Genomic DNA, 288,358 nt, shown 5'->3' on the forward strand with positions numbered 1-288,358 from the left:
AGGACGGAGACATGGAAATCAGGCTGGATAGGGACTCTCGAGGACCGAACTTGGAGACCCCTGCTCTAGCAGGTCTCAGCGACAGATTCACGACGACTTCTGGTCAAAGTGGTCTATACAGGAAACATCGTCCTGGTGAGGATGCGGCAATAATTTAGTCTTCCTGAGTGGTAGCAACGTCTCCGCCAGTGAGATAGGCCCTTAATGTAACATGGGTTCCTGATTGTGTGTATGTTGGAAGCATGGCGTTGATACTTTATGCTCCTCTGGTATTTATAACACCCTGACTGTACTTTCATAGTCATATTTCTAGTGCATTGAAAGGGTCCATGACCTGCTGACTGTCTGTTTATATCACTTGAAGTTGATGTGGAAGGAGTGAATGCATAAATATGCTTAGAGAAGATCACATTTCGATTGAATCTTTTTGTGAAGGATTCAGATGTAAAGTGGTGAAGTGGCACCAGACTAAATGAATCAATCATTGTATAAATACGTTAGAAGAAAAGCTATTCTGCACACGCCTGTGACTCAGGGACAAAGTAAATTAAAACAGGAGATTGGAATAGTGATACAGAGTTAATCTAATTTGTCTCCACTTGATTAGATGTCTGACACTATTTGGACTCTGACATCAGTTGTCCACCTTGAAGCACTCAGAGGGAAATGGACTGGATCCATGATTGGTCTGGTTGCGATCTGAGTCTTCAGTGACCCGAACATTCATGTTTTTGGAATGTGGGATTTTCCGGAGAAAACATGAAAGCGCAACCGCCACACAGAAAAGCCCAAGTGGAGATTCAAACTCAAAACTCATGACTATGAGGCAGACGTGACAGCAGCACACCAAAAATTCAAAAATTAATTCTAATTTAGCATTTTTAATGGTGTCTATCTGCCCAGTCTGTATCATTGGAATTCAATTTTGTTCCTTGTCATGTCACATTTATGCGTTAAAAACGACAACATAGCTTAGTCTCTCAGTCCGCTAACTCATTACAAATGCGAAATGGCAACAGGTGTAGACAGACAAACAACTGTACTCATAGCCATATTCTTTATCCTCTGCAAAGAACTACTAATATTAGTGCTGCACTGAGAGGTGAGAGGAGTTGAGACATCTCAGTGACCTGTATCACAGTTGGTATGCCTGTTTTATACTGCCCTCAAGTGGCCAAAGTGGGCACACCAGAAGGAGCAGACCAATGACTATTAAATTGATACAGTGTGTAAAAAAACAAAAATAAAAACGGTTTGATTCTCGTTAAATTATTTTTCATTACTGTAAGTACAAAATTATTGAGTGCTGGTTTGTCTCATTAAAATACACATAACAAGGTACCAAAGTCTACTCCAGATCACCCGCCCCTCCCACCATACCCCATAAAAAAAAAGTTAAATAAAAATAAAATGTGTGATGAAGCATCTAATAATAATATATCAGAGGAACACTGTACTCTATAGTAGTTAAATCTAAAGTGCATCTCCGAAATATGCAGGTAAACTGCCTCTCTACCTCCTGCAACCACTAGGGAGTATTTACACGTTGTGATGAGAAGTTTTGACATCGTTTAGTTTGGCACCACACCGGCAACTAAATCCTCGACATCCAGAATAACTTGAGCGTGCAAACGCACAAGTGATCCTCCATAGAGAAACGTACGCCAGAAGTCACCCAGCCAGCGCGACCTTTTCACCCAGCGCAGTCTTGCTCCCGCACCATCACCATAGCGACCGAATAAAAAGAGATCCCTTTCCAAAAAGGAAGCCGTGTATGGAGATGATATTTTCAAATGAAGATTGCGAAAACTTTGCCTGTACTTACAGTATGTTCTTTCCTCCCACGTTTTGCCCATGAATGAGTCACAACAGGCCTGCATAATGGAGATGAGTGCTTTTAGTCAGCCAGCAAGTGAGAAAATATTCCGCAGGCGTCATTCAAAAAGTGCAATTAGCATCAGCTTTATTTTTCTCTTTGGTAGTCCAACCTGAATGCAAAACACTTCTGGTGCTTTTTACACTTGTTTGATGTCATTTTTGTCTCCATGGCAATGCCGGCAAAGAAAGAAAAACAAATGAAAAGATAAAGCATAAGTGAACAAACACAGTGGTACCTTGATGAGTTCAATTCGTTCTGTCACCTTAATGTGAGTGACTTCAAATTGAATGAGCCACTGAGAACTCGAGTGGGCCAACTCTGATATTGGAGACAAAGGAAAAGTAACTTAACACATCTAGATTATAAACATTAGCAAATAGAAATTATTCAATAACTGTGTAACTTTTTATAAATGCTTGTATGCAATTAATTATAAATTTGTAACATTTATTTTTGAGAGTCCAGAAATTTGATGCCAAGGAATCATTTGTTTGAAACAAAAATACCATAATTTCCGGACTATAAAGCCGCTACTTTTTTTTCACTTAAAGGGATACTTCACTTATTTAGCCCATTATAGCAATAAAAAGTTCATATTTTGTCTATAATTAATTTGATACTTTCATTATTTTTCACGTACAATTAGTACCTTTAAAAACACTTTTTGCAACTTGCTGTCGACTGAAAATGACATCACAAGAAAAATGGTGAACTGTGATTGGTTACCTGAGCCCTTGTGATGTCATTTTCAGTGGACAGCAAGTTGCAAAATGTCTCTTTAAAGGTACTAATTGTACATGAAAAATAATGAAAATATCACATTTATTATAGGCAAAATATTGATGTTTGACTACCAAAAATGACTAAATAAATAAAGTATCTCTTTAAATTCGACCCTGCGGTTAATGCAACGGTGCAACTCATCCACCAGGTCACAAGGAGGCGCACTATAAAGGAAGCTCAAGAGCGTCAGGCGGAGCAAAACAAACCAAGTGAGCCCAGTAGGAGAGACAGAATGAGAGCAAGACAGTTGCTCATTATGGAAAAGAAACAGAGAAGTACATAAGATGCTGCATTTAAGTTAAAGGCAATCGACCTGATTGATTCTGATACTGATGAAGAGGAAGAGGAGGTTTATTTGGTTTTGAGAGCGACAACAAAGGAGATAAGAGTGGCTGCTTCTGTTCGGTTTCGACACTGAAGAAAAGGACATTGTTAAAGTAATGTATTTTTCTGCCGTGTTACTGGCAAGCACTTTAAAAACGGATTTCATTTATCGTAAAGTGCTATAATTTTTGTTCTGTTGTTATACTGTACTACTATTCTGACTGCAGGACGTGCGTGGTATTATTTGTGCACCTCACAAATGCTGCTCAGATGTTAATAAATGGGACGCTTTTTGTTCCCAAACAGTCATCTCTGTCCCAACAATCCCCTCTGTGGCAGCAGGAAGTGGGAACGCTTATATACCGGTGCAGTAACATTAAAACACCTGCAGTTTACAGTTGGGTGTGGCTTATACATGGACCACTCCGCAAATTTAGCTAAGGCGGCTTCTAGTTAGGTGCCCCTTATAGTCTGAAAATTATGGTATACTAAATCTATTCAAAACAAAGTCAACAAAGAGGCAGACCATGGCAGGGGAAGTCTTATCTATTCCCATCTCTACATAACACACTGGACCCTTGTTTCGTCTCCGACATAAGTCTCGCGCAAGCACAGTCTATCTGGTGCAAAGTGTGTTTAGTATATAGGTAAACTACAGCGGATTGTCCCATGCTGTTGTCAAAGTTATGAATGAAATGTGATGACATCCACCAAACATGTTCTCATAATCTTAAACGGGAGATCCAATCAATGACATTGCTGTGCTAACGGTTCAGATAATGACCAATCACGGCTCTCCTGTTTGCTGGGTTTGGTCTTGTGACATTCGCAAGTTGAGCCCATAGGCACTGTGATGTTAATTCGACAAAATGGCCTCCCCTTGAGATGGATTAAAATGGGTGTATTTTGCCGTTTCATTTTCCACAAATACAATATTAATCACAATACCGTGTTTTAGATTACTGGGGGTGCATCAAACATATTTGTTGTAAAGTAGATTTTTCACTTGACTTTCATTTAATTTCAAATAATACAGTGGAAATACTAAAGCTAATAGTTGACCAGAGCATCATTTCTCCAAAATAGTCTGTGTGACCTCTAATCATATTTGCCTTCCTGTCTTATGTAATACATTATTTAAAAAAAAAAAAAAAACAGAATAAAAAAACATAATGGTGCAGCTAAAATCTATTTTCCACAAGAGTGGAGCAAAATAACGCCTCCGCACCCGTCATTCTTAACAATTGTTTCCTTTGCGTTTGTGCGTCTGTGTGTGTTTGCGCAATGATTTCCTGACCTTTTCCTCCGCCTCCCTCCTCCCGTTGATTGTGAAAACAGACTTGCAATAGGAATTTACAACAAAAGCATTGAACATTTGTCTAGTTGCCCCTGGCAGCAACATGATGAGTGAACTTTTGTATTTTGGTCTGCTTTTGATGCCATTTGAGCAAAATTGGTCATGTAATAGATGTTATTATTGTTGATATTTGTTGTAGCTTGTGAGATTGATTTGACTAGCCTGCACTGTAAAGTAGCTGAACTTTAAGTTTGTGTGTGAATTGTGTGACAAGATATTTAAAGGGACACTTTACTTATTCATCCATTTTTAGCAGCAAAAAGTTGCTACTTTTTCAATAATTAATTTGGTAACGTGATTATTTTTTTATGTACATTTAATGACTTTTAAACCGATGTTAAAATGAATCTAACGCCGGCATGTTTGTTACACGTGACTAAATAACCCGGATGTTTACGTCACTAGTGTGTTTCTTTTCTTTTTTTGCGTAGCGTCCCGATGATGTAAACGAAAGCTTGCAAGAAGGTTGTGTATTAACCGTGTTTATTTATAGACAGAATGAAGTAAGGAAATGCGAGACGCCGTTACCTAGGCTGGTTATCAATGGTTTCGATCCGAACGAAATTAATAGAAATGCAAATGAAACTGGAATGCACCACAGGAAGAACAGCGAGACAGAACACAAATGTAGTACGTCGCACATGCCGATGATAATGACACTAATCCACATTCTATAAATTTTTTGTTAAAATAAGATTATGAACATGGTCAATTTGTGAAGTATAAACAACTTACGAGCTAATAAAACATAACGTCCGCGCCTGCTTGTCCTTGCCGGGAGGTCGACAGCACTTAGCAAGCCATTTTCTACGCAAATAGCCTTTTTTTTTGGGGGATAACATACCAGTGTGCACCTCGCGGGTTTTTCCTTGACGACACCTTGCAAAATTTTGCAATACAGTAAGGCATAAGTGACGTTTGTGTCTTCCTCGTCGTTCTGTCTGCGTGAACTACTGTTCGCCAAGCGAGTATACACACTTGTTACGTCACCACTTGAGGGCGTTCCAACACGGAAGTACTTCTATGTTGAAAAAAGTTAAATAAATCAATATTGGGGTGTATTCTTCAGCTCTTATGCATGTTTCGTAGCTAAACTAACTATTTACTGCCAATCAAGCCATACATGTAAAATTAAAGGTGCCTTCCTTTAAGTCTATTACTGAAATATTGAAACTGATTTGATGACTTTAGGTTGTGCTTTTGCTGTTGATCGTTATCTTTAGTACATTTTCTTCTAGTCTCAGTGTATAACAAGACAAAATCCGTAATGAGTTTCACGTTAAAATTAACAATACAGCAGAACCTCCAAGGTCAAACACAATTTCGTCATGGATAATTTCCAACCATAAAACTACGGAGACCCCAAGGTGACATGGTAGAAACAACAACAACTTTGTGTTCAGAACGCAATCTTTGCGAGAGAACGCAAAGTTGTTTTGCGAGGGCACGCAAAGTTTTTTTTTTCCTACCATGTCACCTTAGGGGCTTCGTATAAAACCTTCATTCACAGGAGAGGGAATATTTTAAAGGGAACATATTGGGAACTTTTTTTTTATTTTTTTTTTAACCAATAATATGACCAAATAAATCTAAATAAATGTGAGCTACCTATTTCTGCAAATTCTGAATTTTGGCCCACTGTTGCATCACACTGGAGCTAATTTACATAATACTGCACCTATTTGTAAGTTTCTATTGCCGTTATTTGTTGGCTGGGGGAAGGTCCAGAGCCACTTTCAAGTGCCAGCCCCACTACTCACTATTGTGGATACACTGGTTGGCCAAACATCCATTGTTTTTGCTTTGTCCACTGATCAGCTACACTAATTGACAAATGGAATTTTGCAGTGAAAATGCAAATCCAAGCATTTATTGGAAGTTTGCATGTGCTTCACTGATTGGATGTGTGTTTTTTTAGACTGGGAGTTGAAGTTGTATTCACCCCAATTTCCACTTCTTGTGGAAACTGCAGCCATACTTGCCATTGTCCCAGTCTTATACTTTCCATATATCATCAACAAGTGCTGCACTTATAAGATACTGTCGATATTCTTGTTTCTTGGAAAAAAAAAAAAAAATCAGACTTTTCTTTTCTGTCCACTATCATGGCAGATTTAGTCAAGCACACTCATGTGATCTTCACATCCATCGCTCCTCATCCTCCAGGCCAGAATACATTTTGTGGCATATCCCTTGTACATGTGAAGTGCTGGTGTAGTGCACGGTTGGATTGCCTTATGACACATCTGTCTCAACCGATCCAAACCATTAGACTGCCGAGTGCCTGCTTGAGCATGCAAAAAAGATACACCAACGGAGATGGTGGTGGGGGGTGGGTGGGGGGAGCAGATAAAAAGAAAAACAGATTGAGAAAGTCGCAAATTCGTCTTTTTCATGGTCTAAACATGCTACACTGAGTACTGTATTGATTAAGTGTGGAAATGATACCTACAATGAAACAAAACAGTTTAGATTTTGCTACTATTTAAAGTGACTAGCTGTACGAGTGAGGGTTATTTCATTTCTAAAAGAAAAAACCTATTAAGAGAAAATGCAACCTTTTCATTGACATATATTGACATTTTATATTGAGTGCAAGGGTTATAGTTGTCATGGCCTGGGTCGCATGCGCCAGAGTTCATGACCTGTTATGTGTCTGTTTAGGTACTGATGTAACAAGTGTCTGTTTACAAAACGTGATGTTCGTGATGTCAACCTTTAATCCTTTAGGTGATGTCTGGACCTATGTGATGTCGTTCTTTAGTCCTTTACGATTCACTGTCTGTGGGTGAAGTCTGAGAATTGTGTGTGGTTTACCGGATTATTGTCCAACTGACCTGGTGTACTGCGCCTCTGAGTTTCTGCCTCTCGATGTGAATAAATAGATAAAATCTTATTTGTGTCTGCGTTCTGGGATCCAACCCTTCAGCACACAACAATAGTTATCTAGCTGTGTGGTCCTCTCAAAATTGAATGCAAGTCCAAGAGGTTGAAATGAAACAATTAGTTGACTAGTTGACCTTGTTGAAGCTTGATGTCGACTAATCACTTTTTGTCTTTCAATTGGTCACTTTACAGAAGACTCATTATGTCATTTCCCAGATAGCAAGATGACATTGAATAAACGTTGATTTTCCATCCAAATCATCAGTATGGTTGATATTGAAATTTCCGACAATAAACAACGATGAATCATGGCAATCCTGGCAGTTACCATGACCAGGATGACTGAGAATCTACACAAACATATGAAAACATAATTTTTAGCAAGCGCACTGCTTTTTAAATTTATATTGTGACCACAGGCAAGTATTAAAGACAATTGTGTTATTATGTTAACAATATCTTTACATGAAACTGGTCTGTGGAGCAAAAACAGGCTGAGGATGCTGGGGATGCTGTGCTTAAAAAATGCCGGTGACATTATTGATTAATCAACTTTGACTGGACTTTCATCACATTATAGCCAACTACAAGAAATCTTTAGTCGCTCATCCCTTAGTGAGCACAAACGCTTCTGATTTCAAATTGATTTCTATCCAGCAGACTTGTAAAGAACCTTGTGATTCTTTTTCTTCACCCTTTAATCCGGCTCACACTCTCTCAGGGGGATATCGATGGATGTAAAATGCATGTCGGCTTGGCCTGTGCGTGGAGAGAAATAACACGTCTGGCAGCATTCGGTTAGAGGTCAGGAAAAGAGTAGTGACAGCTTCCAGTCACACTGTTGACCTGATGCCTCTGGAAGTTGATCCTGTATCAATACTGGACAACAAGGTGACACAAAAGGGGCAATTGTCCTGCTAAAATGATACCTGCCGTGCTAGTGCTACAATGTTAAATACATGATCGTTGTTTGATGACAATGACTAAATAAATATATGTCCAAGCCGCTGTAAAGTTCTGAGTGGGAACTTCCACTGGTTCTTGTATCTTAATGCTCACAATATTATACTAACAGTAATAACCAGACGGCTGCATTTTCTCAGTTGAACTGTTTACTGGATGCCAGAAAGATCGAGTACACAGCTGCCGAGCCCTCTTCTATTAGTATGCGGAAGAGGAACTGATCTATTCAGAATCGTCCCTGCACTTATACTGTCTAGGCCGCCCGCCCACATGGGCGAACGGCTCAGCCTCCCCATGTGAGAATGTGTGGCCTGATGGCCTTAACTGGTTTTTACTGGGTACGTATGTCAGAATGCAGACAGATAGAAAGGCGCCAAGCAAGGACAAATAGCAGAGCGCCAAGCAAGGGCAAATAACAGCGACACAACGGCCTAGCTCAAGTCATCTATCTCGTCATGAAGAGCCCTAATCTAACACCATTCAACAGGAAAAATAGTTAAGATGAACCTTTCTAAAACAAATTGTCATCCCCAGTCATGGCAAAAATAATTACAATAATTCAACTGATATGGAAGTTGTACCAAAAGGTCCCAAGTTATCAATGGCTAAAATAAGTAAGATAATTTAAAATAATAATAATAATAAAAAAAATCAAAATGAAAACAACTTGACCCATTCTGTCAGAGGCCAAATAATGAATATAATTAAAATTATAAATAATTACATAAGATTGTAAATTGGCCCAGCCAGTCTGTGGAAGAAATAATGACAATAATTTAAATGATGAATAAATATGACAACAAAATGCTCCAACCAATGTCTCAAAATAATCACTATCTATATGCCAGCTGTCAATGGGCATACAGGGTACAACCTGAACTGGTCACCAGCCAATCACAGGGCACACGTAGATGACCAACCATTTGTACCCACAATCTTACCTATGGACAATTTGGAGTGGTCATTCTGCCTACCATGCATGTTTTGAAATGCTGGAGGAAAACCGGAGAACCCGTGATGCAAACTCCACATTGGGAGGCTGGAGTCGGAATCGAACCCTGCACCTCAAAACGGTGAGGCAGACATGTGCATCCATCCATCCGTCCGTCCGTCCATCCATCCATCCATCCATCCATCCATCCATCCATCCATCCATCCATCCATCTATCTATCTATCTATCTATCTATCTATCTATGAGCGAAGAGGAAGAAGAGGACAGTGGCTGATAGAGGTGTGCAAAATTTCCGATTCTTAGATTATTCACGATTCGGCCGTGCAACAATCGAGAACGATTCACAAATGTCCAAATTCCGATTATATAAATATGCCAAGGGAAGCGAAACGAGCGAAAAGTACGCGGAACTGAAACGCAGTAGCGCGCGCGGTCTTCGGGACGCTTTTTGGGACGGACCGAGAGTACACATCCACAACTCACGCCTCGAGATTCAAAACAACAACAAGCATGGCTGAGCTGACCAACCCACCTCTTCGTGAGATCAGACCTGCTCCGAAAAGGCAAACAACTTCAGGCGGAAGTATCAGCTAGCTGGCTGCAGTGCGTCGGTTAGCATTCTACAGGGCGCCGCGCAGTGATACGAACGAACGAACAGAAAAGTAGTGGCTGGCGGTAATGGCGTCTGACTTTATTCAGAAAAGAGTATTGTGATGGAAATGTATCACGCTTTTGAAAACAAATAGTTTTTAGAAGAAAAACGCTTTATTTCCGAGACCCCAGCCAGCTTGGTGGACTATTTTCCTCTCGTCCAACGCCGAAGTCAGCGCTGATCGCACACACGGGAGGTGAGGATCAAATTGAGATTCATGTTAAAAAAGCCGAACGATCCCATTAATGTTTACACGTTCATGTTTACACAAGTTAAAAAGCAGAAAAGCACTTGAGGTTTTTTTTTTTTTTTGTACCTCTGAGAAACTTTAATGTTTACATGTTCATCTTTACACAACTTTAAAAAGCAGGAAAGCACTTTTTTTTTAAGGCATTTGTATTGAAGTAGTAGTTCACATTGTCTTTCATTTATACCTCAGTGCACTTTTGAGTGGATAAAAATAATATATTTTTGCTCAATGCTATGTTTTATTCTGTTGAAGACTGAATATACTTAAAAGCTGTTGTTACAGAATGAGGACTTGAGTATTTTATTTACTGTTTTGAACTGTTAACTTGATACTGAAATAGTAGTTTATTTAGGCCTGAGAGGACTTTTGTACTATTTTTGTAACTAATGTACGAAACATTAAAAGCGCCAAAATACATAGTTTTTTTTCTGCTGCCTGGGGGGAAATCAATAATCGTTTTATAATCGAATCGTCGCCTCTGAATCGTAATCGCAATCGAATCGTGAGGTGCCCCAAGATTCCCACCTCTAGTGGCTGACTTATTCAGACCTCTGAGGAGGGAGATTAGATCAGAGGAAAAGTTTGGTTTATTTTAAGGGATCGGTCAATCACCAATCCCCCAAAATTAATGAAATGGGGGCTTACTGATCGGTGCACCCCAATACAAAAAAATCCTAAACAATATTGCATGTAGGTTGTCTGTATTGCAACGATGTAAAATCCAGCAGGTGACATTGAGCAACAGAATGACACAGTAACCGACACAGTGCCAAGACAGTATCAGGGCAGTTTGCCCAATGTGTCGGCATGCTTCATGAGGCCTCATTTACCCGTCACTCCCCCCCACGTCCTTTTGTCGCCCACGTCCCGTCTCCTGTTAATTTATCAAGTTGATTTCCGAACTTTGTTGTTTTTCAATTTGCCTCCCAGTGCCATGTCCACTGCCTCATTTTTGTTTAATTAAAAGAGCTTTTGGACTTCATCACTATCTTGTTGCCTTTGCTTCCCTGCATTTGGGTCGACCTTCCCTCAACGCTAACCAGGCTGACATTACTCCACATATGGAAGAATATAGCCAGAGTCGGCCCCTTTCTCTCTTGAGACAACATGGAGACATTAATGCATGCTTTTGTCACTAACTGAATATGGATTCCTGTAGTGTCTTGTTTTCCGGTCTTTCTAAGAAGAGCACTTTAAGTTTATCATTTCTACAGAGATAAAGGGGTTGAGCTTCACTCGGTAGCACAAACGGAGATATGCGAGGCACGGTGCGAAGAATCAGTTCTCAGTCCAAGCCAGTAGCAGAAAACGGGCTCTCCAGACGTCCAGCAGACTGCTTTCCAGACTGCTCACAACTGACCACGACTGCTCCTGAATTAACAGGACAGTACTGAGCTACAAGTCCATATACTATTTCGGGTTGAACTAGCAGGAAATTGTCTCTCAACTCACATTATCATTAGCAACTACAGCTAACGAACATCAATATACTGGTAAGGCTAATTGCTACTCGCTATTAGCAACAAATGCTAATTCAAACCAAACGGACTGCAGTGTTTTTTTTTTTAAACAGACAGATGTAATTACCTCTTAGGCATCCCGGTATGTACAAACATACAGTAAAAACGAGTAGTTTGTCCCGATGTAGTGTACAACAAGCTCACACAGCTCAGTGAAACAGCTTCACTCCGGCAGGTGCTCAAGCATTCTCATCTCACGTCCACTGCAACAACCTAGCATCGTTGTAATAAGACCCGCCCCTTCGATCTCAACATAACTGACATTGGCTGAACTTGACATTTACCCAATGACAATAGAGAATAAAGATGAGTGACAGTTCACATATTTAGGTTGTATTTGTTGCCAAAGAATAACTATTACAGTAGGAAATATACATAAACGAAACAAATGAGGAACTCACATACTTATTTTCTAACAACAATTATTTTCTATTATTTATTTATCAACTATTTCTGAACACTTTAAATCAATATACACTGGGCTACATACAGAATTCATTATCCTGACTAAGAACAGAAGAGAACAGACTAAGAACAGAAGGCGGGAGCTTATTCCACCAATTTAAAAATCACCACATTGGCTCCCTATGTGTTTCAGAGTTGATTTTAGGGTTTTATTACTGGTCTTTAAATAATTTTAGGGCCTTCTTGTCTTTCAGAACTAGTTTTACCCTATGAACCCTTTTAAGCTCTGAGGTCCTCCAGCACCAGCCTATATTCCGAAAGTCAGCACACGCATTTGTGAAGGCCGTGTGCTGATTACCACAGATTGAAATGGTAACACATAACAGCAGTGCAGCCAAGAGAAAAGGACTAACACATAGATTGGTGCAAATGAATTGAAACAATTTAATAATAGAACAAACTAAAAATTCAAGTTGTAAATGCAGGTCAACTGTAGAATATGAGAAGTCAAATGAAGCTTCTTTTTTTTTCTTTCACATAATGAATTAGTGTGCAGGCCATTGTTTCCTCCACAAGCCAATTACACACCAAAGCAATCTTACCAAGTGACCTTTCCTACTAGCTAGCAGAAAAACCAATAGCAATGTTCCATGCTGCAACAGCAGACAGATCATTACTATTGTTTACACAGCTACACGTGCCTGAGCACAACCTTTTTTTAAAGTGACACACTAACACATTTGTTGTCATTGCACAGAATCCTTCCCCTGCAGCACGTTATGGTAGTAGTAATTTTTCCACGTATTTTATCGTAAGCAGCAGAACCCCCACAGCGTGTGCATGTGAATTCCTGGGATGAAACATGACAGTGAGTAAATACGAGACGGGCTGCATCCATCACTCCAAAGTTAAAGGTCTCATGAAAGATTAAGGCAGCTCTTTGCATACATTTCCTCGAGAGCTGCGATCAGCAGGGTGCGATGTCCCTGGAGAGTTCAGCTTGCGTCTTCAACAAAGGTTTTCTTCCTTGACGCAAAAGTGTGTGGGCAACAACCCAGAGATTTCCACATGGGTTCATTAAAGGAACGAGATATCTGTTCTTATTTGTAGAAGATGCTCAATGATTAGGAATATGATATGGTTGAATGTCTTTGCTCGTCGGGAAACTCAATCTTGCTCGAGTTGGTATTAAACCTTATATTTTTTTTTACATCAACACACCAGAGCACAACATCCACAAATCCTATTCAATTATTAGGTTAATAATGCACACACAAAAATTTGCTAATTCGTTATTATTGGTAATGATTAAAATTGAAGAATTGTTTACCAGGTGCTGATCATAAAAAAAAAAAAAAACTTTAAAACTTCACAAAAGCAAATGACTATGGTTACATCATCTTCCAAAAATCTTTTTCATATCTCTTAGAGCAATGGACGATACAATAAATACAACGGTGAGCTGATTAAGAAGTTTATCAGGTGGAAATGGAACTTGTACAGCGGATACAAAACATCTCCACACTACTCTTTAATTGCCATTTTTTGTGATCATTTCAAATCAGTTTCTGAGATGTGTTTACATAAATGTGCACAGGCTTTCATAATTGGGTATATGACTGTGTTTATAATTAACCAATCAAACTCATGTTAAATGGGAGTCAGCTGACACATGCTGCTGTTTAAAGTGCATCTGATTAATACCAAATAAAGTTTAGATGTTCTAGTAGGCTTTTCCCTGTCTAAAAGAAACATTTTCTTGTTCAGTTGAGTCGTACAAGTTATAGGTCATTACTGTAGGTCATTAATGTATATTACAAAAATCTGGCATTTGATCAGGGGTGTAGATTTTTTATATTAACTCCCTGCTGATTTCACGTGCAATGTGGCTTTGAGGAGCACGTGAAGTTCAATCCGCAGGATGAGTGACTGATCCGGCCAATATTATGGATGGCGCCTTCGGGATTCGAGTCAGCGGGGGTGTGGAATCAATGACTTTCGCCAGGATGAGACGAGCGTTGCCTCTTTCTTCACCAACGAGAATCAGCTCAGTGTTGCCTCTTTCTTTGCCCACCATCAATGAGTCTCATTGATTGGAGAAAGTCTTTAGAGAAGAGAAAAGACTGCAGTGGAGGTGGGCCATGACAAACATTCACTACTTCTGTCGCCGGAATGCGACAGTCTCACTTTTGAAATATATATATATATATATATATATATATATATATATATTATCAATAACAAAGACATTTGTCTAGCTTTTCTTTTGAAAAGGCATTTTTTTAGCTACATGGACTGAAACTGACGCTCAATATGTTCCAGACCTACTTCGTTATCAAGCAAACATCTAAAAAAAAACAAAAAAACCCTCTCCAAAATGCTTTAAATACTTATTACTAGTTGTTCCGATACCGTTTTTTTGGCCCCCGATACCGATACCGATACCCAGCTTTGCAGTATCGGCCGATACCGATACCATACCGATACTTAAGTTTATTTTTCCTCAACATGAAAAAACTGTCCTGCTATTGGTTCAGAGCATTCAAGGGCCAATAGGATATCATAGATCGGCATGCAGTGAACATGTCACATATCAGTGAATAACGTGCACGAGCAAGACACAAGATGCTGCATCCAAAATCCTATATTAGTGTTGGAGTTAATGGTATCGGCATGTTACTTGTGAGTAGTCACCGATACCGATACCACTGTTTTAATGCAGTATCGGCACCTCTGCCGATACCAGTATCGGTATCTGAACAACACTACTTATTACACATATTATGACATTTTCAAGTTATTAAAAAACACATTTAACACAGATTGTAAATGTAAATTGAAGACAAAAAATAATTAAATGCATATAAAATACTGTACATTGTAGTGTCTGCGTTAATACACGCATGTGCCTTTAAGAGGCGGGGTCTGGTGAAAGCATGAGTGTCTGGATATGAGTGGCAGTGGCAGACAGCAGCCAGCCCCTAACAGTACTGCTTTCTTTCTTTCTTTCTTTCTTTCTTTCTTTCTTTCTTTCTTTCTTTCTTTCTTTCTTTCTTTCTTTCTTTCTTTCTTTCTTTCTTTCTTTCTTTCTTTCTTTCTTTCTTTCAATATGACTTACATCCCTGAATAAATATTCCTTATTTTCTCTTAATATCGCCACATTAGTGGATTTATTTAGTTCCATAATGTGAAAACTAATTTCCCTTAACTTATATTTTGTTTTTCTCCTATTATAATTTACTTCTCTTTCTTTTTTTTATTTCTATTGTGGTACATACGCTAATCACATTATAAAATCAGTTTATTTATTTGTTAAGTGTTTATACAACACTAAGTGCTGTTTCTTTCTTTAAAAAAATGTAGCAAGTATTATTTATATTTTTTGGGCAGAGGTGGAACGGCTTAATTATTTAAAAAAAATGAATTGCATGCCCCCTTCTTTTTTCGTATAGTTTCCACACTTTAATGTAAAAGATCATCATATATTTACAAATATCAAACAAATATAATGCAAAAGTAAACAAAGTGCCGTTTTTTAAATGGTGAATTATATAACTTTTCAAAGCTACCTTGCCCTGGGTGAAAAAGTTGCCCCCGAGTTAAATCACAAATTAACTGTGGCTAATCACATTTTTTATTTTATTGACCACACCCAATCCTGATGACCTACACACCTGTTCAATCAAGAATAGAAACTGTCTGACAAAATGAAGTTGACCAAAACAGCTCAAAAAGCTGCAACAAAATGCCATCAAAGAAAATCATTTGCGAAATGAAGTCATTAACATCGATCAGTCATTAAAGATTTACAAAGCTGTTCAGCTTTCGGACTCCAGTGAAACACAGCGAGAACAATTGTCCACAAATGGAGAAGACATGCCACGGTGGTGAACAGCTGGCCTACGAAAATGACCCGAAGTGCACAGCAATTCAGGAGATCACGAGGAACCCAGGATAACATCTCACCAACTGCTGGCTTCCCTTGCGTCTATCAAGATCAATGTTCTCTTCATGACTCAACAACAATAAGGAAGACACTTGTCGAAAGTGGCAAAAAAAAACCCCACTGCTGATCCAAACACCATGTCGCAAAACGCAAAGAAAGAAGAGTGAGCCAAAATATTTCCACAGAGTAGCAAAAGACGCATTGGCAGTTGGATAAAATGTTTGATTTCAGTTGTTTCTGCCGAAGGGGGCCCAACTAGCTCTTTTGTTTAAGAGTCAATCACTTTTTCACAAAGGGCCAGGTAGCTTTGAATATATATTTTTTCTCCCTTAATAAAGACACCATTTAAAAATGACATATGTTTACTTGCTATGCTATGCTATGCTATGCTACGTTATCACTTTCATAATAATCCAAATTGTTTTTTACAGTGTGGTCCACAGAGCTGCTAAATATAATGCTAATACAGTTCAGACATTTTTTAAATCTGATTTCCTAGAAATTTCGAATCATTTTTGAATAGTTTGTCTGCGTAAAAGCTGTCTCTCGAACTGGTGTTCTTGATTGTACTGTATGCGAGCAGGTGTGAAGCTAATCTAAGGTGTCGGGCTCGGCGTCCATGCAGGTCTCCCAGGGGTTTCTGGGCATGTGTGGCATGGAGATGAGGAGGAGTGCAACACCGCTGAGGATGAGGAGGGTGAAAGAGGCGCAGGCGCAAGTGAAGGACCACGAGTAGTAGTACTCGATCCAGATGGTCTCGTCGCTGGCGATCATCCTCTTGACCGACTGACGCATGACTTCCACCGAGATGATGATACAGAGGCCTGCGGGCAAGATAACAGATACTTCATCTCTTACTAAAGTCTGCACTTTACTCAAGTATTTATTTTTCTGATGACTTTTATTCCCTACATTTGGAAACAGATACAGTATCTGGACTTTCCTGTGTACTCCATACTTTGTCAAAATATGCTTGTTACTTTTTTTGACTTTTGCGGATAACCTAAAAAAGACATAAAATATGAAAAACACACAACTAAGGAGTGTTTTTAAGTTCTTATAACCTAATTTATTTTTTGGAGAGTCAGTTCACAATATTGATGGATGGATGGATGGATGGATGGATGGATGGATGGATGGATGGATGGATGGATGGATGGATGGATAGATGGATGGATGGATGGATGGATGGATGGATGGATGATGTGTGGTGGATGGATGGATGGATGATGGATGGATAATGATGCATTTATTGATGGATGGATGGATGGATGGATGGATAGATGGATGGATGGATGGATGGATGGATGATGTGTGGTGGATGGATGGATGGATGATGGATGGATAATGATGCATTTATTGATGGATGGATGGATGATGGATGGATAATGATGCATTTATTGATGGATGGATGGATAGATGGATGGATGGATGATGGGTGGTGGAAGGATGTATGTATGTATGGATGATGGATGAATAGTTGGATGAATGCGTGGAGAGTTGGATGGATGGATGGATGGATGGATGGATGGATGAATAGTTGGATGAATGGGTGGAGAGTTGGATGGATGATGGATGGATGGCTGGGTGGATGGATGGATGATGGATGGATGGATGGATGGATGGATGGATGGATGGATGGATGGATGGATGGATTGATGGATGGATGGGTGGATGATGGATGCATGCATGGATGGAAGGATGGATGTATGATAGATGATGGATGGATGATGGATGAATAGTTGGATGGATGGGTGGAGAGTTGGATGGATGATGGATGGATGATGGATGGATGGATGATAGATGGATGGATGGATGGATGGATGATGGATGGATGGATGGATGGATGGATGGATGGATGATGGATGCATGCATGAATGGATGGATGATGGATGGATGGATGATAGATGGATGGATGGATGGATGATGGATACATGCATGAATGGATGGATGAGTGGATGATGGGTGGTGTATGGATAGATGATGGATGGATAGTTCGGATGGATGGGTGCAGAAAAAAAAGTTCTCTGAAAAATAAAAAGTAAGTAAACTATTACAGTACAAACACATTTGCACTTGTTCACTCCCACCGCCCACTGCAAACAACTCACCATTAAAAGCAAAATAAAAATGAAGCGAGGAGCACCTGCAAAGGCAAAGAACATCCCAGCAGGCCTCAGCAGATAGTCGCGGCCCTTCCCGAAGGAGAAGATGACGCACAAGGTTCCCAGGATCATGAAGAACAGGCTGAAAATGGCGATGGCCGCCGCCGAGATGTTGTACTCTGACAAGGAAAACCAGTGAAAAGTCCTTGTGGCGGCTGAGCGACTCGCATAATTGACTTACGCCACACTTAATTAGCTTGCAGCTGAAAACAAGCGCCGCTTTGCAAAGCTGCCGTGATTCAATTTGCATGACACATTTGCAACAATAATATGGTCACATTAACAAACTCACCCAATAGTAGATGTTATGACTGTGTTTTGGGTTGGGTCATACGTGACTGTGTTTTGTTTTGAGTCTTAGCTGGGGTCATTATGTTGTTATGATGTGAATGTTATCGATTGCTATGCAGGTGCTATGTTCCTGTAATTGTCACTCTTTTATTTTAGTGTCATTATTTGTGACAATTATTTTGTCATATACGCCTTCATTCTGTCGTATAGAATTGTGCAAGGGTTACTGACTGACACGTTTGTCAGCACGGTGAGGCTTCTTTTATGCAAACTGTACTTCGCTGTATTTGAGGTTATTTTCATGCATCCAGCCCTGTTCTCTTAAGCCAGGTTTCTCAGTCAAGTTTCTCCATCAAGTGTTTTCTTCAAGGCCATCTGAATCCAGCCCTGCTCTCTATTGTTACTTTGTATTTTTGTAAATAAAGACTGTTTTCCAACTCCTGTGTCTTGGCTGCGTTTGGATCTTAACTGATAATCCGATTGCTTTCAAAATTCAGGATGACCTCTCAGACACAACTTCTGTACTGTCATAAACACAAATGATATTTTTTTTTACACACACACAACTCAAATCAGTTGCATGTGAGTGTTTCACTCAAGAACATGAGCGAAAGTTGTCTGGGTGGAAATTGGAAAACAAATTAAAGCTGAAAATCAACACATTGACAGCTTTATTTGGAATCCATTTTGTTGGTGAATAAAGGCAAACTCCTAAAAACACTGTCCAAATAAAAATATGCAAGCACTGCAAAACAAAACCACAATAATAAACATATCATTAAATATATTAAATACTGCTACCTGTGCAATCTTTGTAACTAAATGCAGATTTTCTTCCCAAAGTGCTCTTCCATTGGATCTCATTAAACGTGTGCAGGTGTACCTAATGTTGTGGCCTTGTTGGGTTTGGTTTTGCAATAAATTAAAGCGGGAATAAAAGTCTCGCCCGAGGCGTAAAGTATATTACTACAGGGGTGTTGGGCATCACGTTTGATTACTTTTCATCATGAGCAGAAAGTGCATGTTTGTTTTTGCAGACAGGCTGTTATAAATACATACAATGCATACATGTACTATACGCTCGGCTCTATCTATACTGTTGTGGAGGAGGTGATGCAACTTTTACCCTTTTGGGTCTTCACTTCAAAAACTTCGGCTTCTTCTCCTGATGTGAAGTGTTTGAAGTAGGAGCAGTTCTTGGCTGCAGCGGAACAGACAGGAAAGACAAATAGCAGGTGACATACTGGAGAAACTGCAAGTGACTTGGTGTGAGCATAGAAATTCCTCATAACATTTGTATTGTTTTAAGTGTATAGTCGTAAATCGATGACTTTTTTTTTATTTTTATGTTTCTCCAGTGAAACACCAATTTGTATTCTAATAAAAATAGTGCGAAAACAATCAAAAACAAAAGTGCAAAAACAAAAGTTCATGATAGCTTGCAGACCTCTTGCCCAGTGATGTAAATGTCACATTTATAGATTTTGACAAATTAATTTTTTACTACAATGTACATCTCCAAGGAATTAAAAAAATAAATAAATGCAAATCACATCCCTCCCATCTATCTTATGTTTGCTGTCTCTCAGGAGAGCACAGTTGAAAGGAGCAATGGAAAAGCCAAACATTCCCACTTTTACCCATCTCGACTCCCTCAGATTCAAACCCAAAAGCACAAGGATGCTCGCTCTCTGTCCACACCGATACTGGTGTGTGTGTGTGCATGTGTGAGTGCATATGATTGCGTGTAGGGGTGTGTGTGCGTGTGTGTGTGTACACCAGGCAACAGAGGAGCCGTTTGTTACTCCAGATGAGAAAGAATCACTAAAGAGGTTACCTAGCAACAGGCTGCTGCCGGTCCTGGCTGGTCCAATTCAGCCACATGTTAAGGCATAGCAAGAGGACTGTGGGCATGCTTATGTTTGGTTATTTATTTATTTATTTATTTATTTATTTATTTATTTATTTATTTATTTATTTATTTATTTGTTTGTTTATGGGCTTTAGTTTCATCACCATCGCAAGTCTAGCTCGAGGTGTGACGTAAACATGCACAGGGGCAGGATAGACTTTGTTGTGGTATTTTCACAATGGAAGTGGCTACTCTTATTACCTTTAAAATCGGCACTCACGAGGGGCACCGTCCCTGGCATGACCGAAGCAGGAACTGATTTGCTGCAGTCAATGCAGAAAGTCAAACGAGGTCCATAGATGTGCGATGGCCAGTGGGATGATGTTAAAAATCATATAATAAAACTGATGATATTAATGACATCCACCACACACATCCACAGGGCCCAGAATCTGTCAGCCTGCGCCTCAATAAAATTCAGAAAAATTGCGTTACGTTACCTGTGCCAATACTTAGATGTGGTTTCAGCAGACTTGAAGTTTAGTTTACGGGCCTCGCACATATCAAAGAAACAGCGCCGGTACACTGCAATGCCCAGCACGGTGGAGAGAAGATGAACCAAACCAACCAATGTATCATGAATATGTAGTATATATTGAAAGTAAACCAGATCTTCTTTTAAAAAAAAAACACACCAAGACACACAAACAGTCCTCACAGAGCCACCGATAACAAACCATTTGGGAAGCACTCCATTATGACCATGCTAGCTGACTTCCCTATGGGGAAACTTGCCAATAATGCAATAAAGGTTGCAAGATTGCATCAGTACATTATCTTCATGCCAATACACTCAGCGCTTGTCGTTGATTGTGTCCCATATGATATGTGGCGCTCATTAAGCGTAAGCTGCCAACTCGTAACAAGCGAAGGTGGAACCAATTGAAGGACCACATCATTGACCTTGCATCCAACAAATGCAGAGGTGTCATTTCCGCTCACCTGTCACTCAAAGTGATTTTTCGATGCAGTTCACGCTCCGTTTAGCCGTCTGTTACCCGTCTCAGCCTTCTTTGGTGTGGAATGACCGCTTAATTCTGGGTCAATGTGAATGAGGGTTGCTGCTGGTGTTTAAATGGCCATGGAGCTCGGATAAAGTGGGACACAACAGAGCCCTCAGAGACTTCATTCATATCCTGCGGGTGCCTGTGGTGAGATGTGTGGCCTTCAAAAAAAAAAAATAAAAAAAAATAAAAAATAAAAAAAAATATATATATATATATATATATATATATATATATATATATATATATATATATATATGTATATATATATATATATATATATATATATATATATATATATATATATATATATATATATATATATATATATATATATATATATATATATATATATATATGCGATAGATATTTCATACAGTGTGGACTTGAGATGCGAGTGACCCCACCCAAAACGAAGAGGTGGGGGAAAAGTGTTGAATTTCTTGCTCTTTCTCTTATTGTTGTGTTTTTGTGAAGTACAGTATCCTGAAAAAGAGTACAGTGGTACCTCTACTTACGAAATTAATTGGTTCTGGAAGAAAGTTCTTAAGTAGAAAATTTTGTAAGTAGAGACGCATTTTCCATGTAAATGCCCTAATCCGTTCCAAGCCTCCCAAATTTCAGACATAAATGTTATATAAAGCATAAAAATGCATCAAAACATGTAACAAATACATGTTACAATTAGATTATTGCACAATAAATGAGAGTTGTGCATAATGTAAATAACAAAGAATAGAGTAAAGAATAAAAATGATGGTCATTTACCTTTTTAACTGCTGTCCTCATCGTTTTTTGGCCTCTGGTTCATGTTCTCCTCTCCTTTTTTTTTTTTTTTGCCTGGTGTTTTGTAAAGAACTGATCCATGGATGTTTTTTTTTTTTTTTGTTTTTTTTTAAACAATCCTTCGTTAATATCCAATGCAAACATCATCTTAGTGAGCAAACGCCCGACTGGTGAACACTTTTTCTGGGTGATTCTTTTAAACAAATTCTGAAACTTCATGGAAACTTCCGGTATGGCGAGGCATCTTTTTTCCCCCCCCCCAAAAAAAAGGCCCGTCTCGTCACAATTAAAAACTTACTATTCCTTCATCAATCACCAATTGTTTGAATTTTTGCACAAATTCGTCGGCCGTTAGTTCATAAATTTACGAAAAACTATTGGAACACGTCATGGGCCGCGGGATGAATGATGAGGACGCTGTATAGACACCGATCTAGTATACGCTCATACCTATGGTAGAGGTTCCTCTTAGCCAATGGGATGCCAGAAAGATGCACAAACACCGAGCTAGTATTTACGGTTTTAGGTACCTATGGTAGGAAATAGCCATAGCCGAAAGTATGTTACGTTCGCTAATATATTTGTACCTTTCGTATCTAGAAATTTCTTTCGTAACAAGAGGCAATATTTTTCCGTTGAGGCATTTCGTAACTCGAAAATTTCGTATGAAGAGACGTTCGTAAGTAGAGGTTCCACTGTACTAGTTTTCTTATTTCAAAACAAATTCCGAGCATTCCAAAAGTTCTTTTGTCAATGCAGCTGGATTGGTGTGAAGTTTCAAGTCAGTCAGACTTATTGAATGAAGGGCGTTTAAGGTTTGTAATCATGACATTTTTGGAAATAGTTTTAGATTGTTTAATGGGACAACACAAAATGAATTACATTAAGAGGTGTACTCACTTTTGTTGCTAGCTATTTAAACATTAATGGCCGTTAATTGATAGTGTTATAAAAGTTGCCCACTGACAGAACTAGACTTGATCTAACAGATGTGTTCACTTGATGTGAATATTCTCCCAGTCAATTTACAAGCTTCTGCCTGTTTTACGAAGCATTTTTTTCCATTCTCAGCACTGTCCAATAAAATCCAGTGAACGAAAGCATGTGGCGTACTGGTTGGGCATGTAGGTGCTTTGACAGCAAATTCTGCCTCCATTATTATCCAATAAGACGATCCGGAAACATTCAAAATGAACATTCAAGACCCACTAAAAGCTCCCATTGGACATTTGAACATTCTTCAACTTCCTTCCTCATCCTCAGCACACGATTCCTTGCCTCTGACCACGCACACAGTAGCTCACACTCCCGTCAATCCTCTCCATCCCCAATGCTGGTCTCCCAGGTGTGCTTTTAACTGGTGAGATGGAGCGCTAAGGCACACTTTATTAAGGCTCGTCCTGATGTGGAGCAGCAGGAGCCGCCGGGCTAAAAGTCAATGAAAGAAATCTCAACACCGAAGCAGCCAGGCACGCACACACAGCCAGAAGCTAAAAAAAGATACCCCCCATAACCCTCCACCCCCACCCCCATAAGGCGGGCTATAGTCCAAGAGCCAGAAGTGGTAAAAGTGCTCACAATCTGTACTTTAGGACACACACAAAAAAAAGTTTGAAATGAAGAAGTAAGTGTCCGAAAACTTATTTTCTATTTTTTCAGGTAGCATTCGTTCAGACGTGAGACAATCAGAATTTGATAGCTAGGACACCTTTGCTGTTTTTGAAGTGAATCATTCCGTTGCCCATGGCTCGTCAATTGACATTGGATCAGAGTGCAAGTCTGGCAAGAACGCCACCACTGGTAAAAACACCAAACTTCTAGAGCAGGCGTTCACGCAAGCTCACAGAAAGTTGATCCGAAGGGCATCGCTCGAACTCAGAATCAACAATCTTCGGCGACTGATAAAGCGTCATCACCTTCAGATGCATCAAAATCTTTCAAAAAAAAGATTGCCTTTGACCAGGGACAGACTGGCACAAAAAAAAAATCGGCCCTAGCATTTTCACTTAGGCCCGCCGGCCTGCCCGACTCTTGCCTAACTAGTTTATTGATGATGTTTCAGTTTGCTATCTATATTTGAAATGGATTAACAAACTGGTCCCTCTAAATTTTGGGCCCATCTCTTGGGGTGAAATGTAGGAAAATAATAATTAGGGCTGTCAAAGTTAAAGCGTTAATAGATTAATTAATCACAGAAAATTGTCGCATTAATCACGTATTAACGCAGATTAATCGCACTATTTTTTCTTGACCGCACTTGAGCCTTGAACGTAACGCGGATGGTTACATTGAAGGCTGCGCAGGTCAGTGATTAGGTCAATGCACGGCACTTCCTACGCCTGTTGTTCCAAAATGAGCGGGGTGACTCCAGTTGGTGTGCTCGGTGGTAAATTTCGCTTTCAAAAACACCCCGACGGGACTTTAGATGAAACAAAAGTAATTTGCGTTTAATTAATTAATAATTGCTGAATTGCACCCAAATTATATGATGCTGTTACATTTTGAGCAATACACACATGCTTGCAATTGCGTACATGCATTTAATCAATGTTTGCAAAATGCGTTAATGTAAAAATATTACGGTATTTTGTATTTATTTTATATTACGCGAATACGCAAATAATTTAACTGACTAATCGTGAGTAATCATAATTAAAAAGTGTGATTAATCAGATTAAAAATTTTAATCATTTGACAGCACTAATAATAATTAAAAACCAAAAGAGGCCAGCCGACCGGGCATCTGCCTTCTATGCCAGATGGCAAGTCCAGCCGTGCCTTTGACCAGCCTGAAGTCCGTACATTATCACTCTCAGAAGGATTCGCCTCATCGACTTTTTGTTGAATTCCAGTTCAGTCCTCTGGAGAGACTTTCCCTGTCATTGTGCAATTGCCTAATGTAGTATTTTGATGTTTCGAAACACCGTTTTTCTGTCTGTGTTGTGCTGAAACCACGTCCCAATCAAATGTCAATGAAATACGACTGCTGCTCGGTCTTTCTTTCTTATGTGTATCAATGTTTGAGCTACCGGAGACAGACTCCAGTTGTGAGCCAGAAGAAACTGACCCACCTGAGAATCAACCTTGTTCCTCTCATTTTGCATCAGAATGCTCATCAGTTTTCCGTTCTACTGAAGTACAGTTTGTGAGTACTTTTGTCGCCTCTAATTGTGGCACAGAGGCGTCCAAAGGAGATGCTAATGTGCAAGGGGGCTGTCATTTGCTACTTTTCCTCCGCTTTGACCTTCAAGCTGCATGAAAAGCTTGAGTGCACCTTTCTGCATTGACTGCCTCAACCAAAAACAACCTTCGGCCATTCATTTGCTATGTTGTCCTCATGAGGGTCACTTGTGAGCTGGAGCCTATGCCAGCTGACTTTGGATATTTACAAATGATGTTAAAGTTACCAGTGGTAAAATGTTAGTTATGATGATAAATGACAGTTTTGCTAGTTGTCCTATCTTCCAAACCGACTGACTGTCTGAGCAAAGGACTGATTCACCGTTACGACCGACCCATAAACAGACAGACGGTTTGATGGACTCCACTGCCCAACCAACTGACCATTCACCTGACAGACCAAACTCCCGACTGACCGGCCCGATGAATCTGCCTGCAGATCAGCTGACTGACCAATCCATTGCCAGACCGACCCACCTACTTCCAATCTTACCGGTAATGATCCTACCTCCAGGTAAGCCGATGGGGCCGCAGCCTTTGCCTTGCGGGTCCTCCTCCACCATGAAGATATTTTTCTTGCAGAGCCTCCAGAGGCCAAAGTGGGCGGCCTGGCAGGTGACATTCAGCTTGTCCACGCGGGGGCTGAGGACGGCCCAGTGGTCCGTCACGACGGCGGCCAGCATGGCCGACATGCCCACCACAATCACCACCGACGTGATCTTCACCTTGGTGGCCTGCTCCTCGAACATGCTGCGCAGTGGAAGTTCCCAAGTCGCTGTGGTCCCCCGCTCCCGTCCACGACTCTTTCTCGTCTTTCTCGCCCTCAGCCTTGTGCCTGCTGCTTCGTTCTAGAAAAAAAAGGGGGGGACCTAAAAAGAGCGCCCTACTTTCTACCTCTCCACTCTTGCTCTCCCTCACCACTTTCCGTTTGGTGAGTGGAAGCCGTGCGCTAAATGATGTACTTCTTCCACCTAATAGAAGCAATCTAAAGTCAACGGAAGGTCACATGTTGTGTTTCTCTTCCCCCTCCTCACTCCCATTTTGACACATGTAAGGCCTCAACAACAATGTTGTCATTTATGTGGAACATTCTCATATTCTTAGTAGCTTCAAAACTCATTTGCGTGTCAGGGGACCCCTGGGGGGGATATTTCCTTTATTAGTTGTCAGATGAGCTGATCCACTTACTCAGCCAATCAGGAATCACCGTCTCAGAAGAGGGTCCCACCTGATGGCAGGAGATGATCCACATTTAGAGACACGTTTTACAAAAAAAAAAAAAAAAACCTCACTGATTTATATAATGTTGTAGTACAATAGAAAGCGGGAAATAGATTTCTTTTTTTCAAATATTGAATCGGCATATCATTGTAGTTCAGTGGAATTTTTTTTATGTGGATAACACAAAATGATATATGATTTGCAACCATATTTCATGATTGAACATCTGAAGGATTAACTCCACAACTGTCTTTGTTTTTGTATGTGATGCCACTACAGGAGGGTACAAACGGGCTGACTACCGTTAGGTAAACAAATGCAGGCACTTGCGGTGGTGTGGATTTTGAGGCAATCAAAACATCTCATGAAATCCGATTAATAAACTTTTTGTCCATTTAAAGTAATTAGTTGTGTTCTAGTCTTATTCTTGAAAACACATTAAAAATCTTAATTTGTCGTGATCATTTTTACTGCTCCTTTTAAGTCGTTGCCTATGTAATAATGTATTCCATTTTCATACAGGAAAAAGACAGCAAAATAAACTTGTTAGCACGGTTGTGAGAATGAAGCGGAGTCACCCTGGTGAAGTGAAAAATAGAGTGGCGACCAGTCCCTGTAACGACTCGATTGAGTCGATAAAGAATAGATCCCAAAACTGCAGGCTCAGAGGAGGAAAACAATCTCGATTTATTCCTTCTGAAAAACCGATTGCACAAAGCTTGCGCGCAGGCAAGACAACGAAATTTACAACGGTGCCACTGCACACAGGCGAGGGACACGGAAGTAACAAAAGGCACTTGCAAAAGGCAAGGAGGAATTGGGAAACACAAAACTCCCGCAAAAGGCAGGGAACACGAATGTAACAAAAAGCGCTTGCAACTGCAAGGAAAACTAACATAACCAAAATCGCTTGCAAACGGCAAGGAGAACTAACGTAACAAAAAACACTTGCTAACAGCAAGGACAAGAAAAACATAACTCACTTGCAACCGGCAAGGACGACACGAAATGTACACGGAATCAATCAACACGAGTATATCAAACAAAAGGCGACGCGGAAACACACACGTGAATACAAGTAAACTAAAGACGACGGCAGATTCAAAAAACTTTTACCAATAGGGAAACGCGGAGAACACTTGGACACGGAGGTGAGCAAATAATAATCCGACGGCTTGCTGTGCCGCTCGGAGTCCTTTTAAAGTCCTGATTGTCAATGCGATGCAGGTGCGGGGCTGGGGAACGCCCCCCTCGTTGGTAGCACTGGAACACACACACAAAAGCACAACAGGCTGAGAACCGAACCATGACAGTACCCCCCCCTTAACGGACGCCCCTTGGCGGACCACCTGGCTTATCAGGATGAGCAGCGTAGAACGTGTCGAGCAGAGACGGGTCAAGGATCCAGGAGCGGGGGATCCACTGGCGCTCTTCAGGTCCATAGCCCTCCCAGTCGACCAGATACTGGAAGCCCCGGCCCCTGGGCCTCGAGTCCAAGATTTCTTTGACCGTGTAGACAGGATCTCCATCGACCAACCGGGGAGGAGGCGGAGCTGGTTCAGGAGGATGCAGAGGGCTGGGGGTCTCTGGCTTGAGGAGGGAGACGTGGAACACCGGATGCACCTTGAGTGAGGGCGGTAGACTGAGCTTCACTGTAACAGGATTAATGATCGAGAGAATCTCGAAAGGTCCAATGTAACGCGGACCCAACTTCTTGGAGCACCCAGCAAGGTGCATGTCCCGGGAAGAGAGCCAGACCTTGTCTCCTGGCTGGTAGGAGGGTTCCGGACGCCGCCGGCGATCCGCGATCTCTTTGTTGCGGGCCGCCGTGCGGGACAACGCCGCTCGGGTTTTCCGCCACACCTTGTGGGCCCGCCGAAGATGATGCTGAACCGTGGGTAGTTCAATGGAACCTTCCTGTGACGGGAACAGGGGTGGCTGATAGCCATAAGCCGCCATAAAAGGTGAGCGTCCAGTCGCTGATGACGGCAGGGTGTTGGTGGCGTACTCGATCCAAGAGAGGTGAGAAGACCAGGATTCAGGATTGTGTAGACAAACACATCGGAGGGCTGCTTCGAGGTCCTGGTTGGCCCTCTCTGTTTGGCCGTTTGTTTGGGGGTGATATCCAGAAGACAAGCTGGCGGTGGCCCCCAGCAGCTTGCAAAACTTTCTCCAGACCTGGGAGATGAATTGCGGCCCACGGTCTGATACCAAGTCCATCGGAATGCCGTGGAGCCGAAACACGTGACGGATGAGGAGCTGTGCTGTCTCCCAGGATGACGGTAGCTTGGCGAGGGCGACAAAGTGAGACAGCTTTGAGAACCGGTCTACCACGGTCATAATCACTGTGTTTCCTCTCGACCTAGGGAGGCCTGTGATGAAGTCCAGGGAGATGTGGGACCATGGCCGCGACGGGATGGGTAGCGGCCGTAGTAGACCCACCGGAGGCTGGTGGGAGGATTTGCCGCATGTACAAGCGGTGCAGGCCTTGACGAATTCGATAATGTCTTTCTTCATTTCTGGCCACCAGAATCGCTGGCTGACGAGGGCAAGAGTCCTGTTAATTCCCGGATGACATGCCACTCGTGAGCTGTGACCCCACTGCAGGACCTCCGCCCGCAACGGGACAGGAACAAATAGTCTCTCGGCCGGGCATTCCCCAGGAATAGTGATTCCCTCCAGAGCATCCAGGACCCTCTTTTCGACCTCCCAACGCAGCGCGCCCACAAAGCAATGTTCTGGCAGGACCGGTTCTGTCCCGGCCTCGGGAGTAGCGGCATCATGCATTCGGGACAGAGCGTCGGACTTCTGGTTCCGGGAACCCGGGCGATAGTTCACGACAAAGTTGAATCGTGTAAACAGCAAGGCCCAGCGTGCCTGCCGTGAGTTGAGTCTCTTGGCGGCCCGGAGGTACGCCAGGTTTTTGTGATCCGTCAGAACCTCAAAGGGCTCCTTGGCGCCCTCCAGCCAGTGTCGCCATTCCTGTAGCGCCAGGACAATTGCCAACAGCTCCCGATTCCCCACGTCGTAGTTGCTTTCCGCCGGACTCAGTCGCCTGGAGAAGAAGGCGCAGGGGTGGAGCTTCCCGTCCTCTGGCGACCGCTGGGACAGGACCGCCCCCACTCCTGAATCCGACGCGTCAACCTCGACCACAAAAGGGACATCGGTGTTAGGGTGGATCAATACTGGTGGATTAATAAACAACTGCTTAAGTTCAGTGAAGGCCTCTTCGGCGCTAGGTGTCCACCGAAACGGAACTTTACTTGACGTTAATTTGGTAAGTGGGGCTGCCCGTAAACTATAGTTTCTAATGAATCGACGATAAAAATTAGCGAAACCCAGAAACCTTTGCAACTGTTTCCTAGTCTTGGGACTCGGCCACTCGACCACGGCCTGTGTCTTAATTGGATCTGCTCGCAATTGCCCCCCCTCAATAATAAAGCCCAGAAACTGAACGGATTTGGAATGAAATTCGCATTTCTCTGCCTTGACGTATAGTCGGTTCTCCAAAAGGCGCTGGAGAACCAGGCGAACATGTTGTCGGTGCTCATGCTCGTCGCGCGAGAAGATCAGGATGTCGTCTAAATAGACGAAACAAAACACATTCAACATGTCCCGGAGGACATCGTTAATCAGGCACTGGAACACCGCCGGAGCATTCGTTAACCCGAAAGGCATGACGCAATATTCAAAATGTCCGAGGGGTGTCTTGAACGCCGTCTTCCATTCATCTCCCTCTCGTATACGAACCAAATGGTACGCACTTCGCAAGTCTAACTTTGAAAATATTCTGGCGGATTGTAACGGGGCGAAGGCAGAGTCCAACAGCGGAAGCGGGTACTTATTCTTGACGGTAAATTCATTCAATCCCCGATAATCAACACAGGGACGAAGGGACTTATCTTTCTTCTCGATAAAGAAGAACCCCGCCCCCACGGGTGATTTAGACGGACGGATCTGACCGTTAGCCAGTGAACTCGAGATATAGTCCCGGAGGGCTTCTTGTTCAGGCTGGGATACTTGATACAGACGTGAACTCGGTAGTGGCGCATTGGGAATCAGTTCAATCGCACAATCGTATGGTCTATGGGGCGGCAACGCCTGGGCACGGTCCTTACTAAACACCTTCCCCAAATCATGATACTCCTCCGGGACCTGATCGAGGCAAATCGCTTCGGGAGCAGGAGTTACGGGAACGGTGGGAGTCCCTTCTGCCGACCTCAAGCAGTGGGCGTGGCAGAAGGGACTCCAGTTTTCCAACGCGGGCTTATCCCAATCGATATCGGGATTATGAGTCTTTAGCCACGGGAGCCCCAACACTAGGGGAGCAGCACGGGATGGCATAACGAAAAAGCTCCTCCTCTCCACATGATTCCCCGACAGCCTCAAAGAAAGTGGACCGGTAACATGTCGGACCTGTGCTAATAACCGCCCATCGAGGTTGAAAACCTCCTTAACCTTCTCTAACGGTTCCACCGGGCTCCCCAACGCCTCTACCACACACGGGTCGACGAAGCAATCGTCGGCCCCCGAATCTATGAGTGCCCTAATCTTAAGATTCATACCGCCGTCGGACAACTCCCCTGCCAATTCCAACCGTCGAATATCACAGCTAGCCCTATTCGAAGAGCTTGGTTCGGTTCCCCCCGGTCGGTGCTTACCCTGATTTGAGTCCATTCCGGACTCCTGGGCCTCATTGGCACGTCCTCCTAGTCGGTATGTCGGTCGCGTCCGGCGGGATGGCTTCGCCGGACATGAAGCCACCCGATGCCCTGGTTGACCGCAGTAGAGGCAGGCTCCAGTGAGCCATCGGCGGCGGCGCTCCTCAGGATGCAGGCGTCCCCCTCCGACCTGCATGGGCTCCCCTGTGTCCACTGGGGCGCCCGGAAGAGAACGTGCTTCCCCGTCGTCGATGCGGGTGAGTCCAGTCATGCGGTGGTCGGTGGATGGCCCATGCCGCTCACAGGCACGCTCCCGGTGCCGTTCACGTAAGCGGTTGTCCAGCCGGATAGTGAGCTCAATCAGTCCTTTGAGAGAGTTCGAATCGTCACGGACCGCCAGTTCATCCTTCAGTACAGTATTTAATCCACGACGAAAGATACTTCGCAAAGCACAGTCATCAAAGCCGCTTTCCGCGGCCAGAATACGAAACGCGATCGAGTAGTCCGCGACCGATCTTTCCCCTTGCACTAAATCTAACAACCGACCTCCGGCCTCCTTCCCCTTGACTGGATGGTCGAACACACGTTGAAATTCAGAAACAAAAATCGGGAAGGAGGACCGGAGGTCTGGTCGTGAGTTGCTCACCACCATCGCCCAGGTAGCGGCTTGACCAGACAGGAGGCTCATAATGAACGCAATCTTAGACTGATCACGAGCGTATGTGTACGGTTGCTGGTCGAAAATAAGCGAACATTGATGCAAGAACTGACCGCACCCACCCGGCTGTCCGTCATAGCGCGACGGGTGGGGCAAAACGGGCTCCCTTGGAGCTGCTGGAGGAGCCAACGTGGCAGAGTCCGTTCGCGGAAGTTCCGGGTTTAGCACTCCACGGGAACCGAGCTGCTCGAACCTCGCGAACATTTCCTCGCACCGGTGAGCAAGCCTGCCTACCACCTCTTGGAGTTCCATCAAGGTGGTCTCAGTTTGCACCACCCATTGCCCCTGACTGGCCAATGCCCGTCTCACCTTCTCCGAGTCTGCGGGATCCATGGTGGTCGGATTATTCTGTAACGACTCGATTGAGTCGATAAAGAATAGATCCCAAAACTGCAGGCTCAGAGGAGGAAAACAATCTCGATTTATTCCTTCTGAAAAACCGATTGCACAAAGCTTGCGCGCAGGCAAGACAACGAAATTTACAACGGTGCCACTGCACACAGGCGAGGGACACGGAAGTAACAAAAGGCACTTGCAAAAGGCAAGGAGGAATTGGGAAACACAAAAGTCCCGCAAAAGGCAGGGAACACGAATGTAACAAAAAGCGCTTGCAACTGCAAGGAAAACTAACATAACCAAAATCGCTTGCAAACGGCAAGGAGAACTAACGTAACAAAAAACACTTGCTAACAGCAAGGACAAGAAAAACATAACTCACTTGCAACCGGCAAGGACGACACGAAATGTACACGGAATCAATCAACACGAGTATATCAAACAAAAGGCGACGCGGAAACACACACGTGAATACAAGTAAACTAAAGACGACGGCAGATTCAAAAAACTTTTACCAATAGGGAAACGCGGAGAACACTTGGACACGGAGGTGAGCAAATAATAATCCGACGGCTTGCTGTGCCGCTCGGAGTCCTTTTAAAGTCCTGATTGTCAATGCGATGCAGGTGCGGGGCTGGGGAACGCCCCCCTCGTTGGTAGCACTGGAACACACACACAAAAGCACAACAGGCTGAGAACCGAACCATGACAGTCCCCACCTTTTAGTCAGCTACGGATAGACTACAGCTTTGAAAATGGAGGATTTGTTTAAAAAAAAACAAAAAAAAAACAAACAGGGTTCTGCTGTAGCTGCTTTTATTATTATTATTATTATCATCATTATTATCATTATTATTATTATTATTATTATTATTATTATTATTATTATTATTATTATTATTGTTATTATTATTTCTGCGATTGGCTGGCAACCAGTCCAGGGTGTCCCCCGCCTACTGCCCAGAGCCAGCTGAGATAGGCTCCAGCACCCCCCGCGACCCTTGTGAGGAATAAGCGGTCAAGAAGATGGATGGATGGATTGATGGATGGATGGATGGATGGATTATTATTATTATTACTGTGCCAATGAAACCAACCCAAAATGGAATGTTCAAAATTCTCAAAGAAGAGAGGGTCACTGAGGTGAAATAAAAATCTAATCTCACGGGCACAATCATCCTTTTGATTCCTATGAAAGGTTTGTGTGAATGGATGTCCTTTTTAATTTTTTTTTTTTTTAGCAATGCGCCCCACTTTCAGCAGGCCTCTTTTTCATCCTGGAGAGCAAAAGTGAGTTCACTCTCAAGTTATTATGTAGTTTAAGCAATTCATAAGTCAAGTCAATACAGTCTCATTCTGTCACAATATATAGAATTGGCGGGATAAAAATATACTTCACTGATCATAACCATTTTCTTAGCCATTTTCTTAACCGCTCCTCACAAGGGTTGCGGCGGAGCCGGAACCTATCCCAGCTGGCTCTGGGCAGTAGGCGGGGTACACCCTTAACTGGTCAACCAGCCAATTGCAGGGCACACAGAGATGAACAACCGTCCACACGCATAAGCACACCTAGGGACAATTCGGAGCGCCCAATCAACCTGCCATGCATGTCTTTGGAATGTGGGAGGAGACCGGAGCACCCGCAGAAGACCCACGCAGGCACGGGGAAAACATGCAAACTGTACCCAGGAACACCGAAGTCTGCACTCGATCTTGCGTCCTCAGCACTGCATACATGACGCTCGTTTGGATTGAAGAAAGGAATATTCCACCCCTGTGATTTCGAATGAAATTCCACTCAGGTTCAGCCTTTTCATTCCGATCGAGGTGTTTATATGGAGCATTTTCATTCCGTTTGGCCTTTTCGGATTCAGTCCAATCGGAATACATGACTCCATGTAAAACCGGATATTGTTAAAGGAGACACTTCCTGGCAAGAAGCACATGCACGTGCCTTGAGATACAAGTTGAATTCATTCCATGACCATATTCTTAAAGCAAAACTGTTATGTTCTGGGGTTGGATCCCAAACACGCAGACACGAATAACATTTTACTCTTTATTCGCATAACATCGAGAGGCGTAGAACAAACTTGACTAGACGAGAAACAAAGAGAATGCATCAAGAATCACGAGACGCCAAGCCCCCTTTGGCTGTAGAGATGCACAGAGGAACAGAGGTAATAATCCGACAAAACACACACTTTCAGTTTGGCTTAAATAGACGATTTCATTGGTTGTGGCTAGACATGTAGGTAACAGTACTGACATGGAATTATCTGGTTGGCTGTTGACCCAGTAAAGAGATTAAAGATTCTTGACATCACATAACTCCTGACATCACATAGCTTAAAACCAGTTGAAACTAGATGCCGATTACAACAGTTCAAAACATCAGTTCAAAACAGACACTTGACCTCACGCTCAAGACCCAAACATTACCCCTGCATGACCCTAGTCATGACAAAAACACACCTGTATCTCAAATCATCTTTGGAATGAATGGAAATGCCATCCAGCCACCCCTAAAAAAAAGTATTTTATTTTATTTTTTTCATTAATAAAAATAGCACTCTATACTATATACAAACTTTATTTTTGCTTCAATTCAATGGATATTGTGCTCCCCCTTCTGATGTGCAAGCTTTGGCCAATGGGGAACAGTATAAACACAGACATGAATGTATGTCCAAGGAGACTGTCACAGCTAATAATGCATTCATGGCATTTTCTCTTTTGCACACTCAAAGCGCTTACAATGGATGCATTATTCACATACCCGCACATTCACACTGGTGGTAGTAAACCACATAAAGTACATACTGTAGTAGCCACAGCTGACAGAGGTGTGGCTACCAGTGTGTGCTGACGGCCCCTCCAACCACCTCCAAACATTCACACCTGCAATACACCAGTGTGAGAGGCACCAGAGGCAATGTGTGTTAAGTGTTTTGCCCAGGGACACATTGACATATGACTTGGAGAGAGCAGGAATCAAAATGCTGACTGACCCTTCGGTTACTGGACGACCCACTCTACCTCCTGAGCCATGGTCGTCACAGATCCTCAGTAAACTGTGGTAATATTAGTCATTCTTTGCAGAGGATAAAGTGTAAGCCTGTGTGTATTGGTAATTATTATTATTTTATTTTTTTTAAATCAACATGTGTTGCTACCATTTGTTTTCAGATATCCGTTGCTTCAAGGGTTATAATATTGTGATACCCATGCTATTTGTTAGGTTGTCAATGTTGTTTTGCATTGTTTTTTAGCATTAAGGTAAACTGGCTTACCAAGGCTAAGCTATCTTGTTTTAAATACACAAATTTTGATTTTTTTTTTTTAAATTGTTTTTATTAGGGATGTTCGATACCACTTTTTTTTCAGAACGATACCGATACTCAGAACCTCAGTACTCACCGATACCGATACCAACTGCCGATACCAGTAGTACATTTTGACAAATAAAAAAAATCACAAAAAGATATTTTTAAACAAATATATTTCCTTTAATTTTGACAAAAAAAAAAAAAAAAACGGCACAGTCACTCTTCAACAGTCAACGCTCAAAATAAAACACAAAAATGCTCTTTTAGTTTAAGATTCACAATTTTGAAGTATTTCCAGACCGGTGAAGTTTTGGTGAAAAACTGCTGCAAGCTAGCGCCAGTTACAGGCAAGGAGGACTCACTTAACGTCTTCCCCCTCTGCCATCGGTCGCTTGTACTCGTCTGCGTCACGAGTACTCGAGTACTTGAAAAAAAGTCTGGTATCGGCCCGATACCGATACCTGGTATCGGTACTCGCCCATCCCTAGTTTTTATTAATATTTTCAAACACGATAAAGTCTTCTTCTTGTGTTTTTGTGAAGTGAATTGACTTCACGGCCACTGTACAGTCCTTGTATCTCAAATTGTTGCTCTCAAGTCAATGCAAATAAGTGGCCAAACGATGGCTTGTACCTCGAAAAACTCACCATTTCACTTGTATTTATAGACACCATTGTATTTGACATTAAAAAAAATAATAATAATAATCATTTTTCTGTACTTAGAAGCAGAATGCTGAGTCTGTGCTTTTTTCTTCTTTTACTTTTGTACAGGAGTTGAATCAGTACTTCTACTTTTACGAGATTTATTTATTTTATTTTAATTTTTTTAACACAAGAATCTGTACTGCTGTTGTGATGAATCAGAAAAAAAGAGACAACATATTTAATGTGCGGCCATAAATGTTTTGGTAGAAAGTCTTCCCAGAAGATTGGCCGCTGTGAGACCAAGTCAGCTTTCTTCCAGTTCCACTTTGCAGGTGTAAACATGCAGCCATCCAGTTCTTGTGTCTCCCAGCTGTGCCATTCGATTCGGACACGTCACACTATTTAAAAAGCGAGCGCGCCGTGAAAGTGCTCTCTGTAAACACCATCACTAGCTAAGCGAAGCGGGAAATTGATCATAACAGATAAATCAGCTGGCTTTTAAAGAGGAGGAAGCAGGCGGCAGAGAGGCGCTTGTTTCATTATCACGTTCCACCTGAGTGTGTTCGCTATTCCTGTCTGGAACATGAGGCCTCTAAGTGTGAAATAATGGCGTCTTTTTGGCCCTGTGACACTGTAAACCTTTTCATTTTGAGCACAGATCAACGTTTGACTACTTTAAGGCATAAACATGTCGTCAGTGGAGGGGTTGTGTCATACATTCGGTACCTGCAACTTCAATGGGGATTTAGATGACTTCATCTGCCTTTTTAAACAACCACTATCAAGTCGCAATTATAGAAACCATCATTCTATAAAAAATACAATAACTCTACGTAACTGTACCACAAACACCACCTGGAGCAGTTTACAATCAATATTTATCTAATAACATGACAAAACCCGACAAAAAAATACAATAAAAACCATTGCTCTTAGCAGAGATGCTAATTATTTTTCAAGTTGGTTGAGTTTTGGGATTTATGTTGCGTGCCAGGTGGTCATCTGGGGACAGCGCCGCTTCGACCCCACCCTTTGCACGCCACTGTCTCTTATTATATTATGTAACGCAAACTACTTTATCTATCCTTCCCTCCTTCCTCTCTTTAGTTTTTCCTCTGGTCTCTTGAGATCTCCTTAATTTGTTGGAATTTAGAGGTTTCTGGGGTTGGCGTAAGATTCTGGTTTTGTAACCATGTGGATGGCAGGAGGTGTTTGGTTGGTGCTGGATTTCACTTTGATTTATCTTTCTTTTCTTTGACCTTTCCTCTGGTCTCCTGACCTTCTGAACTTCACGACTCTGGCGAGACTCTGAAGTATCCGGTTAAAGTGAAGGGTAATGGGATTTTTATTAGGTTTTAGGTGAATTAATGAGTATAAATTTACACGTATTTACACGCACAGAAAAAAAAGAGAGAGAGAGAGAGAGAGAGAGAGCAATGCTGATAAGAAGTTGAATCGGTAAGACTACCGAATGAACAATTCTGAGCTCTCTCTCTTATAAAAAAAAAAAAAAAAAAAAGAATTGAGCCTGTAAATGGAGAAGAGTGCCTGTGATAGTGTTTTGGCGAGTAGAGAAGACCTTTCTGTCCTTGACTGTCCACTGCTTTTGGCCTCATGACCCTTTTGAACTTTCATTCTGAGCATGGGGACAAAATGAACGTCAACATGGTCTCTAAGCAACAAGTCCACCATGGCGACACGTCATCACCGCTAATAAAGTGCAAAAGCTATCCTGATGTATTTATTTTTTGACTCAAGTGAGGAAAACGAGCATCCGTGATTGACGCCACTAAACCGCGCCGTGATTAACTTCAATTACAGCTGCCAGCCATCCTGTGAATTTTTTTTTTTTATACACCAGTGCTGAAAAACACTTTTAATTGGTGGCTAATTTTACCCGTAGCGGAATAGATTGCTCAGCCTTCAGAGGCGATTCATTTGCTAATGACGGGCAACATTTCTCCAGCTGAATTAGATGAGCCGTGGCCCTCGGGCCAATCCCGTTAGATGGATACTCGTCTCCGCAACACAAAGTACAGCGCTTGTTTGTTTTGGCGGTGTCCTCTCCCGTTTGACCTGTTTTGGTCCATCAATCTCCTTTGGAGTGCCGAGCGCTGTGCGTTAATGAGCCCGCAATCAATAAACTTGAAAGTAAGTGTGAAGACGGCTGCAAGATGGGGGAACCACTTCACTACTTAACACAATGTATAAAATGCTCTTTGAATAGGGAAGTTTCATTCCTTTGTACAGTACCAATAGTGTGTGATGCACTATTGCTGACTGGTGCATGCACACGTGCACATGATGGCCCTTGAGAAATGATTGTCTCATGTGGCTGGGGGTCTCGTCATGCAATGTGTTAAATGAAACCAAAGTATTATTTCCTATATTTTAGTTTTTGACATATTTTATGCATATTATTCTTCTGCTTATCTAATCCAGCCTTAAATGTGAATGTACTTATTAAACGATAAAAATAGGCTATAAAATAAACACATATGATAGCTGTTTCTCACAAATGTACAATCTGACAAATACTACCGTATTTTCCGCACTATAAGGCGCACCTCATTTATTATAAGGCGCACCTTCAATGAATGACATATTTTCAAACTTTTTCCATATATAAGGCGCTACAGTAGAGGCTGGGGTTCCGTTATGCATCCATTAGATGGTGCTGCGCCAAAGGGAATGTCAACAAAACAGTCTTGTCAACAAAACGGTCAGTCAAACTTTATTAATAGATTACAAACCAGCTTTCTGACAACTCCATTCACTCCCAAAATGAATAAACAGCTGTTTTATTATTTTCTCTGAGGTAAAGTATTAGTATTAGCTCGCGATCCAAGATGGCGGGATCTACTGCGCATGTGCATCACCAGTCGTGCAGGGTCACCGATAGCGTCTTGACAGCGAGACCTGTTGCGGCCCAATATTGATCCATATATAAGACGCACTGGATTATAAGGTGCATGGTCAGCTTTTGAAAAAATTGAAGGCATTTAGGTTTTAGGTGCGCCTTATAGTGCGGAAAATACGGTACTTAAAATAAAAATAAAAATTGACAACCATTGTCATCAACTGTTTTGTGACATTTGTCAATAAATGATGCTCACAATCCTGCACAAGTCTTTTGTCCACTTTTATTTCTTTACGTTTCATTGTAATTGTAAGCCATAACTACATTCCCTACACCCCCCCCCCCTCCACCCACACATACACCCATTGTAATAATAAAGAATATACACATGGCTTTCTCTGCCTTTAGATCAAATTGGAATCTCTATCAGACACATGAATTACATTAAAATACATTTTTTTTTTAAAATCCCATGAGCAAACCAAATAATGCCCTATTCATATTTTTTAGCATCTTGGTAGGGCGCTAAAATACACATAAAGTCAAACTCAAAAACACAAATTTGTGTATGTTATTTGTATAATCCTCATATTTTGTGTATTTAATCAGTATTTTATAATACATTCGTATTGATATGAAATTCTTCACTATTGTGGACCTATGGCTTCATAGTGAGGTTACCATTTTAGAAACTGTGCTTCGACATGTAATGGCTGAGCTGAGGGCATTTATTCCCTCAAATGGACAGAGCACAAGGCATCGATGAAGAATTGAGGGTTAATAAGGCGCGTGTGTATTTGAGGCTAGGCCCTTATTTGTCAGAATGCACTTTTATGATATTAAATAATATTAAACATTTCCACAAGTGACTCAAAAATATGTCATATATGTATAGTTCACTTAGTCATAGGGGAAAAGGGAGGTTTCTATTTGAGGTGCAGTGTTCATTTTTTTCAAGTGAACAAAATACTGAGAGGAGACCATTTTGAAACAGTGTTATTTTAACATCACCGTTCCTTGGGACATAACTAAAAACGTACAAGAAGAAGGACCGAGGTTGTCTGCTTTGTGCAGCTTTCAAGGATGCGCTTGTCGAAATCAACGTTGGCCTACGTCGCGGGTTTATAACACTTGAGCACCTTTTGGAATGCAGGTGGCAGGCTTAGGATAATGGAAAACCCTTGGAGCTTTTATTCCATACGCTTAAGGTCCATGTACTAGTATGCACTTTGTCGTCACTGGCAACACAGTTCAATGCACAGTTGCAAACAGTGAAACAATTTAGCACAATAGTAGACTGACTGTATTTTTAGTAAACTCCCTTCCACTACTATGACATTTCTGCATACTAGCTACACTAGAATCAGTTACAGTTACTAGTAGGGTTGCCAACTTTCTCATCCCGAAATAAGGGACAGGTGCACGGCACGGTGTCATGGTGGTGTGAGCATGATGTGTGAAATTAGTGTATATTCTGATTAGATTCGAAATGCACAAAGTTTGTGCATTCCTTTAATCCTTACTGCAGGCCATCATTATGTAACCTCATACTAAACCTCAAAGAAACCACAATTTGTCTCTTTCCTTAAAAAAAAAAAAAAAACAGGTGCAAAAAAAGTAAAATGCAAAAGAGGAGCGTGACTCACCAAATGTACTTTTTCCATGGATACTTGTAACAGCACAGTCTTTTCTTTCTTACAGGTTTATCCATTCTCTCTTCCTAACCGACCGGACAACACTACACATTCTTCTTCTTCTTCTTCTTCTTCTTCTTCTTCTTCTTCTTCTTCTTCTTCTTCTTCTTCTTCTTCTTATTATTATTATTATTATTATTATTATTATTATTATTATTATTATCGAGCCACTCGTGCAGTATAAACAACTACAACAAATGCACGTGACGATGCCTGTGATTGGCTGACAGGTGCCATGCTTCGTGACATTAGCTGATCTAGGACCTGTAGAGTGCAGTTTGCTGTGTTAAGCGCTGATTGCGAAACTTGCCAGCAAGCTAAATTCTCTCAGTATTTGTTCATAAATAGTACGAGAATACATCTTGTATTGCTCCCGCTGATACATTCGCAGCCGACGTATTAAGATCGGCGTTTAGAGTGTAGGCGACATGAAGCTGTGACGAAACCAGGAAGTGCCTCTCTCTCTCTCTAGTTACCTCTCTTACATTGCAAGATCTCCACATAACGTCACACCCAGCGACTCCTTTTATTGGCTACGAGCAACTTTCTTGTCATTTGTCAACCTACGAGAGCAGCCGTGGTCCAAAAATGGCAAAGATGCCGTTTGCTGCATTTCGTGTCAGAATTGAGAATTATTTTACGAGACTTTTGAGGTCCCGTACGGGACACAACAATTTAGCCCAAAATACGGGGAGTCCCGTTTAATATGGGACAGTTGGCAACACTAGTTACTAGTAAGACAAAACTACTAGTGGGCATTTTGTTGCAACTAAAAGGGTGCAGGAGGCTACTAGTATGTGACACATACCCACTAAATGTGCCTAGTAGTGTTACTAGTACAGCACAGTAGTTTACTAGTAAGGCACACTTACTTGTAGTGCACCCAAGTTATTGTACTAGTACATTGAACGGTCTTACAAGTGAGGAAAAATCATACCAGTAGATGGACTTTAAGCAGGATATGAAGGAATGAAGTGTGTGATAAATTAGTAATAAATTACTATTAGTTGAGTGTAGTAATGTTACAAGTGCAACAAGAGTTGCTAGAACAAAAGTGTAACTAGTCACAGCCACTCTCCTAGTGTTCCTGAGCCATTCTTCCAGTTATCTTGCTTATGAGGACAAAGAGCATACTAGTACATGGAGATTAAGCAGAACTTAAAGGAGGGTAATAGTTTGCATCATTTGTGTACTAGTAGGCCAAAAATGGCACTAGTAGTGGAAAAAAAAGCCATTGTCTGTAACAAAGTGTTGTTCTACGAGTGCAGCCTAGTTGTACTAGTGCACGGAATTTTACTATAGAGTACTAGCACACAGACCATAAGCTGGATGTCATGGCTAGAAAGCCGTTCCAGCATTTATTTGATATCCTTGATAAGGAGTCAACTAGTGTATAATGCATTCCTACTACAAGTAGTTGGGTGTAGTAGCCTAACACAGAACAGTAGTCTACTAGTAAGGTTCAATTGCGTGCTAGTAGGCAAAAAGTGGCACTAGTAGAGGAAAAATGTTTTTTCATTGTGCCAAGTGATCAAACGAGACGGTAAACATTCACTTTTACGTTTGCACTTGAGTACATTTCAGTCTGTACTTTTTGACTTTTTACTTAAGTACAGGAGTTGAATCAGTACTTCTATTTTTTTTTTTTTACACAAATCTTCACTAAGTACAGATGATGAGTCCTTTTTCCACCTGTGGTGTCCAGCTGAGCATCCGTGTCATCTCGCTGTGGAAATCCTTTGGCGAGCTTGCAAGCTCCCGGGCTCCAGCGGGTCGACCCGCTGGGTTGTCCTCATTTCCCCGCCATCCCCGCCGTCGGGCGTCTCACACGGGCGTGGTCCTGCGACTCACGCCGTCCTTTAAATCATTGGGGAAGCAGTTATGCACCTGCAGGAAGTCGCCGGCCGCCTCGTGTTCGGGGCTGTACGCGTTGTCCGTCACGCTGTCCCGCGCCAGGGCGTACATGGACAGCTCGTCCAGGGGCCCGCCGGGAGACGCCCCACCGCCCCCCTTCAGGGGCGAGTTCTCCCGCGACGCCTCGGTGGAGTGGGAGCTGGCCTGAGACGTCCGCCGGCGGTAGCGGAAGCTGGGGATGCGGGAGTACGGCGACGATGACGAGAGGGAGCGTATGAATTCGCGCCGCGCCCTCCAGCGCACTTCCTTGTTCTTCTCGATGTAGATGTTGACGGCCAGGACGGCCACCGTTTCGGCCACGATGAAAGACAGGGCGCCGAAGTAGAAGGACCAGCCGTAGGAGTACGTGTACTTCTTGTCGTCGTCCCGCTTGTCGTTGGGGTCTCCCGCGTTGCTCGAGATGTAAACGATGATGCCGATGATGTTGCTCAGACCTGGTAGACGAGGCAGAAAGACGAGAGAAGGGGCAGGTATCAAATGTGGGGTGGGAAACGAGTACTTCTGCACTACTCAGAAAGATTTCAGGACAAGCACATGCAAAGATAGACCCCTATTGGTGCTTGAGCAACAGCCCCTTTGCTCTGGTTGAGAAAAGTGCCCTTTGCATGGAGACTTTCTCTCTTTCCTTTTTTCTCTATTCAGCATTTGTGTCATCAACATAAACTCAGACTCAGTCTCATGGTGTTTAACAACATCATTATTCACATTCACTGTTGAAAACAAGGGGGAAAAGAGCTTGTTGCAACATGGCCCTGGTCTCTTATACTCTGCTGCCATCTTCTGGTTGTTTTTGGTAATAACTACCATTGCTTAAAGCCACCTCTTCATGTCAGAAGCTTCATTAAAGCCTTCCGTTTGTGCTTGCATAAAAAAAAAAAAAAAAAAAAAAAAAAAAAGTCTAAATACGTTTTTGGGAGTGAAGGGCAAAGTATTAAAAAAAAACAAAAAAAAACAAAAAAAACGTATCTACACATTTTTTGAGTCTGAATGGGTTAATTTACTTGAAAAAAAAAAAAGCACAACGCTTTTGCCAGCACTGCAATACAGTGTGAGACCATTCTTCATTCTAACCCCACTCATAAATGCCGGTTACCTCCTGCCGTGTGACGCCTCACCTGCAGCCACAAAGAGAATCCCTGCGCTGAGGAGGATGTTGTTGGTCTTGCTGTAGACTCGGCCCGCTCCCACACACAAGCCGCCCAGCATGAGCAGTACTGTGCTGAGGATGGGGAACACGCTGGAGGCTCGCACAATACCTGGCATGCAGAGCAAATACTCACTCAACCCACACAGCCTCATATGTTTCAAGTCAAATAAAACACCATTAATTTGTGTGATTTTTTCACCAAGAATATTTTTTTCATCTTACATTTGAGTCATTTGGTTAAAAAATATTTGCTGTTGACTAAGCCAGCTCTGAAGTGCACATGATATCGTTAGTATTATCTTCAAGCACTTGAGAGTCCTCACGTGCGGGGAAGGATCAAATGGAGGCCATGAAATGAATCACGACATCATCTATTTTGCACGTTTGTGAGAATGGATGAATCCATTCAGTCTTCACATCGATTAGCAAGCCACATTTTTACCCTGGGTTAGCTCAGCCACATGATTTGGTGATCGAGGCTGCCAGTGTATGTATTATTTTGGGAGGCGTTGTAGGTTCATAATGGTGCATTTCAAATATTTGGAATAGTCTACTTCCCCAACACATTAGCTGTTTTCATCTGCAGGGCCCATTTCATTTTAAGATCTTACTGAATAATTTTCACTTGATAGGGAAAACGATGCAAGCTCTGCACCAGCATCTGCCAGTGTAATTAAGAAATAAACATCTTGCTTCTAGTGTAAGTGGTGCATTTATTTTTAGTTAGTTATTTTTGTAAACTTCCACATTACTGATTGTAGTTCATTGGATTTCCGAGTAGGCTTTTCCCAGTTCCAACCTGAAAGTGTTTGAGGCTAAAGTAAACAACCAAAATAGTGGATAATGATAAATGTTTTATTGTTTTGGTCCTCAAAACAGATTTTGACCTCCAGCAAACTTGCCTCCTCGCAAATTTGCTTCATTTATGTATTTATCTTATTTTATAAGCTTTCCATACCGTTCAGTAGTTCACCGTATAATTTCATGCAGGACGATAGCAGGATACGGTCACGTACGTTGTGTTACGTTAAGTTACAGTATGTCGAATATTTATGAATAAAAAAAGCTATCTACTTTTATACTCGAGTAGATTGTGTTTTACCATTTACGATCGGTGTTTCCATCGGGGACACCATTGTAGAGTAACGAAACATTGAAGTCATTCGATGAAGTCGGGGGACTTTTTTTCCGTCCGACTGTGCAAGTGGGATTTCCGAGTTCAGGGGGGCGTTCCCGTACACACTTCCTGGTTTGAACTCGGAAACAGCCGACTTTCCACTTTCCTTGAATGCAGCATAAAATTGAATGGCATGATAGATAGCAAGCTATATGGATAGATCGCTAACGAGCTAGCTCGCTCACCTTGATTAAAATACAATGTAACTATGAAACAAATGTATTCAGTAAGTAATATTTTTGAAATATATTTTTCAGGTGCTTGGGTACCTGTGAAACAGTTACATCAAACACGACAAAATGTATGACACACCAAATAAAATATCTCTTTAAAAAGTGTATCATTAATGGTTGTGCTGGCCAACATTTTGAGATGACATTACATGAGTTAACACCTGTTTTTCCAGCAAACAATGGGAAAAAAAAAAATCAAATAAATGGTCTTTTAAAAATAAATAAATAAATAACTGCCTAAATGTTCCGTCGATTCTGGAATGAGCCATGATGATAATGAAGATGATAGATATAAGAGTGGCCTATGTGTGTGCTGTGTGCACTTACGCAACAGGTATTCGGAGCTGTCCGTGTCGTAGTCGTTGTCGTCGGGGAAATGGTTGATTCTGTAACAACTGCCTTGATTGATGCCTGCATGACAAATATAAAACAGACACACAGAAAAGACTTTCAGGGTTTATTGAGGTGATATGATGTAACATAATATAACAACACCTGATTGTCATTAAAAACTCAGCTCCTAAAGCTGGATTAACGTAGCAATATAAAATCTGGTGAACATGTCTATCATGACTGTACCCGCAAAAAAAAGTCTCAAAAATCCCTGCTTGAAAAGACACAGGAAATCGGCCATTTTGGTTTGAAGCATCCATTTTAGAATAATTTTGGTAATTTCTTTTCTTTGAATATTTTCAAGATTCAGCTCCCAAAGCTAGTTTGAATTAGCAATATAAAATATAGTATGTCTATCATGATTAGATCCACAAACAAATTTCAATAAATATCCCCAAAAATAGACAGGAAGTCTTCCATTTTGGTCGATTTTAGGGCAATTTTTGTCCATTTGAAGCTTTCTTTGAATATTTTCAAAATTTAGCTCCCAGAGCTGATCTTAGCAGCATTAAATTTGGTTGACCATGTCTATTATAAGTTTTAAAACAAAGTCAAATATACATGGTCTTTAATTGGGTACTTTAAAAAATGCGTCCAGCTGACAATGTAGTCAATGCCACATAAAAACCTCGATCTAAAGATCACAGCCTCACTGGCAAATACCAATGCTTTTTTTTGGTTTCAACGTGGTGCATTGTGGCTGAAGAAACATGAACACAAAAGCTAACGTCAGAAGCTTTTAACATTATAGGTGAGTCACAATTGGAGAATGGAGTGGACGTTGAGTGGGGGTGAATGGAAGTGCCAGTTTGTAGCTATAGTCAAGCAGGAGAGTTTAAAAAAAAAGAAGAAGAAGAAGAAGAAGAAAAACACTTTCTAGAGGAAAGGGAGAGGGTTGGTAAGGTTAATGGAGGTGCTGGAATCATGTTACAAGCTCCCGTGTAGCTGTAAATACCAGCAACACTTGATTAAAGGTGTGTTAGCATCTAATTTGCATAGAGCACTTCAATTGCTACTTTGACCAAGAAGGTCATGTTAGCATTTATTCGTGTGCAGTTTTAGTATTCTGTAGGAACGTTTGGACACCAAAACCTCAAAAGACAAATACTTTATTGTCATGATTTTTCCATGAAACTGTCATGATCTGTGTCTAACACACAGAATATGACCATTAGGGTTCCCCAAGGTTCAATCCTGGGACCCCCAATTGTTTAGTAGTAGTTATTGGCCACGTTTCTTTTATATATATGTTGTTGTTTTTTTTATGTTTTGCAGCGACCTCATGTTTTTACAACAGAAAACTCTTTATTTTAATAGTGGCACATTCACTTTCTGCATTCACTGCTTAAGAGTTTTTGTTTATTTTTTTTAACTATTGATGTGTTGGATTACATTACATATTAGTTAGACTCTACACACCCATCACATATTAAATTAAAATTATTTTGTTTAAAATTGACATAAATATGGGCCAGAATTTTGTGTAAATGTGATCCACGTTGCACGTATAACATCAATATAAATCAAGTCAGTCACATGAATCGGAACCAGCTTTAATTTGTTCTGCTTATGTCTGAACTCATTACTTTTTCTCCCCCTTGGATGCATATAAGAGATGATGAAAATCTCATTTAGAAAAGATTTGTTTGGACATTTATTGCAAACACAAAGTACATAGTACAAGACAAGGTGAGATGCTTAGCAACTGTCACCATTAAAATCTTTCAGGGGCTATTAAATAGGTCTGTTGCTTAATGGGGGACATCCAAATTAATTAGTGTCATATCAGAAATGGAGCACATGTTTCTGTGTCTAGCCACAGATGTGAAAACAGGGCTGCTCTATTTTAAGATGTGATGTGACAAATTGTACCTGCTGGAAGAAATTAAAAAATAAAATAAAATAGATACATGGCTCCCCTCTGGCAGATAAAAGGGAAAAAGTGTCCAACTACTTATGTTAGTCACTTGTCAGTAATGCTAACAGAGTATCTGCTAGAGTAAATTAAGCTCCATCTAAAAAGACACTTGCACGAAAGAGTTTGGAACATCTAGAGAGACCCTAACATTATATATATATATATATATATATATATATATATATATATATATTTTTTTTTTTATTTTTTTTTTCATTATTATTACTATTTTTTTTTTACAGTATTATCTCAATTAGTGGACTCCTCTATCAAACAAAAGTGACTGTTTTTTATCCACCCCTGGGGTAGTTGCGATTGAGGCTAATCACGTGGATTCTGCCAAGCAACACAGAGACATGCTGCTGTGGCAATTATGATAAATCCCTATGAACTCTGCCTAGCAACATATTTGTCATTGGCCTTCGAGGGTAGTTTGGCCTTTTTTTTTTCCATTGGCCTCTGGGGGAGCTATGACTGAGCCCATAAACTCTTCCTAGCAGCTAGTGGACATTGTGTATTAGTCTCTGGGGCGGATGTGATTGGCCCAAGTTGACTGATTCCTTTGGCCACTGGGGCAGTTGTCAATGACCCCTATGAACCCTGTCGAGCAACAAGTGGGCATTTTAAAAAAATTTTTTTTATTGTTTTCCTCTGGAGTAGTAATGAATGAGCTCTAAGGATGCCAAATGATCTGTGTTAGGAGCAGGGCTGGTAAACAAGGGGAAAAGGGCCGACAGATTGTATTACAGTGTGTTGCAATTAAAGCCATGTGTTAAACTGACAAATGAAAACATAATAATGGAGATGTAACAAGGTCTTAAGCGGAGTTGCAAAGCTTCCCGACTGCGCATCTCTGCCTCTATTTCCATGGCAACGCCCCATTAATCTTTTAAAAAGCTCATTTACAGCTCGTTCAGTGCCTGTAGGATGCCTCTGACAGACATCTTATTTTGTTTATTGTTTGTTAGCCGGCAAACACTACACGTGGACATGATACATCCGTCCACTGTAAGGGACACAAACCCATACGGACACACCTAAATACACGGCACACGCCGGACATGTTGTAAGCAGCTGTGTTGCCGTTAGCAGCAGGATGCTGCTGACAGGAACATTCTCATTATGTTGATCGATGCGCCCACAGCATCAGTGGGGTACAAATGAACATATGGGGTCCTGTGTTCGTGCCTAGCGCAAGTCTAGCGCAAAGTGCAATCTCACTGGGTTTTCTTTTTCTAGAATTGGCCATTTTGCTTCGTTGTGCTCTATTTTGACATGGAATGCAGCCGACTCCAGGCCAATCAAAACGCTGCGTACCCTCATTCTCACTCAAATCAGGGCGGTGGAAGCGAACGTTGCAGAAGCAGAAATTGACTCGCTGGAGTCCGTTCATGAGATTGATGAATGCAAAGTGTGTTTATAGATAAACTGCAAGCTCTCCCCTTGCGATTGATGTAGATGACCATTCATGTTATGTGGGCAATTGGAGACCACCTTGCACCCCCGATCGTGTGTGCATCCGGGTATGACACCCCCCGCATACTGCAGTTGTGGCATGCGGTCAGGGGGATGCTCTGAAAATATTTTAAAAATGATACTTCTATAAAGATTCATAGTGATTGTCCCACACAGCTCTCATATTTATGAATGAAATACAATGACATGCACCAAAATCTCGTTACACCACGTGCCACAAGTTAGACCTGCTTTTTGCAAGTCTGAAATCTAGTCTACTTTTTTTTGTCAAAAATTGAAGCCACATCCAGCTTAATGGCCATTGACGTGCAATACAGTTCCAAACACGGCAGACTAGATTTGCCTCAGCACTAAAATGAAGATGCACCTGTTTTTACGCCAACTGCACAGGCACCTGTCCACGAAAATATGGCAAGGTGTTCAAGTATGACTTCAGAATGTAACTATTTGGCATTTCCATTTTAATATTTTAAGGTCTATAATTTCTCAGTCATGTTCCAATATGTAAAAGACCTCGTACACATACATATTATGTACATCTACATTTTCATACACAGAACATACTAGGTGTATTATAAATAATTTCCAATGTGGATCACTGTCAGTTAGTTAAATTATTATTATTTGCACTAATTGTACAAATATTACTGTAACATAATTAGACTTGTAACATAATTAGACTTAAAAATAATTACTTATTTTTTTTAATTAGACTGCATTAATTACTTTCCACACACCAACATTTATTTATCTGTATCTACTACTACTACTACTACTACAAAAAAATCCCTTTAACAAAATAGAAAAGTGAATAAACAGGCGACCGGATCAAAACACATGAAAAAGTGGCGGAACATATATGAATAACAGAGAATAGGTTCTCCTAAACAATCAGTGAATACCAAACCATGAATTTGCAACAGGAATCCAAACAAATCAAAACATACAAAAATGTCACCAGTGAACCACAGTTGAATTTGGCGTGAGTCCATTGGTCATGCTTGCAGAGCGCAGTGAGGCATGACTAATCGATCACAGCGGGTTTGGCTTCGACCACAGAAAAGCAATTTGTGTGTGTGTTTATCTTAAGTGACACGGTAAATTTGTTCAAAAGCATTCTCGACGGGCATTTGTTATTTTGCTGGTGTTCCCATTTCCGAGTTGATTGGCTATCGTGTCCTAGGAAGTGTTATATTTGGTAATATTGCTTATGTTTTCTTATTTGTTGTAGTAAGTAAAGTATGTACTGTATGTATGGTGAGTATGGGACAGACAGTAAAATGTCTGTCAACAGCCTTCACACTCACTTTTGCAAATCGAGTGAGTGTGAAGAAAGCCTGGCAGCTTTAGCCTCCGCTGGGTGATATTGCTCCACCGACGCCTCGGGCTTCATCTAACACGTTTAAACCAAACGGGAGCAGGAAACAAGCTGCTGTAAGGCTAGCGTGAAGACTGGCTAGGGAGGCCGCGACTGGCTTTTATAGCTTGTGGAATGAGGAGGTTTTATAAAGCTGTAAACAGATTAAGCGGTGTCGCCGGGGCCGTGAATCAAATTCAGACGTACTGTGCACATCACAATACTGTCATTTATTACTACAAAGGCAGGGAAACAATAGAAATACATAATCGAGTGTCGATAAAGCTACATTTTGCATGTCAGGATGAAGAAAACATAATTTGGAAAAGAGGTAAGTGATTAATATTTTTGTCCAATTAGATTTCTGCTTCTGTGTTGCCATGCCAATCTAAGCCTTTAGGGAACTGATATTGGAACACAAACAGCAGAGCAACACAAGTAGACAGCTAATGTATCCATACGTACAGGCATATATTCTTTATCCTCTCGGAAGAGGAACATTACTGTTATTATTATTATTATTATTATTATTATTATTATTATTATTATTATTATTATTATTATTATATTATTATTATTACCATCATCAGCATCATCAACTAATATTACTGCTGAGGAGTTGTGACGTCTCTTCTATACAACGGCATATTAGGGCCACATATAATTATTTTTTTTAGAGGGGGTGTAATATTCCGAGAAAAAAAAAAAAACTCACAAATTCATGAGAAATAGACTAGAAGATTGTGAGAAAAAAAAACTTGAAAGAAATACTTGTAGCGTAGCTTTTGTCCCCCACTAGCTATATAGTGTCAGGGTGGTTAACGGAACACTCTTGAATGTAAAGGCAGGATGGAGATGCATTTCTTCTTAAACTTTACTCGTCACACACGACAGCTACAGGGACAACACTTCTTGACCCCCTATCAGCTGACTAACACTAACCAATCAGAAGCTAGCAGACTTTAGGTAAATGCAAATGAATGATTGAGAACAGCACATTCAACACATCAATTTAGCTACTTGTACCAATGCTTCAAAGTTACTATCTCCTTATTTGAAAACCCGATCGAAACGTATTGGCACAAACATCCGTGTACGCTACGTGTATTTCCAGCAAGTTTTTGAGTTTTTTTTCCATGCAGCTGGACTGAAGGAACTGTGTCTCCTGACCTGTCGCCTTTCCTTCGAGTTGTATCGCGCTGTGCTGTGATAAGTGTTTCCTCAAGTTGGATGTGGAGTTTTTAGCCAGCACAAAGTTTGCAATGCTTTTTGTAATCTTTACTGGACAAAAATGCAAAGTAATGGCTGTAATTCCAATGAGCAAATGCACCCATTCGTGGAGGTGAATTAAATTCAAATTTAATTCAATTCAAAACACTTTATTTGTCCCCGAGGGGCAATTCAATGGCATACAAGCAAGTTAAAAAAAAACAGGCATTAAACCAATAAACGTAAAAAAAACATACATAATAAATACTATAGCTAACAACCATTCCAGCTAACTAACAATTAAAACAAAAGAAAGTGCTCTGTGCTTCACACTAAAGTGCTACATGTCAGTCATTCTGTCGCAATTTGGGCAACTTGGGGTCACTGTTCAAGAGATTCACTGCTCTGGGGTCCTCCTGCTTCTTCCATAGTGTATGAGAGGTAGGTAGTGTCTATTGTTTTGGCCAGACTCCTTGCACTCGCTGCTCACACGTGTCGATACACACGACCCGGCTTTGCGTCTTCCACTGAGAAAACGTGACATGCGATGTGATGTCACTCCCACATGCAAGAGAAACATTCATTTTCTCCTCGAAATTATCTTCAAAATGGACAACAAAATTCTGCATTCGACATACATTACGAGGTAATAAAAAATAGTAATGTATAGCAACTTAGGAAAGTAACTTTAATCAGATTACTGGTTTGTAAAAATGTACGAGTTAAAAAAACGTGTTAGATTGCTCCTTATTGAAAGAAAGTAATCAGATTAAAATAATGCGTTATTTAGTAACGCGTTAGTGACAACACTGGGTAGTTTTTCTCTTTTTCATATACAGTGGGTCATAACATTAACCTCTGATTGTACATTCCAGGCAGATGTGAATGTGCCATATTATCTTAAGTGAAACCATAATTCATACTTTTTTTTTTGCATAAGTATTGAAGTAATTTTTAACAAAAAGTTAACGATTTAACACGATTATCACAACACTAACTCAGGCTTGATCTCTGCTGAGGAATGTGCTGTAAATGTGCGGTCTGTTTGTTAGCAGCTAGCGGACACAAACGAATTAATGAATGATAATTTACACCATGAAAGTAGTGATCGACATACTGTTTCGACCAAAAACAACATACCTTAAGCTTCTACTTCCACTTTGCCTTCCGACCAACTCAATTTTTTGTAGCTAGTCGGTCCAAATGGCTGGTTTCAATGAGTTGCAGTAATGTAGTTTGAAGTTTATTGAACATGTAAACATAACATATAAACATAAACAAATAGCAAGTAAAAATTGAGAGAAAGAAAAAGAAAAAAATGCTAATGTAGTGTCCTACTTGGGATGGTTTTTTGTGACACTTGACATATTTCCCACCTTTTAATGAAAACGCTTGCCGAAAATCAAGCTCTCTACATTCATTTGTTATGGGGGGCTTGTCCTCCGGTGGAGCGGGAGCTCAGCAGCTAGAAGAGTCTATACTCACCATATGCAAATACTGTACCCTAATTAAACAATAAAAGAAGACAGGGTGACTCTGAGGAGTCTACTGACTAATTAGCGCCCACACGTGACTTCTTAGTTATGCTCAAATGACACAATTGTGTGGCCGGTGCTACCTACACACCCACAAACCCTGCAAATGTGCACTTATACCGCCTTCTCATTACAAACACATCCGCTTCTTCACAAAGCGACACCGCGTGGGATGTTTATCGTAAACTGCTAATTGCTTGATTCATTCCATTATTCTGCCGTCTCCGAGTCATCTTTATTTACTGTGGTCGCATGCGGGAGCCTCGACCTGACGGCGGTGCACGCTGAAAGGAAGCGGGGACCTATTTGGCCCCAGTGTGGATTAATAAGGAGTGAAAAGCTGTTAAGTAACGCACAGCACTTCATAAAGCAAAGCGAGCTAAGCATTGGCGCCACTGCTGGCTAAATGTCACAGCAGGCCTGCAGGTGAAGAGGTGATGCTTGTTGAACAGGGCATTTAGGGATCCTGAGACACACACACTACAGGTTGAGCAAGAGCGGGGATGAGTCAGTGACAGTGTATCACGTCCGCCTTAACCCTTACACGCTGTTCATTTATCATGCATACCGTATGTTCCAAAAATACCCTGGTGAGAATTGTCTTTAGCAGTTTTCCCCCAAAACTTTTACAATTGAATTGACATCAACTACCACCTAGGAAAATAATTTGCTTTACTAGTAGTACTACCATCACGACCAACATAAAACATGCAGTTTCAACATTTTGATTGAAGCACTTGCACTACAGTACTTCAGAGTGACCACACTTTGTACACTTAGTGAGCGAGCCAGCGCAGCAGCCCGGTGAAGACGGCAAGTGAGGTAGCAAGCGAGCAGCCCGGCTAGCAAGAACTAGCTGGAGCGGCTAACAACAGTGGGTAGCAGGAGAAGTTATCAAAAGTTAGCGAGAGCAAAGCGGGCGGCGGGGGCCCGACTCACGGCCACGTAAGGCCAAAGATATTATGGAAGGTAAGCGCCGGCCGACACATTGGGTCCAACCTGAGCGGCACCACAGGCTAACTACGTTTACAAAGTTGTTCTCTGGGTATCCATAACAGAAAGATGGTGGTGATACATGTCAGAATCCTGTAAGGGGTGGCGTGTAGTAGGGCTGCACAATATATCGAAATATTGATATCGCAATATTGGTCCATGCAATATGTATATCGCAAAGACATGCAATAAGTTTCATGTGGAATTTTATGGTTTTATCTGAATTTGACCAGTCAGTCGCTAACTAAAATGTGCATCGCCATCCAATCGTTGAACATTATCAAGCGGTAATTACAATTAATTGACTAAGAATATATTGCGTTTGCTTATTTTGCTGCATGAAAAAATGTAATCATTTAACTAGATAATAAAAATGTCATTTCTGTAGGTACATGTTAAATATCACAATAATATTGATATCGCTATATTCAGCAACTATATCGCATGTTTTTCCAATATCGTTCAGCCCTAGCGTGTAGAAGCCAATAACATAACAGCCTGTAATGTAATAACGGCCAGTAACAAAGTAAATTTGCATTTTTTTTAAAAAGCATTAATTAATTAATCACACAAAAAATTGCATTAATCATGCATTATTAACGCAGATTAATCACATTATTAATTTTGACCGCAGATGATCCTTTAGCTGACAGAGGATGTTTATGTTAAAGGTAGCACATGCTGTGTTTGAGCAATAAACAGAACGACATGCAGATTTAATTTTTCTTGATTTAAAGCTATATTCAAGGATCTTCTCGAAAAGAACAAACCAAACATCAGATTGATTGATGGGTTTGAGAACTAATCGTTAAGATGATCCACCCAGAAGGTGCAGTGACAAAAGATCCTCGAATACACCTTTAACACCCAGTGGTAAAACTCGAGCCTTTTTAGTGGAGCCTCAGCATACATACACTTTTACATAAACTGGACAAAAGTGACGACAACATCAAACTTCAGGTTAAAAGTATGACATTCATATATATATTTTTGCTGTCTTTTTTTTGTGCTGTCAAATGTCAAAACGGGTCAAATTTGACACAAACAGTATATTAAAAGCAGTGATTTCCTCCCCAGAAGCGGTAAAACACACATGAGGCATCACTGTCAATAACTTGCGTGTTGCTCATATTGACCGCAGGCGTGTCTGACAAGCATGTGTGTGTGTGTGTGTGTGTGTGAAGACGGGGGTTGGTCCTCCTTCCTTGTCTTCTCCTCTATACTTATAAGTCACCATGACAACGGAGCCACCGTCCACTAGCTTTAAGGCAGAAGCACTGAATGAAAAAGAGAGTGATGTGCTAATTAGCCAGCGTTTGTTTGCAGACGTAATAATGAATAAATAAATAAACCTTTCTCGTCACGAAAGTCATCACAATTCAATCTCTAGTGCTGCAGCTATTCATCAACTTTTGTTCATTTACTTCCTGTCACTTAAAGCAGAAACATGCGTGGCATCTAATTGTGTCATGTTTGGTCATTTGTCAAGGGAGTTTAGGGAGCGGAAGACGCTGAAAAAAATGTGCCATCAATAGAATAAAAACAAATGAAAAAGAATACAGTGATGGCATACTTAAAATCAAATCTAAAAAAAATATGTGATTTTTTTTTTTTTGCCATGTTTTTTTCCTCAATTAATGGACATTGTGCTGCTCCTTCTGGTGTGTACACTTTGGCCAGCAGTAAAGATCATTTACCGTATATCCCAAGGAGGATGTATTAGGAGACACTATCCAGGAGGGAAAAAAGAATACATCAAGATGATGGCCCCCGGGGACAAACTGCTTAGTGAATGCCTCAGGCAACAGAAGCCCTGTAAGGAGAAGGAGCCAGATAGACTGTCATGGAAAGACAAGTCACATGGAAGTGAAATGTACCACTGACAAATTTAAGAAGTGGCTGACATTGAGAAAACATACCAGTGGCTGGAAAAAGCTGGACTGAGGCAGCACAGAGGCGCTAATCATTTATGGCAGCACAATAATAGGCCCTAAACACAAGATCAGTAGAGATAGACAGGACCCCAAGTGTAGCTGGCACTGGAAGGCCGGGTTTACATGCAATAGAGCAGCACAACCAACAGCAATAGTGTACCAGAACATCTGTACCAAATATGGATGAGAGGTACCAGAATTAAGATGGCAAACACACTCAGAGCTGCAAGTTCATGTGGGGCTTCCACATCCAGACTGGCAAACTGGTGATTGCCAACCAGACTGACATAGTGGTGGTGGACAAACTTCAGATGTGACAGATGTAGGAATCATCATTGATAGCAACATCAGTGAAAAAGAATCCGAAAATAGCAAGAACTGAAGGAAGAATTTGAGAAAATGTGGGGAAGCAAAGGCAACAGTGGTGCCTATCGTGATCGGGGCAGTCACCTCCAAGCTGGGTGGATGGCAGGAACAACAGCCGACAGATCCTGCGCAGAACCTTAAAGATCCCACACCTCTAGTAAAAGACCCAAGCTTGGGGCTAAAATGTAATATTACAGTAGAACAGATGTGCAACCCATTGACTGGGGAGTGAGTGGCTTTTCTCTTGTACCTCGCATGATTATTTGCCACTTATTTTAAACATATATCATCACATACATTTGATGATATGAACAAATCCATTGCATCAACCTCATCAATGGGAGGCGACAAATCAAGTGACGGCCGGAAAGAGTGAAGGAGCGAAGGCCGGTCAATGAATGAGCTCCTGTCTGCGTTTAAAATGAGACGTCAACATAAGCACACCTCCGTTCTCTCACAACTCAACAAAGACACATAATGCTTATAAAAGTAGCTTAACCACAACATGGCACATTTTCAATATTTATTTTTACTTTGTGCTCGGACATGACATGTCTCCAAGTCATCTATTTTTAAATCGGCGGGCATGTTTCCATAGCGATTCCAGGGATGTTGCCAAGCAACAGCCTCACGCAAGACGTGAATGAAAGTTGACGATCAGTGGGCACTTTGCTAAGACTGAATGGACACGCCACTATCGTTTTCTTTCTCTCTCTCTCTCTCTCTCTCTGTCGTTAGCGAGAATACTTTGGCTGCTATTGTGCGCACCCACTTTTGCACAAGGCGATGTCACAGCTTTTTAACAAGCACAGCAGGACACAATGTGTTTCATTCTGTTTCCTTTGTTACTGTATAGCATATTTAAAGGTTCAAAGCACCACGTCCCTCATTCACACAATCCATCGTGCATAGTCTGTTGTTTTCCCTTACTTTATACAAGCCATCCATTCGCAACTGATGCTGCTTCAAAACTGTTGAAAAGACAACTGTATGCATTGATGAGGACCTTTTAGGGCAGGGGTGTCAAACTCATTTTTGTGGAGGGCCATATCCTTTTATTATCGCATATATACCGGACAAACTGATGGATAACATTTTGAAACCAGAAGCCAGCACGTCGTTTGTTCAACTATTTTTTCTATTAAAGGGGTGATTGGAAACAAAACAATTTTGCCATATCTCAATCAGCATTGTTAAAAGTGAAAACAACACGATTTCCTAGTCGTGGGCCGGATCTGGCGCCACGGTCTTGAGTTTGTCACCTGTGTTTAAGAAGTTGTGAAAATATGAAAAAGTTCAAGGTTAATCTAGCAATCTGGCCCCAAAAAGTCTCTCTTTTTAGGGCATCTGGGATGCTTACAACCAAAAGCTGCCTAAAACAACGCTGAACTTCTCAATAGTACAAGACTAACTATTCTACTGTGTTGTGAGTCTTTTGACAAGAAATGCACAACAACTACATAAATAGAGGTGTGGAGCTTTTAAGGGGTGAGTGTATCAAGCAAGTCAATTTTCAAGTGCAATCTGGCCTTTCCTCTCTAAAAGCTTTTCTTTAAGTTGAGTTAATCATAGGCAAAGGCAGCACAAAACAATGCTAAACTTTTCAATGCAACTAGATGACTTATTCTAGTGCGTTATGAGTCTTTTTTTTTTTTTTTTTTTTTTTTAATAGGAAACCAGAAACCTTTAACATCTATATAAGCAGGGTTAGGGCGCTTTTGTGGGGTGAATGTATAAAACAGATGAATTGCAGCGAGAGTCTGGCATTTTTTAGTTTGCCCTCTAGGCATCAACCAAATGCAACATTAAACAAAAGCAGAACTAATCAGAACAAAGTATTCTTAATTGTTGTGAGTCTTGTGAACTACATGAACCGGACAAGTTTTGATGAGGAGCTTTTGAAGGGTGATGTGAAATACGGACACTGTGGACGGAACTGTTTTTCTCTTTTCTCTCATTCAAGGTAGAATTCAGCACAGCAGTGATAATTTCATCAACGAAAATTTTTTGTCATATTTTTTGTCACCAAAAAATGTTTTCAGATGAAAATGGAACTAAAACTAAAATAGCAGTCATTCAATGAGACGATGACGATAACTAAAATTGACTGACAATTTCGTCACTGACTAAAACGAAAACAAAAACAACACAGTGAGAAAATTAACCCGGAAGTTAAGTTATCGTTGTGTGCATCAACTTCCGGTACTGTCATTCACAGCGTCTGAACAGTACCGCGGGCGAAAAATAAAAGCCACTGTATTGTACTGGGATGTCCTTCCTTTTTTTTATTTTTTATTTTTTATTTTTTTAAGAGAGAGCTCAGAATTGTTCATTTGGCAGTCTTAGCGATTCAACATCTTATCATCATTGCTTTCTCTCTTTTCTTTTCTTTTTTTGTACGTATGTGTGCGTTTGTGTGCGTGCGTGTGTGCGTGTGTGTGAATATGTGTAAATTTGTACTCATTAATTCACCTAAAACCTAATAAAAATCCGATTACCCTTCACCTTAACCGGATACTTCAGTCGTGAAGTTCAGAAGTTCAGGAGACCAGAGGAAAGGTCAAAGAAAAGAAAGATAAATCAAAGTGAATCCAGCACTTCTTAATCATTATTGAAGCAACACGGCACTAAAATAGAAATGGATTTGAGCGATTCGGCAGGATCAAAGACCACATGTTATTATCAGGAAAGGACAGCACGCAAGTCGACAGTAGCATTTCACCTTCGAGGATTTTGTGTTGGGGCTAAAGTGTCAGATGCCCGAAACCCGAGTCTGATCTAAGACTTTTCCCTTGGATTAACTTTAGGCCACCGACTATAAGAGAATCTGTGTTTTTGATCAATGGGACGCTGCTGCAACACAAACGAGCCCTCACCAGAAAATTGTAACTGTATAATTATGCTTTTTTACACATTGGAGACAGGGGTGGTATTAAATAATTTTCTTCTCCCGACTCCCTTTCAGGCAAAATCATAATTTTTCCTCTCTTTTCTCTTACTTTTTTCTCTTATTTTTTCTGTTCATGTTATGAAACTACAGTATGAGTTGTTGCTCCTGTGTTCACCTGTACACTGAAATAAAATAAAAATGAATGAATGAATTGATCAGTACATACTGGGGTTATGACAAACGTACAAAAATACAAACATACATCACATGTTGCTATTATCATCATAACAGACTATAATACTTAAATAAGGTCCTGTATTTTGGATTGGCCTTTGGATTTAGCCTTCCCACCCATAGATGCTCTGTAAAAAATCTTAATGTGTCAACTATAATCACCACCAGTATTGACATACATATCTCTAATTTAGGCCTACATCAATTTAAACTAGCAATGCTGCCATAAACATACTGTTGTTACTTTATGTTTAGGGGCTTCAAAAAGAAAAAAAAAATCTTGGAAATGTTCCACTTTGGCTGGTGGAAATTGCGTTTTGCTGGTAACTTTAGAGAGTCACCTCACCAGCCACGTTGGCTGGTGATCAAAAAAGTTCATATAGAGCCTTAGCTGCCACTCAGAAACTGTTCACTGCACTTTCTTTGATGTTCAAACATGTTTACATTCATTGTGCAGCTGGAAAATTAATCTAAAGCAACTATGCACTTTTTTTTAATTATTATTATTTAAGTGAAAACTAAGTTTGAAGACGTCATATTATTGTCAGTTTAGCATGTTTCATTGTAAGTTTACTAAAGACACCGTTGTGTTAAATGTGTCTTGCGTGCTAAACTACAGTTTATAATAATAGGTGTGTCATAATTTTCTGTATAAAAGTTGAAAACATCAACTAAATTGATAATTTAGTTGACTAAAATCGCTCTTTATTTCATCAACTAAAATTGCTCTGTACTTTCGTCGACTAAAATTGGACTAAAACTAAAATACAATAAGTTGACTAAATTAGGACTAAACTTTAATTAATTTTAGTCAAAAGACTAGAACTACAAATACATTAAAATTTCTTGTCAAAATTAACACTGCACCACAGGGTTCATTATTGGGCTCCTGTGTAAAAGTTTTTTTTGGTTTTGTTTTTTTTCCCAGCTGTGAAAGTGTTCAGTGTCCACCCATTCAACTTTAATAGCTCTAATGCTCATTAGGATCCCACGACAATCTCCGAATTCTGAGGTGTGCATGCCAGCATTAATCATTTCATCTCTAATATAGGACAGTGACACATAGCTGTGAATGGTGCCCGTTAAGGTGCTAACAAAAAAGTGAAGTGATCATTTGGTACAAAAACTGTCTATAGGAGGTGTTCCCCCCAGTGACAATCCATTGAACTCCTGTAGGGAAAATAATGTAATATAATTGAAAGCACCTGACATAAAGTGACAAAAGGTGCTTCCCTGTATTCCCTGCACTTTAGCAGTATCTACTGGATATAGGAGCAACTGGGGTCTCAGCGTCTTGCTCGAAGACACTTAAACATTGTCACAAGGGTTTAGGATCCAACCCAGAACCTTTAGGTCGGGAGACGATCACTTTTGCCACTTGAGCAGGCGCCCCCCTCACCGCCAAGAAACCATTTTGCATGCGTAAAACGCCAGTTGGAACATTGGAGACCAAGTGCGACGATGTTCCAGACTCACCCTCAATACAGCAGATTCTCCAGAGTCCCGAGTGCGTGAGGTCCCCCTTCCTGCTCCTGGGCGGCGGCTGGGACTCGTCGGCGGTGGTGTTGGTTCCGTTGCAGATGTACGCCCGCGAGTAGAGCCAATAGTCCGTGCCGATGGCGATGCTCATGAGGCTGAAGGCGGTGAAAGCCCCCACTGTAGCCAAGAGCGTCTGAACCCCGCGCTCACACCAAGCCATGCTTCCTCATGCTATACAGAAAGAACTCAGCATACGGCACAGTCCGGGCACCGAGGCGCGCGCGCACCGGAGTGCGTCAATGCGCGGGGGCCATGCGCCTACTTGTTGAGGCGTGCGCTCACTTCTTTTGCAACACGATAGTGGCCAGAGACGCAGAAACGCTCTTAAAGCATTCCTGTGTCAAGTCCTATACGAAAAACCAGCCCCATCTCAATTGTCAGAAAGAACCCTCTCGACGACTCCAGTGTGGAGCGCGTCAATATCTTTTCCAAACGGATCCCACCCTCATCGAAATGGAACCAATGGAAGAGAGCTACTTGGAGGTGAGGGGGGTGTGGGGAGGGGCAATCAGTTATAGTCACAGGTGCACAAGTACTCATACTACAGTAAAGATAGGGTAAAAATACAGACTAAATGTACAAGTATGTAAAAATAGATGTTGACTGTCAATTAGTGATGAGAAAGAAGCTTCATGAAACACTTACGATTTTTTTATTTATTTTTTACTCCTCTAGATTCCAATTGCAGTCAAAGATGCAATGGAAACTGATTTCCACTGCATCTTTAATCCAAGAACACCATCTAGAGGCGTAAAAATTATATATATTGCAAGTGGTTCGGGAAGCTTCTTTTTCCCATCACTTCTGTCAATTAATACCTTCCATCCATCCATCCATTTTCTTGACCGCTTATTCCTCACAAGTGTTGCAGGGGGTGCTGGAGCCCATCCCAGCTGGCTTCGGGCAGTAGGCGGGGGACACCCTGGACTGGTTGCCAGCCAATCGCAGGGCACACAGAGACGAACAACCATCCACACTCACAAGCACACCTGGGGACAATTCGGAGCACCCAATCAACCTGCCATGCATGTCTTTGGAATGTGGGAGGAGACCGGAGTACCCGGAGAAGACCCACGCAGGCACGGGGAGAACATGCAAACTCCACCCAGGAAGGCCAGAGCCTGGACTCGAACCGGAGACCTCAGAACTGGGAAGCGGACGTGCTAACCACTCGAACACCGTGCCGCCCAATTAATACCCACTTTGATAAATTGACTCAACAGGGGAGAAACTGCACATAAAATAGTTTCTCTATTTTATTCACTTGCATAGTGATAGTTAGGGATGGGGATCGAAAACTGCTTCTTTTAGAAAAAGAACAAAAAAAATATATTGTAACTAATGATGAAAATTAGCACTCCATAATATTATAATGTATCATGTTTAATACAAAAAACATTCAGTCAGAGCTCTAAGCCGTTTGTAATTTTTTTAATATGGTTTTTATTATATTTTTTAGTTTCATAAATGTTTTTGTTTTTTTTTATTTTTGGCAGGTTTTGTCCTCCGTGATCCTCATGTACATAACGTTGTAGTACAGGGGTGTCAAACATAAGGCCTGCAAAGGGGTTAATCCGGCCCGCGAGATGATTTTTTGATGTTTAAAAAAAAAAATTAATCAATGTCGGACTAATTAATCAGTCTGCCACAATCAAAATATATAAAATTTGTAACTTCACAAGCAGTCCACAGATGAGCAATGCAAATTGTACGGGGGAATCGTCCTGGATGTCATTATTTTACACACAACTTAAAAGTTACGGTTTGTTTAATTGTTATCATTATTATTATTTTTTTTTCAGTCATAGACCGACAAACCTGTTAAATACGACACAAATTCAATTACTGGTAATACAAATAGATATGACAAGGATTTGCGTTCTTATAACGTCAATAACTGCGCCACGCTATGCATTCTGGGAACAATATATATATGCAAAACAGGTCGATTTAACACATCCAGGACTCAGTGTTGCCGCGTTCCATTTGCATTTGTATTATTTTTTGGAACAATATGATTACAGTTGAGCTCCGTAATTTAGGACTGGCACACAAATAACGAAAATCGTATAATTGACGGCAATCGTTTTTAAGTTATATACCGTTATTTGCAGCTTACTTGGTAATATATTTTCCTCCATGCGGCCCCTGAGCTAACATGATTTTGACACCCCTGTTGTAGTAGAAGACCCACACAGTCGCACGCAGTTAGTGCACCGTGTCTGCCATCTGGTGGTGAATGGCGAGATTACAAAATCAAACTTGGAAAACGTTTAATGAAACATTTATTCATTGTCGCGGGTGTGCTCACACATTGGCTAAAATTACCTTTAATAAAGTTGTTTTGTTTTTTTAAAATATGAAATCTATTTAAGTGAAGACATGACTATGTTTTCGCAATAATCCAAATAAACACTTGAGATCAATGATGAAAGTGGTCCTTTTTGGATTAAAAGTCTATGGTCATGCTTTAGTTATTACAGTTTTTTACGATTGCTTAAGCACGAACTAACTACAAAACTTTTTTTTTTTTTCTATCTTGACTGATTTTGGTTATACGAACTCAACTCTCAACTCAATTCAACTCAACTCAACCTTGTTTATAAAGCATTGTACAGTTTTTTTTCCAATTGCTAAAACACAATTTTGCAAACTAGGCTCGTTTTATCAAAATGATAACACAATTCACAAAAACACACACCCGATTTGCAAAACCCCTCTCATATCCTCCAAAATGAAGCACTGCAACCAAAACTACTTATAGCTTTGCCAAAATCAAACTTTTGTACCAAGTGGCACACACATCATTCATGTCACCAGATTTATGTCTCATCAACTACACACTGTTGGGCATAATGCACAGCACTGCCATCTTTAATATGCTTTGCTGTAATACTAAAATAGTTCAAACTGTAGAAAATTCTTCAGATTGTTCACATGCACGGACATATTTGAATATACACACGTTCAAACTTTTTAACAATTTAAAACTTAAAACTTGTTTTATTTTTCACAAGTCAGTACAACATATGCACAGAAGATATGTTGACATTGAAGTGAACAAATATATGTTCAAAAAACAGTAAACTGAGAAAGAAAATTGCAGGAAAAAATTTCTCTATCTATCTATCTATCTATCTATCTATCTATCTATCTATCTATCTATCTATCTATCTATCTATCTATCTATCTATCTATCTATCCATCCATCCATCCATCCATCCATCCATCCATCCATCCATCCATCCATAAGCAAAAATTAGGCAACCTCTCGCATTGCATTGTCAGCCCATGGTTTGGTTAATGACATGATCAACTAAGGTTGCTTTGATTTCATTTGAAAGTTGCTGTCTTGGCCATGAAATCCTCTACCAGCTACACCCCCCCCCCACCCCCCGCCCACCCCCACCCCCAACTCATTCTCAGCCTCTCTTCCTCTATAACTACAACAATGGAAGCATTGTTGTAAAAAAAAAAAAAAAAAAAGAGAGAAAAAATGTTCATCTGTGGTCTTTTTATAGTTCATTGCTTATACTTTCTGATTGAGGTACTAACAATTAATCATTGAGGTGCATTGAGGTGTTTGGCCAGGCGGAACATATATTAGCCAATTAGCTCATGTATTGTGATTTTGAATGGCAGTTTGTTGCAATGGCAAACATGTGACCTTATGTCAGATTGTGGTGTCTTATGCAGGTGAATCGTGATCAGTGCATTTAAAAAGTGTCATTTTGAATTGGAAAATGTGTGTAAAGCAGAAAATGTGTTTAGAGGTTTGGAGACTTGAGAAGAGGTCTAGCTCTCTGTGTGCCAGTTTAAATAATTGTGCTATGCAAGTCATTTTTGTGTTTTAGCAATTGGAAGAAAAACTGTACAAATGAATGGGGAAAAGTTGGTATTACAAGTTAAATTGTGCAAATACTGTAAGTAATGTGGAATCAGACGATATATACCCCGGGAGGCATCAATTTGTGAAGCGAGTTGAAATTTGAACAGTGTAAATTGGAAGTATTATGTGGAAGTTGTTACGCGGCAATAAAATGGGAAGAATAAAAATTACAATAACATATGTGAGAATGCTTCAGCATTCCCGCATATGTTATTGTGATTTTTGTGTTTGACTAAATTACCGAATAATATCATGTGGGACTGCTTTCAGCATTCCCACAATGAAGTCAAAATGTTGAATAAAGTTGCATTACCTATGATTTTTCAAAAGGTGGCGGTAGCTCGCTGTTGTGAATGGGGAAACAGGCAAAATGACTGCGCATGCGTATTACAGTTGATTTGTTGGCTCTCATCTCGTGAACCCCGTCACTGCGCACGCGCGTCGCCTAACCGAGCTGCCATTGGCCGAACGTATGTTGTTGTCCACTCCTGCCTGGTTCCGTCTAAACAAAGACCTGCCCCCTTTTTTTCCTCCATGAGGATTTCTCCGCCGCCCGTCGTTACTTTTACGTGTAATCACGATTACTAAATCGGATTACGACTCGTATATTGTATTTTAAGTGGTTTTGGCGCTCACACGCGGTTTCCCAAATGGACCTGGAGTACAATGCAGGCTGTGGCGAGACCAAATCGGCCATACATTCTTGGCGTTATCGCCACCATTTCTCGTACAAGGCAGATCAAGGAAAAAATATCATCGTGCAATGTAATCTGTGCCTGCCGAGGGTAAACCTGCTGTCCACGTCCAAGACGTCTACGTCAAACCTAAAGAAGCACTTGGACGTAAGTTGCGTGTCCGTCATGAAGTTAAAAAACGTTGCTTTCACTCATTGGCAGTTTTTTTGGAAATAAACACTGTCCATTTAATCATCATGACAGTGTGGTTGCATGCTAAAGTGGGCGGTCAGGATCAACAAGGCCTTCTCGACTGGCCTCAACACTTTCCGGAAGCGCTCACCTGCATTTACAGTGTAATTGTTCTATTAAATTATTTTTAATATATTCAATTTTCTTCCGTAGCGTATCTCTTGCATGGCTGTTTCCAGTACTTGAGTGTTCATGTTAGATGTTCTTATCCAATCAGATTTCAGTCTATAAGTGATAACTTGTAAATGGAATATTCCAATAGCCTTCACAATCAGCAGCAGTGCTGGCCACCATCACATGACTTTCAAATGGAACTGTTTTCTTTCACCAATCAGATTTCTAATTCGGCCACAGAGCCAGTGAATTGCAGTTTTCCAACATCTGATTGGTTGGTCACAAAATAAAACTTGTTAAAGCCAATTAGCACTGTACAATATGGACAAAACTTTACATTCCAATGTTGGTTATTAAGCATTCCCACATGTTATTGGGATTATTTATTCTTCCTTATTATTTTGATTTACACCATTCAAATTTCAACTTGCTTCAAAAATTCACGCCATTTTAGGAATTATATCATCTGATTCCACATTATGTGCAGTATTGGCACAATTTACTGTTACATATCACAAGTCCCACTTTCCACGCCCACTTCCATACATACATTCATTCATACATACATACATAGATAGATACGTACATACACACATACACATGCGTACTTGTACATACAACTGCTTATCATTACCAGCTCTCTGATACTGCTCAGTGGCACACTTGCTGAAGTGCTTTGTCCAGTATAGCGAGGAGGTCACAGGTTTGAATTCCATCTAAATGAAATGAGGATACTGCATGGCTAGGTGGCGCTATTGAGTGATTTTTGTATTTTTTTTTTTCATTTTTCCATTGGATATCATTATTTCCACTTTTCCGTCTAAATGAATGGATGGTACTGCATGCCTATGTGGTGCTATTGAGTGAATTTATTTATTTGCATTTTGCCATTGGATATCATTAGTTCCACTTTTCCATCTAAATGAATGGAGGGTGTTTTATGCCAAGGTGGCGCTATTGAAGGAATTTTAGTTGTTGCATTTTTGCATTGGATATATATCATTAATTCCACTTTTCCATTGAAATGGGGGGTACTTTCAGATAACACTTTTCCATATAAATTTCAACTTGCTTCAAAAATTTGCTCCTCCTGGGTCCAAGGGTTATTTTTATTCATTTATCTTTCAACTACAATAAATACAGGACTTTGTAATTTTCATTGAATGAATGTATCTTTCAATTTACTTCATAAGCATTCAGCTATTAGCATTCAGCTATTAGCATTCAGCTTCCAGCATTCCCACGCAATTTCGACAGATATTGCACGTAGTCTAGTTTTCCCTTAAAATTGCATGGATGAATGTGTTCTCTTATCTTTTCTTTGTTTTATTTGTTTATAAAACACTTTTATATAGAAAAGACAATTAAATGAATAACAATCAACAGATTTATATAGAACTTTTCTGGAAACTCAAAGATGCTCCACAATGGCCGCTTAAATAAACAACCACACAGGTACCAAATGTCCAATCCTGCCTGGTGGTGGTGTTCTTTTGTATTGTGAATCATATCAACATCGACTTGAAGGAACATCTCCCAATCTCTAAAACGTGCTGTCTTTCAGAGAGCACATGTAGGATGCGACGCCAGGCCCGATCCAAAGCGAGGTAGGAAGAAGGAGGACTACAACGGCGAGGAAAGTAGCCACGGTCAACTCAAAAAGATCAAAGCGGAGATCCTCTCCAAATGCGTGACCCAGGAAAAGATCGACGACCTCATTTTCAACTACATCGTGGAGGACTGTCAGCCCTTTCATGTGCTGGAGCAGCCCGGCTTCAAGAAACTGATCGTGCGCCTGACCGAGGGTCTCCACCCCATGGACAGGGTGACCTTATTCTCCAAGGTGGATGTCAGTTTCTCCAGGATGCGCGAGGAGCTGATCTCCAAGCTCGCCGGCGTCCAGTACGTGTGCACCACGGCCGACTTGTGGACCGTCGGCGGCGGCACCTTCTTCGGCATGACGTGCCACTGGATCGACGGCAACTCGCTGGAGCGCAAGTCGGCGGCTCTGGGCTTCGCCAGGATGCAAGGCCGGCTCAAGTACGACTCGGTGGCCGCCAGGATACACGACATCCACGTGGCGTACGGCATCGAAAGCAAAGTTCAAACCACCGTCACCGACAACGCCAGCCCCTTTGTCAACGTGTTCAAAGAGTTTGCGCTGGACGGCACGGATTGCAGCGACGACGTTGGCGTTTTTGAAAACGTCTGCGCCGTGCTGGAGGGCGAGCCGGAGCAGGACATGCTCCTGTTCCTGCCCACCATCCAACGCTGCGCCTCGCACACCTTAGAGCAGATAGTCACGGAGGACTTTTGGCGAGCCGTGTCGCAGGGACCCATGTGCCAGTTGTATTACAGCACAATGTCCAAGGTCTACTCCATTTGGACCAAATGCCACCACCTCCAGGTTGGCATGGAAGCGGCGGAGGAGATCAAGAAGATGGCCTTGTTCGTGCCGGCCGTCATACGCTGGAACGTGGAGTACTGCGCCCTGCAGAAGATCGTCTCGCTCACGGAACGGGAGCTGACGGAGCTGTCGGCCCGCCTGGACGTCGGCCGCCTGCAGCCCGAGGAGATGGACTTCCTCAAGGAATACGTCACCGTGTTCCACCCGCTGGCTTTCGCGCTGGAGCTTTTCCAAGCCGAGCAGAAATGCTACCTGGGCCTGGTCATCCCGACCGTCCTCAGTCTCAAGAACAAGCTGAACGAGCACAAGGATTCCGCCAAGTATTTCGGCGACGTCATCGTCGCCATGGTGAGCGCCATCGAAGTGCGCTTCCGCGAGCTGTTTACCAGCGACGAGGCCAAGTTCGCCACGGCCACCACTCCCCAGTTCCGCCTGTGGTGGCTGGCCGCCTCCGAACGTGATGAGATGTGCTCCCTGCTGGCCACCGAGGCCTCCCAGGTAGTGTTAATTACGTCAACGAAAATTAAACCAAAATCATTTGCATCAAAACACATTTGTCACCAGACTGAAGATAGACTGGAATAAAACCCGCAATAAAAAAATAACTGGGACTAAATGAGTAGGCTATGCATTTTTGTCGACTAATGAAAACAACACGAAAATGTACTTCACTTAATAAAAATAGGACTGAAAATATGATTTTGTAAAATCTTCTCTCTGCTAATCTGTCAGTGACACAAGTCAGGTTTCCATTCCAATGTTTTGAATTTTTTTTTTAGTGAATTTTGTGAAAATGTGTGAACGGACATGCGACTTATGCCCATTTCCATCCGTTGTTCGTTTGCGAATAGTGAGAGGAGACTGCGCCTTGAGATGACGTCATATAAGTACGTCTCTGCCACAAGACACAAAATGGACAGATTACTAATCTAACATTGCATTCAGGATTATTATTTTTTTAATTCTATAAAGAAGTGTCTTTCTTCATCTCCCCAAACATATCTTACTTTATCATCCGCCATTTTTTGTGACTACAAACGTACGTGTGATGTATCCGATCTTGTAGTCTGTTGCGCATTTTCCTTTTTTGATACGTTTCAAAATCCACCCCCTCCAAGCGTAAAAACCTTTTTTTGTGAAATTTTGGGCGAATTTTTGATATTTCCCTTCAGTTTCTTTTTCGCAATTCTTGAGGATTCGACTAAAAATAGGTGGATGGAAAGCCCACTACTGTCATGTGACACACACCCTCAAATCTGCAGCTTGTGAGTGCAACATGCACATACACATGGGACAGGCAGGAGGTGGATTCACGGTTAACGGTAAAAAAAAAAAAAAAAAAAAAAAAAACACTGATAAAAATGTTATACATATATACATATACGTTATCCAACGGCTATAATTATCCGACCGCTAACTAATGCTGGCTAATTTACTAGCTCATAGCATGGAGCCATAGTAGACACTTGTTGATCTACTGTAATTGTGTGTCAAGTTGTTTTTCATCAAAAAGATGGGAGAAAATTTTATGTGAAATAGTTTTAGATCTGAAATGTTCAACATTATCTGCTGACAAAAAAAAAAAAAATACAGGGGTAAAATGATTGTCCTGATTAAAACTAGACTAAAACTAGATGAATAAAATTTCTTTCCTGGACTAAAATGCTATATTTATAGTCAACTAAATAAAAACAGGATGAGGTTGACTAACTATGTTAAACACTAACAAGCGTGACTGAAATTGAACTAAAACAGAGACTTAATTTAAAAATGTCTGATCAAATTACCACTACTCCCAGGTGGACCTCTGCGACGTGACCGAGATCACCACCACCCAAAACATCACCATCAAATCCGAAGACGACTTCTTCAGCTACGGCTCGGCCAAGCCCACGGCTCACATTCAGGAGCGCGGCGTCACGGAGGAGATCCGCAAGTACGTGGAAGGAACCGGCAAGAGCCTGGAGTGCTTGCAGGACTTCCCCAGGGTGAAGCAGCTGTTCCTCAAGTACAACACCACCTTGCCGTCCACCGCGCCCATCCAGAGGCTCTTCAGCCAGAAAGGCAACCTGGCCACCTCGCAAAGAAACTTTCTGACCGACGACTACTTTGAACGCATTCAGATGCTGAGATACAACATCAACGTGTGTTCTGTGCTCAACAGCTGAATGTGTTTGCCTTGAACGTGTTCAAAACCAACACTCATCATCACATACCGTACTTCCTCATGTAGTGCTTGTTTAGTTGGGAGATAAGCCGTAATGAGTTACAACACATTTGCGGAATATTGAAACTAGGGCTGCTACTAACGTCAGTTATGGATTACGTTCATGGTTTAATTGGGAACATTTCGGGAAATGAGAAAAACTGTTGATCATTGTTTTCTAAAGTGTCTTATTTTTATTCAACACAAACAGTCTGCTTTCATGGAGGACTAAAGAAATCAAATATTAACTGTTGAGAGGCTGCTATTGGAGGATTTTGATTGTTTTAAATTAAACAAGGCCTCTTAACAATTGTTTATCACAAAAGTTTATCAATTTGATAATCAATTAGTTGTATGTTAATTGATCAATCTACTTTCAGTCCTGCAGTCATGAATACAATGTGATTAAAAACAGTAGGAAATCAAATATAGTAGGGGTGTGAATTGCCTCGTACCTGACGATTCGATCCGTATCACGATTCATAGGTCACGATTCGATTCGATTAATCCCGATATGAATTTGCAAATTTATTGATCTGAAACTTCAGTTTTATAACTGTGAGCCACTGTATTTAACAAAAAGGTTGGAACCTTTTTCATGTTAAAACAGCATTGAAATAAAATATTATGGCTTAATGCTCCATTAATGTAACATTCTTCCATGATTAAGGTATGAAAGTTAGACATTTTGTTGAATATTTTTCCATCAAAAATGGATGTTAAAAAATTGATTTGGCTGCCTATTCAATCGATTCGAGAATTGCGTGCTGTAGTATCGCGATATATTGCCGAATCGATTTTTTTTTTACACCCCAAAAATATAGCAATCTCATTAAATGTTTGGATTTTTTAAAAAAAATCTTAGGAAAAACCTATTTGGCATGTGAAACTGCAGTTTAAAACAAAACATCTGAGCTATACTGAGGAAAATGCGGCAAAACGGCAAGAATCGAGGAGCCGTGTCAGTCGTGTAGCTCCTCTGACAAAGGACCCAACATGATGGAGTGATCATGTCAAGTGTCAGAAGTTGTCATCTCCACATCTTTCAGACCACAGAGGGGGACACATGGCACGAGTCGACTCCCTAATGGCGTTGACGAAAAGTGAGCACTATCTGAGGAAATAGGGTTACCCTGATTAATGTAAAGTATGATTCAAGTCTTTTCTAATCACCATCATTTATATGTAAATATTCAATTGACAATCAAGACAATGTTGAAAACACAACAGTGAGTTTAGGATTTCGCCAGGCCGTTACCTGTTGTGACATTTGCCCCCCACCCACCCCACCCCCACCACATGGCTGAGGAATTGCCTGGCAACCAGTTCAGGGTGTACCCCACCTACTGCCTGAAGGGCAGGCAGGCTGGGATAGGCTCCAGCACCCCCACGACCCTTGTGGGGGTTATGAAAATGGATGGATGGATGTTGAATGAGGATGTCATGTATGTATGTTTTATAAAATACAGTATAACAGACAACACAGCATTGAGTGTCCTCTCTTTCGTCATTGGAGCCTTGACTTGACAACAAAGATGTTGCATTAACATGCGATGACTACATCAGCAGATAGTAACATTTTTAATGTTTGGTGAGAAAACAAAGGCCAGGATTCTCTTTGCTCCCAAGTCCGCTGCCTGCCTTTTGTGTTCAACGCCTGTCAAGGGCATTCATCTTTCTTGTAGTCACATAGATAGCAACAGCCAAGAGTGTACAGTATTTCACAATGTGACATCTGAAAGCCTCAAGAAGAGTAGGAAATCTCTTCCAGTTTCAGCATTAACGCATACGTTATATACTCGCACATTAGCACAGCTGGTTTACCAAAGATGCTGTTGCTACATTTGGATTATGTACATTATGCTACATTGCATTGTAGTACCTAGGCTACCATGCCAGCTGAGTATCGTCAAAGCTCTTAAGTATCTACACTAGAGTATTGTTTCCATAATTGTGAAATTAAAAGATGGCATAATTCCCCATTTGAGATCCAGGTACCAAAATGCACAGGCCGCCATTCTGATTACGTCGTACCATTGGATAGCCTACTTGAAATACTGTACCAATATTTTATCCAAAACATCAGGGAAAAATAAATGTGGCAAGTACAAGAATCTGGATCAAAATGAACACATCTGTTCCAATCAGGCCAATATGAGTCAAAATGCCAAATATCGGCGCCAATGAATCGGTGTGTCAATGCCTGTCAAGACCTTTGAGAACAAGGAATACCTCATGACCACACAAACATTTTTACAAGTGGCATTTATTTCGTAGGCACAAAGTGGGTAAAAGGTGTTCGCACATCCTTGTCCTCACAGTCCTCTCATGCTTCCTCCCTTTTAGAATCTTGTTATACAAAAGCAGCATGGCAGAAAGAGACCAACGTGTGCCTCAGTGTCAGGAGAGTGATTTTATTCAAGAGGTAAGCATGAGAAGGTGTTCCTGACATGGCTGGCCCATTTTTTCCTCTCACTTTGCCCTCCTCGCCAGAGGCCGGGCTCACTGTAGGAGTACCTTGGCGGGGCCGAAGTGGCCCAGGTTCTCGCAGGACTGCAGCCAACGCTGGACGTTGGCGGGGACCGAGGAGGCGGGGCTGGCGAGCAGCAAGCAGCAGTAGCACGCCACGTCGGCCAGGGAGACGTCGCGCCCGGCCAGCCAGGGCCCGCGGCCCAGGGCCGAGTTGAGAGCGCGCAGGACGGCGGCCCGCTCTTTGGCGCCGCCCTCGGCCAGCTGGAAGAAGGCCGTGTCCACCCAGCCGTCCACCAGGGTGGCCGACGCGGCGTCCGACGGGTACGGCGCAAGAAGCTTGAAGAGGAAGCGTGCTACGTTGGCCTCGCCTTCGATGGTGCACATGTTCTGAACGCTAAACTTCATCTGCAGTTTGGGGACTGCGGAGGCAAAAAAAAAAGACGGTTACACACTTTGGCTCAAATGAGTTCACACGTTTGAAGGGCGCCTTACCGTCTTTCCATATGAGGGTGAAGCCAAGCTGGAAGAGATGTCGGGCGTAGCTGTCGGGATGGCGCGGGCCGAGGCAGGAGAGGAGCTGAGGTGGCACGCCGCTGACTGACGAGTGGACATGGACGGTGGAGAGCACCCGATAACGCTGGCACAGCAGCTTGTGGAGAACCAGGAGGGTGAGGGGCGGCTGCGCCGGGTTGGCGTTGATGACGACGTCACGGAGAGCGCCGAGGTCCTTGAGGGCGGAGGTGACATTAATACACGTTTATTGCAGGGTTATTGGTGGGGATGGAACGATAACGGCAATACAGCGTTGCCTCGTTTATCACAGGTGCTACGTTCCAAAAACTATCCGCAATAATGGAAATCCGCATAATTTTTTATTTATTTATTTTATTCCCAATAATTATGTTTTTGGTATGACTTTTACTTTATTATGAATGCTTTTTTATTCATCAAATATGTTCTTTTTTCATTTATATTATTTTTTCCATTAATAGTATGTTTATTTATTTTGTATTTACTTATACAGCACAATAAATGTTTGTATTTATTATATATGCTTTTCATTTTAGTCTGATTTTTAGTTAATTATGAATGCTTTTTCATTCATCACTTGTTTTTTTCATTTAGTCTTTTTTTCCATGAAAAGTATGTTTTTTTTTTGTTTTTTAATTTACTTATACCACAGTATATATGTTCTATCTTCGGAATGCAATGCTGTGGAGCGACTCGGGCTGGGTATCGATTCAGATTTCCAGGATCGATTCGATTCACAAGGTGCCAATTCGATTCGATTCACGATACACAACGATTTTCGATTCATTTGAGGAATTCATGCAGCACTAGTCAAAAGTACCAGTGCTGCAAAGAGTAGAAACGTCTTGCTGTAATTTAACGCAATAGTAAAAATATCAATATTTACATTAAGAATTGAATCAATTGCAGTTACATTAATACTCGGTTTTATTTAACATGGCCTTATGAAAACAAAAAATAATTATTTAAATCAATTACAACCGCAGTACAGGCTGTGTAAAAAAAAGTGACAAAAAACACGGACACTCACGACATTCACATTGTTGTGAATGTTACAGTTGTGGTTGGGGGGGGAGGGGGGGGTGTCGATACTGGCTTCCTCCGTGTAAGTGACACAGGCTCGGAAGCATTTGTTTGTGTATGTTGGATGTGTCGTGTGGGTGTGTGTGTGTTTTGGGGGCGGGGTCGATATATCGATACATGGTTTTATGTATCGATATTGGGATATGAAAAGGTGTATCGTTACAATATCGATATATCGATATTTTGAACCCAGCCCTAGGAGCAACGGGACAGACGCCGTTCGAAAGGGCTCATGTAGACGAATCCGCGGAAGTCCCCAGACAGACGTAGGGAGATACGGCCATGCAAAGACCAAAAAATAAACAAACCAAAAAGCACGCTGTAAAAAAAATAAAGCACTGTAAAAAATCCGCGAAACAGCGAGGCCGCGAAAGATGAACCCGCGATAAACGAGAGAACACTGTATTGTGATATTGCGATATTAAAACTGTCACAATATATTGCCGTGGTCATGTCACAATATTAAAAGCAGCACATCTGATTCAATTTCTGCAGATCTAGCACCCTCTGGTGGATATTTTTTAGTGCACTTTAATTTTCACAAGCCATGTTTTGGCCCTTCTATGTTTAAAATCCACGCTATTGGTCAGATGAAGGAGCACGTAATACGCTTGTGAACCAAGCCAATGTGTGGAGGAACTCAATGTGTGCTTGCATTAGTAATTAGTATTAGTAATTGCATTCGTAATAGTAAGTCTTATTAGAGATTTTAGGTTGTTTATATGCATTGCTGGAATGTACAAAAGCAAAATATTGCGTTTTGTTTTTAGTACGAGCTCATTTTTTTCCAATATTGTTAATTTGTGACCATTTTTCGTATTGCCAACCTCAACACAATATCGTGATAATTATCGTATCGTGATTTTTGGATATACCTAGTTGTTGGTTTCACAAGATATCTCATTTCAAACGTCCTACCTTTCCCAGTAGCTTGTCGAGGTCGGCCGCGCCCTGGAAGGCAGCAGAGCTGGAGCTCTGGGATGAGAGACTTCCGCTGACTGTCAGATCCATGTCAGCGTCTGGCGTGGTCACTGTCTTGGCCAGGCCCTCCACGGCCGCCTTCAGCTCGTACAGTTTGCGCATGATCTCGTCCTGACGGGCCTCCAGGGCTCTAACAGCCGGGTCCACCTCGCCATTCTGCATACAGAAAATAATTCCCACAACCTAAATTTAAAAGAGGCGAGGTACACCCAGGACAGGTCACCATCCAATCACAGAACACATACAGAGACAAATCATCAAATAACACACACATTTAAGAAGAATGTTTTAGGAAGGTGGGAGGAAGCAGGAGCACACTGACAAAAGCAACGCAAGCACGAAGAGAACATGCAAACGCCACAAAGGAACACTGAGATTCAAACCCCCGAATCTCAGAACTGTGATCACTAACTACCCACTCAATCATCATGCCACTGACCATTACAAATGACAAATCAAAATTATATGGCACTTTTTTCAAAGCTCAGACGCCAACGACTTCAGCTCCGAGTCACTCCATAAGCCACGCCCCTTAAAGGCAACCATCCAATACGTCACTACTAATGCAACAGTATAATAACCAGTTTATTTCTTTACATTCTCTAATATTATGTTTTCATTCAATAAAATGCTATTTTTATTATTTAAATGTAATGTTTTGGGGCTGTCTGAAACGATTAATGTAATTTCAATTGATTACAATGGTCACAGAATGAATTAAAACTTTAAAATTAAGTGTTTAAAGTCGAGACGTTAGTGTTAACATCTTTTTTTGTTGAATAAAGGCGGCTGCAAAAGAACCTTTAACGAGGTGCTTGCTAAGTTGCTTCTCATTAATATATTACGCGCTATAACCATTTTGAAGGCGACGGCAAATGTTAACGTGAGTTGCATCAGCAGCCCGAAGGCTATCTTAGTTCCAATGGGCTAGCTAGCTCATTCATACCACAAGTAACTGGCAGGACAGGCTATAAATTTACGACGTAAATATAACATACGTGGCGACGTATATAAAAGCAAAGCGAACGTGAAATAATCTCGTTGATAATAAATGCCTTGTCGTTTACCTGAAGCGCGTGCTCGTAGTTGCAGCTGTTCTCCGAACGCGCGTGGATATTTGCAAGCTTGTACATGCAGGTGGGCAAATCAACCTTGATGTCACCCTCACACATCGGCTTTACCTGGTACATGCTGGAGGGCACAAGTGTTTCGCACGGCAAAAATAAACAAACAATAAAAAAAATTAAAAAAAGAATCAATCCGGGATGCAGGTCTGAAATGGAAGCGGCGTGAGGTTGACAGCCAGCAGGAAACAGCTCACACACCGGAAGAGACCGAAAAGAGCAACTGACGTCACATCCCGTCAGCGACAAAATTGGTTATTTATATTTATTTTAGTTACTTTATTTTTTTTGTATTAAATAGTTGGAATATAGTAAGCGTTTAAATATATGTTTTTATTCATTTTAATTTACAGTGATGTCATTCGAAAATGATTGTACCATATTAGAAATTTGATTTGGTCATGTGTTCTATATACGTCAGAGGGCGCTAGAACATTATGTCTGATTCACGAGATCATCTGTTTGAAGTCCCAAGTCAAAAGCTAAAGTTTGACTGATACGAGATGATAAATTTCCAGAGGTGACAAAAGTGCTCACACCGACAGACGGACGGTGAATTGGATGGATGGATGGATGGATGGATAGATAGATAGATAGATAGATAGATAGATAGATAGATAGATAGATAGATAGATAGATAGATAGATAGATAGATAGATAGATAGATAGATATGTAAAGGCTGTGGGCATTGGGCAGATTAGATTGATATGGCAACACATGATGGCTGAAATCTGGGCAAAAAAATCCCTCCTCCACATCCATGTAGGCTACTGGAAGGAGTGCAGCCAAGAGAAATGCTACCAAATGGAAACAAACTATTGGGGATAAATTAATCCAATTTCAAGCAACAAATATACATCAAGTCGTAAATGTAGATCAGGTGCTTCTAATTGTGGTTAGGTCAGCAGTTCTCGCCTTGCTAGCCCTGACCAGTGAGTGATGTCTTGCAAGTCTCGACGAGGCTAACGTTTCAATCACAAGTGGTCTTTTGACCTGATCAGAGAAGGCAACACAATCCTGCACCGGGAAGCAATTCTAGAGGCCTCCACTTGGCCGAGTCGTTCGTCTACAATGACGTGGCCCCTTGTGGTGGCCTCCCGTCACTGCTTTACACCTGAGCTACATCCACTCCCTGGCACATAATGCTCGCACGTGAAACTCGAGGACTGCTGAAACCTGACAGTGACGAGCAGGAGCTTTAAATGATGCAGTACCAAGGGAAGCAGACTTTTTGAAGGCCCGCCCGCCAGGTCACAAAGGTGGACGATTGAGGCGACGTGGGCCTTGTTAAGGTGACCCAGGCCTTGTAAAGGCTTGAGTGCTTAAGACACTGATGTGGTGTGTCATGTTGATTCTGAGTAGAGGTGTGCAAAATTTCCGATTCTTAGATTATTCACGATTCGGCCGTGGAACAATCGAGAACGATTCACAAACGTCCAAATTCCGATTATATAAATATGCCAAGGGAAGCGAAACGAGCGAAAAGTACGCGGAACTGAAACGCAGTAGCGCGTGCGGTCTTCGGGACGCTTTTTGGACGGACCGAGAGTACACATCCACAACTCACGCCTCGAGATTCAAAACAACAACAAGCATGGCTGAGCTGACCAACCCACCTCTTCATGACATCAGACCTGCTCCGAAAAGGCAAACAACTTGAGGCGGAAGTATCAGCTAGCTGGCTGCAGTGCGTCGGTTAGCGTTCTACAGGGCGCCGCGCAGTGATACGAACGAACGAACAGAAAAGTAGTGGCTGGCGGTAATGGCGTCTGACTTTATTCAGAAAAGAGTATTGTGGTGGAAATGTATCACACTTTTGAAAACAAAAAGGTTTTAGAAGAAAAACGCTTTATTTCCGAGACCCCAGCCAGCTTGCTGGACTATTTTCTTTTTTATTTTCTTCTCGTCCAACGTCGAACCAGAACGCGTGTCACCGAACGCTGTCAGAAATAAGTCAGTGCTGATCGCACACACGGGAGGTGAGGATCAAATCGAGATTCATGTTAAAAAAGCCGAACGATCCCATTAATGTTTACACGTTTATGTTTACACAAGTTAAAAATCAGAAAAGCACTTGAGTTTTTTTTTTTTTTTGTACCTCTGAGAAACTTTCATGTTTACATGTTCATCTTTACACAACTTAAAAAGCAGGAAAGCACTTTTTTTTTTTAGGCATTTGTATTGAAGTAGTAGTTCACATTGTCTTTCATTTATATCTCAGTGCACTTTTGAGTGGATAAAAATAATATGTTTTTGCTCAATGCTATGTTTTATTCTGTTGAAGACTGAATATACTTAAAAGCTGTTGTTACAGAATGAGGACTTGAGTATTTTATTTACTGTTTTGAACTGTTAACTTGATACTGAAATAGTAGTTTATGTAGGCCTGAGAGGACTTTTGTACTATTTTTGTAACTAATGTACGAAACATTAAAAGCACAAAAATACATTGTTTTTTTTCTGCTGCCTGGGGGGGAAATCAATAATCGTTTTATAATCGAATCGTAGCCTCTGAATCGTAATCGCAATCGAATCGTGAGGTGCCCCAAGATTCCCACCTCTAATTCTGAGTAACAAGCCTTGTTGGTTTGTTGTCTCAAAGACACGCGTGAACAATTAATGATGAATAAAACAAGTTACACTGGTGTGCATGCTGCCGGTGGCTAACTTGCATGGTTCGTCTAGTTAGGAAGCCTTAAGCTTGTCAAACAGTTTTAACTTTTGTCAATATCCCTCGCTCAATCTTTAGTGGACAAGGAGGAGCATTTGTGAATAAAATTGGGAGTTTTATCACAGTAAACTTGGGGATTTTGTCAATGTGATAAATAGTTGTCAAGATGTCACAAATAAGCTGATTATTTATATAATTTTGTAAAATTTACTGTGGTAAATTTAGGAATTTAGTGTGCAAATTTTGGGGGAATGTGAAAAAGAGTTTAGTAGATGTCCCGAATGAGCTGAACATTTTGAAGTTTAAATTGTTTGAATTGGTTAAGAAATGTGGAAATAGGAAATAAATGTTTAAAATACTGTATCTCTTCATTTTACAATTTTATCGAGAACATTGAGAATTTTAAATTGTTATCATGTTGTTCTGAATGATTTGGATTATGTGAATTCATATTTTGAAGTGGAAATGCTTTGAATCGTTGAAGCCATGCATGTGGAAGGAGGAGGGAAAATTTGAAATTCAAATGTGTAACTATATCTTAATTTGTCTGTGAGTCTAATTTTTGGAAATATGAGAATTATTGTACTGTAGAAACAGTTTCCGTGTTGTTCTGAATGAGCTGAAGTTGGAATGGGAACTATCATCTTCTTCTTCTTCTACTTCTTCTTCTTCTTCTTCTTCTTCTACTTCTTCTTCTACTTCTTCTTTTTCTTCTTCTTCGTCTTCTTCTTCTTCACCGAATGAATATGTCTAGGTACATTTGGAATTCTGGGAAAAGCAGCTAGTTTTGTATTGTGGAAAGTTCTGAATATCTCCTGAATGATTTGAATGTTGAATGTCAAATAATTGGGCAGAACAATAATTAAAACACAATTTGTTGCAGTATAATGGGTGAAGCTTTTTTTTTTTTTTTTTGTAATGGCAAATGAACAGTAGTCAAATGAAGCGTTTTGACACCATGCTAGTGCATGCATGTTGTGCCTTGTCACTTGAGAAATTCTTCACTGCACTTGATTGTCTCTCGACAATAGCTATTAATTAAATATAAGCCCGTTTTACATCTTCTTAGCCTGCTCACAGCTTTAACAAAGCGGTGCAGCTTTGAGATCCAAAACGTTGACCAAGTTAATGATGTTCATTTTTGATTGACACAATCATTCAGAAAGGTATTCATTATTGTTGGTTTTTAATGTATTAAAGACTCTGTATACTTCAGTATTCAGTATTCAGTTCAGTTTTTGCAGATTTACTCTATTGCAAATTTCCATTTGTGACATTTTTAACACGGTTTCTGGTTAAGATAATCCTTTTAAGGTTCAAATGAAAAAGTTGAATTTGACTAGTTTCACTTTTTGAATTGAACTACAGAAGTAAATAGTGTTTTCTATGATATTCATATTTATAGTGATGCACCAGTGTATACAACTGTACTTAGGAGGGGCAAAATGATAGGAATTCAAGGTAGGAAAAAATACTCCAAAGAAAAAAAACCAAGTGATTGTCATCAACCATTATATCATATAATGCACATGACTGTCATTCAACCGACAAACCAAGTCTTAATCAAATTTAATGCACTAAAATTTAAGGATCTGATTGACTATAAAACAATCCAGGTTATGTATGAAGTTAAAAATTAGCAGTTGCTAAATAGTATCTAAAGGTTTTTTCAACTGAGAGAAAGCAAACATTACCTCAGAGAAATTGTAACGACCAGTTAGAACTAATGTGAAGCTTTACTGTGTCTCAATGAAATGAGTTACACGATGGAAGAGCTGCAGTGATGAACTGATCCATCCATCCATCCATTTTCTTGACCGCTTATTCCTCACAAGGGTCGCGGGGGCTGCTGGCGCCTATCTCAGCTGGCTCTGGGCAGTAGGCGGGGGACACCCTGGACTGGTTGCCAGCCAATCGCAGGGCACACAGAGACGAACAACCATCCACACACACACGCACACCTAGGGACAATTCGGAGCGCCCAATTGTGATGAACTGAAATCATGTAAAACAATTATATACATCTTTAAAACGGAAATATTAAACACATACAGAACAGAAAAAGAATAGAAAAACCAAGAAAATCAACATCATCATGAGCATTTTGTATCCAGCGGTGTTGATTTCTTTATTTTTGGTTACATTTTGTGTTTTAGCTTGTCATTTGCCTGATTTTGTTGTTACTATATTTGCAATCTAAATTATTTACTATAACCTGAACAGGGTTTCAGGGTGAACTGAAGTGGTAGGCTACATTTTGACAAGAAATAAGGGGTGGGACTCGATAAGTCGTTTTACTTGTTCCTACACCCTTTTCAAACAGAATCTTGTTTTGAAATTGATTACTGGTAGAAGAAAAATGCTGTCATAGCTAAAAAAAAAAAAAAAACAATAACAAAAAACAAACAAACAAACTGGTTTTATTTTGTTGTGTATGTACAATTCTTTTCTTTTTGAATAATGTTGGTTTATATTCAATTGTGAGGGAGAGAGCTCGACATCCCAAATAGATGGTCAGGAGTTGTAGTAGCGGCAAGCCGTGCTGTGGTCTCGTGCATTATGAATGGCCTTCCTGCGCGGAGCCCGCAAAGACATTCAGTCACCCTCACACGGCCGCTTCAATCTTTCACGACGTATAGGATGGCAACCACATCATTGCAAAGCCTAGAAAGGATTCAATATACAGTACTCACAACAAGTTGGGCTTTTGGGTGAAATTTCCCCATGAAACTAAAATGCACTACTGTTTGACATTTTCCAGGTGATCTTAACTCATTCACTGCCAATGACGACTACAGACGTCAAAAATCCAAGCAAACAGCCAGTGCAAATTTTGACAAGAAATTTGAATTTAGTTTTAGTTTTTCATTGTTTTCATTCATAGTTATTAATCATTGTTGTTATGAATAACAACGATGACAGCAATTTCATTGCTAAGTGCTACCATTGTGCGTAGAACGGATTCCTGTTACCCTACAACACGGGCGTTGACGTTCTTGTGATCGGTCTTGGTCTTACTGAGACCACATACTGGGTCTCGGCCTCCAAAAGCCAATTTTAGCCGACTAAAATTGCTCTTTATTTTTGTTGACTAAAATTGGATTAAAACTAAAATACAATCAGGTGACTGAGTTATGACTAATGCTTTAATTAAATTTAGTCAGAAGACTATAACTAAAACTAAATTATTATTTTTTTTTTAATTTAAATTTTAATTTTAAATTTCGTTTTGTTTTTTTTTCAAAATTAACACTGGCTGTTTGCTTGGATTTTGACGTCTATAGTTGTCATTGGCAGTGAATGAGTTAAAAGGAGAGTCTCTGACGTAACCTGAATAAAAACCCTTGGAGATAATCCACATGCAGCAACCAAAAAATGTCCTTAAACTTCTGTGTCCAGTTATAATTTTGTGGTTCATGCAGCTGTCGACTTGAATTAAAAAAGGACTGTTTTACTTTATTAAGAATGCAATATATACTGTACATTTACAAAATATTTATTTTCCAAACTCAGCATACAGTGTCAGCACATCGGGCTATATAAGCATTAACGTCAACACACGTTTGTAAACTGTCATATGTGAGGCGTGAGTAATGTTTGTTTTTAATCTAGTTCATGTAGCACACACCATGAAATGTTCAGTTTTTCTTCTGATTTATACATGGTTTGACTACCATAGCTTATAGTGTCCTCAGCAGACTGCAACAGAGAGACTGGGAGAGTCACAGAAAGGCATAAAATCAGGCATCCTTGTAAATGTAACACTTTGTGACTTTTACCGTTTGTTGTCGAAGAGCAAGTTGTGCAAGCTTGTACGCGGGGATCCCTTCCCTCTTTGTTTGATAGCACTTGAAGATGGGACGCACATTAAACTTTTAAACGGCCTTCATGAGTAAGATGAGCCTGGCACACCTTTCTTGATATGACATCTTTTTTTTCTTTCTTTTTGGAGACAATGTGGAATGAGCATCAATAATTGATGACCTAAGCAGATAATCAGGCCATCCCACATGCGGCCTATTCATACCTGCTCACTCTTCCACACAAGGAATATTTGAGGTGAGGTGTCCAGATAAAAACTGGATCACAGCAAGTGACACACTGGAGCATAAAAATTGGATGAGCGATTGAGGCCAGTCGTGAAACATAAAATGGAACGAACTTACTGTATTTTCCGCACTATAAGGCACACATAAGAGCCTTCAATTTTTTCAAAAGCTGACCATGCGCCTTATAATCCAGTGCGCCTTATATATGGATCAATATTGAGCCGCAACAGGTCTCGCTGTCAAGACGCTATCGGTAATCCTGCACGACTGGTGATACGCATGCGCAGAAGATCCCGCCATCTTGGATCGCTAGCTAATACTAATACTTTACCTCAGAGAAAATAATAAAACAGCTCTTTATTCATTTTGGGAGTGAATTGAGTTGACAGAAAGCTGGTTTGTAATCTATTAATAAAGTTTGACTGACCTATCTGACTGTTTTGTTGACATTCCCTTTAGCGCAGCACCATCTAATGGATGCATAACGTAACCCCAGCCTCTACTGTAGCACCTTATACATGGAAAATGTTTTCAAATCTGTCATTCATTGAAGGTGCGCCTTATAATGCGGTGCGCCTTAATACGGTACATAAATGCATGTAATACAGTATAATTGGTACATTGGTCATACTACTGGGTCAATAGTAACCCAAATCAGGTGAAATAGCTAAGCCGCAGCGCTGCATCCTAATGGGGCAGAGTCAATGCTGGGTTGGGGATTAGACCCAGTACTGTACTATTGGTTCAAAATTTGATCAATTATCATAGAATAAAAACAAGATTGCACACCACTTTATGCCTAAGTGTTATCCATCCATCCATCCATCCATCCATCCATCCATCCATCCATCCATCCATCCATCCATTTTCTTGACCGCTTATTCCTCACAAGGGTCGCGGGAGGGTGCTGGCGCCTATCTCAGCTGGCTCTGGGCAGTAGGCAAGGCAAGGCAAGGCAAGGCAAGTTTATTTGTATAGCACATTTCATACACAAGGCAACTCAATGTGCTTTACATGATGAAAGACAACACATAAGCATCAAGAAACAGTAGTTAACATTCAGAGGAAAAAAATAAATAAATAAAAATAGGTTACAAAATTTACTAAAAAAAAAAAAAAAAAAAAAAAAAAAAAAACACTTAATTAAAGCTGTTTAAAAGTCCCTAATCAAAGGTATAAGAAAAAAGCAAAGTTTTTAACCTGGATTTGAAAGCATTTACACTCGGGGCTGACTTCACTTCTGTTGGCAGCCTATTCCATCTGTGTGCAGCATAATAGCTAAATGCAGCTTCACCATGTTTGCTTCGAACTCTGGGTTCCACTAGTTGGCCCAAGTCTGTAGATCTCAGAGCCCTGCTGGGTTTGTACTCAATCAGCATTTCTTGGATATATTCAGGACCCAAACCATTTAGCGATTTATAGACGAGTAGCAGAACTTTAAAATCGATTCTACAGCTGACAGGGAGCCAGTGTAAATCCTTAAGTACTGGAGTAATATGTTCTGATCTTTTTGTTTTGGTCAGAACTCGAGCTGCAGCATTCTGAATGAGCTGCAATTGTCTCATGTTCTTTTGAGAGAGTCCAGTCAGAAGATCGTTACAGTAATCTAGTCTGCTGGAGATAAAAGCATGGATAAGCTTCTCTTGGTCTGCTTGAAGCATGCAGTCCTTCAGTCTGGATATGTTTTTCAGCTGGTAAAAGGCTGTTTTAGTGATGAATTTAATATGATTGCTGAAGGTCAGATCTGAGTCTATTAGTACCCCAAGATTTCGAACTTGGTCTTTAGTTTCTAAAGACAGTGACTCAAGCTGTTTTTTAACAGCAATCCTCTTTTCTTTATTGCCGAAAACAATGAGCTCCGTTTTGTTTTCGTTCAGCTGAAGGAAATTTTGGTTCATCCAGTTGTTAACTTGCTCTAGAGAATGACACAATGCGTTAATAGAACTGCTGTCATTTGGGGACATAGATAAATACAGTTGTGTGTCATCTGCATAACTATGATAGTCAACATCGGTGTTCTGAAGCATTTGACCCAAAGGTAACATATACAGACTGAACAACAGGGGTCCAAGGACTGACCCTTGAGGGACCCCACATGTCATGGCCTTTCGATCAGATTCAAAATTTCCAATGGTCACAAAGTAACTCCTTTCCTCCAAATAGGACCTGAACCATTTAAGGACTGTTCCATTTAACCCCACCCAAGTTTCCAGCCTGTCTAACAGTATATTATGATCAATCGTGTCAAATGCTGCACTGAGGTCCAACAAGACGAGCACCGATACCTTCCCTGCATCATTGCTCAATCTTATATCATTCAGTACTTTAATCAGAGCTGTTTCTGTACTGTGATGAGGTCGGAAACCTGACTGGAATTTATCCAAAAGTCCGTTTAAGCTCAAAAAATTGCTGAGTTGATTAAAAACCACTTTTTCAACTATTTTAGTTACGAAGGGAAGGTTTGCGATTGGTCTATAATTTGCTAGCAGGGAGACATCCAGTGTTCTCTTTTTTAGAATGGGCTTGACGGCGGCTACTTTCAGACATTTAGGAAGTTCACCTGATTGAAGTGAGCAATTAATTATTTGTTGTAAATCGATCTGAACAGATTTCACAATGGTTTTGAAAAAGCCAGATGGAATTGTGTCAAGACAGCTCGTGGAAGGTTTCAATTGCTGAACCAAGTCTACTACAGTATTTTGATCCACTGAGTCAAATTCTGTCATGGTAATTAAATTATTTCTAGGTGATTTTAAGTGCAGCATCGTTTTGTTATTTCGCTGGTTTGTAACAATGTTTGACCTGATGGCTTGTACTTTTTCACTAAAGTAGCAGGCAAATTCATTGCATTTATCTGTTGAGAGGAGTTCTGGCGCTGTTTGATTTGGGGGATTTGTAAGTTTGTCAACCACGCCAAATAGAGTGCGTGTATTGTTGAGGTTCCTACTAATAATTTCAGAAAAGTGTTGTTGTCTAGCTATTACTAACTCTTGGTTAAAATGACAAAGGCATTGTCTGTACAGGTCAAAATGAACTTGGAGTTTAGTTTTTCTCCACTTTCGCTCTGCTTTTCTGCATTTAGATTTCAAAGTCATTATGTTGGTAGTACACCTCCAAGGTGTTTTAGTTCGGGATGAAATGGTCTTAGTTTTAATAGGAGCAACAGCATCCAAAACATTTGAGATTTTTGAGGTGAATTCATCCAGGGGCGGGGGACACCCTGGATTGGTTGCCAGCCGATCGCAGGGCACACAGAGACGAACAACCATCCACACTCCACTATTTATTTATTTATTTATTTATTTATTTTTTTAATTTAAATTTATTTGGCCATTTCACTAATAACATGATTCAAGCCCCAATGTCAGGGGTCTAGAAGGCTTATTCGTAAAAAAAAAAAAAAATCATTCATTCATTCATTCATTCATTCATTCATTCATTCATTCATTCATTCATTCATTCAGTGTACAATGTCACTTTAAGAAGCCTTATGGCATGTATTACATAACCACTACGGAGCCCCTAAGGTGACATGGTAAAAAAAAAAAACTTTGCGTTCCATCGCAAAGATTGCGTGCCCTCGCAAAAAACGTTGCAATCTCTGCGAGAGAGCGCAAAGTTGTTTTGCGACAAAACGCAAAGTTGTTTTTTTCGCCTACCATGTTACCTTAGCTGCGCCGTAAACACTTCCGGGTCATCTTCCATGTGAACAAAAGCGACGAGGATGGAACGTTTGTAAACATGAAACAAAACAGTGGGAAAGCTTTCCCAAAGCGACTAGGATGGAGCATGTATTTTACCACTGCTTTGTTTACACGTCGCTTTTGTTCACATGTTCTCAAAATGTTTTGCGAGGGAACGCAAAGTTATTTTTTTCGCCTACCATGTCACCTTAGCTGCGCCGTAAACACTTCCGGGTCATCTTCCGTGTGAACAAAAGCGACGAGGATGGAACGTTTGTAAACATGAAACAAAACAGTGGGAAAGCTTTCCCAAAGCGACTAGGATGGAGCATGTATTTTACCACTGCTTTGTTTACACGTCGCTTTTGTTCACATGTTCTCAAAATGTTTTGCGAGGGAACGCAAAGTTATTTTTTTCGCCTACCATGTCACCTTAGCTGCGCCGTAAACACTTCCGGGTCATCTTCCGTGTGAACAAAAGCGACGAGGATGGAACGTTTGTAAACATGAAACAAAACAGTGGGAAAGCTTTCCCAAAGCGACTAGGATGGAGCATGTATTTTACCACTGCTTTGTTTACACGTCGCTTTTGTTCACATGTTCGCAAAATGTTTTGCGAGGGAACACAAAGGGTTTTTTTTTCTACCATGTCACCTTAGGGGCTCCGTAGGTTTGCTTTATGCGTCTCAAGAAAAACACTTACTTGTCACATGACCCTGTTGTGCTGTCCTCTTGCATGCAGTCATTCAATGTTGACCTGTTGGCTCACATTTCCTTTTTGTTTCCCTCTCGGCTCTGCTAACCACTCAACCATTGTAATTTTGACACATTTGTTCTTGGAATGCAGATGACTGTGGTTGTTAGTTCAAATCCCACAAAACCTGAAGATGACAAAGCACTGCATGTTTCAACCAGAAATGTTCAAGTGTATGTCGTGATCAGCAAACCAGGAAGTAGCCTGCGAGATAAACAGACATATCGAGGTTTCACGATCCGTATTTTTGTTGGCTTGGTTTTGATTCGATTTAGCTTGTTCCATATGGATGTCACTGTTTCCTGTGTCCTTTTTCATGTTTTGTCTACTCGTTCTGTTTTCGTCTCCACCTGTGCCACTTCCGGTTTGCGCCATGTGGATGGCATCCCAATACTTTGTACCCCTCGGTTGCGCATTCCCGTCGATGGGTGCGAGTGTGTAGTGTGTCTAAGTTGTCCGAAGCACTTTGGCGGGAGCATGCGTTTGGTGGGCGCAGGAGTGGGGGTGCGAGTGTTGAAACGCGGCCAGTGGCAGTGGCAGTGGCCGGAAACGGTGCTGATGTGGGAAACCCGGAAGTCGGAAGTCTGTGGCATCTACCCAATAGGCTCCCTCCAGTCGCTCATATCTTGTCCAGGTGTGCCTAATTAATTGCCTCATTAATTTGTTTGTATTGAGTTCCTTACTTTCATTAAGTCTGTGCTGCTTCATTGCTGTCTCTTGTCACATTTTTTAATTTTATTTTAATTATTTTTTTATTTTTTTATTTTTTGCGATTTTGAGTCTTGTTTTTTGGGGAATCTGTTAATTCAGTATTTTGAGTTTTCCAAAGACCTTGCTTGCCCATTTTTAAAATAAATACTTTGCTCCCCTGCTTACATCCTCCTTTTGCCTCCACATCGCAAATCCCTGACAACCGAGATTCTTCGAGATACGACTTTGATTCATTTATTTCAAGAGTGTTTATGTATGCATGGGTGCTGGTTTTGCTGCTTTATAAGTGCGCAGCAGGTTGGGTCGGCTTTATTTTACAAAGCTGAGGTCTGGTGACATTTGATCTAGCCTAAGTGACGACTCCAGTGCTCATCAAGGTCACCTCCTCTACTCACATTCAAACACGCACGGCATAAGCTCATCAATTGTGCATTTGCAACTTTGGTACAGGAATGTGTTGAATTCCACCACGAGTAGAGAAATTTCAAGTAATATTGTATCTTTCATAAGGAAAAAACTTAAACGAGCCAAGATACATGGGTTTCATCCTTTTTATTTCTATGGGTATATCAGATGACTTATACATTTCTTTGGGCAGTAAATTCTGACGACAAAAGAGGAGTGGGACCGTGATGATGATGATGTGGACCAGATGCATAAATTAAGGGAGTTCTTGACGTCGTGTAAAATGCGGGACAGCTGTGAAAAGCATGTTTAGGACAGGACCATAGCTTGGAACTCTGTGGAGAAATAAAAGAAATAGAATGAATTGTTAATAAGGCTGACACTGGCAATTAGAGTGCAATGCAATCAACTGGCATTCTTACGAAAAATATAAACCCACCAAGAGTCCACTGCAAAATACTCAGTTTCTTCAATTTTACTATTTATAGGTATAAGTCAAATGCACATTTTGGTTTTATTTTACAACATAACATTAAAATTCCAAACAGAAATATGTTTCATTTACAGCATTTATTTGCAGAAAATGAAAATTCTGCCACAGTTTTTTCTCCAAACTGTGTATCGCCCGTACCTTCGACCCCAATGCGACCGTCGCTGTCATCATCAGCAGCGTTCAGGAAGGCCTTGGTCTCTTTATCTGTCAAAACCCGGGCGGCTGAACAAAACCTCTGAAGGAAAAACCTGGAAACAGCAGACATCCAACCTGTATAGATGCAAATCCGATCTCGAAGGGTGTAATGTTGCGAATTTGGCATCCGACTCACTTGAGCTCCTCCTCCTCAATGTAGTCGCTCCCGTCGTTGTCCAGGATGCCGAAAACCTTCTTCACATCCTGCGGGCTCTTCTTGGCGAGGCCGCACAGCTGGAAGAACTTCTTGGGGCAGAAAGAATCTGGGGCTAAAGCCAGGAAGTAGATAAACAGAGCAGCGTTAACAACATTGTCTGGATAATTCTGTCAAGTCAATTTATGGTGAATAGTTGCAATATTTGCACACGTTTGTGCTCAGGCCAGTAGTATTACTTTGGCCAATCTGGTGGCATCTTGGTGCTATGTTGAAGTGAGTCAAGGAACATCATTTGGACAATGGTCGTCCGAGGCCTCCTTTTAACAGATGTTAATTGCAAATTTTTGCAATTCATAAGCAACGCCTGGTTACAGTCTCATTCTAACTGAGTTGAAAAGATGAAGTTCTGCTTCAATGAAGCACCACATTGTCAAACTTTCACCTATTTTCTGATTTTTATTATTCGCTTATTCACAGATTGTTTTTGTGAGGAACCTGCCTCCTGTTAATCACAGAAACCACGCTTAATTGTGCGTTTTTTTTTGTTTTTTTTTTTTGTTTTTTTTACCCAATTTCCCACTTGGTAGTATTTTTTTAACCTATCCCCTGCTTATTCACATTTTCTCTTTTAATTGGTCCCCGCTTAGCATTTTTTTTTTTCTACCCATTGCCCGGCTTATTAACATTTTTATACATCCTGTCACACCACTGATCCACCACTCATCATTGTTTGTTTTTACATGATTTCTTTCTAATTATGATTTTTTTTTTATGACCTGACCCTTTCACCATAAATATTTTTTTCAGGCCAATTATACGAGAGCGTCAATTATTTAGGTATTCATTATTTACAATTCGTATTGAGTTTTCGCCATTTGGCTATGTCCCTCCTAGCATGTAAATAGCTGAATCCACTGTACTGCAACCATATAATAATAAGTAGCCTAATTTTTGATACAGATACAGTGCTTGTCATGTATATTATTGTGCTGCATTGTATTATACATGTTGTACGGTACAGTGAGTTCGTTGAATGTTCTAATGTCGCAATCAGGTGACAACTGTGGCTTGTATTTGCCTCCCCTCCAGGATATGTACTTCTGCTGTCCTTTCAAATTTGCATTATTTGTGCAACAGCAACCATGTGAAATGTACATTTTGAAACACGCATTAATCTTTCCCAGCTATATATGTCCTTTTCATCAGTTAAATCCTTTTGGAATCTGGCTCGACAACTAATATCTACACATATTGTTCAAGGGACAGCCCAACATGTATCGAGCAGGACAAAATTACACAAACACTGAATGAGACAGATGCACACAAATGAAAAAGACAGTGATGATGAGGTGCAAGCTGATACCTTGGCAGTCCTTGATCGCAGTGGCGATGGCATCAGCAGAGAGGATAGATGACAGCGACATGTTCTTTACCTGCAGGTGCATGCAAAACTTGAATCATCATTGAATCGTTATCATATTGCAGGGGCAATATGTATAATCGGCATACTGCAGGGGCAAAAAGTGTCAATAGTCAGAAAGCGATGGAAAGTTCCTTCTTGCCTGATAATCAAATAATGAACTATAGGATACAAATAATCAACTTCACCATACAACACCAATGTCCAACTTACCAGGTGAGGAGGCTGATGGGCCAGTTGTTGTTGATGTAGCAGAGAGGATGTTGGTCTGAGTGGTGACTGCCGTCCGTCAAGGTGGCTTATATAGGCCCGGCTGCACTGACAATGGGCTTCACTTGAGTTACCTGTCGGTGGATCAAATTCTAACTGGCCGCCCCGATCCAGTTTCCCAGCTACCTAATTAACCTTTACTATTTATAAACGCCCACGGCCTAAGAGATGGGACCCGTGGACATGCGGAACGCCCTTGTTCAAAAGTATCTTCCACTCCCACCCGCGCGACACTCCCAATTGTAGGCACACGCACACGCAACCTCCTTGCTTGTCTACTTTATGAGTACACAATGCAAAAAACAACAACAACAAAAAACACTTTTAGTCCTGAACAAACTCACCACCCTACCCCACCACTTGGACATATCGTTTTACAGGCAGCAGTCCCAGCACCAAAACACATTACAAGATGTCTCTTTGTGGACTTTTTAAACACAGAATGGCAATACAAATTGCACCTTTGGTTGAAATTTGACTTATTTAATTTAAATATATTCTCCTCTCCAAGGTACATGCAAATACTTTTTTGGCAGCAAGTGCTCAAAACTCACCAAAATAATTCATACAATTAAGTAAAGCAGTCATCCATATTTAACGTATGTATTTATTTCTGTTAAGACAACTGACAGTCAATAATAGGCTACAACTATCAAGGAGGTGAAGGGAAGCTAGTGTAATTAACCAACCCCTGTTTAAAATGGATTATGGCAAGTTAAAAAAAAAATTGACCATAACGTGCTTTCTCTATGATGATGATGATGATGATGATGATGATGATGATGATGATTAAATAAATATTTAAAATAATTGGGTAAATAAAAACAGCATTTTTTTTTCATTGGGCAGAATCTATTTTATTTTTAAGCAAAAATAAATAAATGCTATTCTGCCTCTGTTTTAATTCTTCTTCGAAAGTCACAGTTTCCTATTACTGTACTGGTAAGCTATTTTTTAAAATAGACCTGTGGGCTAGTCATGTTGTCCTTGGGGCTAACTAGTACCCGCTGGGACCATTTTTCTCATTCTATTATTATTATTATTATTATTATTATTATTATTATTATTATTATTATTATTATTATTTTAGGACAATGCACATTAATCAACAGAGCAAAAAGGCCAGGTCTGCACATGTCTCTTTCGTCTTGCACCCTCCCTCTTCCTCCTCCTCCATGCATAGCTTCTCATGCCTCCCCTCTCTGAGGTGACTCGTTGACTCGACTCTGCAAGCACCCAGTAATATATTTCCCTGCTTAAAAGTCGCCTCACACTTTCTGCTGACAGCCAGTATAAGTGGTTTTAATGAAACCTTGACTTTTTAAAACCACTGCAAACCATCAAACTGATAATCAACCCATGTCAAATTACTCTGTATGTATGTGCAGTTGTGCTTGAAAGTTTGCATACCCTCAGGGTATGTAAACTCTTGAGCACTGTGCAGTGAGACAAAACATTAATGCCAATAAAATAAAAGATGCTGTTGCAACTGTTTTGATATTTTCAGGGATTGAAGTTGACATGTGTACAGATGTGCATGTGAATTTTGGTGACAATTTTCCATTCTACTCATGCATTTTACACTCCACTGAATTGCTGGTATCGGTAGTATTGATTAAAATGCACTTATTTAACAAATGTGTCATGTTTTATAAGGCAAGGAATCTCTTTTAATGACTTCACTTTAACCAAAATGTATACACAGAAGCGGTATAACTATTTTGATACAGCTAATCAATCAGAAATCAGAATAAGATAATAATAATAATGAAACTGCAATTAAACCACCTTTGACATACAGTGTACAGTCCATTTTTTATGACTTTTATTTTCCTATATTTAAGCGGAATAACATAGATATAACGTGTGTTTTCCTGCTCCCAAGTAATCCCCACATACACATGACAACTGCTGAGCATCATCTTTTTTCAGCCTGTCGCAGAATAGCCTTGTCATCTGTGCTGATTAAGGGATGAAAAGTCACCCACTGCAGTTGGTGTCCCCTAACATGCTGCTGTTGCTTCTGCTGCAGCTGATGATGATTACAATGATGATGATGATAATGGGATGTGTCCCTCTCGTTCATAAGGGAGTCACGGGGTTGAGCAAAGTGGTGACAACATGAGATAAACAGTTTGGCAAACGTGTGCATATGCACCCCTGTGGGGATGTTGGCCTTTCCTTTTCCAAATGTCATGTTTACAATCTGCAACCAAGCTCTTCATGGAGAATATCCCAAAGCAGGAGTACAGTATGAACACCTGCTCATCGTGGTTCAAACTAACTATATCATTTCGTCTAATGAAAGTCAGCTAGCTCAATGCTAATGGGAAATTAGCATCAATATTGTGGTAATGCTAAACCTTCAAACGCTGGCCAATTTTAATCACAAATGGAGCAACACATACAAACAGAACATTCTACTTTTCTACGAGAGTTTTCTTGTGGTATTACAGAAAGAGTGTAAAATATGTGGGTGGGGGATTACTTTATTCTTTTGTGCATGGACGCCTGTCGTGTTTGCAGGAGCTGACCTGCAGCTGGGGAATTCAGCAACCTGAGGTGTCATTACGTTCATACTAAGACCTGAGAGCCTCCAAATACATTTTTTGTTTGTGGGAAAAAAAGAAAAAAAAATCTGGAAAAATGCATGCCTTATTATCTGGCAGTCCCTTATCACACCAGATTACGTATATACGGGTTCGGTCACAAAATGAATTAAACTCATACTTGCTCACTACTTACGACCTACTTTGGGCACACCTTGGACAGTATATCATGAGTATGCGGAACTAAACTTAACTTCTTCTTAACTGGAACACATAAGAGGGAGCATGACACATAACTGAAAATATGCTCATATCCTTCATCATTGCCAAACTATCTTAATCGCAAAAGTCCACATGGCAACTTGGTCCAATTGACAGCCTCCTTGTTTCGTTAGCGGTGAGGAAGCCGAGGGAGAAACTCAATCGTGTCCCTCAGAAAAGAGACAAGCGGCGGTGGGGACACCGGATCGACAGCTGGACTCAACCCACCGCAGTGCAGTCGCTGCATGATGTCATGTGCCAAGGAGATACCTTTGCACGCTATTCTGTTACCGACGATCATTTATTCATTTACATTTGCTAATGCTCCCCCACACCGTCCTGGCTTCTGGAACATTAGGCCACATAGATGTCCCGCCTTCCGTTCATACTCTCAGACAGACTTGTAGCTATTTATTAGGACTTCAAAAGCAAAGGTAGTCATGAATTAATTAATGCCATTAATTTGTAGAAAATGAAAAATGATCAGTATGAATGGTCTCTGAAATTTTCCCAGGCTTGTTTTATACAAAAGTAAACTATACAGTATATTAATATTTTTGAAATATAACTATGAGGTTTACGGTATAGCTTATCTGATGAAAACCTTAAATTCACCATATTATTATTATTATTATTATTATTACTATTATTATTATTATTATTTATTATTATTGCGTAATATAAGGTATAAATGAACAATCTTTACCATAGAAATAATATTGAAATTGGTGGAGTGCGTTCATGTGATCTAAATAATTTATTAAATGACTATGAAATAAATTCTAAAATATTCAAATGTATTTAGACTGCAAAGGTTCAATACATTTGCATTTAATGTGTAAGAACTGTTTGTTTTGAAATATTTATTTAGGTACATTTTTATTTAACTTTCATGTGCAGTAAATTTCAATGAAATCATTTAAGTAAGTTTTCTCTCATTTAAGTTGTGTGTTATTGTTCAATGTGTGCATAAGATTACAGTGGCACTAGAAATTAAATTTACCTGACAAATAATGAGGGGGCTTAATTACAATGTACTACATATTCCACTGGATTTTGCATTAAGAATTGTTTTCATGCATTCTCATATGCACAAAAAGCACAAACATGTTGCGCTACCTGGTTACTTTGGCACCCCTTAAAAATAAATAAATAAATAAAAAAGTCCTAAATGTGAGAAATCTGAGCTGCATCTGCACAACACACACACGAAAAGAAAATGTGTCACGTGTTGGAAGGACGATACTCTGTTTTGGACTTTAATATTTTAAAAATGTGTCATTATTTTAGGGGGGTGGTCCCGGACATTATTTGATTATCTTTATTTAATTCCTATCATAATGACTTTTGTGTCGAAAAAGCTGGAAACTAAAGATAGGCGAGGACGCCTTGTTTCAAGAGGATTGATAGGTTTATCTATTACTTTTTTCAGGCGCATTCCTTCCAATTCAGTGGAGCTGGCGCCACCTGGTGGCCAAGTGTAAAGTCTTTTGATTTGATATGCAAAATTCTTTTTCATGGAGCGTGATTAAATGGCAAGTAACGTGTTAGTTTTCCTGTCCTCAAGTTTATTCGGTGCTTTTTCAGTCAGATTGTCACATAGTTGAAAAGACACATGATGAACCTCCGATAAGACCGAGCGACCGAAGAAAACGAATATTTATTCTTCCCTACCGTACGTTCCTGGAAAGTGCATAGATTTTACAAGAAGCAAAATTCATATTTAAGACATGAACACAACCGAACGACAATCACAATCATCATTTTGTTGGACAGTGTGTGTTGCGTAGGAGGAAACGTCTCTTGAGCAAATGTATAAAAATGATTTGTATTTCAGATGAAAAGGGGGGAGGTGGGCGTTGTTGTTCCATGAGAGCGGGTGCTGTTGGTCACTTGCCACTTTACGCATTAACCAAGTGGGTGAACTCTGCGGACGGGGGAAGACACAAGAGAACAAAAAGTCAGCATTGATTTGCACACCGGGAACGCATGCGCAGAATGATTGTCGTACCATCAACGCCAATCTTGCCGTCGCCGTCGGTGTCACCGGCCTTGAGGAAGGCCTTGGTCTCGGCGTCATTCAGGGTGCGCGCACCGTGCTTGAAGTTCTGCAGGAACAGCCTGCGGACACGCGCATCGTCGTTAATGACGTCATCGACGACGCATCAGCAGCTGCCTCATTTTTTATTATTCGTCGTTGCTATTTGTTTTTAATTATGTTTATTTATATTTGATTGCATCTTTTGCTTTGTTCGTATTGTTTTTCAATTTATTTACTTATTTTTATATATTTTTTTAATTTATTCGATTTGTATATGTATTTATTTCATTATTTATGTATTCATATATTTTTTTAATTTTTTATTTTCAATATTTTTCATTTGCTATTTTTATAGTTATTTTTTAGACATACCTAAAAAAAAAAAAAAACTACCATTATTTTTTGATTATTTGTCTCAGTTTAATGCCATTTTAAAGGACCTGGAAATGAAGTAATTAACCTGTTGCTGTTTTTAATTTACTGTTTTAACTGCATGTAATGTTGAGTTGTGTTGTAGTGTGCCTCTTAGTCAGGACTCCCTTGAAAAAAAAGATCTGCGAATCTCAATGGGATTTTCCTCGTTAAATAATGGTGACATTAAATAAATAAATAAATAAATAAATAAATAATATCATTCTTTAATTTATAACTAATGTATACTTAAATATATTATTATTTATTGATTAATATGTTTGATTGGATTGGTTCCTTTTGATTCTACTTATTAGCTATTTTTGCAGTATCAGCATAAGTGAATACGTGATACATGATACTTAAAACTACTGGTTCAAAAACAACCCAATTTAGGTCAAAAAATTTGACTCAACTTTCTGGGTTGTTTTGTACCAAACAACCAATTTTTGTACAAAGCAACCTGAACAGAAAACACATAAATGTTGGGTAAAATTGACCAAGATTTTAGGGGTGTATATATATATATATTTTTTTAATTATTTAATTGTTTAAAAATTTAATAAATACATAATATCAATAAATTGTATTTTATATTCCCGATTGTATTGTTATGCCAAATAGGATGAGGAAAATTGTATTGTGAGAAGTGTCGTCGATTGTATGTGGGTGTCATTAACAGCAGCACAACTAACCTTAAAGTATGAAAAACAGGCAGTTTGGCTAACCCAGCTCATAATACGTTTTTGAGCCATTTGAAATATCCTATGTCACTGTCAGTCATTTGTGACAATAGTGAGTCAATTAAACATCAGAGAAGTGCTTTGAAATGTTGCGAGCATTAAATGTATGTTTATGGCAAGACCCTTATCACATAAGATGGTGTTATAAAGTGTGTCCAATATTTTGTGGCTGTTATCTTACTTGAGCTCCTCCTCCTCAATGTAACCACTCTTGTCCTGGTCAATGATGTCAAAAGCCTCCTTCAAGTCTTTTGTGGACTTGCCAGCCAGGCCGCAGGTCTTGAAGAACTTCTTGTGGTCGAACGATCCGGCGTCTGAATTTCAAGTTGGATGTCAGCATCATTCACATAAGAGTCTTTCGTGTGCAAACATAGTTGGTTTGTGTGTGTAAAGGTGAGTTTTCTTGCCACCTTTGCATCCATCCAGGGCTGCAGCGACCTCAGCATCATGCAGTATACCGTGCAGGGCCATTGTGATATGCTGTTTTCGAATCAAAATGTAGCATTAGGGACGGATACTGCAAATGAGCCATAGTGAGTCATCAACGTTCCATTTATATTAACTTGCATATGCCATGTAATGTGTAGATGAGATGATCCTATAATTAGGTGTCACCGCAGCATACAGTAAAATATCACCATTACAGTTAGTTATATAGATTAACTTTTTTTTTTTAATCTATTGAATACAGTTGCCGTTGGCTAATCATATAGGTGGGAAACCTATGATTCGATTTGATTCGATTTGTTTCGATTTGTTTCAGGTCCCCAAGAATGGACTACCGCATCAATCGATATGGCCTATCATGCACTTTTCCACCCAGAGGAAGTTTTTTTCTTGACTATACTAAACATGCTATAATTTGTCAATTCTATTGCCATCAAATGGACATTGTGAATGACAAGTCACATGTGAGTTTGTAACTCAATAGGTGTCAAGAGCGACGCATCTTCGTAAAGCAGTGGACGCTTATCCTTCCAATTTCATGGTATGCCTTAAAAAAAAAAATCTCCTTCAACATTTAACGTCTTGCCGAATCAAACTCACCTCTGAGGGGGTCTTTGTTTTTTGACGGTACGGATGATGCGGGACAGGAGTCGGGGAGTCGACTGCAGTGATCGCCCCGGCGTCACCGCTGACCTTTTATAGGTTCACCCCATCGAAATCTGAGCCACTGGATAATTGACACCGCTGAAATGGGGAGGGGGCGAGGGGAGGTGTAGGGGGGGGGTGAACATTTTGTCCCGTAGCCAGGGAACGCTCTATTTTTAAAGTTTCACAAACGAAGACGCTTAAAAGGTGCGTTTGAAGAAGTCTGTGGTCACCCCCCTTCAGCCCTTCCTTGCTAAGAATAGTGCGCCGCCAGGCTATGGGGTGGGGGACGAATTCGAAGTGGTGCTGGCAACACACATCCATATTTAACAAGTGTAACTTTGATTTTGAATGGGCAGGCCAGCGTTCAGTTGTAAATGGCAACAACTTTGCAGATGAGAGGATCCCAACTGCACTGTGAATAGCTGATGTTGCACCCCTAGGAGAATAAACGGAAAGTCCAACAATGATTTTGGCCTTGACGTTGGAGATTATTATTCACATCTAGGTGGCACTACTGTCCCATGTTGGGGGTCTCACTTGGCAGCTGTCACATTTAACGCTAACGAGCCCCAAAGAGAGCCTGAATTTGATAGGGGCTGAGCTGTCCAAGATTCTTCTCGTGCAAGGCTGCACTGCGGGGCTCGCACAATGAGAGTAAAAACAGAAAATAGGTTTTGAATTGAACTGGACAAGCCCCAATGGAAATCTCCATACCACTGGAACTGTATCCAGTATGTGTGGCACCACAAACCAATTAAGAAAACAAGCGCCGGCGAGGTCACTTGCACGATTAACCTCTTGTATTCAAAAAGCCTGGCAGGTGCAGTCGCTGTTTTTCCCTGCCAAATTCCCGAGCCCATTCCAATGACATCATCACTGTCTGCATGCGTGTCGACTGTCTCTCGGTGCACAAACAAGCAGGCCACAAGAGAGATGATTTTGACACCAAGAGAGTATTTATTCCCATTTTTTCACTCTGCCTCAAAAGTGCAGATGGTGTACAACTTGCACAAGTTTCAGAACATTCACACACAGCAGTGAAAGGATGTTCTCCAATGTTGAGAAATAGTCCGCAGGCAACTCATAAATAAGCTAAAAAAAAAAAAAGTTCTTTCAGCTGATGATTACCGCATTCAGCGAGGACGTCCATGAAATCAAGAGGATCTTGGTCAGGGCGAATTTATGCCTTGACGAGGGCAGTAAATTCTGTCGCAGAAGGAAACAGAAATTAGGGAGCGCTTTGGTGGCTAACCAATAGCAAGTTATGTTGGCTTTCCGTTATGTTTAACTTTGGATTACTTTTTATAGTTTTGTGATTTTTGACTAGAATATTAATGGCTTGGAAATCTTGGGATTTCTATTGGATCTGTTTACATTTTATTTTCCAAATGACATGTAGGCTAATGAGTGCTGACTCCAATTCGAATTGTTTAGCCATGGTTCTATTTCATTCGAAACCCAGTATTTAGACCAAAATCCATTGTTGCGTGAGTGTTCGGACAAGTACTGAACAACGTCTTACCCTCAATTCCGATCATGCCATCGCCATCCTCATCAGCGGCGGCTAGGAAGGCTTTGGTTTCTTTGTCAGTGAGCACCCTGGCAGATGCACAGAAGTTCTGCAGGAACAGCCTACAAAGCAGGAAAACACTCGTTAACACTCTTCTGGGAAAAATGAATTGGCATATTTTACAAAATGAAATATATCATATTTTTAAAAAAGTATGCAAATATCCATCCATCCATCCATCCATTTTCTTGACCGCTTATTCCTCACAAGGGTCGCGGGGGCTGCTGGCGCCTATCTCAGCTGGCTCTGGGCAGTAGGCGGGGGACACCCTGGACTGGTTGCCAGCCAATCGCAGAGTATGCAAATATATTCAAATATATATACTATTTTAAAGGACTTAATTCAAAATGTTATTTATTTTTTTACTTGTATTGCTATGGTGGCACGGTAGTCTAGTGGTTAGCACGTCCGCTTCCCAGTTCTGAGGTCTCCGGTTCGAGTCCAGGCTCGGACCTTCCTGGGTGGAGTTTGCATGTTCTCCCCGTCCCCGCGTGGGTCTTCTCCGGGTACTCCGGTCTCCTCCCACATTCCAAAGACATGCATGGCAGGTTAATTGGGCGCTCCGAATTGTCCCTAGGGTGTGTGTGTGCGTGTGAGTGTGGATGGTTGTTCGTCTCTGTGTGCCCTGCGATTGGCTGGCAACCAGTCCAGGGTGTCCCCCGCCTACTGCCCAGAGCCAGCTGAGATAGGTGCCAGCAGCCCCCGCAACCCTTGTGAGGAATAAGCGGTCAAGAAAATGGATGGATGGATGGATGGATTGCTATTTTTAACTGAGTTATTGTCTCTGAAATAGTTCATCACTGACTGACAGTTACCTGTATACATTTTATTTTATTTTTTTAAATCCATCCATTTCCTGAACCACTTATTCCTTACAAGTGTCGTGTATGGTGGAGCCCATCCCAGCTGGCTTCAGGCAGTAGGCGGGGTACACCCTGAACTGGTTGCCAGCCAATCGCAGGGCACACATAGAGAAACAACCAAGCCACAGAAGAGGCGGGACTGCGGTCAAGAAAATGGATGGATGGATGGATGGATGGATGGATGGATGGATGGATGGATGGATGGATGGATGGATTGATTGATGGCTTGTGTTCAATGGAGAAAAAAAAAGCTTTTACTTACTTAAAAATGTAAAAGAAAAAAAAAGAAAAAAAATTAGACCTGTAATTTTAATACCGTGATTCCGTGACACAGCAGTATTTTTGCTCACTGTTACCATACCGTCAGTGTAATATCGGCACCTGCCTCGTGGCAACTTATAACCATACGAAATACTTTTTTTTTTTTCTTCTACTATCATGAATTCAAAGTCTCCTTTCATCTCCATTAATGCTGTTGTATTGAAAAAGGAGGTAACTGTCATCAAACACGGCAAAATGTGGCAACAGCTTATTGTTGGGGTCTGGTGGTTTGATCTATTGTTGCTGTACGTTTTGTCCGTGTTTGGACATCTTACTTGAGCTCCTCCTCCTCAATGAAGCCGCTGTTGTCCTGGTCAATGATTTTGAAGGCTTTCTTCACATCATCGGCAGACTTGGTGGTCAGACCACACACCTTGAAGAATGACTTGAAGTTGAACGAGTCTGCAGCTGCAAAGTAAACAGTCAAGTGGAAAAAAAATAAATAGGCAACACCAATAAAACTGATAGATAGATAGATAGATAGATAGATAGATAGATAGATAGATAGATAGATAGATAGATAGATAGATAGATAGATAGATAGATAGATAGATAGATAGATAGATAGATAGATAGATAGATAGATAGATAGATAGATAGATAGATAGATAGATAGATAGATAGATAGATAGATAGATAGATAGATAGATAGATAGATAGATAGATAGATAGATAGATAGATTCGTTGTTGTTCTGGTTAACGCAGTCATTCCAAATCACATTGTGTCACATGAACATATGTCTTGTATTTTCATTTGCCTTGAATGCTTTGAGTTCAGAACTGACACAATCCAAGTAGGATTTAATTTAAAACCCAATTTGTCACTTTCCTCAAATGAAAATGCAACATTTATCCTCGGTGAAAGGACAATTTCTGCTCATTGGACTTTTGATCGGTGTAATTTGATTTGTGAGGATTATTTGGATTTGAAAATGAGATAAAATGTTGTTTGACTACTATAACAATATGCCCGTGGTGTGTATGCTAGTCAAAGACAAAAGTAATAAAATATGCCATGGAAATGAAGTGTTGCATTGTGGAAATATAAGAAATGTCCGGATGTTCAGAATTGTCAATTCCAATTATGACTTGAGAGTTACAATTTCACCTTATTCTATTTAGCTCATCATATAGTATCAACCTGTTACTTGCATAAATGCCACGTTTTCATGCATATTTTCTAATTCTATGCTCAAACCTTGCCCTGCCTTTCAAACAATAAACAATGACGTAATGAAATAAAGTTACCCGAGATGGCCAGTGCACATTATGAGGCAGTATCAGATTTTGAGTTGAAAAGACGCAAACATGTGAGTTGATTTTCACAGTGCTACAAGTGAGGAACAAATTCAGTGGAATGGCCCATGCAGATATAGCTAATGTTGGGAGACGAATATAGATAATGTATAGATATATTACCTGCACAGCCATCCAGAGCTGCTTTTATGTCGGCTTGGGTGAGGAAACCAGCTAAGGCCATTTTTTTTATCTAGAAGAAGATGAACAAGATCATAAATTGTTTAAAAAGCAAAAAATCACATAAAGTGGTGACAATCAAAACGTCAAAGTGTCTTCTTTCATGTCTCTTCAATCCAACTCAACCTGCCACAGACATTCCAATATAACTAGACTAAATCATGAGAATGATTTAGATTATGCCAAACACATGTTATCAAGTGAGTCTTCCCAACAAGTGATGCAGAGCGAGCAAATGGGATGACACCATCCCTTTGCACAAATGCTCATCATCCACAAGTCCTCTGGTGCCTCCTTTTCATTATCATTGTAGTCCAAGTGTCCTTGTGTGGATCCTCAGTTTTGTGGAGCTTGTTGGGAGGTGCGCACTCACCTTTGCGCTGCGTTGAGTGAAAACACCAAGGCGGATTCCGAGTGAATGTCCCAACAGAGCTTTGCGTGCCTCTTATATAGCATATCCTCCAGAGCTTACGACGCTTTGGCTTCTGGTATCAGGTGCCAAGATGCACTGGCTCTCGAAAAAATGTGTCTACTAGTCCACTCTATTTTTAGGGCAACAAATGATCGGGCGTCCATGTGCTCGTAAGCCAGTGAAAGACCCGAAAAAGGCCAATTAACCGACGCCCGTTGACTTCACAGGATAAATTTCAGACGTACGATTTTGGTGAAAGTACAACATGATTCAAGCGTCATTCGGGCGACGTGGAATCAAACAAATGAGTGCGTGATTGGGTTTTTCTGCTCGTGGGCCAATCAGAAGTCCGCTCTTGGTTGCAAATGACCGCATGATGACCTCTATCGTCATATTACAGCCACTTGCTCATTGGCACTTTTATATCGGGACTCGAAAGGAAAGTGCGAAAAGTCTGAGGGCAACTTTATGTTATTTATTGCTATGCATGTAAGCATTACATTTTTTTAAATCAGTTTATTTTTACAGAATAAATAGGAAAATGATGAGAATTATTTAAAGAAAACGCCAACTGAAATGTCTACTTTTACTGAACATATTATTTGTCACATATCTTACATTTTATTTTAAAAATGTTTCCTGGATTATTAGAATAAAGCAAAAAATAGTAAAATGATGGAAGATTAAGATGTAAACAACCAATGATTGACATTAGAGAGTAATAGAGATAAAGATAGATAAAAAGTTATAAAATAAAAGTTATCATATGGATAGCTCTTAAAAGAATGTGAAATTGCATGAACATGCCTGTCGTACATTGAATTGAAATGGAAGTCTATATAATAGCGACTATTCTAACAGACGTTTTGCATGTCTCACATCTATCCATGTTCATAACTAAGTGTGCATATTCGTTGGTTAGAATGTAGTCAGGCTCATATGGCTGTCCATCTATTCTCGTATAGTGAGAGGATTGGCCCCTCGACACCTTCAGATGATGTGCTGCTTCCAGTCTGGGTGCTGTCCTTGCTCTACCACATGAGATTAACGCCTGCAAGTAAAAGTCATCACTTGCCGTATATTTCATTCACAAACGGGCAGCTTGCTCTGAAATAACCCGGTGGGACTGCATAGGATGTCCATCCATCAGTCATGTGGGTTTCAGGAAGGCTGACAGCTTGGTGCTCTTTACTCCTTTGTTATAACTTCATACAAAACTCCTTTCAATATATTGATCAAGTTTCCTTACTTGCACAGTTATTATTCCCCATAATTCCCATAGAAAGTTTCCAATCTGTAACATATCCAAAATGCTTCAGCTTGATTTCTCAAGGAACTTTACCGAACACTTTCTGGAAATTGGGCGGATTTTCATATCTTTCCAATCCCACCAGGCGGACACATGTGAAAATATTCTGCTCCATTAACCACATTATATCATGCAGTACAAATGTATTGATGTATTAAAGCAAGGGTCCAGAATGAATTCATGAATTTAAAATGCCTTATGGTTTGCTTTTAGGTCATTTGTTTTTGTTTATCTTATTCACTGTCTATTTTCGGGTAATTAAAAACTCCAGGTAATGTCATCAAATCATTTATTGATCATTTCCAGGAAATGTCTTGATTCAGTGTAACACACATGGCTTCCAGAATCCATCAGAGCACCCAGGAGAGTAGCAGGTAGGCATGCAGGTTTAGAATATCTCAGCTTTCTGGTCTTTGCATCAAATAATCTGGAAAGTCACCATTCTCCATCTGGTATTATTTCACAGTTGTGGCCAATGCAGACAGACCTCTTTACTTCAGAAGATTGTAGAACTCTGAGGGAAAAAGAAATTCGAAGAGTTTAGACACAACGCGTGGGCAGACGGCTTGAGTGAATGTGACATTTATAGTGTGTGACTTCAGCACTAGATAGTGGATAGCTCCCTCTAGCCCCTCTCCACATTTACTTTCTTTTTTTGTTGTTCTTTCTTTCTTTCTTTCTTTCTTTCTTTCTTTCTTTCTTTCTTTCTTTCTTTCTTTCTTTCTTTCTTTCTTTCTTTCTTTCTTTCTTTCTTTCTTTCTTTCGCTAATAAGCTGTAAGGAGAATGGATGGATGATTAGTTGGGCATTGAAGTGAATGCCTTAACTGGCCATCCATCCATCCATCCATTTTCTTGACCGCTTATTCCTCACAAGGGTCGCGGGGGCTGCTGGCGCCTATCTCAGCTGGCTCTGGGCAGTAGGCAGGGGACACCCTGGACTGGTTGCCAACCAATCGCAGGGCACACAGAGACGAACAACCATCCACACTCACACGCACACCTAGGGACAATTCGGAGCGCCCAATTAACCTGCCAAGCATGTCTTTGGAATGTGGGAGGAGACCGGAGTACCCGGAGAAGACCCACGCAGGCACGGGGAGAACATGCAAACTCCACCCAGGAAGGTCCGAGCCTGGACACGAACCGGACTTAACTGGCCAGTGAATCCCAAACTTTTAATGGACCAAGGCAAATATTTGACATGAGAACATTTTCATGTACTTGCTAAGTGTGAAATTGGGGCCTGTTTATTTGAGCATAACATGATTATTCGCAATAGTAATAGATGGATAAGCAGGTTTACTGTACCTTCTGTCATACAGTGAAAGAGTATTTTTGTCTGGAATTTTTTTTTTTATTGGATTTATTCATTAATTGAAAAAATAATTGTCAGGATTTAAAATAATCATTAGCTGCAGCTCTAGTTAATTTTGAACACAGCCACATCTCCACTTAGAAGAGTGTGTGAACACTTGTACAGTCATATTCTTGAATTGTTTATTTTCATTTCCTCTCTCTAAGATGGTTATTTGTTCCTCAAGAGGAGTTGAAACCCTGTCTGTCTTTCTTTTGTATTTGGTGGCATGATGAATTTTGCTCAAAAATTAAGAATAACACTTACTTTTAGTGATCAAATGTAAGAATACAGTTTACAACAACAATAAAATACAATAAAGTAATATACAGTAAATAATCATAATTTAGTTGAAGTTGTGCCATTGGCACAACTTAACCCAGGTCCTTTGGCACATATTACCCCAAGCCCACAATTGTGAGAAAAAAAAAGCATCGCCCAGCTACTTTGAGCCAGCATCATGCTAACTATAGACTCATGGTGTAGTTTACTAAGGCACTAAAACATGTGTGAACTGTTTTCAAAGTTGTCTATAATTGTTCAAACACAGCCACCAAAAAACCTTAATCATATACATTTTACTTTGGAAGGTAAAAAAAATGTTTTGAACTTATATGTGCTTACCTCTCAAGCCATGTGTTTGTGTCTTGAGCAAAATGGATTTCCCCTCAAAGATATGTGGTCATATGACCAACTTCATCTATGGTTTTCTTAATAATAGGGATGGAACTACTTGACACAAATTACTCCACTCTCCCCTACAACTGGTAGAAACTGCATTTGAATATGGGTGTGAAGACTTTTTATACCCAATGTATACAGGAAATGGGTGTCCAATTAAATCCAAATTAGGATTACTGCTCAGCCTCTGCGGAAGAATGCGCTCAAGCGAGCTCTACACCAGTTTAATGTCGACATTTTCAATACACAAACCTTCCAGCCCGATCTTGCCATCACCATCTCTGTCTCCTGCCGCCATCAGCGTCTTAGTTTCAGCCACCGTCAGCTCCCTTGCGTGAGGAGAGAAATTCTGAAGTAATAGTCTGATGGAGGAACAACAAAGAGTCAGTGTGTACTGTTGACATTTATCGTTTTATGCTGTAGGTTTAGCTGATTGCCTTTAGTCAGCCCTTGTGCATTAATTTACAGTTGTAACATTCAAAGAGTGACTTCTGCTTGAGGGCTCTGACACCTTCCATGCTTATTTAAACCTTTAAGCCACTCAAACTAAACACGCACACGCGCAGCCATACTTTAGCTCCTCCTCCTCAATGAATCCGCTCCTGTCCTGGTCCAGGACTGTGAACACGTTTTCCCAATTTGCTTCCGACAAGTCAGCCAGTCCCACTTGTGAGAAGAAAGTTTTGTAGTTGAATGTGCCAGGAGCTGTGAAATGATTTAAAAAAAAATTATTATATTATACTAGAGCAGTGGTCATGTTGACAATCACTGAACCACAGTATGTTGTAGTATAATGATTGTTGTCAATGACTGTATACAAGTCAGTGAAAACATGTGGAAACTGACACAAAAGAATGCTGAAGATTTCCGTAGGCGGTAATACAAACTTAAATATTAAAAATCCTTCATTCATCAAGGCACTGTATAAACTAATCAAAGCATGTTATATCCATCCATCCATCCATCCATCCATTTTCTTGACCGCTTATTCCTCACAAGGGTCGCGGGGGTTGCTGGCGCCTATCTCAGCTGGCTCTGGGCAGGAGGCAGGGGACACCCTGGACTGGTTGCCAGCCAATCGCAGGGCACACAGAGACGAACAACCATCCACACGCACAAGCACACCTACGGACAATTCGGAGCGCCAAATTAACCTGCCTTGCATGTCTTTGGAATGTGGGAGGAGACCGGAGTACCCGGAGAAGACCCACGCGGGCACGGGGAGAACATGCAAACTCCACCCAGGAAGGCCGGAGCCTGGACTCGAACCGGAGTCCTCAGAACTGGTGCTAACCACTCGTTCACCGTGCCGCCCGTAATGCATGTTATAGTTAGTTACAAACATACTCAATTAAAACTTAGAAAACTTTCTAAATGTGACAAAAGGGTCCACATGTGCCAAAAAATAAAAATTGAGAGATTGATATGTTCAAATTCTGCACTTAATTCCCTTTAAAATGATATATATAAAATAAATGGATGCACCTCAAAAATTAACAACGTTACAGCAGTTTCAATGTTGGAAAGTTGAAATTCCTAGTTTTGTGAAAAAGGGGTTTAAAGTTTTGCTACTAACCTGAAATTTTCAGGATTTGTTAAAATATCAGTGGAAAGTCAATTCCAATAGCAGTCAAGGTCATCGTCCGAGATTTGAACCCTTAAAACGTTTTGGAAGTTTGACCTCTCAAGAGATGAAATCAGCCTCAACTTTGAAGATCACACTCAACTTACAATTTATCTTCTGAGGCATCAGCCAAGGTTTGCTTTTTTTATTGTCGCTCTTTGTGGTATTTTCTTGCGTAAATTAGGTCATATTACCACTGTGGGAAATTTGATTTCATAATTTTGTGTCAATTAAAAGATTATTTGCCTGTGACAAGTGCTTTATTGATAACTTATCATGGATGTGATATCTCAAATGCTTTTTTTGATCACATAAAGAAAATTAAAATGTTTGAACTAACTTTCAAGAGTTAAACTAAATATCAAATTAAAATGAAAACATGTCCAATATGCTTGAGAGAAATCATTGCCTCAAGCAAAATTGGAAAAGTAAGTTTGCCCGAAGCGTCATGATTCAGCCCTGACATTCAGATTTCATCACAGCACCTGAGCGCTCATGCAAACGTAATAACTGGAGATAAATAATCAAGTGTTGAGATGTGAGAGGTTGCTCTTCACAGGGGGTATGTGGACAAGTTGACAGAGCGGGGAAGAAATCAAATACAGCTACTATATGTCCATCCATCCATTTTCTTGACCGCTTATTCCTCACAAGGGTCGCGGGGCTGCTGGCGCCTATCTCAGCTGGCTCTGGGCAGTAGGCGGGGGACACCCTGGACTGGTTGCCAACCAATGCTACTATATGTGTATTAATTTAATTAATTTAAATGTCTTTTTAAAGATTAACTCAGTTAACTGAGTTTTACTTTGTGGTACAACCTTCATTGGTTACATACACTCTCAATTCTTACTGTGAAAAAAAAACACATGATACAAATTAACCCTCTGGGAGTGTCTAGTTTTGTGTATATGCATTTATATATATTTAGAATCTTGATTAGCGTGTGAAAGCATTTTCATGTCCAACGGCTCGACTCACCTTGACACGCCTGCACCGCAGCCTCAATGTTTTCGTCTCTCAGCATCCCTGCAAATGCCATGGTCCTGTCTTTCCTCTGCGCTTGCCTGGGGGAGTCACGCACATGCACGCAAGTGACAGTCAAGCCAAAGTGTGGGGAAGGTGTGTTCCGCTTTTAGATGACACATAAAGTCCGAATTTAAAAGCATGCCCAAGCAGATTGTATCATTGCGCCAGAGCAAAATAAAAAAAAAAACAAAAAAAAAAAAACACTGTTTTCGATAAAGTGGTTGATTCATGCATCATTTGATCATTTGTTGTTGATGGGTATTACTGAACTACTGGACTTTTTGTAATGCTTAAATGACTTGTAAATACTGTATACATTTTATATAGTGGCATTTTTACTGTAGTGGCTCCAACTACCTGAAACCTGAGACAAATTCCACATGTGTTCGAACATACTTGGCCAATTAAGACCATTTTGATTCTGATGTACTGCATATTCATCATGCCACACAGCTAAAATAGTTGCTACAAATAAAGTCATGTAAAATAAATAAACAAGATGCTTACCGTTCTTCAGCAGAGCTTCTTTATTTCTGCACACTGTCTGTCTCCGTTTGGATCTTTGTGCCTTAAAGCCACCAGTACTCTCTTGCAGGTCCGTGATGTTTTGTGCGAGGAGCAACCTGACACATCTGTCATCAAACCAGTGGAGAGTTTCCCCACCTCACCACCCAGCAGGCATCCTCCTCTTCTTCCTCCTCCTCATCCCCTCCTCCTTCATCAGTTAATCAGAGCACATAATTTTCTTACTCATTTTGTTTTTGCTAGCTTACAAGAATGCTCTGAGCAGAAGTAAATAATTCAGTGATGCAATTTTTCTCTGATTATTGCTACTGCCGATGGTATCTTTGAATTAAAATACTGTAAATGTGTTGCATTTATGAAGCCCATTTAGTGTCCTCAAGTATATTTTTTCATATAATATTGACTTGCTTTAATCACATATTGATGATGATGGCTCATGTTTTTTTGTTTTTTTGTTTTTTGTTTTTGTTTTTTTTTTTAAGATGATGATGATGGCTCATGTTGCCGGATCCTGCTTAACGGTGTTCTGTACTTCAGCATGTTATGGGAACAACTGATTGACAACTCTGCCACTCGAGCTAAATACTGTATATAATATGCACATACGTTTTTCAAATGAAGTAAAACAAAATTCTCATTTTGTGGTGGGTGTTGGGGGTAAGACGATCCAAAATCCAGATGTCAGTTTGTAAGAGCAATTTGCATAATAGGAGTGCTACTACTAAAGGCCTTTTCAACACATTCATGTTACATATTGGATGGTCTGAACCAAGTGGACAATTTGTGTTTCTGACCTTCCTCTTGCAACACTGTTGCAAGATTCAAACAGTAACACCATCTGCTTCTATGTATATTCCCAAACATTTTACCAGAGGTGGGGGAATAAGTCACACATTTTACCACATGTGTTGGGTTAATTTTGTTATGGTCAGATAAGGTTGAACTTTAGACTTTAGGTTAATCAGAGGCCCTTTAAATGATGGTAAGTGTTTAACTTGAGTCTGAATGTGATCGGCAATTCTGAGCTCAGCCCTGTCCCAGTTTTAAGAGGGTTTCACACTTATGCAATCACATATTTCTGTTGTTTAATTATTACCACTGCTGTAGAAAAGATGAAAAACATTTTTCGAATTGAGTTGTTCATGTTTGATGTCACATTAATGGTGGATAAAGTTCGGAAATGAATAATCTTGGTCTCCTTTTTATTTCACAAAACCTTGCCATTTGAGTGGGGGTGTGTAGACTTTGTATTCAGTATCTATAAAATATAATCAATTTGTCACATTTTGACTTGACCACAGATTTCCATCAGACCCACAGACATTGGCTGAAAAACAAATGTATCTTTATGTTAATAAAAGAGGACTTTTAAAAAAAATATATACACAAAGGACAGTAGAAATTTTACACGTTGACTTTTGTACATAAGCAAATTTTACATTGTGCAGTTACATACTTCACCCCCACCCCTCTTTTGTAATTTTGACTTTAGCACAGGAGTTAAATTGATACTTCTACTTTTAGTCTTGCATGGTTTTCATTGTGGCTGCAGAAGCCACACTGCATACACTAGGCTATATGACAATTTATTTAGATATTAATTGAACTCATAAAGACATCGTATCTGTGTTTGTAACATGATCATTTTAACAAGGAGAAGTTTAGGAGTATAGGTTCTGTCTGGTCAGGAGGACTCAGAAGTTTGTTCAGTATTTGTGTTGTGTATAAGATAACCTTGTACCTTTTTTTTTTTTTTTTTAATCCCTCAAGTAGGCCTACTGAGGATGCTCCACACATCCTTCAAGTATTTGTACTTATACCAAATAAATACAGACTGTGAGTATTTTTTCCACGTCAGGCTATGCTGTTGTAATCTTTCCACAACCTTCATGGAATGCGTGATGTTTCTATGACAAATAATGAGTGTTGCTGATTGGTTGTACGTTCTACTAGCTGTGACAGTATTCCAAGTCGCGATTGGCTGTTGCACAACGTCAATTACGTGATGGTACCCGCCCCATTTCGTGATGTGACGTCGCGAAGGAATATGGCGCTACGGAGGGGATGAGTTTCGTGATATTCAGGTTTGATTTATGCCTCTCAGTCAGCGTTCTCTTGAAAAACGCCATGCGGCATTTACCAAATATGATGGAGCGACGAGTTTGTTCGCATCTTTTGTCCGAATGGACACGGGAAACGGCCGTTTTGTAGCCGCGTTTGTGGTCGTTAGCTAAGACTGTTACCATTGACATGCTAGCCGAAGCTAAGTGGCTAAAGAGCGACAGAATGCTTGTATGTGCCACCTACATCAACGTTCTAATGTTAACCAATGACTGAAACACGACTTCTCGTCATACCCGGGCATCAATTGTTGACAACGACAATTCCGACCATCTAGCGGCTTGTTTTGAAGCTAAGCTGGGAGGATGAAGAGCTGTCATGGATATGTTTTGCTTCTGCTCAACGCGATCTTGCTGTGGGCATGCTGGCCGGCTGAAGGTGCTCCTCTTCAATACCGCCACAGTACAGGTAAGGCGGTTGGGGAATTATTGGTTGTAAAAAAAATGTAAAAAAAAAAATCTTTCCATACCTATACAACCTCGTTAGCGGTTTCTCTTCGGGAGCTAACGTAATATTGTATGATTGATTAATCCTCAACAACTATTGGATTCCTCTCGTGGTGTTTCTCTTGGCTGCACTGATTCCTGATGGATATTTTGCCATGACCGGCATATCTCTTGCTAACGCTATTTTGCCGTGAAGAGCTCTGATTTGTCAATCGCCGAACCGAGTCATGCACTGGGCGTGCCTCGCTTTACTCTCATCTGTTTCTTTTCACGAAGTTTTCATTTTGTAATTTGTATTGCAACCGATGATAAGCTGCTATGCTATCGGCATTACCAGCCTAGCCATAACCAAATCCGTAGAGCATAGGCTGCTGTCGGCATTAGTGTACCAGCCAAACCCTAACCATAACCCTCAAACTCTTACCGGCGTTACCAGATTCTAACCATAACCCTCAAAGCATTTTGGCTGTTGTCAAGAGATTGTAGTTTAAAAGAAAAAAATGCACAAAGCGGAACACGAATCCGTGACCACGCGCTTTTAATAAAATGTAATTTTCAATTCAAATACACTTAGATCGTTTTTATTTTGTACAAATATATTTCAGTCTCTCTGAGTTGTTCAGTCTAATCTGCCCAGGGCCTTCAAATTCAGTTGGCTGGCCCATATAATGACAACTTCATCAATCAATCAAATTTCAGTCATCCTCACAATGCCAGTCGAAGACGTCAATACTTTTCTAATCACTGATTGGATGGTTAGTGCACAGGCTATCTTATTTTTGTAGTTTAGTCTAGTTTAGTTTATTTTTGTAGCTGTGACTACAACGTGTGATGGAAATCAAGTTGAATTTATCGACGACGCCTTTGCCATTTTTTCATTGTAATACAGCAGTAGCCAACCTAGTTTGTGAGCATGCTCCTGGTCTCATTTTTGGTCACATATTCTTTTTTTTTTAGTATTGCCTTATGCTGCTGAGCTGTGACCAGTGTTACGACACAAATACTGCATTATTGGACATAACACGGGGCTCAAGACTGCGACCAATATGCTTGTAAATGTGGCCAACTTTTTAAGGTGTGCTGGGAAAAATTTCATCCAGTCGCACTTGCGCGAGTGCATGTTCTAATGCTCCATCTGCAGTCCCACAGTTTGGAACATGTTTGAATGTTGTCTTTTTCACTATTTTAGCTTGTCTTATCCTCTTGTATGCTTCCGTTGAAATGAGAGAGTGCCGTCTCCTTATCTGTGGGTGCGTTCAGAAATACACTCCGAGTGCGCTGTGCTCCACTTGCAGCATTTTTCAAAAGTGTCATTCAGTTATTCAGAGTGCCACAAGAAAGGAGTCAGAAACACGCTCTTGGCGCTCCGCATCAGGCAGTGCTGTTGGAAACACTTCAGACATGAGTTGCTGATCGGTTGCCTTCAGAGTAGTGCTGTGCAATAAACATAACTACGTACATTAAAGTAAAGTGTTTAATAAATGTTAAACAATTAAATAAAAGCCTTTTTTTAATTCAGCGATTAATCATGATTAATCAAAATTCTAAGATGATTCATCTGATTAAATTTTTTTTAACATTTGACAGCTCTAGTTCTGAGTTTGCGTTGTTTTGACATAGAAGACATTGTTGAAGCTACCTCTTTGGCTGCTGCTGCAGCGGCGTAGAAGAAGTAGCAGCAGCCGAAGAACGTCTTTTGGATTCAAGACAAAGTCAGCTTAAAGGCAATGAATTATGGTTGTATTTGTTCCCTGGCTTATGTTCAACAAACTCTTTATAGAACATTTGGTAAAGGCTCCTTGTCCGTTTTTCAATTAATTTCCAATTTTTAGATAAAAAACAAACAAAAAAAAACATAGATGACTTGTTCCCATTCAGTGGAGACAGCAACACAGCCTCTTAGTGGAATGTTTGGAACGTGTGTGTGACTATCTTGAAAAGTGCATGATGAAAATCTCAAAAATAAATGTATGTGCCTGCCTGTTGATCCACAAATACACATTCAAAAATTCACAAGCAGAACTGAATATTTAGAAATGATAAGTTATGCATGATAAATGCATTTTTATGTTATATGAAAAAACAGTATGCCTATTAATACAACAGCAAATATGGTCATGCTCATGCTGTACTTATGCAAAAAAATGGTGCAACCAAATTCTACGCTGGTTGGCCACATCAGTGCAACAACTGGTTCCACACCGAAGCGGCATTTTTTTTGTCCCAGGATGTTAGCATCTCCATGGTACTTTTTCGGGGCCGAGCAGTTCTGTTGTAACTGCTGTTTAGAACCCTGCAGTGGTTCTGCAGCGCCGGTCGTCAAGGGACGAGAGGGGCCGTTTGTTGGTGTTTGTGTAATATGTGCATGTGTGCAGAGAAGATAAGGAGCCATGAGTATTCATATCCACGAGGGGTGTGCCAAAAAATCGATTCATAAAAGAATCGAGATTCTCATTTATTAATCGAATCGATATTTAATAGGGGTGTGCCAAAAAATCGATTCATAAAAGAATCGAGATTCGCATTTATTAATCGAATCGATATTAATATCCAAAAATCGATTTTATTTAAATTAGAAATGAAGAAGAAGGGGAAAAGGCAGTTGTAGCCCACATGCTGTTTTTGTGGAAAAAGGCACTTACAATACAAAATGAATAAATGTTTAAACAAAAAAAAAACACTTTAATATCTCTATTTGTCATTTTGTCTTGCAAAGCAGACTGAAGTAGATCATGACAATGCTGTGCTTATCTGTAAATTGAAGCAGAAATCTTTTGTCAATCAAATAATTTTGAATAAAAAATCGAAGACCCAAAAATCATAATCTAATAGAATCGTGAGACAGTCAAACATTCCCAGTCCTATTCACTAAATTCAACTCGGTTTCAACCTTAGTTGACTTAAAATCTCTCTCTCTCTCTCTCTCTCTCTCTCTCTTCAATACACACACATATATATATATATATATATATATATATATATATATATATATATATATATATATATATATATATATATATATATATATATATATATATTTGTGAGGCGGGGCTTTTATTCGATTAATCGTTGAAATAATTGATAGGCAAGTCAATTTTAAAAAAAGTCGTTTGTGACAGCACTAGTTATGACAAACTCCATAGTGTGCTTACTGTGCTATTCAAATCTTAAGCCATTAGTGTTGGGATAATAAAACATATCGAGAGTTGTAATGGTTTATGTTCCCTACCCAAGATGTAAGTAAAAGCAGCAGTGAGTATTTTGTAATGAAGCTGCAAATGTATAACCGCAACACACATTCCAGGTTTATCATCCCTAGTCATTTATTAACAATGCTGTTGTTTGCTCAATCATAAGACTGCATGCAGGAAAAAAATGTTGATATGGTGTTAAATGTTTTGTTTTTTTTGTGACATTGCAACCTGTCCTTTGCCCAGTCTTAAAATTGCACTAAGCGTAGATGTGTTAGAATGCAATACATGATTCCGAAAGAAGCTGAGATAAATCGTTGTAGCTGTGTTGTGACTTTCCCATCAGGGCTCACCACAGTGAGTCACTTGCAACCAACCCATTTTGTATGTGGGCCTCATAACTTCATTTACTCCATCGAAATTCATTAAAATTCCATGAATGTGATCCGGCTCTGTATTGTACAAAACAAAAAAATAGAGGAAAGTAGTAATGAAATAAACTGGTAAAAGTAGTTACTGTATATATGTACTGAGTTGGACGGTTTGACGATGATATGGTATCGCAGGGTGTCTAAAAATAGCAACGGTTTCACCTTCATTACCGTCATTAAAAAAAAAAAAAACTGCAGAGCACAAGGACCTAATATGATATTAAGCATAATTTTTCCATAGCACATAAAAATTTGTAGTAGTTGTATTTTCAAATTAGTATTACGATAACGATTAGTATTACGCTAAACAATTTCAAATTAATAGTCATGTGACAGTCACGACTGCCCATAAAACGGAAAGAGACAAGATGGCCAGTCGTGCAGCAAGAGACTCAAGCACATTGGCCCGCCTCAAAAAATGCAAAAGCAGCAATTTGGCAACAAATGTCGATGAGGCCTGTATGCAAAATCTGCATGAAGACGATAATGTTGTGAAATTGAATAATACTTCGCATATCAAAACTCATTTGAAGAACAACAATCTCCCGCTGACTGCTGTAAAGAAATGTTTGTCGCTGAGCCCAAAAATGTTTACGATCAGTCCATGATCATATGACCTCCAGAATCGCGCACACAAAACGTTATTTATACCAAAAATTAGGAAGTGCCTCGGTTTTGCCCATGGACACACGTCAACCCGAGAAGGCAGCACATAGGTGGGTGTAGCTGTAGTGTGTAGCATTGACAAAAAGAGTACAGGAAGCCGTGGATGTGTCGCAATGCCAAACAGTTAAAACCAGGAGTGGGGAAACTCAGTCCTCCGGCCGGCGTCCTGCAGGTTTTGGATGTTCCCCTTCTTCAACACAGCTAATATATGATCAGCTCATCAGCATGCTCTGCATAAGCCTAATAATGATCCTGTTGATTGGAATCCGCTTGTGTTGAAGGGGAAAACCTCCAAAACCTGCAGGATTCCGGCCCTTGAGGACCAAGTGTGTCCACCCCTGATTTAAACGGAGCCCTGGGCCACAAAAAGAGAGCATGACGTGCTCTCTCATCAGCCCAAAGACAACAAGCTCCAGTCAGGGAGTGACTGACAAGGTGCTCCATCACACAAAAGATTACAGCCAATGAGCCAGAACAAATCTGTGACCATTAACTACTAGACAAATTGGTGGTAGTCAGCGCAACCTACATTATAAGTCTAAAATTAGTGACGGTATTACCGTGCACCCCGGTGAAATGTGGAGACTGTAAAAGAGTGTCAAAATTTGAAATCCGCCCAACCCTAGTATGTACTTACTGTAGTATCTGTCTATTGGATGTGTGCCTGTAAGGGGTGTAGCCTCATGAGTGCTGTCAGGAACTATAGTCTGAGTCTTAGTCTGTGTGAGTGACCGGGCAGGACTCAGGAGTTGTGGCCTACAGCAGCTCCTTGCAAGTGTTCTCTCTCATTTCATATTTGCATTTGACTGTTACCATTCAATAAATGGCTGACAGTGTATCGGCGTCTGTGGCTCGCCTTCATTACCTAGTACCTTCATTTTCTTACTTCACTCAAGCTGCATTTTCTATTGTTTTTCAGTGTACAAGGCTGATAGTTGAGCTTGGGTCAATGTCTTATCTCTTGTGACAATCAGGTGACAGTGACACTTCTCGTCTGCTAGTCAGGTTGAACATTGGCCTCAACTCCATGTTGCTTGGACTTTCAGTAACATCTTTTATGCGGAGATTACACAATTGCCACACCATAGTGCACCAGATTTGTCCACCTTTGCCTTTTCCACATCGCCCAACCGAGCACAACCTCATCCACAATCAGATGAAGTGTGATGACATCATTGCCAGCGTCTGGTGTGACTGCTTTGTAAGTGCAGCGTTGATTGCTTTCAAAACAACAGTGTGAGAGGGGTGAGTGTCAGGTTTAAACGTCGTGGCATACCCTTTTCACACAGGCTGCATTCTGCTTCTGTTGGGGGTCTGACACAACTGCCAAAGGTGTAAATTGTTGTGTTGATTTCTGTGTCAATGCTGTAGAGAAAATGGACAGAGACATTATCTCTACCGCCGTTCTCTCTATATTGGATTTTCACCTTTTGCAGTTGAGTCTGGAATGTAACTCCCACAATCAAGTTAGGTGCTCAATAGTTGCAAATGCTCATTCTTGTAATCGCGGTCATACCAGCACGTGCATGTATGTCATTTAGTTCCTATCTATTTAGAAAAGTCCAAACACATCAGATCGACACAATGTTACACTACTGTAACTACCAGTGGGAGAAAATCCTCAAAGTGGGTCATTTCCACCTCTGTGTGAATGCCTTCCTGAAATATGCAGCTGAACTGAAAGGAGACCAGGCAACTTCTATCCATATTTGTCCCAAAATCGAGCTGTGTCATAATGTGGGTTCTGACAAGTCATGATATGGACACGACTCAGATAAAGGCTGATGTCATGTCGACTTTGTGAAAGAAGGTAGTGCAGGGGTGGCGAGATCCGGTCCTCGAGGGCCGCAGTCCTACAGGTTTTGGATATTTCCCTTCTTCAACACAGCTGATTCATGATCAGCTCATCAGCAAGCTCTGCAGAAGCCTGATAACGAGCCTGTTAATTGGAATCAGCTGCACTACGAGTAGGGAAATCTATAAAACCTGCAGGACTCCGGCCCTCGAGGACCGCAGTTTGCCACCCCTGAGGTAGTGAGAATGTGTGTTGCAAGGTTTGACTATTGCACAACAATGACGTACACTACTGTTAAGTGTATAATTGGGAGTTTTATACCATTAGTCAGGCTTATATGGCTCTGGGACTGTGTACAGTTGAAACTCCAAACTTGCTCACAAGCCTTCCATTTAAACAAGCGTGAATGCTTTGATAGAATATCATGCAGTCTCTGGCATTAAAAGTGTTGGCTAATGTCACATCTTTGTGACTTCTCATATGACGAGTGTCTTTGCACCTTATTTATATTTTTCGCAGTCTGTCGGGTCTCGTGCTCTTTTCAGTCACGTCTGTAATGTCAAGGAATATTTAGAAACTCTCAGCAGCCTTGATATTTGTGTACTAGTTGTGAATCTTTAACTCTGAAGTCCATATCCTATGCCTCATAAAGCGGCCACTCTTGGTTTGTTAACTTGTGAATTTTCCTTTGGTTCAATGATTCTTAATGCCAGAGAGGCGAGGTGTGTTCAAGGACATAAGAGCAGCAGTTTCTATTATGACAAAGTACAACTCCAGTGATTTCCTTTATGGATGTGTAGAAAGGTTCATGATTGTATTTTTCTTTAAGTCGACAAGTTCCCTGTGCAGTGTGACTGCAAGGCTGATTAAGTGCTGTAGCGTTCCCGTTAGATGGAAACAATAGAGCTCTTTAAAAAGCTTTCATTGTGGCTGCAGAACCCACACGCCATACACTAAGAGTATGACAATTTATTTAGATATTAATTGAACTCATAAAGAAATCATATCTGTGTTTGTGACTTGGTATTTTGTAACAAGAAGGTTAGTCTCGAAGAAATATGGGTTCTATATTGTCAGGACTCAGGAGTTCATTCAGTATTTGTGTCGGGATGTTGCTTATAAGTTCTTTACAAGTACTCAGGATGCTCCAGACATCCTTCAAACATTTGGGTAAAGAAACAGAAAGGTGTTTGATTTCACAGTCACCACACTGTGGGTCTAATAATACACTTGCACTACACAGACAAAAGTACTGGGCAGAGCCAGTGCTCCTCATGTCCTGATGTGACACTGCTGTGAGAACTAGATCCTAGTGCCTCTCAGATTGCACCACAAGCGTCTCTTCGAACATTCTGAGACACAGTGACATAAACAAAATAAATCCAAGATGCCACAATGATGGATTGATGCTAACATCTTTTGACTGTTGACTCACCGCATCAGAGAGAGCGTGATAGGACACACACAAAAAATGTGACCAGTGGTCAAATCTTTCAAATGAGCAGTGATATTTGGGAGGTCAACCAAGGTGGACATGCTAACAAGACAGAACTTACCTTCAAAATAGAGAAATATAAGAATACAGTGGTAGCCCCAATTTATAATTTTTCAAGCTTTTTTATTTATTTTTTATTATTATTATTATTTTTTTAATAAGTGAACAATCGCTCGACCGTTTTTTTTTTGGGGGGGGGGGGGGGGGGGGGGGGGTGATACAAAATTTGCTGTGTCAGCTAGGGCCCGACTGATATGCAATTTTTTAGGCCGATTTTTGAGGTGTTGGTTCTGTATGAGTCGATACTGCAAAACTGGGTATCGGAATCTGTATCGGGGCCCAAAAACGGTATCGGAACAACACTAATTTTTATCTGGTAAAGATATTTGTGCTTCCCCCCCCCACTAAGACGAGACCGAAGACGACATTTTCATTTGTTGCCATGATTGGTCAAAACAAACGTGTACAAGATGCTGCAGCGGCCATTCAGCTCGAAGTATTATACAGAACATCTCCCTTTTCCCGAGCAAATCACCGTGGAGCAATCCCAGATTGATATTTTGAGTGAATCACAATATCAATCTGGCTCTTGCCAGGTTACCCCAGTACTGATGAAAAATGGTGGCCCCCTCTTGCATTTCAGTTGCCCACTCCCCCTCAAATTGCTGCAAAGTGGTTGAATGACTCTTAGTCCAATTTCACAAAAATAAGTGTCATCACCCTGACCCACTGTGGTATGAGAAATCCGCTCCCAAGATGTCTTGCAACACAAAGAAGCCATGCGAATATTTGTTGGCGTTAGTGTAGCATGAGCAGCGCTTTGACTGCCTGACTTTCGAAAGTGCTGGAGCAGCTGCATCATCTTCTCTGCTGACCAATCAGCTGCCTCAGTGTGCACAACCCCCAGCACAGACTGCCGGAATGGCTGATGATGAGGGCTTTGTCTGGGCCATCTTGCCCACACTCAGCATGGATTAGCTTGAAAGCTCTTTTGACCTTAATACAATCATTATAAATTATTTTCAGTTGGCTGGAAACAGTGAAACGCCGTATTATGTTCCAGCCGCAATAGGTGAAAACCCACCATTTTGAGACCATAACATTTTTTAAATATATGTATATAATGCATACTTCTTTTTTTTTTTTTCAATGTATGAACTAAAGTTAGCGTTTTTTTTTTGGGGGGTTGTTTTTTTTAATTCAATGCAAGTGTAGGAAGGAGACGCCATCAAATCTGTGTGCTGTATTAAGACAGAACAAGGATGTGAAGTTGTGAAGCTCTTGTTAACCATGTCTGCTTTTCCTCCATTACAGACAGCGGCACGGGGGACCCGTCATACGTGTCTCTTTATTTGTCACTGACGGGGCTGGTGGCCCTGGTGGTGCTGCTGGTGAACTGTGTGACCTGCTGCAAAGAGAGGGAGATCAACTTCAAGGTGAAACTCTCAGCAGATGCTCAGTCTGACTGGCGTTTGTCTTGTAGCATGATTGGCCCAAAATGTCCCCTGCATAGCTTGGAATTAGATTACAGTTGAGCATTGTTGCGACCTGACAGTTTGATGTTGTTTTTAAATATGTATTATTTTTGTATTCTTTATGGCTGTATTTCTGGATGGTTTATTGTGGATGTTTGCTGGTACAGGAATTCGAAGACCACTTTGACGATGACATCGACTTCACGCCGCCAGCCGAGGACACGCCATCTATGCAGTCACCGGCCGAGGTGTACACCCTCGCCGTCTCCCCTGTGGCCTTGCCCGGACCCCTGCATCTTCAACCGCCAGCACCTATAGCAGGTTGAAAAAATTATACACTCTTTGTTCCTTTATTTGATAACAAGTGTTAGCTTTTATTAAATGTTACTTGACAAATGTTTTGTGTTTTGTTGGTTGGACTCCCAGAGGGAACCACTGGCTTCCAGGTAGCTCGTCATAGTCTGAGTTACATTCAAGAGATCGGCAATGGATGGTTCGGCCAGGTAAGATTTTTACCTTTGTTACCCTATCAATCTACAATAGTCAAAAGTCTATGTGAGATTTGTTCTCAACTGGCTCACTGGTCACTGACAGGTGATCCTGAGTGAAATCTACACAGATCCTGGTGGCACTAGAGTGATAGTGAAGGAGTTAAAAGCCAATGCAAATGCCAAGGAGCAGAATGATTTCCTGCAACAGGGGGACCCTTATAGGTAAATGTCTTTTTTTTTTTTTTTAATCGCCTATTTTAAAATTTACAAAAAGAATATACTGTACTGCCCTTAATTTGACTGACGACTAGTGTAGGGTTTGCCATGCATCTTGCCCAATGTCTAGTCGAAAATAGATGGATGGATATATAATACACACAACACAATGTTAAGAGAAATATGAAATATTTGCCTTCTGTCATTATTTTATCATCACAGAGTACTGCAGCACCCAAACATCCTCCAGTGCCTTGGACAGTGTGTCGAAGCGATTCCCTTTCTGCTCGTTTTTGAGTACTGTGAAATGGTGAGTAGTTTTGCTTGCACAACCCCATTTAATGGTTTAACATTTTACACAAGGTTTTTAAATGAGGACATTTACAGTTAATTCAAATGCCTCCATGATCACTGGTAAATGGACTTTCACTTGTTGTAGCGCTTTTGCACCCGTTAAGGCACTCACAGCGCTTCACATTGACTTCACGTTCACTTACTGATGGTGCAGCATCAGGAGCAACTTGAGGTTCAGTATCTTACTCAAGGACACTTTGACATGGTCACAAGGGCAGGGGATTGAACCCACAACCTCCAGTTTGGGAGACCATAATGACCATTTGCACTGTCTGAATCTCAAATTAGACCTCATATATATATTAGGGCTGGGTATTGCCAACAATCTCACAATATGGTGCGTATCACGATACAGGGGTCATGATACGATACGTATTGCGATACATATGTATCCCAATACATGATCTTCAAGGCTATACGTATCCCAATATTTTACGTTAATTTACTCACATTTTTATTGGAACAGTCATATGTATACCTAAATGATGTGTTTATTATGCTGGATAGAAAAAATGTTTTTGTTAGCAGCTCTTCTGGTTTACCAGCAAGCGGCATGCCTTGTCTAAATGTGTACGCACTACAGAGCAAGGAGCAGCTTTCACAGACACACCGGGAAACTTTATAAATAGGCATTGGCCAATATGTGTAAAAATATCAAAGTATTAAAATTACAGCTCTAAAATGTGCTTATTTGAAATATTTGGGGAAACAATAACAGCATTTTTTTTTCATAGTCCTATGATTTTTTATTTTTTTAAGCTGTCACACAGCTTCTGAGGAAGGCGACAGTTGACGCCGAAACTAGTCAAGGTAAAAATGCAACCTTTTTTTGTCTTAAAAAAGAAAAACCATAGGACTAAATCGTTTTGTAGACAAGAGGGTTTTTTTTAAATTGGTACATTTAGAAACACGTACCATGTTAAGTTTATAAGTAAATAAATGTTTATTCTTCCTCTGCAGCGACGCAAGCAATTAGATTCCATTCATTTGAATAGTGCAGTTTACACCGCTTGCATGTGCGTTGCGTGTCAACTGCGTCTCAGCTGCGGCTATTTTTGCCGGACGCCGCAGCGGTAGGCCTCCGGCAAATGGCAAGCTAGCACAAAACACATTGATCGGGACAGGAAGACCGACGCAGTTTCAAAATAAATTTCCGGTTACCTTTCAAGATAAAACACTCGCCAGCTCCTATTTCGCAAGCATGCTAGCAAAACGTGATGTGGGCGTAGACGGGCCTGGAGTTGACGTGCGAGGTGCTCATTCACGGTTTAGACACCAGCGAACATGGACGAGGAGAGGTTTATAATGGAGGTAGAAAGCCACAAAATAATAAAAGTCCACCTCTCTTTCTGCTTCTCTGTTGAGCACAGACCTTCTGTGTGTTTGTCGTTGTTTCTAATGCCACATGATCGCGCGCGGTCACGCGAGACACGGCGGGAAGTGGTCGGCGACGGAGCTGCCGAACCGCAGCTGTGCAGAACCGGTGTGGATTGGCCAAAAAATTGACGCGTCCGGAGCACGCAGTCAAGACGCACCGCACCGCACCGCACCGCACCGCACCGCAGCCGCACCGCACCGCACCGCAGCCGCACCGCACCGCAGCCGCACCACACACGCAACCGGTGTAAACCCGGGGTAACACTTCTCACATTCCCACCTCACGCAGTAAAGCAGCAAGCTCTATTTACGCCCATCCAGTGTTGCCTCCACCAGTTGCTGTGTTTGTACATTTTTATTGGCAGCGACTTGTGTATTTAGGATCCTTTTTAACGTATTAGTTAAATGCAGATTAATGTAAAGTAAACAAGACCTATAGTATTTCTGGACTAAATATTGGCGTGATTCAGCTTTCCACAATTGCCACAAATTTTGCTCGTCATCATATACTTGACAGCAAGAAGTGTTCTTGTCCAAGTGTATACATTGAGCTCTCATTACAACCATGAATGAGTTTACACAACCTGATCAAATAGGTGTGACAGGATGAAACTTGAACAAGGCTCTGTCTGCTCGTATCATCTCTGTCACACATACACTTGCTTGTTTCTCAGGGCCGACACAAAGAATGACTAACCCCGCTTCCAACGTCCTATTTTTCCAAGCTGGCGGTGACATGCCCAGCAGGTCCAGTTGAGTCCCCTTTGGCAGACATTGCGTCATGTTGCTGGGCATGATTATATTGTCAGGTGCTTGGACCTGGCTGGTGTCCTGGCACTGTGGTTCATAACCCTGCCAGTTCTAGTTATGTCTCTGACAGGGGACGGAATTAATTCCTGTATGTTAAGTAAGTATTTGGGTCATTTGGAGAGAGATAATATTTGCATTTAGCTAGCATATACACTCCAGCAGTCTTAACTATCTAATAAGATCCAAAACAAGAGCTGCATTAGAAAGTCAGCCTTTGAAAAGGTAATAATGCTATGTCAGAATACATTTAATACACTATTTAAACTCCCTGTGAAGTGAAAATAAATTGGTACTGCATGTCTTGTAAATCTGAAATGGCACTGAGAAGTGCTAACAACCCTGCCACATTTTAAATGGTTAAAGAAAAGTATGTAAAATTAGGCTTGAAATGAGTAAAAATCCAAGTCGTTCTCTGAATGTGCCGAACCTACACCGTGCAATTGTCAATCAAATGCCAACATGAGTCCTGGAAATGAGGATGCTACTTCATCTTATGCCTACACATAACACGTTTTGAGCTTAGAAGCTACATCTGCTTAAAGCCTCTAGGGATTGGAATGGATCCCACTGCGTCGTTGCAATGTTTTTCCATGCCATGACAATGAGGCACACTAAAGCGGCCACGCCAGAGCGAAGCCCCTGCCCACATGCTGGCTGTCAAGTCGGACTTTAGAAAAAATAATCATTTAAAAAAAATCTCCCCCTCCTTGTCTGCCTGATGTGCGTGCACTCACGGCTGACAACGAGGCGCTGTAAAGCAGCCATGCCTGCGGACTATCTGAATGGAAGATGTGATTAACAGCCTCTAATGTGTGCATATCCTCTCTGATGGTTGCTATGCGTATTAGTCGGAACCTTCTCTGGTTCAGGATCTCTGAGAGCCATCTGAGTATTGCTTTCGAAAGACATATTACAGCATATTGAAAGTTCTCGAAATCAATATCTTATATTAATCTATGACCAGTCAGGTCAGTATCACTATGAAGTGGTAGAATAAGTATTTACATTTGTTTCATTGATGGGTGGATGAATTTTCACCATTTTATGTGTGTAATTTGGATGTGGTCAAGCCACGTCCACTTTTCCACAGTGAATGTTGATGAATATAAAACACTTTGACAAATGTGAACTATATTTATTATACAGTACGCCATCAGCTAGCTAACTAAATGATGTTCTAAAGTGAAGGTCGTTAACCATAAATGTCCATCTTGTCAGCAAGCTCAGATATCTTGCTCTTTGCATGTGAATCATCTGCTTGCAGTTAATTTACTTAAACAAAACAAAAAAAGTGTGGGAACTTGACCAATATGCACTTCTAACAGCATAACATCAACTTAATAAATAAACATAAAGTTGAAGGGAAAATCTCAGGCTATTTGAGGTTTATGAGGATGTCTAACCCCGGGTTTTCACCGGATGCGGTTGCGGTGCGGTGCGTCTTGCCTGCGTGCTCCAGACGGGTCAATTTTTTTGTCAATCCACACCGGCTCCGCACAGCTGCGGTCCGGCAGCTCCGTCGCCGCCCACTTCCCAACGTGTCTCGCGGGACCGCGCGCGCGCGATCATGTGGCATTTCACAACGAGAGGTGGACTTCTTTTTATTTAACATTTTCTTCTTCTTCTGCTATGAGATTCCATGCAGCATCCTTTTTTTGGTTGTCCTTGTAAAGTATATTAATAACGAGAGTCGGGTCAGTGCGGGTCCACTCTTTATTTCTGTCTTCCGCGTCCGGCTGCCGCTCAGTACGGCAAGCGAGACGGGCACAACAAGCAATCGCGAACATCAAACTCACAATACATTACAGTCCTTATAAAAAGGATGTGCCGTGTCATATATTATATTGTGGTTTTCCACCTCCAATATAAACCTCTCCTCGTCCATGTTCGCTGGTGTCTAAACCGTGAATGAGCACATGGCCGGCGACGCCCACGTCAGGTTTTGCTGAAAAACTTTCGAAATAGGAGCTGGCGAGTGTTTTATTCTGAAAGGTAACCGGAAATTTATTTTGAAACTGCCTCGGTCTTCCTGTCCCGCTCGATGTGTTTTGTGCTAGCTTGCCATTTGCCGGAGGCCTACCGCTGCGGCGTCCGGCAAAAATAGAAAATAGGTCTATCCTTGCGGAAGGCTTGCGGCACGCCGCAGGCCTTCCGCAGTCGACACGCAACGCACCCGCAAGCGGTGTAAACTGCACCATTCGAATGAATGGAATCTAATTGCTTGCGTCGCCGGACCGCACCGCAACCGCACCGCAACCGCACCGCAACCGCAACCGGTGAAAACCCGGGGTAATGGTACCTTACAGTGGTATTGAGTCAATCATGTCTTGTTAACATTGCAAGACATTTTTGTCTATCCCTATATGAACACTGGTGTTTTTAAAAGCTTCTTTTTAGGTTTTTAATAAGAATACAGTCTCTTTTCCTCCATGTATCCTTTTTTTAAATGCACACCATCATCACTTTTTTTTTTTTTTAACTACTAGCCAAAAAGTATCGCAATTATTCAATCTATGTAAATTCTATTTGTAAAAATTCTTCTGGCTTTTCCATAGTCCCTGATTTTTTGCTTTTTCCAAGAATGATTTTCTTCAGGCTTCTGATTGGCTAAAACGGTGTTTCTGTTACAGTATAATAGTTTCATGAGGCCAAATGCTATATATATCTATTTTAAAGCTAAAAGCTACAAAATGTACTCCTGTGTATGTGATCATGCCCTTGGCTCTAATAGACAGTCATTTTCAATATCCCACTATTAATTAAAACTAGCTGCAAAATTTTAGAGCTCATTTAATTAAAATATGATGATGATGATGATATTATAAGAGTCCTAGTGGAAGAGGCCACTTAATGTGCTGTGAATGTATTTATAATGAAATGGATATGAGTTCCTCAGTCATGGTTTAGAATAGACGCAATACAACCTAATTGTTCTGCTCACTCATAATGTCATTTCATTAACTACACCGGCTCCTCTCTCACGCTCCTGATCAGCTGCTGTGGGTGCGTCATATACAGGCGAACATATCGCTTATTTGCCATACATCAATTTTAGCTCGACTGCGAAGACTGCTTGCCAGATCTTTGTGCGGGTGAAAGTGACTAAGACAAAGTCAAAGGTGGCCTTTTCTTTTGGGGGATCTAATCACAAGGCTTCAAAATATGTCACTTCACACCTGTTATGTGAATGCTTTCTCACGTGTGTCGTGGGTGGCCCTATGTGATCGTTTGTCACTGCCCTATTATACATGTCAACATGTATATCGTCTGCCTTTACAAACAAATGCCCATTATCAATCAATCAATCAATCAATCAACTTTATTTATATAGCACCTTCCATACATTCAAAATGCAACTCAAAGTGCTGGACATCCATAATACAATTAAAAAAAAAAAAGAAAATGCCCTCCACATCCCCATGATTGTACCCACAGACACACCCAAAACCCAACAAACACATGAAAACCACAACATGGCGGGGCACAGAAGTACTCTGTAAGGAAAGGCACCCAGGAGGAGTTCATCCACAGTGAGATGGATGAAGACCAGCCATCCCTCTCACTGTGGAGGCTCCCCCATGAGAAAACACTGGAGCTAAAAATTTAATAAACTACCAAATGAAAACATTTAAACACTAAAAGAAAACAGTTCAACACGATAGAAAAAATAAATAAATAAAAACAAAGCTACAAAACAATATAGATTAAAATAGCTAAATAAATAAAAGGGGATAATTTTTTTAAAATAAATAAATAAATAAATAAAGATCAATCAAATGCCAAACTAAAAAAGTAAATCTTAGGCCTCCTCTTAAAAACATCAATATTCTCTGCAGACCTGATGCTCTCCGGCAGGCTATTCCATAGGTGAGGACCATAGTGGCTGAAGGCAGCTTCACCATGTGTCTTGGTCCTCACCTTAGGAATAGTTAAAAGGCCGTTAGACCTAAAGTACAGTACAATGGATATGGAAAGTTTACACACCCCTGTTGAATTGCCAGGTTTTTGTGATGGAAAGAAAGACACCAAGACAAATCATTTCAAAACTTCTTTCTACCTTGAAGGTGACCTGTAAAACTGAAATCTTAACTTGCTGCATCCTAAAATGAGTACTTTGTTGCAGAATTTTTGAATGGTTATTCAAACATTGTCTTTGGGTCTATCAGAGGATGGGAGATTGTTGTCACATGTACTTAACAGCAATTCCTGCAACATCTTCAGGGTGCTATCAGGCTCTTGCCAGTCTCCCTGACCAGTGTTCTTCTTACCTTTTCAACAATTTTGCAGTGACGTCCAGGTTTTAATAATGGCATATTTTTCTCTATTTGGGGTTAATCAGAGGCTGAGTCCCATTTTCATTCGCTTGAATGTGATTGGTTGATTATAAACAGCATTTTAAAATTGATATGAACAAACGTAACGGGAGGAATTTTTGTGAAAAGATTTATTTGAATTAATCACTATACCTGACATTTGAACAGGTGTGTATAGACTTTTTATATCCACGTATGTTTTGAAAGTTTGCAGGAGGCAGTGTGCCCCTGAGTTCATCTAGGAAAAGCAGTTGGTAGTTGATCTCATCCAAGATGTATGACACACATTTGACCATGTGCATCTGTGTGGAATTTCCACACATGGTGGAAAAGGCCAGCTTGCGAGATCCGAGAACCGGAATACTTATCACCCGTCAGTGTGCTCCAGGACATGTTCACATACATGCTGACTATCTGGGACTGTGCTTTGATCCACTGACTGATCTCATTCCCCGATGCTTCCTGTATTCCTAAAGAGGGACGCGGGGAGGGAAGCCCCTCATAAATGCGCATATGCCTCAACCCAGAGTGCACTCTCGGTAACGGTACGGGAACAAAAGTACCTCATGACTGCTGCGTGAACATTGTGCTCTCAGTATGTTCTTAACTCATTCCTCAAAGAGCTTTGTAGCGCTCACTAATCTCCTTCACTGCACGCAATCCTGCTTTCAAATTGTCGCACGTTGTTGCAGTGCACTTTGATATGTTAGCACATTAAAAGTCAAGAAAGAAAGTGAAAACGATTATTTCCACTTGTTGAATGATCAGAACAGGTGTCACTGACATTCCCAAGCCGCCGCGGTTTGGAAGCTGTCATTGCACAGTAAGTCTCCCAGGAACCAGTCCAACCACAAAGACCCGTGTAATCTTTTGATCTCACTGGAGGTACAGTACACACAGTGCCTCAGATCAACTTTTTTAAAAACTCCTGCAATGGGCCATCTGCTTTGCTAATATGTCAAATGCAACATAAGACCAACTTATTATCTCATGTGTAGTTGTTGTGTTGGCTCAGGGCTCCCTATTATCTTCTTTCTTACGCTTGAGCCCTTTAAAACCGGTGGACCCTCACTAAATTGTTACACCAGAGTTCAGTTCACTCACAGGCAAAGTGAGAAGGCTGGAACTGGATAATTTACTGCCCCCATGCGGCAGCCTCTGTACAGTGCATGTTTTAACAACTGTACAGTACATGGTACTGTTTTCTGTGCCAGAGTAGATACATTAACATACATCAGGTTAATATGTCAGTCAAATGTTTCAAATATTTAAATCCATATTTACTATACGGCATTGTTTTGGGAACACATAGGTCAAGGATTTTTTTTTGCCCTCAATCTTATAACTGCTATAGAAAAATAACTTTAGAGAAATGTATTACTGCAGCCAGTTTTTACATTAATAGAGTCAAATTACGTAACTTTTTTTTTTTACACTATCTCATGTTGTGTTCAGTGTTTTTAAAAAGTTATTTTCATTCGCAAAGATTTCAGAGACAAATGTACAACTTTCCTATTCAACACTATGCATACTTTATATTAGTATTAATAATGTAGGCTTGTATAAATCATATAGAGAGAGTACTCAGCATAAACGAGTACACCACGACAGGTTTGTAAGAACACCTTTAATTTCCTTTCCGAATCAATATTTTCTATGGGATATTATACTACAAAATGCTCCCACAAATGTGGGCCATTGATTGCAAACAAAATATGTTAATTAGTACCCACATAAAAATAGTTTTTTATTGAAATTTATTAAAGTACATTTTGCACAAATAAGTAGACCCTGAGAAAAAAAAAATAATTCCTGGCCTAGCAGACATGTTGCTAATATAACAGTCATGGAGGTCATAAAAAATACTAGAAGTAGTCGTTTTTGTTGTGGGATGCATTATGATTTATCCATCCATCCATCCATCTTCTTCCGCTTATCCGGGGTCGGGTCGCGGGGGCAGCAGCTTCAGGAGGGAAACCCAGACTTCCCTCTCCCCAGCCACTTCAACCAGCTCCTCCGGTGGGATCCCGAGGCGTTCCCAGGCCAGCCGAGAGACATAGTCTCTCCAGCGTGTCCTGGGTCGTCCCCGGGGCCTCCCACCGGTGGGACATGCCCGGAAAACCTCCCCAGGGAGGCGTCCAGGAGGCATCCGAACCAGATGCCCGAGCCACCTCAGCTGGCTCCTCTCAATGCGGAGGAGCAGCGGCTCGACTCTGAGTCCCTCCCGGATGACCGAGCTTCTCACCCTATCTCTAAGGGAGAGCCCGGACACCCTGCGTAGGAAACTCATTTCGGCCGCTTGTAACCGGCATTATGATTTATATATTTATTTATTTATTTAATTAGGTAATTTGATTAAACTGAAGATTTTTTTTTTTTTTTTTTTTTTTTTTTTTTTTTTTTTTTAAGAGCTCAGAATTGTTCATTCGGTAGTCTTACCGATTCAACGTCTTGTCATCATTGCTCTTTTTTTTTTGTATTTTTTATTTTTTTATTTTTTTTATTTTTTTTTGTGTGCGTGCGTGCGTGCGTTTGCGTGTGTGCGTTTGCGTGCGTGCGCGTGCGTGCGTGCGTGTGCGTGCGTGCAAATACGTATAAATTTATACTCATTCATTCACCTAAAACCTTATAAATATCCCATTACCCTTCGCCTTAACCAGGTACTTCAGAATCTTGCCAGAGTCGTGAGGTTTAAATGGTCAGGAGACCAGAGAAAAGGTCAGAAAAAAAAAGAAATAAAGAGAAAAGAAAGGTAAATCAAAGTGAAATCCAGCACCGACCAAACACTTCCTGCCTTCCCCATGATTACAAAATCAAAGTCTTACGCCAACCCCGGAAGCCTCTAAATTCCAGCAAATTTAGCGAGATCTCAAGAGACCAGAGGAAAAACTAAAGAGAGGAAGGAGGGAAGGATCGATAAGGCAGAGTGAGATCCATAGAAGCCAGTACATCCAATCCATCAAAGTGAAATCCAGCACCAACAAAACCCCTTACAAAACCAGAGTCTTATGCCAACCCCAGAAACCTCATACTTCTAATAAATTAAGATCTCAAGTGACCAGAGGAAAAACTAAAGAGAGGAAGGAGGGGAGGATAGATAAAGCAAAGTGAGAACCACAGACACCAGCACCAACTGATTCAAGGGGCTGTGGGAGGGAGAGGCTACTTCTGTTGAGTTTCAGTAGATGCTGGTGCGACGGATCTGGCATGCATGCATAAGGACCACCACCAAAGAAAGAAAACTGAAGATTTTGTAATCTATGCGTTCTATTGTAACCTTACTTTCATGTTGTGAATTAAGCGCATTCGACAGAAAACATTTTGTCAAAATTTGGGAAATTGTTCTTAACTTTATTGAGATATTGAATGAAATCTTTACATTTTATGAAGGGGGTGTACTCATAAATGCTGAGCACTGTACTAGGGAGTGTTTTAAATTATTTTCTTAAGGGGAAGATTTAATAATAGTACATACATTGAAAATGACACACTGATAGTGGTGTAAACAATAGAACTACTTTACTGTTTAACAAAATATGAAAACATAACAAAAGAGGCTTGTAAACCATGTAATCCATTTATCTTATTTGTAATATTTACACATATGTATGTATGGATAGTCATGACGGTTTGCTTTCTGAATGTTTACGTGCTTGGAATGTCCCTGTGTGGGGCTGTTTTGGTCCATAGTTTTTCATTATTTTTCAAAAAATGCAAAAAACTGGAAAAAATGCTGAATATATTAATTTGTTTAAAATGACATTTATTGATGATATGTTCATGGGAGATTTTAACAGAAGAAGTCAGTCTCATGTGGAGGTGATTTAGATACAAAATATTGTCTTTTATTTTAGCAAGGGCTTGTATGTTGACTGTGTGTGTTTTTTTGCAGGGGGATCTGCGAGGCTATCTGTCTCAGCAGGACTGGACGTTGAGAAGCGCTGAGATACTGCAGCTGCAAAGGATGGCCTGCGAAATCGCTGCCGGGCTCACTCACCTTCACAAATACAACTTCCTGCACAGGTAGCACTCCAAAACTGCAGTGGCGAAGAAACCTGACTGGTTTCTGCCTGGCTCAGCCCACCTTGCCTTTGGCAGAACGCGTCCCATTCAAAGCAGTGTGCCCTTTATTTTCAGTGAGGACACAAACAGAGGGTGACATTTTGATCACAGCCTCCAGTCACGCTTGCTTTACACATTGGCTTCCTTTTCGTGTTTCATTTTAGGGATTTGTTAGGGTGATTTTCCAAAATGAATGCCATTTTCCTTGAATCTGTTGATCGAAAGTCCTAAAAATGTCACAGAGAAAACAATTGACAGTACCACATTTTCTATTTTCGTTAAAAAATTTGTTGATGGCTGCAAACATTAATCAAATAACTTGAATAATTTGTTTGCAGAAAAGGTAAGCTTTAGCATGGTAAGCCCAAGTGGACAAAATAATATTGGCAGCTCATGTTATTATTATTATTATTATTATTATTAATGCAAAATGTATTCTTATACAAATTCATCGATGAGATTATTGGTAGACTATTAAAATATTTGATAGCTGCAACCCTTCACTGGATTTTTTTGAGAAATCTTTTTGTACCGGTATTTGACTAATTTGTAATTAGTGTTTTAACGGAGATGATGATGATGGTAATAATAATAATAATGATAATAATAAGTTATATAGCACCTTTCAAGCAGTAAAACACAAAGTGCTTTATAAACAATAAAAATACATACACCTAAAACAAAATTGGACGTAGATAACATTAATATAATAAAAGGTGAGACTGAGCGGACCCAAAATAATTTCAAGATGCTTTAATTGGACTTCCTATAACCTGCAGAATTGTTTGGCAATGCTAGAATTCATGTGAATATATCACACTAATTTAAATATATTGACATTTTGGGTAACAGCGTCCTTGAGGGGCTTCACAGTTCACATTATAAAGTACATTCATGAATGTGATGTACTATTACGGCTGTGTTTCAGTAACTAATATGACAGCGTGAAGGAGCAATGGTTTGATAATACATTGTTAAGTGCTGTAGTGCTCGCTGTCAAACCACTGTGAGGAGTAGCCGTGTTTTCCAAAAAAGGTTTGTGCGGAGGAGAGGCGGCGTTTCATTTCCGTTTTTTTACCGCGGCGCACATTTGATGCCCGGCCGCTCTCCAGCGACAGGCTGCAGGTCGGGTGGGGGGCGGGGTGTCGGCAAAGTGCGGCTCAGGGTAACATACGCCGCTCAGCTCACCAGCTCTATTTGCATGCTCGGAATAAGCTCCGAGGGTGTCCAATTACACGGCTCCGATGCATTGCCGCAGTGTCAGCTGTCTGCTGCCAGAGGCAGATGATGATTCTGCTCTTTGCGTGTAAAAGGATAGCCCCGTTTTGGAAGATGTCTTTTAAATCCTTGTTACAACTCAAAGGGAGTTCTCTCAGGATCCCTGCAAGTGAGGGACTGGAGTCGGCAACCCCCAAAATGTTTAGTGTCCTTCATAAGACTTTAGGGAGTGGAGTGAAAATCAAATAATAAACATTTTATGTCTTAAATAGCATTAAATTCCATAAATGACTCTGAAGCGTGTTGCTCTGTGATCTGAGCGTGGTGGTTGCCAGCTGGCCTTGTAGGGTTAATTTGTTGGTCCCGTTTCCTGCTGTGCTTCCCGCTCGCGGGCACATGGCCGACAGCAGACGACCGCAGACAAGAGGGTTTAAAATAAATTGCCATTTGTCTTCCAGAGGTTTGACACGAGCCGAGCCGAGCCATGTCCACGCAAAAAGGCTTGCGTCAGCAGTGTTTGTCATTGGGAGGGTGCAGTCTTGGCCAAAGAAAATAGTCAACCACGACATGACTATTCATAAGTGATTCACTTTGAATTGACTATGCCACGTGTTGATTTCATTAACACTTGGAGAAAGCGAGCCACTAAGTGCTGTACGCCATCTCCTGGCAACAGAAAGAAACAATATCCTGCTACTGTATGCATGAGTCAGGAATAGAAGCTGTGCATGTCTTGTTACAGGGCAAAAGAACAGCCATCGCCATGACAGCCTCAAATCTCTTCGTGGTCTTGTTTTATCTCTGGGAGGTTAAAAGGAAATGTGCAAACTAAATCTACAGCACCAACAGTGGTGCAAAGTTAGTTCCCGTAGCTCAAAACTCTCGCATATCAAACCCGTGTTCCCCTTTTGAAATGAATTAATATTCCCCCCAGCCTGCCAAAAAAAATCAGTTGCCAAATTTGAAACTTTCTTGTAGATTATAAAAAGTATAATCATGACAAACTTACAGTAAATAAAATTTAAAGAATCAAACTGTTTTTGCGTCATTTCAGTGGACTTCTGCTCCTTCAGGTGTGCTCTCCTTGGCCATCGGGGGGCAGTATAATTTCAGTCAGTCAATCAATCAAACTTAATTTGTACTCTGCTTGTCATACATAAAGTGCAACTCAAATCCTTCCCTCCCATCACTTGTTCACAGACACACCCACCCACAAACTCAAAACAACATGCAGGTTAGAAATAAAATGCTTAACGGACTAAGAACCTGTAATCCAAACCTCGAGACACGCACACATTTTTGCCTATAAGAACCACAGTTTTTATATGCGCATGTTTTTGAATAAATGGATGGAAATTGAAGCTTTTTTTTTTTTTAAATCTGATTCATCAATCAGTAAAGTAATCAACAGATTAATTGATCAATCTCTTTTTGGCTTTCAGTTCAAGGCCCAAATTAGGAATGTTTTCTTTCTTTTTCCATACCATTCTTTTTTTTTTTTTAAATAGTAAAGAAACAAGGTCTGCTTGACCCATAATAAAAATGCTCCAGTGGCCCAATTTGTGTTAAGTTTTGGTAACCCAATTCTGGAATGATGAAATATTGTTTTTGACTATCTAACTTATGTTTCCGTTGCAGTGATTTAGCGCTAAGGAACTGCTACGTGACGGCAGATCTTACTGTGAAAGTCGGAGACTATGGGATTGGACCCTATGCATATAAAGTAAGCAGAAATGTCATGTTAGCAATAATGTGGTACGCTTTTATTTATTTTTTATTTTTGGCTTGCATAAGTATAGTGTATGAAGTATTTTGTGACCTTGTGTTTAATAATACAGTGGCTGTAACTCGAGCCTTAAGTCTCATTGTTGTGCAAGTGAGAAACGCGTAACCACCTAACAAATGCGCAACAACGAGGATTTCCTGATTAACAGCCAAGCAAAATGTCAGGTCCAGCTTTTAAAGCTGACAAGTCATTTAATTGACCAAGTGCTAAAAAAATAATAATTACACATGTTCCATTATGAAGCTGATGTGACAAAGACATAAGAGTGAAACACAATGTGAAAGCAAGACGATAAAACAAGAAAGAGATGTAGGTGTTTGCTTTGCAGTGCAATTCTCTCATGACGTGACGAGCTGCGCTAACTAAGCGCGCCAAGGCCCTCCTGTCTGCAGCGTTCCTTAAATTCTGCTGATCTGTCACTTTGAATTTAATACTCATAAGATAAGGTCACCCACTGGTGCTATTTCGGGAGAGGTTGGTGAGTCAAAAGTGAGCGGGCATTGCCTGCCTACATCAGGACATAAATCGCTTTTGCAGGCTCAAAAACAATACATTCTTTTGTTGACACACTTGTTTGGTCCCCTAGTCGGTGCAACATTTGTAATCTCGCCCCTTTGTACTTTTTTTTTTTTTTTGCTGCTGTTGGGTTTTTTTTGTCATCATAGGAGGATTACATCATCACAGAGGACGATGTATTTGCACCCCTTCGCTGGTTGGCTCCTGAACTGGTGGGCGAGCGCCATGGGGGTGTGATCACTTTGGAGCATACCAAGTCCAGCAATGTTTGGTGCGTATACAATATTACTGCAGCTCCACTGCCAGGTAACTTCACAAAACGTACAGTGGCGCCTACTAAATCAAATGACCTCATGAGGAAGTTAGATGAAAAGGAATGACGTCACTATTGTGTATTTATTGGATTTGTTACCATTACTTGTGTTGTCATGATACCAACATTCGAGCTTCCATATTGTCCATCATTATTTCAAGTCGAACCAAACTATAATCATTAGTCTGCTATCTGCTTATTTTGACCACGCTTAAGTCGTCGCTAAATTAGAGGGCTGGGTATTGATTCTAATGTCCTCAATTGATTAGATTTGGATTTTTTCCAATTCGATTCACTTCAATCTGATATTGATTCATTATGGAACATCAATTCTTCTTAAATATCTACAACATGATAAAAACTCCACAAACATGAAATTACAGTAAAATTTTGCAGAGGCAGTAACTTATTAAATGATTTAGTTTATTAATGAAAGTAACGTGTCATCACTTAAGTTTTACACAAACATTGACATCAGCAAGGATAAGATGAAAATATTTCTGTCATTCAAATTCAATAATTGTAAATATACAGTCAATTAAAAAGATTTAGAATTTTCTTAAAGTGCAAGAAGTCAGGTCTTTCCTAAATGTAAGGTAAGATACAATAAAATTAAAATTTCGTATGAATTTTTGTCACAGTCTCTCGAGACTTAGCTACCAGAGAGGTGTGGGAAAAAGAGAGATTAAAATAATTGATTCATGGTTTTATGAATCGATAAATTTTTTCATCGGGCTCGAAAAGTAAAATCAATTCGATATTGATTATTCTTTTTTCTTTTTTTTTTTAAACCCATCCCTACTCAATTACAGTTCGTCAATATAGCATACCGTTTGTTACTTGATCGAGGTAAAAAAAAAAAAAATCCATCGCAGTCCAAAACACGCCAGTCTCTCTCTGACCCTCTCGCACCTTCCAGTATAAAACAGGAAGTAATTGTTTACAATAAAAAATAATAATGCATTCTTGAAACAATTTCACCATGATTTAACCGAAAACATTAACAATGAATTTTTATATGCAAATAAATGTACATAAACAAAATATTAGACTCAACCATTGTTAGTTGTGTTGTCATGGCAAACAGTCGAAGGCTATACGTGCAGCAGCGCATCAGTGTTATTTAACTTTATCTTAACCCCGTTTGAAATATGAAGCATAACGTGGACATTTTGTGGCGATAGATCGTAATAAATGTGACACGCAGACGGTGCATTTGTGACACGCATCAATGACGTGACGTCATCTTTACTAAAATCATAAATATGTTTACTGTTAAGAGAAATCTACCATCAACCCCGTTAGCACTTGCTCATCAAATTGTGATTCTTTGTCATGGTTACCTCAATGGAGCCGTATTATTATTCTCCACATTAGCGGCCCAGTCTAGTGTGTGTCATGTCTGCCACTACTAACAAGGCACAATCTAAGTAGCTCTAATGTGCAGACTGTCTCCTGGCTGCTCTGCTGCTTGGCCAAATGCTTCTCGGTCATAAATTGCAGCGTTACGCAAGGTAGTTCTTATTACAATATCCACATTACCTTCTGAATAAAGACACGTTGAAATTCAAAATGTCCTCCCCTGTAAAGACCTACTTTGCTCTTCATTAGGTAATGGTTTAAGTTTGGCCCAACCTGCTATCGGACATGCTGTGTCAATCATCGAGTACATTTTAGCCAACTCCATGAAGCGTCATGTTTCGTGTCAGAGGTTTGCTAGCCAGCTGAAAACAAGGAGTATTTTTCCACTATTGAGTTGCAAGTGTTACAGAAGGGTGTGATTGCATTTGTTCTTGTAATTCATGACACTCGTGTTGTGGTGTCCTGCGTTATTATATCACCACTAGAGGCCAGCAAATCCATAATTGTCTGTCATTACGGTTTGGTAGCCATTAGGGGTGTGAATTGCCTCGTACCTGACGATTCATAGGTCACGATCCGATTCGATGCCGATTAATCCCGATATGAATTTACAAGTCAATTGTTGCGATTTTTCAACTCAAATTTAGAAAATACCATTCAGTAAACGTGTACATGTACACTGTAAGATTTGTATGAAAATGTATTATTTATTGATCTGAAACTTAAGCTACTGTATTTAACAAACAGCTTGTAACATTTTTCATGTTTGAACAGCGTTAACATTTTTCCATGCTTAAGGTGTGAAATTTAGACGTTTTGTTGAATATTTTTCCATCAAAAATGTATGTTCAAAAATCAGTTCGGCTGCCTATTGAATCGATTCGAGAATTGCGTGCTGTAGTATCGCGATATATTGCCGAATCGATTTTTTTTTTTAACACCCCTAGTAGCCATTTACGTTTCTTGTACGTCCTTGCTTGAAAGTGAAGGACGGAATTTGTCCCCGTTTTTGTGATGATTACTTCTCAGGCATGAAATCTGGCATTTGCCGGCCCTCATCCCAACCACTGACTTCAATTTATACAAAAAAAAAAAAAATCAATTCAAAATTCTAAAACTTTAATTCTTTTAAAAAAAATACATAAAAGGGGATAGAAAGAAGTAATACATAAATTAAAATAAAACAATAATAATATTAGTACTAGTAATAATAATCAACAAAATAAATGACATTAAGCAGTCAAGATGCTATTATGGTAACAAACAAAATGATTCAAGAGCATGACCTTGTGCTTTATATAGTTGTCCATTAATTGAGCTTCTGTACATTTACATCATACATATACTTTACAGGAGAACAAGCCAAGTAAGCCAGTTATGCGCATGCCCGTTGTCAATGCTGCTTTACTGCCAGCTTTTTTGCCATTCAAACGCCGTATGTACAGTAACAGCCTCTCAGAACTAACACAATTTGATTTCTCATTGCTCGTACGCAAAACAAGATGTCGGCTTTCCACCTGTTCGGGAGGAAAACAGGATAAATTACACAAGAATTTAAGACCAAAGCAGAAGAACTAAGGTATTGTATAATAGAGGACATTGACAGATAAACATTTCTAATGATTTTATTGAAGGGCTTGGGCATACACCACATTAATAGGTTATTTTGACCGCTCGCCGCTGACATACTTTTATTTTTATTTTATTTATTTAGTTTTATTTTTTTTGCTCCTTCATTGTTCATAGGTCCTTGGGGGTGACCTTGTGGGAGCTTTTTGAGAATGCTGGTCAACCATATCCACATCTGTCTGACCGGGAGGTTCTCAATCATGTGATCAAGGAGCAACAAGTCAAACTCTTCAAGCCTCAACTGGAGCTTCCTTATTCTGACAGATGGTGAGAGTTTATTTTTGGACGTTTCTCAATGAATTCTACTTAGAAAAAGTAAAAAATATTCGGCTGTCAGGTGAAATTTCACGATGAACCTAAAATAACTTTGCGAATTTAGGACATCAATGCCTTTCTGTCACTCTTCCAGTAACTTCCAGCATCTCTTTTGCAATCTGTTGATGACTGTTAGAAACGTTCGTCTTTTTTTGAGCCCGAAAAGTATTTTGTAATTTTTTTACTTTCAGGTACGAGATCCTGCAGTTCTGCTGGCTCTCCCCTGACAAGCGTGCCACGGCTGAGGAAGTTCACCGTTTACTCATCTACCTGCGCATGCAAGGCCAGAGGGACATTGAGGAAGACTTTGAGCAGCGCTGGGAGGCTCTCAAGCCGAGCGTTTCCACGCGACAGACCACGGTTAGCCACTCCTCCTTCCCCATCCTGGAGCAGTTTGCGGACGATTCCCTGCAGCAGGACATCGACGAGGTGCTGACCGTCACGGAAACCAGCAAAGGTCTCAGTTTTGAATACATTTGGGAGGCAGCCAAGCACGACCACTATGATGGCAGCCATTCGCACGCAGGCATGGACACGACGGTGAACTACCACAGCATGTTCTTTCCCGTTTCCACTGAAGACATCCAGGCTCATTTCCCAGATCCTGCGGCCAGATCGGCAGCTGGTGGTGGTGAGAACACTCCGTCTGGAATACCTGGCGTTGTGCCAGTGTTGGATGCCCAGAAGCCAGCTAACGGTGACGGGTATTACATACAACTTGAGGATCAAGCAGGAGAAAGCGCGACTGGACAGGATGGCGCTCATAGGACAGGCTTCAATTCGAGCCAGCAGGACTTTGTTGTTCTTCAGGATGTTCGTTTGGATGAATCGAGCACAGAGGCCGACTTTTTCCACCACAGTATCGACTCCAAAGATTCTTATCTACCAGACAGTCATATCTGGTCATCTCTTGAAAATGACAGTCCATACCACACTAATATTTTCACAGAGGGAGAGTCCAAGCAGGAGGACTCGGTGTCTTGGAGAAACGATTTTGTGGAGCTTCCAGATCGTAACGGCAATCCTTTTTGTGAAAACACTCCTTTGGATGTCCAAGATGTGAATGCACGGGATTCTTTTTTAGGCAGTTGTTCAGAAGCCACTCTCCGGACTCTGGAGGAGGCCAGTGCTGATACCACCAGGCTTCTGAACACTGAAAAACTGGCAGAAAATTTTCTATTTCTTAAGGAGAACCATCTGATGAAAGAAGACACACAGTTTCTAAATTCGCCGCAGAATTTTCTATCACCTGGTGTTGTCCATGAACCAGAGGAAAACTTTAAAATGGCTTCTTGGGACAATCTGGACACTTATGGCAGTTTAAATGCAGCTGATTCTTATTTCAAACCTAATTGGAGTAGCACAGCCCCGAGACTTGGAAATTTGAACTCGCCGAGCACCAACTTTGGGGAACATAATCCATTTCGGGTTCAAAATGAAACACTGGTGCCTTCCATTACAGTTTTCTCAGAAGACGACATCAGCAAGCAGCTGCCGGCAAGTAACCGTTCTTCCACTGAGGATGTCACTCTGCTCCAATCGTCAGACAGAGGCGTTGACTCTGATTTTCATTCTACCTCGGAGAGGTTGGATATTCTCGTTAGTCAGACTGACGATCAGATTCCCGTGTTCTCTGAAAGTGCCGCTACAGAGATATCGTGCACTGATGGCAATCTCTCCAGCCTTGACCTTAAAACCTCTAACAGTAGTGCTCAAATACCTGAAGAGGTGCATATCCAAGCCTCAGTTTCAGACAGTGGACACGTTGACGATCTGACAAGCACTGATCTGTTGAGTGAACTCAATGAAGATGTGGATTTGGAAATGGAAACAAATCTGTCTGACCACGAAGAATTATTTACGGATATGAACGGGCAATCTCTCACGAGAGCCTCTCTGTTGGTGTCCGGGCCCTCATTGGACCAGATTAGCCAGGACAGCTTGCTAGAGGACAGCATGTCCACCACTCTACCGACCGTAGACCACTCCGCGGAGACGCCAGACTCTTTAGACTCTCTGGACATTCACCGGTTCGGAGACCAGCACAAACTCCAGCCTCCATACAAGATAGCCGACAGTGGGTATGAGACGGAGAACCTGGAGTCTCCTGAGTGGAACACTCAGCCCAATGATCAAGACCTCTCACCTGTGAAAAATGGCGACAGTGTGGCTCAAAAGAAAGACGATATTGAAGAGACCGCTCCTCCAACCAATCTGATTCCTCCGGAAATTGTCATCTCTGAAGCAGAGTGCTCGCCGGACGCTTCTGCCGGGGACTGCGATGACATCGGTCCTGTCGAAGAACCGCTCATGAGCGGTAATTACAGAGACTCCGCCTACTTCTCGGACAACGAATCGGAGCCGGAGAAGAAATCTGAAGAAACAAAAGTGGACGGTTCCGTTGAAGTCACGTCGCTGCGGAACTCTGCCGTGGTTCCGGTCCCAGTTGGGGAAAGTCTGACCGAGTCTTTAATACCACAGGATGAAGGTTCTGCCGACCCGGAAGCACTGGGTGACATTGATGGAGAACCAGATCCATCTCCAGACATGCATTTAGACGACAACGAGAAAGTAACAGAACCTTTAAGCTGGCCCAATCACGACAGAGAAGGTTCAGACGTTTTTAACGACCTCTCTCCTGAGCCAGATCAGCCTTCCCCAACTTGTCTGCTTCCATCAGCCGAGGAAGCCGTTCACGCTAAGCTAACGCGGACCTACACTGGGGAGGCCCATAAGATAAAAGAGCCCGACGTGGAGGGCCGTTATCTGGGCCGGCGGGATGGCCCGGAGGACGGCATGGACGCCGATGAGGAGAACGAGAACAGCGATGACTCGGACGAGGACATTCACGCGTACCGGCTGCACAGCTCCAGCGAGGACAGCGAGGACGAAGGCCCACACGCCGTGCCGCTCATCATCTCAGACGAAAGCGACGCCAGAAACCTGAGGAGCTTGTTGAAAACGGCGAGCCTCAACACGGGGGCGGCCACCACCACCAGGAGAGCCGTGTCCTTCTTTGATGATGTCACCGTCTACCTCTTTGACCAGGTACGCAGTACGTTTGTCATTTGTTTGCTCCTGTCTTGAAGCGTTTGTCCAGGACTCCTCCGCTATCTTTTTTACATCATGCTAACTCACATCTGTGTTGTGATTCAGGACACCCCCACCAAGGAATTGGGCGACCACTCATCAAGCTCCAATATGTACACGCCACAGTTTAGCAGCCCGGTGCCAAATTCCAGCTACCTGAACCGCTTCACCAACTCCGAGAGCTCCACAGACGAAGAAGGTAAACGTTTCCACACATGCGGGACTCTCCACACGCTCATCGCCCGTTTCTCCTTCCTTCAGGTGGTGGTTTTGAGTGGGACGACGACTTCCCCTCGGCACCCGCCTTCCCCTCCAAGACGCACAAAAACGTGGCGGCGTCAAAGAGCTCAGCAGCGTCCCACATCTCGTCCCCAGCCGTTGGGTCGGCATCCAGCTGGGGAAGCTCCTCCAACTACTCGCGCTTCTCCATCTCACCCGCCAGCATCGCCAGCTTCTCCCTGACGCACCTCACCGACTCAGATATCGAACAAGGAGGTCAGTTCTGAAAACATGCTTTATAAAAGTCTGTGGCGTACCAGAGATTTGGGATATTGGGCATTCTGGGTGAAATTTCAGAATTCAAATGAACCGTCTGTATATTTTTGAAAGAGATTGTCAATGACTTGATGTCTTTTTTTTGGTTTCCCTTTTAGGAAGCAGTGAGGATGGCGAAAAAGACTAGCCTTCAGATTCAAGGCACTCCACTATACGTAGTTGTCATCACACTATCAAACACTTGCACTTTTTGTGGGAAGAGATCCACAACTGGAGGTGGCGGCGGTGGTCAAGACAAAAACCCAACTTGATGGCTGACGTCGATTTCCAAGCTCTCCACGGATGTACAAATCCACTTGGAGGTCCAACAGGCCGAAGCAGGACATCATTGATGAGTTCCTAATGAACGTTTGTTTGGATGCTTCCTGCTTTTGCTGACAACTTCACTGTCACCCCAAAAAACTTGAAAAAAAAATATATTTTTGGATGAATTGTGACACTGCAACTAAATAGGAATATTCTCTTGGAATCCGTCTGGGCCTGGTTATTTCAAGTGTTGATCTGTCATCGTCACTGCCATTACTCATTCTCCTTTCGTGATCTTCTTTGTATTCATGTTCACAATCTCCTCTTTGGAGAGAAACGTTTTCTTCTGTAGCCTCTATGCGCAAAGGCCATGTAGAAAGAACTAGTGTCTTACTAAAAAAAAATAAAAAAAATAAAAAATAAAAAAATTTAAAAAAAAAAAAATCCACTAGTACCTCAACCTTAAAGTGATTGCTCAAGCTGCTTTAAAGACACCTCAAGGTCTAGGTACAAGTATATGTTGTCCTCATTTGTAAGACCGCTCACCGCACTAGTAGAGCAACTTATGTCCCCTGGTTGAAGAACTCGAGCCCCTGGTGAAACTAGTGTGAAGAGTTAGTGGGGAAAAATGTTGTTAGTAGAGCACTATAGCAGTTTTGCATCACATAGTTGAAATGCTAGTGAGCCTACTAGTGATCTGAGTTGTCTTACTAATGAGGATGAAGAGCTTGTAGGACAACTTTGGCATACTAGTAAAACTACATATTACTCGTGAAGTGACGATTTATTCAATATACTTCATATCAAGCTTAAAGTACATGTAGTACGACACTTTGTCCTCACTAGTAAGACTATTCAGTGCACTAGTAGAACTGCAATCTCACCACTAACATTTTTTTTCCACTATTTTGTATTCTGCACAGAAGTAGAACAACACGTTACTAGTGATGCATAACTGCAAGTGGGCAATTTGGTGCTACTAATAACGTTGAGGAGGCTGCTAGCATGTGACGTAGGCCTAGTTGTGTTTCTAGTGCAGCACAGTAAGGGTTAACTGTGTACTAGTATGATCAAAAGAGGCACAAACAGCTGGGGTGGGCAGTTAAGACGCTGAATTGTATTAGTGAGGGCAAAGAGCGTATACTAGTGCTTGTACCTTACACTGGATATCGGATATTATATTGAGTAAGTGCTCATTTGGCTTTAAAGGCAGCGTAGAATACTCAATTCTTTCTTTTGTATACCACATTGTTTTCCTCGATGATTGCTATTGCTGACGTGAACTCAATTGAATTGAGTTGTGGCAAATGTGAACTTTAGTCGTGACAAACACTAAAGTACTTTTTCTAACTGTCCCTCAAGGCGCGAGGGGAAAAAAAAGGCTGCTCACTTGAGTTCACGGCGCTAAAAAAAAATGTTTTTAAATGACCTGATTCAAATGTTTGAAGTTTGTTAAAAAAAAAAGTAAAAATTACACTAAGAAAAAAATGTGCAATGATTTTCTATATTGATTGATGTAAGTGGATGAGGTACAAATTAATGTTGAGCATGCAAGGGAAATGAGCAGAATCACAATCAATATGACACTTGTCTTGTTCTTGCCTTTGCTTTTATTACGTTTCATTTTTATTGTGATTCCATAGAGATTATTTTATTACTGCATTTGCTTGATTTTTCCTTTAGTTGTATTTCCTTTTATTTTCTTGCTTTTATTGGTTTTTCCCTAATTCGAATTTTGTATTTCATTTATATTTTCATACCCAAAGAACCTCAGATGGGAGCGTGTGCATCTGTGTCTATCTGTTGGTCTGTGTCTTAAATTTGTCTTCTCAGTGTGTGTGTGAGTCTGTGAATGAGATCCGCATTGCACAGTGTGTAATTGAGTTGTGTCCCCCCTTTTTGACCTACAGTTTTGTGTAGTCGACGCCACACGACCCCCCCTGACCTTTTTGTGGAAAGCCCCGGCCTGCGCCACCTCATCCAAACTTGAAGGTTTATTTAAGGACTTTTGACTGGACGAACGCCGTCAGCGACGTTTGCTTCATCTTGCACATTTGACAAAATGTAACTGACGTGTAAAACTACAATTGTACTGATGTTTATAAATGTTTATAATTTCGGGGACGAGGTTTCGTTGTGTGAACATATAGTTGCAGGTCATTAAAAGCCAGTCATGACGATGATAACGCTGTTTAAATGTGTCCATTTTAAAAGTGGTGATATTTTTACTTCGCATTGATCATGCATTTGTGTCATTGAATGAGATGTTTATAATTACACTCTTTAATATGAAAATAAATGCAATTGAACTTCTAGTGAGGCTCTGTTTTGCTGATTTGAGCAGTGTAAAATCCTGACCTACTTTGAAACCATTGTAACCCAAATTTGAAACCCTAACCCTAGTTTACAATTGAATTTTGAGACACTCAGTTAACCAGCTCAGTGACGCAGTGGAATGGTGTACGCCCTGAGACTAGGAGGTCATGGGTTCAATCGCCAGCCGGGTCATAAAGACTACAAAAATGGGACCCATTTATTTCCTTGCTTCACCCTCAGCATTAAAGGGTTGGAATTGGGGGTTGGATCACCAAATCATTCCCAAGCACGGCCCTTGCTGATGCTCACCGTTCCCTCGGGGGATGGGTCAAATGCAGAGAATGAATTTCGGCCCACTTAGGCGGGTGTGACAATCAGTGGTACTTTTAAATTCGGGGATCCAAGACCCCAAGCACACATAAACACATGGTCCATGTCTGGGGGTGGGGAAGGGTGCGTTTTCAACTCCTGCAGACTTCAGACCCCATAACTCAACCCACCCTCTCGAACTTCCAACAAAACTTCCAAGCCGTCCAACTTCCAAATTCAGAGGACAATGGAGGCCGACCTAAGAGTGTGAAAGTCCCTTTGGAAATTAACCCTGTACGGTGTGTGACGTGCATACAAAAGGTTTGAATTGAAAAAAATAAACAGTAATTTTTGCTTCGTATTTTTATTTGATATTTTACAATAATGCCTCCACGCAAGTCATGTTGACAACATAGCCATCATTGATGCATTTGATGCTAACAGGAAGACCATTTCATATTTTTATTAGAATTATTATTGCAGAATCCCGAGCAATGTTTCCATCCCATCATTTCTCTGTATTTACAGTCTTTTCATATCACATTTTCAATTGCTGGGGGGGGAAGGAACACCACCAAGTGTCGCAAACGGGCCCAAAAACCACATCAGACAAGCACATACATAAATAATAATGAAATAAATAACATGCATAATATATGACAAGACACAAAAACAAACTGAAAAGACCTTTTGGGATGTTTCGGTACTTTTAGCCCTTAAAATATGGTGACGGGATGTTTTGTGTTTGAATTAAAGCCATTGACAAAAACACAGAAAAAGATGCAAACATGCACAATATTTGGTATTATTCCTTTTTTTGTCAGTTGTCCAACAAAAATCACTGAGCCTGTGTTTGGAATCACTCACTATTCCCTAACTAGGTTGTATAGTACAACCAAGTGCATCTTACTAGTAAAACATTTTCCACTAGTACATAAACCATAAGCTAGATAGCAAGAACATCCAATGAATACTCAAACAGCTTTCAAGCAGTGTCAGCATTTATTTAATATTCTTGATGTAAAATGCCAATAATAGTACTAGTAGCACATAGTTTTCCACTAGTCCACAATTTTACCTCACTAGTTACTTGTTGTACTAGCGTGGCAAAGTTGCCTTGTGGCTCTTTGTCATCACTAATAGAATACTTTTTTTTTTTTTCACCATTAATTTCCAGAAGGGTATTTGGGACTTTAAGTGGTAAATTACTAATGCAGTAATTGTGTACTCGATGGGCAAAAGTAACACTTATGTGGGGGAGAAAAAAAAAAGAAAAAAAAAGTTAAGTGCAAGTCAAGGACCTTAAGCTTTATATCATATCAGCACAATGCATCATGGGATATACTGTATTGCTTTTGTAGTGACCAGCATTGTTTACTATGTTTCAAGATGCATTGTGGGATACCTCAAGCTGACTCACTAGTGAGTGATTCCCAACACAGCCTGCCTGTGTGATGATGAGGATTGTGCATTTATGATTGTGGCGCGAACGTTCACATTGCGGATCCAGGCACAAACAAGAGGATGAGGTGTGAGGACCGAGTGCGTTTACACACCCACGACAGCCCCGTTGACCCGCGGCGGGAGCGGGCTCGGCGGTGGCGGTCCGGTCGGAAGCGGGTGTTGCGTGCGGGGGGCCTCCACAGAGTTGGCCCGCACGCTGATGTGCTCCCATCCTCCCTGAGGAGGAAAATTTACACATAATTGCGATTAACCAGTGGCGCTAAAACTATTTGGACAAACTGGCTTTCTTCAAATTGTTTCCACAAAGTCACATGAGCGTCTGTAATGACTCACCCCGATGCCGTAGTCCCACAGTTGACCTTTAGGCTGCATGGGTCCCAACCCCAGCCTGTGACAAACAGCCCCTGGAGTCTCTGCAGGGAATCCCGCCATTCCGTCAGCAATCATCCACACCTAAAGCAAAAAAAAAAAAAATCTAACATTTCAAACAACCAAAACATTCCGCTGGTGTTGCGGTTGGTACTGGCCTGGTCCAGCGGTCCCACCGAGACTTTGGTGACGTTGTTGGAGATGAGCTCCCAAGCGGAGCCTTGAGGGTAGCTCGGGGTCAGGCCCTGTCTGTACCACAGGTTACCTGGGGGGGGGGGGGTTACATTTTGAAAGGCTTGAAATGCAAATCCAGTCGAGATCCTACTCACTGTTTTCGTCCACTGCAAACACGGACGTCCGACCCACAGACAACTGTCTCAGCGTCTGCCTGGAGGGGGAGGGGATGTGGTACCAGCATTCGCCTGTGGGGGTAACACGACAAACTTCTATCATAATCATAATAATCCATCCATCCATTTTCTTGACCGCTTATTCCTCACAAAAGTCACGGGGGGGTGCTGGAGCCTATCTCAGCTGGCTTTGGGCAGTAGGCGGGGGTACACCCTGAACTGGTTGCCAGCCAATCACAGATCATAATGATAATAATCATCATCATAATTTATTATTATTGTTATTATTAATAGTAGTAGTTTTGAGGACAGTGGTAATTTTACAAGAAAAAAAATATAATTAAGTGGCAATATATTTATATTACTATGATTTTTGTATTTTATGAATACTTATTTTACTAACACGACATATTTTAAGAACAATGTTGAAGTAATAAGCACAAAAATATTTAAAGATTTAATTTTTTATTAGAATAAAGTCAGAATTTTAAATGGATAAAGTGTTAAAATTATATACAGTCATACTATATAGTAACTTTAATTGTTAAGGTTTAGTTGTACTATAACAAAAAACATTTATTGGCTGTAACAATAGGATTTATTTTTTTTCTTACAAGAATATGGCTGTAATATTTCTACGGATGGGCAAGTACCGATATTACTCGTAGCTATCATTTATTTTAAAATTGTAACAATAATAGATATTCATTTACAAGAATAAGGCTATATTACTACTAAGGTGTGTACGAGTTCGATGTTTAGTCTACTTATTTATCTCTTTATTCACTAATTCTTATTTACTGATGTAAAAAGTATGTAAAATGTATTTACTTGTGTAAAAAAAACAACAACAAAAAACTATTCACACAAAATGTTTGCTTTGTTCTTGTTTACTGCAAAACTGATGTTTACGTTTAGGTACAGCACTTTGTATACAGCAATGCCTGTTCTTAAAGCGCTTTATAAATAAAGTTGAGTCGAGTTGAGTTGAGTTGAGTTGAGTTGAGTTGAGTTAAAGATGGGTGAGTAGTGATCCTAGTGGTGGTAGGTATCAGCCCAATACTCCGATTTATTTCAAGGTATTGGTACTTGTGACGGCTGTTGATTCAGGTATCAGCAGCTCTATTATGGAAGTTTTACGGAATTAGAATGCAATTGTAAGAAAAAAATGCTAGATGTGATACATAGATCTTTATTTTTAATTATGTTTTTTTTTTTTGAGAAATGTTATGTATCAAAAGTAGTAGTGGTATCGGTACTTGATATCAGTGACTTTTCAAGAGTTGAGTACTCATACTGGTATTACTCTGGGGGGAGAAAAAAAAAAAATATGAATTGAACATACTTAAATATTACCATACCATTTTATAAGAATGAAACAGTATTACCAAAAAAAAAAAAAAAAAAAAACGTTATACAAGGACAAAAATGTATTCAAATTTTACTTTACTTTATTTGAATATAGTAAGACAAACCCTCATAATTTAACAACGAAGTCATATTAGGATAAAAACCATTTACTAGGCCACACCCCTAAAAGTCACACACCCGAAAACTAAAATATGGCAAATAGTATGTACAGTAGTCACACTTGATTTCTTTACATTCGGTTTTATTATGTATGACACGACAATGTTATTTTTGTTTATTTCAAGAAAAACAAAAGGAGATTTTTTTCTGGGGGCTTTAACAGACAAATGGCATTTCAATTCTTTTCAAGTATACAAGTCAATTAAGTGACTAGCTTGGACACAGAAAAATATGAACTTGTAATCAAGGCACCATATTCTTGATTATTTTATTTTATTCCCAGTGTTTTCCTTAAAACAGAATAATTTGACACTGAAATCTGGTGCAAGTTCGGTATTATTCAATTGAAATGGCTTACCTGCCGGGTTTTGTGGCGACACAGAGCCCCTGTAGAAGACGGCTCCATCCTTGGCGATGGCCCACACCTGATTGGCGCCACCGATGGAGATGGACTTGAAGGGCTGATCCGTGCCAACATGAAGCCATGAACTGCCCTGGAACACGTCAAAAGAAGAAAAAAAATAATAATTAAAAAAAAGAAATTCAGTCTCGAGACACCACTGGATAAGTAATGTTGGGGGTGGGGCCATCCTAGTGCTAAGAAACTACATGGAAGTGAGGTGAGGCGCTTCATTCTATGCTATGCTGCCATCTCTAGGCAATTATAAACCTTTTAGGGAGGACTTGTGTCCTTATCCCACTGAGAATAGCACGCTAACACTACACAAACACAAAGTGGACGCGTCCTCACCGCTGGGTTTTGTGGGGTGACGCCCAGCCGGCACAGTACGTCCCCCTTGTCGCTGAGGGCCCACAGGGGGACCTGCTCCATGCTGCTGTGGGCCAGGCAGGGCATCAAGGAGATGTCGCTCACAGCGATGGGCGGGACCGGCTGCCACGGACCTCTCAGTGTGATCTTGCACTTCCTGGACACACAAATATTCTCATTGCGTGTAATTTGGAAGTTTTGTCAAGTGTGTGCATGTGTGAAGTTACCGTGTCCAACGTCTTCGCCGAACAAAATCCTTCAGTGTTTTGTGGCCATGAAATGTTCTACAAAAAAAAAAGATTAAAAAAGTAATTAATTAAATGCTGTCATTCATTTGGAAAATTATAGCTTTACTACTCCAATCCTGCAGGTGGCAGTAATTCACATTACAAAATGGCAACCGGCTGCTACAACCTAGAATAAGCCTTCTGTCATTCAGCTCAAACAACTAAATATAGTTGGATCAATGATCACAGCCCCACTTGGACCCACCAAGAAGATCTACATCTTAATTCAGAGCATGACTTAGTTTTGTTACGGTATTTACTAACTAATGGAAAGTACTTCCTAAGATTGATGCAAGAATTGGAACATACACGGGAAAGTCTGCAGCATACTGCCATCCTTCCTTGTCCGTCCCACCGGGAACACTGCTGTCCACAGCCCACTCGGACACCTGCAACACAGCCAAATGGTGCCGCACTTGACAGGTGGATGAAGCAGAAAATGTCACAATTTAAATGGGAAATGTTGGCAGGCTACAGAGTGCGAGTTCGTGTTCACGAGCCACTTGTTGCTAGGCAGAGTTAACATACTTCATAACGATACAATCGGCCAATTAAAAAGCCACTTATTGCTGGGGAGAGTTCAATGGGCTCAAACATAAAGTGCCCCATAGGTCAATTGAAAAACTGGTCACTTGTTGCTAGGCAGAGATCACAGTTATCAATTCCAAGTGATCCATGGGCTTAAACAAATAAGGACTACTTAAGGAATTATTAATATTATATATTATTAACAAAAACAAAACAAAAAAACAAGAAGAGGCTGGATTCGAGCGGAGCCCAAACTCCAGCTTATAGACTTCAAGAAAACTGAAAAAAATAGAGTTCATTTGAGTGCATGTACTCGCACACGCAAAATGCACAAGCTTGACACATAGGCTGCAGTTACGCTTTAGGCCAGATGTGGCAGTCACAATTTAAAAAAATAAAATAAAAAAGTGACAAACTCCACAACGCAAGTTGACATCAGTAGAAAATCCCCACTTACCCATGTCCACTGAGGGGAAGGGGGTTGAGTATTGCTTTTTGTGCACTCCCTCAGTCCACTCTCATCACTCCACATGGGGCGGTCAGTGGGGAGTCCTCTGGCAGAAAGATACATAAAACCAAAAACAAACAATCGGGCTGAAGATGTCATATATTTGTGTTGATTTCGTCATGGTCCTACCTGTCTGTGTAGCCCGTCACAGGGTTCCATCTTTGATTCTCATACACATGCACACTTCTCATGTCAGTCTGCTGGTGCACGTCACCTTCATCTCCTGACACCCAAAAATAAATAAATAAATTAAATACATAAATAATAAAAAGTCCCATACTGCAAGCAAGTTATTTTTGCACAACAAACCTATTAATTGTTAGCATCTACTAGTCTAGTATGGGCATAGATTTGTGCTCAAGGGCTAAAATTAATGTTACAAATAGTACAAGATGGTTGGATAATGTAAATGGTCTGTAGCCCAGCTCGTTTGCCCGCCACTGAGAGTCTGTGCACTGACGCTTTAAAAATATATCTGATTATAGTAGAATAATAAACAGTCATGATGATGCCTGAACAATCTAATGAGATAATGCGTTTTTACCCAGGTTGTCCTGCTGCCTAGAGCACCCACTGTACACCCAGGCCGTGCCATCCCACCCGATGCCCCACACCAGCCCCAGACTGTTAGCCTCTACACAACGCAGGTGGCCTGGGACCTGACGCCAGAACCTGCGGCGCCAAACAGTGGAAGCAGCGAGTTAGTGCGTTAGAGCAGCGTGACAGCAAGAAACAAACTTGTTAGTAGTCAGTTGGCACTAATCAAAATAAAAGACCGTGATGGTGTCAGTCTCACATGAGATCGCATGACAGCGTGTGCGTGGCAGCCTCCAGGGAAAAGGACGGCTCGTGGACAAAAACGTCCCCTTTGGACGTAGTGGACCACAGGGCCTGTCTGGATGGTGGACTTGTGATTCCACGGCACTCACAGCAAACATCCGACAATAAGCTCAGCTGGATAATACAAACATCAGTATGAGAGAATCAACATACCATTATGGTTAGAAGGATTTGTTGACGTGACTTCACAGAACTTTATGTGACGTTTGCCACCATCTTTTCTTTACGGGGGTGGGGACAGGGGAGCCAATTACAAATTTTCACGACTCGCACCGAGCACCTATCCGCCACATGGCAGGGTAACATTGTAGTTTGAAAACTTACCCAGTCATTCATGTCCTTTTCACTTTGGGCTGCCAAGACCAAGGGACTCCTCAGTCTGGTCCTGTAGCCCGTGTACACAGCAAAAGCATAGTGGCAGTCCCGCAACACCGGAACCAGCGCTGTCACTTCATTGATGAAGATGTGAAGGTACTGCAAATTGAGCAAAGGTGGGTGGCAGAGTTAACTCTGGAGTCACCAGGTCATCACTCAATCAGGTCAGGGATGTTAAGAGTAATTTCCACTGCAGGCCACATTGTAGCTATCGTTTTCCCTTGGAGACTCATTGCGACTGAAAACCATCTAAATGTATATAACCACCTCATCATATTATGTGTCCACAATTAACCCAGCATTGTTATCATGAGAAACTTCCCCGCGAATAGAATACGTTGATCAATAGATGTAAATGAGGACAAGTAAACCTGTGCACATTAGCCAAACAAACACAAATCTTTTAAAGCTACCTTTTTCTCATCATATTGTGTGTAGTAAACAAAGAAGATGCAGTCCTTCTTCCCGTCGGACTTTGTGGACTGTTCCAAAGCCACGGCCACGTCCACCCAGCGTTGCGGCTTCCAGTCTCTCCACCAACGTAGCGTGCCTTTACGTACCCAGATGGACTGTTGGAGGGATACACACGCATGGTAACAAACAAATGTACAAGCACGCTGAGAAAAATAAAACACAAAACTTGACGTACGTTGCTTTTTTCCAGAGGTTTCTTGCTGATCTCCTCTCTGTGCTGCTGCTCGTTCCAGGCTGAAGACTGCACCGGGGTCAGTGACAAAGAGCTGACCAGTGGGCCTGACATGCATACCCAAAAATCAGACAGATGTGGAACAAAACCACTGATGTGGCACAGTAAATATGAGCACAAGCTACACAATAGACACACAATGTACATATATATACACACACACACACACACACACAAAGAAGGTGAGTGTTTATGATGAAATGGTCCATGCATCACAATTTTGATTGTTTGATAATTTTATGTACAGAATGTCTGAAAAGACCCTTCACTGGGGCCGGAGACAGTAGCTTAATTCCTTCTATGCTTGCACTCATAGGCTGGGTGATTATGGAAAAAGCAATTATCACATTTATTTTTGATTGATAATGAAATTGTGATTAATAAATACAATTAATTGAGTTCAAAACTTAGTATAATATTACTAAAACTTAATATATAAAAAGACAAACAGAACGTAAAGAAATTACGATTTTTGCTACATCGATTTTTGCTTCAATTTAACAGACACTGTGCTGCCCCTTCGGGTTCGTGAACCGTAGGTATCTTTGGGCAATGTAATACAGACATACAAATGCAGTTACAGGGAAAAAAATAAAAATAAAAAATAGACCAGCCTTGTTTCAGTGTTTTGCTCATTTTTAACACCAGATATAACTAAAGCTACATTTGTTTGGACAAACATAGTTGACAACAATATTTTAAATAGTTTTCTTAATAGTAACCAAAATCCATGGGAATCAGCAGGTCAAATAGAGGACATCAAGTACTGTACTATGGAATCAATCAGTTGTATTTTGTTTTGTTCATTGTATGTTCTATAGGTAAAATGCCTTAAGTGGTTCCAGGCATTAAAAAAACAAAGTGGTCTTACATTAAGGTCATAACTACTCAGTAAACTGCAGTAATAATCAGCAGCTGTGGCTCTCTTTGCCCAAATATGCAATACTTTACTCCAGTCACGAAATCACTTGAGTAATGAGCTCATATTTAAAAAAAAAATAATAAAATAAATAAAAACCACACACGCAATTTGGCACAATCATACTTTAAATTAGTAGTTAATTACAAATAAGTTGTCCTTGTACCTGTAGCGCTGAGCCAGCTGACTTGGGAGGCGGCATCCACATTGCAGCCCCCTCCTGAGATCCAGGCCCACACGGGACCGTCCTCCTCCCCGACACCTTGTGCACCTTCCAGACCCAGTCCGTAGGGGGCGCTGCCATTGCCCAAATGAGGCCTTTCTGCTTGCGTGCTTCGAGCTGCCTCGGCACCTTCCAGGTCGACGTTGCTCCAAGGTGCACCGGGTCCAGAGCCCTGTGGGCTCATGATGATCTGTGCTGGGGAGAACTGCCCATCCTCCTCAAGCAGCGCACTAGACTGTTGGTTTGTGGAGGTCTTGTTACGGTCCGAAACCAGACTGTTGATGAAGCTGTCGCTTGCGGGGATGAGGGTTTTAGGTGCTATGGGAGTATTTTGTGTTTCTAGAGGGGTGACAGAGACTCCTCCTAAGGGGACCACTGAAGGGGCTGCCGCTTCCAGGACTGGGGCATCACTTGTGCTGTTTGACGGCTCTGTCGGGCCCAACTCTGACTCAGAGTCAGTGCAGCTCACCACTGAGCCTTGGGAGGCTTCTGTCAGCTGGCTACTAAACTCACAGCCGGCCCTTTGAGAGCAAAATACATAAAAAAAAAAAAATGTTAGCAAGGGCACCAACCAGTAGGTACTGTACAATGATTTATAATATTTGGAGAGCACCAGAAGGCAATTGTCCCTGCCAATGAATCCACATTGTAAACTGTTAAACAGATAACGAGCCTAAAATTGGTGCTGACTGCGAGACTGCTGAACAAAATTGTCAACTGTTGCTTGGCAGAATTCATAGCCCGCTGAAAAATGTTGCTACTTCTTCTTGAGTAGAACTTAATAGAGCCCAATCATAACTGCCTTTTAGCCAATGAAGGGGAAAAAAAAAAAAAAAAAGGTAGTTTTTGCTACATGCATAGTTCATAGTAGGGGTGTGCTCAAAAAATCGATACGGCAATATATCGTTGCGAGCCTCATTACAATACATGTATCGATACGCAGGCGTCAGAATCGATATTGCTCGTTAAGTTTACACAGGCAGTTAACGTTAGCCTTTGCAGCTTGCATTGTACCGAAAAAATAAAAACCAGCAGGGTCTTTGAAGTTAATTGCCTTCAATTAATGCAAAAATAGCCCACCAGTGATTGGACACTGTGTCTTGCTAAGAAAAATGAATATTACCTACTTGTTAGAACTTATCACACATAACTGCTCCATGAGTCAATGGAAGAAAAATAGCCACATGTTGCTACACACGACTAAAAAGATTGCTCCGGAGGCAGATATCATTTGTTGCTAGGCAGAGTTCATAGGGCTCAGTAATAACTGCCCCACAGGCCAGTGAAAAAACTGCCTATGTTGCTAGGCGGGGTTTAGAGGACTCAGTCACAATTTTGTGTTCCATCCATCCATTTTCTTCCACTTCTAATTTGAGGTTAGTCAAGCCACTCGTTGTATTGCATTGTGTTCAATGTCTCGGCTAAATATACATACAGACCTGGGTGGGACATTCTCTTTACTATTGCCCCACTCAGCAGAAACAGGGATCCAGCCGTTGCCACTTGGTTCCGATGGCGTAACCCCAATTCGGAAATACAAGCCGCGATCCTCACCAACAGCCCAAACCTGACACCAAAACATTACAAAAGCTTGTTTTATTTAGAATCCGCACCACAATTTAAATTGTTGTGGGCTCATGGTTGCATAACACACTGATGAAAATGCATTCCCATTAAAACTAACTGGATATTTAAGTTTATTAAGGAAAGAAATGACAATAAAATCATTCACATATACACTAAATGCATGAGCAAGACTAGATGCATTTGTGACTTTATAAGGCCATATATTGTAACACTGGCACAGGACTCACACCAGCTCCGCCTTTAAATGCAGCCCTGAAATATGAAATATGGGATTTGATGACGAGCTTCTAATTAGGGAACGTCCCATATGTCAGACCGGTGGGAACATAGTCCGGTGGATATATATAAGGCTGGCCTGGAGGTGCTGGAGCTGGAGAGGCCGCTCGCGCTCGTGTTACAGGACTGCCCCAGGAGCACAGGGACTCGCGGGGGTGCTGGGTGGTTGTGTGTGTGTCTGAGGTGGGGTGTTCTAAGGCTGAAGGAGGCGGAGTGAGATGTGGCATTGCAACGCTAGCAAAGTCCTCAGAGTAAAATCCTCTTGGAAGCAAGCCCAACCTTGACCGAGCTAATCATGTCAACGGATACAGTTAGCAGATGGCTAACCCAGTCTTATTTAAAAAGTGTTCACAAAATGTTTACACTCAAAATATTTAGCTGGCCAAGTACCCAAATCATTTAGATTTCCCTGAGAAAACTACTAACACAACCACATGCCTATTCATTGAACACTCTTGTTTTTGTCATGTAGAAAATGACTTCTGATTATGTAAAAATCCAGCCTCTTGGATTTTCATTCTGGTGCAGCCACAACTTCGCTGTAATACATCTTTGTACAATTCAAACCATGAGTGAATAAGCATCTTATTTTGTTGTTCTATTTTTATTCACACGAGTCTCAGGACTTACTGGGCTAAGGTGGGGACCTCGGGTGGCATATTCATGCCATATCATGTGGAAATGTGTCTGTACAACAATGAAAATTCCTTGATAACACATTTAAATCTAACTTGAAAGAACTAGAAAATAAATTTGTAACAAATTAAAACGACTATATGAATATAATAGTCATTTAAACAACAAAAACACTGGTTGTTCCTGCTGTGCATGCGTTGGCCTCTTAGAGGCACGGTGGTGCCATGCAAGCCAAGAGTACATGCTTAGAATGAGATAAGAGGAGTAGAAAAATAAAGTTGCAATTGAGCTCTATTAATTTAAGTTGTTTTTCAAAGATTGGTGACAACGTGTAACCTTGCTCTGTAAGATGAATTCTCGCGATATTTGTGAGTTCACAACCTCCGGACAATACATCTTGTACCAACCCCATTGATTTCCACCAATCCGTACCAGTCAGAGTGACATTGTGTTTGGGGACGGGATATGCAGCTGTGACCAAACCAGGAAGTCCGCAAAATTACTCACAGTTTCCTTGTTGAATGTTGAAGAGCAAGGGGCGCTTCGTTCATTTCTAGCTGGTAAAATGTTTGTGAAAAAGGAACTATTTTCTTATTGAAAAAACATCAGTTTATGTCTCGAGTAGTTTTATCATAGATTATCGTAGATTTATTACCTAACCAATATATTTGTAATCGCGGTATCGTCATATCGCGAGATAATCGTTATCGTGAGCCTTTTATCGCATCTCGTATCGTGCGGTACCCAGAGGTTCCCACCCCTAATGCAGAGCTGTCAACCTGTAGAAATTCACTTCCTGAAAAACTTATTTAAGTTTGCATATCTTTAAAATTCTGTTGGGAACATTACAACAGGAACAACAGGACGGCGTGCAGGTCATTATGAGGCAAATCAGAATTTTTAGCGACCCTTGTAACATACTGGGAACAATGATGGATTTTTTTTTGTGTGTGCAGAAGATTATCTGATTTCTTATCAAATATGCAAGTGTGCCTAATAATGTGACCAGTGAGTGAGGAAATAACTTTGAAAATCATGATGAACATTGACTTGAATTAAGTGAATGCAGATTCAGCAGCTATGATGACATAATAAACATGTTAACCTGGTCGTTGAGCCCCACATCAAGCATCATCATTTCGCCAACGATGTTGATCCATCCCGAGCCGCAGGGATTATGGGAATTGACGCCCCGCCTGAACCACACCTGTGAATGGAATTCCAAAAACGGACATTGAGAGAGCTTTTACCACCTTGCACTGATGCAATCATCAACGTGACTCACCTTGTAGTCCTTAGTGATCACCCACACAACACTGACCCCCACAGACACGTGGAGGGTCTCCACCTCCTTTGCAGGTGATTCCACCTCCAGCCATGATGTGCCTGGTAGAGGACCAAAATGAGACTTTTATTGACATCATGTAAATTCCAGTGTCATTCAAAAATCTGTACAGGGACAGAGGTGGCCGCTGACCTGTGGGACTGTCAAGGCTGAGGCCCGTACGGACCAACAGGTTGCCATCCCACAGAACGGCCCACAGCAGGTCTTTTGGACCCAATGATAACTGGGCCACCTCCTTGGGCACCTCTACCTCATCCCAGTTGGTGCCCTCTGGGACCCGAGGGTGGATGCCCTCCCTGAACCACACCTGAAACAAAGCAATCATCACATGACTATTCCAGCTTTTTAAAGCCCATGTACAGCACCGTACTGTATGTTATTTGAAGTAATGCTGCCCCCTTGTGACCAAAAGCCTTAACGGCTTTTTCTGCCCGTGTTGTTTATTTGTAGGATTTTACCTCAATGACAATTAACTGAAATGCATTTTATAAAAACTATATTCAATATTTATTCATTTGTTATTGTGCAAACAACATGGTTATAAACGAGATATCATTATGAGCAACAAATACTGGCATAAAATATAGATAGATGTATAGATAAAAATATTAAAACTTGAAATTTTGTTTTATCACAAGCAGATTTGCAACTCTTACACTATTTTCTTTATTGGTGAATAGTGCTGAACAAATAAAATTGAAGACTGCTGAATAACAGGAACCTATGATTATGCACAATACATGTTAAAAAAAAAAAAAAAAAAAAAGAAAAGAAAAATATACTGTATATAATATATTACCCAAGACATTACTCCAACTAACTGAAGCCCCATTTTACCATGGAAAACAACAAAATTTTGCAACCTTTCTGACCTGTCCTTGTTGGGACACAGCCCAAAGGTAAGGATACCTCCCAGACTCGTCACTCATCTCCCAGCCACCGCAGCTGATGTCACTGAGAGGTAGCGGGGGCTTCCTGGGGTGGTCCAAAGGGATCTGCAGAGAGGATTTTTCTGTCAAATTGCAGTACAGGACTAGAGCGAGTGGATTAAAAACAAAGTCGAGTCCAAACCTTGGCCCAGCTGCCTTGTGCTGTATATCTCCTGTAGCGGATCCAGCGCCTCCGACGTACGCAAGAGTTCCACTTTTTGTCAGGAGAGAAGTTCGCGGGGAAGTCGACGGCATATTCCCAACCCTGCAGGAAAGCATGGATAAAAAAAGTATTTTGCCCGTTCCCTCATCATCTTGCCAATCGTCAAGACATTATTATTTCGGATAATCAAGCCAGTTTTAACAGAGCTACAGTAAATAGGAAGCGTGTGTGTTCTCACCCCGGTCTGGCTGGGCTCTCCCCCACAGCTGTGGTCCACATACCAGTCCCCCTCCCACTCCCAGCTGCGGGACGGCAACTGGAAGCTGTGGAGCGGTTGAGGATTCATCCCAGTCACGTCGCTCCACGGCCAGCGGTCGGTGGGCAGGAGCGTATCTGTGAAGCCGTCCACAGGGTTCCACCTCTGAAATTGCACACGGGAGAATTTTTTCATCCACATGAACAGGATTCGACATAGATTGATGGGATCCCTTGCTCAAAGGCAAAGTTCACCTAAGGGAGAAGAATAAAGTGAAAACTTGAACATCAAACTGTCAGCTCATTCTGACCTGGTTTTCATATGTCTCCTCTCTGTAGCGGATGGCTGTCTCGTGAGGGATCATGTTAAGGTACACGTGGTGATCGCACCCGATGCCCCAGCAGCGGCCTATCGCGGCGGTGACGCGCTTGAGCTCCAGAAGTTCGTCGTCGGCGCGTACCCAACGTTGGCCAGCGGTGGAGACACTATACACCCTCCCGTACACGTCTACAGCCCACAGCAGTGTAATTGACATGGTGGTCCCTAAACCAAATAGAACAGACAGGTACAAAGAGACATGAATATATTATACATGACCATAAAGTTATATTATTTATGATTATACTAAGATTATCCCTCATGGTGAGATTTTCTGACGTCCAAAAGCACTGTGACGTTATCTTTGAGTATACGCCACAATACTGCGGTGCTTTTATTTTGAATGCCTAACTTTACCAACTGCATACTGTTGCACCCCGATTATGTCCAGATGTTACAGAGTGATGCTTAGAAAATGGGTCTCCAAGTCAGATCCTGGAGAGTCCCTATCCTGCCTGTTTTCCATGTTTCCCTCCAACACACCTGAATCAAATAATCAGGATCATTATCAGGCTTCTGCTGAGCTTGCTGATGAGCTGATCATTTGATTCAGGTGTGTTGGAGAAGGAAAACATGGAGTTATTGAACTGCTTCATAAGACGGTTATCAAACTTCAGATAGCAGCAGGAAACAATAAACAAACAAGGAAGATGACAAACACAGGGTGCAATTGCAAGATTAAAATAGCATGATTTGAGGTAAACCGTTTACTGTATTATACAGGGTAAAGCAATGTTTGAAGACATTTGAAAGTGTGTGAAATGCCATTAAAGTTATGGATCATAGTTTGTGGGCTATCAAACCAGGTCCAGGAAGTAAAAACCCTAACTACCATTTGGCTTTTGCCACAGGTGCTTCTACTCAACCATCAGGTAGCAGCTGTTTACCTGCCAGTTGATTAGAAGCGCCTGTGGCTAAAACCAAAATGTGGCATGATGTTTACTTGCTGGACCTGGATTTGACACCTCTCGGTCAAATTATTAATATAAGCAATTATAATCAGCTCTAGTTGAATGTCTCAGTTATTTGCAGAAACTAGCTATTCACGGTTGTTAGATTCATTGTATAATAATCCCAACATTATGATTAGGGAGTTGTGTATGATTGATTCCTGAATCCTTCCACAGCCCTGCTCATTAGTTTTAAACACCTGTTCTTGTCTTTTACTTTGAAACACCGGACCGGAACCTCGCTTTATATACGTAATCCGTGATATAGATACCTGATTCCTAACGGGCCTTAATGGGCTTTTGTTTCGTATTGTCATTGTTTTTCGCATTGCACTTTAAACCACAACTATTTACAATATTTTATTAACGTACGGGGAGCTATGTAGACTTCACTGTTAACATTGTTAAGGAAGCGTGCAGTGGTACTGGTAGCCTACCTGAATGTTGGTATCCGATACGCGGTTGTCAAGGGAATGTGGAAGGAGGCGTCATGGCATACCTGTGGAAGATAGAGACCCACGTTAGCAATAATAGGACCTCTGGACCGTTTACCGCAAAGTAGTCTATAAGCTGTTTACATATCCACTAGCTTTTAGCCTCTGAACGTTTTCCCCTCTTCTTTTTAAACCCACAGCACTTACTTAGTTTCTCGTGTGTCTGCAGTTCCATTAAGCGACTCACTCGGAGTCCAAGATAGTTGAGTCACGCCAACATTTTCCCACAATGGTGTTTTGAATTGAAGAGCAGCGGAATGCTGGTTTACAACTCAGGAAATGGAGGTAGCTGCGTTCCGATTGGTTGAAACACCGCAAAGGAGGTGCGGCTGGTCTTTCGCTCTTATTGGTTCAACCCGGAAGCGCGTGACAGTTGATGCTGCTTGATTGACGTGCAATATTTCAATAATTTACACCAAGGGTGAGTGTTCTTAATTATTTAATACTGAAGGTGTGTACTTTTCAGCCTGACTTGTCTTACGTTTCCATAATTATTAGCAAAGATACTTCAGAAAATACTTTTGTATTTAAGAATGCAATATAGCCTCATGCAAATTGTTTGCTGAGCTTAAACTAAGCAATTAAATACAGACATGGATAGATATAGATAATTATGAAAAACATAGAAATAGAATGGGGGGCACATTGTTGCATCACTATCACAATGTGTTGTTTAGAGGTTGTCGGAATTTACTTTCCCTTAGTTCCCTTAATTGCTAAATTAAACTATGTATATTTGTTCATTTTTAATTAATCACATTATGAAAATGGATGGATATCGATTTAGCCACATATTGAATAGATACGATAATTGCTCTGCGATTGGTTGGCAACCAGTCCAGGGTGTCCCCCGCCTACTGCCCAGAGCCAGCTGAGATAGGCGCCAGCAGCCCCCGCGACCCTTGTGAGGAATAAGCGGTCAAGAAAATGGATGGATGGACGATAATTGCTTACTGTAATATCGCGATATTGCCAAATCGAATTTTTTAATAAAAAAATAAAAACATGGGCCCTTCCCTTATTAACCTGTCATCAAATACGCAGTTAAAAGGTTGATTCAAGGTGTGGCGTTTGCATTCTGTTGCTGTGGACACACAACTTGCTGTCAAAGGAGCTCTCAATAGGGGTGAAACGGCCCATCCTGAGGCTGACACAAAAAGAACAAAACCATCAAAGAGAGAGCAGAAATGTTCAGAGTGGCCAAATCAACAGTTTGGTACATTGTGAGAAAAACAAAATGCACTGGTGAGCTTGTGAACCCAAAAAGGCCTGGACATGCATGGAAGACAACAGTGGTGGATGATCACAGAATCCTTTCCATGGTGAAGAAAACCCCCTTCACAACATCCACTCAAGTGAAGAACACTCTCCAAGAAGTAGGTGTATCCGTATGTAAGTCTACCATAAAGAGAAGACATCAAGAGAGTAAATACAAAGGATTCACCACATGGCGTAAACCATTAATCAGCCTCAAAGATAAAAAGGCCAGAATTGACTTTGCCAAAAAAACACCTGACAAAGTCAGTCCAGGTCTGGAACAGCATTCTTTGAACAGATGAGACTAAGATCAACCTGTACTAGAATGATGAGAAGAAGAAAGTTTGGAGAAGAATTGGAACAGCTCATGATCCAAAGCACACCACATCTTCTGTAAACATGATGATGTTAGTTTGATGGCATCGGCATGCATGTCTTTCAATGAAACTTGGTCACTTGTGTGTGTGTTTTTTTTTTTTTTTTTTGATGATGATATGGCAAAAGACAGAAGCAGCCCGATGAATTCTGAAGTGTATAGGGATATTATTTCTGCTCGGATTCAGCCAAATGCAGCAACGTTGATTGGACGGTGCTTCATAATAGAGATGGACAACGATCCAAAACATACTGCAAAAGCAATCCATGGAGTTTTTTTTAAAGCTAAGAAGTGGAATATTCTTCAATGGTGGAGTTAATCACTCAATCTGTGACCAATCGAGCATGGATTTCACCTTCTCACTGCAAAACTTGGCAGAAAGATGTTCAAAGATATAACAACTGATATTAAGGCCCCCTAAATTACTTTTTTTTTTTTTAATACAAAAATAATTACTGGAAAAGTTCATTATAAAGTGGCCAGTGGCCATAATTTAATTACATATTCATGTAACTTATTAATAATAATAATTTTAAAAAAAAAGGACAATAAAATTTCCCTTTGTCATCAGGACGGCCGTTGCTGTGTGTCTTGCTATGAGCTTCCATCACTTCACTAGTATTACTTTTATTATTTAATTTAATCATCATTGAGTAGTAGTTTTCTTCAACCATTTTGGCACGTACACGCCAAAATGTAAATGGAATCTCTTCGACTTCAAAAGTAATTCACAGAAAACAGTGTGTTTTCAGTCAGTAACCACATTCAACGCTTCCACCCACCTTGTAGCTGACAATTGCAGCGGTTAATTGTATTTGTATTACAATATTAACTCATGAAATAGAACATTTTGTCTGTCTTGGTATTGTTTTAATGAATTGAACACTGACATTTTTGCTTAGTTTTGCATAATAATGTGTACATGTTTTCTTTAAACTTGTACATTATTATTTACCAGTCTTCATTAGCTGCTTATGAAATTTTGTGCGCATTCACTCGGCTTCTCCTCAAGAGCGAAGCATCCACCTGTCTAGTGACGAGTAATTTAGTGACGCCCCCGCAGCACGCCTACGTCACAGACTGATTACGTGCTGGCCAAACGTTGGACAGGGTACTCCAGGTGGAGGAGTGGAACTGTCACTTACCTTCGGTGCCGGTTGGTGTGGGTTCACTCCTCCATCTGGGAGACCATGAAACTTACATAATGTAAGCTTGTATGAATGAGTGGAGAGAATATATCTATAAAAAACAACAACATTGCACAGGGTATGCCGTTATTTTGACCTTTAATCAGTTTAATCCCCATGGCATTGATATTTGCGCTATTAATGTTACAGCCTAATCTAATGAAGGAGTAAAGTTGTGTGTGTTGCTTTGCCTAGATGCCTTTGGCCGAAAATGGCTTGCGCTATTTGACTATGCAAATCATTCCGTGTTTCTGTTTTTAAGAAAAGAAAGAAAAAACATTCCGTAGTTTTGCCTTCATGACAAGTGATGGTTATCTCTTTATTTAATATAAAATAAAACAAGTCTAAGATGTATGATTTAAAACAGTCGTTTTGTGTTTTATATGCACTTTCTTGCCGAACAAATCAATATAATGATAATTGATTGTTCCATAAAAACTGGAGAAATCGAAACAGGCGTGTTTTGCTGTAATGTCTCTTTAAGAAGCCTGGGCGCTTACAGCTTGCAGGGGAGCATCAACCGCACATCACATGATTCTTCTCCTGTGACAATCGAGGGAGAGAGAGGGGGAGAAAAGCCCGTGTGAGGTGATCGGAGTTACAATGTGCTTTGGTGACACATGATTGTTGTTCTTGGCGCCGAAGGAGCAACGATGGAATTCAGTTAACTCTGATAATTCCTGTGTCGACGTTGATGTTGTAGACTGTGCTTTGGTGCGTCGCGACGTACAAAGTTAGCGTATGGAGAGCGACCAACTTTCGTTTTTGACGCAGCGTATTTTTTAGTAAACCAGTGTCGTGTTTTGTTTTTTGTTTTTTTGTGTGTATGTTTTTTTGTTTTTGTTTTTTTGGGAGGCGCAGGGCTGACGATATACTGTTTAAGTCGTGAACGCACCTCGGCGTCCTTCCCATAAAGTTACGTAGTGAACCGTACAACTTTGGCCAACATGGACAGCAAACCCATTCTTCAGGACAGACCTCCCGCCTACAACACCGTCCCCGGGGCTTACGAGTATGGCCCCTCGCTGCTGCCGCCGCAGCAGCAGCAGCAGCAGCACGGCTACGGGGCCATCCCAGCCGCAGCCCCGCCGCCCTACCACTACCCACAAGGCGGCCATGGTAAGAGGAGCAAGTCTGTTGTGGGTCAACGGTCGCATTCACGTTCGTGGTGTCATTTGTGGGGCGATGAAACGAAACGAGACTTTGAGGAGATGAGTCACCACCGCGCACTTCCGGATTCGTTTATGTTCGGTTTGTTTTGCTTTCGAGCGTCACTAAAAAAGAATAAAATGTACGAAAAAAGTTAGCGTTCATCAAGTTTATACATCTTTAGGCCATATATAATACGCAACGCACACGTTTTTGCAGTTAATGATTGAGTATGGTCGTTTATGTAGCAATGAAAGGTCGGGGCGGAACTTTGTATCACGGAAGTAGGATTGCTGTTTTTTTGTTTTTTTTTCTAAGGGTGAAAATTTTGGTCAAATCCTGATGTAGGACTGCAGTTACTGTTTTTTCTTCAGTTTTTCTTATTTCCCTTTCTTTTTTTTTTTTTTTTTCTTTTTTTTTAAAACACATTCTTTCATTCCTAATCACTATACGGTACAGTATAGGGATTTATATATTGTGGACTTTATATGGTTACCACGACAGATAAACACCTTGTTGGTTCCCAATTTTTTATTTTTTTTAATCCCAAACATCACCTTTTAAAAATTACAAAAGTCATAATTTGTATTTAAAATACGTGTATATTATAGCCAAGTCTCAAAGTACCCCAGTTATTACCACAATTAAATACTGTAGTAGTAAAATATGAAAAACAAACAGTTCTTGAAGATTAATCACATACGTACTAAAAAAAAGTTAAATACAACTGACACGGCAAAGTCACTACATAAACCACTATATAGTGCTAAGGGTGGCATTTCCAGCATGGTCTGCATACAACGTGTTGAAGTAACATAACGCTGCACGACTTGTTAATGATTACAGCACATACAGTGACTTTGAGAGCCATTCACTTTTTTTCCCGCACGTGTTAAGCAGTCCTCTCACGTGCAAACTTTGTATCAAAGTTCACATAAGTAGCTCACGGGACTAATGTCAATATCGCCTGAGAGTTGCTCACCCAAATTCCAATCGATACATTTACATTGTTAGTATAGTTATGGGAATATTTTAGCATTTCAGTTATATATATGCATTACAAGAGCCACATTTGAGAGCATTTAATCCAGCTTGACATTGATAAGTTGCTCTGGCAAATTTCCTGTTTTGTTTTTCCATCTCTTAAGAAGTTCATTGTGCATGTTTCTTTTTTAACGCAGGCTACCCCGCCGGCCAGTTGGGAGCAGCTGTATCCCATCAGCCCTACTCTGGAACCTACACGGTCATCCAGCCCTCCGTTGTGGTGGTAGGCGGCTGTCCGGCCTGCAGGTAAAGACACACAAAACACACACATAAAGCTGATTACACATTGATGATGTTGCCACTTGTAAGAAAAAAAAACAAAACAAAACAAAAAATCATCTGTATGAACGACGTAATGTGAGTGTCGCGTGGTCACCGTGACAAAGCCTTTAAGCCTGTCTTTTTACTGACACAACCACCATCATCATTGGTTAATGTAAGGTTGAGCAATTGCACACGCACACACTCACATATTTTGTATCTTGTGAGCGGACGTGGCTTTCACACTTTGTTTTTTTTAACTGTACATCAGTCAGCATCCTGTTAGTCACATGCCGAGTCACATGAGGTGAAAGGTAAATTGCTAATTCACTAGCAGAATGGCAAAACAGTGGTTGAATATGAAGATGTATCCTGCCATTGGTTCAGAGCATTCAAGGGCCAATCGGATATCTTAGGTCGGCATGCAGTGAACATGTCACATATCAGTGAATGTTGTGCACGAGCAAGACGCAAGATGCTGCATCCAAAGTCCTATATTAGTGTATGGTATCGGCATGTTACTTGTTAGTACTCACCGATACCACTGTTTTAATGCAGTATCGGAGCCTCTGCCGATACCAGTATTACTTTCTATTAAATTTACTCTTGTGTCAGCTCCTGTATACTACCCATACATGCAGTGAATAAGTCGATGTATACCTAATGCTTATCAAGGTTCATCTTGTGAAAAAATAGCTGAGCTTGATCATCACTATCATATTCCATTATCAGCAATAAGGGCTGGCACTTTATTGCTCACTTGCTTATGTTTTTGCCTGTGTGTGACTCGTTCAATACCTTGGTTTAAAACAACTCATTACGGCGTGATTGTCAGACATGAATCTAGTTGCACATCATAACGGGGGCGCTATTGTTTTTATCATGTTCTGAAAGCCTCCACAGCGCTGTATGGCTTAAGTCTTTAACATTAAACCGGGTTATTAAGTACATTATTACCTTTCCTCTGGTTAAGTTGCGGGTGTTGGAAGAAGTCCCCGCGGTTGGAACACGGGATCCATACCAGCTCATCAAGCGTGTACGTACGGTACATCTGTCTCTCGCGGTGTGTACGAGCGCAGGTTGACAGTCTTTGTACATACGACACTTTTATCCAGCATTCCATTGTTCATATAAAATAAACTTCTACTCCATACTTTGGACATTAAACTTGCCGAATCTTGAATCTTGTCCATTCAACTTCCATCCCAAACTCGCTGCAGCGCTATCTGATGTCGCATAACAGTGAAGTCTCATGTGATTTTGTTTTTCTCACCCATGCACAAATAAACCCGGCAAAGTCTTGCGTGACTTGGAGTCAAGGAAATGCATTCAATAGCTTGCTTGTAAATAATATTCTCATTCAACCAGGACATTTAATTCTCATGGCAATGAATCGATCGCAACGGGACTCCACGCATTCGCATCGTTAAACTCAAAGCCAGATTTCCGGTTCAAATCGTTTTTTGTTATACCCCTAATAAACCCACAACATTTTTTTGTGCAGACCTTTTTTGATATTGTAACATTATTCATAATTTGAACATTAAAGGCGGGGTCTTCCGTTTTCACTCAGGAAAATGCACTATATAAATACAGGATGTATACCCATCAACTCCTTCTCAATCTACACCTCTGGGCTTCTGTTAATGTGTGGTGGTGATTTTTCCCTAACACACCACCCCCCCCAGCCTGTATCTTTGCCATTTTGTGTTTGTTTTGTCAACAGCGGGATGTTTCTGTGGACAGACAGTTGTACCCCTCCAGCCAGTCGCAGAGGGGGGTTGCGGGGGGCGTGTCACTCACTGTCGGCAGACGGGGCCGGGTGAATTTGTTGGCTGCATGACGTCACCTCCCACGGCAACTTGACTGCACGCAGATTTTTTTACTCACTCACTCACTCACACAAGCTATCATGTAAGCTGGGGGAAAAAAATGAGAAATTCTGTAGTTGTGCCAACCACAAATAGTTACAATGCTGACATTACTGTATTGGCCTCACAAATAGTGCTTGAGCAAACTACAGGGAGCTTAATAAGTATGTTTTTTCCTTTCCTCCCCATTTGATTTCTCAGAGTTGGCGTTCTGGAGGACGACTTCACCTGCCTGGGAATCCTGTGTGCCATCTTCTTCTTCCCACTTGGCATCCTCTTCTGCTTCGCCCTGCGACAGAGGCGATGTCCCAACTGCGGCGCCACTTTTGGATAGACCAAGCAAACCAATGTGTCAAAAACGCATACACGCAGCACAAAAAGTTTGGGATATTGGACTTTAGGATGACTTTCAGGAGGAACTTTAAATGCACTGTAGCCTTTACAGGTGAATTTCACTTGATCTTCTGGAAACTTTTGTACTGCTGAATGTGAAACTTGCAGTGGCGGTTTCTGGCATGTGCATCATGTCCACTGTTCAATGTAGAAGTACTTTTTGCATAACCAGCTCTTCTCTAACAAGGAGCTGAATGGCAAAATTCTTGTAGTCTCTCTGTTTCAACCTACTGATGACGCCAGTGACACTTTTGAACTTAGTAGGCACTTCCCTCCGAAAACATCCTTCCTGTTATTTTACCTATGATCAATTGTTGGTGATTTAGTGACTTACTCGTACCTCTGGTAAAATGTTTAGCTCATGAGATCACAAGGTGATGGTGAATGAATTTTGGAACAGTATATGAGTTGGAAAGGTGTTCTGATACATCTTTACAAAAAATGAGCCAAGGACAAAAAAAAAAAAAAAAAAAAAAGTACTAATTTTCACATGAATTTGAAACGGGTCAACACACATAACATACAAGATAATACAAAATAATTAAATTGAACCAAGAAATGTATATTGGTTCGTTTATGGTTCTTTTGATATCTAGCTCCTTGTTTAAAAACAAACTGCAAAAAGTACTGAATCAAACAGTTGGATGTGAGTTCAAAAGTTTAGAGAAGGTCACTTTCAATCCCCCACTGCTTAAAGCTTCCGGTGGCTGGAGTATATCCTGCCAGGTTGTAGCAGGGCCCTTGCCGTGACAACGAGGCATTCTGAAATGGCCACACTTGCGCCAAGACCCAGTCCACACAGTGGCCGTCAAGGTGTACTCAAGTTGTGCCCCCCCTTATCTGTCCGACTTTCTCACTGCGGCATGCACACACTTGTGACTGACGATGAGGCTCTCTAAAATGTCCACTCGCTCAAAAACCCTGTCCACATTGAGGCTTCCGCCTTTTTCACTGTGATGTGCGCACACCTGTGACTGACAACAAAGCACGACACCAGCGCCTTCCCTCTTTCCACACATTTTATGTACATCCTGAAATTTCACCCCAAACCCCAATATCCTGAATTTTCTGTGAGTGGTGCGTATAAAAATCAAGTATTTTTATACCTTGTTTTTGTTTTATCACACACTGCTGTCGCTGACATGAAACATGCTAAAATGTAGATTCAGATGATATCATTTAAAGGCAGTATTTTCTTCATCAATCATGAACTGAAGCGATACTTTTGTTGTTGTTGTAAATTTGTGTTCACATTGAGGCTCAGTGCTGCTGACCAATCCCGTATTTTTGGATGGACAACCAAGGATGTAAACAAAATGAACAGCTGCCTGCAGCGTATTAATCTCCGGGGGCCATATTTGCACTGCTCATTGTTTATACTGCTTGCTTTTTTTATCTTCTCTCTTTCCTCCTGCATCTTCTCCAAGGGCCAAAACTTGCCAACCTCAGGTACTTTCACCTCCATCACTTTTGAAAGTGGACTTTTTTTTTTCTTTTTTTTTGAGAGCACAGAAATGACTCAAAAATAAAACAGCTGGATTTGTCTCAGTGGCCCCTTCCTTTTCCGCAAGACAATCAAAACGTCTTCCATCCCAGTAAAGTTGTCATCTTAAAAAAAAAAAAAAGTATTGACAACTTAAGTACGCATGCGGCTATGATTGAGCTTCTTACTTTTTTTTAATGTACTGTTATAAGAGTTTATATTAAAAATATGCTACTCAGGTTGTGGACTGATTGTTTTCATAACATTTTGTTCCCCACCCCCATAAAAAGCTCAATTAACCACTGATTTTTGTACACTAATGCAAAGTTTTTCCATTTACGTATTCTCACACTTTTTGTCTCTGATAGTTTGTTCTTCCTCATGCACAGTGGTTTCACGCAAAACCCTCTAATATCAGAGTTGGGGTGAGTAAGGGATTTTTACCATGTAGCAGTGAACGCTTATTAAAACATTGATCAGCTATAGTCAACTTTTCTTTTTTGATATATAGAATTTTCAAAATGTAGTAATAAAGGGCCACTTTGAGTGTGTGCAGGGGCTGCCTGTAGCCCACAAGCCACCAACGGCCCATCCATGCCGTGGGCTGTTCCTTGCAGCTCGAGGGCAACGAGAAATAGACAACATTGTAAAAAGATATCAACGTGGGCAGATAAGAGATGGAGAACTCTGCCCTTAGCAGTCAAGGTCTGTGGGAGAACAAATGTGAAATAAAGCCATAGTCTGACCTGAATACAGTGGAATGTCAAGTATGTATTTGAACCTTTAACAATTGACTTCTGAGTTGCAATTTTAAGTGCCTCTGCCAAATCTAATAGGGTCTAAGAAACTGAGCGATAAAAGAAAAAGGGGGTGTTGGAAACCAGCACATACTGTCAACTTGTTAAAAAAAATATATATATATTGACCACACCATCACTCGCCCTCCAGCTGACGTCGCTGCTTAGCTCCCGCTCCGCCTCCCGGAGGGCAGGCCTCCTATAACAAATGAATGTAGAGAGCTTGATTTTCGGTGAGCGTTTTCATTAAAAGGTGGGAAATGTGTCAAGTGTCACAAAAACATCCCGAGTAGGACACTATATTACTGCGACTCATTGAAACCAGCCGTTTGGTGCCGCTCGCTACAAAAAATGGAGTTCATTGGAGGGCGAAGTAGGAGCGGAAGCTTAAGGTAAAATCCTTAAAATCATAAAATCATTTGTGTCCGGATATGCTCGTCTGTCGTCTTGCTGTATATCAAAGTCTTCAAGCTATCTTAGCTTGCTCGATGCTAACAAACAGACCGGACGTTTACAACACATTCTTCAGCAGAGATCAAGCCCGAGTTAAAGTGTTGTGATAATCACGTTAAGTCGTTAACTTTTTGTTCAAAATTACTTGAGTACTTATGCAAAAAAATAAAAAAAAAGTATGAATGATTGTTTCACTAAAGATAATATGGCACATTCATCACGTCTGCCTCGATTTTAAATCAGAGGTTAATGTTATGACCCACTGTATATGAAAAAGAGAAAAACTACCTGCTATAAAATGATCTAAGCATATCCTCGTACTATTTATGGGTGCAAAGCAGTTGCGTCGTAGTTTCACGCTGGCCGACGTGCTCGTCTTTCACTCCTCACTGTCTTCCGCCTGGTTTCGAATCGCTGCCAGCAGCCGAAAGAATGATCTCATCTCTGTTTGAGCTATAGCATCTGTCGCCACGCACAAGTTCACCATAGTATTGGTCGCTGATTTATCAGCAGTTTGACCTATTTTCTAGGTCACACTGATTGTTTTCTAATTCACTTGCATTGACGCCCTGCCCTCCACCGCAAGGTGCGCAGTTAATTTAAACGTGATGTCATGGTCGGGGTAAGATGGCCGCCCTGTGGCTTCAACGGCTTGCACGGGCGTGTATTAGGGCTGCACGATATTGAAAAAACATGCGATATGCGATATGGGTGTTGATTATCGCGATATCGATATTATTGCGATATTTAACACATCTCTAAAATTACATTTTCCTTATCTAGTACTGAAATAAATAAGCTTTTAATGATCTAATCTACACAGTTGTAATTGATACTAAATTTACAAGGTTGCAAACATTTTACTTTTTAAACAATTGCTACCATAAACTTGGGAGGAAAAAAAACACACAAAAATATATATATTACTCCTAATCAGTTATTTTATTCAAGCATAGCCATGGGTGATAACCATGCAGAGCTTTAAAATGTAACAGGTATTCTGTGAATTAAAAATATAAATTCACAGTCACACATTGCTCAAACTGAAGTCAGTTTTACATATTTTCAATGTTTGTTCAAAAATTGTAAACATCTCAAAACAGGAGCTTAAACATTTATGCTTTACTGTATTATTTAAAATAAAATATTAGAAAATAAAGTGCCCAAGAATGAGTGGTGAACTCTATATTTAAATTAAATAAAAATAAAATCCTGTGTTTAAATGAAATGATGTATAAAAAATATACATGTATAATAATTCTTGAAAACAAAGTGCTCATAAATGGTTCCGTTGTGCGACTGGACCTTAGGTACGTGGTGGTAGCGAAAAATTCCATTTGATGCAGCTGAGCCTTGACAGTCGTTACACATGCGTCGTACATCTGTGGAATGGCCACTTGTGAGAAGTAGGTTCGCGATGGCACCACGTATCTCCGGTCTACGTCCTTCATTAGATCCAAAAAAGCTTCTTTATCCACAGTGCTAATCGGTATCATGCATTTGGCCGCAAAACGTGTAACAGCTGCGGTAATGGCTTTGTAGCGCTTGGAGGTTTTCTCGTAAGGTGTGACGCTCGCAAAACTGTCATTAATGGTTGTCTGTGGGTTTGCTATTTTACAACTTGCCTTTGCGTCAGTAGCTTTGGGGGTCTTCGATTTGAATGACTCGTATAGCTTCTTGTGGTTGTACTGCGTGCGGCTGTGTAGATTGGTTGTGTTTCCTCTTGACGTGGCCACTATTCTTCGACATGACTTGCACAGTACTTGCGTCTGTGACAAGTCATCTCTTCTGAAGCCGAAGTAGTCCCATATTGTAGACGTGCTATTTTTTTAGGCACAAGTAGTTCATTTTTGTCGTTCTCGTTCATTTCTCCCTCTCCCGCGTCAGCCTTTGCAGCTTCCTCTACCCACGGCTGCGGAGTTGCTCACTGGTCGCTGTGGGCCGCTCTAGCCAATAGGAGAGCAGTATCTAGGGAGGTGAGTGACGCTACGTATTTAAGGTCGCGTCTGATTGGGTTAACTCAGACGCTAACGTGCAACCAAGCATTAAGAATACACAACCAAGAACAAAGTATTAATTTATTAACTTATCGCACGTCTTTGCGATGGGCCTATCGCGTGTGCCATCATCGCGATGGCGATATTTTTTCGATATATCGTGCAGCCCTAGCGTGTATTATTATCAGCTATCCAGTAATGGGGTATATGCCACGGAAGAGGCGGGACGTGATTTTGCACATCAGTTTGGTTCCTGTCCGGGTTGCGAACGCGCAACCGAGGGGCACAAAGTCGGAAGCACAAGTATTTTGACAGCCTGTCAAGACTATCAGTGACCCCGCACGATCGATGACGCGCATGCGCAGAAGATCCCGCCATGTTGGATCGCAAACTACGGCAAATTCATTAGAACAAAATATAATATAAACAAAATAACCTTTATATGCCTGCGCGATAGTGCGCGTTCGTAAATACATGATACAACATTGAATAAAACGTCTTATATTCTTGATGCATTATAAAGAAACTATTATAATTCTTTTAGGTTTTAAAGACGAACGTTTTACTTTTGACCCCATTACATTCCTAGTGAGTCTTCATTGTTATAATTTACGTTTAGTCTCCATTATTTGTATTGTCTTTAGAACAATGTGTGGCCAATATCATAGGATAGGTTTTGAGGGTGGGTGAGGCAGGGGGTCAATAAAAACACACACACACGCAGACTTACTGTTAAGTACAAGATTAATCCAGACTCACTATAATGTAATGAGGTCTAAAGTAAAATGTTCATCTTATAGGGAAAAAAATACTTAGTTACTAATACTTAATGCATCAATAATCTATGTGGGTTTTTTTCATCTTCTATCGTGCTTTAAAGAACGCGCACTATCGCGTACGCATACAAAGGTATTGTTCTAGTGCGGTTGCCGTAGTTGGCGATCCAAGATGGCGGCATCTTCTGCGCATGCGCGTCACCGATCGTGCAGGGTCACCGATAGAGTCTTGACACCCCATACAGATCAGTGTTTACTGCAGAGTGAAAGTAAGCACGAGATTGTGTGTATTCTCGCGAGACGTCATTTAGAACGCTTGGCGGAATTTCGATTCCCAAGACAAGTTGTATGTTGTTAATTCTGCACGAGGCATAGACACGTCGTCATCTTTTACGTAGTTGCTAGAACGCAAGGCACGCGGGCTCCGTATATTTTTAAGTCGTAAAAAAAACTGGTGAGTAACCTAACGAAAGGACTACTCGCATTTTCCTGTCACCGGTCGTTTGATAGCTAGCTAATGCTTATGCTACGCCGCCTAGTAGGTTGTTGCCGCGCTGAGTTCAACTTCGTCTTTCATGTGCAGTTAAGAAACGGAGACAACGTCGCTGTTCCTTTTATATCCTCCCAGTGAGCAGCCAACAGCTTGGGGGATTCCTTACACTTATTATTATTATTATTATTATTATTGTTTAACTTTGGTAGAATACAGAGCTGAGAATGTCCAAAAGGAAAAGTAGTCCTGTAAACGTCGTCCCCCACAAACGGCTGGCATCAGCCCAATTTGACGACAACGAAGAGGGAGAGCCTCAACTTTGGAAGCAGGTAAACTTCAAAGCGATAACTTGAAAGTGCAAGTGCAAGTGTCATAAAATAAACTTTGGTAAATGCTGAAAGTCTGCTGCTGGAGGGTCCGTGTCTCTATTGGTCATTGGATATTACGTTTGGAAACATACTAAATATATGATATTAAAAATGGAAAAATCCAGGTCCAGAAAGTAAAAACACTGCCACAGATTGACTTTAGCCACAGATGTTTCGACTTAACTGGCAGGTAAACGAGCTCATAGAAGCACCTGTGACTAAAGTCAAACTGGTCAAACTGTTTCAGGGTTTGTTCTCTCTGGACCGGGATTCCCCAGCCCTGCCTTTGGCGTATCTTCTCAGAGCAAAATTCCCTGCTCGTTACCTCTACGGGGCCTCGCACACCAACATTGCTCATGAGCAGAACTAAACCTGTAAAGTTCTGAGAATTGGTTGAGTCCATTTTGACTTTAATCAAGTAAATATTTGTTACAAGCTTTGAAGAAAATAGTAGAAGCAGAAGTAGAAAATTTTGATTAAGTGCAAATTAATTACAGTTGTGTGATTAATTAGTTATATATATATATATATATATATATATATATATATATATATATATATATATATATATATATATATATATATATATATATATATATTACTGTGATTGGTTGGCAACCAGTCGTCCAGGGTGTCCCCCGCCTACTGCCCAGAGCCAGCTGAGATAGGCGCCAGCAGCCCCCGCGACCCTTGTGAGGAATAAGCGGTCAAGAAGATGGATGGATGGATATATATATTAGGGGTGTGAAAAAAAATCGATTCATAAAAGAATCGAGATTCTCATTTATTAATCGAATTGAATCGATATCTAATATCCAAAAATCAATTTTATTTAAATTAGAAATGAAGAAGGGGAAAAGGCAGTTGTAGCCCACATGCTGTTTTTGTGGAAAAAAGGCACTTACAATACAAAATTAATAAATGTTTAAACAAAAAAAGGCACTTTAATGTCTCTGTTTGTCATTTTGTCTTGCAAAGCAGACTGGAGTAGATCATGACAATGTTGTGCGTATCTGTAAATTGAAGCAGAAATAATTTGTCAATCAAATAATTTTGGATCGAAAATCGTTTAAATCGAGAATTGAAAATCGGTTCTAAATCGAATTGTAGACCCAAAAATCGTTTTTGGTGTTTGTCACATGCCTGAGACAAAAATGTGATTTGAAAAAAATAAAAAAATAAAAAAATACAGCTTCTGTTGCTCAAAAAATGTCGACATCTCATAACAATGACATTTTCTCCAAAGTATGTAAATGGTGTAATTCCTACAGAATTTTAGGGGTAGTAAATATATTTGGGTCTTTAAAAGAAGAAAAAAAAATCGCCCTTATAATGTTTGAGAATCTCTGAATTCAAGTAAAAGTGAATGCCCTAACTCACTTGTTTAGGTCAAAAGGGTGGCTGAGGTGGTGAGCGATGCTGGCATAGTGGAGAGCATCACGTTGAAGAACTTCATGTGTCACGCTTTCCTTGGGCCCATCAACTTCGGATCCAACATCAACTTTGTCGTCGGCCGCAATGGAAGTGAGTGGAACTTATAAGTTGTTTCATTTCAGGGTTGGCGCTGGATCATGAAACTTTTTAGCCAATGTGGCTAAACAGTAGGGGTGGGACAAAAAACCGATTCGACCGAACCATCGGTCGTCAAGGGGAGCTAAACGACCGTATCGGTAGCAAACTTGTCAACCGATACAAAATCCGCCGGGAATCCTTAGATACATTGCTTGTAAAGCTGTGGACCGGATATCGCGTGGCTGTGAATCGGTTGCGAGTGAGGCTTTATGGTTTTCATAACAATAGCAAAAGTTCTGCGCCGTGCTCTACTTGTTTTGTTTACATTTCAGTAGCATCACTATTCAAGCTACTTCCATGTTTACAGAGAGCTAGCAAAGTTGCGCTCAGAGACGCTTCATTCCCCGGATGTTGTAAACATAATGCAAAGACGTTACGCACCTTGGGGAGGAGCCTACCGTCAACGCCGTGATCGCGACACGGCGCGCGCGCGCGCACAACGAGTGACAACATGCAACAGAGAGACAGTTAGCAGAAGCCGGTGCCGTACATCTCGGTATTTCCCATGGCTATCGAGTCCTCTCGGTGCACTTGTATGTCCCGGGCCGGCGTTGGTACTGCGCGCGAGCCAAAAAGAATAACTCCCGTGACGATCCAATGCATGGATTCAAACGACACAGGTATGTCCCACAGCCAACACACCAGCTAAGCTAAAAGCACACTGCAAGTATCTCATTTCTCAGTTTGTGGCTCCCTGTCAATGTACACAACTAGCATGAGCAGCAGGGAACTGAGACGTGCCCGCAATTACGTCATCAAACTCAAAATGAACGACAGCCCAAAAAACAAAACAAACAGTCGTGATTCCGTGGTCATCATCGTGTCTCAGATTAAAAAAACAAAAAAGATGTCATACATTAAACCAAAAATGAATGTGATGGCAAAGAAAAACAAAAATTGTTAAAAACAAAAATTGTTGATAAAAAGGTTAGGGCACTTTTGGAAATATTTTTGGATATATTAAGTTGTTAAAATGCGTTTGATAGATTTATTGTTCCATAAGGTGGCTTCATATTTCTTTTGGCTGACGGTAGGTTTATTTCATGTCTTAAATTTATGTTTCTGAAATACTTCACAATGTGGACATATTCTGTTTAATTGTGTTAGTGTCTTTTTAAAGGTTAAATATTTATATTTCAAATTGAATTATCAGCCTTTTGTTTTCCTGATCCTTATTTTGAATTAAAAAAAACAAACAAAAAACAATTAGAACTGTCAATAACAACTAATAAATATTTAAACTGATACATTTTTCAGCCCTTTGTTCCGGTCCATTTAAATAATTGATTCAATATATAAAAATATAGAAGACATTGTTGTTGTTCTTTTTAAACACATTTGTAGATACTGTAAAAAATTGTGGTGTTATAAGATTAATGTTTACAAGCAACAAATGTCACTATAAGTTTTGAATATTGAAATTAATCGTATCGAATCGAAAATTGTATCGTTCCCAAACTTAATCGAACCGTATCGAACCGTTCTGTTCTGAAAGATAATCGTTTTTCAATCGAATCGCAACTTATGTATCGAGATACATATCGAATCGGCCTCATGTCAGAGATTCCCACCCCTACTAAACAGTCTAAAAATTCCTAGCCATATTTGAGTGTGGCGAGACACAACATCACAAGTTTATATGGCGGCAGTGCCGCCTATTTTGCCGCCATTTCACTACGTGCACCACTCATTCATGCACATGGCAGAGACATTGTAGCCCAACTAACAAACACGCAGCACTTCTGGGAAGATGGATTTTTGAGGGTGTTCTAGGCATAGCTTGATGGCTAACTGCACATTGTAGTGGTAAAAAAAATAGGCATTACTCTTATGAATAAAATTGGCAATTGCATCAAATCGCCACAGATAAAAGAAATGAGGGCACTTATATACTGTTACTTGGTGGCACCGTTTTAACCCCCTACCAAAAAAAAAAAAACTTCCATGCTTTTTACAAGTTATTTAAAGTTTAGAATTTTTATATATATTTTTTTTAAACATTTATTGGAGTATCATTTTCATTCAATATTCACAATACAGCTGAATGTAATCATTACTTAAGTATACTATTATTTTCCGACATTGAAGTACAGCGTTAATGTTTGAACTGTGCATAATGTTGCAGTTTTTTACAATAATAAATGAGAAGGAATAAAACCTCTACCTTGTTTTTATGAACACTTAGGCAGGCAGGGCTGGACTGGCACAAAAAACCCGGCCCTGGCATTTTGACTTCGGCCCACCGGCCCGGCCCAGCCAGTCTTGCCTACGTGTAGTTGTGCCACTGATGTTTATTGATGATTTTTCAGTTTGGACAACTTGACACATGAAAATACAATGAAACTGAGTACGAAACAGTTGACATACCTGTGATGCTCTTCTACTTTACCCGGTCCCTCCACGAACCTGGCCGATTTCCCGCTCGTGAAAGTGTCTGATTATCATTCTTTTTACACATTTTACAAAAAAAGTTAGCATATTCTTCCTATCAAAGCCAGATGACGTTGCCAAACCACAAAGATTTGACAAGGGTTCGCGTCCTGGACTGGTTAAAATAGTTTGTCTGCCGTGCCCCAAAAACAATGTGAGCAGGAACCGGGGGGTAATTCACAGTTGATAGGGGACTTGTGGACAATATAGTTACATTTTGGAACAGAAACAGACACAATACTCCCGTTTTCATCCTTTTTCGGGTCACGACATAACTGCTGCTTGCTTGCCAATGTTGCTAATGCTCGCTAGCATCAGCATGCTCGCTACCGGCAGATGTAAACAATTTCATTGGCCTTGGAGCGATGTTGTAAACAATCATGTGCGTCACTGGCCGCATCGAGGATTGTGGGATTATTGTATGTAATTTGCAAACACTTTTTTTTTTTTTTTTTTTCGTATGTATACTTATGCCTGGTCTAGCGATATCCCAGTGTAATTTTGTCAGACAAATTGTCCGCGCCAATGTGGTGTGCATGGGGAATATGTAATTCGTCACTCCCCTTTTCACCTCGTCAATGGAAACGTGGCGAACGGGGGAGCGCGTAACCCTGCATTTGTACCATTGATGGGCGATTAATCGATTCTTACAGTGATTGTCAGGATGATTTATTTAATTATTTTTTTTGCACTGGCTTTTGCTGTTCAAAGTGCAGCCCCGCTGTTGCTTACTGCTTATGCAAATGCCAGGGGGGCTGAAAAACAAAACAAAAGCCAAATGAGTTTCACATCATTGCCATTTTCTAAAAGCAATTTGATAAAAATCACTCAAAACAGAAAATGGGTTTTTGTGAAGAATAAAAAACAGATTCTATTTTAGGTTTATATCGCCCAGCCCAAATTTGACCTCTTAGGCCAATGCTCCTTCTTAGCCGTCTCTGTAGTCATTTAGCTGGAAATTTTGCCTTTTCTGTGCAGGTGGAAAGAGTGCCATCCTAACAGCGCTCATTGTCTCGTTGGGCGGGAACGCGCAGGCCACAAGCAGGGGATCATCCCTCAAGTCTTTTGTGAAGAAAGGCGAAAGGTAAGCGTTTTGCACTGAACCCCCCCCCACCCCCCCAAAAAAACAAAAAAAACGCTTTGTCTTTTAGGTTTCTTGATATTATTTTGAAGCTTTAAATATAAACAAGTCTTGTAGAGCAGTCTACAAGAAGTGATTTGTGAAAGTGCACAGTCAGTTATGGGAAGATTTTTATGCAGCCTGGTTAGGTTTTGGGAGGAGAAAGAGTGGAGGTTCAGCTAGCAGTCTGTTCCAAGCAAGCTTATCAGTCAAGGTCACTTTGATATTGCTTCATGTACAAGAAGTGAAAACCCCATTGTTAAAGAAAATAAAGGTGTTCACAGTCCAGTTAACTTGTGTTAATGCATGCTAAATTATTGTTCCATAATATCCCTGACCCCTTCGTGTGCTGAGCCAAACGGCTTTCCGGGCGAGAACCAGTTATCTCCTCTCTACCTCGGGATTATATCGTGTGCGTTGTGTCTCCGCTCCACGCCGGCGGGGCAGCCAATCTGTCAGCTTGTACAAATTACAAATTATGCATATGCCTTGCGGCCCGATTGCGGACCAGCTGCGTCGTGCCGGAGCCCACCGCACAGATAGACCTATTATCTATTTTTGCCGGACGATGCATCCGTCAAATGGCAAACTAGCACACAACACATCGAGTGGGACAGGAAGACCGACGCAGTTTCAAAATAAATAAGTCCGGATACTTTTTAGAATAACAGTTCCAGAAAATTTCAGCCTTCATATCTTTTTCCCAAGGTACTGGTTGCTATGGACATTTGAAGGATACAAGTACAGAAACTTTAAACCCCTTTTTCTCAAAACTAGGGATTTCAACCTTCGACCATTTAAACTGCTGCAACTTTGTCAATTTTTGAGGTATGTATCATTTTAAAGGGACTTAAGTGCAGAATTTGAATATCACACAATTTATTTGTAGTATGTGGGAAAAATGCTAGTCTTTTTTTTTTTTTTTTTTGTCATTTTCTGATGAATAATAATTGTATTTAATTAATTATTATTTGCGTGCAGTTATGTTAATAAAAATATTTTTTCTATGCATTTTTAAAGCATTTGTCTTTTTTTCTTCTTTTTTTTTTCTTTTTTTTTCCCCCATCTCCACGGTATCGAAAATGGTATTGAGTATTTTACCCATGTATGGATATTGATTTTAGAAATTTTAGTGTTTTAATATTGTGACAACCCTACTTACGAGGTTCTGCTGTCTTTGTATACCGACATGAACTGGGACACACAAATGCAGTGCCATTGTAATGATGCTCATTTTTGTTCCACTGCTGTCACAGCTCGGCCGATGTGTCCATCACACTACATAACCAAGGGAAGGATGCCTACAAACCTGAGCTGTATGGTCCGGCCATCATCATAGATCTGAGGCTCACCCACGATGGAGGGAGAACCTATAAGTTAAAGAGTCAAAGTGGTAAACTTGACACTCAAACACAGCACTAACAGGTGTACCCTGGACAGAACAAACAACATGGACGCACACAACATTGTGATGTCATCATATCATGTCTGAGTCATCGTTAGGATGCGGTCTTCACCTAACATAGGATCAGGTTTGATACTGTCCTCGCACTGTAATCCATTTGCTAAACCATTCAGGTCCTTGAGTGCTGCAACGATACTGTTATGATTGATGCTCACAATGATAATGCAAAAAAAAACTTTTTGGCAAAGCCTGATTCACACGGCAAGATTTTAAAATTGTCGGCCGATTTCCAATCTTTGACAGACACCACACGTGAAGAGAAAAAATCACGGGAGTTACAGTTTTGAACGTACCGTGTGTGGTGTGCTAATGAGACACACCTGGGGAACACAGTTGGCAGACGGAACTGATTGGTCACACACACTGTAAAGGGAAGAAACACACAGGTGGATGAAGTTAGACGTAACGAGACAAGCGGAGAAATTAGGAACAAATGACAAACACCAACCACAAGCAAAAACAACAGTAACACCCAAAACTAAACAAAAACCAAACTAGACGGAACCAAAACATGACGCATTTATTACCACAAACGGAACAAAATTACCGAAAATTGGTACTCTCCATCCAGTACCAGTATAGCTATCCCGATACTGACAGTTGGAACTGAACCGGTTCAAATGTGAAAGGTACTCTTTCCTACTTGAACGCAGCACATGCTGTTTTTCCAACATCCATCCATGGTCCAATAAACGGAGCAAAGATGTTTAGATTCGCAAACTGTTTTTCTTGACGCCGTAAAATTAAATTCGCCATCCCTTCGTCCACTGCATGCCCCCAACCCATTTGACGAGTGGCCGACGAATATTAGCCCCTAAAAGCAACACAAGACTTATAGCTCACTTTCCAGTATACAATTAGGCATTGTCTATAAAGAATACAAATGCAAATATCTCTGGCATCTTATACCCTAATCATAATTGCTCAACATCAATTGACAATATTTTGAGGGAAGAGTTGAAATTAACCATTTCACAGAATAGCTGGTTAGTTTTTCACAAGTCTTGTGTTCCATTAAGAAGTGGCTCCTGGTGGGGTGGCACGTGATGTCAAGTGAGTGTGACTGCCTAGGTGTGAGCTGGGGTTGACAGCAGCTCTTTTTTTATATTTGGTATACTATAAAATGATCACAAACCCAAATTAGCTAACTGATAAGGCTGGAATTTCCACACAGATAAGTAGATGCATTCCACAAAAAAATATTACTCCTTCCTTTAAGATGTAATTCCTTTTTTTTTCCTTCTTCTTCTTTTTAGGTCAAATAATCTCAACTAAAAAGGACGAGCTTGTGTCTATTTTGGACAATTTTAATATTCAGGTAGCAGTTACACAAATACAGGATATTGATGATTTGTGTTGTTTATGAGAGTGCTGATCAACCTTACTTTTTCTTCCCAAGGTGAACAATCCAGTGTCTGTTCTCAATCAAGAGATGAGCAAGTACTTCCTGCACTCCAAAGGAGAGACGGACAAATACAGGGTTCGTTGAGTTGAAGTTTGTTTTATGTGTTCGAGACACATTTTCACTGCTCTTATTGCTCTGTTTTTCTTAGTTTTTCATGAAGGCCACACAACTGGAACAGATGAGAGATGACTTTATCCACATCAAAGCCACCAGACATATGACTGAAGATAAAGTGACACAACACTGCGAGGTAACAGTTACACTTGAGCCTGTGGAGCGACATAAAATGCTTGTAACTAAAACAAATAGTCAACTATTCCACTCCCGCACAGTCACAACTTTGAAAGACGTGCTTCAGAACCGAAACATGACACCGTTTTGATTTTACGTGAATCGGTGCTCGGAAGTACAGACCCAAATCGGTCCATACCACAAAAAGTAGTCTTCGGTACCCATCACTCCCTATCGGCATTGTTTGGGGGGAAATGACGACAACTTGTCAGTTAATCAGGATCTCAGAGTGGATTGTGTTCATATTGGAACTTTTAAATGATGATTGAATGTGTGTCACAGTACTTGAAAGAGCTGAAGCGAAAGTACCTGGAGAAAGAGGAGCGTTACAAGAACCTGTCGTCTGTTGACGAGATGCAAAGCAAACTGGAGGAGTTACAGAAGCAGATGGCCTGGGCTCTGGTTAGCTCATTTGCTCTCCCCTCTTGAATCATGAAGTATGCAAAGAGATTGTATTTAAAATGATATTTTGGGGTGGGCATTGTGACTTTTTGGCAGGTGACAGAGATGGAGAAGGAGCTCAAGCCAATGAAAGAGAACCTGCAGGCCAATAAACAAACCACGGAGAAATATGACGAAAAAGTGAACGAGTGGAAGGTAATAACGCCACAAAAACTTTCAGTGGTTCTGTCCACATGAAGAGCATGTCCCTGCTTCCAGGACAAGGTCAAGGAGGCTGAGAAGAAATACAAACAGAGTCAGGAACAGCTGGATGGCGTCAAGCAGCAAGTCCAGGAACTGCAGCCCCAATGTGCCCAGCTCAAGGCTGAGGCACAGAAACACAACGCCCTTTTCAAGTCCAGTGAGGTTAGAGTTTGTCGTTTAGCCTATGATTAATTTTCAACACAATAGTCTTATTTATTAATTGTGTGTATGTTTCCAGGTTACAGTCCACCGATGCCAGGTTAGCCTGAGGGACCTTGACAGGAGCAAGGCTCAACTGTCCTCCAAGATAAATGACCTCCGGCTGAGGTGCAATATACAAATAGAAACGTGCATCACATACACTACACGCACGCACACACAGTATTTCAGTTTGCACATCCTTCCAGCATCAACCAGGCTACAGGGGCAGCAAGACAGGCCAAGGCTGAGAACATCCAGCGCATCGAGTGTCACCTGGAAGATATAAATCACCAAATGTCAACTCTGGGTCAGCAGATTGGCCAGTATCAATACGCCTGCAGTCATGCCAAGGAGGAACATGGAAAGATAAAGTAAGTGAATGGATTTCTCCAAAGAGTTAAATGTCAGAATAATCTCTTGATATCAGGGAAATAGTGTGTAGCTGTTAGGTGTGGGGAAAAATGTCTTATTCTTAGGTGCATTGCAATTCAGATGTGGACGAATATGAATCCATCCACAAACGTCAAAATTTCAATTACCGTATTCAATAAAATTAAAGTTAATGATGGTAATAAGAACATTCAAAATAATGCAGAACTAAAAAGTGCTGTACCACGGTCATTTCTTTCTAGGACACTTTGGGAAGCACATACATAGTCACATGCGGTGCGCACAGATGAAAACAAACATGGATGACCACTCTCCATGCTGTGCGATCCAAAAAGCTGCTTCTAATTTAAAAAGAGACGTGTGGAGTTACGTCGGCTTCTACAATATCGAGAGCTGAAATGAACTGGATAAGAGCCACATTATATGTACGATTGTATGCTGTGTCGCGCTAAAATAAAATGGTTTGTAACTATAATAGCAGCAGAGGAACGTATGGGAGCATTTTGGCAACTACGTATGATATAGGCCTGTCATAAACAAATCTTTTCATCGTCAACCTATCGATGAATCAAGTAACAGATTTGCTAATGGACGTGGGAGTCCGTCAGCCACTTTTTGTTCAAATGCAAATATGAGTTAAGAAATATTTTTTTTTCCACATTGATGCCCAGGGGAGAGATTTGTATCAAAATAATTCACACAAATGATTTTACAGGTATTTTCCGATCTACAAACATTTTTGTGATTTTCAAGTTTTTCAGATCCACAAGCAGATCCATAATTTTCACATGTTTTTCAGATCCACATTTTCACGTTTTTCAGCTCCACATTCGTAATTTTCATGTTTTTTTTTTCAGATCCACAAACATTTTCTTGATTTTCACGTTTTTCAAATCCACAAATATATCAGTGATTTTCACGTCTTTTTTTTTTTTTTTTTTTTTTTTTTTTTTTTTACATTTGTGTGTGTGCATTTTTCATGACTTATGCTTGCAATGTCGAATGTGCGTTTAAAGCTAATGTGCAAAAACACAGAAGTCTGAAGTCCCGCCTCTTCCGTGGCATATATCCCATAGTGAATGTGGAGTGGACTGATAGAGATAAAGATGACTTGACTTGACTTGAATGCGCACATTTTGCATTCTTGGTCCTCGAGGGCCCGAGTCCTGCAGGTTTTGCATGTTTCCCTTCTCCATCACAGCTGGTATATGATCATCTTATCAGCAACCTCTGCATAAGCCTGATTACGATCCTGTTGATTGAAATTAACTTGTGTTGGAAGAGGGAAACCTCCAAAACCTGCAGGACTCCGGCCCTTGAGGACCGAGTTTGCCCATCCCTGTCCTACAGATACACTGAACATTAATTAGATAGTTCTTCGTCCCCCAAATCCCTGCTCCCTTATCATAGATATGTTTTGAAATACTCTCCGAGCGTGCTGCTTTACTCAGAATGTTCGTGAAGTCAGAAAGTAGGTCACCCGCAAAAAGTGAGGGAGCATTGTATAAGTTGTTACAAACCTTTAGTGTTGGGGGAATGAGTTAACTTATTAGCTTTTAGCTGTTTTTTCTTTTTCTCTGCTTTTCGCAACCGCTTTAATTGTGTTTCAGGCTGCTGAAGATGTCGATAAAGTTAAAAATATATACATATATATATATATATTTTTAATGTGCCTTCAGACAAGAGCACGATACACTGAAGGGATCCATGGAAACACACAGTAGGAACTTGCGGATGATGGTAGGCAGTCGATCCAATCGGTTGCAGCGCTTTGGGGAATACATGCCTGCGCTGCTCTACGCTATCCAGGATGCTCACAAACGGGGTCAATTCAAGCACAAGCCACGAGGACCCCTAGGTATTATTTGACATTATAATTCCATGATACACCTTTAATATAGGGATATCCAAATGGTCCCCGGGCCGTAGTCTGGACACACCTGCTTTAAGACAGTCGATACCAGAAGTTGACATACATTATATAAGACGCCTCTGTCTGATATGAAATCAGACTAAACTTCCTCTCTTATGCCAATTGTGATTACCAAAATTATTTCTTTTTGCTAAATGCAAGTATAATGAGAGGATTTTAAAGACATGCATTTCATTTGTATTTGGTACCATTACCTTTAAGCTTTCTGACTTTTGCATATCCTTCCATGAGCTTCTCATAATAGTTGGAAGTATTTTTGGCTCTTTCCTCCTGACAGAACTGGTGAAACTTATTCAAGTTCATGAGCCACCATAAACTCAAATGTTGCCAAATACTGTATACTTATCAGAAGCATCGTTGTCTGTGTTTTCACAAATTGTTTCAAGGCTTTGTAAATTTCTGACTTTGAAGAAGGAAGTAATTTAAAAACTTCTGGTTTCAGCTGTAAAAAGTGGGGGGGACCATGTGCTGGTTAACTTGTGCGCTGCAGGTTACCTGTTCAAGCTGAAGGACCCAGAGCAGGCTCTCGCTGTCGAGGTGTGTTTACAAAGTCTACTGCAGACCTTCACCTGTGACAACCACGACGACGAGAAAGTGCTGAAGGGAGTCATGGCCAAAGTCCTGAAGTCAGGCCGCAGGCCTCCCATCATCACCAGCAAGTTTCTCACAACCGTCCACGATACAAGAAGGAGGTAGGGGAGGGTCCAGCTAGAACTGAACATCTTCAAATCTAGAGTTTAGGTTGACTTGGTTTGTCTCATTTAGGGCTGTGAACCACCCACAATACCCCACTGTGCTTCAAACACTAGAAATTGAGGACCCGGTTGTGGCCAATTGTCTGATCGATCAAAGGGGCATTGAGAGCATATTGCTCATCAAGGTGATGTATCAAAAAAAAATAAAATATATTTTCTAATTGGCAGAATAATGAGAGAAGCATTTATTTTCAGACACATTTTCTTTCCTTTCGTCTAAGAAGTTTACAGTACATACATTTTGTAATTGAGTTACTGTCTGTAACTGTGTGAGTTACAACATTGGCTTGATGTGTCAGAGTTAATGTTCTCATACCATGGTATTTTATACACGGATTCAGAACCAGCACGCACGCATACACACATTTTATGGTTATTTCCCAGTACTTAGATCTTGTAAAATGCCGAACCAAGAAAATGCAGGGTTCACTGTATCTAATCTTAATGTTTCCGCCACTTTGGGTTAGTTGAGCATGTGTTTGTGCACTCTTGTGTAGAGTCAAGCTGTGGCTCGCAACGTGATGATGAACGGACACCCGCCCACCAACTGCTACCAGGCTTTCTCAAAGGATGGCGACCAGATTTTCACAAACCGCTTCTACACCTCTGAGCAGGCCAGAGCCAACTACCTCTCAGGTGACGTGGAAGAGGAGATCAGGTGAAAATCTCAAGATGAAACATTGCCACTGTGTTAAGAGCATAATAACCATTGTCGCCTCATTGTCCTTTTATTTACCGTTTTGAAGACACCTACAAAGAGAGCTGGAGACTCAAAAAGCTCAGGCGTCGATCTTGCAACAACAAATGAAGAAGTTGGACGAAGACATCGAACAAAACGAGAAGCTGGAGAAGAGCGCTCACACAGAGATGAAGATTGCTAATGTATTTCTTCTCTTTTTTTTTTTTTTTTCACCTCGTATTCAGTTTGTTGTGAAAGTTTCTTGAATTTATTTTTGCAATTGCAATTACATTCTGTGCCATTGATGAGTGGGTAACTCATCAGATGTCTGCATTTATTGCAGGACAAAGCCACAAAGTATCGACTGGAGTTATCAGACCTTCGGAATTTGGAAGAGCCTCAGCTGGAGGACCTCAGGCCACTGGTAGGTTACAAAGTGCACTGTAATAGTCGGAGTGGAGTCCCTCCAATCTGTAAACTTCATAGGAGGAGGACCTTCAGGAGATTGTCGCCAAGATCTCAACAAAGAACAGCGAGTGCGAGGAGGCGAGAGCCCGGACGTCAGAGCTCAAGGAGAACTATGAGAAGGCAGAGCAGGAGTACAAGCAGCACAAGGAGCGCATAAACACAATCGCTGAGGAGGCAGATGCAATTAAGGTAATGCTGCAGTCAGAGTGAGCATTTCGGGCGGAGCATTTCTATATGTCGTCTGCAGCTCACGCTGTGGTGTGCCAGGTGATGTGGAAGCAGCATCTGAAGTGAGAATTTTGCTCCTTTGCCCATTTCACCGTGGTAGGCTGAAATGAACTTTTGCTGGCGGTGCATTGCCGAAAGACAGTTGGCATTGAGAATGTACTTAATACGTGACACGCAGCAACAGCTACATACTCACAGACCCACAGCAAAAAATAAATAAATGGACACACACAGCGTGGTGAAATAAAAACTGTGGGAAATTGCGATCTGTGAGACCTAAAGGAGGTTTTTTTTTGTTTTTGTTTTTCCAGCTGTTGAACTGATAAAAGAGAGCATTTAGCAGCCATGGTAGTAACACAACCACCGGTCACCTGGTTGACTAGCGAAGTTTAGACATTGTTTTTTTGTTTTTTTTTCTCCCCCTTCTGAGTAGGAGGCCCACCACCTCTTCTCTGCTCAAAGTGCAAGCACCGTATGCACGTTGCACAACGAACAAAAGAACGTGAGGCATGTGGAGACACAAAAATGTCACTTCATCATGCTTTTTTTTGTTTTGTTTTGTTTTTTGACTGGTGCGCTTTATACTCCGTGAGTTATAGCCCATAAAATATGGTACTCAATTGGAAAAATATATGTGATGGCTGCAGCTGTAGGCTAATGGATTAAGTTGATTATGTTCCCATCAAGTTTTGTGTGGCAGGTTTTTGACCATATGACTTGTCCATTTTGTGCTTTTTTTTTACGTTTAGAGTATCCTAAAGGTTTAGCTTACAGCCTCGTATGTGAGGAATGACTTCAATTTGATGAGTGCAGATTTTTAACTCTGGATGGGCTATCATGAGACAGTTTTATGCCGCAGGCTGAAACTCATCAAGCATGTTCCTGGCAATCAATTGACTTATTTGGTCAATTTCACACTGATTTTCCAAACAAACTCAGGCTGGTGCAGTCATAAAAATAAAAGGCTTTGTTGCATGAAATGATAACGCCTCCTCAGATGAGAAGTGCAATGTCTTGTAAGACAAACAGAGCAGTCCAGTTGTGGTCAATTCAATGCCCTCAGAAAGAAATTACCTGGATTAAGGATAATATCCACCAGCATGTTCAACACCTGTACTTGTGACCCCATGTTGTTGTGCAGGAGGAGTGGATCAAGGTGGACCACGAGGTGATGAAATGCAAGCATCACAAGAAGTACTACGATGACAAACGCAGCAACCATCTCCAAAGCATTCAGGAGCTGGAAGCCGCTCTGCAGAGCAAGGAGCAGGAAGTTCAGGTAGTAGCATCCCCTCCTCAAAGGAACATCATGGTATATGTTTGGGAAGAATTCACAAGGTTGTCCCTCGGCTGATTCTGTGCAGGAAAGCATGTCCAAAGCCAGACGGATCAGCCCAGAGCGCCTTGAAGTGGAGCGGAGTGCCAGGGGCCTCGACACGGAGATCAGCCGCCTCAAGGTGAAGATTGCCACCCAGCAAGAGCAAGAGGGCGACCGCGAGGAGATAATCAGGTGCCTTTATGTGGAACTCTTTTGCCACTTTTCCTTTAGCCCCGCACGGCACGGTAGCACACCACACCGCATGGAACGACACTACACAGCCCCCGTTGCATTTCCATTATAACAGGTGAGCCGTGGAATGGGGGCGGGATCATTTGAACTGAGCAAGCTTGCACACTCGCAGTGTGTGCGGCTCTGCCATAAAATTTCATGAGTGGCATGTCGCGCCAACATTGCACCATGTTTGCAGTTTTATATGGACCACCATGGATGAAATATGGCGGTTTTGACTTCACGACTGGCTTGCGAAGCTCTCCAACAGTGCTCATTCATTCAATAGAGAGCTCAACCTCATTCATTTAACTGGCCGTCTCTCCGAGGCAACGGCTCTCGGAGGCAACCAAACCCGTCAACCCGAGGCGAGAACCTTAAGCATAGGCTGGCCGAGTGATTTTGCTGTGGCTTGAGCTCTCATTCAGGTGCATGGGAACACACAATTTGGCGAGCGGTGTGATGCACTTGCAAATTATTATTATTATTTTTTTACCTCAAGCATTTGAAATCCTCAACAAGTGCATCTTAAATTGTAAATATATCTCAGCGTTGTTGTAAAATAATATATTTATTGTATAGACTGCATTTCTATGACTTTGGCGAAGGCCGGCGAGCACATCTTGCCTCGCTCGCGTAAAATAAGAAAATGCAGTGTCATGGCGTTGCTTGCTGCGTCGCTGTCGGCCAATCGGATGACAGCGACGACATGGCCCCGCTCGGCCTTCAACGACGGGCGTGGCAGAACCACCTCCGAAATTATTCTCAAAGAACCGCTCAACTGCAAAAAAGTCTAATGCAAATGCCAACTTCCAAGGCTGACTGTGTGGAACCAGTCTTGGGGAAGAGCGTCATTTTTCTCCCAGTTGATTTTGGTCGCCAGCCAATCCCTTGCCATAACCATTTGCGCTCGCATTAACATGAAAATTTTCAGTCCACCTACCGTGCATATTTTTGGAATGTGGGAATGGCAGAGTACTTGGACAAAATGTATTTATTTATTTTTCTCTCACAATGCTTTGCTGAATTTCAGCAGCTTCTCCGTCTTTTCATGGACAGAGGTCCACTACTTCAAAATGATCTTAACTCTCTTGGCTGGCATTATTATAGACTTTATCTAGTAATCATGCTTCAAGTATAATATACAGTTGAAACCAGATGTTTACATGCACTATATATAATAAATTAAAAAGACACAAACTTTTAATTCTCACCTTCTGACATGAAATTTGACTCCGCCTTTCCTGTTTTAGGTCCGTTTGCTTTGCCAAAATTATTTCCATTTGCAAAACACCAGTATAATGAGCAAGAGTTTTTTTTTTTTTTCAGATGTAGTTTCTATGACGTGTTTTGTGACAGCTAAGGCTGTTTGAAAGGGCTATGTTCATAAAGATGACTTGACTTGACATGACAATTTCCCCTTATTTTCTTCTAACGATAGCAAAATTTGGACTTTGAGACTATACCTGCATAAAATACCTCAATACTGGTACTGAAACGGTACTTTGACAAAAATCCAAAACATCAGCAAAAGCAGCAAAATTAAAAACTGACAGAATTTCAAATAATTTAATTTTATTTATTTATTTTTTATTCATTCAAAATATTAGGATGTATACATGTCAATGTATAGACATACGGTATATGTTTATGTATATACTGTATAAGCCAGGGGTGTCCAAACTTTTTCATTTGAGGGCCACTTACAGAAAATCAGGACGACGCAAGGGCCAGATAATGTTATGAAGAGAAATTGTGTTTAGTCCTAAAAATTGTACAAATAATTTATTTTTGCTTTTGCATATTTAGAAAAATGCTAAAGTATATAAACCAATTTATTTGTAATATAGCAGTAGGGTTATTATAGTTTTGGAATTTTTCATTTTAGTTGGTTTTTATTAGTTTTCAGGGTGGTGTTAGTTTTTAGTAGTTTAGTTCTTTAAAAAATGCTTAGTTTTAGTTTACTTTGTTAGTTTCAGTATTAGTATTAGTTTTTTTTCTTTTAAATGTGTATTACTTGTGCGCAATATTGAAAAAACAGCATGGGAGCAACGTCATCTGAAGGTGCTATTCTATTGGCTGCTGCTAGATGGCATCACTTCTGTGTGAGATACTTTCAAAACGTCATTATTCCGGTTTATATCAAATTAAATCTACTAAAAATCAATTTAAAATCATCTGCAAAGGCTTATGCATTAAATTAATTACCAAAGGCTAAAACGAAGGACATTTGCTATAATTATAGTTAGTTTTAGTTAGTTTTGTAAACATAAAATGTAGTTTCAGTTAGTTTTAGTTTTTTAAAAAGCATTTTCGTTTTTATTTTATTTCATTTCGGTAACAATATTGTTTTTTGAATTTTAGTTTGAGTTTTTTCATTAGTTTTAGTTAACTAAAATAACCTTTAATGGCACCTGTTTTTCAATACCCGCCATTCTTACTTTGACCATCTCCAAACATTTTTGTTTTGTTTTATTTGAACTGAGTCAAATGCCATTTTTAGCATATGGGCCACTGAAAAATGGACGGCGGGCCTTAAATGACCCCCGGGCCGTAGTTTGGACACCTCTGGTATAAGCGTTCAAATTGCAAGCCATATTCTTGAAGTACTGTATTTGACTGCATTTGATGTCATCTGTTGTCACACTTGACATATTTTTTCAGGGAAGTGTAAAAAGGGAAGTGTAAAAAAATGCGTCACACACTGTCGCTCTTTCAGCTGGTTGTAAAACTCTGGATGGCGGTTATCGAGGTGCTTGGCCATTATTGGGCGTGTTCGTGCCTCAAGCCACAGTAAGTTTAAAACAAACCTTGCGGATAGGCTTCGCCATGTCGGTTGGCTTGCCGTGGTTGTCAGCCATGTATGCAAAAAAAGTTCCATATGACACTGCACGATTGCAGAAGGTCAGCGAGCGCTTCGGTGCTTGAAAGCCATCTTCCTGTGTCCTCGAGCGCACATGCAGAAAGAGGAGTTTCACTGTTTTTTTTTTTTTCTTTCTTTCTTTTTCATTCCACAAATTGGTAGACAGGAGGCCAATGCGCGTATGTGCACCACTTCAAACCATTCTGGTTGTTTCAACTGTCTTTTGTAGAAGTATTACACTCGTTCTGTGACCACATGCACACCTCACATAATGCCATTCAAATATTTGATGAGCTGACGTTTCTACTAACTAATTAAGTCATCCATAATAGGTATACAACAGTAGGAATTGTAGGAAAATAAACTGATGGCTAAAGGACTCGTGGAGAGAGGAAAAGAAAAAAACAAAGCTGAATACACCATCGAACGGACCAATCACGAGCGATACTACGTCCCGCCATCTACGGCTTGCAAGAATTGGCGATGTGTGCGCTGCACCCGGCTACGAGATAGACGGCACTGCAAATTCATGACGCACGTAGATCATGTGATCTACGCCGGTCATTATAGAAAGAGCAAACAGAAGTATAAGCCAGGTTAAAGTGTTTAAGAGTTTTGAGTGAGTTTTAAAACTCCTCATTGCGTCCTTCATGTTTAGCTGCAAATAACGCCATTTTACTACACTGATAATGTTTGTCATCTGCATCGTGATTGCCGTGGCAATTGTTTTGACACTTTAAAAATCTTGCTGGGCATCCAGAATAGTCTAATTTGCGCATCTTGTAACCCCTGAGCTGCCACGACTAACACCCCCCCTTATAACCATCCCGTTTTTTCCGTGCTGGCCTGAAATGACTGCCATAGTTGCAGGGTATCATTGTGCAAATGTAACCCTAGAAAGAAGACATTTGTAAATGTACATACATGAAAAAATGGGAAATGCCAGCATTAGCTTTGCTTTGAAAGTCAGAATTGCCGGATGTTGAGTCCTTTTTTTTTTTTTTTATCCAAAATGGCCGTTGCAGAGAGTACCGTGATGCTCTGGCGAGGTACAAGAACACCGGGCAGCAGGTGAAGAACCTCAATATGTTCATCAAAAGCCTGGACAGAGTTATGGATCGAAGACTTAAAGTTTTTAGTGACCTGAGGAGGTAAGCAAGGAAAGCAAGCAAGCTTATTTCCTCGAGTACTGCAAATGTTGCTATAAACCTCTGCACCCCTCCTTGTCTTCAGGTACCTGTCGGCGCGTTGTAAATATCACTTCAACAGCATGCTGGCGCACAGAGGCTACAAGGGAAGCATGAGCTTTGACCACAAGAAGGAGACCCTCACAATCGCCGTGAGAACACCGCCCCAAACATGATTTTCGCCAACTGGGGCCTCAACGGTCTCTGTCGTCCCGACAGGTGCAGCCTGGAAGAGGAAGTGAAGGCGACTGGGCCAACATGCGCTTGCTTTCGGGGGGCGAGCGCTCCTTCTCCACCGTGTGCTTCGTTCTGTCACTCTGGGCCATCACAGAGGCGCCCTTCCGCTGCCTGGATGAGTTTGATGTTTATATGGTTAGTCAAGTTCTTTTTCAATGTTAAGTACAGTCAAGGGCGTGTCTTGAAGTCAGTATGATGTTGAATTTAGGACATGGTGAATCGGAGGATCTCAGTGGACATGATGCTGCGAGTGGCTGATACTCAGCGCTACCGGCAGTTCATCTTCATCACGCCACTGAGCATGAGGTGATAACTCATCATTTAACAGAGATATCAAATCGAGGTCCAGAAAGTAAAAAGCCTGCCCCAGTTGGGATTTAGGCAGGGATCCTACTACTCAACCTGCAGGTAAGTAAATGAGCATGAGCTCGTTTACCTGCAGGTTGAGTCCAGTTGAGTAGAAGCACTTGTGGATACATGTCGCAAATATGTTCAAAATTACGTAGCGGCAAGAAAAAGTGGGAACTTGTTTGCAAATGTCTTTGCAACATTTTGCAACCTTGAATGAACCTTGACAAAAAAAAAAAAAAAAAGATGTGCACAAACCCTCATGAGCCTTCTCCACTCAGTGAAATACAGGCTTTAATGTCTTCAAGGGTAACTCAACAGGAAGTCAGACTCTTGCTCCACCCCTCACTAAGATTTGAAATTGGCGCTCAAAGGGGGTGTTGCCTGGTTGCGAATGGGGAGAGGGTTGGGTGTGGTCTGGCTGTAATTGACAGTAGCAACTCGCTAAGGAGGCGTGTGGGTGGGTGGCTGGGGCGACTACGTCACGATCTACAAGTGAACGTGTTGAGAGGACAAAAAGCCAATTATTTTTTTTTACCTTAAGATGGAGCTAAACACGTTTTTTGCCCCAAATTCAAGCTTTCAAACAAACATGCACTAAGATGTCAAAAATAATGACCAGGACATGTAGACAGCATTTGTAGACACCAGTTTAAACAGTTTATCCAAAAAAAAAGAAAAAAAAAGTTGATTTAGTGTTGTTACCCACTGTAGTATTCTCACTATGTTCTATTTTCTCAATGAATTCTTATGAAATTATACATCTTCCTCCCCTTTTTAAGTACTCTTCCAGAAAGTGATCTCATCACAATCCTTCGTCTCAATGATCCGCAAAGAGAAGAAGACCAAGACGAAGAGGAATCGTAATGCACAAGTTACAGCGTTTTGTTCATTTTTTTTTTTTCTCCCACAAATGGTTCTGGATTTCTGCACACATAATAAAAGTTTGCACTTTCACATTCCACAGAGTATTTGATGTTTGTCTCATTTGCTAAAATATTAATGTTGTTTAAGCAATCAATGATGCTCAAAAAGGTGAACAAAGACTGTTTGTTCCAGACAATAATTTAGTGTGGGTTGACAGTCAAGAGCAAATCAGTTTAGTCTTTGAGTAAATTGAGCAATGAGCAAGTCAAGTCCTATTTGAATTTTTATCACAGGATACATCACATGATTCCAAGCCACTTGTTGCCTGACACATTTCATAAAGATCAATCATAACTTCCCCATAAGCCTAAAAAAAAAAAAGCATGTACCAGCCATGCCCACTTGTTGCTAGGCAGATTCATAATGCACAATCATTTCAGTTTCATGGGTCGCTGGGGAAAATTGTTTGTTAGACATTCATATAGCGTCACAGCCCCATTTAACAAATTATTTAAAGGATGTAATCAACGATGCACATAGACTCAACACGCAATTAAAATGGCAAACGAGACAAATGATATCTCCCTGCGATAGTTTGTGTATTTTTTGTGTTAATAAAAAATGACACGGACTTCCGGGTTTCACACATCAACGCCGTTTCCGGTCGCGTTCCAACACTCGCACCCCCACTACTGCGCCTCCCAACCGCACGCTCCCCCAGATGGGCGCGAGTGCATAAGGCGGCTCAGCTCTCTGAAATGCTTCAGAGAACTGAGACAGACACACTCGCACCCATCGACGAGAACGCGCAACCGAAGGGCACAATGTTGGAAGCGTAAGCAACGGGACGCGGCCCACGTCGCAAACAGCAACCGAAACATTGCTGATGCGTGAAACCTGGAAATCGGTAGTCCCGCCTCCTCCGTAGCATATACCCAATTGAGTGCCACCACAACAAAATTCTTAAGTACAATGAGCACATCGAAGTACATCTATGGGCTCCAACTGCTCAGCGTTTTGGTAAGTTGTCATTTTCATCTACTGCACATTTGTTCTTATCCTGGTCATGTTTGCTGCATTTATATCCGGTACATGAAAATGATGCCTCCATTAAACTGGCCTGTGATGTGCAAAAAAAAGAAGAAAAAAAAAGTTTAAGTGAAGGTAAAGTTGTCATCTACTGGTCACGCCTACTTGTTGCTCGGCAGACTTCTAGGGCTCATGCATAACTGCTGCAAAGGCTGCATTAGCCACACTTGCTAGGTAGAATTTACACTACGCCGGAAAACTACTGTACGACAGTTTCCAATTCCAACCTTATTGAGGAAAGGCACACATTGTCACCCTCTAGCCAAGTCGTATTTTACCAAAAAATGTATTTATTTATTTTTGCCCTAAACACCTCATGATGCTTGCCACCTAAAATCAGCCCCATCCTTATTTAAACAGATCAACCAATTAATTCTACGCCTGAAATTAAATTATTAATAATTTAATGTAACAAACAAACGGGGGAGGTTGGGGTTGAGACTTAGGCCATTTAATGTACGAAGGTGACAATATTTTATGGAAGGGGGAAACAAAGTGGATACACAGGTTAATGTGTACCTTCTGCCATCTAGTGGAAGAACGTGGACATACAGTGCATAAACATACATGATTTTGTTAGCTTAATAGTAGCATAATTGCCTAAAAAGACATTTTGAATGCTTCGCGACACTTGTGAGGAGTAAGCAGTTCTGAAAAGGGATGGATGGACATTTTGAATGCGTTCTGGAAATTAGGGCCTAAAAACAAGAGTCCAGTTACCTTGATTCGACTTTTGGCAGAATACCATAATGATTAAGATTCCACATTCAGCACAGTGGTTGGAAAGAAGTGTTGCATTATTTTCATTTCATTTCAATATGAAATTCGAAGGTGGATGATGGGTGGAGGAGATCTCTTGGTGCAAGTTCCTTTGCAAACAGCAGTCAAAGTGGGACTCATTTTCTTCATTTAAAAAAAATAAAAAAATAAATAAATACAACTTTCCCTTGTATTGTGACATTTTTATGCTTGCTGTTTAAGGGGGAAAAAAACAGCCCAATTGTGAAACTTAACCTTTATTTTGGGAAAAATGACTTTCAAGTGAAATTACAACTTTCCTAAACCTTTCAGACTTCTTCCCCATGAATTTATACTCTTTTTGTGACTTAAACGTTAAAAAAGACGAATTTAAAACACCTTTGTATGGAAAGCAGTTTGAACATGTATTCCATATCCTTGATATCTATATTAAGGTCCATGTACTAGTATACCCTTTGACTTTACTAGTAACAGGTAGTTGTACTAGTATGCCAGTTTCTGTACTGGTGATGACAAAGAATAGAGACACAATGCCACTTGAGTATTCAATAGCCTTGATATCCAGCTCAAAGTCCATGTACAAGTACATTCTCTGGCTTTACTAGTAAGGCAATTAATAGGACAACTTTGGCATACTAGTAGGGCAAGTACATGTTACTAGTGAGGCAAAACTACTTGTGGGCATTTTGGTACTATGAGTAGGGTGTAGGAGGCTATCATTGTGTGACAACGTTGACATGGGCCTACTAGTTGGTTTAAATGTTTATTTTGAACATGAAAACAAACAAAAAAGAGAGACAAAAACACACATTGGCCCTAAAAGTGATAAGGCAGCACCCTAATTAAGTACTTCATTAAGTCTAATTGGTCTTAGTCTAGACGACAAAGCATACTGGTACATGGACATTAAACTTCACATCAAGACTATGGAAGAAATGCTCAAATGGCTTTCCAGAAAGGCATTCGAGCATTTATTCCATGTCCTTGATATGAAGACTAGTGCGCAACTAGTTTGCGTCTTAGGCCTAAAAGGTAACGTGGTTTGATCCTCCATTTCCACTGGCAACAACAACAAAAGAACAAACGTTCTAACAACGGTAAATTTGAAAATACATGTACAGGTTTTTTTTTTTGGTTTTTTTTGGTGTGTGTATGGTTGGGATGCGGTCATTTCCAAATATCACCATCACAGACAACCATTTTGAGTGTAAATAGAGGAGCATCAGTCCTGTAAAAAGTCCCACATACTTCCATGTGTGCAGCATGTACAAGTTCAGGAAAGATCAGATGACCGGGGCCGAGCGATCGTTGGTGACAGTCGGACGTAGTCGCACGGTGGAAAACGGGTTGCCTCCCCTGGATAACAGAGGAAGGAGCAGCATGTGAATCAATCGACTTCAAATCATCGCCTATTACGTGGAAGTAACAGAGACTCAATAGACACTAATAGCGCAACTTCTGCTTTCAGGATTAAACGAGGACAAGCGCCAGTCGATCAATAACTTTTTTTTTATTGGGCAAATCAACACAATGTCAGAGACGTCCGACTAGTGTTTCGCTCAAGCGTCAGCCTTCATCCCACGGATTCCCACAGATCCACTTCCACCGTTGGACCTTTGAACTCTTGCAACGATTCACAGTTGCCACATTATTGCAAAATGGAATACAGTACAGTTATATATTTTTTGCATCCTGAATACGTAACGCTGGTAATGTTCATTATGTTACTCCACATGCCTGGAGGCTGTGAGGCTGTGAAAGTGTTTTAATATTTGGAGTCAGCTTGTGTTCCTATGGCAGTGGAAGGCAAACGTGTGTACAGCAAGTTGACAAGTGAAAAAATATCAATGATGTCAATTACTTGATGTCGACTCAACTATCATTACCTACTACACTCCACTAAAAAAAAAAAAAAAAAAAAAAATCTAGGCATTCAATCCCTACTCTCTATATATACACAGTAGTGACCTACATAAAATGACTATAGCTCCACTGTAAAATATTCCCCATACTGTATAATGATTAGGAAATAAGTAAATATTTTGAACAACAGTCAATGACTTACGCTAAGTAGGCAGGTGCAGGTCTGGAGATGCCATTGGTCTGGTTTGTCTGTGGAGGCAAACAAAAAGATCATTTGAGTCACGTTACTGAATACTTTTCATGGAATGCCATTAAAACACACACACACACACACACACACACACAAAAAAAACTATGTAAACATTTTTGTGTGGTCAAAATACATCATGAGGCAGTATGTGGAATCTTGACCATCTGGAAGTGCAAGTCAGGACCACAAGCCTTAATAATAATAATAATAATAATAATAATAATATTATTACGTACCACTGTTTAAACTCACTGTGAATGTTTAAATGGCTTCAAAAGATCTAATGTATCTTAATATTAATACAGTATAAAAAACCTTGGAAATATTTCCAAATGCATTACTTTAACAATTATATGCAAGTATAAACCTCATGGGAATGTCCATCGATTACATCACTCAGGAAGGAGACGGGCTCTGTGTGCCATCGATAAACGGGTTTTGGTCCGAAATGTGCAAATCAACCTCAGAAGAAAATCCAAAGACTTTGACCAACTGTCATCGTCTTTTTGCTCCTTATGCTTTTTGATTGGGTCTCGACGTCACGTGACATCAGTCTTGTATTTTCATTGGATGATGAGCCCGGTTAATGTCTATTGAGAACAGCTTGGGACATGCGCACTGCATGTGATTTGAGTGGCTCATCCACTTAAACAGGTGTTCGTGATCCGGTCCCATCAGTCCTGTTTACAAAGTTAGACCATTGAACTTGGCTTTGTATTATACATGTATGTTTATCATGAAATTACCTTACAAACATAATGGGCATTTATTTGAATATTATTATTCTTGATACAATAACATTTGATAAATTATTAGCTATAAAGAAGACCAATTATGAGCCTGGCTCAACAGCGCCATCTGGTGGGGCCCAGCCCCACTGGCCCCAAATGCAGAGACGTCACTGAAAATCATGCATCTGAAGATATTATGCTGTATAAAATAAAACTAATGTCAAGATTCAACTTTAAAATAATGTGCCTAACCTTGATTTAGTATTTTGCTGTTGGGTGGAAGTTTATCTCGAAATGTATAGAAAATATTTAAAATATTATTAAAACTTTAACCAAGCAATATTTTATTACACAGCCCAAAAAAAAACATCCTTTCAAATGTTGATTTAAATAGAACCTGTTTGAATACAAATTCAAAGCCATTAAATGTCAAGATTTACACACTGTTCAGAAATGTATATATTATTTTCAATCAGGCTGTAATTTTGTACTGTTTTGTTGTTTGTTTGTTTTGTTTTGTTTTGTAGTAGTAGTATTAGGAGTCGTAGTATGATACTCTTATTTGGAATTGTGCACTTACATGAGGTGTGGACATTCTCTGTTCGCTGAAGTTGTTGATGTTTCAACGAGCAGTCTTCATTAGTTACCACAAGATAGCAGGCGAGCACAGAGAAACGGCATGCTTGCACAATTTTGGTCCAACACTATTTACACCCTAATTTCTGATCTACACGTATGGATACTTTCTTTGTACAGCAGACAAAGAAAAATATCCTACATTCAGGTAGACTTGCATGTCCCACTCAATTCATTTTAGAAAGTCATTCATGTGATTAAAACATATGAAACAGTAAGATTATTCTTTTGCATCCAACAATAGAAGGCGATGAACTCTCCAGGGACACACTTGATTGACCTTTGAGGTTTTTCTTTCCATTCAGTGCTGATGGTTCTTGATAGCAAACCGGTGAGGTTGCATTTTTTTGGTCCTGGTGACGGTGCATTCCAGAGAATCCACACGCCTCTCCTAGCCCTCCTTTCTCCTATTCTGCAAAAGGTCTATTGGGTAATATTCTATACTTCATATCTATTCTATACTTCAGATAAAAAAAAAAAAAGTATTATTGTTATAAAATAAATACAATTCTGGCCAGCATTTCTAATTATGATGTCTCCATTTAGCTTAAGCCAAAGAAACTAAAAATCTGCTTTACCGTACTTTAAAGCGAGCAATTTCCAAAACGGCCAAATGGAGGTTGTGTTTGTGTAAGCTCTGCTGACTGTCACAGTTGGCGTGCATGCATGGAAGCAGAAAAGCTTCGTCAAGGAGTCGCAGGTGTTTTTCTCAGTAACTGGGCAACAGAGGAAATAACATCGCTGCCTTCGCACTACAGTAAACGATGACCACCTTTGCATGTTTCTCAAAATAAGATAGGTGAGCAGAACGTGTTCATCATCCAATTAGGGCAACTTTCAAACTACAAACGTGTGGAAGAAAAAGAAACAAGATGACGCCAGCTGCCGCAGATCTAACTGAAGATCTGCGGGAGGAACACATTCCGGAAGGTTTCAAGTTAGGAAATGGTGCCTTTGGGGGAATTATCAACAATTCCAAATTGCAAAAGCCTACCAGAACATGTGAACTTTATTTATGTACGTTAAATGGTGGCAGGTGCGTGCTGACTCCTTTCAGCATGTTTTTTTTTTTTAAGAGACAAAGTGTCAGTGTGCAGATATATTGCACAACAAATGGGAGAGGCATCCGTTACTATTGTTGCAAGGGGATTCCCTGTGTACAAATTGCCTGGATTTTCCCAAATAGTAGCCTAACAGGGGCGTATAGTTTCTGTTTTTACATTTACATTCCATCCATTTTTTAAAATCGTTTTTTACTTTTCGATTATTTATGGAATTAAGTGTAATTCTATGTCTCATTTAAGTTAAGCTGTTTTGTTTGTGTTGACAGTGTTCTGTTGTGTTTTTTTTTTCTTTCTATTGAGTTTGTGACTGACCGCGTGATGATCAGATGATGACGACGAGGAGACGGCGGAGGGCGTGGGCGAGTGCTGCCGGTGATTGTTGGCGCTGACGTTTGTGGACGACGGGTGGTGCGTCTTGACGGCGGCGCGCCTCGGGTTGTCGGCGTAGTCCTCCGGGGGGAGGATCATGGTGGCCTCATCCGTCTCCGTGTCCTGGTGGTGCAGGTTGACCACGCTCCGGCTGCGGTATGGCGCCACCGACAAACTGTGGCACGTAAACAACATTGTACATGTAGTTGTCATCAGCAAAATGAAGGTTCATCGTTTTTTGACTTTTTTTTTTTTTTTTTTCCCCCCATCCATTCTAAGACTCTCCATCTGGTGACAGACAGACAGACAGACGGACGTGGATGGATGGATGGATGGATGGATGGACGGACAGACAGACAGATAGACGGACAGATTATGGTGTTTAGGAAAAAATCACCACCACACATTACCAGAAGCCCAGAGGTGTAGATTGAGAAGGAGTTCATGGGTATACATCCTGTATTTATATAGTGCATTTTCCAAAGTGAAAACGGAAGACCGTGCCTTTAAACATTTTCTCATTTTGTACCAAATAATAAATAATCGTTTGAATAATCATGATTTGATTATTACTTTTTTCCATAATCGAGCAGCCCTACTAGATGATATGTAAGCCAAGCTGGGCGAGACACTTTTCCAATGTCTACCCGTTGAAAAATGTATTTGACAAATATTTTCGTTAGTGGCAGTAAATGGTTTGATTCCAGTTGAGGAATATACAGTAAATGTCAAATGAAATGAATGAGTTAATTTATTCACTTTTTTTTTAATTTAAGCCATGAACTGTCTGTTTTTTGTAATACATGATGTGTTTTAATATGGAGGAACCACATTTCTAATTTGAACTTTCTGCTGAAAAAGTTTGGGAAAGAACAATACATGAGACACAAAGGTTTACATGTGGGAGGGGCTCCAGGTGGAATGCAACTCAGGACAATAAGAATCAAAAGGTTGAATAAGGGGAGAACTCCTGTGCGGGTTCAATAGCTTATCACTCTAATAGGGAAACTAAAGGAAGTACAGGCAACAATACAGCTTGCTTGCAATGTGAAACCTGTGTGTGTGTGTGTGCGCATTAGTTGGAGTCTCCTTACCTGTTGTTGTTCTCGAGTGGCTCAGAGAATGCACGGCAGTATGACGAAGGGAACCAGCCCCTTCTGGAAGAAGGAAAAAAGATATGATGGTATTTCAAGGTCAGAATTCAGTCCACCTGTCAAATTTATATCGCATTTTAGATTCATCCTGAAATTAAACCTGAACGCCGAATATCCCAAAGTTGTAGAGCACTCAAATAGGTAGTCTGATGTCACCATGGCAACAAAAGAATTTATTGGGGTAAAGCCAATACTGTATGCATCATTGTTCCTGTTCCACCCATTTGATTTTTCCTTATGTGCCGACTGCACCCATCACTCTGTGTGTGTCAATATTTGCACACAAGATGAAAATACATGTTCATGGTATCCTCTGTTGACTCATAGGGGAGTTTTCCACATGTTCATCATGTCCGTCAACATTGTGACATGAGCGGCTTGTCCATTGATAAAACCGCCATGGCCTAGCAGCCATCATTCAGTTAGAATGGAAAGTCTCCAATTAAATGTTCAGTGTATTTCTACTAGTGTCAAGATGAGTTTTTCCAGTTGTGTTTGCGGGGATGTAGCCTGGGTGAGTTGCCCGGTTACATTATCAGAGCTGAAGACAAAGACGAAAACACAATGCCTTCAAGCCAAACCCTGGTCAGAAGGTGCACGCTGATAAGCACAATGACACCTTCTTTTTGGTGCGTTTTTCTTCTGAATTTTGGGTGAATGATTTATCTCAGATCTTGGTATTTTTTTCAAACAGATCAGATATGATGCAATTTCGAAAACCATATCGTTCAGGGAGAAAATGAAATTAACATTTTTGTCTTATTCGCTAAACTTTTGACCATGGTGCCTTGAGATACAAGTGACCTGACTTAAAAGTTTTTAGTGCTAAGACTGTTGAACAGATGATTTTTAAATTATTATTTTTGGTTTGACTTGAGAGCAAATACTCGCAGTTTGGAAGATAGTGAACAACAAAGGCACCAAGCTGTTTATTGCCACTTGGAGTTTTACGTTTACCGTATTTTCCGCACTATAAGGCGCACCTTCAATGAATGACATATTTAAAAACTTTTTTCATATATAAGGCGCTACAGTAGAGGCTGGGGTTACGTTATGCATCCATTAGATGGTGCTGCGCTAAAGGGAATGTCAACAAAACAGTCAAGATAGGTCAGTCAAACTTTATTAATAGATTACAAACCAGCTTTCTGACAACTCCATTCACTGCCAAAATGAATAAACATCTGTTTTATTATTTTCTATGAGGTAAAGTATTCGTATTAGCTAGCGATCCAAGATGGCGGGATCTTCTGCGCATGTGCGTCACCGATTGTGCAGGGTCACCGATAGCGTCATGACAGCGAGACCTGTTGCGGCTCAATATTGATCCATATATAAGGTGCACTGGATTATAAGGCACATGGTCAGCTTTTGAAAAAAACTGAAGGCTCTTAGGTGCGCCTTATAGCGCGGAAAATACGGTACTGTCATACTAAACATAACCAAACCACATGGGAGTTTTGACAAGCTCCAATTTCTATACCATACAATCTGTATGTATCAGGTATTGGCCAGGTGGTTAAGGTGCGAAACCAGAAGGAGCGGCACAATGTCCACATTCTATTTAATGAGTGCTTTGTGAGACACGAGAGAAACAGGACTATTTTATGCGTTCGTCCAGTCAGTATGTTCAGCAATCCAACCAGAGGCTACAACACAGCACACAACATAGCATAAGACTCACTTTCCGTTCTTCTCCATTTCGCCATACATCCACCCGTCTTTTTCTTCGGGTATGAGCAGGAAGATGACGTCGCCCTCGTCAAAGCTGAGCAGGGTGTTGTTGTTGCCGGCAGTATGAGGGAAGATGGTGCGAACTCGCGGCCTTTTCACCACGTGGTTGAGACCCGTGGCCACAGATATGGACCTGGCCAGATTGTTCTCTCCGTTGCTCTTGGGGTCTGGTGTCAAGAAAGAAATTGAAGGAGTTGAAAGGGATGCGCTTGAAAAAGCAAGCTCTCCAGTTGCATGTTTGTCATACCTGTGTTGTTGTTGCTACTCGTGGTTATGCTGGGAGTTTTGTTGTCTGGAGTGAACATGTTCACTAGCGGGCTGACATGAGCTCTCTGAGATGGAGCAGGTGGAGCTGAGATGTTCTGTCACACACACCGTAATGCTAATGTTAGCATGTATATGAGCACTTAGTCTTAGTTGTATTATTAGATGCCCATTCAATGACATCATTGTTGAGACATTTGAAAGACCTTAAAGGCCTTAAAGTTCCACTGAACTTGTTCTATCCTTCCACAGGGCGCACGTCAAAAATGTTCATTTTTTTGTGGGCATCCACGTGTTGGGTAGCCGCAACATACCAAACTGTGTCGCGAGGGGGTGGGAGAGGGCATTGGTGTTATGGAGATGGGCGTACGTAGACCCTCGATCATGGTCATGACGCTTTCGGGCATGTCCGTGGCGTCGTTGCACTGGTCCTGCCAGCTGGTCAGCTTCTCCATTAGGATGTCCTTTGCCTGACCAGACACACAAAAAAAAACCCAGCAACTTGTAATTGCATTCAATATATATCTTGAGGGCCCTAAGAGATTTTACATTACATTTATTTGGTACATGGGCAATCAGTGCAGACATACCCGACGTGGATCAAAACTATACAGAAACGCAATGGAACAGAACAAAACTGTGCCATGTACATCATCAGGAGATGTTCAGAATTGATAATAATCTAATAATGTGACAAAAAACATCACATCACCAGAGATGCTGAGTATGAAATGTATTCATCTGTGTTGATTGCTACTGATGCGTTTTACTCGTTGAAGTTGGCTGTAACAAGTTTTGCTCTGGCCAACCAATAAGAGGACAGAAAAATGCTGATGTCATTGGGGCCAGATGCTCTGGCTCTGTGTGGAAGAATTGAAATCTGATTGGTTAAAGAAACAGTCCCATCCATCCATTGTCTTGACCGCTTATTCCTGACAAGGGTCGCGTGGGGGTGCTGGAGCCAATCTCAGCCGGCTTTGGGCAGAAGGCGGGGGACACCCTGGACTGGTCGCCAGCCAATCGCAGAGAAACAGTCCCATTAATTATATAATTGAAGTTACATGGGTTGATTCTCAAGGCCCTGGGTCGATTACATTAATTTGGCTACACATATGGCGATATCTAATTGGTCAAAAAAATTTAACATCCATATACGAGTATTGGAAGGCGGGGGTACACCCTGAACTGGTTGCCAGCCAATCACAGTTTTGTTTTGTCTTTGAAAGTTAATGAGTTTGGACTTGTCTGTCATTTAGCATCCGCGAAGACAAGCTTCAACAGTGACATGCTCAGTCAAGCGAAAGCATCCAAACTGTAACCTAAGAAAAGAGCAGGCGTGTTGCGCAACCTTGTCATGAAACGATGCGATCTGATAGGAAAACATGCAGTGTTTGTCCACCAGGAAACAGAAGCGTCTCTTCTCCTCCAGTAGGGCCTCTTTGCAGCCGTCCGCGATAAACAGCTGCATGTCCATTTGCCGGGTTGTCAGCGTCTCCACGCACTGAGGACACAAACACACACACACACACACATTTACAGGTGTGTCTCACACACAAGTACTTCACAATCACAGGGCTTATCAGTCTTGAGCAAAAAACAGCTTGTGTTATCCACCTGATAAATGGGAATTGATCCTGACGTTGCCTTATCTTGCTGTCCATACGGTTTACAGCCGCATAGTCGCGGTTGCCGCTCAGCTAACCTCTCAAGATGAAGTGATTTGAAATTAGTGAGGTTTCTTTTTCAACTTTCTAATCACATCCAGGCAGTGGATTACAGACACAAGAGTGCAGTTTGTCACAAAAAGGTCTGGTGAAAGGACCGACAAAAGGGACAGGACACATCCTGTGTTATCTACAAAAGCAGGCGGCACTTCAGATACGTAAGTCACGTCTGTGTGTGTGCGTGTACACACACATATACATATATACACATACATATATACACATACATATATACATATATATATATATATATATATATATATATATATATATATATATATATATATATACATATATATATATATATATATATACACATACATTATATATATATATATATATATATATATATATATATATATATGTTTATATATATATATACACACACACACACACACACACACACATTGGCGCAGCACTAGGTTTGTTTCACGCTGTCGTGCATTTTTTTTTCTATTCCATAACCAAATCAATTGGCCCACCCAAAAAACTGGCCATGCATACATGGCAAAAATTATTTGGTAGATGACACAATCAGGTACATAAAGTTGTGCTTGAAAGTTTACACCCAATTGGGTATGTAAACTTATTAACACAACTGTAAATGTACAAAAGCTAAATGTCGCTTAATGACACATAAATGCTATGAATTGTCACCAAAATTCACACGCATATCTCTACTGATGTCAACCAACCTCTGAAAATATCAAAACAACTGGATTTTATGGCCATTAAGATTTTATTTCAAGCACATCTGTAGATTCCGTAAAAAAAAAAAAAAAAAAAAAGTATGTCCTCCTCTACAGCCATTCTTTCCACTTATCATGCGCAATTAGAAACAATTCTCATGCGCAGATCAGATGACAATTTTCTCAGTTGATTTTCAAATGCATGAGAAAACTTTCGGTTGTGGACGAGATGTTTCTCATGCGCAGGAGAAAAACCTTCCTGATGCTGCCGAGCAACACATTTCACTTTATTCAATGAATCAATGTCAAATAGCAGAAGAGGTGTCGGATCAAACAATGGTGCCTTGTATGCTCTTTCAAAACCAGGAAGTCCTTACAATACATGATCCTGTCAATCAAGAGCTGTTACATCTGTAGGCTTACACTTGGAGCGTCCAAGTGAAATACTCAAGTGAACTAATAATAAATGATGTACTATTAATGCTGCTAATATGAACAAAAAGCAACACTATGAATACTAATTCATCTGTCCCTTCCTGTAATCTCACCCAGAGAGACAATAAATGCATTAAATGATTGTTTAAGTAACAAATGAGATATTTACCTTTGAAATCAGACATGTCATTTTGTGGGAAGCTTTGGGTTACTATTTGTCATTAAAAATGTCAGGCAATTAAAAGAAAGCTGTACATTACTGCCCAACGTGTTTTTCCAATCATTAGAAAAGCACACGTTTGTTATGTGGCACTATCCCACATATGTAATGGGATATTTTACACATACATATTTATTCACTAATTATGTTGCAGGTCCCTTAATTATTCTAATAGCATGACCCTTGCCTTATATTTGATGCCAAGGAATACAATTTCAAATGAAGCACAACAACACAGGCAGAGATAACAAATCATCTGGTGGGTGGCATATTTCCCACTAACAAGTGGAAGAGGGAAAAAAAGAGGCGTGTGAATTTCTGAAAACCTCTCGACCATACATAAACAACAAAAACAAAGCTTTTCACTTTTCACCCATGGGCAATATAACAAGCCTGTTGCTATGGACGACCTGTGTTATAAGTGAGGCGAGATCCATCTTTATTCAGACAGAAACTTGGATAAATAATATCCATTTTTTATATTGTTATCGCTAGTAAACAATGATAAATTAATGCATTTGGATATGACTTGTATGACTTTGTTCTGTTTGTGTCACTGGGGTTGTTCCACCCACCTGCAACACAGAGTATATTGACACACTACATAAACCCTCAAAGATTCACAACCAATCGATGTTTGGGAGGTTACATAAGCGCTGGAGTTTTCAAAATATGTGGCGCACTTCACTCCTACTGCAACTATAGGCTACTATGCTCGTATTCTGAAAGACAAAGCACATCACTTCCAGTAGCGGAAGTAGCTAACCGCTGCTAATGAAACGCTCTAAAAAACACATTGTGCTATTACACATAATGACTATTGCAAACTAGGCACTAACAGTACTTGTGTTGTTGTTACTAACAGCCAAACGAATTTTATAATCCGGTACATATCCGACTGACTTAGTTGCAAGGGGTCACCTCGTGCACCCACACACAAAATTCCTTCTGCACGGGATTATCAGACACACTCTCTACATGACTAATGTTTGTCAGTGTGCAGGCAAGAAATTTTTCGGTCCAACTTCTGCCACATGCCAGACGACGATTTATTATGTCCCATTTGTCCCCAAATATGGCCACAATTGCTGATGTGGCTTAAAGTGTAATGATATCTTGGCAAATATGAATAGGCTTGTGTGTGTCTTTGTGTCAGTGAGTGAGCACACATTCACAAATGTGTCGGGTGTCTAAAAGGTGTGTCTGCATCCGTCTCACCTCGCTTTCTTTGTTTTCATACTTGGTGGCGTTCTTGCCTTGGCTCTTTCTGCGGAGCTTTTTCAGGTCTGCCTGGGATTTCTCCAGAGAGTCCTGCTTCATCTTGTGCTCCATCTGGTACCTTTTAAACGTGGCCTGCATCGAAGAGGAAAGATTCACAGGGCCACAATCTTGTTACGCAGTAGCAATCAGGCACAAGCTTGCTACGTGAAGGGTGCAATTTCGAGGCAGTGTTGTTTGCACAGATTGGTCAGAATTATTCTGCACTCGATTACGGTACTGTTGGGGGTTTGAGCTCTGCGACTAAAATCTGCAGAAATGAATGGCAGCCACTTACAGCGTACCGCAACATAAACTGATCAATTGGCTTCATGTTGAAGTAATTACAGAATGCAATCACAACAACCTCAATTAAAGTAAGTAATTAACATAATGACTCAAATGTCTACTGGGGTTGCCAAACACAGTCACAACCCATTTACCGTCACGGTTATAGAGTAAATCAAAATACAATGTCAGTTGTTAGGTTTTCTGGAGCTTTGTGGGGGTTTCTTGTCTCCTCACTGGAAGCACAAACAGGACTTGAAATAATTTTAAGTTTTCAGAGCAAATGTTGCATCTGCCCTGCAGTCCTCCTAATCTTTTTTTGGCAGCTTTGTTGACATTTTTAGCATTTTACCAAGTTCTGAGCAGGCGGTGTTTATGGATATGGACATCTCTTCAAATTAATCACCACACAGTTGAGACAAATGGTGAGATCTATTATGACAAAAAAAAAAAATCAAAAAATTGAGAAATTAGAGGCAAACTTGGGGGAATAAAACTAACTTGTATTGAAAAAAAGATCTCAAAGTAGTCTTATATACTTGGATACTGTCAACATGAGTGATGGCGACCAGCAAGGCTGATCACCAGCACCAATCTCACCAATTATTTTCATGACATCATCTCCCCAATAATAGCAGCAAATTAATGATAAATCACTAGCACAGACATGCTTATTATCACTGATAACATAAATACTGTATGTGTGGGCCCGTGATTGGCTTTAAAGAACAAAATGCCAACAGCAGTTTGACTCTTGATGCTCTCTGAAATAAAACCTTGGAGTAAGAGTTGTTTGGTTTTGCAGAGTTAAGAAACCACACGGAACAATGCCGTGATGGGCTACTAACGTGTGTTGATCTATTTTTAGCTCAATTCTGGCTTTCAGCAATTGATGTGATATATTGCATTGCACCTACTCACAGTCATGTATTTCACATCCATGTCCGTCTTCCGCTCCAGCTCTGATATAATCTCCCTGTGGAACCTCTTCAACTTCAGGTGGAGATGCGGGTTCATCAAAGAGGAGAGAAGAAGACACGTGATGGGAATATGGAGCATTGGTTATTGACCAAGATGAGGGAAAAAAAAAAAAGTGTTAAATCAGAGAAATACTTTTAGATTCAATTGCTACATGTGTGTGGGGGTGTGTGCTGGGTTCAAGGTTGCCCTTATGAATGAGTCAGAAACAAAGCGTGGGAATGCCCACAGACTTCTCCCTCTTCCTCTTCAGATGCGACTCTCGCTCATTAGTGCGAGGGTGGCGAAGCCTGCAGCGTCCACATGGAGCATTTTAGTCCAAGCAGAAACTACCGCCGAGCCTCCAATGATGACCACTGGTTGTCCCCCATCAAATTCTTTGATGTGAATTGATGCTGTGACTCAGAGTCCATTATCAAGTCAGCCCACCCACTCCTGCTTTGAGCAATAGTGCCTCAGATGAGATCCTCGCAACTTTCGACCCGTGGTCCATAGTCAGTGAGCATGACCAACACTGTTAAGACAGCCGTTCTTCCACATCTTGTCACAAACTCATGCTTTCGATGCATGAGTTTGCGTTTCAATGACGGACAGTCGGCGTCACTTATGACAAGTAGCAGCTCATGCAGGTCAATGTAAAGACCTGATTGTCACAGTTGCTTAACAGGTAGTCATTTATTGTAAATCTTTTCTTTCCCCTCCTCTCCCTAATAGTCAGCTTCTGCCCTGCAGGCGGGTGGACAGAGCCCCAACAGGTTGGGGCAATGACTAAGAGACAGTCACTATGTGTTTTAGGTTGTTTGGAAACATACAGAACACTCGGTCGAGTTTGAATGCCAGATGCAACATATTGGGATAAGGCAACAGGGTATGAAAAAAAACACAACTTGTACTCACATTGTCCTCCCACTCGAAAAAAACTTTCCTGTGGACTTCCGAGATTCCCATTAGCACCATTCCTGCCCAGGAAAGAGGGATAAAAAAAAAAAAAAAAAAGCATGCGAGTTTTACAATGAATGGAATGCAATGGCTTCAAGATTGAGCAGATAAACAACAAACATTCATTTGGTGTTTTTGTTAAGTGAGTCAATCACTCTGAAGGCACAGACCACTGGCATTCACGAATGCTAAATGATTCTTTGTCTGTGCAACCGTCACTGGCTTCAGATTATGTTACAAAGGATTCACCTCGTAGAAAGAAAAAGGAAATAAATGCGAGTGTCTGAACTGGAAAAACTGGACCACCAACTGTTCGGCTAATAAAAAAAAAATAGCTTAGATGGCAGGCGGCCGGCTGGCCACATGTTGCCACTTGATGTCTGAATCTGAATGCGCCTCACCAAAATAATCAATTCAGGATTATGACGAGTGCAAACTGGAAGCTATATTTAAAAATCTTTCTGTTTCTGTACTCTTGTGCTTGGCCTATTTTCAGGAAGGCAGAATTTGATGTTGTTGTTTTTTAAAGTTCCAAAGTTCAGATTGAAACATAAAAACAGACGAGCAAACCATTTGAAACAATTCAAAATATTGTAATGAAGGTGTTCCTACAAAAAAATGTTCAAAGTCCCGAAAAGGTGACCGTGACGTGTCAGCAAATAACTACTTAAAGAGTAAATGTGGCTTCAGAAGTAATTGGCCAGAAGCAGACAGCATGCCAGCTGACTTGAGTCTGTTTTCAAACATATTGTATGTGGTCGGGATAGTGTTTGTGTATTTTACACACTTCCTTGACAGACACCATTTTATAACACTCCACAGATGACTGTTAGTCGGGGTGTGAGTTTGTGTGTGTTTCCCAGTTGAAACACATCTGCTGCGTGTGTGCTTGTTAGAAGTATTCAACTGCATTTTGCGTCCATTCTCAAGGAAAAGTTGCATCTCACATATTGGAAGATGAGGATGAGAAAAAGCATTCTTTAAGGAAAACAAATACAGTGGCACCTTGAAATACGAGTTTATGAGCGCTGTTTGGAGGCAATGAACTACACTCAAGAGGTGTACTTTCAAGCCAAAGATAATTACACCTGTATTTAAAAACAAACATTTCTAAATGGGTTATTGATGGATAAGTTTGTCCGATGATGCCCACTTTCTGAATTAGCTTGTGGTGCAACCTAAAAGAAATAACACATTTGGGAGCTTTATTTTGAAATACATTTAAAGACAGGAATTTGCACCATCCATAAGACAGTCAACACACGAGAGCATCAGGTTTGTGCTGTCTCACAACTGTGTGTGTAAAAAAAAAAAAAAAAAGAATTTAGCCTTTTAGCAACTGGTCAGTAGTCATATGTGGACATTAGGGGTGGGAGAAAAAAATCGATATCGCAATATATTGTTGCGCTCTCTGTTGCAATAAATTATCGATACACTGACGGTAGATATTGATATATTGTGTCCAGTTGTGCAGTGTAATGTTATGTTTATGCACTTTAATTTGTCTTACTTTACAATGTTTACAGTTAAAAGGCTCAGAGGCAGTGAGGCACTATGCAAAACTTTGTACATTGTACAAAGTTTTAGCATTGAATAAATGCATAATTAGACATTTTCCTTTTTGTTGGCTTTTTCAGTCACATATCGTTGGCAATATATCAAAAATCGTAGATATCGTGTATCGTGATATTATCGATATCGTGAGCCAAATATCGTCACAGTATCGAATCGTGGTTTACCCGTATCGTCTCTCCCCTAGTGGAGTTCATGTGGTAATGACCCCCCCCAAATTTTTATTTATATTTTAATATGAATCAAATATATATTTTCTTAATTGTGTGGCTAGATAGCTTGTATTGTTTTGTTGAATTTATTTATTTTTTGCATAAATCTGGTTTGTTAAAAAAAACAACAACAACAACAACAAAATCAGTAGGAACTGCAACTATGTCAAGCTGTCAGAAAAGTAGGCACTAGCTTAGCTGCTAGCCACTAGACACTAATGCGAGCAACGGACACCATATGTCAACATCGGTGTCAAAAGTGTTTTTTTTTTTAAGTGTCCTTAATTAGCAATTGAACATGATTTCAGCAATGACCTGTTGATATTGGTGGCAAGAGTTTGTGACGAACTGGCCCCAACTACAGTCAGGAGGATAGTTAAGCCAGCTACCTCGCCACCACATGCTGCCAGGAACAACTTCAAAATAAAAGCATCCCAAGGAATTGATGTCTATGTTGTTGTATTCTTCAATAAGGCATGGTTTATTCTCAAGTTGGCCTCCTCACTGTGTGTACCATCATGCATAGCAGGAACAAGTGTTGCTGCGGCTGGCATGACTGACTTCTTGATGGTGCACACCCACTGGTGTCTGTGTGCACTCCAATAAATGGGTATGCTCAAGGTAGGGGTAAAAAAATAAAAAAATTAAAAAAATCATTGAACATTTGTTTTTTGTTTTTGTCGAGGACTCGTTTCACCCTTAGCTTCAAGTTTAACTTAATGCTAACAAACAATGCAAAACACCACAAAAGGACTATTGAATGGCAATGTTGCAATGTTAATTAAAATCCTTTAAAGAATGGATATTTGAACATTACGTTGCAGTATTACAAGAGACAGATAAGACAAAATTATCCCAAGTGAAGACTTTGTGAGGCAATTTATTTTCTGCTTGCGGAGAGGAAACGTCAAACGTCAGGATAAATGGAGTGTGAATGTGTACTGAAGAGTAAACTAAGAACATGTTCACCTTCAATTTGAAAGCATAGAACTGTCCAAAAGTGTTGGTAAAATGAATAAATGAAAGACGGACAAACTTGTAAGGCTTCAGAGCAACTCATGATTGGTGATATGATTTAGAAGAGTGCCACAAGACTTGCAGTACATTTAGTTCATTTTCTGCCAACTGCTCATTTTATTCAGTTGTCACAGAAACCAAGGTCAGAGCAAGGGGACCGAAAGTGATAAGATAAACCGAAGTTTTTGATCGAGGGAGCAAAGTTATCATAATATTGTGATTCTTTATTGTCCCAGGTGGAGAAATTGTTTTTCCAAGGGAAATGTACCATCGCATCACAATTTTGTGCACACTTGGGGTTGGTGTTACCTCTGCCTATCCCTATCCTGACACAGATTTTGCTTCATCAGGGTGGGCAATCTTTAATGTCTGCATGTTTCAGCATTATATCCAGTATGTAGATGACTATGATATTACATTACAGTACATTCACTAGAGTTAACACCAGGGATGTCAAACTCATGTTAGCTCATGGGCCACATGGAGGAAAATATATTACCAAGTGGTCCGCAAATAACGGTATATAACTTAACAACAATTGCCGTCAATTATACGATTTTTGCTATTTGTGTGCCAGTCCTAAATTACGGAGCTCAACTGTAATCATATTGTTCCAAAAAATAATACAAATGCAAATGGAACGAGGCAACACTGAGTCCTGGATGTGTTAAATCGACCTGTTTTGCATATATATATTGTTCCCAGAATGCATTGCGTGGCGCAGTTATTGACGTTATAAGGACGCAAATCCTTGTCATATCTATTTGTGTTACCAGTAATTTAATTTGTGCTGTATTTAACAGGTTTGTCGGTCTATGCCTTAAAAAAAATAATAGTAAGCGGTCAAGAAAATGGATGGATGGAATTATAATAATTAAACAAACTAACTTTAAGCTGTGTGTAAAATAATGACATCCAGGACGATTCCCCCGTACAATTTGCATTGCTCATCTGTGGACTGCTTGTGAAGTTACAAATTTTATATATTTTGATTGTGGCCGACTGATTAATTAGTCCGACATTTTTTTTTTTTTTTTTTTTAAACTTCACAAAATCATCTCACGGGCCAGATTAAACCCCTTTGCGGCCCTGATCCGGCCCGCGGACCTTATGTTTGACACCCCTGGTTAACACCATATTCACCTCCCAACTTTGCTATTCAACATCGTGTCTGCCCCACCTTGTTATAGCAAGGGGTTCAGATTTTTTTGTTGATAATCAAGTTCATGTTGATTAACTGATGTCATGTGTTTTTCAGTTGTCAACTCCCTCATCCGTTAAAATTCAGGCCCCTTCACAGCACTACAGACAGTCAAAACTTATATAATGCTAACACCTATTCAAGTAACACACTGCAGGGTCGATACTCACTGTTCTGTAACGCACACGGACACCCACGCCCACACACACAATGGATGAGGAAATACTTTGCAATAATGTATCGTAGTGACGTGATTTGGATTGGATGTGTGTCATCAGGGTTAAAACGTGCTTGGTGATTAGTCGATTTCAAGATCTAACTTTACCACTGACAACACACCAAGAACCCCTTAATTGAATATGTTATAGTTAGTTAGATGGACCGTCTCTTTGACTCATTACAATTCAATCAGCCCTACATGGAGGAAATGCACGGTTGGTTTGGGGGAGTTAAGTAAAATCTACCATGGTCGTTTGGAAGGATGACACATTTCTAACCTCACAAGGTGTGAGCCAAACATCAGACAGATGAGGTCATAGTCAAATTGTGAGTCATTAACACATCATTACATCAGTAAATAAAATCAAGCCAAATGTGATTGGACCGAGAATGACTTCATTGACATCACACATACCAACTGTCCTTTTTCCAGTCATTCATTTGTGTTGTTGTTGTTGTTGTCAGCCTTTGGAGAATGTTGCCAGGCAGCAGGTGTTAAGCCAAGTCTGAGAGCTGTGTGTGTCATGATGTAGATAGTCGGCTGTATTGTGCTAACAGACCAAACCCAGATAAAGCCTGAGGAAAGGTCCTGCATGCTAGCTCATGTGTTTCAAATCATGTCTAGACAAAACAAGCATTTTGGATAACTGTTACATAAAATGTAACAGACATATTGGAAATCAAGACAGTAAAACAACACAAAATTGATATAATCCTGTCAACAATAGGGTGCATTGTTTTCCCAACTTGTTCAGCTCCCAGGCAGCAGAGCACTAAAAACAACACAGTTGATTAAAATCCACCTGCCTTCAGTCCATAAATTAAATGTAGTTTTTAGTTGGGACATGCTCATGTGCAAATGCTTATTCAAATGGTGGCTGCTAATTTGAAAAATGCCTGTAAAGATTATACTGTATTCAAACTCATTCCGAATAAAGCAAAAACTAAACTCCCACCTTTTGAAGCTGATTTTTAAAACAGCATTTTGCTGGGAACATGCAAAGCAGCCCACAGTCCTTCCACAGTTTTGTTTTTGTGGGCAAAATAATCCTGGCATGAGCGAGAGCCACCTGACGCATCATGCAAACATGCTGGGATTATGTAAAGATAGCCATGTAAACAGACTAGGACATTAAAGGACATTGTTGGCTGTGTTTTTCGGATTTTATCCATGTCACCGAGCAGATAAAATCACCTGAATGTTGGCTTTCGGGTGTTGAGGTTGTTTTATTAAAAAATGTGTATACATAAGACACGGATAATAGAGTGGAAAATCAAATACAACTTTAGAAGTCCAACTGCTGAACATCCACATGACAGTGAATCATTAACTTCACCTGCGTGCAGTATTTTGGGATTCCCACGCAGAACGATACAATTGTACCTTGACTTGCAAGTGTAATTCCTTCGGTGGCAAAAGCTCGAAACTCAATTTTCTTGTATTTCTCTAAAAACAATTATACGGAGCCCCTAAGGCCTTGCTTCTCAAATAGTGGGGCGGGCCGCCCCAGGGGGCGCGAGTGTTCGTCAAGGGGGGCGCGTTTGACCTTGGGGAACATGCTTTTTTATTTAGATTTTTGTTACTGTCTTAGAATAAAGTGCAATTGCACCTCCACTACATTAGGGGGCAGGCGGCTCTCATTGGCAGAGTGTGCGCAGGGAGCATTCGCTCGGTGGTGTAGGGGTTTTGTCTGCACTGAGCATGCGCACTTTGCACACAGCACAGAGTATGAGTATGAAGTGTAGGCATGAAGTGTAGCAGACCCTCAAGTGACACCATGAAAAAATATTTAACATGAATGAGAAGAAGACAGGCGGAGAGAGACGGAGATAAAGAGACAAACGAAAGTCGCCGAAAGCTAAGACGAGGAAATATGACGAAGCGTATGGGGAAGGGTGGGGTGGGGGGTGCAATATATTTTCTTCTTCCTGACAGAAAATAATTGAGAAGCACTGCCCTAAGGTGACATGGTAGGAAAAAAAAACTTTGCGTTCCCTCGCAAAACATCTTTGCGTTCCCTCGCAGTCTTTGCGATTGAACGCAATCTTTGCGAGAGAACGCAAAGTTGTTTTGCGAGGGAATGCAAAGTTGTTTTTTTCACCTACCATGTCACCTTAGGTGCTCCGTAAACACTTCCAGGTCCTCTTCCATGTGAGCAAAAGCAACGAGGATGGAACGTTTGTAACCATGAAACAAAGCAGTCGGAAAGCTTTCCCAAAGCAACTAGGATGGAGCATGTACTTTCCCACTGCTTTGTTTACATGTCGTTTTTGGTCACACATGGAAGATGACCCAGAAGTGTTTACGGGGCACCTAAGGTAGGCGAAAAAAACAACTTTGCGTTCCCTCGCAAAACAACTTTGCGTACCAACGCAAAGTTGTTTTGCGAGGGAACGCAAAGTTGTTGTTTTTTTTCTACCATGTCACCTTAGAGGCTCCGTACAACACCAAAAGAATGTAAAGAAATAGACTGGTTTTACAAAGTATAATTTCCATACGTGGGATGAGACAAGTCACAACAACAGTAGTACAGTCAGTGGTACCTCGACTTACGAATGCCCGTTTACGAACAATTCAATTTCTTTTTTCGTAGAAAATTACCTCTAGTATTTACGTAATATTTTTGATATTTGAATGGTCTTGGGAGTCCGTCAATGACGGACTGAGAAGGTCAGTCCATATTGACAATTACGTTGGCGGATGAAAAAGCACTTCTGTCAATGCTTCGTCCATCATCCATCAATCCATCCATCCATCCATCCATCCATTGTCTTGACCGCTTATTCCTCGCAAGGGTCGCGGGGGGTACTGGAGCCTATCTCAGCTGGCTTTGGGCAGTAGGCGGGGTACACCCTGTTGCCAGCCAATCGCAGGGCACACAAAAACAAACAACCATCCACACTCACAAGCACACGTACGGACACCTCAGTGTTTTCAATTAACCTGCCATGCATGTCTTTGGAATGTGGGAGGAGACCGGAGTACCCGGAGAAGACCCACGCAGGCACGGGGAGAACATTGTACCGAAAAAAATAAAAACCAGCAGCGTCTTTGAAGTTAATTGCCTTCAATTAATGCAAAAATAGCTCACCAGTGATTGGACACTGTGTCTTGTTAAGAAAAACGAAAGCAGAGGAAGAATATCAACATTTATTTACTTATAAACTTAACATGGCACGTGTCTCAATGTACCAATTTTCATATATTAAAAAAAAAACGAAATAGAATGTGCTACATGAAAAAAAAATGCTGTTTTTATTTCCCTAAATATTTCAAATAAGCACATTTTAGAGCTGTAATTTACAGAGCGTACACATTTTTACCAGGCATGCCGCTTGGTGGTAAACCAGAAGAGCTGCTAACAAAAATATTTTTTTCAGTCAACATAACAAACATATCCTTTAGGTATAATATGACTGTTATTATAAAATGCAAGAAAATTAATGTAATATATCGGGATACGTATCGCCTTGAAGATCAAGTATTGGGATACATATGTATCGCTATACGTATCGTGACCCTGGTATCGTGATACGTATCGTATCGTGAGGTTGGCGGCAATACCCAGCCCTAGTGATTTGAGTTTATTCAGGGCTAATGCTAATCACGATTGTTAATCGTGAAGCATAGACTAATTTTGTTGGTGTTTGTGTAATATGTGCATATGTGTGCAAAAGATAACGAACAATGAGTATTTATATCCACTAAATTCAACTCAGGTTCAATCTTAGTGGACTTAAAAAATAAATAAACAATAATAAAAAATAAAAAAAAAATGTTTTTTATTTTATTTTTATTTTTTTAGGGGGCGGGGCTATTAGTTGATTAATTGATGGAATAATTGTTAGGCGACTCGATTTTTAAAAAAGTCATTAGTGACAGCACTAACTCAATCCTTGACTGTATGTTTTTCACGATGGTCCACGTCAGTTGCGTTTGGCCGCTGTGCTTGGAGTCCGGCAGGTCTGATAAAGAGGAATTCCATTTCCATTCTTTTGTATGAGAAATAGTCTTTCTGAAATCAGAGGTCAAGCAGTGTCCTGGAATGCATTGTGTTCAAGCTCACTAGTTGAGCTGGATCTTTGCTTTTGGTATCAGCCAACCTTGGTTCAACCTCAAACCCAATACAAAGATATGGACACCGATAATGGAGTCTGGCTGGGGGAGGAAAGCCAGTCCGAAGTGTCTGAATGAATGAAGTGGTGACATTTGAACTCTTGCAGTAAAGGCGGATGAGAATGAGGAGGAGGGGGGGAGGCAAAAGGAATTAAAGGAAGACAGCAACAGGACGAGGTGCGCCGGTCCTCCGATATCTCTCAAGGGTATCCCGTTTCTGGTTGGCTACGCGTCAGTGAAGCTCAGGTTTCTGACCTGGGCAGCCTCACTGCATCCTTGAGAAGGTTTGGGAGCGACAGGACTTTCTATTATTTTGTGCAGAACGCCATTAATCATTATTTAACGCAACAAAATTTGACTATGCATTTGTGTTTATGTTGTATGAGATAACATCAGACAGTTTGTAATTTCCATTTACTTCCTCTCAGTCCTGCACAATCCGACATCATGAGTCACAGAGAGCTTCTCGCTTTCCTCGCCTGTCATACCGGGATTATTTGAGTCTATCCATAGGTAAAGTGTCAACCAGGAAATCATGTACAGTATAAGGAAACTCTCTCAATACGGCTATGATTACAATCTGCAATTTACTTGCATCCCGCCCCTCATTTCCTCCTCATTTCCTATCACAGAATTCAAACATGTGTTTCCATTTTCAAACAATTGGTCTCTTTGCTGTCCTTTTGCCTCACAGCATCTTTTTACAACCATATTCTGAAAGCATGTGTAGATTGTGGACAGTGGAACCTCCAAAGTAAATGCACCAAATGCAACACAACATGGGAGTAGAACCGCAATTGTTTGCATAGTGTAACTGATGGAACCAAATGACAGCAAACAAACTATCATAAAATAGATTGTGTTCAACTCTGGAAGTTCCCCTATCCAGTAGTCAAACACCCTCCCAGCACGATGTACCCTAATCAACAAGAATACAGTCTAACTGCTGCCATTTTTTTCATCAAGTTAAGAAAAAAAATTAAAAAATAAAAACTATTTCAAAGAGGAGGGTAAATGATTCATTGTTTGCCTGATGCCTCCCTGTAAGGTGTGCCAGGAGGCCGACATCACCCGCCAGCTCCCATTGTGCCGCTCAATTTAATTAGCAGGTTTTTTTCTCTAGCCGCAGGGGAGCTGAGAAACATACAGTGGTTAAATCAAAGTGTTCCACAGGTGACGCAGGCACCTTTCCACCTGGGGAAGAAGGTTGCGCCATTATACAAGCAGCATGAAATCCATGCATAGATGTATCTTGACATACAAGTACCCCAATATGTACGTTTTTGGATTACTAGCTGTTACTTAGTCAATATTTTGCTTTGTGTTCTGAGTCAAATACAGATCTATAGTGTGTTGTCTATGCACGTACAGTAGCACCAACATTGTAATGCATGTTACCTGCAGATTGAAGTAGAACTGGATTGAAAATTGGTCAAACTTGGCGGAGGTTGCCACACTACTGAGTACTATTCAAGCTTTTATTGTAAAGGTGACAGGACATATTTGAAGGCACTTGACAGAAATATTTCAAGATACCTAACATGCTTAACTCAAGTAATCCTGATACATACTTCCTAGGTCACGATCCTCATGGAAAGACTTTCTGTGATTTTTTTTCTTTTTTTTTTTTTTCTAGAAAACCTGATTCCTTCTGTACTCTGAGCTGAATATGAAGTGGCTCATCTGCTCTGACTAAGAGCATAAATAAATCTATTCATGCTTAATCTGCACTAACTAAAGACACATTAAAATGTGACATTGCTGGCCATGAATGCTTCTGACACCCAAATGAGACAAATATCTACCAAAGACACATAAAAGTTGATCCCATTCAAGGATGAAAGGACTAAAAGAACATGTCAACTTACCTAATTCTCTGGATACAGGAGACACCACTGCACTCTCTCCAATTTTAGCCATGGCATCAAAATACAATCTTCCTGCCAAGGTCATTGCTGGGGAAATATACATACACGTATTTATCAGTACATACATAAATATTTTTAATGTGTACAGAAAACACATCAAGTCTTAATACTTATCATTTTGTATCAAAATGCTTACCCGCTACAGATTTCTCGTAGTTCTTTCCCAGGTTGACCAGGTTTCTCAGACCTGGGTTGAACTGGTCCATCACATTCTGAGTGGCCAGACATGAAAGAAGAGAGACTTTTATTATACAATATACCTGTTTGTCAAATAAGTGGTCCAATTGCTTAATTTTAAAGCAAAAGGAAAATGATCGTACGGTTTGGACAGCCAGCAAATTTGATTCAGACCATACAGGATGGTTTTGAACGACAAAAAAAAATTAACAGAGATTAAAATAGTGCCAGTTGCCACATAACCTGCATCACATATTGTATTGGTGCACAGTGAATAGAAGGAGTGAGGTCCTATCGCTGTAATAATGTCAATTAGTGAGCTCACTCTCACACCCAAACCCAAGTAACGAACGAAATGATTCCACTGCCTTAACATTAGAAACTTGATGACCTTTGTCAATGAATGACATGTAAACTGCGGCCACTAAAGATAGCATTCTTTAAACAGATTTGAAAAGTAACAGGATGGGGTAATTAGGTGGTCTTAGTATATAGCCTTGCGAAAACAACACAGATAAATAATTAAACCTGGAGTTGAGTCATTTCTGTGTTCCCACCAAGAAGCTAGAAAAACATTGGAATTAGTTGAGCTCTTTTTCTAACAGACGTTAGTGAGTTTGTGCCACGCCTGAAAAGAAGCAGTACCAACCATAGGTGGCAAAAGAAACTTATGGTACACTCTGTACTTCAGTAAAAGTATGGAATCTATCTATGGATACTTTCAACTCCTGCAAAAAGTAATTGTTGTAGTTCTCTGAAATGTGCCCCAGTACAAAAAGTAAAAAGCAATAAATAAAAAGGGAATGGTTACTGTCAATTACATACAATAGGCACTTTGACATCATGGAACTCCCCCCCAAAAACTGCACAAAATAGTTTCCCACTTTTATTAATTTACAAAGAAAAATGACAACTGAAAAACCGCACTTATTGATGGCAGCCAAATGCAACTGAAGTGGATCGATGCAAAAATACTTAGCGACACTTTACCAAACGATTTAGCACTGCACACCAACCGCCACACTGAAACAGAGAAGCTTTGATCCTGGATCAGCTTTTAAAATGCATTTCATTTTTAGTACACCACAAAAATATTGCTCAATTTTCTAAAAATGGCCAGCCGAGTATAAGGGAGAGAGTATGGATATTTTCAAAGACTGTTCGCAATTGCCTGCCACATTCATTGACTGCACCTGTACATTTTGGCAACAGAGACTCTCAACACTTTTCTTTCTAGTAGGGATGCATGATAATATCGGTGGCTGATAATTACTATCGACAAATATCGATCAATTTGACGTTATACATACGGATAAACCAGATAATAAAGACATCTGCCAATAATAATAGACTTTTCGCGTTGGTCCATCTGTTGTGGTTGTGGCTCAAGTTGTGACCAAATCCTCAACCCCTCCCCTCTCCTATGGTAGTGTTGCATATTTGTGACGTCATAATGCCCACGACCTAGTGTTCACAGAAGATGCATTATGGCGACATGGCAGTGAAGATAGAGATGTCAATAACATTCTGCTTCATGGTAGTACTACTTTACACAATCTTTCAATGTATTCATACATGTTATACTTATAGTAGGACTCAAAAGTGTATTTGTATTCAAGATAATTTTGCAAACAATTATCGGTTACTTATCGGTTATCGACACCAGCACTTTCTAAATTATTGTTTATCAGTATCGGTTGAAAATACTATTATGGTGCATCCCTATCCCTACTTTCCCTTAACAAGTACAAACGAAATTATATGGTTGAGTACTTTTATTGCAAAATAATACAGTATACATTAGGGATGTTCAGTAGCGCTTTCTTTTCATATTCAGTCACTGAGTATTCATTTATACTGATTAAGGATACCTCTAGTACGTTTGATACATAACATTTCATTTAACAAAAGGACAAAAAAATTGTTTAGTGTGTTCAAAGACCTTTCTTTGCAAACTTCCACAGTATAGTGCCAGCTACTGTAAAGGAGGGCTTGTTAATGTCAGATTTTAAATGTCGTATCTGCGGTTGGCACTCTCTATGCGTACCTTAAATTAAAGCCCGATACTGAAAAATTGTAACAGCACACACCCATCCATCACGAGTATAGAGTTATGTACTGTTTTTTGTTTTCGTTTTTGGGAAGCCTCATTCACATTTTTGATCGGTAGTAGCTACATCATGTCTTCTGCGAAGATTGATCAAAGTAATGCCTATTTTTACCAAGAGCTGAAAGTACATACTGTATATCTGTTTTTAAATGTAGGGATTAAAGGTAATACGCCAGAAAGAAAATACTCAAGCAAAAAGACCTGATAAATCAAATATTACTCCAGTAACTAAGTCTTTTGGACTACTTGGTTATTTCCAACCGCTATGCAGCCCTCATTTGTTGTTGGTACACATGAATTCAATATATGTATGAACCCCAGTATCTTATTTTATCAACACAACGTTACCTAATAGAATATTTCTAGATAGATAGATAGATAGATAGATGAAAGCATTGTAGAAAAAAAAACTTTTTATTTTTGTCTATGAAGATTGTCACTTCGTCATGGTAAACCACAAAACAAAGTAGCGCTTTATGTCAAAGGTTGAATGGATGCAACGCGATTCTTCTGTTTGTTTTTACTTGGACAACTGTACTAAATGAAACAATTGAGGCAATACTAGAACGGGCATCATTCAGAAAAGAAGACATGAGTGGGTTCAAGCCAGTGTTGCTTCCTTCCTTGCATACGTGGGCAGTGGGCACACCTGTTGTATTCCCAGAGTACCCACCTTGTATGTACTTTCAGTCAGCTTGTTCACCTCCTCCGCGCTCCTCGACATGTTTAAATCCCTTTCGACAAAGATGGATAAAAAGAAAACAAAACACCAACGCGACGGTTGAAGATGTCCACGCTCTGTCGACAACAAAAAAGGAGGGAGGAAGAAAAGGTGGGCAAACCTACGGTCGCAGAGAAGTCCTCATTGCCAACAAGAAAAGCGAAACGCGCTCACATGAAGCAAAAATGTAATACAATTATTGAAGAAAATTGACGTCCAGTGGAGGGAAGTCCGCTTGTATTGGGTTGTCACGCAGGGAAATAAAACTGCTGTCAAACTTGTTGCAGGTTGGTTGGTTGGTGAGTTCACGGGAGGAGAGAAGAAAGGTTGACGTAGAACAAGTCAAGTGTATCCTCTTCCGGTTATCGACTTTAAATTAAAATAGTATTTCAAAACAAAACCACCGCGAACTCCGAATCTCAGTGGTGGAATATAAATAAGCACAAATACTTAGTTATTATTTTCAAGTATATTTTTCACATATCTAACTGTATTTTACTTGAGTACTGTATTTATTTTTTCGGATTACTTTTACTCCTTTAATCATTCCTGACTGGGTGCCTTTTCGTTGTTCCAAGTTTTGTATAAGATTTACAATAAGAAATCATTTGCTATTTTTTTCCATTTTACTTAATTTAAGTACATTTTAGAATCTGTGTTGTTTTTTTTTTACTTGCACTGTTGCACATAATTCACTGGGTTAAATCAATACTTCATTTTTTACCTGAATATTGTTGTATTACACAAGTGTCTGTACTTCCACTTAAGTACAGGTTGTGAAAAAAATAAATAAATATATATATATATATATATATATATATATATATATATATATATATATATATATATATATATATATATATATATATATATATATATATATATATATAATGTTTTATTTATTCAAGTAACTGGATGATATAGAACTAAAAACAGACAAACAAACAAATAAATAAATAAATAAATAAATAAATAAATAAATAAATAAATAAATAAATAAATAAAAAAATAAAAAAATACAAATGCAATTGAAATTGGAGTGTTTCTTGTAATTTAAAGGCAATACTTTAGCTTTGTTTCACGAATGTTGTTTGTAATTTGACACGAACAGCAACGCAGGTGTAGGGGCTACAACCGCGAAAGTAGACAACGAGGGGGGGAAATGGAAAGGCGCGCTCCCTGGAGGCAACTAGTCATTGGCACAGTCACATTAAAAGGGGAGTTTAAAGTCCAGAAAAACAACACATTTGCAAAGTTGAATCTCAGTTTTTGCCTGGGGTTTATATAGAGATGATGTGATGCAATACAGTTCACAGCAAGTGCGTCATAATCTCATTGAATTGTATTAATTGTTTATTATACTGTCTGTCAAGTAATAGAAAAATAGTACACACTTGTGTTTGAACTTAATCTTTAATACAATGCCCTAATTTATCATTGGTGATCAGAGGTACTTGTGCGAGACAACTTGTGCCAATAACTACATTAAATTGTGAGTTATTAACACGAATTTCTTCATCGCTCATTCACTGGTTCATTGGTGTTAAACGTTTGCGAAGCACGGCAATATTGACCATGAGTGTGGTCTACCACTAGATGTCGCTAAGAGTCAAGTGATTATTCACAGAGATTGACAGGCTCAAGCCATTTAAAAAACAACATGCTTTATTAAGTAACTGATGTGTTTTGAATGAGTTTTGAATATTGAGTGCAGCCTCACCTGTTTTGAATGTTTACTGCTGAATGTGGATGTGCAAGCTGTTATACAAATATCACCCTGGCGGCTCAGTAAGTGTCATTTGATGTTCCACCTTCGGAGTGCTCCCCGCTGAGAAGTGACACTACAAAAGAAAATGAAACCTCAAGGGCTTATACATGAATGTATGGAGACGCGAGCAAATGTATCTCTTCTTCCGAAGAAGGTACCAAAGTCATTGGCATGCATATTGATGCGTACCTTTGCTTACACTTAATGGTACAAACTCATCAAATTTGCAACTAGAAAGAGCAATTGCGTCAGAAATGGTGTTTAAATGATGAGAAATAAATAAGAAACATTAACTAAGGACTGATGGTTAATACAACAGAGCATATGGGCACAATTCCTAGAGACAGGGCCCATTTTTGGTAAACAAAATATAGGGTGTCATGTGTCATAATTCTTGATTATTAAAGTATTTTGATAGAAGACAACTAAGATCTGTTTCAAAGTTTTAAAATAGGAAGCTTAGTATGTGTCCTTAGTTTTATGCCCTGCTGTTGCAAAAAAAAGTATCATTTCGGTGTTGATATCGGTGATACTGGCCCAGTATTTACTAGCTTTGGATTGATATCAGCTCTTGCAGTATCTCACATGACTAACTACCACACTTAAAACATGCAAACAGCGATGTCCTCTTCTGAATGCATGTTGTTGCACTTGCTGGAGGAGAAATGATCGACACTTGTGAGTTCAAGCTGTATACAGTATGTTGCAAAACAGATGCTGGCTGATGCAATACGGAGCGGAATATTGCATGCTGGTACATTTGCAGAGGCTCTGCACGGAGCGACTGCACCCCTCGTCCGCGTTGTCCAAGCGATTTATGACCTCCCGTTCATTGTAGGCTCGCCGTTCCATACGTTACGTTAGAACAACCAAGAAACTTTCACAAGACAAGAAAAGGACACTTTATTTTACAGTACATTTTCAGGTCAAAGCACTCTACCATTCGGCAGCAGCGACAACAGCGCTCACTCAAGAATATTTCTCTTTACCCTTGAAAAGGATAAAGAAATGGTACTTGGTTTTGTACCGACAGTTTACAACCAATCACGTCGAGCTAGGCGCAAGGACATCCTGTAAATGCCTCCAATTCAAAAAGTTTTTCAGTCATTCTCTTTATACAACAGTCTGAATGTGTTTTATAACACAAGAAGTGTGGCGGTAAAAAAATACAAAATATACTGAAGTTGTCTTCTATTCGGAGCCTAAGAGAATCTGCGGTGTATGCGTGGGAGCAACTTTTAAGTGAGACTGCAACACAGGAGATGATTGCTTTGCCTAAACTAGACTTATGAACACAATCTGCATCTTGTATTGAACTCATTTTTATTCATTTAAGACTGTTTGTTCTACTTTACCTCATGTGTTTTGAAATATTTTTTTGCCCAATTAAATGAACCACATCTGGTCTTTACCTCCTGCTGTGTTGACTGGATTCAAGCCCAAAGCAGATAAGTGAGGCATTAGGAATTCTTAACATCATTTTCTACAAAAAAAAAAAAAAAGTTCTTTTTTTTTTTTTTTTTTTTTTTTTTAAATGAGCAGTTTGCTGTTCTGTTCTGAACACATTTGTAGCTGGCTGCAGAGAAAATGACAAAAACTCTTCTTATTGAAAAAGTAGAGGAAATGGAACAAAAGTTAGTTTTTGTATTATTCTGCACTGCAGAACTGCTGACTCATCTGATCAGGTGTTCTTCTCGATTGTTCTGAGAGCGGCGCGGCCTGGTTTCATTCATAGCACACTTCTAAAGAATGGAAATCTATGCATACATTTCATTTTATATTCAGTCACACTTCATCGTCAGCCATGAAAGTACAATTTGTGTTGACCACTATTTAGTCCAGCAGTGATTCTCAAAGTGTGGTGGTATGCGGGTTCCCTCTAGTCACGTGGTGTCCAAACTCAGTCCTCGTGGGCCGGTGTCCTGGAGGTTTTAGATGTTTCCCTTCTCCAACGCGCCTGAAGCTCATCAGCAAGCTCTGCATAAGCCTGATATCAATCCTGTTCACTGGAAACAGGTGCGTTGGAGCAGGGAAACAGTTTGGACACCACAGCTCGAGTGGCATGCAAAGAATGACTGAATTTTAGAAAATGTGCTTCATGGTACAGCATCTTAAACATTTTTTTTTTTAATCCAGTACATTAAATTTGATTCATAGTTTTGTTGTGTTTAACTTTTAAAGGTACAGGTAAGATTAGACTCAAATTTGAGTGTTAAAATAACCATATTTTTCACCCGCACATGTTTTAAGAATTGTATTATGGAGAGGAGGCACGACTGTGGCACAATGACTGTTGCCCCTATTTTTCTGTAAAAGGAAAAAATGTTGGAGCGTTCAGGCCGGAATCTTTAACTGTGGCTCTGAGCATGACGTCATGCGCGTGCACGCGATTGTCCCTGTTAGCTCTCGCGATTGTTCACGCAACTTCACGGACAGGACAGCTAATTCAAACTGGATTTAAAGTGACCTGCACCCAATACGTCTCAATCCTTTATGGAGACTCCACGGTGTCATGGTTTGGCTCTCAGGCCTCTGTTTGTTTTCTTTCCAGCACCCAAGTGATTGGTGGGCGTTTCCCACCTTAATGACCGCACCTGTTCCTCGTGGACAATCAATGGACTTTAAAAGCCACTGCGCCACAACTACTGACTGCCAGATTATTCATCTTGCTCACTGCTGTGCTGCCAAGTGTTTATTCGAGCGTTTTCATAGTCTTTCATAGTTTTTCACGTGTCATGTATTACTACGTCGCCCTTTGTTGTACTTTGTAAAATGTTTGGATTTTAGTTTCCGTTCTCTCACCTAGACTTGTAGTGTTACCTTTTACGTGTGCGCTGTTGGCCACGTTTTCTTAAGTTGAACTTTCTATTTCGTGTTGTATGATGTTTGTTGTGAATCCTTGCTTTTTGTAAGCAAGTGTTTTTCGTTAATCACTATTTTTCTCCTTGCCTTTTGCAAGTGTTTTCGGTTGAGTTGTTTTTGTACTGGTTGTCTGACCAGCTTTTTCGGTTGTTTGTTTCCGCGCATCTCAGCGGAATAAATTCCTTATCATCCTTCCTCTGGTCTGCGTATTCTGGGATCCACTCTCGCCGGCTACCCCGGCCCCCCATAACACACGGAAGACAAAGAGAAGTAAAAAACTTTTAGATCAGCGTCACGGGAGGACGCGGATAAATATAGGAGCAGCGTTTGTCAGGTGGCTTGCTGACTTTTTGCTAAAAAGGTAAGACTTCGGAACGAAAATACGATAGGGTTTATTTATGATTAGAAGTGCAGAATAAAACTACCACACGATCGCAAACTAATGTCTCCGCACTTGGGCATATTAGCAACGTATTGCTATCCTCAATGTCATTGGATTCACAGGATGCACTATTTACGTTTGGAAGGTTGTCATAACGTAAGATTTTGTCACTCAAAATTAGTTTAACATACAAAGTAACTTTAAGATTAATACGTTTCTTACCTCTGTAGACATTATTAAGCCTCTGTGTGCACGTCGCTGGGGTCCATTCCACGTTTCGCCAGAGGGGTCGCAATTATGCAAAAATTCTGAATCCTGCTTCGTTCCCCTTTAAGTACAATAAAGTACATTTGAATATTTTAACAGTGTTTGTTTTTGAACATTTAGGTACTTGAAAAAATTAATTAATATGCATGCATGTTTTAAGAGACTGTAAAGTGTAATTTTATGTTTTCCCATTTTGAAGTGTGGTGATGTTCAAACTGTGGAAAACGAATTTTTCAGCATTTTTACAATCATATTGAAAATACTTTTGAGGTAGATCCAAGTAGATGTAGTACTATCCAAAGATGGAAGTATTTTGTTTTATTTTATTACTTGATGCTCAGAAGTGAAACAAAAGACTGTTTCACTTCAACAATTAAAAGCTCACGGGAGGACCATGTTTTGCTTCTTATAAAATCACCGCACCCCCAGAGAAAAGAGTGTGTGAATGTTATAATATTTCATGAGTCTAGTACCAACACCTTCGAAAGTTTACGCAGCACAAGGCAGCAATGAACCATGCATGAATAGCTCCTTTGTTTTTATTTCTAATCAGATGGGCTGAATGTGTGTGGACAAACGTGACTAGGATACCGCTGAGTTGAGCACAGACCTCCGCCAAGGCATACAGCGACCTCCAAACTGTCTGTGAGACACGTTTGACGGACAAACTACAACTTGTCTGAGAAAGTCTTACCCCGGGATTACACCGGATGCGTGTGCGGTGCGGCTGCGGTCCGTTTCGGCGACACCGCGAATTCGTTTCCATTCATTCGAATGGTGCAAATTACACCGGGTGCGTGTGCGTTGTGTGTCAACTGCGTCTCAGCTGCGGCGTGCAGCAGCCCTCCGTATTCGTCGGCCCCGGCAAATGGCAAGCTAGCACAAAACAGGAAGACCGACGCAGTTTCAAAATACATTTCCGGTTACCTTTCAGAATAAAACACTCGCCAGCTCCTATTTTTCTGATATATTGGACTGTTCACAGCAAATCTGTCAGTGTTAAATTTCCAGTGTTAGATGAATTCTGCTGTAAACAGTGTTTGCTGTAAACAGTTTTTACAGCAGTGCGACGTCGCTCTGCTCTCCATTCATTTCCTATGGAAGCAAGGCGACAAGGCGAAAATCGCCTTCCTCCCCCACCCTAACAGTATACTTTTCAAGAATAATTTGACTACAGTATTTCAATGTTGTTCCTGATTTACTTGGTGCTTAAAGTGTAAAATTAAATAATCTTTGTGGTAGAATCCTTTGAGTCAAGAATATTTTACCTTCACTTGACTGACAGTCCTAACACCTTGGACTAATGTGTTCTATCATTATGCAAATTCCAACACATGACTGCTGATATCCTTTTCCCCAGAGTAAACAAGTCGTGATTATGTGTTTGTGTTACCTGTGGCCTTCGAGACTGATTCAAATTCTCTATTTACACTAGGCTTCACCTGAGTACTCAGTGCTGTTAGCATGAATGTTGATTCCCGTAAACACAGCACGTCCTTGCTGATGTATATGATGTATATTTTTGATCAAGCCGCACACCCACGGATTTTGCCTGAATAAGACGTGAGCTGTCACTTTTACGCAAAAGCAGCCTGGGGACCTTGATGCAGGCGGCCTCTCACAGGCACAAACACACGCGTACAAACTCACTTATTGCTTGTCTTCTTGACAAAGTAGTTAAATACTCAAGGTATGTATTTGTGATTACGCCTCAATAATCCTACGCATGCCGCACTGCTCTTCAATTCTGCTGATACACAGGCAGCTTTGTATCGTTCTTAAATGTGTTGTTGATTTGTTAATTGTGTTTGCATTATGCAGAGTAACACGATTGAATTATTCTTCATAATCAGTCATAAAAGAGGGTTATTTATGTAGCACTTTATTAGACTTGTGTTGCTTCATGTGTTTAGAAGAATATACAACACCATAATAGATGTACGGAATGCAATTTCTGCAGTAATTGCATGTGAACAAACTTGTTTGAAATTATGTGTAATCAATTAACTTGTTTAAATGTAGAGAGATTCAAAATTGGTGCATCTGTCAATCGGGTGAGAAAAAGTAGACTAGATTTTAGACTTGCAAAAACTGGGTCTAACTTGTGGCACAGGTGGTGTAATGCTATTCTGGTGGATTTGATCGAGGTGCTGGCAGACAAATTTGGTGCTCCGTAGACGTGTATGGTGGATGTCAGTGTATTTCATTCACAAATATGTCAACAGCGTGGGTAAAGCCCTCTCAATCATTGTAGGAATCAGTTCATTTAATGAATTATATGAATGATTTATACGGCACGTTTTCTTTCGTACACTCTTTGTCACGTGTATCGGACTACATGATCCGTAAGGGAGATCTTTACCTGTGTAATTACACTTTACACGTGCCAATCAATGCACAAACCCCAGTGAGTCAAATTCTGCTTCAGGACAGTGAATGAGGGCATCCGCTTTCACTGGCCAGGAGTTGGCTAAGTTCCATCCCACAGTGATGCAAAACACCATATTCTATCTGCGGAAGTCAAGCAAAATAGCAAAAGAAAGAAAACTCTACGGATGCACACAGTTAGACTGTGCTTTATGCTAGACTTACGTTGGACATGAAAATAGGGTCCTTGATATGCAAAACATGCCGGAAAAGCTTAATAGTTCTATTGCACAAACCATGACCAGAATTGGCGGCACGGTGGTTGACTGGTTAGCACGTCTGCCTCCCAGTTCTGAGGACTCGGTTCAAGTCCAGGCTCCGGCCTTCCTGGGTGGAGTTTGCATGTTCTCCCCGTACCTGCGTGGGTCTTCTCCGGGTACTCCGGTCTCCTCCCACATTCCAAAGACATGCATGGCAGGTTAATTGGGCGCTCTGAATTGTCCCTTGGTGCGCTTGTGAGTGTTTGTCTCTGTGTGCCCTACGATTGGCTGGCAACCAATTTAAGGTGTCCCCCGCCTACTGCCCAAAGCCATATGAGATAGGCTCCAGCACCCCCCGCGACCCTTGTGAGGAGTAAGCAGTCAAGAAAATGGATGGATGGATGGATGGATGGATGACCAGAATGCAATAGAAATGTGCTTTATTAACAATGAGCTCCGAAAAAACACCTGGATTGTTGAAGTAATGTTGTTGAAAACAATGATCAAATACTAAACATCTTTTTCCATCATCTGAATCTTATACTTTTTTTTTCTTTCAGCTCAATCCTCACATCTGAAGCAGCATTCATATCTACGTATATATATATATATATATATATATATATATATATATATATATATATATATATATATATATATATATATATGTGTGTGTGTGTGTGTGTGTATAAAGTTTGTTGCTCAAACAAGTCAAGTCGACAACCCACACTGTCCACTCACCGAGCTGACAAGGCTGTTTGTAAGCGGAGTCCGCTTGTTGTTCCTCTTCAAGTGAGATACGGCTCCCTCGCAGCGCAGGTTTCTGCAGCAAATTTAACACAAATTTACTGCATCTTATGTGAGCAACCTTGAAAGTCAAGTGGATCTACTGACATGACTGCTTCAAATGCTGTCTGCACTCAATCATGACAACACCTACTTCTTTTTAGCAAGGTGCAGTGCTTTTTATTAATAAATTGCAAATGACTTTGCACATTTAGGTTTTTTACATGTCATTTACACAAAGTGTAAGTGTAAATACCTGCTTGTATTGAATAGTTTTCCAATGGCTGAGAGTAGCTGGATCCATGATATGATCAGGGATGAAGTAGAAAGCCGAGGAAGAGGCCGACAGGGCAATCAGCAGGTTGAAATATCGCAAGGTAGTTGGCAGGAAGCTCAAGCAGGCCTTGCACAGTCGGAAAACTTTCAGCATTCTTGGAGGTCTGTCTGGAGTATGCTCACAATCATTCGTGACTGTTTAAAAGCTGCGGGGAGTAAAAGTCTCCCTTTCCTTCCCACTTTCAATAGCCTCACTGGGATGATGTCTCTGTAGATGAGACGACATGTTAGGAATCTGCCGATCAGTGGACGCGCTCAGAGTACCTGGCGGAAATTTAAAAAAGGAACGGTGACATTAAAGACAGATAAAGCAGAGACAGCCTTGAACAAGATACCAGTAAAAGCAGGTGGCTCACACATTGGCAAACAATTAAAATGATAATTGACCAATCACATCAAACTTCTTCCATGCTTTGATCACCGTAACTCTGACTCTTCTAGGAGGCACTTGGGAAATTGTTCCGCAGCTTTGTGGAATAAATTATCTGTGATCAGCCCGGTTCGACTGCAGCCTCTTTTTGCTATTGGACTTTGATTTCTTCTCTGCTTCAAGGGCCTAAAGATACTGGAAAAACTTTGCCAAAATTCGACACAGGTATAGAACTTAGCCTACTTTTACTTAACTGCCACCGTTTGAATAAAGGTATTGGATGATGATGAGCTTCTACTTCATTTGGCCCAACCTTTGGACAGCGATTTATTTATTTTTTTTCCTGACATCACCTTCCTAATGACTTCTGTGAAAATGATCGATAAACAAGAAAGGTAATAGTGAAGTTCGACTTTTCCACAATTTTATAATTTAGGTAGATATATATAAAAATGCAGCAGTGGCATTGATCTTGGTTCTTGTGCTCTTTTATTGTATCAGAAGGGTTTCTCTAATATAACACACACACAGGCACAGATGCTTATTTGCCCATCTGTCACTTCCTCTTGTGCTCCCTCTGCAACAAATGCTCATTTTTTTGTTTGGACCAATCACAGACTAACACCTTATCCACCTGCTGTGTGTCTTTAGTAGAAGTAATAAACTACACTTTGTTGCCTGAACCAAATAAGGATAGACTTAGTGGGAACAGGAAGTCCATAAGCATAAATAGTAAGCAGCCACGGCGGCTCTATAAATAGATAGTGAAGGGATTAATAAAATAAATAAACAACGGTTTTCTATCTCTAGATCCGTTCTGTTTCCGGATGAGGGTCACATGATCTGCTCATGGCAGTAGAGAGCAGGACTTAATCACACCGGCGTGTGTGCAGGGAGAGTGGGTTGATGGGAGGGAGGCTTCCTCTCTTGGGTAGGAAACACTGGCTGCTGATGATTTTGTTAGCAGCAGTGGATGAACTAGATAATACACTTAGCGCAGCCCCAGTGGGGGGGTAGGGAGGGGCAGGGTTGGTGGGGCGGGGGCTGTTTTTGCTGCTCGGTATCATCAGATTAGATTGCGCAAAGATAAAAGGATCACTGCCAGTCACATGTCTGCTGTATAACTGGGTGACTTTGGTGGTGGTGGTGGTGGTGGTGGGAGTCTCTTGAATTGACACTAGATAATGACACGATAACTAGCTGCATTTTAATTTAGTGTCAACTTGTTTTAATATGGGTAGTGAACTTGAGGGGAGTTTTCTCAACTGACTCACTTGGTCTTCTTCCATAATAAGTTAGTGTGTCCTCGTTTTTGCTTCTGGTGCTTGTGGGAGTGGAGTGTTAAGTGCTGTATTATCCCCAGATGGACTAAACCACACAGGGAAGTGTGGAAAATAATAGCATCGTGCTCTTTTCTGGCACTGAATAGTCAAATGATCTCTTTCAACTTTGTTATTATTATTATTATTTTATTTATTTTGTTTACATAGGTGACCCACCAAGTTAGCATCTTTATGTAGTGCATTTTGATTTTTCCACAACAAAATTCCGAGCCATGGGCCCAAAGAGAGACAGCAGTGCCATTGGCAGCCAAGAAAATCATAAATTGACTACTTTCGTAAATACTAGCAGGAGGACCCCCTTAGCTGTTCAACAATGTGCCTGACGTTAAACAGCACACGCAAGGACCCTTTAGTAGAGTATGCCCAATGTAGAATACACAAACTCAGCACTGAACTAAAGGATGCATTAACATAACAATAATGAAGAATTTACAACAGGCTCCATATATTTGTGAGTTCATTTTTCATCCACCTCACATCACCTGATGCCATCATACCACAACAAAAAAGGTGTTTTTTGTTGTTGTTGTTGTCATTATTATTATTATTATTATTATTATTATTATTATTATTATTATTATTATTATTATTGTTGTTGTTGTTGTTGTTGTTGCTGTTGTTGTTTAAATACTGTACAGGATGTACATGCTTTATATAATAGAAATTACATTACATTAGAAATAAATTAAAATATAAATTTTCTGTTTTTGGAGCTTGGCAAGGGATTAATTGCATTTACATTATTTCCTATGGGAAAATGTTTTGGAGGTTGAACAAATCGGACTTTGAAACGTCACAGGAACAAATTGTGTTTAAACTCCGAGGTACCACTGTATTTTATTTCGATCTTAATGTTTTTACACCCCCAACAAGTTCAGTGACTGCAAAAATGGCCAAAAGATCTGCGATGAACATTCAAGGATTTTGATCATTTTAACAGAACATGGGCGTAGAGGAATTTCATAGATTTTTATTTTATTTATTTTTTAATGAATGTTTGGCACTTTTTTTTTTTCTTAAAGCTTGTTACAATTTCCAAACTTCACAATTGATAATATTACGGGCACTAACCAATGTCCAGCGTTTCTCAGTGTCTAATGAATAAAACAGATCCAATGGTACTGCTACACATTTTAGATTCTGCTTGTGCAGTGATTTTTCTGTCAAAACATGAGGAAATTTGAGGAGTTTCATCATGCTTGAAAATATCTCTCCATTACTTTGCTGAATAAAATACAAATGATAGTGTTTATCCCGGGTCCACACTTTTGATTCGCTTAGAAGTGACATTATAGATTGTCTCATCTGTTGCCTCTGATCAGTTTTCTTTGTGGAGGAAATATGTGCACTCTCTGTTCCCTTCAAAATATGTGACTATTTCCAAAAGGATTGTGATTAATAACAAATGTATTCTGAGGGGTGGTTGGCAACATATTTTTACCCAAAATGCAACAACACGAGGGTACTTGTGTGCCTAATTTAAATCTAGCTTCCAGACAAAATTGACGATAGGAACAGAATATTCTATTCGTGATGCGTAATTTTTGAGAGTGATACAGGCTGAAGGGGGTTAGTCTGTGACGCCCTGAAAAAAAATAAAAATAAATAAAAAAATCCAATGCCTAGAAGTGACTTCATGGGCTTTAATTACCGACTTAAAGGACTCATCTGGTCTGAGTTCTTAAACTTGTTTTTCACAGTCGCTCCTTCTTGGGGGCTCCGTGGGGACGTAATGGCACTTTAATTCTACCCTCATTGCTCCCCTGCACCTCCTCCCCTGCAGATGCGCACATTTGATTTTGGGCTGCTCGCACTTTTTGACACGACCTTGGGCAAATCTGCAGAATATTCTTGAGTACTCGGAGCGCTGCGAACGGAAGCTTTGTGCCGAATCTTCTTGAGCTGTCACTCTCCTGACACAGACTTGGATGGAAATACACTGACAAGCTGGCAACAGCCCTGAATTGAATATTTCATTTGATAAACAATGTTTAAAACATGCACTATGGAGGAAGAAAACAACCAATTGGGAACTATCACTCTTAGTGGTTATTTAAGATTCTTGAGAACATAGCCACACTATTTAAAAAACAAAACAAAAACAAAAACACAGAAAATAACCTAACATCTTGGTTGTCATTTAGGCACTGGCTTCATTAAAAATAAACTAAAACGATAATAATTTAACTGGTCTCACTGAGTAAGATGTTAAAATCCTTGTTAAGTGAAAATTCTGTATGTCTTAAAAATTCATGCAGTGCAAAGAAGAACAATTTGAATAATTCAAAATATCTGCAAGTACAGTTGATCCCCGCTATTTGTGGGCGATATAGGACAGGTTGCGTATAATTGACGGCCACCGTCAACCGTCAATCAATCAAGTCAATGCCAACACATATCTACAAGTTAAGCCATAATATATATATATATATATATATATATATATATATATATATATATATATATATATATATATATATATATATATATATATATATATATATATATACCCGCGACCCTTGTGAGGAATAAGCGGTCAAGAAAATGGATGGATGGATATATATATATATATATATATATATATGTATCCACATTAAGCCTCCGGTGGCTGGATTTACTCTGCTGGGATGTCTCGAGGCTTTTCCATGCCATGAGATCAGGGTTGGGGAATCCAGGTCCAGAAAGTAAAAACTCTGCCACAGATTGGCTTTAGTCACAGGTGCATCTACTCAACTGGCAGGTAAACGAGCTCATTTCCACCTGATGAGTAGAAGCACCTGTGGCTATAGCCAAACTGTTTCAGGATTTTCTGGACCTGAATTTTCTGGACCTGGATTCCCCAACTCTGCATGAGACAATGAGGTGCTATAAAATGTATGTATAAAAAATAGAGCTGTCAAACGATTACATTTTTTAATCAGATTAATCACATCGTAGAATTTTGATTAATCATGATTAATCACTGACTTAAAAAAGCTTTTTTCCCCAAAATTTTTGCCCGCTGCACACGCTCATCCTGCTTACTCTGATCAATTAATTATTTTCATAATTTAAAATGGGAAAAAATGACCTACGACATATGTAAACATTTAATAAATGCTTTACTTTAATGCATGTAGTTATGTTTATTGCTCAAACTCCAACAGCTACCTTTAATGTAACCATCCACTGTCGGCTAAAAAGGATCATCTGCGGGCAAAATTAATAGTGTGATTAATCTGTGGCAATACAATGATTAATGCGATAATTTTTTTGTGATTAATTAATTAATTAACGCTTTAACTTTGACAGCACTAATAAAAAAGCATGATTACCCGGTCCAAGCGCTGGCTGTCAAGTCGGTCTTAAATAAATAAATAAATAAATAAATAATGGCTCTCCACGCTCCCCTGTCATTTTCTGCAAAGCCAACAACAAGGCACTCTAAAGTAGCCACGCAGCCAGTGGACCATCCGAAAAGAAGATGTATTTTTGTGGTATAAACATATAGGCCAGCTAGCTAACTGCATGTAGCAATTGCAGTGGATAACCACTGATGTAAATAAAGGTGCTGAAGTTCGTACAGTATATGGTGGTGGATGGACGACTCTTGCTGGACTTTAAAGCAGATGAGTATTGCTCCCACCTCTTTTGTTGCATACAAGCAGAGCATGCATCATCTCCGGTGCCTCCCTGTGATTGTCTAGTCGAGTGAAATTGTAAGTTCCTTACTTTCACCAGGGTATGTGAAAGGGTAATTACTCTACCACTCAATACCAACACATTAATTTCCATTACTAGTATGCTATTTATGATGTTCAGTCATGCTACTTGGTAGGTAGTTAGCTGCCATAGTGGGAATGTTTCAATTGACGCCAAAGGTTAAGTGCTACATTGTCTTGACAAAAAAAGAAAAAAAAATCCCATCTTCCACCACACCCCTGCAGTCATTTCTCCTGCTGTCTTCCTGCATGTTGGCCATCTTGTCTCCAGTGTTCAAACACAAACCTCCACCCACACATCACAATCCACTCAACTCAACTCCACTGAACTTTAGATGCCCTTCTCTTTTCTCAGTCCACCAGTGGACTTTCTTCCTCCGTTCTTACATTGTCAGTACTGTTTTTATTTTTTAATCAGAATCTTTTTGTTGACATGAGTTGATATACTTCTACTTGAAGGTCCCATGCCACAATTTTTTATTATTATTTTTTTTAAATATTATTGCTAATGTCCTTTTATTGCGTTTACGAGATAACTTGGGTTGGAAATACCCACAATGCCATTTTAAAATCTATTTTAGTTGTTCTAAATGACTGAAATGTAGACAGTTAAATTTCTCATTATTGTTATTGATATGCAAATAAGCCTTACTCTGATTGGTAATTGCCAATATGTCGGTGTCTCTTCATTGTGTTGGCTCCACGGAATTAGAGTTGGCCGTCGGCCAACATTTTTAACTTGACTTCCACTTTAACTATCCTTATCATTTATAATGCTTCTAAGGATCAAATAGTGAATTTTGCAGTCATTGTCGCCAAAATGTACTTGGGAGCTGAGTGGGCCTCAATGGCCTCTTTAGTTTCTCTTCTGCCATCTTTCTGTCGCGGACGACTGTTTTATTGATTGTTACTCGTTTTATGGTTTGTTAATTGTGGTAAAGTACAAAGTACTCAATGTGCAGCCTCAAAAAGCCTATGCAGGCTTTACATTCAGGGTAAATCTCTCTGTGTGCATGTGAGTCGCCAATGCTTGATCAATTTTGTATTAGACTGAATGGAAAGACGTTTTCCAAATGCATATCTTTTAAGGAGAGCAATAATCCAATCAGAGCAAAGCTTATTTGCATTTTGAATATTAGTAATGAGAAATTCAGCCAGCCTAGATGCCAGGCTTTTATGACCAGCTAGAACAGTATTAACAGGGTATCCTAAAATAAAAAATGGTAAAGGGAGTACACTTATATAGCGCTTTTATCTACACCATATGGTGCTCAAAGCACTTTACAGTCTCACATTCACCCATTCACACACACATTCATACTGTGGGCATTTCCAATCCAAATATTCTTGCATACTTGATAAATGACATCAACGATTCTCAATTATTAGTAGTTAAATAATTCTACTAAAAAAAAAAAATCCCTCGATGGCAAACATTTATCTGTATGATGTTGCTTTTCAGGTCAGTTTAGTTCGATTTCACCAGTGTTACTCAATGCCTCCTACAAATAAAATATTGTACATGTAATGTTGAATAAACCTGGGATGTGATTAAAGATAATCCTTTGTAACAAAAACAAGTCTTGTTATGGCACCATATGTGTTAGGCCAGCAGCAATGAGAAAATGTGTGTTCTGTGTTTAAAAAATACACTTTGGGATGCAAATATTCTAGAAAAAATAGCAGGCAGAACCTTCAAAGCCGAGTTTGTGTCAACTTATTTGCATCTCCGCATTACGTTTTCCATTGTAATCCTCAGAAAAAGAAGCTCCATTGCTTGTTATGTGCAGGTTGGATTGATTTGTTTATTGGCTGCTCTACACATGACATTAGCAAACATCAGGAGAGAATGCAATAATACTCAAATGAAAACATCACACAAATGCACACACATTCTGCATTTCGTGGATTAATGAGAGGCCACCGATTGGTATGAATTCAGAGTCGCGTCATTTTTTTTATTTTTTAACAAGGCAAACACTGTTGCGGCTCCCACAAACCACATGGACATTTTTCTTGTTGCCAGTTTGGTTTATTTATGTGGTTGCTCTCACTTGTGATATGCATGACACACAATTATATCTTTTTAAGAGTCTTGTGATTAAAACTGACAGAGCGCTGATCTTTGTTCTTCTGCATTAAAGATTAATGTACATGAAAAAAAAAATAAACTCAAAGTGAAAAATGGTGCACTCTGCTCTGCTTCAGCTCTTTTTTAAAAATCTCGTTTTTTTTTTAGTGAGTGCAAATGCCAGGTTCAACATCTAAAAGATACACCTATAAACAACAGCAGATGTTTTCTTTGTTTTCTGTTTTGCAAAGAATAAAAGTTTTTCCAAAAAAGGCCATTTGTCATTTTTAAGGAAAAAAATTCCCACTGTAATATGCTGCTAATGAGCAAAAATCAAGAGCAGAAACAAGCAAGGAAATTTGCTTAGGAATCTTGCATGATTTTACATCGAAGCATGACAAACAAAATGGTGGCAAATCCTACAATCCTTAATCGGGTGACCAAACACCTTTTTTTTCTTTTCTTTTTTTTTTTTTTTTTTTTTTTTTTTTACAACATTCTGCGCTGTCTTGTGCGATACTGCATCAAATCCTGCTGAGGAGTATTTAAGATACACTGAAAAGAAAAAATATATATATGTGCACCAAGAATCAAGTAGTACTATTACAAGAAATAATATCATTAATTCAGTTTCTGTAACAAATTTTTAATAATTCATTGACATTATTGCTTTTACCCTTGCAATCATACAAGTCTGATTTCATTTTTTTTTAAACATTACTTCTTTTCTCGTTATATATATATATATATATATATATATATATATATATATATATATATATATATATATATATATATTCTGACATTTTTGCAACCTTACTTTTTTCTTGTATTAACTGTTAAAATCAAAACTCATAATGTGATTTTTTTTTCCTTCTAAGATATAATTTTATTTAATTCATATTCATTTTCCCCTTTATTTAGTTACAATTTTCTTCTCTGAACTTTTTTCTCATCATTTTCATTATTTTTTCTTTTCAAAGTCAAATACTCCCACATAATATTCATTGACAAATGTAGACACAAGCATTAATGAAAGGACACAGAAAATAAATAAATAAATAAATAAAACCCCATCTCTGATGTCTCTCTTTTATATTTTTGTTTGATAAGACCCTTTATGCTATTCGCCGTTTCCCAGCCATTGTTGTGGGTGGGTTGCATAAAGAAGGGCCTAAAAACTGTGCCAAACTTATCCTGCGAGTTACTCACTGTGGCGACCCCTGACTGCCAGGGACAGTACCGAAAATCAAAACAAAGACAAACAAAATTCTTGCTTTATGTCTTCTCGCCTCAGATTAACCTCAAAGGCATTTTGCGAGCCGAGTTTGAGCAAAAACAAAAGTACAGGCAAAAATGAAGCTGCACAAGTACAGCGATCTCTTGCTACTGGCAAATAGTGAAAATCAGAAAAAAAAGAAAAAAGTTATTGACACCCTCTCAAAAAGATACCACAAGAGGGCAATAAAGCAGTATTTTTATATTAGACAGGTCTTTGGCCTGAGCATATAAACAACTACGAATATGTGGGGTCATACTGTATTCAATTTATGCACAAAGCGGTGCTAAAATATCCGTATCCCCTCCCAAAATATAGAGTGTGCTTACTACTCGACATTCATAACGTCCATAGAATGCTGCTCATGTTTAAAATTCAGATTGGATCAATGATGATTCATTCCAGTGTTGAAAACAAAACAAAATCAGACAAAAAAACATCCACATCCATTCATATTGTACATAGTTTCAGTGGTACCTTGACTGGCAAGCTGATTTTTGATTTGTCATGTTAGCAAAAACGAGTAAGCTTCAGGCACTCAAACACTCCATGGTGTCGTGTGAAAGTGACTGTAAACATAAAACAAGAATGACAAAACCACATCTTTGTCTTATGAAAGTTTGCTATAGCTTAATGCTAATCCGTATATGTAACACCACTGGCGAGCAAGTGAAACTCGCATTGTCCTCGAGAGCCCCTATCCAGCCTGTTTTACATGATTCTCTCAACTAACACACCTGATTTATGACCGGGATCGTTATCAGGCTTCTGCAAAGCTCGCTGATTAGCTGATCATTAGATTCAGCTGCGCTGAAGGAGGGAGACATGGAACACAGGCTGGATAGATGCTCTCGAGGACCGAACTTGGTATAGTTGATTTAGAAACCTTTAAATAACTGAAATAAATGTATTTAAAGTATGAAATCATAATGCAAAATCGGTTTAATTCTTTACATTTTACTCAATAATGTTATTTCTATATGTTTTAGTAAAGTAGAATGCTACTTTTCCTCATTAGAATGTTACTTTTTTTGTGTTTTTTTTTTTTTTTTTTTTTTGGGGGGGGGGGGGGGCGTCTGGAATGGATTATGAGTGGTACTTCCATTAATTTCAATGGGAAAAGTTTGATTAGAGCTACTCGTGATTGAAACTCATAAATCAAGGTACCACTGTACTTCATGATGGAGGAATTACAGATTGGCCTTCCTGGTCAATCCCTCGCTGTCCCCTCTGGCATGTCGGCAGCCGTCCACTGCCGGGTTTTAGCCGGTTCTGGGCAGCTGTCGGCTATTCGCTATTAACCTGAGCGCAAGCGTCCATATAAAGCTGTTTGGGATATGGCAGCTGCTCAAGGGGCAGAGAGGTATTAAGCGTAGATTTACAAGAATGAAAATGTCCTCCCTCTCTGGTAATCTCTGGTATTTTAACACGCAAGACATTCGCTTATGTAATGTCCACGTTTTCAACATACACACTATGGACTAAAAGAAGGCATGCACTGTCTTTCCTAATCTTCCACCCCTTGCTCAGGCTCATGCATTAAATATGGCTGATCAGCCGCGTTGCAATACTTCACAATAATAATGCCGCGAATTGCTTAACTCCTTCTCCTCGTTGGTTTGCTCTTCAAAGCGTGCAACAGTGCACGGTCTAACTCGGGAATAATATTTCCGCAACACATGAAAGCCGGCTGGAGCGCAACACTCATGACGCACACGGTGCAGCATTGTCAGTGTAAGAAATGCATGAGTAGTCAAATGAAAAGAAGAGAAAACACAAGGGGCCTGATTTACCAAGATCTCAAATTGCGGGCGCTAAATTGTGTTCACACTAACAGACTGTGCTACAAAATTGCAGTCTTTTACTAAAATCCCAACTAGCGGATCTTAAAATGCATGTTCAGATTGCATGTGCTGTTGGCAACTGGTGTAAAAGTGGGATCTCCCGATTTGTGCGGAAGACTCCCAAATTTCAACTCCCGCATGACTCCCAATCAGTCATTTCTCCTGCTAATCTCCTCATTTACAGTGAAGTAAACAGTTTACACTGCGTGGAACTTAATATCTGGCAACTCTGGCCTGCTTGCAGGGAAAGCGATCGGTTATGAGACTCCCACTATAGGCAGTGATAGTCAAGAAGCCTTGAGCCGAGCACAAGGCACCTTCTCGGGCCATTTGGCGTGGAGGCCGCGGGGGGAACTTGGACGATTTCAAGCACCAGTTAGAAGGAGAGCGTGTGTAAAATCAGGCCGGGCTTGCTCCAGCACTGGGCCCTGGTAGCCCACCCGGGAGTTCCTGCAGAAGTCGGCGAGCGTGAGGAAACGGAAGCTGAGCGCAAGGTGCCCGGGTCCCTTAAAACCTCCAAGACTATACCATGAAAGCAGTTGGAGGCTGGAGGGCAGGCGACTGCAGCACGTAGTTGGATATTGGATAGTGAAGGACACCATCAGGAATTTCGTGAGTTTCGTGAACAGCCATTTCAGAAATTTTCAGAAACCTCCAAAACCTGTAGGACTCTGGCCCTCGAGGACCGAGTTTGCCCACCCCTGTTCTAGATCTTCGGTCCAGACAGACCAGATGTCCAAATGTGAATGGTGATAATGTGCAAAATAAGTTAAATTGTAAATCCTTTGTATTGCTTCTGTTTATCCGCATTCATAATTTCCTGTTCTTGCCCGGTGTGCTGATTCGCTAACTATATATAAAGTGGGCGGGCTGGGGCGTGCCACGGTAAGGTCAATTTTACCTATAAGGCAGATGCAATCTTGGGTGGACCCAAGTTAGTAGATCAACTTCCACATCTGTTTGTGTGAGCAATCAAGTTTGCGCCTGTTTTTGCATGTGCAAATTAGTAAATCAGGCCCAGAATGTCAATAACATCGTATCTTTTCCAAATGGTCACCAGTGTGAAGTCTTCTCCATGGTTAAAACTGGACAGACACGCGTTTAAGCCAACACATGTGAATCTTGGAGTGACCGCACAATATCAATATGCGTGTCCCCTTTGCTTTTGCACAATGAACAAGAATACTTGGCTTTTTTCGATTCCACCGTCTCCTCACATTAGGAATCAAACGCACGGTCCTCGCATATCTCCAGAGGAGCTTTGGTTGCCCCGCCGAACACTTCCACGTTGGCGTCTATCCAAGGGACCACGTTGCCAGGCATGTATGCCGAGCAGTTGGCCAGGCCCACGATGTCCACGGGTCGCAGTACTCGGTCCCACATGTTGAACTGGCTCAGCTCGCCGACGAAGGCCTGGGTGGCGTCAAAACGACCCCCAACTATGTCCTTCGCAGAAGGAGAAGCACAAGATTAGATGGCATGATGCAAGCTTAGGAAAACATCAGCAGACTCATTCATAGGAATGAATTCTCTTTGATTTTTCATCAAACTGCCAGGACAACATTGGGTTTCTTTTTAATTGCCATGGGTTCGTGTGCATTTTTTGCTGTAGAGTTCTACAGTTTAAGATAAAGAAGGAAGAATGGCACCTTGACTAATGAGTATACCAACTTACGAGTCCTTCGAGTAACGAGATGAGAGTTGTCTCCTGGGAAAATATCACACCCTCATTTTTGTCCAGTTTGAAGAAATGTGTACTATCTCAAAGTTTAAATTTAAATTATATTTGGTCCAGATCGTATATTTGGCACTAAATTCAACTCAATCGAGAAAATCCAATTCAACTTGCTCTTATGATTATATTTGGGTCCAATCTCAATGGCAATTATTTGTATCATTTGTACACTATTGTCCCTTGGTTCCTGAAAAATATGGATGAACACATTGAGACTAGAAGAGGTGATTTTGTGGAGTATTATTACATTTTGCTCCCTTCGATCTTGAAGAAACTAGTTCACAGATCACTCTGTGAATGTACTTGTTTTTCATTTCACTCTCCTTCAGCATTGAGCTCCCCGAATGAATCACAATCTTTGCGGCTATCTCCCTTTAAGTGCGCTCTAAAGCCAAACATAATCCAATATGGATGAACATCTCACTGAAGATTATTAAAGCAAATTAGTCATTGAGCTTACCCGCTAATAAAATGACATAATACTTCATCTGCACAGTTGATGAATGAGGTAATACTTAAAAGGAACACAATAGCGTGAGAAGAGCGACTTCACCCTTATCCCCGCTGCGCTGCACTGCACCGTGGGCGCTGAATCCAGAAGGAAAATGCCTCCCGGGATCTTACTGATACATGGAAAAACACACCCATGCATGCCGTCAAAAGCGTGAGCTCCTCTAAAGCTCTCACCTGCTCCTGGCCCAGAATGATCACCCCGCCAGATTTAATTGGGTGCCAGGGGGCCAGGTTGTCCCCGGTGCCGAGTCGCTCGCCATCCTGGTAAGCCTCCCAGAACCCGTCTCTGGTCGTCCAGGTGATACAGATGTGATGCCAGCGCCCGTCACTCACCGAAAGAGGAAGCTGTGCCACCTGGACACGAGTTCGTTGGGAGAGAAGAGAGAACGCGTGTCAAGATGAGAGACATGCACTTAATTGCCGCACCAGTAACAAGGATGCCAATTAAAAGGACCTGGTGGGTGGGGGGCTTCAAAAGACGGCGGCAAATTCTCCAGATGAGCCAGCGGTATAAAATATACATTACCCAGGTGACACAAACTGCAAAAGCATGAAGGAGTTTTCAAAGCAGTCAACCTGCCAGCAGCAAATTCGTGTCCTCATGCTTTGCTCATGGATGAAAGCGAAACAACGACCTAACTGAGTTGACGCCGAGACATTACGGCCCGCTGAGGATAGCGCAACACTAGACTTGATCTCTTTATTAGCATTTTGAAATAATGACTTCACAGCCTGTGATTCAGTTCATCCACCTTCTATATCGCATTGCCTCACAAGCGTGAGCCTGACTCCACTTTGGTCGAAGGGTGGGGTAAACCCTGGACTGGTCGCCAACTAATCACAGGGTACATATAGAAAAATTCTAGGGCAATTGATATGATAGACTTTCATCAAGTATAACCATATAACACACACATCAAAGATGGGAGCGAGTTGCCCATAATCTCACTTCAGTTAACTGTAAGGCATACATTAAGTATTTCTGATTCATCTTTTAACATCTGAGACTAACCACATTTTGAAGGTATTGATCTTGTCTTGTCTTGAGTCACAAAAGTCTTGGTCTTTTACATGTTATAGAACATAGAACGTTTTATTGTGGAGAAACCTTTTGACTGGACTTCCCTTTAACTATTCAAATTCATGGTCTTGGTCTTGGCTGGTTTTGGTTTTGGTCTTGTCTTGGGCTTAGCTTGTCACACTCTTGGCTTGTCTCAGTCTTGGTCTTGACCAGAGCAGCCAAAAATCGGCCCTGGCATTTTGACTTCAGTTTGCTGTTTATATTGTACATTGATTAATGGTCTTATCTTTTGGTAAAATAGTGGGGGAAAAATAATTAAATTGCACTGTATTGGCCTCAAAAGACGTCGGCCCACCGGGCATCTGCCCTGTCTGACAAATGGCCAATCCAGCCCTGGTCTTGACCCAGTCTCAGCTTGTCAGTCTTGACAATGATCTCGGGTCCGTCTTGCACTTGGTCTTGGCTTATCACAGTCACTAATATTTGTCAGCTGTGGGTATATGAAGCCCTTTGAGACTCTTTTGTGATTAAGGGCTCTATATAAACTTGACTTGACTCTTGGTCTTGACTCGATTCTGTAAAGTCTTGGTCTTGGCTGAGTTCTGGTCCTGGGTAAGTCTTACTCTCAGATTGTGTGTGGTAGCACAAAATTATTTCTGGTTGGTTGGTAGGTAGGTAGGTAGGTAGATAGATAGATAGATAGATAGATAGATAGATAGATAGATGTCCCAAATTTTTTGCTGAATGCTTTTTCAGATTACAGCAGATTTACAAAGCCTGCAGCAACAGCTTCAGCATTTCTCTCTCTCTCTCTCTCTCTCTCATTTCCAACAGAAAACCATGTTAATGTAGTACAAGACTGACTGAACCCATCGCGGATTAAAGCCCTGGCAGTTACACCCACTGGTTAAATGAGGCCGCCGTGCGATACAGTATTCCAGTGATGTTTGAACACAAAACAAGCCATGAGGTACTAAGACAACTAACACGCTCTATAGAGACACAGCCACAAAGCTTTGTATACTGTTGAGGTGTCTCTCTGCATTCTATGTAATTATGCATCTGATCATACATGTGCAGTGCAAACAATCTGACCCAGTTGCTGGAGCCTGTTAACACATGATGACGTTAGTCGTATTCACCATCCTTCATCTATCTGTGTGATCTGTCATAACTTCCTTTTGTTCATTTTCTGTCAGCGCGCTGAACCCTCGTCCCCTCAACCCGCAAAGCTCTGCAGCCCTTAACTATTCCTTTTTTTGGGTCTCATGTTTGCCACCCTTCCTCGCACCATCTTCCTCTCATCTGTCTGCCTTGAGTGCATGTATAATGCATGACAGAGGGAAAAGCAGTGAGGAGAGATGACTGACTGTGCCTTAGCAGCGCCCCCAATGTAAGCAAAACAGCAGGGGAAGAACAATTTTTTCTCTCTCCGGTATAGGGAACTTCTACAGAAATCAAATTAGCGCTATGCTACTGTCTAAAGAAGAGCAATGTGATGGCATATATTGGAAGTTGGGCTACATTGATCAATCTGCTCAAAACAACACTCCCATAGAAATGTGAGTTGAATTACATGTTTAAGATGAAAAAGCACAAAAAAAAAAACAATCAACATTTAAAAAAAACAAAAAAAAAGAAAAAAAATCAAATTGGACACATTTGATCAGGAGTAGAAAAAGTAAAAGTTCACAATTTATAAAGTCAAAGGTAGGGGTGTGCTCAAAAAATCGATACGGCAATATATCGTTGTGGGCCAAATTACAATACACGTATCGATACGCAGGCGTCAGAATCGATATTGCTCGTTAACTTTAAATAGGCAGTTAACGTTTGCCTTTGCAGTTGCATTGTACCTAAAAAATAAAAACCAGCAGCGTATTTGAAGTTAATTGCCTTCAATTAATGCAAAATTAGCTCACCAGTGATTGGACACTGTGTCTTGCTAAGAAAAATGAAAGCAGAGGCAGAATATCATTTATTTACTTATAAACTTAACGTGGCACGTGTCTTAATTTACCAATTTTCGTATATTTTGTTTAAAAACGAAATAGAATGTGTTACATGAAAAAAATGCTGTTTTTATTTCTCCAAATATTTCAAATAAGCACATTTTTTAGCTGTAATTTAATTTTTTATTTTTTTTTTGCTCATATCAGCTCATGTCTATTAATAAAGTTTCCCGGCGTGTCCGTGAAAGCTGCTTGGTGGTAAACCAGAAGAGCTGCTCACAAAAATATTTTGGAAATTAATGTAATATATCGTGATACGAAAATCAAGTATTGGGATACATTTGTATCGCGATACGTATCGTATCGTGACCCCTGTATTGTGATACGTATCGTATCGCGAGGTAGGCGGCAATACCCAGCCCTAGTTAAAGGTACCACATGTTAATGGTAGCACTGTTATTTATTTATTAATTAATTAATTTATTTATCTATTTATCTATCAGCAATGTTGTTTGTGTTGGTTTGCACAGTTGTGCACCACCGAGTGCTACGTTTCGAGTTTTGCTCACTAACGGTTATCACAGTTGCACTGTATCTGTTCTTAAAATTTAGCCTTGCTAAAGGACTATATAGCATTAAATATTCAGAAATAACTCCATTATAGTTCTCTCTCGACCATATATACAGTGTTTGCAAATGATTTTTTTGGTGCTGACTGACATTTCTAAAGCCACTAAGCCATTAAACTTTGAATTGTGCCAATTTCAATGTCGAATATCAATGAAGTGTTGCACTGATGAAAACTGTTAGCTGTTAAGCCTAAATTTATCGAATAACTATTTGTATTCTGTCTTTCATAAAATACCTGTACCAACTGTTATAAAAACCTAATTGGATGTCTTATTTTCTACTCGGGGAAAAATCATGTCGTGTATTAAGAAAAGTAAAGTCAATCATCAATTCGATCATCTCCTGATCGAACCACAAGAGGGAAAGGAAAAACAGGAAAAAAAATAAAATAAAAAATACTGGTCCAACTTTGTAGACATTTTCTTCCAAAACATTCCATCAGCTGCTGTATTGCAACAGCCTATATCGTGAATTACTTATTTGTATTACAATTCCCACCCTTAAATATAAAGTAGCGTTTATGAACAGATGTGAAACTATCGCTTTTTTGTTTGCATTAAAGGATTACTGGGACAATGATATGACTGAAGCTGCCGTGTTAGCATTTACAGGAAGGTAAAAAACAAGGAAGATGCACAACGATTCTCTAATGAATTACTGTTATTGTGGAGCCAATGCGGAATGTGGGTCATTTGTATAAAATGTTCATAAGATGCTAATTATATAATCACTGCTGAAGGTCAGAGACTTTCCTTTATCACTGTTGTGCTCAAAGGTAGGTACGGTACTATGCAACAAGCAAGCATACACACTTTTAATGAGCATCACTACGGTCATTAGCCTCCTCACAGCCAGAGGGATTCAAATAACCAGGACGTAATAAGAGAACATGGCTCTCCTGATGAGAAAACAATGTGCCGCACTTACCTTATCATTCACCAGCAGTTCAATGGGGTTGTTCCCCCATTCAATCAGCACAATTTCATTAGCCTGGCCTGGCACGCCGTATGAGAAGGGGGTTCCAATCCCAGGACTGGCGCTGGACTTGAGCCACATGCACACGGTGAAGGCGTACATTTCGGGGAGGCTCTTCTTGATGCGTCCGTACAGGTAATTGGTGCGCAGTGAGAGGGACACCTTGAAATCCTCAGGCGACTTGAAGGCGTTGTTATCTGAGAACAAATTGGTTCAAATTAGGTTGAACATAAAATGCACTCCGATGTAACCTTTTTGACCTTTCTATATTGTTTAATGTCCAACTGCTCAGTATTTCGGTATGTTCTGTACAACTTTGCTGTTCAAAGAGATGAATGGCAACATGTACAGCATGTTTGAACCTGCTGCTGAAATTAAAATTGGTTATAAGAGCGGCAGCTGAATAGATCGATTAATCTTTTCTTTTTTTTTTTTGATGAATTGGATAGAAAAAATAATTGACATCCTTTTTTTACATAAATACATCGATAAATAAATAGAGTATGATTCAGTTCCTAGTTTGGTCCATAATATATATGAGTAAATCATCAAAAATTTTGATCATTGTTTAGTAAGTGAAGCAGATGTTTGCAAATTCTCTGTTTTAATGGATAACTACAAAACCAGAGAATATTTACTGTTGAGAGGCTGCAATTTGGAGGATTTGGACAAATTTTAATTAAACAGGGTGTCTAAATAATTGATCAGTTGTCAAAATAGTTGTCGATAAATTTGATAATCGCTTAATTGTTGATGTATCGATTAATCATTGCACCTCAACTTTCCTTGACAAAAACAAAAAACAAACAAAAAAAAAACATTCACTATTAAATCAATATATTTAAAAATATATTTATTAGATAAGTAGGATAAGTCGAATTTGGTTTGTTAATCTCTGCTGCTCGATCTTGTCACTGTGAAATATTTTGGATCTGGGACGTACAAATAAACTCCTGTTAGAAGTTTGGCAAGGTATTTCAACCCCAATATTTTTTGTACAAAAGCCTTGCTCTCACAAATAGTGACAGATTTCCATGTCTTGAGCAGGTGTACTCCCTGCGGCGTGGTTTGTGATTTGACAAACGCTTTACTTGTCAGATACAAAGACAACGACAACAAAACAAAAAAAGACTACCACACTACATCAGTTCACTTTGGGATTTCAAAACTTAAGCTCTGTGTTACAGCCGAGCCTATTCTGAAATATTGAGTAGTTATGCAGGAAAAAATCACACTTACACGAGTTAAGAATTTAAAAGACATGGAATAAGAAAGTGAGTAAGACATGCGGTACATATGAATGCTTGACTGAGCATCATTGGGGCAGACTGGGAGGCTCATAAGTGAGAAATGAGAATAAAAGATGAGAATATGAGCTATGAAATCTGCCAAAATAATGTGTAATGTATGAGGTTGCTACAGCAAAATATGATGCATATTTAGTAGCAGCGAAGCACAATTTGGAAAGATTATACTGTCTTCACTATAAAAACAAAGGGAAAAAAACACTTGTAAACACGGTGCCAAGACAAAAATTAGACTTGACACGAATATTGTTTCATGTGGATGTGTTTATGTATTCACCCCCCTTCAATTGGGAGAAATTGCTTTCACTGAATCAATAAATCAAGCCTCAGTGGGCACCCATTCAGGCATATAAAATACGATTATAATGTCATTTGAAGTTTTTTAAAAGATTTGTGCCTGTCTGCCACAGCAATGCGTCAACTTCTAATATCATTTTTTTTTTAAAATGACGTTAGCTTGTTGTCCCATCTTACGCAAGGAATTGCCGCTCATTCTTTCTTCTCTGACACATACTGTGCACCTGTGCAATTTAATGAGAACAAATACAAAAGATATATGACGTATTCTGCCTTTGTAAATGTTATAATGCTCAGTTTTAAGTGAATATATCAGAGAGACTAAAAAGCAGACTTTTGCCAAGGTTAAAGCAATTTGTATTAGCCTACAGGCAAGTATGACTTTAGACCTGTGCGCCTTCAGTGTGGTACCACAATATCCTTGGCAGTACTGACAATATGCAGCATAATTAACAACCAAAAGAAGAGGCAGAGAAGTCCTGAAAAAAGCAACAGTAATATTGTGTTGCTTCTACAGAGCAGCGAGAATATACAATATGCCTGTCCGTCTTGTTATATGTTGTTTCTATAGCTGCTCTGTGTGATAAACAGCTGTGCTAATTTAATTGAGGTTTTCCATTATACGTTAGCATCAAGCTAGCAGACGTTCATTAGACTTAATGTTTTTAATCAGTTTTACTCAATTGAACATAGCTCTTTAATAAGCCACTGCAACTGTAGTAAAATATTCGTTTAAAACAATGAATATAGCCAAATAAAGCATTTCAAAGTAAAATGTACAAAAGCTTCCATCATATTGGCATACAGGAGGTCCACCATTAGTCTACACGTTGTGTGACTGAAGTTGTAGATGAACGAGAGGAACAAGATCAGAGCCGCTATTCCTGAAATTGTAGCCTCGCAATCACAGTGTGGACGGTGTCACGCGCGTTAGCAGCAAGCTGAAGTTTGAATGTAAACGAACAACTGCAGTTTCCTAACAGCCCTTGGTTCGTCTATTGGCGAGTAACACACAAACATAAGGAGTGGTTCAAATATCCTGTCCCATTTAGTCTCTCTCCATATCTTTTCCATGACGCTTTCTTCACTGAGAGGATGCTAGCTGTAGCATTGTATGCAAAGGGCTAAGGTCCAAGCATGCCAGTGCTTTCCACTAAATTAATTAAAAAATTATATCTAAGTCTAAAATGCTTTAGTAATGCAAATGATTAAGCACCACACTAAAAGATGATGTAAAATACAAATATAGGAAACGTTTACGCAACAGTTCTAACCAGACTGAGTCAAGTCGGATTCACAGGCGCACACACGTGCTGATATTCTTTGCCAAAGGATGTCACCGCTAGAATGGCGTAATTACTTCAAAATGAGGAACCATGACGCAAAACATACACTAAATGTTATTTAAAAAAAAAAGAAAGAAAGCTAACAAAGGGTATGAAAGTTGCAAATAAAGGAGAAAGTCACTGGAGCTGTTTTAACAGGTTGTTAATTCACAGTCAATTTCAACTGGGAGTAGCAAACAGCTTGAAGCAAATACACTTTGCTTCTTATTTGGAGAACTGTGGGAGTGAGTCTTCTTTTTGTTTCATGAAAGTGATGGTTAAATGATTTTTTTTTGACTGCGAGAGCGTGAGAATAGGCGTTTAGGAACACTTTAAAAAGTGTGTTATAACAACTTTGTCATCATCATCGTCCACTTGCACATGGACTGACTAATTGCTGCTAAATGTCTCTGGCATTAAAAGTGAGCAGCATTTTCACAGCTCTGTCTGCGTGACTTACTTTTCTCCAACTCTGTGATCCTCTCCAGAAGCGAATTGAGCGCATTCTCGGTGCGTTGGCGATGGGCCGCCGTTTCGTTGTAAAGCTGGCTCTTCTCCTCCTCCAGCTCGGCCACCTTTCGCAGCAGCTGCGTCTCCAGAACTCCCAGACGCTGCCCGAGGAGCTCCCGCAGCTGCGGTGGCAAAGGGGTCAGTGCCGGAATACCTCCAACTGATACGTTTGTGCCGGGAAGTTGCAAACTCTGCTGCTGGAAGGCATAATGCAAGGGGAAAATACCTATTAATACATCGTGAGACACAATGTGCACCTGTGTTTGCTTGCTGACCCACCAAACACCCACGACTGGAATGAGTATTGAAAAAAAAGAAAAAAAAAAGCTGTGTATATGTGACATGACCCAGACTTCACACCAGGCGTAATCACAGATGGATCTTGGAAAATAGGACAAAAACTGCCCATGTCCGAGCTTACTGGTGGTGCACTCTGATACAAATTTTTTCCCGTGTTGATTCCACCCATCTGTTTTGTTCCCGTTCACCGAGTTTGATTAATCTTTCCTGACACAATGTCGCCCGGCGTCGGAATCACGCCAAATTTGCTTCTACTAAAGTAAAGCATTGTATATTGCAGATATGCACGCACACGGCCTCAATTAGTGAGAGAGGGAGCCACATGTTGTCATCATCATTATAATCACCTGCACAATTGTTCATTATGTTGAGCATGTGTGAATGATTTCAGTAGAAGCTCACATGCTGGATGGCCTCCATTTGGTTCAATTTAAACCTTTTCCATAGAAACGTACATTTCATCAATCCATTGTGGGGCCGAAATGTCAACATAAAACCATTAACAGCGCAGACGTTTATTACATAACATTTGTATATCCTTAATTGTTATTATGGTAGTTTACAAATCTGAATTTCTGAAACAACCAGGACGAGACCCTCTTCCTTGCCTACCTGTTGAAAAACATACGTGACATATACATCCAACTGTTTGGATCCCAGTTGACTGAAGTGTCATGACATTTGCTGTCATTTTACGAGATTTGCTGAAATCTAAAAAACTTAGTTCGGCAAGTACTATAAGATTTTCTGAAGTTCTGTGATAGCTAACGCTCGACACATTTGATTTTGCATTTTTGACGTTACGCGAACGAGCTTCGATTGGCGAGAAGCGCCTTGTGTTATCATCATCATCATCATCATTCTCCCCAGATTTTCAGCCTACAAGCAGATATGAATCGATAGATGCATAACTGTAACGGAATATGCTATCCATCCTCTATGTATTGGGACTCCATCTGCACATTAAAGCTTCCAATCAAGCAATGATGAAGAGGGAATTGCTCGGATGATAAAAGAATGATATTTTAGTGTTGAGGCATATAAAACACTGAATTTAACCAAGCAGTATTGAGAACTGAGAGTGTGTCTGGCCAATGATAGCAGATGGTGAAAAATGCACTCTCAATACCAGATAAAGCCAAGTTGTATTTCCACCTTGACCTTTCAGCGACCTGTTAGCAGAAAGGTGGGATGTTTAAATCCCTCAACCAACTTGAATAAACAGCAAAAAAGTCGACCAAGGAATCTCAAAAGTTGTAACAAGACGTTGGTTGGCATCAAAGTTCATTTGAAACAATTGTCCCCTTAAAACAAAACAAAAACAAAAAAAACAAAAACAAAATGTAAACGTAAGACCCAGTCGCTCCTTGAAGATGCCTGAAAAAAACAAAATGGAGAGTGAGGATTTAAGTTTGTGACTGCTTTAGCGTTTGAACACTTGTATGCCAAATCATCTTTCCTCATTAAGAAGAATGGAAACACCATTAACTCATTCACTCCCAACCCCCTTCGCTCCAGGCTGTTTTACTAAATTGTGACAGATTTTGCAAGGCCCACAGACTACTGTGTTCTATTGCTATAAAAAAAAAAAAATGTGGACCCTACCAAAAAGAAAGATTAGAGTCAGGAAAAAAAAGTATATATCTGTTTCTGTTTTGCAGCAATTAGCATTAAAATCTAAGTTTCATCATTATTCACATTCCTGGTGAAAAGAGTAGGGAAAAGAGCTTTTTGCAACATGGCCTGGGATCTCTTATACTCTGCTGCCACCTGCTGGCCGGTTTTGTAATAACTACCATTGTTTCAAGTATTCTCTTCAGTTCCGAGGCGGCATCAAAGCCTTCTGTATGCTCTAGCAAAAAACAAAACAAAAAAAAACCCAAAACAAACAAACAAACGTATAAATACGTCTTTGGGAGCTAATGAGTTAATATGTTCCAGTTTCCTCACTAAATAAATAAATAAATAAAAACATAAATAAATGACTAATAGCACTATACATTGTACAGTACAGTACCACAAATATATGGTAATGTAAAGAATTAAACAATTTGTGCATCATGCTAATTCGCTGGCTGCTGAAAATGCTTAAAGTAAAGCATTCACGGACACAAACGAGTTCTGTCAGTGAATGATAACAACAACAACTTAAATATCTCCATGCACCTTATACTCGCTGGTTTCTTGGTGTCATGGGAGGTGTTCAGGAGGCATCTGAACTAGATGCCCAAGCCACCTCAACTGGCTGCATGCAATCCTCCAAAGTGAATTACACTTACAGGTGTGACTGTAGCAGGAAGAGACGCCACAACAGGGCAGACAACACAGCTAATTGCCTCGGGCCCTGGGCGAAAGGGAGACAGCTAGTACTGGCCTGTATCAATGATGACATTAATCCCCCGCCTAGGGTACCTGTCCTAGATGTTGCTGGCTGGCAGCTCGTATGGGGCCCCGAGAGACAGCTGATATTGGTCACATCACTGACACAAGTGGAAACCTAGACAATGCAATAACACTTTGGGACAAATGGAGCCCCAAGAGATGACGTATATTAGCCCATATCAATGACAAATTAATGGCACTGCTTTAACCGCTGCAACAACTACATATCAGGAATCCACCTCCATTTGCTGGCTGGTGGCTTGTAAGGGGCTACAAAAGACAGCTAATATTGGTCCATCTCAAGGGCACAACTGGTTGGTACACAACAGTGTACAAATTGGTGTACATGGGACTGAATGAATAAACCCATCACTGTCAAAATATGTGAGCTATCACGGTTAAACAGCTCATTGTATTAACAGGCCAGGTGCTACTTGCACTTCTACTTCTGAACATACAGTCTTGAGCTGCTCCTTATCTTGATCGATTATTATGTTTAATTATTTTTCCAAAAGTGCAATATTAATCAGAATACCGTGTTTACTAGTGATTCATTCCTTTATTTAACCAGGTAAGAAACTCATTAAGATTAAAAAATCTCTTTTCCAAGAGTGACCTGGCCACAGGGGGCAACAAAAACACACAATCGTTACAACAATCTAAGACAAAGAACAATATAAAATACTCATCATACTATCATTTAGGGGTGTTAAAAAAAATCGATTCGGCAATATATCGCGATATTACATCGCGCAATTCTCGAATCGATTCAATAGGCGGCCGAATCGATTTTTAAATATGCATTTTTGATGGAAAAATATTTACCAAAACGTCTTTGGGTTCACACCTTAAGCATGGAAAAATGTTATATTAATGGAACATTAAGCCTTAATATTTTATTTAAATGCTGTTCAAACATGAAACAGATTACAACCTGTATAAGACTGAAGTTTCAGATAAATAACTAATACATTTTCATACAAATCTTACACTGTACAAGTTTACTGATTAGTATTTTCTAAATTTAAATCAAAACAAAATCCCAACAATGGACTTATAAATTCGTATCGTGATTAATTGGCATCGAATCGAATCGTGACCTATGAATCGTGATACGAATCGAATCGTCAGGTACTAGGCAATTCACACCCCTACAATAAATTCAACAAATTTGCTAAAACTTAAAAAACAGTCACATTTCTCAATAGCTTTTGTTTCGCGTTCCTTCACAAAAGCCTTGAACTGTCCAAACATAATATGGTCAGGCATGTTCAAATCCTTTTTTAAGGTATTCCATGAAAAGGGAACAGCATATTTGAAAGCTGTCTTTCCCAGCTCGGTCCTGAACCTAGGAACTGTCATTTGTAGAATTTTTTGAGAGCGCAAACCATAAAGCTGTTGTTGTTGATGTGAATATACAGAAAGGTAAGAATGGAGGAGCCCAATCATTCATAGATAATAACAAACCAGTGTGAGGTCTACGGATATACAGAAATGGAAATTTCGCAACAGCATAAACCGTACAATGGTGAACACGATTTCCACAACCACACATACAATCATTAAAAAAAAAAAAAAAAAAAAAATGATACTGACAAAAGAGGCCATGACTTGGTTGTACTGTTCTTGTTCTGAAGATTTTTCCATCTTTCTGTTTTATTTTGTTATTCATACATTGTGTGTTAGCGTCATCACAGACTTTGAAATATGCATAGATCTGAATGATGGATGAATGGTTCTCTTATATGCTGTGTGATCGACAGGCGACCAGTCCGGGGTGTTGCCTGGCTCCAGCTCACCTGTGAATCTAATGAGGACAAGTTGTATAGAAAATGGGGTGATGGATGGGTATTGTTGTTTAACTATTGTCTAGTATGGGGTGTGTGTGGGGGTGTTAACAGTTCTCTTTCTTGCGTTGGTGGTTTAGAAACGCCCCTGGCTGGCTGTTTGTTCATGTTTACGCACGCACGGATTTGTGTGCATGCGTGCGTGCGTCTTACCTCCAAGCTCTCCAAGCGACCTTTCAGGCTTTGCATTGTCTTTCCAAGCTGGTTTATGGTCTCGCTGGGGTCCCGCGGTAGGTCCCCCATGGTGTTCTTGCCGTACTCCTTCCTCCTGGAGCCGTGACCCCGCGACTTGCCCGGCTGCGTCGAGTCGTCCGCCGCCGCCGCCTCGCAGCGCGCCAGCTTGGAGTTGAGCTCCTTGATGGTCCCTTGTTGGCTGACGATGGTCTCCTTCTGCTGCAGGATGGTCTCCCGGAGCTGGATGATGGTGTTGCGCAACTCGTCCTCCACGGGGCTGCTCAGCTGCAAGCGGTTGCCCGTCGGAGCGTAGCCGCAGCCGGGCTCCGCGCCCGGGGGGATGGCGTTGCAAACGAAGCGGCTACCTGTGGCTGTGGCTGTGGCTGTGGCTGGGGCGTCCTGCAGGCTCACAACGGAGCTGAGCAGGTAGAAGACCGGCAACAGTTCGCTCAGCATTCTCCTGACACTAATTCCAAAAGTGAAAGTAGGGGGGGGGGGGATATTCCTGCTTACAAACAACTTTTACCCAACACGCAATCACCCATTCAAGTGTTGGCTGAACTCAAAATAAAAGTGTACCAATCACAACTCATACATCCACGCGCTCTGTTAAAAATGACCATCCCGTTCATTTAGGAGACTGCAATATTTCCTTCACCGGAAAAACAACAACAAAAGGAAAGATCCAAAGGATTTTGCAGAGTTACCAGCGTGTCTGCTCGCTCCGGCGTCACCGAGTGAGTGCTTGCGAACACACGAGACTGCACAGGCAGGCGGATTATGATGATGAGGGTGAGGATGATGGGGAGGTGTGTACGCGCTTCACGCGTCAGTCTGTGCGCCATCATCGATCGAGCCTCTCAGTGGATTCCAACCATATGCTCTGTGTTGCTTTCATTCACTTTTTAATGTGAAGAAATTAAATACAAAGTATGATTATACTTTCCTATCGATTATGCTGGTGATGATTTACTCTATCTATCTATCTATCTATCTATCTATCTATCTATCTATCTATCTATCTATCTATCTATCTATCTATCTATCTATCTATCTATCTATCTAACTATCTATCTATCTATCTATCTATCTATCTATCTATCGTGACAGTAAATTAAAACATTATTGGATTTCAAACCATCCATGTTTGCGATAACAACAAATTCTACAAGACTTCAGTTTATTGAGTCACAGTGTCAAAAGCGGAGCCCTACTAGTTTGTTTTCTCTGTGCTGTTTTTTCTGTAGCCACTGCAGAGGAGAGCTCTAGTGATGACAAGAAAATGTGTTCTTATGCCACACAACACTTACCAACCAAATGTCATGGGGGACAGTATTTTTCTCCATCTATCTCCTAAAGGTGAGTAGTTCTGCTTCATTTTCATAACAAAGTGGTGAACTTGTCACGCCGCCACCGGTGTGACGGCCATGCTTTTATTTTGGTATCCATGTTTCCTGTCTTATCCTGAAAATCTAACTCTCCTCTCACCCCAGGTCACTTGCCCTTCCTGCCGCTCACTCATTACCGGTCCCCGCCCATGATTATCACCACCTGCCACCAATCAACCCACACAATAAAAGCCACCTGCATTCTCCCCTCCGTTGCCGAAGTGTCACCGTCAGTGCATGGAAGCGTCCACAGTCCTCATGTCCTTGTTCCTGTTGCCTAGCGTTGTTGCCTTGTTTTTGTGCCTTTTCCTCCCTTTTGGAGTGTCTTTAGTTACCCCTTTTGCCTTGTGCCCTTTTTCCTCCCTAGCGGAGCGCTTTCTGTTGTCCCCAGTACCCTTTGCCTGTTTTTTCCTCCCTAGTGGAGCGCCTTTTGTTCTCCATTTTTTCCCCTCCCTGTTCTCCTCTCAGTTTGAGAGGAGACCACTGTTGGCCGGAAATAAACCTGCTGCCTTGGTGGCCTACCTTACGCCTGCGTCTGAGTCCTACCTGACCCCGCCTTGTCAGTACACTTCGGCCAGCATGGACCCAGCAGGCAGGATCGAGGCCGCACTGCAGAGCCAGGAGGCCCGGCTCAACACCCAGGGCCAGATCCAACAGACCATGCTGTCCCGGATGGAGGAAATGACCAGCCAGGTCCACGAGCTGGTAAGCCTTTCACGGCGTCGAGCGCCAGCTTCCACCGGACAAATTCCTCCCCCTGAGTTCTCTGTACCGACCACGCCTTTCACCGGGGTAGGATTGAGACTGGCCTCCCCGGAACGATACTCCGGTGAACCCGGACGTTGTCAGACCTTTCTCACAGAATGCGACATACATTTTGAACAGTTACCACAGGCATTTCCCACAGCCCGATCCCGAGTGGCCTTCATGGTATCTCACCTGACGGGTCGGGCCAAAACCTGGGCGACCGCGGAATGGGCCAGGGGTTCCTCGGTCTGCCAAAGCGTACAGGACTTTCAAATCGCTTTGCGCCGAGTTTTTGATCCAGAAAACCATGACCGAGGCAAGGCAAGGAATCTGTCAGCGACTATGCAATTCGTTTTCGAACGTTGGCAACGGACAGTGGCTGGAATGCCATCGCACTCCACGACCATTTTTTGAAAGGACTCTCACCAGCTATTCAAGAGCTTCTGGTTCCCGTCGATCTCCCCGCGGACTTGGACGCCTTGATTTCCCTCGCTATCCGGACCGATCATCGTCGCCAGGAGCTGGCCAAGATCGGCGGACCGCGAAGGAGGGAGGAACCCACCCCCTGGACGCGGACACCGGAGGCCGGAAGGCCGCGATTCATCGCTCCTTCCCGACCGGAACCGGGAGAGGTGGACCTCGCTAGCGACGAACCCATGCAACTGGGAAGGGCTCGGCTTTCGCCGGAGGAGAGGCAGCGCCGACGCCGAGAGGGCCGCTGCTACTATTGTGGAGGTCTTGGACACTTGGTGGAATCCTGCTCCACAAAGGGCCACTCCCCGGTGAGTCCTCCGGCACCCCGACCCGCCAAGAGTCACAGACTTACGCAAATCCAGATAACCCACCACAATGTCTCCCTAGATCTGCCAGCCCTCATCGACTCCGGATCAGACGAAAGTCTCATGGACTGGGAGCTCGTAAAGCATATACGAGCCGCCACCGAACCCCTTTCTTTGACCATCCAGGCTCGAGCGCTGAATGGCAAGGAGCTCTTCCAAATCACCCACATCACTGAACCTCTGGAAGTCCGAATCGGACCTCACTTCGAGACTCTCCGTTTCCATGTTTTCCACGCCGCTTCCCCCACTTTGGTTCTGGGACACCCTTGGCTGTGTCTACATGGTCCCAGAATCGACTGGAACACTGGAGTTGTGCTGGAGTGGGGAAAAGACTGCAGCTCTCACAGGTTGGAACAACCCGCACCCCGAAACTCCACAGCCCAGGTTCACCAGGTGACTCTCGTCCCACCGGCTCAAGAAGAGTACCCGAACTTGCACACTGTTCCCTCCTGCTACCACCCTCTGCGGGAGGTCTTCAGCAAGACCAAAGCCATGACTCTCCCTCCACACCGCCCATATGATTGCCCGATCGATCTGATTCCCGGCTCAACCATTCCCAAGGGGAGACTGTACTCGGTCTCTGGACCCGAACGCCAAGCCATGAACAGTTACATTGACGAATCCTTGAAAGCCGGCCTCATCCGACCGTCTTCCTCGCCTGCAGGAGCAGGCTTCTTCTTTGTGAGCAAGAAGGATGGATCCCTACGCCCATGCATTGACTACAGCCCCTTGAATGACATCACGGTCAAGAACCGGTACCCATTGCCATTGATGTCCTCTGTGTTTGACCAGTTGCAACAAGCTAGAATCTTCACAAAGCTCGATCTCCGCAACGCCTATCACCTCATCCGGATCCGCGAGGGAGATGAATGGAAGACTGGTTTTAACACGCCCCGGGGACATTACGAGTACCTCGTCATGCCTTTCGGACTCACCAATGCCCCAGCAGTTTTTCAGGCCATGATTAATGAGGTACTAAAGGACTTTATTGATCACTTCGTATACGTTTACTTGGACGACATACTAATATACTCTCCTGACCTAACGAGCCATCGAGACCATGTAAGCCGAGTTCTGCAGCGCCTCCTGGATCATCAATTGTACGTGAAAGCGGAAAAAAGCCTGTTTCACGTCAACACTATCTCCTTCCTGGGATTCGTCGTGTCACCGGGAAAAGTAGAGATGGAGGCAGACAAGGTCAGCGCCGTGCGAGATTGGCCCACGCCGGATTCACGGAAAAAGGTCCAGCAATTCCTCGGATTCGCCAATTTTTACCGTCGATTCATTAGAAACTTCAGCACCATTGCCGCTCCCCTACACGCCTTGACCTCCCCACAAGTTCGTTTCTTTTGGACCCCGGAAGCCGAAAAGGCATTCAAAGACTTGAAACTTCGCTTCACCAACGCCCCAATCCTCAAAGTTCCTGACCCCAAACGCCAGTTCGTGGTCGAGGTGGACGCCTCGAGCATAGGGATTGGGGCAGTATTGTCCCAGCGCTGCCAGGAGGACGGAAAAACACATCCCTGCGCATTCCTCTCACGGAAACTATCCAAGGCAGAACGCAATTACTCGGTAGGAGATCGGGAGCTTCTCGCGGTAAAAGTAGCTCTTGAAGAGTGGAGACACTGGTTGGAGGGCGCCGAACTTCCTTTCGTGATCTGGACCGACCACCGAAACCTAGAATACTTACGTCAAGCTAAAAGACTCAACCCTCGACAGGCCAGATGGTCTCTGTTTTTTAACCGCTTCGTATTCTCTCTTACGTACAGACCAGGCAGCAAAAACGTTAAGGCTGACGCCTTGTCAAGAGTTCACGAGTCCGAGCCATTGGAAGCCGAGCCTGAGACCATTCTGCCCCGGGACTGCATAGTCGGGGCCATGAGATGGCAAATCGAGGACGATGTCAAAGAGGCGCTGCGTAACATCACTCCCCCCACGTCATGTCCACCACGTCGACTCTTCGTGCCGGAAGAGCTAAGGTCCCAGGTAATACACTGGGCTCACACATCACGGCTATTTTGTCATCCTGGTGTCCGCAGGACCATGTATGCTGTTGCCCGGAGATTCTGGTGGCCGGCAATGGAGACCACGATAAAGGAATACGTCACTGCCTGTCCGACTTGTGCCCGCAATAAAACTTCAAATCAGTCTCGGATGGGCCTTCTCCAACCGTTACCGATCCCATCCAGACCATGGGCAGAAATATCATTGGACTTTGTGACTGGACTGCCCCCATCCCATGGTAAAACCACAATCCTCACAGTTGTTGACAGATTCTCCAAGATGGTTCGCTTCATTCCACTATCCAAGCTCCCATCCGCCAAAACTACCGCAGACATCATGATCCACCACATATTCCGGTTTTATGGATTCCCGCTACACATCGTCTCCGACCGTGGACCACAGTTCATCTCCCGTTTCTGGACGCAATTCTGCAAAGCCCTAGGAGCCAAGGCCAACCTGACGTCAGGTTACCACCCGGAGGCCAATGGACAGGCGGAAAGATTAAACCAGCAACTCGAAACGGGCCTCCGATGCCTCGTCTCCCAGAACCCGACTACCTGGAGCACTTACCTGGTTTGGGTTGAGCTCGCACATAACTCTTTACCCACTTCTGCCACAGGTCTCACCCCGTTCAAGTGTGTCCATGGCTACGATCCCCCATTCTTCGCCGAACTGGAAGAGGAGGTAACGGTCCCCTCGGTCAAAGCCATGATCCGTCGGTGCCACAAGGTCTGGTCGGCGGCCCGGACGGCGCTTCAACGCCAGGGAGACCGGGTGAAGAGGGCCGCCGACCGGAAAAGGAGACCGGCACCTGAATACCGCCCAGGCCAGCGAGTTTGGCTATCAGCAAAACACCTCAGACTCAAGGTACCATGTCCGAAGCTGGCCCCGCGATTTGTGGGGCCTTTCCCAGTAACCAAGTCCATAGGGCCTGCCGCCGTTCGACTCCGTCTGCCACGATCCCTCAGAGTCCATCCTACATTCCACGTCAGCCAAGTCAAGCCTGTCCACGAAAGCCCACTGGTGCCCTCCGAACCCAACCCGCCCCCCCCAGAGATGATTGAAGGCGGCCCCGTTTACAAGGTCAGAAAACTTTTAGATGTTCGTAATCGGGGCCGCGGGAGGCAATACCTTGTCGACTGGGTGGGGTACGGCCCGGAGGAAAGACAATGGGTCCCCTCCCGGTTCATCGTTGATCCCTCCCTCATTGACGACTTTTACGCTGAGCACCCTGACATTCCTGGGCCGTCAAGAGCCGGCCGTTGAGGGGGGGGTACTGTCACGCCGCCACCGGTGTGACGGCCATGCTTTTATTTTGGTATCCATGTTTCCTGTCTTATCCTGAAAATCTAACTCTCCTCTCACCCCAGGTCACTTGCCCTTCCTGCCGCTCACTCATTACCGGTCCCCGCCCATGATTATCACCACCTGCCACCAATCAACCCACACAATAAAAGCCACCTGCATTCTCCCCTCCGTTGCCGAAGTGTCACCGTCAGTGCATGGAAGCGTCCACAGTCCTTGTTCCTGTTGCCTAGCGTTGTTGCCTTGTTTTTGTGCCTTTTCCTCCCTTTTGGAGTGTCTTTAGTTACCCCTTTTGCCTTGTGCCCTTTTTCCTCCCTAGCGGAGCGCTTTCTGTTGTCCCCAGTACCCTTTGCCTGTTTTTTCCTCCCTAGTGGAGCGCCTTTTGTTCTCCATTTTTTCCCCTCCCTGTTCTCCTCTCAGTTTGAGAGGAGACCACTGTTGGCCGGAAATAAACCTGCTGCCTTGGTGGCCTACCTTACGCCTGCGTCTGAGTCCTACCTGACCCCGCCTTGTCAGAACTTATTTTTCATGTGTATGGCAATTAAGAATCTTAGTTAAAACAATTTCCCACATGTAATTAAAAATGATTTTATGATGGTGACACTTTGAGTCCGGAACAAATTAATTTGCTTAAAAATATTTCCGATGGGATAAATTGTTTTGGCAGTCAACCACTATGAAATTGTGTTCGCCTTTGGTGGTTGTACTGTATTTCAAATTTAAAGGTCAACTGTATTCTGTCAAGCCCGAGAGAGAGAGAGGAAAAAAAACCGAACTCTTATCTGATGGTACTAATTTCAAAACCTGACACTCCGCCACAATGGGGGACTGCATGCTGCACCACAAAGTCTAAATTTATTTGAACTATGTGTGTTTCAATCCCACAAAGGACACCACAGGGAGAACGTTATAATAACACCCAGGATGAGTAACTCAACCTTAAAAACCCTGTAGAGTGAATTCAGAGATTTGTTTACATTGACATTACACACATTTGAGGGTAATTTTCTGAAAATGTGTACAGACTGAGCACTCATGGCTAAAATGGGATCAAGTCATGCACTTGCATCCAACATGAGATGCCCACGCCCACACGGTATAAGAACTTGAGCGCCTTTTGGGGTGTAGCCCTCCCGAAATTCATCTTCCCTTCAGATATTATGCGGGTGTGGCCACTTTAGAGCGCGATGTTGTCATATGTGAGTGCATGCACATCATGCAGAGAATGATGGTTTAACCCAGGGGTGTCCAAACTTTTTCATTTGAGGGCCACATCCAGAAAATCCGAAGGACGCAAAGGCCACATAATGTTATGAAGAGAAATTGTGTTTAGTCCTAAATATTGTACAAATAATTTATTTGTGCTTTTCCATATTTATAAAAATGCTACAGTATATAAAGCAATTTATTTGTAATATAGCAATAGGGTTATTATATTTCTGGAATTTTTTCATTTTAGTTTTTGTTTTGTTTCGAGTTTTGTTTTTTTAAATTTAGTTAGTTTTAATAAGTTTTCATGGTAGTTCTGTTAGTTTTTTTTAATTAGTTTTAGTTCTTTAATAAATGCTTAGTTTTAGTTTAGTGACTTTCAGTATTAGTTTTAGTTGTTTTTTTTATGTGTATTACTTGTGCGCAATATTTAAAAAAACACCATTGGCGCAACATCATTATTCCGGTTTATATATAAAAAATAAAAATAAAAAAAAATCTACTAAAAATCACATTTAAAATCATCCCCAAAGGCTCATGCATTAAATTAATTACCAAAAACCAAAACGAAGGACATGTAGTTAGTTTTATTTTAGTTAGTTTTGTAAAAATAAAATGTAGTTTCAGTTAGTTTTCTTTTTTCAGCATCTTCGTTTTTATTTTATTTCGTTAACGAAATTGTAGTTTTGAATTTTAGTTTTTTCGTTAGTTTTAGTTAACTAAAATAAACTTTAATAGCACCTGTTTTTTGACACCTTCCCTTCTTACATTGACCATCTCCAAACATTTTTGTTTTTATTTTATTTGAACTGAGTCATTTTTAGCACATGTCGCGGACCACTAAAAAATGGACGGCGGGCCGCAAATGGCCCCCGGGCCGTAGTTTGGACACCACTGGTTTAACCTGACAGCCAGACTGTGGACAGATGCTTTGTGTGGATACGTTAGAGTGCCTCGTTGTTGTCACGTAGAGGAATACGTTCCAGCAACCGGAGGCTTTTAATGAGCATTGATACTGTCAGTACTCGTATGAACACCCCGCTACTAAAACACTCAATGCCAATAACCAACCTGTCATATACGCAATATAATACTGTCCTCTTTGAACAATAGCAAATAGTTGTTCAAAAAAAGTCAACATGCTAGGACCAGTATCAGATGATAAACATTAGCAAATGTATTGCCGTCTCATCGTATCACAGTATTGCAATTTCAGCTCTGAAATGCCTTATTTTGAAATTGTTCAATTTTTTTTTTTTTCATTGAATGTGTTCTCTCGGTGCATTAGTGAACGTAAAATTAAAATAAAGAATTGAATACATTAAAACAAAATCTAGTACAGTTCGTCCCTGCAAAAAAAATTGACTCCCTCTGAAATGCATTGAAAATTCAAACGCCAAAAAACATTCACAATACATCTTCAGTATAAAAGAGGGGAACATTCATTCCCCCAACCCACCAAAAAAAAAAAAAAAAAAAAAAAATTAAAAACTTGCATTTTATTGAAATATTGAAAATAAAATGTAAGTACTTGTGCTCATACTCAGTCTAAAATATGGTATTGGTGCACCCTAGTTAGAGATCCAACAGCAGCGTTCTGAACCCAAATGCAATGGAGAGAAAGTGTGGCCAACACCACATCGAGGACATTGCAATAATCAAGTTGGGTGGAGACAAAGTTTCATGGTCAGCAAATGAGGTGAAGCTTTTAAATGACATAAATATACAATCATAATCTTAATGTGGTCTAGACGGAGTTGCTATTGAACAGATTAAGTCCTAGTGTTAAAATAGACTTTTTTTTTTTTCTTTAATTACTAGTGCAAATGTACTATTCAGCATGTCCTTGAAGCTGCACGGCATTAACCATTCCATCATTACATCATGTGTACTTAACACAGCATCTATTGGGACATCTGCCCTTTACATCCACCACAGAGAAAAGTGTTGTTAAGGGGGAAGTCAAGTCTCAGATTTTTTTTACAATAATATGTTCTGTGTGCCCCCAACTACTGTAGTCTAAACATGGCATTGTGTTTGTGGAATATGAATTCAGTAGAAATATTTGCCCGTTTTCATATATTTACGTTTTCATATATTTAATAGTAATGACCATTGCAACGCACCTGTTTTTTGGATGAGGTCATGTGATGTTCGCAAGCTGAGGCTGCTCGCACTGTGATGTCATTTTCAGTCGACAGAAAGTGGCAAATGGCAGCCCTCCAAGATGAATAGAAACGGTTGTAATTTACTGCTTAATTCAAATGCAACAAATACAATATCAATCCGAATGCCGTGTTTAGACTAGTGGAGCCACATAGAATGTATTATTGTAAAGATAATTTCAACTTTAACAACCCTGCTAAATGTGAAAAAAAAAAAAAGTGAAATGAAGAAATTAAAACAAGGCTTCAAAATCGTGTTGTCTCCACTTTCAGACATTACGTGTGTGTCCAATGAATGAGCGGAAACAACGCGCGCTCAACTTTCGACTGTCAATCAAATACCAGTTCTATTATGGATGCTACTTTGTCTTGCAACTTTCTTATGCTGACAGATAACTAACTACATGTTTGAGCCACAAAAAATATATCGGTATTGTATTGGTGTCTGCTTCAGTACTTCTAACTGGAGCATGCAGATAGGAGCACATTTCACATGTCCTTTGGCTCCCAATAAATTTTATAATTCAGTTAAAACATATTGTTTGCTTAAAAAGCTCTAAATAGGCTGGCTCCATCCTACCTTTCTGAGCTTGCGTTTAAATCTCTTTTAAAAAACAATTTGTTCTCCTTAGTGTCCTCGGATCCTGCATTAGAGTTGACACTTTGTGCTTTTATTTTGTAGTTCTACTGCTTGATTGTAAACAGCTTTTATTTCCTGCTTTTGCTTTATGTTATGGTGCTATATTTTATCTTTTTATTGGTGTACAGCACTTTGGCCAGCTTTGTTGTGTTTTTTAATGTGTTTTATAAATAAATTGGAAGAAGGATCTTAGAGACCATTACAGTCTTATAGGAGTAAAGATAATCTTTGGTGTTTGTTTTAATCCAGCTTTAACCATTAGATAAGTGTTGAACTCATTATGTTATCAAAGTGCAAGACATGCGCATGGAATATGCACTTGGAATATGACAATCTTTTATTGAGCACTGTGTGGGGACTCTTCTCAGAAAAAGCCAAAAATCAAACAAATATTTTGAACAGTTTGAGAAATCTTCGTGTTTACAGAAATGTGATTATGTTCGGCATGTGGCCTTATTTGATGTGGTTTGAAATCAGCACGCTTAGAAGAGACGGGGCGAAAAAAGCCTGTAGTCCTGCTGTGAAGAATATCACATCATGTTTTATTTGGGGCTTCATTTTCAAACGTGCTTTTTACGCACCTTCACAAAATAAATAGCTACAAGAATAGCAGAACTATTGGATTCATGTAACTCTATAGATTACTGAAGCTACACTAAATCTTCACAATCGACGAGTGGTTAATGGTTAAAAGATGCATTTTGTCTTAAATGAAGACTCTTGCATTGTCTTTAGGTGTGAATGTGATTGTTTGTTTTTTTAAGTTTATGTGTGCCCTGTGATTGTGACTGATTTGTCATTAAAATGGTTAGGGGCCATCATTTCAGAAGTGATGAGGCCAATAGTTCAGGAGGAAACAAAACTATCCTCTTGCATTCAATTGCTCCTCTCAGTAGTGGCCAAAATGTCAAGTTTGGGTTGACAGTAAAGCATAAGTAGCCAGTTAATTAAATGCCAAATGGCAACAAAAACAATCAATAAAATCTTTCTTGCTACCCCTCCGTGAGACGTCATCTTATCGGGGTGGAGGGGTTGTTGTGTCGCAAACGGGGCCGGGCGAACGTGTCGGCTGCGTGACGTCACTCCCGCGGCAATTTGAAAGCACGCACTGATTTTTTTTTTTTCCTCACTCATTTTCACACGTAAGCTGCTGTGAGTGAGTGGGTGAGAAAAATAAAATAAAATCCGTGTGTATTTCTGTAGTTCCTCATTTGAACTTTTCATGGAAAACTACCCAAATTTGCACCCCTTTGCAAGCCTAGAGCCCACTGAAAACAAGCACAAATAAAACAAGGATGGATAGATTCGATGAAATAATTAATGATTGCAAAACAGCTCCAGCGCGAGCTAGACGCCACCTGGAGTGTTGGCACTTCCATTGTTGTTTTGTCTAACTCAGACAAAGCAAGCAGACACGTGTTGTGTTGATTCCAAAGACAAACATCGTCTGGACGCAGACTGTGAAACAAGCTGTCATCAAGTACTCAGACATCAATCTCCACTTCCTGAAGATTTGCGTATGTCCGGATAAGCGCGTGCTCGTGATGTCACCCATCAGGGTCGCCATCTTGTATTTACCGCAAAGAACTGCCGGCTAAATGTCAGACGCAATACATTCACACTGCACTGGGTGCAAAAGGCCAGGAAAAGCCTGAAGAATGAACAATATGAAAGGTCCCCCGGGACACAGAAAGGGACAGCCTATCTCCATGGCAACCTTATCTCTCTCTGTCTTCAACTCTAGGACCCCTGAGAGGAGAGATGACATCGCTGACTTCAAAGTTGACAGGATGGAGTTATTTCCCTTTTATGCTGCAACTGGTGAGCGCTGGGGTGAAGTTACTGCTACCTCTTTAATCCGCTTCAGTCGCGGGGGGTTAGCAAGTCGGCCGGGATTGAAAGCTTCTCCTTGCTTGACTTCTCCATCAAACGTAAAACACTTCAGCATGGGATCACTCCATAAAATATAGGGAGAGGGAGATTTAGTTTGGTTGTAAAAATTAGAAAAGCAGCATCTGTCAAGGTTTCATACAGTCACTAACAGAAGGAATTATTATTTTTTGTCTAAATGGTATACAGTTCAATGGAGGGGGGTGGAGGGATCCAAATTCAAATGTTTGCTCACTCAACAAGGAATAACTTTTATTACTCTTTCAAGTTTAGCAAAATATAAGCACCAAATCTACCAAAAGAGTTGACTCTTCTATTGATCCTGAATGATATCCTCCTGAGACACCAAGTTCAAAAGTCCAGTCCAGATTTTCGGTTCTCTACCAGTCAATAATCAAGGATGAATATTTTTTAATTAAGCAAGGCAGTGATTGAATTCAAATATTATCTGCCTACATGCTTTTTTGCCCCCCCCTATACTGTTCTCAATTTTCTACCAATCTCCACAATGCCTGGCAGAATCTTATCTCATTAGATTGGGCAGGTGTACTTAATCATGTGTCCTCTCAAGGCCTCTCGTTTTCTACATTGTAAGAGTAATCGCATGCAACTCAGTTTAAACATGGTTATCCATCCGGTAATAATTTTCTTATTTAGTGCAGATGGGCACAGCTGATTTAGTCAACAAGATCATTTCAAGCTGTTATGAAGATACGTGTTAGCTTCATTCCGCTCAGTTTGTGCGTGTCAGGGGGCATTTGGAGGATTGTGTGTGTGTTGGGGTGTGTGCGCGCACGCATACACAAAACGTGACTTGGAGTGTGTAATCCCCTGCTGACTCATAGAGTCGAGTTGTTTCATGAGCTACAGTCACACGTGTGCTTGACTATATGGTGAATGGCGTCAAGCACAGGTGGCAAAAGTACTCACAGGTACAGGTACTTGTTTACAAATGAGTGGTGAAAAGTAACGGAGTGTACAGTGGCAGCCAACAGCATACTACACAAAAAAGTGCAGTTTGATGACTGACTTGCCATCCTGAACTGAAAAAAAAAGAAAGAAAATGATGAAGTACGAATCTTCAACTTGATTAGTATGCTTCTTAGTGAAGCCCAGTGAGCTGGTTGAAATTTGGGTCTAAAATTCTACTGCTCTTTTGGGTGATGGGTAACTGGAGCCTATCGCGGCAGACTTTTGGGTGAGAGGCAGGGTGACCTTGCATTGGCCACCAGTTAATCACAGGGCACATTTACACTCATAGGTAATTGATTCAAACCCAGAATCTCTGAGATGTGCTAATGACTACTAGGGATGTAACGATAAGGGCAATATCGTGATATCGTGATATTAATAAAACTGCCACAATATCGTCATTGTCATGTTCACGATAATTAAAAGCAACACATCTGTTAAAAAAGTTGGGTTGATTTCCATTTGTGCAGTGCTAGTCCTCCCTCTGTTGGCTATTTTTTTCCAGTCGATTTAATTTTCATTAGGGATGTTTTGGCCCTTCTATGTTTAAAATCTATGCTAATTGTCAGATGAAGGAGAACGTAAAATGCCCGTAAACTGAGTCAATATGTGGAGGAACGTGCATTAGCAAGTAAGCGTGTCAATATTAAGTCTTATTATTAGAGGTTGTAGGTTGTTGTTGCTGTAATGTACAAAAGTACAATATTGTGCTTTTTTTTTCGTATGTTTTTTTTTTTTTTTTTTTTTACATTATTGTGACCTATTTTAAATATCACCAACCACCCCACAATATTGTGATAGTTATTGTATCGTGAGCTTCATATAGTGATAACATTGTATCGTGATGTTTGTATATTGTTACATCCCTAACGACTACCGCACAATGCTGGCCAAGTTTCTGAGACGTTTGTTTTTATGACACAGTCTAAAAAAAAATGGCTTATTATCTCTCACTCTCAACATATCTAGCCCATTCACCTCATTAATTATAATTTATTCATTTTAAACCTATGTTCTGTTATCTATCTTTAGTAATTTGTTAATTTATTATCATTAGAAAACATGAACTTTTATTTATTTATTTTTTTACTGGTCTTTTTTTTTTTTTTTAATAAAGCTTCATTTGCATTGATTATAAACAGATTTTAAGTTTTTAAGATTAAGATTTTAAATTTCTGTAAAAAGTTTGGTTAATTTATTCATTAGGAATCATTTACTTAACCTTTTTTTTTTTAACTCATTCTTTTTTTTAGTAAAGCTCTTAATTGCTTTATTTTATTATAATTTATGGACTTTCAAATGCCTCTCTTTGATTCACATTTCCATTTTTTAGAAACGCATTAGTGTTTTGCATTTTTGATAATGTGTTACTTTTTAATATATTTTCCATCTTTTTAGTGAAACTTTTAATTAATTTATGTCAATTTTTGTTCATTTAATCACTTTTAGTATTCAAAGAAGTCAAATGACATGTAACTAAAACATCGTTAAACCAAACAATGTCATTACAATTGTAATAACTCCGTAACAATTGGATTACAGTTCAATGAAATGAAAGAAAATTTGAAGACGGATGCAAAACATTGGTTTACTTTGAACAAATTGAACTTTGACTTTGGCTACCTCGAGGCAGTAGAATGAAATTAACATTTGAAATCAATAGATATCGGGCTCTCGGCCTCACTCTGCTGTTCCGCAGCTGATGTGCTTTAACGGGTATGACGTCTCATAAGAACTTTTCACTGCCAATATTGCTTGAGGACCATTTTGTCGACGAGAAATCGTGTTTGAGATGCCCTCCTCTCCTGCTGTCACTTCCTCGGAGGCGATGCCTTGGCATCTGCTTGCTGCTTATCCTGGTTACTTTTGCTTTAATCAGCCATGTATGGCTATTTAATGTAAACTAATGACTCATTGTGCACCAGATGCTGTTTCTTCCCCGCGGGTAGCTCTAAAATTCTGCCAGTTTGTTCTCTAACATGTTTATAAAAGTAATAAATACCTGGCCAAAATGGAATGATTAACTAACTAACACAAAATCTGTATGCTGGCAGGCTACTTCCTGTTTCAGGCCAAATTACTTTATTTATTTATTTATTTATTTATTTTAAACTCTCTTCTGTTGCTACTCTAACATTTAAACAAAGAATCTAAAAACAACATAATAGAATGTATGTATTTTATGTCCATTTGATTGTTAGCTAGGAGGCTACTTCCTGGTTAATGGAAAATGAATTCTGAAATGATAAGCGGAAAGTAGGCTACCAATCTTCTAATAATGAATTCAGAAAAATACATTTCCCTGACAAAAACGAAAACATTGCATCTGTTTGCGCTGTCTGTTTGCTAGCTAGCAGGCTAATTTCTGGTGCGTGAATGACACAAGACAACTGCAAATATTGATGCTCTGACTGATCAGCCACCGATGATGATCGGCCGGTTTTCCTTGGAAATATGTGGTATGTGATCGGCATATCTGATCAATGCCCTTCCCTGACGATCACAAACATCGATCAGGATCGAGAAACAATCGTTAAGATAAAACACTGGAAGATGCAGACAAAAATATCCTTGAACCCACCTTTAATCTAAAAAAAATTGCTTGTGGTGTGGGTTCGATCCTCTGGGTGCGCACCACTGGTTGCATACTAACCTACATGATCTAGTTAAGTTCTTAACTAGGCCAGTAGTTCATTTTAAAGTAAGTTAAAACACAAGAATGGGGACAAATCATTTAAGATTCGGCCTAAAACAATATTAAAGTCTAAAAGTGACTGTTTACTAGTCTTGTTCATTGTTGACTAAATATTGTTTGACATTATATACTATATATTTGTCTCATGATAAAGAAATTTTACATTCATTCAGGCTGCTTGTGTTACCAATAATACCAATAATAATGTTACCAATAATAACGACAAACTGCTCTTCATCAAGTCATGATTTTATTATTGTGAGAAAGTACTAGTATTAGCAAGTATTATTGTGAGCATGATAAATTTTTCTTACACATCACCATTTTTCAATCCTTGCTCTTGCAAGATGAATTCTGGCTGTATTTGTGAGTTCACAAACTCCAGAGAATACATCTTGTACCGCTCCTGCAGATAACTGCCGTTCCCGAACCACTGGTGGTTTGGACCAATCACAGAGCGACATTGTGTGGCGGGATATGCATCTGTGAAGAAACCAGGAAGCCAATGCCGACTCCAGAGCTAACAAACACACCTAACATGATCGAATGGACGCTACAATTAATTCTGTTCTTGCAGAATGGCTCACCGTTTCCTTGTTGAATGTTGAACAGCGAGAGGCGCTTCGTGCATTTGAAGCTGGTAAGATGTTCGTGCACCCCCTTGCCTCCTATGACATGAACGAACACGAAATTTTCATCTGTGGCCGGGATTAGTTAAAACAAACGTGTAGAATGTCGCATCATCCAATCAGCTTGAATTATTGCACACAATGTCCCGCCTTTTCCCGACAAAATTACTGTGGAGAAGTACCAGATGGATATAATACGTCAGGTGCAGGTAGAGGTGTGGACGAGGACCCAAGTGCAGGAAGCAGGGAAGTGAGGCAGGCTTACAGGTGTTAAGAACAAAAAGGGGATTTTATTTTCAAGGATATAAACTAAGAGCAGGAGGCAAAAAAGGAACTGATCAAAATACAAATAAACTCCGGGCAGACGAACAAGGTAAACTAGGGCAGAGCACAGGACAGGACAGGACAGGACAGGACAGGACAGGACAGGACAGGACAGGAGAAAGGCAGTAACTCAGGGAGGAAAATAACAACAATGAACCAAAAACAGGTGACTAAATACATACACTAATTGACAATGACTAGACACAGCTGGGCAAGACACAAGTGGCAGGGGAAGCTGATTGGTAGATACACTGGGAAGGGAAAACACACGCAGGTGGACAAGGTTAACTATAACGAGACCAGGGGAGACAAACCGTAAATCAGAACCTCAAAACTAGAACCCCAACAAAAGCAACAAAACCTAAACCCGAACCAAACCAAAGTGACAAAACCCAAACCACAACATAATATCCATCTGGCTATTGCCAGGTTACAATTTTCTTTCTGGACTTAAAAAAAAGAAAAGAAAGAAAAGGTGAAAATTTAGACTATACCCACTTCTTCAGGGACCATTACACCACGAACAAGGCTACTTTCTGATTCGCATAGAACTACATATAAAACAACTTGAACACATGATTTTCTTTATTCTGTTCCAATGTGACTATGTGCAGAAAGAAAAAGAGCACTAGTCACTGCAAAAGTAAACAACTTTGTGACATATTTGTTGTTAGCTAACTTTTGGTTCACGGATGCACCAATTTAATTTCATTTTTGTCTTGACTTAACAGTATTTTTTTTTTTTTTAAGTTGTATAATACAAATTCATTGTAGAGAACAATCTAGCGAGCCATCTTTTAATTTTTTTTTTAGGTAACAGTTCTTGTTAGGACATATATGGTTCGAAAACCAAATCACATTAACACAATTGAGTGACACTAAACTCACCATCTTTAATTTTCTCCTACTTGTTCAGACATGTGTTTCTCACATATTTCCATGTGAGAAACAGCATCAATTCTACATGGACGCTCAAGTCATTAGCGCCCTGTAAATTGTATTCACAGCAGTATCTGCATTTGTCTTCTTTTGAAGGTGTTCCTAATGAAGTGGCCAGCAGGTTATGTAGTCGTTGAATAGTGAATGTGGAATCAATTCTATTTCAAGGTCATGTCTGCCTGTGACTTAGAGCTGAAGTGCGTCAGCGCCTCTAATGAAAAAGAACCTAGGATGTGTCGTGTCGTGTTCAGAGTGACACTTTGTGCCACCAAACATCTCAGTGATGCTTGTTCTTTGGGAGAGACACACTAATACATCCATCCATTTTCCGAACCGCTTACTCATCACAAGGGTGGCGGGGGGTGCTGGAGCCTATCTCAGCTGTCTATGAGCAGTAGGCAGGGTACACCCTGAACTGGTTGCCAGCCAATTGCAGGGCACACAGGGACTAACAACCATCCACACTCAGTTAACCTGCCATGAATGTCTTTGGAATGTGGGAGGAGATCGGAGTACCCGGAGAAGACCCACGCGGGCACGGGGAGACCATGCAAACTCCACCCAGGAAGGCCAGACCCGAGTCCTCAGTACTGGGAGGCGGACGTGCTAACCACTCATCCATTCGTGCCGCCCACACTAATACATGTTTGCTATATTTTCGAAGCAGTCTGGGAAAATTGAGTTCTTGGTTGACAAGTTCCACAGGGAATTATAATTGTGTTTCCACGGAGTTCTCGTTAATGAATTCAAATGAGTTTGATGACGTATGAGTTTAATGAGCCCAGCCAATGTAAAAACAACACACCCCCAAATTTGACCAACCAATCAGCTGTGGTGATTGCAGCCCGCCCCCTCAAAGATCCAGCCTGGCTCAGCAAGACCCTGCTGCTGAGATAGTACTTGGATGACCACTGGTGAATTTAATTACCCCCTATAGTCTGTCCAGCCTGTCCTGGGTCGTCCCCGGGGCCTCCTGCTGTTGGGACATGCCACAACCCAACTTCTATGTTATTTATTCCAAACAGCCAATTTTCTTCATTTTGTAATGTTTCCCTTGGCTGCAATGCTTCCACTATGCATATGTAGTTGTCAGCTTTTTTTGTCCATTTAGACTTTTGCTTCTCTGTGTTGCCATGTCAGTCTAATGTATTCTGCCCAGGGCCTTCAGAATCATAGATTTGAAACAAAGATAATGTTTTTTGAGGACAAAACGAATGACTCCTGAATGTTTGACAATGAAAAGTTGAGTGAGTCAAATGAAGAGAAGTTTATTTGTGTCATTCTTAATCACAAAATCATTCTAAAGGGCTTCACAGGCCCACAGTTCACAAAAAAACAAGGTGACATATTTTTTACAAGGCTAATTAGTGAAACATGAAAAAATAGGTTTGTTGATGTCAAAACAAATCAAGAAGAAGTTAATGCAGAATCTGTATTATCGTGGCTATAAAAGTTCTACACACCACTCTTCAAATGCCAGGTTTTTATGATATAAAAAATGAGACCAAGACAAAGCATTTCAACACTTTTTTTTTTTACGCATATGTGACCTGTACAACTTAACTAAGGATTGTTTTCATTATTTTTCAAAGAAGGAAAGTAAAAAGGGGTTGCACATGGTGCATACCCTCACGACTGTGGATGCTGCTGTACAGTCTTCCCTCGCTATAACGCGGTTCACTTTTCGCGGTCTCGCTGTATCGCGGATTTTTTTTAAGTGCAAGTTTGCATAGTTTTTTTTACAGTAATATACCCATTTTATAAAATTTATGAAGGTTTGAACATTGTCAATGTTTGAACAAGAGAGAAATGTGAGAACATGTAAATGCCTCAATGAGAAAAGTGTATAAATTGTGCGTTCGGGGATTTTAGAGCCTTAAAACATTTATAAGCGTTGTAAAACATAGCTAACTACTTCACGGATTTCATTTATTGCGGGTATTTTTTGGAACCTAACCCCAGCGGAAAACGAGGGAACACTGTATTCAGAATGACCCAATTATAATAATTATAAATAGTAGTCAGATAACACCTAAAGTGCATCTGGTTAACTCCAAATAAAGTTGAGCTGTTCTGGTATGCTTTTCCTTACTCCTCGCTGAAGGCCCAGGTACCAAACGCGTTGCCTGCCACTCATAAAAGCCAAACTTGGCCTTTGTCGGGAACCATTTGCACGTGTGTCAGAGCGGGGAGGTCTAAATTCTTCTTTGACTGGCCGCCAGAGCTCCTAATGACTCGTCTGCAACAGACAACACACGGGGTTGCACAGAGGTTGATGTTATGTAATTTGCATGCTGCCACAGGGACACGCCACCCACTTGCACCGGCCATACTCAGCCATGTGAGTGAATCACACTTCATGTTTGCAGCTTCTTTATTAGCAGTGATTGTGCTTGGTTGTAAAGGAAACAGATTGTTGTTGTTTTTTTTTAAAGGACATCAATTCAAGTAGAAATGCAATTTGTGTGAAGGCTGAGAAATGCAGTTGAAGAGAAAGAAATGCATCGTCAACATTTCTGCAAAGTCTGAGGGGATATGTTGTTTGTTAGCGTGATAGCCGATGCTGAAAGTACACAAAAGTCAGCAAACTCTTGCATTTCAACTGAGTTTCTGATTAAAAATAGGCCAGCTGCACTCGGCAGTGACTGGCTTGGGATAGGAAAGGGGGTGGGGCTATTGCCTTGGCAGCATTCACACCTGCAGATTGAGACGCAGCCCAGTGCATGCTCAAAGTTGCCAAATGTTGTCTGGACCAGTTGCAAAGCAGACTGGTTGAGAGCCAAGGATGGACGGGGCAACAGATTTATCTTTTTCGAGACTTTTCCAGGCGGTCATTGCTGGATTTATACTTCTTAGAACAGTGGTTCTTTACATTCTGCGATTGGCTGGCAACGAGTCCAGGGTGTCCCCCGCCTACTGCCCAAAGCCAGCTGAGATAGGCTCCAGCACCCCCGCGACCCTTGTGAGGAATAAGCGGTCAAGAAAATGGATGGATGGATGGATGGGATTACAGTTAGGACTGGGAATAAAAGTCAACCAAGTTGGTTGAAAATGTGGTTGACGCAAAAATGCATGTGTTGAAGCTATTTTAATAAACATATTTGCAGTTCCTGGAAGTTGTCGGGAAGCCTGGAAGCAATATTTCGTGTTTCCGCACGGACACATATTGCTGACGGACTTTGACCGTCATTCACCACTACTTAGGATGCTTCTTAGGGTTTGTTTGTGGTCCCTTTAGACTGAAAAGGGAGAAAATTAACATCGCTACATGTCTTGTTTGTAACCAAATAATCTGTGTCAAAATCGCTTAAAGAAAAGAGCTCGAATGAATTTATTGGCGCCGACCAGACACACGTAAGATGGTGGCTGGCCCTACAGTGCATCAGCAACAGGAAGGCGTATCTACTACTGTTAAACATAGAGCAAGACTCCTCCGGATGCGCGACTGCGTTGTTGTTGTTGCACTTAATAACAGAGGGCGTTTGCACGGACGGTGGCGGTATAAATGTATGCTGCTTTTCCATTAGCTCCACATGGCCACACTACATCGCAAGCAACCACACGACACGGCCTCCATTGCTTTTTCATTACAGCATGCGCACGGCGGGAAGGGGGTGGGATCATTTGAACTGTCCAAGCCAAGCTTGCACTCCCGCAGTTCGTGCGGATCAGCCATAACATTGCACGAGTGGCAAGTCGTGCCAACATTGAACCATATTTACAATTTAATATGGACCACCATGGATGAAATATTGCGATTCACGACCGGATCGCGAAGCTATTTCTGAATGGAGAGCTCTGCCGCTGGATCTCTCATCCAAGTGAATGGGAACACACGACAGGCCAGCGTTGTGCACTCGCGATTTTTTTTTTTTTTTAAGACCGGCGTTGCTGACAGCCAGTCAGGTGACAGGTGACGACACGGCCCCACTAGTCCCCCGACGACCGGCGCTGCAGAACCACTGCAGAAAGGGTTCTAAACAGCGGTTACAACGGAACCGATCGGCCCTGAAAAAGTCCCATGGAGACTCTAACATAACAACAAATGCCGCTTCGGTGTGGAACCGGTCCGGTAGAAAAGCACCATAACTCACTTCGGACGTTTCTGGATTTGAATGAGGTGTCGTGGTGGGTCGTTCGCAAACGAGCTGGTACAATGAGCCAGCTCTTTGAAGTGAATGGTGAGCTCCCTCCGTCGTTTTCCCTCGCTGTCTCTCTCTCTTCCTATGCCGCTCTCTCTTTTTCACGTGTCTGAAGCCAGGTTTGGCTGCGCTGCGCTGCTTAGAGGGAGAGACGGAAAGAGAAAGGAGGAACGAGGGCATGCAGTGAGTGTACTGGACGCAGAGCACGTGCTCCGCATCTCCACCAGTCAGAGAGACAAGAGGAGGAGAAAACAGAGAAGAGAGAGGGAAGGACGATAGGCAAACGTGGTTTGTACAAACTAAGATGAGCTGAAAACAAAGTAGCATTTAGAGACATACTTTGATTGGTCAGTGTAGGAATAATTGTAAATAATAAGTTATCATACATTTGCTGCAATGCTTTGCTTGGCACTCACATTCATATAGCCGAGCCATATATGTTATCTTATCATATATTTGCTGCAATGAAGAACTGCTTCTGTTTGCAATGAAGAATGCTTTGCTCTGTTCCCGCTTACATTCACATAGCCTGGCTATTTGAAGATGATTCAAAAAGCTGAAGAACCACAACATCTAACGCAGCAGAATGGTTCGAGCCAGTCTGCTGAGGTCGCCTGTTTTCTGTTAAGAAATGATTGCAAACTTGACCACACGTACTCAGCAATCGTCCACTCACATGCACAACACATAGACAAACAAGTATACTGTGTTCCAACTATGCCTTGCATTTGCTTTTTTTAAGGATGGAACACCCATGTAACTAGGGGCGTGGAAAACCAAATAAATGGAGATGGTGAGGAGAGGAATCTTCAGAGTGCAGGAGTGAATTGTATCAGTCAGTTTCTCTCCTCTCTCCTCGCAAGCCCTGAACTGAGTGTCTTCTCTCCTTTTTGTGTCGTGTTTAAGAGATGTCAAACAAGTAACCCTGACAGTCACAGTGTTATTTTGATTGTTGTTGGTTGAAGTTTTATTTTTTTTTGGCTTATTTATTGTTTGTAGCCTTTTTAACTTTCAATAAAATAAACAAAACGCCTTTTCTTTGCTTGATAATTGCTGCTATTTGCAGTCCGTAGAGTGCAATACAGAGTGACATATAAAAAGCCCGAATAAGCATGATGACCGTCTTTCTGTCACTGGCACTGTTAAAGCCTCAGGACCAAGAGTTTGCCGGCAACGAATAGTCGTCATATTCAGCTGCCACTGGGCAGATTTTCGCGGGTAATTTAAAAATCATGAAATACTCGGTTAATATGTCTTGATTCACTGAGCCGTTCATTCTGTTGTGTATATTATATTTTTAAAGAAAACATATTGAATTTCCTCCTAAGGTGCCTCTAACACTTTAACTTGAATTGAACATGTTCAGACTGAGTCAATGAATTACTTTAACAGGATAAAATTGATGTTGGAAAAAAAAAAAATCAGGTTTGGGTAAATGTATGTAATTTTTATTTCAGATTACTCAAAATTGATTTATTTGGGTTTGTAAAAGAGCAAAGCAAGAGCTCAACTTCAGCCAGAATGGGTATCATCTGCCAGGAATGTATCCGTCTGAAAACAAGACTTCTTCACTTGTGTGCACTGCACATTTGTTTTCTCCTCACGCAGCAGCCAGGCTGCCGAAGCTTTAAACGGATGAACGGGGAAAACTAACTGTGACCGGACTTGACAGAACTCTTGTGCAAATATGGCCGTTTTTGCCGTGCCTGTTTATGCATATGCATGCAGCTCAAGCGTGCGCAGGGACTTTTGCGCATCTCTGAAGCATCCTCACGCATACGGTTGACATACCGCCCCCAGGTTTAGCGTTGCTGGGGGGGGTTGTCAGATTAATGCAACACCTGCAGAGGTTTTTATTATTAATGGCATTCTGGCAGATGGGTGCAACTTTACATACAGTAAGCGCATAATGTTTTGGCATCAGCAGCCTCGCATATCTTGTGTCAAAAAGAGTATACTTGCGTCAGGAAGCGAGCGCTGTGGGCATGACCCTGCTGTACACTCGGAGTTCACACAAAATACACTCTACACAGACAGTTGAAAAGTATGAGGCACTTGCAGAAAAACTTACCATTCAGGAGTTGAGCATAATAAATGCCTTTTGCAAGTTTGACTTTCTGTTGAATCATCCAGTATATTATTTCATTGAGACACATTTTTGACACTTGTAACCCATTCATGCTTTGATGGATATTTCTATTGAAAACATATGCCAGTTTCATATAGGACTTTTGACATTTTGAACAAAGCCCTAGAAAGTCACACTACTATCTGTACGTGAATAAAGTCTGAGTAACATCACATTAAGCACTGAACAGGGACTGTATAGATTTGGCTGTTATGTATCGTGGTAGTTTGAGGTTAGACTTTACACGGTCAGGATTTTTGGGGTCGATCACGATCAGCGAACAGCAAGGCTTAAAAAAACAAAAACGATTTCCAATTACTGATAAAATATAAAAAAAAATAAAATGACAAAATAATGCAAATATATATATATATATATATATATATATATATATATATATATATATATATATATATATATATATATATACATATATATATATATATATATATATATATAAAATGACACTGTGTCAATTTAAATAACTTGTTTATTTACTGCATATATCATACTAAGTATCAACAGAAATATTCTCAAACCGCACAGGTCAAACATCAATGGCCTCTAGAAGGCATTCAAGAACTGGTCAGGCATAGAGTGAATGTTCAGTCAGGTGAAACAAAAACTCAAGACAGAAATAATGGCTTCAACAACTCACTGTAATTAAATTACTATTTTGTAATTAAATTACTTTCCAGCATCAGGTAAATACTGCAAATAAGGAACCGATGCTACGGCAAACATTCCTGACACTGAGCATATTTACGTGCGAATAGACATCCCTGTGTATCTCATTTAGACTGGTATCGCCACAGTATGTGGGCCCGGGGAGGACGTAGCATGGATCAAAATATGCTAGCAAACGCTCAAATGTGGGGTTCTCCACAATATTAAATGGGAGCTCAGCCAACACGATGAACTCCATAAGTTTCCACGTGGCTTAGCTTGTTACTTTCACGGCTATAAGGACGGGTGCTTTCTAATGTTGTTCTTTGTTGGATTTTTAAAAGCTACGTTTCTTGAACTCTGGATGCTCGTCCTCATGTTCCTTGAGGTGTCTAATTAAATTTGTCGTGTTGAAGGCTTTTGTGGACTGTCCCCCACAAGACAACTGCAGTGCTGTGCATCTTGCAAATAGCTCGACTTTTAGCTGTCTCCGACAACACAAAGAATTCCCACACCGCGGGCATGTTTTTCACTGAGCCCGCTAAGCTAATTGACCGTCGCGTACGCACTACGTCATAAGACATGCAACAGGAAGTGAATACATAAATACATAAGATAAATAATATACACATAGCTTTTGGATTAAAAAATGTAAGATGTTAGCACAAAATGTCGATAGGGTAAACATTAAACAGGATTGTGTAGGCTGTGTAGTTTGCAGAGCCAATCAATGACTACCTACTGTAGCTAGCTCATCGCGTGTGTGTTCAAAGTTAACCAACAATGGCAGAGAAGGATACAGGACCACCAAGCCGTAAAAGACTGTTTTTGAGGTTGCTAAACAGAGGAGACAAGGACTGAAAGAGCGAAGCCATACAAAAGTCATTTTGGGCGAGCCACTGATCTGAATATATTCCTGATTTTTTTTTTTAACTTGTAAAAAAAATAGTGACCGACCCACCACAAATCCCGCCCCCCGGCCCTATACTTTAAGAACCTACGAGCTGTATATGTCTAATCTGTACAAATACGTACAGTAGTCTGCTCGTGAGTGGGAGGAGTAAGATGGCCGCCCTGTGGCTTCAACGGCTAACACGGGCATGTATGGGCTATGCTATCGCCTATCCAGTAATATATACCGATCAGTGGGGTGAGTGTTTTCAGCGATGGCGTACAGTCGTACACTAAAGAAGCAGAGAAGTCTGAAGACGGATGATTTGGTCGCTAAGTTACTGTTGCACAGGTAACTTCAGTTTACTTTTTGAGTCAGAACTATACTTTATCAATTATACTTTATGCAGCTTGTTAAACATGTGAAGTTGTATAATGACACCAAAAGCAGGGAGGAGCAAAAAAACTAATAAAGAAAAATCTAAACAACGTATCATCACCCACCTAAAATAATGGCCTTTCAGAAAACACAAATAAATTATTTCATGCCTTAACTTGTTTTCAGTACTAGCATTGAATGATCAGGATGCAGCCAATTTTACTAGGGGTGGACAACATCCTGAGATGTTTAAGGCAAATAAAATAAATAAATAAATAAATAATCGAAACATGACTTAGGTCATTATTTTAAAAGTGTGACGATATAGCGCAATGAATAAAATATTTCAGTTGAAAATCTTTATTCATGACATAGTGGGATGCATTGAGAATAAAATAACAAGAATGATCAATGGCAAGCTAAATCATTAGTCCTGGGAGGTCTAGAGTCACAGCCATACACAAAATTAAAGCTGAAAAATATGTCTGTGCATATTAAGTCATTTGGCGGCCCAAAGCAAACCCAGTCAGAGGGCGCTCCCCATCTGTGTACTGCAAAGAATTTGAATATTAATGTTTGTCATCAACCAAAAAGTGTGAATTCTCCAATCTTCTGAGCTAGATAAAGTCCTTAAGATTCTTCTTGAGGATTATTATCCAACAGGTAAATCATCACAACACTTTTACAGAAAATGATAAGAACATAAATCAACGTTTAACCATTTCGACCACTTTAAGACTCACATCTTCATGATGTAAAGCATCATCTTGTCACACTCCACTTCATCTTTCCAGCATTCTCCTTGGCTGACACTGACAGCAGCTCAATTGCAGCTGACAAAATCATCTGGCCCCTGCTGTCGTCAGCTACCCGTATTTCAGATTGGATTCTGCACATGCTCAGTAAAATGGAACAGTGCATC

General features: G+C 40.7%; 14 protein-coding genes across 20 annotated transcripts; 4 read left to right on the plus strand and 10 right to left on the minus strand.

Moving 5' to 3' along the window:
• Positions 1-15,847: 15,847 nt before the first annotated feature.
• Positions 15,848-26,105, minus strand: cacng1b (calcium channel, voltage-dependent, gamma subunit 1b). The gene is made up of 4 exons (XM_077532400.1): positions 25,765-26,105; positions 19,501-19,575; positions 18,065-18,202; positions 15,848-16,742 (listed from the first exon to the last, which is right to left on the minus strand). The coding sequence occupies exons 1-4, from the start codon at positions 26,003-26,005 to the stop codon at positions 16,510-16,512; spliced, it is 687 nt and encodes a 228-aa protein (XP_077388526.1). The 5' UTR covers positions 26,006-26,105; the 3' UTR covers positions 15,848-16,509.
• A 15,936-nt stretch (positions 26,106-42,041) lies between these two features.
• cacng4b (calcium channel, voltage-dependent, gamma subunit 4b) lies at positions 42,042-61,472 on the minus strand. Its single transcript, XM_077532291.1, has 4 exons — positions 60,978-61,472; positions 45,524-45,607; positions 43,755-43,895; positions 42,042-43,073 (listed from the first exon to the last, which is right to left on the minus strand). The coding sequence occupies exons 1-4, from the start codon at positions 61,198-61,200 to the stop codon at positions 42,550-42,552; spliced, it is 972 nt and encodes a 323-aa protein (XP_077388417.1). The 5' UTR covers positions 61,201-61,472; the 3' UTR covers positions 42,042-42,549.
• A 3,947-nt stretch (positions 61,473-65,419) lies between these two features.
• On the plus strand, positions 65,420-72,065 carry zbedx (zinc finger BED-type containing X). The gene is made up of 3 exons (XM_077532302.1): positions 65,420-65,771; positions 67,534-68,874; positions 70,176-72,065. Exons 1-3 carry the CDS (start codon positions 65,580-65,582, stop codon positions 70,542-70,544), a joined length of 1,902 nt encoding a protein of 633 aa, XP_077388428.1. The 5' UTR covers positions 65,420-65,579; the 3' UTR covers positions 70,545-72,065.
• Positions 72,066-72,830: 765 nt separating this feature from the next.
• Positions 72,831-76,991, minus strand: aimp2 (aminoacyl tRNA synthetase complex interacting multifunctional protein 2). Of its 2 annotated transcripts, none has more exons than XM_077532319.1 (4): positions 76,831-76,991; positions 75,587-75,805; positions 73,547-73,781; positions 72,831-73,473 (listed from the first exon to the last, which is right to left on the minus strand). In XM_077532319.1, the coding sequence occupies exons 1-4, from the start codon at positions 76,837-76,839 to the stop codon at positions 73,085-73,087; spliced, it is 852 nt and encodes a 283-aa protein (XP_077388445.1). In that variant the 5' UTR covers positions 76,840-76,991; the 3' UTR covers positions 72,831-73,084. The 2 variants fall into 2 exon arrangements, with proteins under 2 accessions (XP_077388445.1, XP_077388438.1); XM_077532312.1 differs by having other exon boundaries at positions 76,717-76,991.
• A 12,186-nt stretch (positions 76,992-89,177) lies between these two features.
• On the minus strand, positions 89,178-91,661 carry pvalb8 (parvalbumin 8). Its single transcript, XM_077532337.1, has 5 exons — positions 91,526-91,661; positions 91,256-91,325; positions 89,872-90,004; positions 89,679-89,788; positions 89,178-89,382 (listed from the first exon to the last, which is right to left on the minus strand). The coding sequence occupies exons 2-5, from the start codon at positions 91,314-91,316 to the stop codon at positions 89,357-89,359; spliced, it is 330 nt and encodes a 109-aa protein (XP_077388463.1). The 5' UTR covers positions 91,317-91,325; positions 91,526-91,661; the 3' UTR covers positions 89,178-89,356.
• A 4,278-nt stretch (positions 91,662-95,939) lies between these two features.
• Positions 95,940-98,696, minus strand: LOC144025924 (parvalbumin beta-like). Its single transcript, XM_077532328.1, has 5 exons — positions 98,635-98,696; positions 97,998-98,067; positions 97,769-97,901; positions 96,404-96,513; positions 95,940-96,319 (listed from the first exon to the last, which is right to left on the minus strand). Exons 2-5 carry the CDS (start codon positions 98,056-98,058, stop codon positions 96,294-96,296), a joined length of 330 nt encoding a protein of 109 aa, XP_077388454.1. The 5' UTR covers positions 98,059-98,067; positions 98,635-98,696; the 3' UTR covers positions 95,940-96,293.
• Positions 98,697-99,731: 1,035 nt separating this feature from the next.
• On the minus strand, positions 99,732-102,998 carry LOC144025950 (parvalbumin beta-like). Its single transcript, XM_077532358.1, has 4 exons — positions 102,857-102,998; positions 101,712-101,844; positions 100,205-100,314; positions 99,732-99,888 (listed from the first exon to the last, which is right to left on the minus strand). Exons 1-4 carry the CDS (start codon positions 102,915-102,917, stop codon positions 99,863-99,865), a joined length of 330 nt encoding a protein of 109 aa, XP_077388484.1. The 5' UTR covers positions 102,918-102,998; the 3' UTR covers positions 99,732-99,862.
• A 1,911-nt stretch (positions 102,999-104,909) lies between these two features.
• On the minus strand, positions 104,910-110,032 carry LOC144025955 (parvalbumin beta-like). Its single transcript, XM_077532372.1, has 5 exons — positions 109,828-110,032; positions 109,273-109,358; positions 107,243-107,375; positions 106,923-107,032; positions 104,910-105,148 (listed from the first exon to the last, which is right to left on the minus strand). The coding sequence occupies exons 2-5, from the start codon at positions 109,331-109,333 to the stop codon at positions 105,126-105,128; spliced, it is 327 nt and encodes a 108-aa protein (XP_077388498.1). The 5' UTR covers positions 109,334-109,358; positions 109,828-110,032; the 3' UTR covers positions 104,910-105,125.
• A 1,765-nt stretch (positions 110,033-111,797) lies between these two features.
• Positions 111,798-146,433, plus strand: lmtk2 (lemur tyrosine kinase 2). Its single transcript, XM_077532347.1, has 15 exons — positions 111,798-111,929; positions 112,244-112,374; positions 121,305-121,426; positions 121,633-121,786; positions 121,892-121,968; positions 122,060-122,178; positions 122,395-122,482; positions 132,919-133,049; positions 135,945-136,029; positions 136,758-136,879; positions 140,030-140,179; positions 140,419-143,275; positions 143,384-143,516; positions 143,579-143,812; positions 143,971-146,433. Exons 2-15 carry the CDS (start codon positions 112,272-112,274, stop codon positions 143,997-143,999), a joined length of 4,404 nt encoding a protein of 1,467 aa, XP_077388473.1. The 5' UTR covers positions 111,798-111,929; positions 112,244-112,271; the 3' UTR covers positions 144,000-146,433.
• A 1,293-nt stretch (positions 146,434-147,726) lies between these two features.
• tecpr1b (tectonin beta-propeller repeat containing 1b) lies at positions 147,727-162,948 on the minus strand. 2 transcript variants are annotated; one of them, XM_077532386.1, is made up of 26 exons: positions 162,773-162,948; positions 162,569-162,630; positions 161,114-161,346; positions 160,786-160,968; positions 160,527-160,649; positions 160,328-160,450; positions 159,588-159,762; positions 159,396-159,496; positions 159,216-159,317; positions 157,051-157,178; positions 155,555-156,132; positions 154,413-154,516; positions 154,177-154,332; positions 153,713-153,862; positions 153,345-153,502; positions 153,093-153,220; positions 152,678-152,771; positions 152,498-152,594; positions 151,822-151,901; positions 151,453-151,509; positions 151,208-151,382; positions 150,815-150,950; positions 148,906-148,998; positions 148,735-148,841; positions 148,541-148,660; positions 147,727-148,423 (listed from the first exon to the last, which is right to left on the minus strand). In XM_077532386.1, exons 3-26 carry the CDS (start codon positions 161,336-161,338, stop codon positions 148,292-148,294), a joined length of 3,525 nt encoding a protein of 1,174 aa, XP_077388512.1. In that variant the 5' UTR covers positions 161,339-161,346; positions 162,569-162,630; positions 162,773-162,948; the 3' UTR covers positions 147,727-148,291. The 2 variants fall into 2 exon arrangements, with proteins under 2 accessions (XP_077388512.1, XP_077388506.1); XM_077532380.1 differs by having other exon boundaries at positions 160,319-160,450.
• A 2,716-nt stretch (positions 162,949-165,664) lies between these two features.
• On the plus strand, positions 165,665-171,884 carry bri3 (brain protein I3). The gene is made up of 3 exons (XM_077532413.1): positions 165,665-166,564; positions 167,776-167,884; positions 169,972-171,884. Exons 1-3 carry the CDS (start codon positions 166,393-166,395, stop codon positions 170,102-170,104), a joined length of 414 nt encoding a protein of 137 aa, XP_077388539.1. The 5' UTR covers positions 165,665-166,392; the 3' UTR covers positions 170,105-171,884.
• A 2,399-nt stretch (positions 171,885-174,283) lies between these two features.
• On the plus strand, positions 174,284-197,253 carry LOC144025985 (structural maintenance of chromosomes protein 6). Of its 4 annotated transcripts, none has more exons than XM_077532452.1 (27): positions 174,284-174,302; positions 176,372-176,491; positions 177,919-178,054; positions 181,511-181,616; positions 182,909-183,045; positions 184,374-184,435; positions 184,517-184,597; positions 184,671-184,772; positions 185,096-185,215; positions 185,312-185,410; positions 185,474-185,620; positions 185,697-185,785; positions 185,866-186,030; positions 187,729-187,907; positions 188,473-188,674; positions 188,748-188,862; positions 189,235-189,395; positions 189,484-189,619; positions 189,760-189,840; positions 189,903-190,073; positions 191,254-191,391; positions 191,477-191,622; positions 195,550-195,675; positions 195,758-195,863; positions 195,931-196,083; positions 196,157-196,254; positions 197,079-197,253. In XM_077532452.1, the coding sequence occupies exons 2-27, from the start codon at positions 176,387-176,389 to the stop codon at positions 197,161-197,163; spliced, it is 3,246 nt and encodes a 1,081-aa protein (XP_077388578.1). In that variant the 5' UTR covers positions 174,284-174,302; positions 176,372-176,386; the 3' UTR covers positions 197,164-197,253. The 4 variants fall into 4 exon arrangements, with proteins under 4 accessions (XP_077388578.1, XP_077388554.1, XP_077388571.1 ...); XM_077532428.1 differs by lacking the exon at positions 174,284-174,302 and adding an exon at positions 174,854-174,872; XM_077532445.1 differs by lacking the exon at positions 174,284-174,302 and adding an exon at positions 175,894-175,938.
• Positions 197,254-199,252: 1,999 nt separating this feature from the next.
• On the minus strand, positions 199,253-227,211 carry baiap2l1b (BAR/IMD domain containing adaptor protein 2 like 1b). Its single transcript, XM_077532466.1, has 15 exons — positions 227,055-227,211; positions 226,833-226,957; positions 224,009-224,084; positions 223,813-223,899; positions 213,565-213,626; positions 212,611-212,682; positions 211,363-211,497; positions 208,425-208,577; positions 207,391-207,546; positions 207,060-207,174; positions 206,763-206,979; positions 205,019-205,081; positions 203,868-204,099; positions 201,077-201,123; positions 199,253-200,367 (listed from the first exon to the last, which is right to left on the minus strand). Exons 2-15 carry the CDS (start codon positions 226,881-226,883, stop codon positions 200,295-200,297), a joined length of 1,539 nt encoding a protein of 512 aa, XP_077388592.1. The 5' UTR covers positions 226,884-226,957; positions 227,055-227,211; the 3' UTR covers positions 199,253-200,294.
• An 18,519-nt stretch (positions 227,212-245,730) lies between these two features.
• Positions 245,731-262,240, minus strand: nptx2a (neuronal pentraxin 2a). 2 transcript variants are annotated; one of them, XM_077532485.1, is made up of 5 exons: positions 261,464-262,240; positions 256,732-256,975; positions 253,295-253,539; positions 248,939-249,118; positions 245,731-247,962 (listed from the first exon to the last, which is right to left on the minus strand). In XM_077532485.1, the coding sequence occupies exons 1-5, from the start codon at positions 261,938-261,940 to the stop codon at positions 247,735-247,737; spliced, it is 1,374 nt and encodes a 457-aa protein (XP_077388611.1). In that variant the 5' UTR covers positions 261,941-262,240; the 3' UTR covers positions 245,731-247,734. The 2 variants fall into 2 exon arrangements, with proteins under 2 accessions (XP_077388611.1, XP_077388604.1); XM_077532478.1 differs by having other exon boundaries at positions 256,732-256,978.
• Between the last annotated feature and the right edge of the window lie 26,118 nt (positions 262,241-288,358).

This window comes from Festucalex cinctus, chromosome 1 (assembly GCF_051991245.1).
Source record: "Festucalex cinctus isolate MCC-2025b chromosome 1, RoL_Fcin_1.0, whole genome shotgun sequence".
NCBI lineage: Eukaryota > Metazoa > Chordata > Actinopteri > Syngnathiformes > Syngnathidae > Festucalex > Festucalex cinctus.

Excerpts from the sequence above, each read along its gene's own strand:
- lmtk2 (XM_077532347.1), top strand. The coding sequence starts at position 112,272 with ATGAAGAGCTGTCATGGATATGTTTTGCTTCTGCTCAACGCGATCTTG. Across the intron at positions 121,427-121,632 it reads AGAGGGAGATCAACTTCAAG|GAATTCGAAGACCACTTTGA; the intron begins GTGAAACTCTCA and ends TTGCTGGTACAG. Across the intron at positions 140,180-140,418 it reads CTTCCTTATTCTGACAGATG|GTACGAGATCCTGCAGTTCT; the intron begins GTGAGAGTTTAT and ends TTTTACTTTCAG.
- baiap2l1b (XM_077532466.1), bottom strand. The coding sequence starts at position 226,883 with ATGTCGAGGAGCGCGGAGGAGGTGAACAAGCTGACTGAAAGTACATAC. Across the intron at positions 208,578-211,362 it reads ATGAAAACAAAGAAAGCGAG|TGCGTGGAGACGCTGACAAC; the intron begins GTGAGACGGATG and ends TTGTGTCCTCAG. Across the intron at positions 205,082-206,762 it reads GAAATGGAGAAGAACGGAAA|AAGGGGCTGGTTCCCTTCGT; the intron begins GTGAGTCTTATG and ends TCCTTCTTCCAG.
- LOC144025950 (XM_077532358.1), bottom strand. The coding sequence starts at position 102,917 with ATGGCCTTAGCTGGTTTCCTCACCCAAGCCGACATAAAAGCAGCTCTG. Across the intron at positions 100,315-101,711 it reads ATTGAGGAGGAGGAGCTCAA|GCTGTTCCTGCAGAACTTCT; the intron begins GTAAGATGTCCA and ends CCTGCTTTGTAG. Across the intron at positions 99,889-100,204 it reads TGGCATGATCGGAATTGAGG|AATTTACTGCCCTCGTCAAG; the intron begins GTAAGACGTTGT and ends CTTCTGCGACAG.
- LOC144025924 (XM_077532328.1), bottom strand. The coding sequence starts at position 98,058 with ATGGCCCTGCACGGTATACTGCATGATGCTGAGGTCGCTGCAGCCCTG. Across the intron at positions 97,902-97,997 it reads AGCCCTGGATGGATGCAAAG|ACGCCGGATCGTTCGACCAC; the intron begins GTGGCAAGAAAA and ends CTTGAAATTCAG. Across the intron at positions 96,320-96,403 it reads CGGCAAGATTGGCGTTGATG|AGTTCACCCACTTGGTTAAT; the intron begins GTACGACAATCA and ends CCCCGTCCGCAG.
- cacng4b (XM_077532291.1), bottom strand. The coding sequence starts at position 61,200 with ATGGCTTGGTGTGAGCGCGGGGTTCAGACGCTCTTGGCTACAGTGGGG. Across the intron at positions 45,608-60,977 it reads GAGAATCTGCTGTATTGAGG|GCATCAATCAAGGCAGTTGT; the intron begins GTGAGTCTGGAA and ends TTTGTCATGCAG. Across the intron at positions 43,074-43,754 it reads GATTCTCTTTGTGGCTGCAG|GTCTGAGCAACATCATCGGC; the intron begins GTGAGGCGTCAC and ends CTCGTCTACCAG.
- pvalb8 (XM_077532337.1), bottom strand. The coding sequence starts at position 91,316 with ATGTCGCTGTCATCTATCCTCTCTGCTGATGCCATCGCCACTGCGATC. Across the intron at positions 90,005-91,255 it reads TGCGATCAAGGACTGCCAAG|CCCCAGATTCTTTCTGCCCC; the intron begins GTATCAGCTTGC and ends TCCTGGCTTTAG. Across the intron at positions 89,383-89,678 it reads CGGTCGCATTGGGGTCGAAG|AGTTCCAAGCTATGGTCCTG; the intron begins GTACGGGCGATA and ends ATTTCTCCACAG.
- aimp2 (XM_077532312.1), bottom strand. The coding sequence starts at position 76,839 with ATGTACCAGGTAAAGCCGATGTGTGAGGGTGACATCAAGGTTGATTTG. Across the intron at positions 75,806-76,716 it reads ACTACGAGCACGCGCTTCAG|AATGGCGAGGTGGACCCGGC; the intron begins GTAAACGACAAG and ends TTCTGTATGCAG. Across the intron at positions 73,474-73,546 it reads CACCCTCATATGGAAAGACG|TCCCCAAACTGCAGATGAAG; the intron begins GTAAGGCGCCCT and ends TTGCCTCCGCAG.
- tecpr1b (XM_077532380.1), bottom strand. The coding sequence starts at position 161,338 with ATGTCAATTACACTGCTGTGGGCTGTAGACGTGTACGGGAGGGTGTAT. Across the intron at positions 153,503-153,712 it reads AAAAGGACATGAATGACTGG|CTGAGCTTATTGTCGGATGT; the intron begins GTAAGTTTTCAA and ends TGTATTATCCAG. Across the intron at positions 150,951-151,207 it reads TCACCCCACAAAACCCAGCG|GGCAGTTCATGGCTTCATGT; the intron begins GTGAGGACGCGT and ends GACGTGTTCCAG.
- LOC144025955 (XM_077532372.1), bottom strand. The coding sequence starts at position 109,333 with ATGGCATTTGCAGGGATGCTGAGAGACGAAAACATTGAGGCTGCGGTG. Across the intron at positions 107,376-109,272 it reads TGCGGTGCAGGCGTGTCAAG|CTCCTGGCACATTCAACTAC; the intron begins GTGAGTCGAGCC and ends ATCATTTCACAG. Across the intron at positions 105,149-106,922 it reads TGGCAAGATCGGGCTGGAAG|AGTTCTACAATCTTCTGAAG; the intron begins GTTTGTGTATTG and ends TTTTTCCCTCAG.
- nptx2a (XM_077532478.1), bottom strand. The coding sequence starts at position 261,940 with ATGCTGAGCGAACTGTTGCCGGTCTTCTACCTGCTCAGCTCCGTTGTG. Across the intron at positions 253,540-256,731 it reads GATCACAGAGTTGGAGAAAA|ATAACAACGCCTTCAAGTCG; the intron begins GTAAGTCACGCA and ends ATTTGTTCTCAG. Across the intron at positions 247,963-248,938 it reads TCATTCTGGGCCAGGAGCAG|GACATAGTTGGGGGTCGTTT; the intron begins GTGAGAGCTTTA and ends CCTTCTGCGAAG.
- LOC144025985 (XM_077532452.1), top strand. The coding sequence starts at position 176,387 with ATGTCCAAAAGGAAAAGTAGTCCTGTAAACGTCGTCCCCCACAAACGG. Across the intron at positions 190,074-191,253 it reads AGGAGGCAGATGCAATTAAG|GAGGAGTGGATCAAGGTGGA; the intron begins GTAATGCTGCAG and ends GTTGTTGTGCAG. Across the intron at positions 195,864-195,930 it reads AGGAGACCCTCACAATCGCC|GTGCAGCCTGGAAGAGGAAG; the intron begins GTGAGAACACCG and ends TCGTCCCGACAG.
- bri3 (XM_077532413.1), top strand. The coding sequence starts at position 166,393 with ATGGACAGCAAACCCATTCTTCAGGACAGACCTCCCGCCTACAACACC. Across the intron at positions 166,565-167,775 it reads CTACCCACAAGGCGGCCATG|GCTACCCCGCCGGCCAGTTG; the intron begins GTAAGAGGAGCA and ends TTTTTAACGCAG. Across the intron at positions 167,885-169,971 it reads GGCGGCTGTCCGGCCTGCAG|AGTTGGCGTTCTGGAGGACG; the intron begins GTAAAGACACAC and ends TTGATTTCTCAG.
- cacng1b (XM_077532400.1), bottom strand. The coding sequence starts at position 26,005 with ATGTTCGAGGAGCAGGCCACCAAGGTGAAGATCACGTCGGTGGTGATT. Across the intron at positions 19,576-25,764 it reads CCCCATCGGCTTACCTGGAG|CCAAGAACTGCTCCTACTTC; the intron begins GTAGGATCATTA and ends GTTCCGCTGCAG. Across the intron at positions 16,743-18,064 it reads GATGTTCTTTGCCTTTGCAG|GCCTCTGTATCATCATCTCG; the intron begins GTGCTCCTCGCT and ends TCTTGCCCGCAG.
- zbedx (XM_077532302.1), top strand. The coding sequence starts at position 65,580 with ATGGACCTGGAGTACAATGCAGGCTGTGGCGAGACCAAATCGGCCATA. Across the intron at positions 65,772-67,533 it reads ACCTAAAGAAGCACTTGGAC|AGAGCACATGTAGGATGCGA; the intron begins GTAAGTTGCGTG and ends GCTGTCTTTCAG. Across the intron at positions 68,875-70,175 it reads TGGCCACCGAGGCCTCCCAG|GTGGACCTCTGCGACGTGAC; the intron begins GTAGTGTTAATT and ends CACTACTCCCAG.